Source organism: Aulonocara sp. 'chitande type north' Nkhata Bay, linkage group LG22 (genome assembly GCF_057382095.1).
Source record: "Aulonocara sp. 'chitande type north' Nkhata Bay isolate Kocher_YH1m ecotype deep benthic linkage group LG22, A_spYH_male_GT1.1, whole genome shotgun sequence".
NCBI lineage: Eukaryota > Metazoa > Chordata > Actinopteri > Cichliformes > Cichlidae > Aulonocara > Aulonocara sp. 'chitande type north' Nkhata Bay.
In genome coordinates, this window is record NC_141364.1 from 34463331 (window position 1) to 34704954 (window position 241624).

General features: G+C 42.2%; 5 protein-coding genes, 1 non-coding gene and 1 pseudogene across 7 annotated transcripts in view; 4 read left to right on the forward strand and 3 right to left on the reverse strand.

The window, feature by feature from the left end:
• Nucleotides 1–47957: 47957 nt before the first annotated feature.
• Nucleotides 47958–164697, forward strand: LOC147304550 (retinoic acid receptor beta-like). The gene is made up of 8 exons (XM_086279493.1): nt 47958–48193; nt 62612–62760; nt 116365–116506; nt 130468–130628; nt 143726–143902; nt 149841–150045; nt 152179–152337; nt 158711–164697. The coding sequence occupies exons 1-8, from the start codon at nt 48037–48039 to the stop codon at nt 158947–158949; spliced, it is 1389 nt and encodes a 462-aa protein (XP_086135619.1). The 5' UTR covers nt 47958–48036; the 3' UTR covers nt 158950–164697.
• On the forward strand, nt 51891–51998 carry LOC147304551 (U6 spliceosomal RNA). Its single transcript, XR_015127050.1, has one exon. It is a non-coding gene; the product is annotated as a U6 spliceosomal RNA (small nuclear RNA).
• Nucleotides 128697–129824, reverse strand: LOC147304552 (uncharacterized; annotated as a pseudogene).
• A 518-nt stretch (nt 164698–165215) lies between the features above and the next one.
• top2b (DNA topoisomerase II beta) lies at nt 165216–189432 on the reverse strand. Of its 2 annotated transcripts, none has more exons than XM_086281467.1 (36): nt 188901–189432; nt 184395–184550; nt 183583–183673; nt 180249–180312; nt 179684–179829; nt 179494–179591; nt 177422–177634; nt 176803–176976; nt 176611–176712; nt 176382–176519; nt 176137–176275; nt 175282–175439; nt 175010–175135; nt 174810–174920; nt 174506–174611; nt 174290–174399; nt 174092–174184; nt 173834–173948; nt 173530–173651; nt 172931–173079; nt 172564–172795; nt 171690–171824; nt 171392–171592; nt 171108–171303; nt 170927–171018; nt 170663–170818; nt 170472–170555; nt 170018–170212; nt 169708–169834; nt 169319–169483; nt 168566–168785; nt 168173–168255; nt 167453–167545; nt 167158–167286; nt 166996–167081; nt 165216–165688 (listed from the first exon to the last, which is right to left on the reverse strand). In XM_086281467.1, exons 1-36 carry the CDS (start codon nt 188940–188942, stop codon nt 165530–165532), a joined length of 4806 nt encoding a protein of 1601 aa, XP_086137593.1. In that variant the 5' UTR covers nt 188943–189432; the 3' UTR covers nt 165216–165529. The 2 variants fall into 2 exon arrangements, with proteins under 2 accessions (XP_086137593.1, XP_086137592.1); XM_086281466.1 differs by having other exon boundaries at nt 167158–167289.
• A 265-nt stretch (nt 189433–189697) lies between these two features.
• ngly1 (N-glycanase 1) lies at nt 189698–196373 on the reverse strand. Its single transcript, XM_086281468.1, has 12 exons — nt 196179–196373; nt 194810–194924; nt 194464–194673; nt 193695–193857; nt 193387–193606; nt 192454–192575; nt 192016–192161; nt 191586–191696; nt 191321–191506; nt 190873–191058; nt 190347–190524; nt 189698–190262 (listed from the first exon to the last, which is right to left on the reverse strand). Exons 1-12 carry the CDS (start codon nt 196277–196279, stop codon nt 190087–190089), a joined length of 1914 nt encoding a protein of 637 aa, XP_086137594.1. The 5' UTR covers nt 196280–196373; the 3' UTR covers nt 189698–190086.
• A 146-nt stretch (nt 196374–196519) lies between these two features.
• On the forward strand, nt 196520–201289 carry oxsm (3-oxoacyl-ACP synthase, mitochondrial). The gene is made up of 3 exons (XM_086281469.1): nt 196520–196618; nt 196704–197753; nt 200425–201289. The coding sequence occupies exons 2-3, from the start codon at nt 196759–196761 to the stop codon at nt 200825–200827; spliced, it is 1398 nt and encodes a 465-aa protein (XP_086137595.1). The 5' UTR covers nt 196520–196618; nt 196704–196758; the 3' UTR covers nt 200828–201289.
• Nucleotides 201290–227974: 26685 nt separating this feature from the next.
• lrrc3b (leucine rich repeat containing 3B) overlaps nt 227975–241624 on the forward strand; it is a 49319-nt gene continuing 35669 nt past the window's right edge. The window contains exon 1 of the mRNA XM_086280348.1: nt 227975–228115. The gene's annotated coding sequence lies outside the window, so the exon portion shown is untranslated. The remainder of the gene's footprint in view (nt 228116–241624) is intronic.

Sequence of the window (241624 nt, forward strand, 5' to 3'; positions counted from 1 at the left end):
AAAGCATCCGGAGGGAGGACGTGACCACGAGGGAGGTAAAACGGTGGACTGCCAATCAGAAGGTACGCTACAGGACGCACTCAACGACGTCGACTGGGACATGTTCAGAGCATGCGCAGTCGACATCAACGAGTTTACGGAAGTAGCAGTATGCTTCGTCAATATGCTAGCGGAGGAGATTATCCCCACTGCGAGAGTCACCACATTCCCAAACCAGAAACCGTGGATGGACAGATCGATCCGCACTGCAGTAAACGCCAGGACCGCCTCCTACAACGCAGGTCTCGCCACTGGCGATATTAGCGCCTACAAAGCGGCCTCATACAGCGTGCGGCGTGCGGTGAGAGATGCCAAACGCCGGTACCGGGAACGTGACCAGCTTAACAGACTTAACTTAAGACCCAACCTGACATATAGACACAGACGAACAGGCACACGTGGACACAGACGTGCATTCCCACCCCATATGCACAACCAAATACTCGGCACTCACCCAACGTGTAGACAGACACAAATAGACACTGCACAGACAGTCGCACTCCCCAAACATACTCTATATCCCAGGTCCAGGTATCCCCGCCCTCAGAGGGGCAAGCCGCACCTAGACCCAGGAGATGTAACCCTTCTCCCTGGGGTGGAGGCAAGCGGACCATCTCCTTATCTGCAGTAGCAGGGAGGCCCCGCATCCCAGACCCCAGTCTGACGGCCAGCACCTCCTCCCAGCCCCCCAGCCCGGACGGCTAACAGAACCGGGGTGAGTGAAGACCTCAAACCTCCCTACGCCCGCTCATATGTAGTGTTGCTGCGTGCTGTTCTAAAGTGCATTTAAAACTCAGGAGAGCATGGTTCCTGCTTCCTCTCAGAGAGCAGCACGGCTCCTCCCGAAAACCCTTAGTGTCTAAATGCATTTAAAATTGAGGGTAGGGCACCAGCGCCAGAGGTGGGTTGGAGTACACCGACCATCCTCTGGATGCTGTAAAACGTGCCCACCCCCAAGGCCCTATATGTATGTGTTATGTGAGAGTGTGAGTAATGTGGATGTCTAGGTTGCAGAATAGAATTGAGGCACAGGCGGCCAGAAGGGGACAGAGGGGGAGTGCCTCCCCTGCACCCTGGTGACATACCTGCACCCCAAGCCCTGCGTGTGTGGGTGGGTGTGGTAGAGCGGGAATAGGGAGGCAGCTGAGGATGGGGAGGGAAGAAAGGGAGGGGCAAGCGGCCCCTCCCTGGGGCCAGCTCCCCCGCTGACCCCAGTAGGCACCCCCACACTCTGGAACCCACCAGAGCAAGGGGGCCCAGGCCCATCCGAACCGGGGCCCGCTGCAGCAGCACCGCCCAGCACCACAGAGTCCGGGGCAGCCCACCCGACTCCACCCCAGAGAAAACTGCACCCACCCCATCATCCAATCATCTCCCAAACTACACAAGACAATAGACACCCAGTTCATTCTCCACCTCTCCTATATCTCTCCCCCCACCTACAGAGTGAGCTCCTGTAGTGAGGAGACCACCTGCAAAGATATAAAAACCTCCCCACCAGTTAGAGAACCCTCCAGTTGGGCCGATGCACCAGAGGTCCCCTGCACTGGGGCTGAGCCCCCATGCACCCACCCGCCCACTGCTCCGGCGACACAACAGCCAGACCCCCTAGCCTCCACGCCCGTCCCGGACCCTCCCAGGGGCAGCCAGGCTACCAGGCCAGTAACCAACGTCCGCCAGCACAGACCCTGCACAGACCCTCCCCCATCTCCGCTGTACGCAGCCACAAGGAAAACACCATCTAAGAGCCCCCAGAGCTCCTAACCAGGTCATGGCCACATCCCGCAGGTTAGGCCCTCTAGGGACTCCCCAGACGCCCTAAGGCCGTCCCTATCCCCATATCACAATAGCGAAGGCAGGACCAAACCATGACCCCCCACCCCCACTAGGTGATGAAGCCGATCAAAGGAGCCCAAAGGGATTGATCAAATGTGATGGCAGGGGCTGTATCAAGACTAATGTGATCTATTAGATGGTTTTTATATTGGTTAGAATTAAGATTATTTATATTTTTCCAGTTAATGAGGACCATTTTCTTGGCAATGCATAGGGCCGTAAAAACAACGTGGGCTGTGTTTATTTCTGCAGTGACCTCATCCAAGTTGCCCAGCAAGCATACTAATACTACATACTAAAGGGGAGGCTTTATTATTCATTTATTTATTCATCTATTGTAGAAAGTGTTCTGTATACAGGGAGTGCAGAATTATTAGGCAAATGAGTATTTTGTCCACATCATCCTCTTCATGCATGTTGTCTTACTCCAAGCTGTATAGGCTGGAAAGCCTACTACCAATTAAGCATATTTGGTGATGTGCATCTCTGTAATGAGAAGGGGTGTGGTCTAATGACATCAACACCCTATATCAGGTGTGCATAATTATTAGGCAACTTCCTTATCTTTGGCAAAATGGGTCAAAAGAAGGACTTGACAGGCTCAGAAAAGTCAAAAATAGTGAGATATCTTGCAGAGGGATGCAGCAGTCTCAAAATTGCAAAGCTTCTGAAGCGTGATCATCGAACAATCAAGCGTTTCATTCAAAATAGTCAACAGGGTCGCAAGAAGCGTGTGGAAAAACCAAGGCGCAAAATAACTGCCCATGAACTGAGAAAAGTCAAGCGTGCAGCTGCCAAGATGCCACTTGCCACCAGTTTGGCCATATTTTGGAGCTGCAACATCACTGGAGTGCCCAAAAGCACAAGGTGTGCAATACTCAGAGACATGGCCAAGGTAAGAAAGGCTGAAAGACCACCACCACTGAACAAGACACACAAGCTGAAACGTCAAGACTGGGCCAAGAAATATCTCAAGACTGGTTTTTCTAAGGTTTTATGGACTGATGAAATGAGAGTGAGTCTTGATGGGCCAGATGGATGGGCCCGTGGCTGGATTGGTAAAGGGCAGAGAGCTCCAGTCCGACTCAGACGCCAGCAAGGTGGAGGTGGAGTACTGGTTTGGGCTGGTATCATCAAAGATGAGCTTGTGGGGCCTTTTCGGGTTGAGGATGGAGTCAAGCTCAACTCCCAGTCCTACTGCCAGTTTCTGGAAGACACCTTCTTCAAGCAGTGGTACAGGAAGAAGTCTGCATCCTTCAAGAAAAACGTGATTTTCATGCAGGACAATGCTCCATCACACGCGTCCAAGTACTCCACAGCGTGGCTGGCAAGAAAGGGTATAAAAGAAGAAAAACTAATGACATGGCCTCCTTGTTCACCTGATCTGAACCCCATTGAGAACCTGTGGTCCATCATCAAATGTGAGATTTACAAGGAGGGAAAACAGTACACCTCTCTGAACAGTGTCTGGGAGGCTGTGGTTGCTGCTGCACGCAATGTTGATGGTGAACAGATCAAAACACTGACAGAATCCATGGATGGCAGGCTTTTGAGTGTCCTTGCAAAGAAAGGTGGCTATATTGGTCGCTGATTTGTTTTTGTTTTGTTTTTGAATGTCAGAAATGTATATTTGTGAATGTGGAGAGGTTATATTGGTGTCACTGGTAAAAATAAATAATTGAAATGGGTGTATATTTGTTTTTTGTTAAGTTGCCTAATAATTCTGCACAGTAATAGTCACCTGCACACAGATATCCCCCTAAAATAGCTAAAACTAAAAACAAACTAAAAACTACTTCCAAAAACATTCAGCTTTGATATTAATGAGTTTTTTGGGTTCATTGAGAACATGGTTGTTGTTCAATAATAAAATTATTCCTCAAAAATACAACTTGCCTAATAATTCCGCACTCCCTGTATTTTAGACAATAGTTTGGGGGGTTTTAGACTAAAAAATTGTACCACACTTGGTGGTGTTTGTAATTCAGCTTCACTGGGATTAAATTTCTTTTTTACTATGGATTTAATTTGTTGATATTCCAAAAATCGTTTCTTGTTGATCCTATATTGTGTAACTAGTCTGTCAAACGAAATAAAGTCTGTTCCTGCCAATATATGTTCCAAGTATGTAATTCCTTTGCAACTCCAGTCTGGAAAGTTTATCATATTATTGTTTTGTAATATGTCCGAATTGCTCCAGATAGGTGTATGTTTGCATGGGATTAATGAAGACTCTGTCATTTTTAGAAACTCCCACCATGCTGTCAGAGAAGAGCTGCTGTTGATGCTTTTAAAGCATTCATGTCGTTGGATGTTTGAGCTGATAAATGGTAGGTCTGAAATTTCTAGGTTATTACATAGTGCCTGTTCTACATCTATCCAAGGTTCATCTAAGAGGGTGTGTTTGAACCATCTAGAGATGAACTTAAGCCTGTTGGCTAAAAAATAGTGATTAAAGTTAGGCAGATCTAATCCTCCTTTATCCTTGGTCTTTTGTAGTGTTTTTAAGCTGATACGCGGGGGTTTATCTTTCCAAAGGAATTTAGAAATATACGAGTCTAGAGATCTGAACCAATCTTGTGATGGCTTATTTGGGATCATTGAAAATAAATAGTTTATTTTTGGCAAGACCATCATTTTTATAGCGGCGACCCTTCCCATGAGTGATATGGGTAAAGATTTCCATCTAGCCAGGTCACCTTCTACTGTCTTTAAAAGCGGGATGTGGTTTAATTTGGTTAATTCTGAAAGTTTAGGAGAGACATTAATACCTAAATATTTTATATTTCCACATTGCAGTGGGGAAGGAGAAGAATTATGGAAGGAGCAATTAATCGGAAGAACTGTTGATTTCGACCAGTTAATTGAATAATCTGAGACACTTGAGAAAGAATTTATCAATGCGATTACCCCAGAGATATTGGTTTGTGAGTTTTGGAGAAAAAGTAACACATCATCTGCATAAAGGCTGATTTTATGTTCTATATTCTTATACATTTTATGCCCTTAATTGTTGTAGCCTGTCTAATTGCTGCTGCTAGTGGCTCAATAAAAATTGCAAACAGTGAAGGGGAGAGTGGGCATCCCTGCCTGGTGCCCCTCAGAAGAGAGAAGGTGGACGATGTTTGGTCATTTGTTCTGACACAAGCTGTTGGGGAGTTATATAATATTTTTAACCAGCTTATGAAAGCGTTTCCAAAACCAAATTTATGTAAAGTTGCAAATAGAAATTTCCAGTTAACTCTGTCAAATGCTTTTTCTGCATCTAAAGAAAATATTATGGTTTCAATGTTTTTACTGCATGAGTACTCTATTAAATTAAGTAATCTACGTGTATTTGTTGATGAGTGCCTACCTTTTATGAAACCAGTTTGGTCAGGATGAATTAAGAGGGGGGTTATTTTCTCTAATCTTTTTGAGAGAGCTTTGCAGATTATTTTAAGGTCTACATTAATAAGGGACATTGGACGATAGCTTGAAGGAAATACAGGGTCTTTGCCTGGTTTTTGTAAGAGACTGATATTTGCAGAGTTCATATTTGGTGGTAGTCTACCATTTTCTTTTATTTCCTGCAACATTCTGTGAAAATTAGTGCCAGAATCGTCCAGAATTCTTTGTAAAAATCTGTTGGAAAACCGTCTGGACCTGGAGCCTTATTATTGGGCATACTTATCAGAGCTTCCTGGAGTTCACCTGGTGTCAGTGGCGACTCCAGTGCCATTGCTTGGGTGTCTAATAATTTTGGAAGAGTTATGTTGTCGAGAAATTGATCAATTTCGTTTTTAGATGGGTTTATTTGTGGTGTATATAAAGTTTCATAGAAATCCCTAAAAAATTTGTTTATTTTTTTAGGATCATATATTGTATTCCCAGATAAATCTTTAACAGCACATATAGTTGTTTTTTCTTTATTGATTTTTAACTGGTTAGCAAGAAATTGTCCGGATTTGTTACCGTGTTCATAATTTTGCAGGCGAAGTCTTTGTACTAAGAATTTAGTCTTTTTATTAATAATTTCATTTAATTCTAGTTTTGTCTTGCGTATTTTGTTTAATATTTCTTGATCTTGGTGGGACACATAGGCTTTTTCTAAGGATTTGATGTTTTTCTCTAGTTCCTGAATTTTTTTGTTTTCTTCTTTCTTCTTATGTGATGAGAAAGAGATTATTTTACCTCTCATCACAGCTTTCCCTGCTTCCCAGAGGACAGATGCTGATCTTCCAGGAATGTCATTAAAGCCTAAATATAGAGTCCATTCTTTTTTGAAGTATTTGATAAACTCTTCGTCTTTGAGCAGCGATGTATTAAATCTCCAGTTTTTTCTTGGTGTAGTATTATTCATCTGTATTAGTGTTAAAGATACAGGAGCATGATCGCTGACAGCTATAGGGTGAATCTCAGTGTCTGAAATGTCGTTCAGCAGTGAGCTGCTGACCAGAAAATAATCCAGACGAGAGAAGGAGTGATGGACATGTGAGAAGAAAGAATATTCCTTACTGTTGGGGTGAAGGGAGCGCCATGCATCGCAAAGACCAAAGTCGCTCATATACTGTTTGATTATATTTGTGGATTGCCAGTTACGCTGAGTTCCTGCTGTATTGAGCCTATCCATTTCTTCATTTAGTCCCAGGTTAAGGTCTCCCCCAAGAACAATTGTGCAGTCTAGGTGTTCAGAGAGTGTACTAAAAAAACCGTGGAAGAATGAGGGGTCATCAACATTTGGACCATATATACTTACAATACCTAGCTTTTGGTTAAGTATAGATAGTTTGACAATTAGGAATCTGCCCTCTGGATCTATAACTGTATCGAGTACTGTGAATTTAATATTTTTATGTATTAAAATTGCTACTCCCCTTTGTCTAGAATTATAACAGGCTGAGAACACATTAGGAAACTCAGGTGTTTTAAGTTCATTCAAGCCTGTGACAGGCCTGTGAGTCTCTTGTAATAAAACAACGTCTGCCTGTAATTTTTTAAGTTGGTTAAGTATTTTTTAACCTTTTTTCTCTGGAGCCAGCTCCATGCACATTCCATGTGACAAATCTTAGCATGCCCATAGTTGTGTGTTTGTGGCTAATGATGTACGCTGTGTGTCTCGCTTAGACAGGTGAGGAAAATGGAAACACGTCATTTTTTTAATTTTTTTTTATTTTGTAAGTAAAGAGAAGAAAATGCGCGGCAAGAAGCTCCATAGGTCTGACTATGTGTGTGCATAATAACTAATATGAGCAAATGTGTGCGTGTGTCCTATATCTGTGTGCGCTGTGTGGCTGTTGTAAATGTGTTGCCTGTAAACGCATGTGTGTGCGTGATCGTGCAGAGTAAGCATGTAGAAATAGACAGTGTCGCTTGTGGATGGATAGGGAAACAGGTGATCGACATAGTGATAGAAAAGAGAAGCAAATAAACCAAAGAGCAAGGTGAGCGACAAGAGAGAGAGAGGGAAAAAGAAATAAAAACGGAAATATTCCAATTAAAGCGGTGACGTTATACTAAATTAGCAAACTGAAATTACATATTTAAGCAAAAGTTAATACAAGAGAGTGTGAGTGAAGAGAATAGTGTAGCGGATTCTTATCTGGTGTGCGGTCAATACAGCCAAGGAGTGGTGCCAGGGTCGCGGTAGAGCTGTCCGTCCACGTAGAGCCGGTCCACGGCGATGACAGCCTGGGAGCCTTTCTGGATAAAACTACGTCGGACTGGGAAGAGGACCCTGCGTAGTTCCAGGATCTCTCTGGGGAACTGATCGTTCTCGCTGAAATCCGTTCCTTTCAGCTCTCTGCCGCGACTCTTCACCTGCTCCTTCTGCTTGAAGTGGCTGAATTTGGCTACAATAGGACGTGGTCTCCCGCTTCCTGTCTTCGGAGCCTCTATGCGATGCACTCTATCGAACCCTATGTTTTTCACCGTGTCCTCCGGCAGCTTCAGGTGGATTTTAATGAAGCTTCTCACGGTCGTTTCCGGGTCCTCTCCGGCAGACTCTGGAATACCAGAAAACGCCAGATTATCTCTCATGCTACGGGCTTGTAAATCTATAATGGTCTCTTTTATTTTTTTATTTTCTATGTTTAATTGGGTCACATTTTCGGTTAGAGATTTGACCGAGTCCCGTAGCGTGGCGTTTTCCGCAGCAAGTGTTTCCACCTGCTGCTGGCTGAACTCCAGGGATTCTTTTAGAGATTTAAATTCCCGGTGTAAAATCTCCACCAGGGACAGCCTTGCATCAAAACTGGACAATCGCTTATCGATTGACTCCAGGATGTCGACGATATCTTTGCCGGCAGGCGATGTTGTGCCGGGGGAGTCTGCCGGGCGATATCTTTTAGATGACGGCGTCTCAGCTTTGGCCGGGGAAGAAGCGTTCTGGGCCTTCTTCATTACTAAATCTTCGAAGCACCGGTCGATGTATTCTTGGAGAGCGTCTAAACTCTCCTCATTGTCCTCCAGGGTGTTAGAGATGATAGGACAGATGTTGTTAGTTATGTGACAGTTGGTTAGTTTATTTGGCAATACTGAAGTTTAAAGAAACTTTGTTAAATTCTATGCTACCATTCGCTTTTTTTTTCTCCGCCAAATCTCCAGCGTCTGACGTCACCTCCAACATGGGTCGCTTACCTTAAAAAATGTTATTAAAAAGACAACAAATTGTGTCTCTTCATTGATCTTCCTTTAGTTTGTGAAACAGACTAATAATAATAATAATGGATTGCATTTATATAGCACTTTTCTAGGCACCCAAAGCGCTTTACAATTCCACTATTCATTCACTCTCACACACACTTGGTCGACCGTGTTTCAGGGGGTTGGGAAGCTGATCTGTAACCGGAAGGTTGCCAGTTTGATCCCCCAGCTCTCTCTGTCCTGGTCATTGTGTCCTTGGGCAAGACACTTTACCCTACCACCTACTGGTGTTGGTCAGAGGGGGCGATGATGTGATATGGCAGCCTCGCTTCTGTCAGTCTGCCCCAGGACAGCTGTGGCTACAACTGTGGTTTGCCTCCACCAGTGTGTGAATGTGAGACTGAAGACTCACGACAAAGAAAAAAAGACTACATGTAAGCCTATCTGATGCTGATACTTTGTGTCTGAACACATCTGAATTCCTTCTGTTTTAAAAAATCAAAACAGAAGGAACAAACATTAAGATAATGGCCACTGCTGTTGAGTGTCATTTGTAGATCCACACAATTGATTGCTGTCACAGCATCCCCAGAGGACACACTCAAACACAAACTGTTGTGAGTCAGCCATCTGGTTGGCCCTGTCTGCTTGCACTTCCACCGTAGGATTCACAAAGGAAATTTAGTGCTACTGCATAAATCATACACCTTCTGGGAATTCCAATGGCCAAGTAAACACCTGAGTTGTATGTATGTGTGTGTGTGTGTGTGTGTCCATGTTTATCCATTAGAGAGACAAAAAGAAGAAATAACAACAAAAGAAAAATAATGCAATTAACTGAAGTTTATATTCACACAGATATTTAACTAAATCAAAAGAGTTATACAGATTGGATTGTCTGAAAGCCAGCGCTGACAACTGTGTTAACATCTTATCACAGAAATACACAGTAACATTTTAACCTGGTTTTCTGTGGTTCTTTTGAAGGGATGCCCCCTAAATTGCCAATTCATAGGCTACGTTTTTAGTCAGTTGTTGTGTTCCATAAGATTTAAAACACCTGCATTCTGTCTTTTGTTATCTGGTTTGTCCAGTGTAGTTTTGGTACCATAGACTGTGGTACATAGAAAAAGAAGTACTGCCTCATTTTCAGACTTGATAGTGTCATTTTGGCAGATGACTATGTAGTGAATGTTGGTTTTTGTGAAGCATTAGAATATTCCAGATGTTAGAAATAGTTAATATGTATGGTAACCAATATAATAAAAGGAAAAAAACATTACAGCATTAAAGATCTGAAGGTATCTTTATATTATCAGATATTATCAATATCCCACATAGCAAAATTGGTATGGCCCGGACCTGGCCCACACAATGTGCTTACACATGGCCCACATACTGCAAAGAATGACAGCCATTTGGTGGCCCAGATCTGGTTTGCCAGAGGTGGCCCACACATGGGCCAGCACAAGGCCAGTTGCAGACACACTGGTGGTCCTGTGCTGGCCCATGTGTGGATTACCTCTGGCAAAACTGATCAGGGCCACCAAAGGGCCATCATTCTTTGTGGTATGTGGGCCATGTGTAAGTTGTGTGCAGCCACGGGCCTGTTGCAGACACACTGGTCCTGTGCTGGCCCAGGCAGTTTCAGCTCTGGACCCAGATGTCAGCCTAATGTGTACCTTAATCAAGCCATGTAATAACAACATGTGCTGGAACATAATAGTGCAAAAGTAACATGACGAAACTCTGTTCAGATAGTGAATGGACTGATTTTTATATAGTGTTTTTCTACTCTCCCAGATTAATTAAAGTGGTCTAGGCAACATGCTGCATTCACCCAGTCACACAATTTTTCTAAACTGAGTGTTTCCTAACTACATCCATACATATTCATACTCTTGACAGTGGTAAACATGAGGAAAATCCAAAACCTCACTAGGTTTTGGATAAAGTGTACACTCACAAACCTGTCAAACCTGCATTTGAAACGTTGGCTACCATAGCAGTATAGTATTGCAACATAGCATTTGGGTCTTCTAACTAAAATAGGAAAATAGGAACATAAATAGTGCCATCATTGCCAGACCTGGCCCACATCTGGTTGACAGACACCCTGCCATGACACCGGTCAGTCAGAAGTGCCAGCTTGATGCCGAATCCGGGCCAGACCTGTTTTCTATGAGCCTGGGCCACATACCAAACCATTATCGGGCCAGATATGGCATGCCATCACATAAATAGTGTCATCTACACCAGGCCTGGCCCAAAACTGGATGACATACAGCTTACCATGCCAGAAGTCAGCCAGCAGTGCGGTCTGCTATGTGGGATGACAAGTTCAGTTCAGAGTTAATATAACATAACAACATCACAATACTACAGAACTACTATTTTCAGTATGAATACATTTAAATCATTTTAAGTTCATGGCAGAGAGAAATAACAGTGACTTTATATGACACTTAAAAAAAAGATTACAAATTAATACATATTTTGAATAACATACACATTAAAATGTGAACATATCCCAAATGCTCAGTCAAAGATAGGTCTTATATGTATTCATTTATTTAAATACTTCCATACACATATTAGATGTGAACTAAAGCCAAAAAGTAATGTTGTTAAGATTAAGAAAATGTTCTGGACGGAGACCTCTGATGTTGGGGGCGATCGTGGCTCAAGAGTTGGGTGTTTGCCTTGTAATCGGAAGGTTGCCGGTTCGAGCAACAGTCTCGGTCGTTGTGTCCTTGGGCAAGACACTTTACCTGTTGCCTACTGGTGGTGGTCAGAGGGCCCGGTGGGGCCAGTGTCCGGCAGCCTCGCCTCTGTCAGTGCGCCCCAGGGTGGCTGTGGCTACAATGTAGCTGCCATCACCAGTGTCTGAATGTGTGGATGACTGGTTGTGTAAAGCGCTTCGGGGTCCTTAGGGACTAGAAAGGCGCTGTACAAATACAGGCCATTTACCATTTGTGACTGAAATCTGCTGGAGCCACTCTTCCAGTTTCAGGGTTATTACTTCTAATGCTCCTGTGACCATTGGGACCACTTTTGACTTTAGCTCTTTCTTCACTCTGGTACTTCTCTGTTTTATCAGGCTGCAGCTGTGGGCTGCTGGGTTTCCCACATTATCACAACGCTCTTTTGCTCCTTGTCAGTCACTACTATGTCTCTGACTTAAACTAAAGTCCCACAGGATCTTAGCCGTGTCATTCTCAACAACCTTTGGTGGTGTATCCTATTGAGACTTGTGGACTTGTAGTCCATATACAACACAAATACTCCTGTACACTGTCCATACCATTTCTCGGCGTATACAGTTCCAGCTTCTTACATCCTGCAACTATGTGCAGGACAACACCTTTGCACCAACTGCCACTTAGGTCTATCAGGTGTGGTAGACTCATGGATAGGTCCTGTTCCTCATCAGTATCTGTTTTCAGGTGCCCAACACACTCATCTTGTGATGGTTCCTCTTGGATTATAGCTCTCACACTCTTTAATGATCATGCTTCCTCTTTCTGTTGCTTGTAGGGCACCTACAAATGAAAATGCTTTCCCTTTCTGCAACCATTAAGCCACACTTATCCAGTTTGACTGACATTTTAATGTCCTCAATGTAGATCCCAGTGAGGTAAATGAGTGCCAGCTCACTCCTGGCATGCAGTTTGATGTCATCCATGTACAGGAGGTGGTAGATGATCATTCCACTCATCTACCAGTTTTCATAAATGTGCTTTGCAATGATCTGGTTTAGTGGGTTGAGTCCTGTTTAGAACAGCAGTGGGGAACATGAATCACCTTTGTATATGCTGCACTTTATGGTGACTTGTGCAACAGTCTTAAAGTTGGCCACCAGTTATTTCATCTCTGGCATTATTTCCAATGCCCATCTCAGCTGCAATCATGTTTTGATTAATGTCCCTACTCATCTTTGTTGCCATGATACCTGAGAAGCGCTTTAAATTTGTTTAGGGGCAGGTCATTGGCTGGTGGTCAGCCTTGTTCTGCCCTGTCAATCAATCAATCAATCAATCAATCAATCAATCAATCAATCAATCAATCAAAGCTTTATTCGCCACATGCAGGTTGCCCTGCAGTGAAATAGGACCCCCCCCCCCCGACCTTACACACACAACACAGACATTACATGGGGATACAAGTCGGAGATCAGTAGCGTTACAGAAAAAACACTGAAATGTACACAACATCGGGAAAGTACAAGAGGAAAAAAAGAGACCTCTACTCATGCTGGGCTCCTGGGAGGACTACATGAGAACAGGAAACAAAAAAACTCCTCTGCACAAAAAGCACATAAATGTCCACAGTACAACTTTGTGAAAGACATGACAAGCCACAGGATTGGTTGGGGGGTGAGGGGTTATACGAAGCGAACACAGCAGCCGCCCTGCACAGCGCTACCATTCCAGCGTGGCACACAGACCCGCCGTGTTCCCCTGCAGGAAACAAGCATCGAAGGTGTTTGGAAAGGGAGGGGGATGAGTGTGTGCTTATCAGTGTAAGTGTATGTGTGTGCGTGTCCATAGTTCAGCTGAGACAGTGTCCTTCGCCCTGCCAGGCTAAGTAAACAGTCTTCCAGCCAACCCAGGTGGTCTTGCATGGAATGGGAAGGAACAGACTAAACACAGTTGTTATCAGGATGTTGTTTTTCGGCTCCAGCCTCGAGACCGCCGCTGCCGCCAAAGGGGTATCCGCATGAAGTGATGGTGCTTTTTACTTTAGTGCAAACAGCTCATATGAATTTCAAAGCAGTTCTAAAGTCCAACACTGTTCTCTCAATCTCCCGTTGGAGAGCCGCGAGCTTCTCCATACTTGTGTTCTGTGATGTTGTCATTTCTTGTGCTCAAGGAGCCGATTTCTGAGAACTCACGGCAGTGTGCCTCCCCAAGATGTCATCCAATTTGCGCCCAGAGATGTTATTCCGGGCTAGCCCTTCCGAGATGTATCCAGTCTGCAGTCAGAGATCTTATTCTGAGTATTCACAGCAGCCGTAGCCTCTCCAAGATCTTATCCGTGCTGACTCAATGAGCCCATTTTGAGAAACTCACGTCTCTCCCATCATTCAAATCCCAGCGGGCAGCTTTGTGGGGGTTTGAACAACTGGTTACGCTTTCTTAGTTCTTCGATAAGTCAGGGCCAAGCCAGCTCCGATCCGCCAGAACCCTGTTACCATGGTTCAGAATAGGTAGATATCTTCAGCACTCAGGCTCACCCAAGCCCAGACCTCTCGTTGAGATAGGGGTATTGTTGAGTCTTAGCTCTGAGTGGGTCTGCCCTCGTATTATTGTCCCCTTGTAACTTAGGGGAACACCCTGGATGGATCTTTGGAGAACAGGCTGTTTATTCTCTTGGGCTCAGCTTCACTGGTGTATCTCTTCACCTTAGTAATCAGAGCTGAGAGGCCTTGTTTCGCAATTTCTACAGCCTCAGTTAAGTCTGTAATCATTCTTGATCTTTCTTCCCAAATGTTTCCAGGAGTGCACATCTGAGCTCATTGATTTCAGAGAAACAGTAAGTGGAGATGTTGAGTAGAACACCCGTAGCTAGCCAGGCCCCTGTAGCTGGTGCAGCCGAAGATAGCGTAGGCCCCGCTAGCTGTTCCCCGGCAGACCCCAAGCAGCTGGGGAAAGAGGGCGGCTGGGTGATGGTGAGGAGGAAGCATAGTCCTAAACAGAAGCCCCAGGTACACCACCAACCCGTTCATGTGTCTAACCGTTTTTCCCCACTCGGCGACACACCCGCCGGGGGTCAAACTCTGGTAATTGGTGATTCTGTTCTCAGACATGTGAAGCTAGAGACACCGGCAACCATAGTCAATTGTCTTCCAGGGGCCAGAGCAGGCGACATTGAAGAAAATTTAAAACTGCTGGCTAAGGGTAAACGTAAATTCAGTAAAATCATAATTCACGTCGGCAGTAATGACACCCGGTTACGCCAATCGGAGGTCACTAAAATCAATATTGAATCGGTGTGCAACTTTGCCAAAACAATGTCGGACTCTGTAGTTTTCTCTGGTCCCCTCCCCAATCAGACCAGGAGTGACATGTTTAGCCGCATGTTCTCCTTAAATTGCTGGCTGTCTGAGTGGTGTCCCAGAAACGATGTGGGCTTCATAGATAATTGGCAAACCTTCTGGAGGAAACCTGGTCTTGTTAGGAGAGACGGCATCCATCCCACTTTGGATGGAGCAGCTCTCATTTCTAGAAATATGGACAAATTTATTAAAACCCCAAAATATGACTATCCAGAGTTGGGACCAGGAAGCAGAGTTGCAGTCTTACACGCCTCTCTGCAGCTTCTCTCCTCCTGCTACCCCCCCCAAAAACCCATCTACATAGAGACTGTGTCAGCTTCCAAAAAGACAAAAAACAAACTAAAAACCAGCAACAAACAACTTAAACATAAACAATTACAAAGAAAGAACAATACAGTATCCACATCTGAACCAAAGAGTAAAACTGTCATGGTCTGGCTGGCAGACCGTGGGGAGATGGGGAAATAGGACCCAAACGCCGGACTCTTCAGTGCAACAGTGTTTATTTACAAGGTGGTGAAGTAAACAACAATAAACCCCCCGTTTCCCAGACTCCCGTGTAGTGTCTTCTTCCAAAAGTCCCCATGTAGTGCTCTCTGCCCCAGTGTCCCTGCGCTCCTTGTGCTCACTGCTCCTTCTCGTCCCACACTCCTCCTGAGGGGAAAACAATAGAGGCAGCCGTTACACACTTGTCCCAGCAGGCATACACTAACACTTGACTGTGCTAGAAGACTAACGTGTAGCCAACCACAATAATCCCGCGTCGGTGGAAGCTCCATCACTCATCTAAATAGCTCCCCCGACGAGCCCAGATGAGGAGCAGGTGTGCGGCCAGGACTTCGGGTGTGGCCAGCCCTCAAGTTAGGCCACGCCCCCAGGGCTGAAGGTGCCTGTAACTTGGCCCAGCAGAAAGGCAATACACACAGATATACCTGCCTACATACAGATGTGCACAGGGGCAGTGCAGACAACACACCTAATAATAATAATAATAATAATAATAATAATAACAACAACAACAACAACAGTCATAGTCCCCACTGCCCACGGACCCCAAGTCCCCAGAGCCGGGTCGGTGACAAAAACAGTGAAATGTGGATTATTAAATATTAGGTCTCTCTCCTCCAAGTCTCTGTTTGTACATGACTTAATAATTGATTAACAAATTGATTTACACCCCCGAGTCATTCTAACTACCAGAAATCTCGAAGCACAGGCCGAGGGGGAGGTGTGGCAGCAATTTTTCACACCAGCCTATTAATTAATGAAAGACCAAGACAGACTTTTAATTCATTTGAAAGCCTGATGCTTAGCCTCGTCCACCCCAGCTGTGAAACTCAGAAACCAGTCTTACTTGTTATCATCTATCGTCCACCTGGGCCTTACACAGAGTTTCTGTCTGATTTCTCAGACTTTATATCTAATTTAGTTCTGAGCTCAGATAAAATAATTATTGTGGGTGATTTTAACATCCATGTAGATGCTAAAAATGACAGCCTCAACATGGCATTTAATCTGTTATTAGACTCAATTGGTTTCTCTCAAAATGTAAAAGAACCCACCCACCACTTTAATCACACTCTAGATCTTGTTTTAACACATGGCATAGAAACGGAACATTTAACAGTGTTTCCTGAAAACCCTCTGCTGTCTGATCATTTCCTAATAACATTTACATTTACAATAATTGATTACACAGCGGTGGAGAGTAGACTTTATCAAAGTAGATGTCTTTCTGAAAGCGTTGTAACTAAGTTTAAGAATATAATCCACCCACTGTTATCATCTTCAATGCCCTGTACCTGTCATGATCCTGGGTCCTTTTGACCCAGCGTTTTGTGTTTTCTCTTCGTGATTTTGGTTCTGTTCTTCCTCTGGTTAGCGTTTACTCTGTTCTGCCCGTGTGTTCCTGTATCTAGTCCGCGTTTCTTAGTTTGTGTCCTTTCATGTGTAAGTTCCTGTTTTATTGTGAAGGTCTGCATCTTATGTGAGTGTTTTCAGTTTGCCTCCCTAGTCTCGTCATGTTAATCACTCCCAGCTGTGTTCCCACCTGTGTGTAATCTCCCTGTGTTCTCTGAGTGTATTTAAGTTGTGTCTTCTGTCATAGTAGTTGCTGGTTCGTCTGTGTTGTTTCCCCTCGGTCTCCCTGCGTCTCTTCATGTGTATTTCCCCGGATCTCCCTGCACCGTCATTCCTGGTTTGTGTTGTTAGTTTACCCAGTTTAGGTTTTCGGTTTCATGTTCACACCCCGTTGCTGTTTGTACCCACTGCTGTAAATAAACACTCACCTGCACCAGAGCTGCCGCCTTTTGGGTCCTTTCTCCACCTCCACTGCCCCGGCAAACCGTGACAGTACGAACCAGCCACCATGGACCCAGCGGCAGTAAATCCGTCCGAGGAGCTCCAGGACGACATCGCGTATAATGTGGAGATTCTCCTCGGGCTATGGCTAGAGAACCCTCCAGAGGAGCTTCGTTGTGCCGTGGAAAGTCGGCTACAACGGCTCTTTTCTGGCCTGCCATGGCTTCTGCAGTTGCTTCCTCCGACCATGCAGGCTTTTCTCCAGCTCACACCGCACCTTCTCTCAGCCGCTCCTGCCTCGCTGCCCGACTCGCCGGATGTGATCTTGCCCGGCCCGTCGGAGCCGTCTGCGGGGAGGAAACGCAGATCGCGCCGCCGGCGCGCCACCCCACAGCCGGACGTTCGGACTTCTAATTCACCGGCTGTGGTGAGTGAGGACTCTGTGTCTTTTCCAGACTTTTTGACTGTTCATTCAGGGGCTGTGTTTTGTGTGGCGGATGTCAACGCGAGCTGCTTATCGCCTGTGCAGCTACCGGCAGCTCAGTTAGCTCCCCCGCAGCCATTCTCAGCTCAGTTAGCTCCCCCGCAGCCACTCTCAGCTCGGTTAGCTCCCCCGCAGCCACTCTCAGCTCGGTTAGCTACCCCGCAGCCACTCTCAGCTCGGTTAGCTACCCCAGTGCCACTCTCAGTTCAGCCTCCAGAGTCACCCTCAGTTCAGTCTCCAGTGCCACCCTCAGTTCAGTCTCCAGTGCCACCCTCAGTTCAGCCTCCAGAGTCACCCTCAGTTCAGTCTCCAGTGCCACCCTCAGTTCAGCCTCCAGTGCCACCCTCAGTTCAGCCTCCAGTGCCACCCTCAGTTCAGCCTCCAGAGTCACCCTCAGTTCAGCCTCCAGAATCACCCTCGTCCCTTTCAGTTCAGTTTCCAGAGCCACCCTCGTCCCTTTCAGTTCAGTTTCCAGAGCCACCCTCGTCCCTTTCAGTTCAGTTTCCAGAGCCTCCAGTGTCCCTTTCAGTTCAGTTTCCAGAGCCTCCAGTGCCACCCAGTAGCACCAGTGCCGCCTGTAGCGCAGGCCCCAGTAGCTCCAGTGCCCCCGCTATCCGTAGCTCTGGCTCCAGCATTACCGGTTTCACTCATTCACTCCATGCAGGGAGAAAGTCTAATTCCAACTCAAGGTGCTTTTCATGGTTTAGCCGCCATTGGCACAGTTTGCCGCTCCAGGGCTTCCCCAGAGGCTAGGTCCCAGTCCTCAGCTGATTCTGTACCCCTGGAGTTTAAGCAGCCACCCGAGGGACCGCTCCGGCCTTCGTCTCCTGTTTCCGCTGGAGGGTCCGAGGGGCCCGTCCGGCCTTCGTCTCCTGTCTCCGCTGGAGGGTCCGAGGGGCCCGTCCGGCCTTCGTCTCCTGTTTCCGCTGGAGGGTCCGAGGGACCGCTCCGGCCTTCGTCTCGTGTCTCCGCTGGAGGGTCCGAGGGACCGCTCCGGCCTTCGTCTCGTGTCTCCGCTGGAGGGTCCAAGGGGCCCGTCCGGCCTTCGTCTCCTGTCTCCGCTGGAGGGTCCAAGGGGCCCGTCCGGCCTTCGTCTCCTGTTTCCGCTGGAGGGTCCGAGGGACCGCTCCGGCCTTCGTCTCCTGTTTCCGCTGGAGGGTCCGAGGGACCGCTCCGGCCCTTGCTTCCTGCCTCGTCAGCTGGGGGGCCCGAGGAGCCCGTCCAGCCGCCAGCAGCAGCTTCCTCATCATCCTCGCCTGCTGCAGCTTCCTCATCATCCTCGCCTGCTGCAGCTTCATCATCATCCTCGCCTGCTGCAGCTTCATCATCATCCTCGCCTGGCCCAGCCTCCGTGCCTTCAGCCTCGCCTGGCCCAGCCTCCGTGCCTTCAGCCCCGCCTGGCCCAGCCTCGTTTGGGTCTGGAGCTAAACGGCCGTTGTCTAGACCGCTGGCTAGGCCACTGGCCAGGCACCATTGCCGTCGTGGGCGGCCCCCGGACCGCCTTCGCCTGAGTGGCCGCCGTTGCCTTCCGCACGGCCGGCCCCCGGACCCTCTTCGCCTGAGCGGCCGCCGTTGCCTTCCGCACGGCCGGCCCCCGGACCAGCGCTGTCGCCGTTGCCTTCCGCACGGTCGGCCTCCCGAACTGTGTCCACGTCGCCGCCGTTGCCGTCCGCACGGTCGGCCCCCTGAACTGTTTGGACTCCTGTGCTGTTGGCCCCCTGGCCGGCCCCCTGAGCTCTTCTGTTTTGGACTCCTGTGCTGTCGGCCCCCTGGCCGGCCCCCTGAGCTCTTCTGTTTTGGACTCCTGTGCTGTCGGCCCCCTGGCCGGCCCCCTGAGCTCTTCTGTTTTGGACTCCTGTGCTGTCGGCCTCGGGCCGGCCCCCTGAACTCTTCTGTTTTGGACTCCATTTTTCTTGGGCTGAGGTGTGTTTCGTTTCATTGGTTGTTTTGGGTTGGGACTCGTGTTTTGTTTTTCTTTTTGTCTTTTGGCCTTCTGGTGCTCCTGTTTTGTTTTGCCTCGTGCCCTCCTTCCTGGACCCCCTCCGCCCGCCCTGGTCGGGTTGTTTTCTGTTTTGGGCGGTTTTCTTTTTTTTGTTTTGGTGTTCTTGTGTTGGGCTGTCTGGGGCCAGCCCTTGACGGGGGGGGGGGGGGTACTGTCATGATCCTGGGTCCTTTTGACCCAGCGTTTTGTGTTTTCTCTTCGTGATTTTGGTTCTGTTCTTCCTCTGGTTAGCGTTTACTCTGTTCTGCCCGTGTGTTCCTGTATCTAGTCCGCGTTTCTTAGTTTGTGTCCTTTCATGTGTAAGTTCCTGTTTTATTGTGAAGGTCTGCGTCTTATGTGAGTGTTTTCAGTTTGCCTCCCTAGTCTCGTCATGTTAATCACTCCCAGCTGTGTTCCCACCTGTGTGTAATCTCCCTGTGTTCTCTGAGTGTATTTAAGTTGTGTCTTCTGTCATAGTAGTTGCTGGTTCGTCTGTGTTGTTTCCCCTCGGTCTCCCTGCGTCTCTTCATGTGTATTTCCCCGGATCTCCCTGCACCGTCATTCCTGGTTTGTGTTGTTAGTTTACCCAGTTTAGGTTTTCGGTTTCATGTTCACACCCCGTTGCTGTTTGTACCCACTGCTGTAAATAAACACTCACCTGCACCAGAGCTGCCGCCTTTTGGGTCCTTTCTCCACCTCCACTGCCCCGGCAAACCGTGACAGTACCAACATAGAGCAGAGCAGCTATCTGAACGCTACCCCAACAGAGGTCGATTATCTTGTTAATAATTTCACCTCCTCACTACGTACGACTCTGGATACTGTAGCTCCAGTGAAAACTAAGGTCTCTAATCAGAAGTACCTGACTCCGTGGTATAATTCTCAAACACGTACCCTAAAGCAGATGACTCGTAATCTGGAGAGGAAATGGCGTGTCACAAATTTAGAGGATCATCATTTAGCCTGGAGAAATAGCTTGCTGCTTTATAAGAAAGCCCTCCGCAAAGCCAGAACATCTTACTATTCATCACTGATTGAAGAAAATAAGAACAACCCCAGGTTTCTCTTCAGCACTGTAGCCAGGCTGACAAAAAGTCAGAGCTCTTTTGAGCCAACCATCCCTTTAACGTTAACTAGTAATGACTTCATGAACTTCTTCACAAATAAAATTTTTATCAATAGAGAAAAAATTACCAATAATCATCCCACAGATCTAATATTATCTACAGCTACTCTTAGTACCATTGATGTTAAGTTAGACTCTTTTTCTCCAATTGATCTTTCTGAGTTAACTTCAATAATTACTTCCTCCAAACCATCAACGTGTCTTTTAGACCCCATTCCTACAAAACTGCTCAAAGAAGTCCTGCCATTAATTAATGCTTCGATCTTAAATATGATCAACCTATCTCTAATAATCAGCTATGTACCACAGGCCTTCAAGCTAGCTGTAATTAAACCTTTACTCAAAAAGCCATCTCTAGACCCAGCAGTCTTAGCTAATTATAGGCCAATCTCCAACCTTCCTTTCATATCAAACATTCTTGAAAGAGTAGTTGTCAAACAGCTAACAGATCATCTGCAGAGGAATGGTTTATTTGAAGAGTTTCAGTCAGGTTTCAGAGCTCATCACAGCACAGAAACAGCTTTAGTGAAGGTTACAAATGATCTTCTTATGGCCTCTGACAGTGGACTCATCTCTGTGCTTGTCCTGCTAGACCTCAGTGCAGCATTCGATACTGTCGACCATAATATCCTATTAGAGCGATTAGAACATGCTGTAGGTATTACAGGTACTGTGCTGCAGTGGTTTGTATCATATCTATCTAATAGACTCCAATTTGTGCATGTAAATGGAGAGTCCTCTTCACACACTGAGGTTAATTATGGAGTTCCACAGGGTTCAGTGCTAGGACCAATTCTGTTTACATTATACATGCTTCCCTTAGGCAGCATCATTAGAAGACATAGCATACATTTACACTGCTATGCAGATGACACCCAGCTCTATCTGTTCATGAAGCCAGATAACACACACCAATGAGTTAAACTGCAGGAATGTCTTAAAGACTTAAAGACCTGGATGGCCGCTAACTTTCTGCTTCTTAATTCAGATCAAACTGAGGTTATTGTACTCAGCCCTGAAAAGCTTAGAAATATGGTATCTAAGCAGATTCTTACTCTGGATGGCATTACCTTGGCCTCCAGTAACACTGTGAGGAACCTTGGAGTCATTTTTGACCAGGATATGTCCTTCAACGCACATATTAAACAAATATGTAAGACTGCGTTCTTCCATTTGCGCAACATCTCTAAAATTAGAAATATCCTGTCTCAGAGTGACGCACTGTAATTCATTATTATCAGGATGTCCAAAAAACTCCCTGAAAAGCCTTCAGCTAATCCAAAATGCTGCAGCAAGAGTCCTGACAGGGACTAGAAAGAGAGAGCAGATTTCTCCTGTTTTGGCTTCCCTTCATTGGCTTCCTGTTAAATCCAGAATTGAATTCAAAATCCTGCTCCTCACATACAAGGTCTTAAATAATCAGGCCCCATCTTATCTTAATGACCTTGTAGTACCATATCACCCTATTAGAGCACTTCGCTCTCGCTCTGCAGGCCTACTTGTTGTTCCTAGAGTATTTAAAAGTAGAATGGGAGGGAGAGCCTTCAGTTTTCAGGCCCCTCTTCTGTGGAACCAGCTTCCAGTTTGGATTCAGGAGACAGACACTATCTCTACTTTTAAGATTAGGCTTCAAACTTTTCCTTTTGCTAAAGCATATAGTTAGAGCTGGACCAGGTGACCCTGAATCCTCCCTTAGTTATGCTGCAATAGACGTAGGCTGCCGGGGGATTCCCATGATGCATTGAGTTTTTCCTTTCCAGTCACCTTTCTCACTCACTATGTATTAACAGACCTCTCTGCATTGAATCATACCTGTTATTAACCTCTGTCTCTCTTCCACAGCATGTCTTTTATCCAGTCTTCCTTCTCTCACCCCAACCGGTCGCAGCAGATGGCCCCGCCCCTCCCTGACCGTGGTTCTGCTGGAGGTTTCTTCCTGTTAAAAGGGAGTTTTTCCTTCCCACTGTCGCCAAAGTGCTTGCTCATAGGGGGTCATATGATTGTTGGGTTTTTCTCTGTATCTATGAAGCGCCTTGAGGCGACTTTTGTTGTGATTTGGCGCTATATAAATAAAATTGAATTGAATTGAATAGAACCTTGCTCACATCTACAAGCAACTTCTCTAATAGGTAGCGAGTTGAGAGTAGTGACCTTGGTTTTACGGTTACTGTCTGTCCACAGTGTTCATCCGCAGCTCAATATACGTATCTGGTTGGATATCATGTAGTTAGTTTCACTTCTGTGTAACACTGAAACACCTACACCTACACACACACACATACACACACAGAGTCACATACCACCAAAAATGAGCAAGCAAACAAATAAATAACAACAGTAAGTAAGTCAGTAACAGTAATAAGCAGCCAGTGAGCTTTGTTGTACTGAACACCGCCTGTGTGCTTTGTACTTCCTGTTGGCAGACCAAAGGTTTTTCATATTTCCTGTTTGCATCTCCGGGCCGAGCGAATCTGCTTCATAACTCGAAAGACGTGAGACTGAACCCAAATTTAGTTTTGAAAATTACACCAAACACAAACAAAAAATTCTAGCCCAATTCTGCTTTCTCAGTGAATCTGGTGTCAGACATAAATATCCAAATGTACATTATAAGATATAGCCTTGTCTGCCTGAATAGTCTTCATGTTGATAAATCAAAGAAATGGCTCCTTTTTGCATGTTCATTAACAGGCACAACATGCACTCTTACAGATCCTCAACTATTCTTTGAATGGACTTTGACTGAAAGCTGGCCTTATTTAACAATGGCATTGTTATTCTCGGCCTGTAGCAGCTTGTCTAGCTGTCTGAGCGCTTATTTTTTACCCATTGAAGATGAAACAATGAAAACGCAGTTCTCAGAGATCTCTTTGAATGTAGAGAACTGCAGCACAAAGCAGCTAGAGAGCATCTCATTGTTTGACGAGGCCAGCAGAAATCAGGCTTGCTTCTTTTTGGGTGGTGGGTGTTAAGGGAGTGGAGGAGGGGCTCTGAATCTATCACTAGGAGCAGATTTCATCAGAACAAAGAAAGGGAGGCTGTAGGAATTGTGAGGTGGGGCTGGAGATTCTCAATCAACCAATCAATCAATCAATCAATCAAGGCTTTATTCGCCACGTGCAGGTTGCCCTGCAGTGAAATAGGACACCCCCCCCCCCGGCCTTACACAACACAGACATCACATGGGGATACAGGTCGGAGATCAGTAGCGTTACAGAAAAACCTCTGCACAAAAAGCACATAAATGTCCATAGCACAACATTATGGAGCACGTGACAAGCCACAGGGTCGGGTGGGGGATGAGGAGTAATCCGAAGCAAACACAGCAGCCATCCTGCCTGAAGTCAAATACTGGCCACTGTGAACTTTCATGTGCTAAATTTTACTCACTTCTTTGGGAGTTTTACTGCACTTAGTTTTACCGTAATCCCTCCAGAAAAGCAAGCACTTTGTTTCCTTTCAGTTCATCTAGACTCAAAAAAGGGGGTTGGGAAATTAATGTGTGAAGCCATTTAGCATGCATCCATGAGTTGTCTGTATGAACCTACAAAAACATGAGGCACAGAGCCCAGGTCTGCACTCAGAGATAAGTTGGATGAATGTACACTGTCATTCACAGAGAGCCAATGTGCTTTTTCTGCTAAATGGGCTAGGGATACATCACAAGATGAGGCTTGACTCTGAAATACACACAGGGATGATGGAAAACTATTTTTAATTTGCAGGTAAGATCTGGATAGCGTTGCTGTGTAACACGCGTAGAGTGTCACATTTGGGTACAGTTGCCACACAGCAGAAGAGTTCTGGGCTAGAGTTTTCTGATCAGCTGAGGCCTTTTTGTGCGGAGTTTGGATGGCAGGCGTAGGTTATCCACAGAGATACATATTGATTCCAGATATTATGGTTTACTGGTGGTGGAATGTAAGTATCTCTGAGTTTTCACAGTAATAGATATGTTGCCTATCTCAGGTGTTATCCTACCCGCCCTCTATTTTAAGTAGGACGGGCTCCAGCCACACTGCAAGCCCAAGCTGTGTATAATTGTGAGAGTTTTGTTCACTATTCCCATGAGATCATCAGACTTATCGAGTCTGAGAATCTGTTTGAGAATATAAACTTTGTGAATGTTACCATACAAAGCTCCTCGGCACAATGACACATTCGCTCAAATGTCTCTACAGTTATCTGACATGCTGTGGCCTAAACACTCAGTCGCTGTCTTTACAGTGTACCCGCCTCTGTTGGACCCTTTCTGTAGCCTCTGGTCACAACCTTGAGCCAAACTCCTCAGTTACATTAGAACAGGGGTGTCAAATTTATCCGGCCCGTGAGACAATTTCTTGTGTCGGTATGTAGGAACTGAATCTTCAGCCCTGCTGAGAATCCATGCAGGGTGGGAACTTTATTTTGATGGACAAACCGGGCGGCCAATCACATGCAAAGAAAGACTGGGATCATACGATTATGTGAAAGGAGGAAAAGGCTCAGGTGTTCTGTAGACAGCAAGCATATTGTCACGGCGAGTGGGATGAGCCATGTGGAGAAAATAAAGGAGGCAGGCACTCGTGGAGGTGCAAAAGAGGTTTACTGTAAAAATAAAACACAAGTTGAAAACGGCAAACGGAACTGAAGATAATCTAAACTGGGTAAACTAAACTACTAAACATGAACAAGAACACGAAGGAGGGTGAGCTGAGGCATATGACCGTACACAGCAGGGAGAACACATGGAATGAAACACGGTAGATTTACAGACAGACCAGCAACTAGCACACAGTTAGACACGACTTAAATACACACAGGAGAACACAGGGAGATTACAAACAGGTGGGGAACACAGCTGGGAGTAATAGACAAGACGAGACAGGGGAAGAAAAACAGAATACACTGACATCAGACGTGACCCTTCAAAGTAAAACAGGAAACGAGACAATTCACAAGACACAGACTAGACACTGAACTAAGCCTACATTAAACATGAGACACAAAACCTAAGAACTAAGCTGTCACCAACAATAACTGAAACATAGATTTATAATAATAATCGACAAAACACCAGAGAATCAGAAAATACTCCACAATACAAAAATAAACCAAAACATAAGAAACTCAAAATGCTGGGTCAAAATGACCCAGAAACATGACACATATACGCAACTTTTCATTTTCTACTTGGCTGCTGGTCTTGGCCTCCTCCAGCAAATGCAACCCATAGACAGACAGGGAGGGGGTGGTTCATTAATAGAGTAAGATGGGTTCTCTGTTTCTGTTTGTTGTGCAGGCTTTGAAAGCCGCTAAGCCACACCCTCCTGGGTTCTGCAGAACACTGGCAAAACTGCAGAGCTCTAACAATTGATTATCAAACGCTGGATATTTGGCGTTGAGGTAACAAGACAAACTTATAGACTGATTATAATGATGAGATTATACCAAATGAAGTTAAGGAAATGAATGCAAAGAAAGAATATTGATTGATTTTTACAAATGCAACTTTTATAAAGAATGTCAGACAATTGTGCAGAAATAGTTTTTGTCATCAAGCAATTTTCTATAGCAGAGGTATTAAGTCCCTTTGGTTATGTATTTTTCCCATCAATAAAGTTAGATGACAGCTCTGACCCATTGCTCTTTGTACACTCATGAACGTGAAATCCCTAACAGAGAATCTACAGGGTGGGCCATTTATATGGATACACCGTAATAACATGGGAATGGTTGGTGATATTAAAGTCCTGTTTGTGGCACATTAGTATATGTGAGGGGGCAAACTCCTCAAGATGGGTGGTGACCATGGTGGCCATTTAGAAGTCAGCCATCTTGGATACAACTTTCAAACTTATTGGTAATGTCACAAAACAATGGTGTGCTTGGTTTCAACGTAACTTTATTCTGTCATGAGTTATTTACAAGTTTCTGACCACTTATAAAATGTGTTCAATGTGCTGCCCATTGTGTTGGATTGTCAATGCAACCCTCTTCTCCCACTCTTCACACACTGATAGCAACACCGCAGGAGAAATGCCAGCACAGGCATCCAGTATCCGTAGTTTCAGGTGCTGCACATCTCGTATCTTCACACCATAGACAATTGCCTTCAGATGACCCCAAAGATAAAAGTCTAAGGGGGTCAGATCGGGAGACCTTGGGGGCCATTCAACTGGCCCACGACGACCAATCCACTTTCCAGGAAACTGTTCATCTAGGAATGCTCGGACCTGGCACCCATAATGTGGTGGTGCACCATCTTGTTGGAAAAACTCAGGGAACATGCCAGCTTCAGTGCATAAAGAGGGAAACACATCATCATGTAGCAATTTCAAATATCCAGTGGCCTTGAGGTTTCCATTGATGAAGAATGGACCCACTATCATTGTTCCCCATATACCACACCAAACCATCACTTTGTTGTTCCAACAGTCTTGGAGGGATCCATCCAATGTGGGTTAGTGTCAGACCAATAGCGGTGGGGTTTTTTTTTGTTAACTTCACCAGTCACATAAAAGTTTGCCTCATCACTGAACAAAATCTTCTGCGTGAACTGAGGGTCCTGTTCCAATTTTTGTTTTGCCCATTCTGCAAATTCTGTGCGCCGACCTGGGTCATGCTCGTTGAGATGCTGCAGTAGCTGGAGTTTGTAAGGGTGCCATTTGTGAGTAGCTAATATCCGCCGAAGGGATGTTCGACTAATGCCACTCTCCAGTGACATGCGGCGAGTGCTACGCTGTGGGCTCTTGCTGAATGAAGCTAGGACAGCCACTGATGTTTCTTCATTAGTGACAGTTTTCTTGCGTCCACATTTTGGCAAATCCAACACTGAACCAGTTTCACGAAACTTAGCAAGCAGTTTGCTAACTGTAGCATGGGAGATGGGTGGTCTCGTAGGGTGTCTTGCATTGAAATCTGCTGCAATGACCTGGTTACTGCGTTCACCACATATCAACACAATTTCGATCTGCTCCTCACGTGTTAACCTCTTCGACATGTCAATGGCTGTGAACAAAGAGAAACTTGTAAATAACTCATGAAAGAATAAAGTTACGTTGAAACCAATACCATCATTGTTTTTCTTGTGACATTACCAATAAGTTTGATGTGTCACATGGCCCTCTTCCTATTGAAAAAACAAAGGTTGTATCCAAGATGGCCGACTTCTAAATGGCCACCATGGTCACCACCCATCTTGAAGGAGTTTGCCCCCTCACATGTACTAATGTGCCACAAACAGGACTTTAATATCACCAACCATTCCTGTTTTATTACGGTGTATCCATATAAATGGCCCACCCTGGAGATTGCTTTTTGGCACAAGCTAAAGCCACCTGCTGTGTTGCAAAGATCCTGTCATTTGATACATATGATACAATCAAGTCCAAATGCATAATATGAAAGAACGCTGCTCTGTGCTGTGTATTAAATAGTGGTCATAACAGCTGTTTCCAAACTGTTACACTTACTGACTCTTAAAAATAAGCAGACTGTGGTAGCATTTTTTCTTTCCTTTCTTCTCGTCTTATCCCTTAAACCCAATAAGAAGTCAATTATATCTTTAATATATAAACAACTTATGGATTTAAATGTCCATTCAGTTGCTAAAATTAGGGGGGCTTGGGAGCGGGAGTTAGGAGTAATTTTTTCGGATCAGCAATGGGAGAAAGCAGTATCCAATGTCCGTTATAGTACGTCCTGTGCCAGGTTACAACTTATCCAGTTCAAGGTGTTGTACAGGGTTTACTATTCAAAGTCTCGTCTGTCTGAGATTTACCCACAAGTGATGGATCAGTGTGAGAGATGTCATGCCACCCCATGTGACCTAGGCCATATGTTCTTTCTGTGCCCAAGACTCCATGGCTTCTGGAGTCAGTATTCAGTTATTCTTTTGCAAGGCTCTTGGGACCCAGATCTGCATGGACCCTTTTCTAGCTGTTTTTGGGCTTCCAGTCAACACTGGTCTAACCGACCCAACACACTTCAAAATATTAGCCTTTACATCACTTTTGGCTAGACGTTGCATCTTACTCCTTTGGAAATCTTCAAAGTCACCTTCAGTTTCTTTTTGGTTTAGAGATGTGATGTCATTTCTTAAATTGCAAAAGATAGGCCTTGTGGCGAAGGGCAAATACAGATAATTTTATCGTATCTAGGGCCCCTTCATAGACTATTGCAAGCCATTAAATGCTCTACCAGCTGATTAATATCATATCCCCCCCCCCCCCCCCCCCTTTTTTTTGTGTGTTTTGGGGTTTGTTGTTTGTGTTTGTTTTGGGTCTCTTATTAGGTTTTCTTTTGTTCGTTTGTTTGTTTTTTAAATTTTATTTAAGCGTGTGTGGGGGTGTGCCTGTGTGTGTGTGTGTGTGTGTGTGTATTATCGTATCTGTTCATGTAAGAAAAACTAAAAAATATGTGAGGGGAACAGATTGTATCCGGTTGTTCAGTGATGACGCGAAGAACCCTACTTCCGGGTCTAAAGTAGTCTGCGTTTAATATGGCTTTTGTGTTGTTAACATGTTTAATGTTATGTATTTTCTTCTATTTGATCTCAAAAAGCTCCTAAAACAGTCAGTGATCACTGTTGACCTCCCTCGGCTTTTATTACCACTAATCATTTATTTAAGCTCAGTTTTTAAAACCTTAGGATGTAACTGCAGCTCAGCCCATGCAGCAGTATATGAATGACTAACCTCGTATTGTGGATGGATTATCTCAGTTGTTCTCCTGGCTGAAGTTTGGTCCTTTTACAGCATCCTGCCATGCGATTACATTTGTTCCTGACCACCGAGAACACTCACGTTAACTTTTATCAAGTGGAAAAAAAGTTAGCTTGTTTATATTATGCTAACATAGCTGTGCCGCTAGCGGTCACGTAGCACATCATTATATACCAGCTAGCCCAACTTCAGTAACCGTACAAACGTCACTGCTGTTTAGTTTTCTGTCTTCATTTATGTTGGAAGTGATAACAGAGCTGTACGTTTTAATTTGTTTCCAAAACCCCGCAGCCAGGACATGCTATATTGTATTTAGATAGAAGCTAGCGAGCTAACTCCCTGCTAACTTCTAACTCCGTTAAATGTCATAAATTCCGTTTTCATGGATGCCTGGATGTTAAACTCAGTTGTTACACCCGGTAGAGCAGAACGCTGATCATTTTATTAAAGATGAAAGACTTTAGACAGTTTTTCAACTCTCAGTAATGCCACAGTGATCGTTTGATATATGGACCTGCAGCGGAGTTTAGACCCAGACATGGCTAGTGACGTCAGACTGAACAACCGGATTGTCATTGTAAACTAATGTACATTTGTCTCTCAATAAAAATATGAAAAAAAAAAGAGTTCTACATGTGAACTCTTAAAATCAGGACTTTCCTTCATATTCCCTTTTTTTTTTACAAGCTCTAAACTTCACTCTGATATTCAGATGTTTTATTGTTTTAAGGCATTTTAATTTCCTGTTCTTATTAAAAATCTTTACATTTGTATCTGTACTCTGCATTTAAATGCATAGAAACTTTAAAACAATTAAAATCACAATGTCATGGTGAGCCAAAGTAAAGACAGGTGAAAAAACTGTAAGGAAGAAGAATTTTTACAAAGCAGCAAACTAGTGAGGAAAAAATGAGCACAGCAGAGGAAAGTTTCAATGTTAAAGCGGCGGTGACTGGATGTCAGGCACCATTTCGGCAAGCTTCTAGTCCATTGACCAGGAAGGCCCTTTTTAATTGTTGTCCTTGGGGCGATCCCTGCTGTGCAAGACTTATTGGAGTAATCTGCCCCTTGCAGCACCTTCATTATGATGTATGAACTCCAATAAATGCGAATGAGATGTGTGATAGCAGCTGATGAGATGTAAGTTTGCTTGTATTTAAAGGAGTCCATCTGAATAACAGTTTTTAGATGTATAAAACTGTGTAAAAAGGTGTATACGAAGATTGTGTGTTTGGAAGATGTAACACATGTAGCTGATGCCATTTCAAGAAGGTGAGATCCTTTTTGAAAAAATGAGCATGAGGTGGTTCAGGCATCTCTATAGTCTGTCTAATAGACTCCAGTTTGTGCATGTAAATGGAGAGTCCTCTTCACACACTGAGGTTAATTATGGAGTTCCACAGGGTTCAGTGCTAGGACCAATTCTGTTTACATTATACATGCTTCCCTTAGGCAGCATCATTAGAAGACATAGCATACATTTACACTGCTATGCAGATGACACCCAGCTCTATTTGTCCATGAAGCCAGATAACACACACCAATGAGTTAAACTGCAAGAATGTCTTAAAGACATAAAGACCTGGATGGCCGCTAACTTTCTGCTTCTTAATTCAGATCAAACTGAGGTTATTGTACTCGGCCCTGAAAATCTTAGAAATAGAATAGAATAGAATAGAATAGCTCTTTATTTTCATTGTTACAAAAACAATGAAAGGCAGTTTGGCAGTTTGGCATCTCTCCATGTTTGTGAAGTACACAATAGCATAAGTATTTACAATAATACAGACAAAGTTACATTTACACAATAAAGATATGTACAAGTTATACATACACCCATGCATGCATATATGTATATATACATATATGCATGCGTACATATGTACACACACATATTTCCACATACACGCTCACATATATATATATATACACACATATATACATATATACACATATAATAAATACGGTATCTAACCAGATTCTTACCCTGGATGGCATTACCTTGGCCTCCAGTAACGCTGTGAGGAACCTTGGAGTCATTTTTGACCAGGACATGTCCTTCAACGCACATATTAAAACAATTATGTAAGACTGCTTTCTTCCATTTCCGCAACATCTCTAAAGTTAGAAATATCCTGTCTCAGAGTGACGCTGAAAAACTAGTTCATGCATTTATTACTTCCAGGCTGGACGACTCTAATTCATTATTATCAGGAAGTCCTAAAAACTCCCTGAAAAGCCTTCAGCTAATCCAAAATGCTGCAGCAAGAGTCCTGACAGGGACTAGAAAGAGAGAGCAGATTTCTCCTGTTTTGGCTTCCTGTTAAATCCAGAATTAAAATCCTGCTCCTCACATACAAGGTCTTAAATAATCAGGCCCCATCTTATCTTAATGACCTTGTAGTACCATATCACCCTATTAGAGCACTTCGCTCTCGCTCTGCAGGCCTACTTGTTGTTCCTAGAGTATTTAAAAGTAGAATGGGAGGCAGAGCCTTCAGTTTTCAGGCCCCTCTTCTCTGCTGTGGTTTTTGAGTTTTGTAGAGTTTCTACTGCCTTTTCTGTTGTATTGTTCTTGTTATTTTTATGTCTTTTATAATTTAGCTCCATTTGTTATTATTCCTCCCCTGTGTCGTATTATTGTTCCATTATTGGAGTCTTGTGTTTTAGGTTTTCCTTTAGACCAGTTCATACTATATTCGTAGTAAGTTCTTGCTTTATTAGTCATAGAAATTACCATTTGTTTCTTTATCAATTAGTTTACTTCTTTCTTGTTTTTGCTGATATTTGTTTAGTACCTGTCAGCATTCTATCCCATCTTCTATTCTATTGTATTCTTATTTGAGTTATTTTATTGAAGTTTGCTTTTACGTAGTCGTTTCTCTCTTGTCTGTTGTGTTTAGTTTTACTTCCTCCTTCTGTGTCATTGATTGGATTCACCTCTACCTTGCCTTTGTCTTTGTTCTTTGTCTGAGTATCTCTTATCATCCCCTGTCTATTCCTGCCCCTGTGTTTAGTGGATTTAGTTTTGACTTTTGTTTTGGGGGTCCCAAATCACAACGCGTGAAATATATGTGGAAAAAAAACAAACTCATATGATTCTGGAGAGTTTTATAAACACAACTTCCTTTCTTTGTCTGAACAACTTCATGGGCTCCTAAAATGTGGGATAAATAATAGGGATTCAGGTTTAAATATAATAAATTATTTGTACAACATTGAACATCTTTCCTTTGTGTCTCATGACTTGAATGAGCCTGTGCTATTTTCTTACTGTACCTTGATGCTTGTGAGTTCTTTTATTCAGGCACATAGAAAAAACTACCAGTGACTGAAAAGTATTGATTTTTCCTGCACTGCCCTGTGCCGTTCGTAGATTAAGAAATGCCAATACAAGTATTCCACTCCGACTCTCTGGTTCATGTCAAGTTCACTTGTCATTTTCGATAATTCTGACAAGCTCAAGATGCTTAACCATGATGTAGTTAGCAATGCTGGGTGGCCCTCAGGGTTTCTGATTGAATTAGCCGTCTGTGTTCTGCCATTTGGTACTAGTCTGAAAAATCCCCAACACTGAGATGGGAGAGACACCCCTTGAACCAAAATGTACTAATTTATAGTACTCACTGAGATGCAGTAACCAGTGTTTTCACTGCCCAGTAGTTGGATACAGTTTAAAAGTCAACTGAGCCAAAGCCAACCAAACAAATGACATAGTTATCCACAGCATATCCCTGCAGAAAAAACCCACGGTAGCATTGATGATGGTTCTTTTCCATTGAGATGTCTTTATGTTAAGTTATGGTAATTTTTATGCACAATAACTAGACCCCCAAACAAAGGAAGGTGCATGGAAAACTTTCATCATATCATTTACACCAAATGTCTGTCAAAAACAAATGTACAACAGATTTTTATGAATCTGGGATTAGTACTTTCCAGATTTGTGTATACTATTCCTTTAAGACTTTTGAGATCTGTTTTATTTAAAGATATTTGCTGGTAAGTTGTCTTCTGGAGTTACTTTTTTGCAAGTTGTTGGTTATTACGTTCTCGTGTTTGTACATAAAGGAATGTGATTGCCAGTATATGTATGCATTCATATCTGAGATAGCTATCAGTAGAAAGAGAAAGAGGAGGGAGAGATTAGGCGACTTTGTGTGCTAATCCCTGTGAAATCATTGCCCCAGGGGTATAAGGTGGGGAGATAGGAGAGTGCTCCACTGATCAGAGAGGCTGTGGCTCACTGTGTGAAGCTGTCTGTATCCTCAGTAATCTCTCCCCAAGCCACAGAGAAGACTGCCTGAATGATAGGCAGCTTCCCTGTCTGCAAAACCAGACTTCTGCCTCTAAAACTGTTCATTACAGCCAGGACTGTGAAGACTACAGCGGAGTTAGGGAGGTGAGGGCTGAGGTGACGCATTAAGGAGAAATTTGATTTGGCTGTGAAATAACCAGGGATATCAAAAATATGGTTTTGTTGGTTTCGTACAACGGTTTGGAGATATTATGACCATGCATACATGAGGCAAATAATGTTGATTGTAGTCTGCATGTCTGTGGGTCTAAAAGGGAAAATTTAAAACCAGTGTTGATGAAATCATTATTAGACTTCTTGGTTAGAAAATCTCCAGGTGAGCTGGAGTATTCCTGGTCAGCAGTGGTGAGTACCTGCCAACAGCAGTCAGAGAAGGCCTGAAACAGGAAACCTGGTCTTGGATGTTGAGGTAACTGTTGGAATAAATTTCATTCACATCAAAAACTGGTCATTTGTTAAATTCTCCAATGCCAGGGTATTCATAAAAGATAGCAAGCTGCAATTTGAAATTCAACTTGTTGTTTGACAGCTTTAGCCACTAAAAGTATTTTAATGTTCTATTTTGTAAGATTTGTAAGAACAAAATGTCAAAAAAGAATAATAGTAAATTTTTAAACATACTATAAAAAATAGCAACCTTGGTATGTTATTACCTTTTTATTATTAGCTTAACTTAATTTAACTTAGGTTAGCATGCAGCCATGCCGGGACCTCAGATAATTTATAACTTAACATTAAGATGCAACAGAAACAATTCTCCAAAGCTGTATTTTTAAAAGTAGAAACAGGAATATTATGTTAGCAATGCCAGATGTCCACTTTATTTGTTGTTATTCGATTAGCTATTCACAAGCTACATTGTCCAAGCTCGGGTCCTCTACAAGAGGTCTGGGAGCTTGAGGGTCCTGCGCAGTATCTTAGCTGTTCGCAGGACTGCGCTCTTCTGGACAGAGATCTCCGATGTTGTTCCCGGTATCTGCTGGAGCCACTCGCCTAGCTTGGGAGTCACTGCACCGAGTGCTCCGACTGGGACCACTGTTACCTTCACCCTCCACATTTTCTCGCGCTCTTCTCTGAGCCCTTGGTATTTCTCGAGCTTCTCGTGTTCCTTCTTTCTGATGTTGCTGTCGTTGGGAACCGCTACATCGATCACTACGGCCTCTAGTGTTGTCCGCCACATTCCCATTGACTTCCTGATGAAGGCTCTTAGGGTCCTGGTGCTCTTGCATAGATCTAGGAATTCCAGGATCCAGGTGTGGGGCGTTGAGTCATAGGCCTTCTTGTAATCAATCCAGGCAGTGCACAGGTTGGTCAGTCTGGTCTTGCAGTCTCGGCTGACTGCTCGGTCTGCCAGTAGCTGGTGTTTTGTGCCTTTGGTATTCTTGCCCATCCCTTTCTGTGTCCCACTCATGTATTGACCCCTGTACCTGTTCATCTCACCCGCTATGATGCCTGACAGGAGCTTCCATGTAGTACTGAGGCAGGTTATTGGTCGGTAGTTGGATGAGACCGGTTCCTTCTGGGGGTCCTCGGTTAGCTATTCTGGGTGTCTCTTGTCAACTAGCGGCTGGTTCATGTGTGCTACCAGGAACTCGTGGAGTGCAGTCAGCTTCTTTAGCCAGTAGGCATGAACCATGTCAGGGCCTGTCCAACTGGACAGCACCAGGGGACCCTTTCTTGGATATCTGCCACTGTGATGTTTACTGGACCCTGTTCAGGGAGGTCGCTGTGGTCTGCTCCTAGATCTACTAGCCACTGAGCATTGCCGTTTTGGGTTGCGTCCTTCTCCCATATGCTCTTCCAGTATTGCTCCGTCTCCAGCCTTGGTGGTGCTGTTCTCATATTGTTCCCCTGCCACTGAGAGTACACCTTGGCTGGTTCTGTGGAGAACAGCTTATTCTCCTGCCTTCAATCCCTCTGGTGTACCTCTTAAAGTGGCACGCCAAGACTGTGAGTCTCGCCTGGCAGTTTCAGGTATGGAAAGCTTGCTGTATTTCTTAGGCACCTTCTTCATTGCACCTTTCTGCAGCTCCAATAGTTGGCTAATAGCCAAACATCTCACTGATCACTGCTGCCGTTGTGTAGATCAGCTTGTTCGTCTTGGTAATGGTGACGGTGGGTATCGTCCATATGTAACACTAATGAAGCTCTATTGAATTAATACATGTCAGGTATTAAGCAGAATATTGGGCTATTGTTAATCAGAAGATTTAAGAACGGCCACTGGAGCTGATTGTCAGTAATTAATAAATACACATAACACAAAATGCTTTTGCAGGTACCATGTATTTCAACAAAACCAAAGGAAACTAACAAAGAAAAGGGAAAACTTAAATAATCATTCCTGCTGCAGCGGTTCGATTAATCAAAAACCCAGTTGGGGTGCACAAAGATAACTAAATAATCCTGTAGCTTATATCAAGCAATATAGATTCTCAAATTTAAAAAAATGTTCCCCATAAGTAACACACATCAACATCAAAAGCACTTGTCCACACAGAAGAGGGAAAAGTCCATGAATTTTATCTGAGTGTCCATGAGAGATGTCCAAGCGCTATTGTCCATAAACGGGGGAATGGTGTGTATGATTGTAGAAATCAGTGTAATTGAAAAATGGTTTCAGAGAAGAGCACAGAGCATCGTCTTTGATAACTTCCTACCAGACCAGTGGAAGTGGAAGCTTCAATGCAGAACGATTCCTGTTCCTAGCCGTTCGTTGGCTCGCCATCCTTTTTTATACCCAAAAAGGGTCACCTGGCCTGCATTAAATAAACAGAGCCAATAACAAATCACAAGAATATGAAAATGTCAGCCAGTTGAGCTAAATACATTAAGTTATTCTTGTTCCTGTGTACACAATTTATAAATACATAAATAAATAAATAAATAAATAAACAGTATATTTAAAGTATATTTAATCAATAAGGATTTAACTAAAACAGTTCAACTGCTATATACAGATTGTATAGCTTCAAAACATTTGTTATCCAACAAATAGACAACAATCCTTCAAATTGTTTGGACTGGCAGCAGCCAATTAGCATCAGCTGCTAGCATCACAAACAGTCAATTAAAAGTTCAAACTCACCAGTGTATGACAACACTATACAGCTCTTGCTCACAGTAGTCGGTGTCTAAGTCACATAAGGTTATAGTTGGTGTTAAAAAAAAGATGCATTAAAAAACGGAAAAAGCAAGTGTTAATTGATTTTTACCCACTATTCAGTGAATCTTGAGTGTTCTTTCTATCACTATCTTGTAACAAACTGGCTCAAAGAATGAGACTAAGAGAGAGAGTCAAAATGTCTATTAAAATAATAAAATCTAATGATTTATTTACTGGCCATTAAAAAGAATTCAGGTTTGACATTTTCATGTGTATGCACACAGCAAATAAATTTTTTTACAACTTTAAGTAAACTGCAGTAACATAATATACAGTTTTGGGAAGGTTACTTTTAAATGTATTCCATTACAGATTACAGATTACATGCCCCAAAATGTATTCTGTAACGTATTCTGTTACGTTACTCAATGACAGTAACGTATTCTGAATACTTTGGATTACTTAATATATTATCATGCTGTTTACAACTACGTGAATGTACTATTGCTGTGTGATTTATTACTGTTACTGAAGGTCCGCGACTCCGAACTGTAGTAAAGGGACCTCTGACTAATACGGCGGGGTCCCTGTCGGCTTGTAGCCTAAAAATAGCTTTACTTTGTTGTCTGGGTCAACTTTGCTTGCGAGAGACAGAGAGAGGCGTTGAAAGGCTCCAACAGAACTTATTGTTTCGGAGGAAAACACGAACACGGTGTACAGTCGAGTCTTAATAGCTTACTTACAACTGGGCTCGTCAGGCACTCTTCTTGGCTGCAGTGGTTATTATTATATTTACATGCTTCCAGCTCCCGTTTTTCCTTGATGACAACTCGTACTTTTCCACTCCCCTTTTTCTCCCAACTCGCGCTCATAAGAGACATAACGGGTATGGCATCCATTCTCCCTGCAGCAGGGACTACACTGCCTATGAGGCTACATTCTTTAGAGCTTATTCTCTTGCTGGTCGTGCGATCGAACATTGCAGCTGACCACACAGCAAATACGAACCATGGCTGTTGTGTGTGCCTTTGCTCCTTTTTTGCTTGCGCTTTGTTTAGACCCTCAAAATGGCGGCTCGGGCCAAAATCCTTTCCACGCCCACCCCCGTGACATCACGCTCCAAAGCCCTATACCTGTAGCATTCTGCCTATTAGCTTAGCACAACAACAAAAAGGTCACCCTGTAACCATGGCAACCGTAACGCTGCCGCCTGGAACAACAGAACGTAGCTGTCAAACAAAACCCAAACAGTCCTGACCCGCGACAACATGAAACAGGAAAGTACCGCAGTGTAATCCATTTATTTCAACAAAGTAACTGTATTCTGAATACCACCTTTTTAAACGGTAACTGTAACAGAATACAGTTACTCATATTTTGTATTTTAAATACGTAACGGCGGTACATGTATTCCGTTACTCCCCAACACTGATAATATGTAATATATATACTGGAAACAGAACTTTTTTCTGTGAATATCTTGGAATCCCCTTGGCAGAGCTGAAAACACAATATCAGGGCTATGGGTTTTATGGACAAATTAGTACATTTATTGATTGTTTTTCTGAAATGAGAGCTTCTTCTTTTTGAACATCTTTTAAATGTTTTTAAATCACATGCAAAGGTGATCAATGCCAAGAGAATGAATAGAGTTTATTTCTATACTATAGCACTATATCCCTTTATTTTACAAAGATAACTTTATAAAACTGTTAAAGAACCAATTGTTGACCGTAATAGATCAATTTCCACAGAAAGGTTTGGTTCTATCACAGTTTGAAATGTTGCTGCCATGATAGCTAAAACCACAGCTATCATGAGACATGAGCCAAGTAAATATGGACCTGTCAAAACAACATCTAAAACCTTTTCTTATAGGACAGTGGATGTAGCAAATGAAAAATTAATAGTGTTTTGCTCACCATTAAAATACACTAAAGTAAACTAAAAACAGATTAAAACATTAACAATTTTGTAAGAAAGCCTTTGCTGTAGGGCTAAATGAGAAAATTGTCTTAGATGGATTCGATTGCATTGTGACACAGAAAATACGCTCATACACATGCATATGGTGACAAGCAGATACACACATGCCCTCACAAATTGGAAATGAAAATGATCCATCAGCCAGTGTTTGGGAGACAGAAAAGTAAACAATTTAGGCAGTCACATTAAGACACTTAGAAGTGTAATTACTGCTCCTCCATCGACCCAGATTTCCAGCAGGGGACCCATTGCTGAATGTACTTAGGTTGTTAGGAGTAAATGAGCTCTCTTTATTGCAGTCTCGTTTCTAATGGGTCTCTCTTCTGCACCTCTGGCCAGCGGTACACATCTTTAACCACTCACAATCAGCCCTCACAGTCATTGTTTATAACCTATTGTCTTGTACAGAGCAAACAGTAATGTGCATTTAACTTGAAATACCCTGTCAGGGGAGCCTTGTGCTTACTTTAAGTCCAGTGTGAAGGTTGAACTGTGTTTGGTTGACAAATATGGTGGAGAATGCCATAAAATATTGCAAGAAGTAATTTTTCCCAGAGGAGAGATCCTATTGGTAGTGCTATTTCCTGAGTCTCTTAGTGCTACCAACAGGTTAAGAAATTGTTCTGGAAAACACTGAAGCATTTTTTAGACGACATTTGATCATCAAAGTAATGACGTACCATCTACAAAGTAATCAATCTTTCAGTCTCCAGTTGATCTTTCTGAGTAAAGTTCAATAACTTCCTCTAAATCATCACCATCTCTATTAAACCCCATCCCTGGAAGACTACTCAAAAAAAGTCCTGCCATTAATTAATGTTTCGATATTAAATGTGATCCATCTGTTTCTATTAGTGGGCTAAATACCGTGGGCCTTTAAGGTGGTGGAGTTCCATGCTAGGATCATTTCTATTGATATTATACAGCGTTCTCCAAGACAGTATTATTAGATGGGATAGTATACATTTTCCTTGCTATGTCAATGATTCCAGGCTGTATCTGTCTATGAAGCCAGGTGACACATACTACTTAGTTAAACTGCAGGAATCTCTGAAAGACACAAGGACCTGGATAGGCTCTAATCTCCTGGCCTAAAAGTCTTAGAAACGTAGTGTTTAACCAGATAACTACTCTGGAAGGCATTACAGTAAAAATGTGCGTAATCTTGGAGCCATTCTTGACAAGGATAGTGCACATAATCAATAAATACTGTGCAATTGTGAAGAAAAACATTCCTAAAAATCTTAAAATTACAAAATTAGAAACAGCTCAAAGCGGGAGACATGAAAAACATACTTATGTTCTGAGTTGGATAACAGAGTTGGGTGGGAGTTTCTTAGATTCTTTTTTTTTTTTGCCGCCTGTCCCGTTTGGTTCTTTTGCCATCAGAATTATTGTCTAAAGGCCAAGAAAGATGCCCAGCCGATTTACTTTACCGAGTGCACCATCCCGGCCTTGCCGTATTGGTCCATTTGATTGACCTTTGTTTTTATTGTTTATTTATTTTATTTTCAGTTCTTACATACGGGACAGACATGACTGGGGGAAAGGAACGGGAGAAAGAAGTAGAGGGAGGGAAAGAAAAACACCTGGATCGAGCAAAAATACAAAAGGAAATGGGAAAGGTGAAAACTAAACTATAACCTAGACTGGGTGAACTAGGACTAGACACAAGAACCTGTAAAAATGAACATGGTCTGAATTTCTACGAACATTATTGCTAAGGATTGTCTTATTGCATTGGAGTCACACTGGGTTAAATATGTACACTTGGGTTTTAAGGGGTATTTATTATTTTCTTCTTTTTTTGGGTTGTATGGAAGCCCCAAACGCAATTTCATTGTTCTTGACAATGACAATAAAATAATACTACTACTACTATGGTGTCATGGACCCAGTGTTTTGAGTTTTAGTCTATTTTGATGTTTATTGTTTGTTTAGGTTCATTAAGTTATTCTAGCTCATTTGTTATTATATTACCCTTGTGTTAAGTCTCCCTTGCCCTTCATGTGTTTATGTCTGTGTGTCTTATGTTGTCAAGTTCATGTTGTCGTTTCTGTCATCTTCCCCTGTACTCGGTCTCCCTGGTTCGTGCGCTTACCCGTTATGTGTCATGTCTGTGTGGCTCTTGTTGTCTAGTTCGTTTCATGTCTATGTCTCCGTGTTTCCTGTTTTATTTTGAAAGAGTCTGTTCTTTGTTCACTGCATTTAGTTTACTCTTTTCTGTGCATCATTATGTATATCCAAGTCAGCTGTTTCCTCATGTGTCTCCACTCCCCCTGATCGCCTCATGTGTGTATTTAAGTCCTCTGTTTTCTGAATGTCATTGTCAGGTCGTCTGTTATCCCACCATTGTCATTGTTATAGTCTTAGTCATAGAACGTCATAGCGTTTGTTTCTTAGTGTTTTTTAGTTTGCTTAGGGTTCCATGTTTAACTCCTGCTATCATCCAAATAAAGGATCGCTTTCTGTTTAAACCTGCAACTCCTCGTCCACATCTGCTTTTGGGTCCTGTTTCAAAAAACACAGCGGCGCACCCCGCCGTGACACATGGAAGAAACTGAGACTCGATTGTCTCATTATGAGCATGCCCCGACATCGTCAGGCATGCATACAAGCATGTGGGAGCCACACAAACTACCATTGTGAGTTGCTTGAAACATATTTCAGCAAAATGCTGCATCACTTTTTTCGGGGTGTCTTCAGTGGCCCGTCCAGAATGTTTCCATACAGTGGTCACTAAAAAGAATCTCCAGTTTTATTATACTGTTGTCAAATAAAGGGTTACTTGAAAAATGTGGCAAAAAAGAGAGAAGGAAAAGAATTGTCTAGTTAATTTCCTGCTATTAAAGTTGATATCACTGAAAATAGGTACATATGAAAACCAAATAAGATTTTTAAATCCGTAATAAACAGTCATGTTAGAATTATTGCATACATAGGACAGTGCTGCCAGAGGAGCCCAGAAAAATTTGGTTTCCTTGTTTTTGACTCATAATTTTGTACTTTGTTTTAGTTTAATAAAGCCATCTTTTAGTTTATCTCTTCTGTTTCCAAGTCTTGCATTTTGTTCCAACTCTGTCAGCCACACAGCCAGCTTTGGCATCTGGTGTGTTTTCAAGTGTTGCTTAAATTTTTGGAGCAGCGTATACTTCCTGTTATTGGCCAAGTTTCTGCTGTAACCTCTGTGAGGCTGCATTGATACATTTTTCTGTGGCAGTTTGACATTAGTTCATTTTTGCTCTCTTTCATAAAAAAGTTTCTGATGTGTGCATCAAGAAATGTTTCGGGACTGGACCCGAGCTTCTCTGTTTTTATCAGATGAACAAAATAAACACAATCAGTCATCAGAACACAGACGTCCTGAACTTCATAGCACATGATACATGAAGTAAACTCAAACCATGTAAAAGGAAATATAAAGTATTCCAACTCTTGATTACTTCTAATAGTCATGTAACTAGAAGTCATTTTGTTGGCACATTTGCCACAACACCGCTCTTCTTGGACCGCACAAATCATCCATCCATCCGTCTTATTCCATTTATCTGGGACTGGGCCCAGGTCGCGGGGGCAGCGGCCTAAACAGAGAAGCCCTGACCTCCCCCTCCCCGGCCACCTCCTCCAGCTTGAACACCAAGGGGTTCCCAGGCCAGCCGAGAGATATAATTTCTCCAGCGTGGACAAATTATATAAAATCTATATGCAGCAGATAACACTATACTGTGTGAGATTTCATCAAAACAATTCTAAAAATTGAATTTCCAGCCCTTTCCCCATCTGTGGATCCAACCACAACCATCTTCAAATGTTTATTTTGATCCCAACTGCAGACCTGAAAAGACTACCCTGACTCTGTCTTACTTAGTCACCACACTGCAGTCTTGACAGAATCTGCACGCAGACAGGCATACCAACAGTCTATCGATTGGAAGGTCATTACATTGAGACCCGACTGTCCAGTCCACAGGCAAAAGTATCCTGGGGCAAGATGCTGAATCCCAAATTGGTTTACTTTCACTCTGTATCAGTTTGAAGCTCAAAGGTATAATTTCATGTACTGAAATCGTGCTCAGGCACGATTCATGAGTGGAAAATTACTTTCCTGCTTCATGCAGGTTCAATTAAATTAACAATAGATTAAGTGCAAATGTAACTAAATATAGCTGTGTGAACGGGTTTTGACCCATGAATGAATTGTGACTACCAAACTGACTAGTTCTCATAAGTACTTTATAAAATAAGGATTTCTTGTGGAGAAAAAATAGGATTTGAAAGTAGCTAAAAACATCAGCTGCTGTATGCATGTTCCCTTGAGGCTGTCAGACTTTACTCTTCCTTATTAAATGATCAGCTACACTGCTTATAGTCACAGTAGAGTGAGTTTTGGCAACAGCCATGAACTGCGGAGCAGTGATGCCAAAAAGTGGCTTATCTTGATGGATGGGTTCATTATCACCTTCTAATTACAGGTGGATTGTCAAATGTATTCATTACCTGTGCTGACCGGGGTTGTGTGAATGTGTGTCCAGGAGTTAGTGTTACACCTGCTGAACTCCAAGGGGTCAACTCGTGTGTGTTGGGGAGGGGCTTGGGGTGGGACTGGGTTCCAGGGGGTTTTGTTTCAGCTTTGCTGTAGGCTCTGTGCAATATTCATGAGTTATGTGGGGATCAGTGTGCTGTGTGCTGTGTACCACTCAAACTGGTTCTGCCTCTGAAACTGCCTCACTTACTCTGTGATCTATCTATCTATCTATCTATCTATCTATCTATCTATCTAGCTATCTAGCTATCTGTTTTCCTTGTAAATCAAGTAAAACTATACCAGAGAAGTGGAAAAATTGATTTTATCAGCATTTAGAACAAACGCCTTTTTTTCAACAATCTTGACTTATAAAACTATAAAGTTTAGAGATTTGCTGTAGATAAAAACAATGTTTAGAATTGTAGGTTTTTGTATTTATTGTGGTTCCAAAAACACTAGAACATTTCCCATAATATGACTCAAAAGTATTTCTTTATAAGCACCACTGGTGACTGTTTGTTACAGATACGGCCATGCCCTGCAGAGCCACAGATAACTTTGCTTGTTTATACAGGCTTCACAGGCTGCATGGTGCCTTTCATAATGACTGTAATGATGAAGATATGTGATATGAATAGATAGAATGTCCTTGTGTCAGATCTAGTTGAAACCTTGAGACTCGTTTTCTGCTCTTCATGGTTTTCTCTGGTATAGTATGGTGTCGGGTAGCAAATTAATGGTGTTAGTTTAGATGAATGAGTATCTTCTTTTGACACTTGATTTTAATAAGGCTTAAGCATCCAAATATGTATGTAATATTTCTGCTAGACAAAGATTTAGAAATGGGACAATTCGGGAATAAACCAGTTTGGCTGGTTTATTTAAACCAGTGGAAACCAGCAACTCAAAAAATAATTTCTTGCTGTTTGGACCTTTATGTTAAGGTGCAAGCACCAAAGGTAAGTGGACTCTAAAGCATGACTAAGTTGAGACTAGAGAGTAGTGCAAATGTATTTACTTTGCACAAGAAGTAGAGAACTTGAAACACTGAATGGTTTGCACTGGGAAACTATGTGCCAGAGAATACGGGCACAAAGGGGAGAGCATAGATGGGTGAGCTTCAGAAGGCAGAACCTGAGCCTGGGATGGCGGTCCACTGGGAGAGAGGTGATGGGTGTTAAATCCCGAAAATGTACATGGGTAAAATAACAGTTCCAAGTGTTGTTAAGATTAATGTTCAGGTGTACTTGTGAATAGTGGTCCAGGAGGGGTGGACTGGTTTACTCACAGGAGATCATAGGCAGGAGGGCAAGCAGCTGGTGGAGCGGAGGGTTTTCCAGGGGCGATTTTTAATGGAGAACCAGCTCAACAAAACAGATGAAGGAATACAAAGGCAGAGATTGCTTAGGTCCACTGGGAGAGAATCTGAAACAGGGAGCAAAGAGGCCTCAGAAGACAGGAATATTTAGCACTGGGGGCCCTGACACCCAAAGTGCTTCAGACTACAAGGCACATTTTCAAACGTACATTCACACAGCACTTTTATCTACTTTACATCCATGACAAATTTCACATCACCAATTACCTTACATGTGTTTTTGGAGGAAGCCAGAGAACTTGGATGAAACCCAAGCAGGCGTTGAGAGAACATTCAAACTTTCACACAGAACCAGAACTAACCCAACCAGGAGATTTAGACATGAGACATTACTATGATGCAGTAGAACCAACCACAGCACCAGCATGAAAGATTTCCTCTGACACAACTCAAGCAAACATAACACAATATCACAATGTGCTGGTGTGGAACAGCTACAAGGCAGGAATAATACAATCACAGGAATCAATAACAAGAATGATATTGACAAAACTTATACACAAAAAAATCAAAGAACTTTTTTTTACTAGAGCAACTGTAGAAACTGACATTCACTAATGTAAACCAAGAGTTCAAACCACAAAACAGAGATGATAAGAATTAGAGACATTTACAAGAAAATACAATTCTGGTTTTAGGTGATTGTTTCGGTGTTTGCCTGGTCTGTCAGTAGAACATGTAGAGCCTGGTGGCCAGCAAAGAATATCACAGTAATTTAGTCTTAATTTGAAACCAAACACAGGCACAGGGAGAGTAATTATTAGATAGAATATACTGAGCTTAGTTCAGAAAGCAGCACTTCTTGTCTAATTAGCACATGATGCTAATTAAAATAAAATATTTACAGGACTGTGTAAAAGTCTTGAGCCACTTAACTTTGATCTATAAATCATTAAAACATCAAAAGGCACCTCACTAGGTGAATAAACTAGTGTTGTACCTACACCTACACACCTACACAAAACCAAGTCTATCTTTAGTCTGGTCGCAAAAACACAAAATCTGTTCTCATTTCTTTAGTTGAATTTACAAATTTCCAAAAATGTCAAGGTTTGAGAGACATACAATTGTATCTTTGAACCAACGAGGTGATTCCCACAGAGCTATCAGCTGAAACATTTGTCAAACCTCAATGTGGTATGGGATTTGTCCTTAAAGAAATGTAAGAAAACTGCGTAAGTAAAAGAAGTGTCTATAGCATATATATGTCTATAAACAGTATCTAAAAGTCATGTCCTTAGGAAATGGGGGTAAAATCCCAGCAAAGAGTCTCAATGGAAGAGAGAATTGAAATGAGGAGAAAAGGCTGAGCTATTTCTAACCACACACGTACTGGACTGCAACTTGTTTTAATCATTCATTAATCCAAAGTGGACATTTTGGGTTCAAATTATTGTTTATATGTACGGTCTAGGTTAGGGAAGAAGTACATCAGTGAGCGGTTTTAGCCATCTGTAAAATACACCTTAGGTGTCGTCATGGTTTTTTGGGGACCTTGTAAAGTTAAAGGTATTGGAACAGCTTCATTTTTCCAAATTACAGTGATCCCAACACTGCAAGTGCAGTAAAAGCATACCTGCACAGAAAAACATACACATGGGAACACGATCAGTCATGGATTGGCCTCGTGAAAGCCTGTACCTAGACATTATTGACGTAGTGCATCTTAACAAAGATTGGAACAAAAGGCAGCCAACTCAAAAAAAAAAAAAAAAACAACCTATGAAATGCCCCTCATGAAGCCCAAAGAAGTACTTCTTTTCCTTTTTAGAAGACCTACCTGCAAACCTGAACGACCTTCAGGTACCATCTCAAGCTACCAGTAAGTGGTCACGATGGTTTTTGTTTCCTAACTGAAGTTTATCTCTCTTTGTGTTTGTGATCAGCAGCTGTTCCCTTAATGTTGTTTTGAGGATTTGTATATAAGATTTCCCCCTCATGCATATTCCTAAATGTGCGAGAGGGCAAATAATTTATGTTGATTGATTCTCTTATTCATATGATTTCATGTTTGAAAACAGATAAAGATTCATCTGCCTGGAAGATCAACAGTCAGATGAATCATGTTGTTGTCAATAACAGATCATAAGAAACTAATGCTGTGTGAAAATGCTATACAAAGAACACTTTAAATAAGGAAGATTCTCGAAATAATACATTTGTTCCCTCAGCATGTAAGCCTGTAGGCTTAAATGTGTTCTACTTAATTCATTTCTTGGAATGGCAGCTGCACTGTACCCAAAATAAATAAGAGTATTTAGAAGAACTCTCAGTAAAGTGGTTCAAATTATTATGCTAAAGTTTCTTAATTTTTTTTTTTTTTTTGCTTTAATCTGCTATTTTAAAATTAAGTCAAAGCAACTTAAATCTGTATTCTGGGTCTTACTGAAACTCATGTTTTAGAATGCAGCCATTTAATTATTCAGATATTAAATGCTACCAACATTGTGTATATATGTTCAGTATATCAATATAACAACAAAGTCAGCAGTTTTCTAAAATGTTGCAAATCACAGGTCACAGTTTAGTTTATAAGCCCTTTATATCTTTTACTAATGCGCACAACTGTGAATATGCTTATCGTTGTCAGTGAAAAACATGGTTTTCATGTAAAACAAGAACGCTTACTATTAACAAAATAGAGTATTGTTTTTTAATTCAAAAATAAAAGATAAATAAAATGACGATAAAGTTCTTATCACTAATCAAATAAATAATATGACCTCACGACTGATCTCATGGTCCAACATTCACCAACAGTGAGCGTCGTGCGTAAAAAGCAATATGCCCATCACAGCCAGAGAGATGTGAGTGCTGATACTGTATAATGACTAATAACAATAATAACAATAACAATAATACAATTGATAATAATAACGACAATAAAAAAAACCTCGTTTCAAATTTTAGCTGCGTGGGTCTTCTTTCCCAACTGAAGAAAGTATTATTTTCCCTGCGTTTCTTCACTTCGCCTTGTTCCGCGCTGCGGAGCTGCAGTGATGTCAGCCTGCCTGGGTGATTTGAAGGTCAGCCGCCTCGGAAGGGTTCATACAGAGTTCACCGGCATATATTAAGCATTTCAATCTTTCACTCTCTGTGGCAAAACTAGTTGGAAATGAGTTGCGCGGGGGGGTGGATAACCCATTCGTCATCGCAGAAGAAACGTGAGCTTTTAAACGCCGTCCGTGGTTCTTTTTTTTTATTATTATTATTACAAGAGACAAATTCTCCTGTTCGCGCGTGTTTTACCACCGCTCCCAATGCGAGACGGGGCGATTTCCAAAAAACAGGTCGGATTATTGTTATTATTATGGAGTCTTCAGAGGTTCGCGGCAGGGCGGAGAGTAGACTCGGTGCAAGAAATGAGGATTTAGAAAAAGCGGCGGAGCGTTTCGGACTGAAATAATTAGTGATTCCAGTGCGGGACGAAGGAGAAGAAGAGGAACGAAATCCGCCGTGCCAAGGAGAGGGGGAGGGAGGGGGAGAGGAGTTCGACGGAGTTGCTTGCGCTTATGTCGGCGATTTTTATCCATCACACACAAGAGTAGTTGAACGAAGAGCCTCTTATCATGTTTGACTGCATGGACATGCTCACCGTAAGTCCCGGACAGATGCTGGATTTCTACACCTCCAGCCCGTCCTCCTGCATGTTGCAAGAGAAGGCTCTGAAAGCATGCATCAGCGGACTGGCGCATAGAGAGTGGCAGCACCGCCGGAGCGCACACTGTAGGTCCAACTTCTCCACATTCTGTCGTATTCATGCTGTCGTTCTTGTGCTTATTGTTTCGCTTTGAGTCGCAGAGGTGAGCTTGAAATAATCATACAGGCGGAGTCCGGCATCTGTTCACAACAAGTTCTAATGAAAGGGCCTGCAGGTGGCAAGAGTGACAGTGGTAAACACGATGGAAACTGCTGGGTAATTATTTGAGAGTTTTACGCTGCCGCATAATTAAATCTTCCAAAAAAAAAAAGGTATTAAAGATTCAAAGGGAGACCATTTGTGGAGCATCTTTGGAGCAAAATCAAATGTTTAGATTATTAAAAACAAAGAAAAAGTCTCCGAGCGCCTCACGTGCTTCCCAGCAGAGCCGATCTACTGAATGAATGCTGATGGCTTCCAGCAGTTCAGTTCAGAGAGCAGCACCCTAGCTGGAGGAATGTAGACCGTAAACACGGGCGGTGTTTCCACACCTCCCTCCCCGGGCTGCACATGACAGGAGGGGGCGGCCTGGCAAACCGCGACTTACGTTCTCTGACACTAATGCAGATAAACGAGCGCGCGGACTTCATTGACTTTAGCGGCAGCTCGCTGCTGGAACACGAACTGACCAAAGCTAATGAATGATTTTGTGCTAGTTTTTATCCAGGAGACCAAGTGGACGCTTTAAGGGCACAGAGTGTTGCGTGTACTGTTGACATAAAGAATAAATGTAAGATTTAAACGTCCACAGTCAGGACTATATCGAGAATGAGCACTGTGTTAATTATTATTATTATATGAATTATGACTCGTTATTTGTGGATCTGTTTAGATTTTTGTTACAAAACTAGCCTGCATGTTACTGCACGACATTCGAAACAGCCGATATAATATCACACTCACAACTGAGCCTGTTGTCATGAGGCAGTTGTCAGTGTTTGTTTATGGCTGACGCCCTGTTGCTGCTCTCTGATTCATCTTAATTTGTTAACGACCTCCTCATGTGTCACTGCTCAAAGGCAAAACCCAGTGAGCAGAAAAGTTTCGGCTGAAGCCTTTAACCAGCAGCCGACTCCCACAGCGCTGTGCTGCGTGTCATTTACCTCAAATTTACATCTAGTTCTTATTTTCGTAATGACTGTATTTTCTGCTAACCTGTCAGAAACCTGTTCCTGGTGGTCAGGGCTCTTTAAATGATCAGCATGCCAAAACTCGATTGTCTTTAAGAGCTATGCTTTTTCTCCTAAAATTTATATCCAGTTGACATAAATTTGTGGTTATCTACAAATTATTGCTCTAAATAAAATAACAATAATAAAAAAACAGCGATCAGGCCGTTAAACCTGTTAAATATTTTCCCATTTAAAAATGTTTTCTATTACATTATGTGCTCAGTCAGAACTATGTAAACGTTTTAAATATGTATTTAAGATTAAATGAATTATTGTTTTTTATTTACAGGTATTCTGTATAGTTTTTCAATTATATGCTTTTTTATTTTTGTCCATTTATTTATTTAAGACACGAGCAAAACCAGAAAGCGATGATAGCATGGTGCTGTGAAAGGTTTACTCCAGCGGGTAAAGTGTCCGCATTAAGAATGTAAATGTAAAGACATTTCATTACTTGGAAAAATAATATTTTTTTTAAAAGGTAAATCTTAGTGTGTGTAGCAAGGAGCATTAGTCCCACGAGTTCTTGGATATGTCCATGTAAACTCGTCCTGTCAGCTTTGAACAAAAGGCCAACATGGACTGGATTTTATTCAGACTTCTGCCGTGTCCAAGTGTTTTTTCTTCCACTAAGTCCAAATGACTTTTTAAGCATTGGTCTATATTGATGCAGTTTTACATGATCTCTTAATTTGCAGTGAGCCTACTAATTAACAGATTGCGTAAATTTACTTTGTCTCACTGGCTTGCAGGGAGGATTTTCTCTGTCATCAGAGCAGAGGCCTGTTCCAGTGCATATTTATTTCTTTATTTCATGTATCTACTATTTCCTATTCAGTTGTTCCCTTTTTGTTTGAAACAACAGTTTTTGCACTTGATTTACTTCAAATAGAAAAGTGAATGTTTTTTGTTTGTTATATTTTGCATTTCATAATTTTTTATGGTTCTGTGATTGAGTGAATTCACTCTTATGTTCCTCATTGACGATGCAAAATGTCCTTAATCTTTTATATGAACCTTCAAAATGAACTCAGTACTTTAATTAATAAGTTAATTAAGTAAATTAAATTAAGAATCGATTGATGAAAATAGTGTAGCTTGTGAATATTTTAATATCTGTAGGGCATGTAAAACTGCTGTTGGTGACTGGGCAATGTTTCTTTTATCAATAATTCTATTCTTGATAAAAGTTTGCAGATTAATTTTTAAAGTAAGGTAGAAATAAGGAAATGACTGGGAAAGCCTCCCCTGCCCCCATTTTTTTAAATATGCCATTATTTTTGTGCAATCTCTCAATGTCAGATCTCAGTGAACTTGAAATAGCCGCAATGCTAAAAATGAGGAACTCATGAGTAACACTTTGGCCTGTGAAGCCCAGTGTGCAGGTGACAGGAGGCCTTCTAACTAACACATCCCAGTAAGCTACTGTTTAAATAAGACCTTGATTTGAAGAAGCATGTCTTGTGTTCACTGAAACATCGGTTTTATAGTTTGTTTTTCCAGGAAAATGCAAACCTCCTGAGTATTAATTAGCTGCAATGACAACAAAGCAACCATTAATGCATTTCCTCGTTCAGTTCAGATGTTAATTAAGAGTGAAAGAAACTCTTACACTGATGAAATGGACTATCGAATGGCTACACATGATGTCAATAATCTGGAAACAAGCAGCTGAAATGTTATCATGAAAAGACAAAGCCAAAGAGACAGCCTGGTATGGATTGTAGATCTGACACATGCTATGAAATAATGAGTCTTTTGTCTTTAAGCCTTAGCATCTCTGATATGGACATGAAAGGCCACGACTTGCCACCAAACTAATTGACTGTGTGAAATGACAGGTGAACGGGGGGAAATAAAACGCTGTGTACAACAGGGTGGCATTAAGGCTGCCCTGGGCTCTGCTGACACTGTGTGTTGATGAAAATACCTGCCTTTAAAGAAATATCATATATTAGCGAGCTCATAAATGATCATAGCTGCTGATACATGCAACTTTTAGATTTCATATTATAAAGAATGACTCATTTTCACACTTTCTATAGCTGATGTTGTAGTGGTAATTAAAAAATCCTAGATGTTATTACTTTTAAAAAAGGTTTATGATGTTGAAAATTAGATTTTTTTCACAGAATTTTTTTTTAAAATAGCCTGCCCTGAGCTTCATGTCATCTTTAAATGTATAAAATGGACAGTTTTGTTTAAAACTGCAATAAAAAATAAAGAAATAGGATAAAACAACAGAGCGAACAACGGGAAACCTCAGTACAAACCAATAGATAATAATTTTATCGACTATGTTAAAAAATATGAGGAATTTTTTGTTGTGTCTTTTGCAGTCTTATTAGAGTTTTAGAGGAGTTTTCCCTGATTTGTCATTAATTACTTGACTATACATTAGAATTTCTCCTTCTGAAAGTATATTTGCAGAAGTGGAAAATATACATGTTTTAGGCTACTACAAAACACTATATATGGACCTCTCCCATCCCAACAATGGCCTCTTCTCAATGTTGAGGTCTGGCAAATGCTTCCAAGCACATAATCGTATGTGCTTGCTTCGGCAAGCGCGTACGCTAAATTGGATACGATACAGAGAAGATTAGCATGGCCCCTGCGCAAGGATGACACGCAAATTCGCAAATGCTTCCACTCTCTTAAGGCCAAAACAGAGAGAATGAGGACGAGCTTCTTCCCTCAGGCTATTCAGGTCTTGACCCAGGGATACTCTGAACTGTCATGCATCATGTCACTGCACACACACTGTTTATTTGCACACTTCTTATAATTTCTTTCTTAAATATTTTATTTGCATATTCTATTTTTTATCTTATAATTTAGCTTAGTTCTTAGGTTAAATTCCTAATTTATTCTTCAAATCTGTTAGACCTTTTTTTTACTGTAAACTTTTAAAATGTAAATTTTGTAAATTTCTTTACTGTAGTTTAATGGTCGGATATTGTACAGCAATAACGTTTCACTACATGTTGTACTGTGTACGACAGAATTTGAATGTACAAACCTGAAAAATACATTAAAATACATTATTGAAAATATACTGAAAGTTTTTCAGTCTGCTCTTAACACACCGTCACAGACCTTCTTATTAGGGTCCCAGTGATAGTTTCATACTTTTTCACAGTTGTGTGTTTATGTGATTTTTCATGATTTTTAATTTCCAAAAAAATAAACGTTGATTTTCTAATATAATCATACAGTTTTCTGAAGCTGACGGGCAAACAGTGAAATGTTTGGTTGTAAAGTAAAACAATTATTCTTTTATCAGAATGATTGCTGAATAACAATAACACACACACACTCACACACGCACACACACACACACACACACACACACACACACACACACACACACACACACACACACACACACACTTCTGAGATATAGTAGCGGATATAAATCAGTTGAAGCTTGAATGAAATTAAGAACAGAACAAACATTTTCACTCTTTATCTTTTCTGTTTTTTCATTATTTTGCATTTGGCTAGGGTCAGTGACCCTATGAGCAACGCGAGGCAATAAATGAACCCTGCAGAGGTTCCACAGGTAGTCCAACGTGTCCAGGATGGCACATTAAGGCCACCTGTGTATGTGTCTTTAACTAAACAATCAGAAACAGACTCTATGAGGGTGGTCTGGTGGTCCTAACTCCTGTAGTGGGCTTTGTGCTCACTGCCTGGCACCATAGCCCAATTGGAATTTGCCATAGGATACCAAAACTGGGAGGTGTGAGACACAGACCTGTACAGGCTAGACCAGGGATGCCCAATCCCAGTCCTCGAGAGCTACCATCCTGCAGCTTTTAGATGCATCCTTGTTCCGTCACACCTGAATCAAATGAATGGCTTGTTATCAGGCCTTTGCCAAACTTGATGGCACGCTGAAGAGGTAATCCAATCGTTTGATTCAGCTGTGTTGGAGTAGGGATGCATCTAAAAGCTGCAGGACTCTTGAGGACTGGGATTGGGCACCCCTGGGCTGCACAATGGCACCCTGACTGCCTTTAGGTACTGGGGTGAAATCCTTGGCTCTGCGGTCATATCCTACGCTTCCAAAATGGGTCCTGAAGTCTTCCTGATTCAAGACGATGCCTCATGTGGGGAGAGTATGCAGGCAGTTCCTGGAGGATGAAGGAACTGATACCACTGACCTGCCCCCACACTGACCTGACCTAAATCTGATAGAACAGATCGGAACATTATTTTTCCGTCCATTTGATGCTGCCAGGTTACACCTCAGATTGTCCAGGAGCTCAGAAATGCCCTGGTCCAGATCTGGGAAGAGATCCCCATTATCCGTCATCTCATTAGGAGCCCATGTTGTTGGGCAGACATACAAGCATGTGGGGGCCATACAAACTACTAAGTAAGAGTGGACAGAAGAGTGCAGAATGGACTAGTCTCTCACATCAGTTTTTGCCTTTGACTTTTGGTCTTTTGAATTCAGCACTCGAGGTTGATTTTTACTTCCATCAAAAGATGTGGCATTCTTTTGTTCCTAACACATTACTATGTAATGGTATCGATACCATGCTCATATTAGCACAGACATCCAGCATAATCTTTTCCCATTGAGATCTGATGTTTTAACCCCCCCCCCCCCCCCCCCCCCCACACACACACACATATGTGTGAGTAAAATATGCAATATATTCCCTCATGCTACCAGTACTGACCAGAACTGACATCCATCCATCCTCTTCCACTTAACGTTGTCAGGGTTGCAGGAGGGCTGGAGCCAATCCCAGCTATCATAGGGCGAGAGGCAGGGTACACCTTAATGCTTTGAGTATTTTAAGCTCTTCTTAACCTTGCTCCCTCTGGCACACATTGTAAGGCCATGCAAAGCTGCTTCTAATGTGGTGCACACTTTGTGAAAACCTGAACAAAAACACACTCCCATACAGAGGAGTGTCAGTATTAAGAGTGAGCTTCCTTTCCACAGCCACTCAGGTTATGCCTACGTCTCCACATCAAGATCACCACAGCTTAACACAAACCAAATACAGAAACATCTCTTTGTCAGGTTTAATTAAATCCTGTGATTTATGATAGTACCACTCAATTGATTTTTACTTAGGACATACATTTTTAGCGCACCTTCCCTTCTGCAGCATAAAAGCAGCTTTGTCCTCCAAAGCTTCATTGCTGTTTGTAGCGACAGGCTTTGCTTCATATTCTTTGCCATGTGTCTGTTTTGTGGACCGTGTGGACAGAGTTTCACAGGCTACTTGTTTTCCATCCTAGAGAATTGGATATAAGGATGCAGAGAGCACAGAACGAATCTCCAGATTAAAACCTAAAAACCTTTGTGTATGGAATTGACATGCTCTCCCTGTAAATAGGTTTCCGTCCACAGTCCAAAGATAATCATGGTTAGGTGTGGTCATTCTAAACTGGCTGTAGTGTGCTGTGAAAATGAAAACACTGGAGAAAAAAATGGTTTCCTAAAAAAATAAAATGTAGCATTAAGGGTGAAATCTTTCATAAAATAAAGGATGTGCAAAGATTCTTTGAATGGCAGAGATGTAGCACAGAGCCATGGCTCAACGTCTCACAGTGAAGCCATTTATAATTCTTAACTTGTTTGATCTGCTGCTCACAACAAACAAACACAAGCAGAATTTGTAGACTTTTAACTGTATTTTCATAAACTTTACAGCTTTTCCTACTGATAAAAACCTCCCTTATGGCCGTTCATTAAACAATAAATATATGACAGAAAAGTTTCTTTTTTCACCTTCTGCTATAGAAATTTTAGTTTTTTCTTTTCAGTTTTTCTTTTTTTGTCACAGCAGCTTTTTCTTCATCATGTAGAAAAATAGTTTAATATATTAATATTAATATTATATAATTATATATTATGTATAAATGTATGTAAATATCCTTTACAGTGACACAAAGGGGAGTGTCACTGCTCCGGCCCACTAATATCAAAGTGTGCTGCATGTGGCCCGCCGTGTAAAATGAGTTTGACAACCCTGCCTTAAACTGTGGCAGCGTCAGCTCCAGTGGAGCTATTGTGTTATCAGTCTTTTTGTTGAAAAACTGGGGGCTGCTGGGTTTAATGTTGTCAAACTTATTATTCACACACTGTTGTGGTGCAGGTCTATTTTTAGTCACGAATGTGGGTTAAACGCTCCCGCTTACATGGTGACGATGGTGCACTATGGCACTGTGCGATAAAAAAAAGCATTGAAGCAAAAAAATGTGAAGATTTTTTATAATTCTTTTTCAAATTACTTGGTGAATGGTTGCAGCCCTATTCTGAATTATTTTAATTTCTTTAAGGGGGAGGTATATGGTGTCAGTTCTCCATTCCAAGAGAGAAGAACTTCTCAGTCAGCATGTTCTCTTACTGGCTGGTTGTAAAAGGCAGTGTGTGTTCATATCAGCATTCTCTGGTGTCACTAACCACAGTTCTCATAGATAGCCAATCACAGTCCCTCCCCTTATTCATCTCGCAGACTCCAGCAGGGAGCCTGTGCTTTTTTACCCAACCGGCAGGTTCAGCCAGAGGGTAAGGGTTGAGGAGTCGCTCATTTTTCTCTCCCTGTTCGTAAGCCACACTAGCTGTGCCCACTTGTCTGTCAATGGCCTTTATTTCTCTGAGCTTTCTGTATATGTTAACATGCAGAGAAGCCGACTCAAAGTTTAATCACGCAGAAAATGGAAAAAGGCTCCCCCGCAACTGATGCCCATGTAGCTAACTGATGACCACACCTCCACACATACATGTAATGAGGGGTGTAATGCATCTATGTTTATACGTCCCATCTGTCTGCAGGTGGTCACACTGCCTCTTAGAAGCAGCCATGAGTTTCAAATAGGTAGCAGGGCTAAATTGTTGTGGCTGCCTCTCTTCAGTGTGTAATCGCCCAGCCATCACAAATGCACCAAAGTATTTTTCCTCTAGATGTATGTTGAAGTGTGCTGTACCGCCTGGTGAAGGCTAAGGCACATTAATTCTGTGCTTCAGTAGCCCTCACCTGATGCGAACACCTTGTTTCAGTTATTAAGTGTTTGATACAGAATATTACACTGTGGTTATTATATAGGGAACTGTTCTTGTGTAGAATGCTGCTTCCATATTTTAAGTCACAACAACAGACTGAACTATGTAAGAGTAAAACGTTATAATTCAATACAATGTGCTGAAAAAGTAAAATTACTTAAACATTTATTACTTGATGTATGTATAACATACATAATCTATCTAAGTAGGCGGTAGGTGAAGTGTCTTGCCCAAGGACACAAGAGAGTCCGAGCCGGGGCTCGAACCAGCAACCTTCCGGTTACAAGGCGAACTGCCAACTCTTTGAGCCACGACCGCCTTATGTTATGCTAACTTAGCTGTGTAGCTAGTGATCAAGTAGCACATCATTATATACCAGCTAGTCCAACTTCAGTAACCCTACAAACGTCACTGCTGTTTAGTTTTCTGTCCTCATTTATGTTGGAAGTGACAGCAGAGCTGTACGTTTGAATTTTTTCTCTCAGGGCTTTCTGTTGCTCTGCCTCCCGTCTTTGGAACTCCCTTCCTCCTGAGATAAGAAACATCACTTCCTTCCCTCTTTTTAAGACTCAAAACTCACCTATTCACAATAGCCTATTTCACGGAAACTTTTCCATCCTGCTACTTTAATTTATTTTATTTATTTGCTCAATGTTTTATCCTTTTTTTTGTAAATTGTTATGTTTGTTGTTGTGATCGCTTGTGTACAGTGTCCTTGAGTGTTTTGAAAGGCGCTTTCTTAAATAAAATGTATTATTATTGTTATTATTATTATTATCATTATCATTATTATTATTATTAATCACTGCAGCAAACCCTCCTGGCACCGGGTTGCAAGTTCTTCTCACCTCGGCTTCTCTTTACAATATTTCAGCCTACATTCCTACTACCAGGTATCCAACTATATCTCCTCCTAACCCAGTTCTTTTTCCTCCTTCCGTCAGAGCAGCTCCAAGCAGCACATGGCCAAGTTTTTTAGCCCAGGACCCCTCTTTTCAAACTAATATTGCTCAGTTTTCGCTGGCCTCTTCACCTCCCTCTGCAATTCCTCTTCCCAGCCCACCAGCTCCAAAACCTTCCCCAGTATCTGCTCACCTTCGCCAACAAATCGTTGCTGGTAAATATATAGATCTAGCTGACCTCATTCTACTACCACTCAACCAGCCCACTCCACCCAGGTTGATCGACAGCCACGACGGTCCCATCATCATGTGCGGCCCCATCTCGGGCAAAGGAGCTCACTGCGCTTGAGTTTGCTTTCGCCTTTTCACTATACAGAGGTGTTCTCTGCACCGCTTTCCCCTTCCAAACACAAGAGCTCGATACGTACTTGACTATAATACTTGATCTCACCCTATGATTCGGCGGCACCGGCTTTAACTAGTACCACATCCAGTTCGCTTCTCATGCAGCAGTTTGCTTACAACAGTTTGATCAGGACACATTCAGGGGCAGTCTCAACCAGGAACTCTGGTCGCATCTTCGCTGCCCGTTTTTGTCTTTCCTGCAAGATATGCGGTGCTCCTGTATCATCCTGTATCGTTTGAGCCCAAAATAATTCACAGCCCATAATCCGCACATCCGCTCTTAACTGCTTGGCCCCAACATGTACACCAGAAATTTCAAAACACACAGAATCCATTCCTAGCATGCCTTTGCCACAAGGTACAGATAGGAAGGGCAGACCCGTCATGCATCCAGGAGGCCGCACCATTTGCAATAATTTCAACGATTCTGGTTGCCTCAGGTGTTAGTGCCGCTATCTCCACTCCTGCTCCTGTTACAACGGCGGCAATTCCCGCTCAGCATGCCCCCCAAGCAATGACTAGCTTTACCCGTTTCGACACGCATTCAGAATCCAAGATCAAAAGAAGCCTTAAAAAATCACCCTAACCCAGACTTTGTCAACTTTTTATTCAAAGGTTTTTCAGAAGGTTTCCACCCAGGCATTGTCACCCAGCCATCAGTTTCTTGTACCTGTAGAAACCTCCAGTTGACAGCCAAAGAAGTTAGGGAGGGTTTCATGATTGGACCCTTTTCTAAACCGCCTTTTCCCCTCTTTTGCATCAGCCCACTTGACATCACAACAGAAATTATTCAGGCAAAAAGCGCAAAATCGTTGAGTTATCTGTGCTTCATGGTAGTCATATTGCGTGCATAAATAGCCTTGTTCCCAGCGATGATTATTCTCTTAAATACTCTACAGTGAACCATGCCATTTCCCTTGTTAAGATCGCTGGCAGAGGTGCATGGCTTTTAAAATGCCTGCCAATTCACCCTGACTTCAGGTGCCTGTTCGGAGTCAAGTGGAGGGATGTCTATTATTTCGCCATCAGGCTAACCTTTGGTTGCAAAAGCAGCCCCAAGCTGTTTGACTCACTCTCTGAAGCTCTATGTTAGTTCCTTTTCTACAACCATAAGCTGCCATTTTTAGTTCATCTTCTTGACAATTTCCTAGTCATATCCCCTTCCATGTCACCGCCAGCTCATGAGTCTTCTCCGAACTTGGCGTTCCAATTTCAGAAAAAAAGAGGGCCTATTGAAAAACTCTTGAAAACTCTTGAAAATCACTTTTGTCCTTCAAAACTTTCTCCTCGTTGCCACATGTTCCAAACGACAGCTAGCCTCCCTTACTTAAACTTTGCACTATGGATAATTCCTCAAGACCGCTCTTTTATCTCTCACTTGCTTTCACTTGCAGCATCTAAACCATCACTCCGCAGCACTATCACGCTAGAAAACTCTTCCAAAGCCAAACTGCGACTCTGGCAACTTCTCCTTGCTAACTGGACTGGCATTTCTTTCTTTTATGACATTCAGCTTTACACAGATGCTGCCCCTTCTGCCAGCTTTGGGGGTTATTATGGCAGAAGATGGTTCACTTCAGCATGGCCTCCTGAGTTCTGCCACTATATCCAGGAATGGTTCCTGCCTTCCTCAGCTGTTTTCGAAATCTACCCAGTGGTCATCTCGGCCTTACTGTGGGGCCACAAATGGTCAAAAAGATCCATCCTCATTCACTCAGACAACCTCACTGTAGCTCACATAATCAACAAAGGCCAAAGCAATTCCCCTTCCATCATGCCCCTCATGTATCTGCTCATGCATGGCTGTCAGTCACCCACCAGCCTTCGGCTCTTATGCAGAGGCAGCTCTGACACTAGTTCTCCATTTTCAGCCACAAAATGCGTGATCTAAACCCTAGCATTGCAGAGCTCATCGACCTCTCCCAAGAAGCTATAATCAATAGTCTTGCCGCAAGCAACTTGGAACATGTTCCGTTTCTTCCACAATCACTTCAATCTTCCCTTCCCGTTATTTGACATTGCAATCACGTCTAGGTTTGTATCTTTTGCATTCCGATTTCTGGGCGGCATCAATTTCTTTGCCAAAACACTCACAGGTTCGCCTTGCTTGACCATTTCATCGCCTCAGCTATCGCTACTCATCCAAGGTCTCAAACGGCAGACACCCTCTGCAACCCCACGGGTGCAACTCAATTCAATTACACTATAAAAATGCAGTCGAATTGAACATATGAGTCTTATAAGTTACAAATGAAATGAAATTCTCAGCTGTTGGTAACAATCTATCCAATCCACAGATGCAATGAAATCAAAACATGGATGTCCATGGGTTAAGTTATGAGAAATGACATAGGGAAATAGTCTTTAACATGCTTACTGAAATATATTTAATACTTTGTGTTGGTGGGGACAGCTTCAAGATACGTGAAGAAACTTTGCATGCATCAGGTGTGGTTGTGGCCCAATTTTCAACTGTTCTGATAATTCTTTATACTGCTCTGTCTAAAATCTTGCGGGGGGCATCTAATTGTGGTTTATGGTGAAATGATGATCTTTCCACTTCCAGATTATGGCCCCAACAGTGCTCACAGGAGCCAGTGGCATCAGTAGTTTTTGCAACAATAAGGTTATGAAGGTCTTGAGAGAGCTCATTGTTTTTACCCATCATGAGATGTTTCTTGTGTGACATGTTGGTAATGACACGTTTTTATTGGCCATCAGTTGGGACTGAACCAGCTGATATTAATTTGCATGACTGCTTTCTAATTACTGATAGATTTCTGCTGGTGTCATGACTGTCCATGCCTTTTTGCACCTTGCCTTCTTCATGTGTTCAATAGTTTTCCCCTGTTTTATTTCTTATTAATACACAAAACTTATGGACATCTATGGTTAGATTTCTGTGCATGTGCGATTTGGATTTTTTGTTACCGAAATCTGGTAATAATGTCAATAGCACCTGTTATGGGCTGGTGATTTGTTACACAAGACACACACATTGTGCTGAACAGACAACATTATTACAATTTATTCTGTCTGATATTCTCATATCATGTAAGTACAAGTATCTAGAGATTTGGACAAAATAGACCACCTGAAAATCAGCAAAAAAATTGTTCAGCGTAGTATGACTAGTTATAACTTGTATAGACATGCTGCCACACAGTAGAATGATGTATGTAAGACAACTGCATTAATGCATTATTCCAAGTATCTATATGTATTATCTGTGGTTTGGTTATATGAGCGAATTTTGCAAAAAAATGGAGATAGAAAGTTCAAAATTCTTCCTTAAATAATTTCCAACCCAGGCTGGTCTTTAACTCATACTGTAAATATATAAGAGCATGCACAAGTGCCTGTTTTCTTGATCCTCCTTTATCAAGTGGCTTTGTGTGTCAGACCACTGGCTCATCTCCAGCAGATTGTCTCAACGAACATCTGCTTTATGTGCAAATGTTTTAACCTGCTCTCTGCCAGCTTCACAGGGAAACCATCTGGAGCATTGGAAGCAATGAAATGAAAATCAGTGCTTGTCTCTCTGTCCTTACCAAGTTGGAAGTGCATTGTACATTGGCACTATAAAAATGCAATTGAATTGAACAAAGTAATAATAAAATGCCCAAATATAAATAGTCAAGAGTACAGCTAAATATAAATACCCCAAATTGTATAATTTGGAATAACCTTGTAATTTGTAAGTAAACGGTGAGTGTGATGGAAGATCAGATTAAATCACCAGGGAATTCCATACAGGGACAAGGGTCCAGTAATTATAAGAGCTGGTCTCTCAAGATTGGTAATTGGGTTTACCCTGATGAACTACAGAAGAATGTAATCTTATCTGCTGGATGGAATGCTTCCCATTTCTATGTAGAAAGGTTGTGTATGTGTGTGGACAGCTGCTTGGTCTCTACAATCATCATGGTTTTGGTGCATTTTTATTGATGGTGCTAAATTCTCTCTTGTAGCATTGTTAGTGGTATTTTATCTGCATGTTACATGCACATCTCCCATAAACACTGCTGTTTAATGATTAATGCTTAACATTTATTTTATAGCCATCTCTTTTCTGTGTGTGCTCAGCTAATTTACTGGACCCTCCTTCATAATTATCTGAAAATGAAATAATATTTTGGAGTAAATTAGATGGATGTTTCCAAGAAAGGCCTATGCTGTTTGTTAATTGTAATAAGAGGAATTTGTTAACAAGTGTCTGTTTGGTGGATTCAAGTTTGACTAAAATAAAATGGGAAATTTAACTTGGATTGAACCAAAAGAACTTCCTATTTTTTCACTATTCTGGTTGTAAATCCTTGTAACCCGTTTTAGTCCTGGTTTTCAGTACACAGTGAACATCATGTATCAGTTAGTAAGTTTCTGTTCACATACGCACGTTGGTTGGAAAGATATTCATGAATATGAGCTTCAGTAACTTATAAGAAATTAAGTACAAATACGAGCAGTGCCTATTTCTTATTGTAGTAGACAATTAGTTTTTTATTCTAAAACAATAGTGACTTTTACTCAGTTGTATCACCAAAATCATTTCAAATATCTTCATTTGGTTATACTTCATCAAGCAATTTGATAAATGGTTATATTTTCTAGATCAAAGACTTGGCTGAGAAGGTAATTTAAATGAAAATGAACCATCCCTGGAAATGCATTAAGCATTTTGACCAAGCAACACACACAAACTAATCATGAGAAATACTCGAAAGCAGAATGTGATGTATAAAAGTTTATATGTGGAATTTGTAGCTAATGTTTTCTCTCTGTACCCAAAGAACCTAATTGTAGTGAGACCAGTTTAGTTTCCTGTAGGTTAAAATTTAAAGTTCTTTTCTAGTTCCAAATTGTTCAATTATTTTAGTTATTTTAGCAGAACAACCTTCTTCATCTCCTTCTTTTTGTTTGCAATCCCTGCAGCCATCGAAACACAGAGCACCAGTTCTGAGGAACTTGTCCCCAGCCCACCATCCCCACCACCCCCTCCTAGGGTGTACAAGCCCTGCTTCGTCTGCCAGGACAAATCCTCTGGATACCACTATGGTGTCAGTGCCTGCGAGGGCTGCAAGGTAGGACTCTTGTACTTTGTCACACAAAGTAATGAGCTTTTTTGTTTCTCTGCCATGCTGAGACCAGGGTTGTTTTTGCTGAAGAGGATTACACACAATTGCCTTTGTTTTTGCCTTTTGAGAACCTTGTGATGGAATTTTTGTTTCTTAATTGTTAACTTTTAAACCTATTTTTTCCATTGTGGGTGCCATGTTGCCTCGTAAGTAACAGCAAGACTGAGAGACAATGATACAGTGCTATGAAAAGAAAGTATTTGCCCCCTTCCTATTTTTTTTTATTAAAATATTTATTTTCTCTTTTCTTTGTGCACATTTGTTTCAGATCATCAAACAAAGTTTCATGATAGACAAAGATAACCTGAGTAAATAAAAAATGCAATGATTTTTTTGTTAAGTGAAAAAAACTACCCAGGACTACCTGGCCCTATGTGAAAAAGCAATGGTCCCTTAAGTGATTGTGCCACTCTTGGCAGCACGAACTGCAGTCAAGCATTTGCAGTAACTGGACATTGTTTTATTTCTGCCACATTTGAGGGTTTTCAATACAACTTGTTTAAGGTCATGTCTAGGCAACTCCAAAGCCTTTAAGAGGTGGATTCGCTGGTGTGATGTGTTCATGCTCCTGCTGTATAACCCAAGCACGCGTAAGTCTTTGAGGAGTTTCTGGTAGAGAGCAGAATTCATGGTTCCATCACTTATGGCTAGTTGTTTAGGCCCTGTCCCAAATCATCATGCTACCACCACCATGTTTGACTCTTAGTGTAATGTTCTTTTATGATATGCTATGGTCATTTTATTCCTGATAGAATGGGATTCAAACTTCCAAAAAGCTGCTGTTGTCTTTTCAGTCCACAGACAATTTTCCCAAACGTCTTAGAGATTATCAAGATTTTTTTTCTTGATTCAAATGTGCGACAGCAATGGTTTTCACCTTGGAATTCTGTCAATATCCCAGTCTCTTTCTTCTTGCTGAATCGTGAACGATGACTGTGACTGCTTAACTGAGACTGAGGCCCTTGGATGTTGTTTTGGTTCTTTTGTGAGCTCCTGGAGGAGCTGTTGATTTGCTATTTGAGCTCTTTGTTTTTAGGACGACTCCTGGGAAGATTCAACACTATTCCACATTTTCTCCATTGTCAGATAATAACTATCGTGCTGGTTCGCTCGAATCCCCAAACCTTCTAAATGGCATTCCAGATGTCAGTGACTTTGTTTCTCCTCTGTTCTTTCGTTCCTTTAGATCATAGCGGGATGTGTTTTGCTTTTTGTGCTTTTTGAGGGAACCACCTGACTTTGTCTGAATGTATTCCTTGATTCAACAGGTCAGGCCTGGGTGTTTCCAAATTATGGTCGCGTCCAAATTCATGGGCTGCTTCCTCCTGAGGCCGCATTTGTAGACCGATTACGTCACAGCGACGCGCCGAAGGCTGTCCAAAGTCGTAGACTCCTCCGAATGCAGCCGACAAATGCATCCTTCATTTCCCCGAATTTGAAGGATGGGTCGGGTGTGTCCTTTGTGGCCCACCATATCCCAGAATTCATAGCGCGGCCCAGACAAAAAAAAGTTTCCGGCAATGGCGGCCGCTACTAAGTTTTAAAATTACTCATACTAATCTTTCTGGGTCACAAAATAAACTTTTAACATATTTTCAGGTGAGAAAGTAGCTGTGTAAACATCAAATATCTGCTCGGTTTATCAAGATATCCCATATTTGCAAAAGTGTGCCGACGTTTTCGGAGACGTCTGTTACCCACCAGCTCGATAGCTAGCCAAGAGCTCGAGGGTCACTGAAGCCGCCGAGAACGGCACAACTCCCAGCACATCATTTTCAGATCACCGCAGACTTTTGCTACTCAGGTTAAACGTAATATATAAGTCACTTAGACAACCTAAAAATGTTATTGTTGGGCTTTTTATGCACTCCATACTGTACAGTAACGCCACTGTTTTGCACATGTCTCACTCTGTATATTTTATTTTATATATTTTATTTATTTGATTTTTCAGTGTTTTATTTGTTCGTGAGTAAATTGGTTTGGCTGAGATTAAAGTTATTAGATTAGATTAGATAAAATAAAACTTTATTAATACATCGGGTGGGTTCCTCCTTGGTTTTCACACAGCTGACTAAACTTCAAATAGACTACTGATTAAACAGAAGTGTGAGACGGTCGAGAGTTTACGCCGGTGTCCTGTTATATTTTAGATAGCACGGAGCAGACGGCCGAGTTTATTAAACTCCACCGAGACAGCGGTGACCCGACCTTCTGAGGATCCGGCCCACGTAGACCGCGAAGGCCGGTTCCTCAGGAGGATGCAGCCCGTGAATTTGGACAGGACCTATGTGGTTAATCAAAGTTAATTTGTGATTTAACAAATGTGTGAAAAAAATAATTTCTGTAGTGTATAGATTTTTAGTTTTGTTTATGTTGGTTTTCAAAGCCTTAAACGCCATGAAGTAATTTTTTTATATATCTGCAGGAATAAAAAGATGTTAAGTGAGAAAATCTGATTGTTTTCCTAATTTGAGTCTACCACTCCTTTGTTACACAAGTGTATTCGTGCCCCGTCTCTGTCTGCCACTGTTCTACTTTTAGAAACTCCTCCCAACATCGGCTCTGGCAGCAGTTTCATATCTGTTGCTAGGCAACTGCTCACACCTGCATGCAGATAGACACGTATACAAACAATATTCAGTAGGCCTGTGTGGAGTTTGGTGTGCTTCTTTAACGTTTTTAATGGATTGGTGTACAGTACTGTTAGTAGGAGCAGTAACAGAGTAATATAATAATATTTTCTGAGGAATCCACATGTATTTGTTGAAGGTGGGCTGTACTATTTCTTGTCAAGTTCTGCAGTTTTCCTTTCCATGCAGTCCAACTACGTGATGACCTCTCCCCCTCCTCTCTTTGTAACTGAAGCAGTGGTATGAGAAGGATTTTTGGACTTAGAGAGGCGGTGATCCAACATGTCCTCATCCCAATGTGTAACATACCGACGACAGTGAGAAATCGTCGGTTACACGCTGGGAATGATAATGCTCTGGGTCAAACTAAGTGCTGTGTAGGCTCCTATTACATCTATGTCTCATCATAAAGATCTGTCATGACCTCTGACCTTCTTGCTGTGACCTTGATTTAAGGAAAGCTCACATTAAGTGCGGCATCACACAAGAAGTATGGAAAACAAGAAGAAACAAAAGAAAAGAAAATCAGGAATGGAGCATATCCTTTTTCACAGTGTTACTAACTCTGATGTTAAAGATGTTAAAATCATGGCCGCATGTTTTGGGGGGGTTTTTGTATTCTATTTGTTACAATGAATCTTTCTGTCTCAGTGACAAAAGCTTTTTTCCCTGCAGTGCATGGGGCAAGCCCCCTCTTATAGGCTGGTGCAACAAGCATGCAGTACAGCTGCAGGCTTCAGGCCAACAAAGAAGATGTTTTACTGCTCAGTGAATGTGCCAGTTAGAGCCACAGATACAGTCAAAAGCAGACAGTGGGAGATTCTGTGTGTAGGCCCGGTGGAGAAATGTTTGAGTAAACTTTTAAAAGTCTTCTATGAAATCTGGGAAACAGACACTATCTCTACTTTTAAGATTGGGCTTCAAACTTTTCTTTTTGATAAAGCATATAGTTAGTGCTGGATCAGGTGACCCTGAATCCTCCCTTAGCTATGCTGCAATAGACTTAGGCTGCTGGGCACTTCCCATAATCCACTGAGTATTTCTTCGCACACCTTTTTCATTCACCATGTATTGTGTATACACTAGTGGTGCAACGGATCATGGTTGATCCGATATCCGAACCGATATCGGATCAACTCCACGGTTCGGCACGCACGTGATCCGAAGAAAAAGAAAAAAAGTATCTGTATGGTGGCGTGGTGGGTCTGTCAAGCGATAGCTATGGTCAGCGCTAGAGGTCCAAGTGGAGGAGCAGAGGAGTTTGCGGCATTTAAGCAGCCCTTTGGTGCCCAGTCCGACCGGGCTAAAGCTATTACAGAAGCTACTGGGTGTTTAGCTGCAGATGGGAGGCCGTATTCTGTTGTGAAAAACAAGGGGTTTAAACTATGATGAACGTGCTTGAGCCACGCTATGATATCTCGTTGCGCGTCCGCTTCAGTGACAAGATCGTTCCAAGCATGTATGAGCAGGAGAAGTTTAAAGTTATGGCTGAACTGTCCCAGGCATCTTCTGTTGCCCAACTACGACCTCCAGGGCAACGGAAAGCCACGTGACCGTGACCGCTCGTTATATCACAGCGGAGTGGTAGATACAAAGCCCTGCACTGCCCTATAGATTACATTAGATTAGATGAAATTTTATTTATCCCTCGCGTGGGTTCCTCCAGGAAATTCAGTTTCCAGTAGCACAGCACCGACAGAAGTTACAGAATGTGAGCAGAAATATACCACATATGCATTTATAAATACAGAGAATACAAAAGGGATAAATAGAATAAATAGGAATAAGAATACAAGGGAACGGCACATTTCAAGTATTGTGAGTCTATTACACCTTTGGATATTAACAAAAACTATTGCACAGTGAAGAGGCACTACAGCTACTTGTTCCCCCTCCTTTGTCCCTGTTTCCCCTCCCTCTCCCCTCCAGAGAGGAGTTAAACAGTTTGATGGCGTGTGGGACTTTTTAAGTCTGCTGGTCCTTGACTTTGGGCGAAGCAACCTGTCACTGAACAGACTCCTCTTGTTTATGGCCGTGTGCAGAGGATGCAGAGGCTGCCCAACATGGTCCATAATGTCCATATTGCACCTTAATTTGTTTTTAGATAAGTGTGTGGAATGAGTCTTCAGTTGAATGTTTTTTAATAGGCAAAAAAATACTTAAATAAGTAAATGGCGAGTTGAAATTTTGTCTTTTTTTTCTATTTTTAAGGATCTGAAAATTGATCCGATCCGTGACTTAAAACCGTGATCCGATCCGAACCGTGAGATTTTTGATCCGTTGCACCGCTAGTATACACCATTCTGAATTTATTTACTTGATCTTATTAATCGCTGACCCTCTTCCACAGTGTGTGTTTGGCCTTGTCTTCCTACCCTCACTTGAAAATTGGTTGGGCCAGATGGCCACCCATCCCTGAGGCTGGTTCTCCTGGAAATTTTTTCCTGTTAAAAGAGAGTTTTTCCTTCCCATTGTCACCAGGTGCTTACACAAAGGGAGTCTTTTGACTGTTGGGGTTTCTCTCTGTTGCTGTAGGGTCTTTACTTTACAATATAAAACCCATTGAGGCAACTTTCCTTTTGATTTTGGTGCTATGTAAATAAAGTTGAATTGTGTTGAAATTGTCACAACAGCCCTGTACATGCTCTCCTTCTCCTTTCTCCTTCCAAAGATTACAAAGTATATTTTAGGTGAATTGATTTTTGTTAGAATTATTATTATTATTAGTTGTAGTAGTAGTACAAAAACAGAATTTTATTGCATTCTGTTTTTGCTTTGCTCCTACTAAATTTCTTACAGTTAAAGTCTAAATTGTGGACATTTACTTTTTAACCCTTTGTGAAACATTAAAGGTAACAACAGAGTATTAATCCATTTTAGTGTGAATAGCTGGTCCAGGTTACTCTAGCCCATTAAAATGAACAGAGGCCTGGGGCCGATTGGCCAGGCCCCTAACTTTAACCCAGTTATTACCAGGTGCCCCGATCTAGGGGGGAGCTACGGAAACAGGTGTGGGTGATAGATACTGGGCTTGCAAGGCTACTCAGGTTCCCGGCTTTTATTAGAGCAGGCTGGGTAGACACCTGGGAGAGAGAGATAATTAGAACTGGGCGAGTCCCCTCACCCATCCATTGGCTCTATTAACTCTGCATTACCTGCTGGGTAATACTCATAGGGTCAGATTAGGGTTAGTTCAAAACAAGAGCCGATCCAGACTTGCTGCATTGGGGTGCTTGTCCCACCAGATCAGACACCACATTTCTTAATGTTGTCTGTGATCTTCCTCTTTTCCTCTTACCTGGCAGCTCCATATTCAACATCATTTTCTAACACATCCACCGTCCCTTCTCCACACATGTCCAAACCATCTCAGCCATGCAGGAAAAAGATCCAGTATTAAAACCTGAAGCAGCTTAGGTCCTCAGCTAAGACAATATCTTCATTTGACACCTGTTCACTGTTGATGTCATGTATGTGCACATGTTTCAGTGTTACTCTCAGACTAATGTTCAGTGGACAGAAAAGGTTGTTGGTGCAGGATAGGCTGCACACCCATCTCTAAGGTTTATAGAGATTGGTCAGAAAAAAGAAAAATATGCAGTGAGTAGCAGTTTTCTGGGCGGAAATGACTTGTGCATGCCAGAGGTCAGAGGGGAATGCACTGTTTATTAAAACAAATGGTTGCAAATGTCCTTGGTGATATTGGTAACATGAGATGGTACAAGCAGTCCATTAAAGTCACGCATGTAGTCCAGTTCAATCAGGAAGTCCATAGCTACAGTTGCAAGGTTTGCTGTGTCTCTAAGCACAGTGTGGTAGAAACAGTAGGAGGCAACTACACAAGGAGAACAGGAAGAACAGGGCAGGAACGATCTTCATGTTATATGTTAGAACTTCTGATGTCTAGATTTTTAATCATACTGATTATTTCGTAGTTTACGTAACTGCAAGTTATAGTTTGAGAATATTTCTAATAACAGGTGTCAGTTAATTCGTTGTTAAAACTTTTACACTACATTTTAACACCAGACCAATGAACATGTGTGGGAAAACAACGTTAATAGATGGTGGTTGTCCTTCTTGCAGTGTGTGATTGTGTTATAACTGAGTCAGTGTGTTGCTCTGTCATGGCAGGGCTACTGTGTTAGCAGAGCTGATTTGAATTGTTAAAATCGGGTGCAGGCATATGGGCTTCCAGAAGCACATGCATATGCAAAAGATGACAATGTCTTCTGTATTGACCCAAAGTCACATTCAGTCACTCCTTACACTCCCTGCTGAGAAGGGACATGTCCTTCTGAAACTGAAGGTGAAATATCTACAACTTTCCAAGAGTGTTAAAGTGCCGACTGTCAGTTTTCCTTTACATGCAAACCCTTATGTTTAGAAATGTGAGCCCTTTTATTTATAATCAAGTACCACGTCCTTTTCATGGAACAAGAATCTTTAAAGGATGGTCACAGAAAAGGAAATAGGTGCAACACATGTTGTAATTACCGTGTCACATAGGAAAACAACAGTTTCTGTTGAAGTAGTTAAAGAACTATTTACATATGAAGAGAATATTTAGAGTTTTCAAAAGTAGAATGGGAGGCAGAGCTTTAAGCTATCAGCCCCCTCTGCTGTAGAGCAATCTCCTAGTTTAGATTTGGGAGAAAGACACCCTCTCTACTTTAGAGGCATTAAACCTTCAGGTGATCCTGAACCATCCCTTAGTGGTGGGTGCTTTTATTCTGTCTCTATTTAATATGTTTAACTTTTTTATATTTTCATACAGTGTTGAGCTAGCAAAATGTTGTTCTTTGCACACTCAGTGTAGTAAAACAGTTCTTCCACCCTTTCCTACTCAGTTTTCCCTAACGTTCCTTGGAATGCTCTTGAAGTTCTGCCTGAGGTGGGAGTTAAAGATCTCACGAACTGGGGCCTCTGTCAGGCGCCCTCAGCTCACCTTCACAATACATTTACTGAAGGTTTGCCAGGTCTGTCCAGCATCCTCCGCTGCCACCTGATCCAACTTATCACCAGGTGGTGATCAGGTGATAGCTCGGCTCGTCTCTTCACCTGAGTGTCCAGAACATACGGCTGCAGATCAGATGAAACAATTACACAGTTGTGGACCTGGGTGTCCTGGTGGCACATGCATTTATGGAGAGTCTCATGATTTAACATAGTCTTCATTGTGGATATTAGTTCAAATTGTATTAATATTAATAATATATAGTTATTAATATTAGTTCAAATGTCAAATATGTATTTTTCATGAAATGTTATCTTGACTTTCATTGTATTAATTGTAAGAATCAAAGCCTAGATAAATAAATCCTAAGACACAAATATGACCAGTGAACACAACAGTTAAATCAGACTGGATGTATTCTCAGTTCGCCATAAAGAAAGATGGGTTGAACTTGTAAATGCGTCATGAGTGCTGACAGGTGTTTGGGGATGAAGGTCAAGGTCAAGGTAACTTTATTTATACCCAAAGGCAAGGTAAATTTGCTTTACAGAAAAATGACAGCATTTGGCATCCCTTTAAAAACACACATACCTAGTAAATATATAAAGCTCACTGTGGCACATATATAGTAATTTTAATATTTCGAATCAAAAACAGTTCTTATTTAATTCAGTGACAGCAACGGGGACAAAGCTGTTTTTATAACGCTTTGTCCTGCATCTCGGAAATAGAAACCTCCGTCCTGAGGGAAGAAGCTGAAATTCACCCCTTAGAGGATGGGAACCATTTTTAAGGATTGATAAAGCCATCCTCTGTACCTGCTCAGAGTACAGGGAGGCTAAACAAGACTGTGGCTCACCTATCGGACGACTGGACCATCTCACTATCTGATTCAGAGAGTTTTTCTCTGTGACAGAGGTCTGACCGAACCATGCCACCAAACAAAAGGACTCAATAAAAGAACGATAAAACAAAGTTAAAATTTTTTGGTCAATGTGGAAAAGAACAAGTTTCCTAAGGCAATAAAGGTGCTGGTGACCCTTTTTACAAACTGATTTGCAATTTTGATCAAAGTTCAGTTTTTCATTTATTATGGTCCCAAGATATTTATATGATTGTACTTGCTCTATTTTCTGACCTTTAATTAAAGTGACTCCGTGCCCATTGTGTTGTTTCCTAAAATCAACAACCATATCTTTTGTTTTAGATATGTTCAGCTGGAGATAAGACTCCTCACACCACTGAACAAAGTCATCAATGACTGGACCGTGAATGAAGACAAAACTTTGAGTCGTTACACTGCTCACCCCGTCCCTTCTGTTTGTTGGGTTCTGGAGCGTCGACACAATAGGATGTTTGATGGAACTGGTTTGACAAGCGAGAGACCTTAACCTCATCTCTTTATGAACTCTCTCTGCTCTGTGTTTCACCTTCAAATCCACAGAAGGGAAGAACCTCACCCACAGCTATTTTAGATTTTTAGGTTCAAAGTTAGGACTCAGCTTACTATCGATTTTACTGGATGTATGCTGACTGACATGCCAGCGTGGCAAAACCCAGGAAACCCTCCAGGCTGACGCCTAAAATCGTATTCTTTCGTAAGTATAACAGGTGTTCACATTCATCCATCCATCCATACTCTTCCACTTATCCTTATCAGGGCGTCAGGTATGAGCTGGGATGATCAAAATCAATCTGTCTTTTAATTTCTTTACGTGGTCTTGAAGAATATTTCTTCAGTCTTTATGGAGGACACTCCAGAGGTCGTCTTTGGATGCTACAGTTTGAATCTATTTTGGCATACCTCAGCCTTTTTCTCCTATTTTCCCTCAAATGGCTTCTTGACAGCCAGCTTTCCACTGAAAACACTGCTGCTGATGCCATGGCAAACAATGAGAGATGCATTTCCCAGGTCTTGTGATGGGTCGATGCTGCATTTTTTCCTGCTTCTTGAAGACATGATTTTCAAATGCTACTTATCTGCATTAGAGTTTTTTCTAGGCATTCTGTTGTCTTCCCCTTTTCCAGTTTCCTCAATTTTCTTTAAGACACACTTCATGCCGTGCTAATATATGGCAAGTTTTTGGCTAATATCTCTTTTGGGACATATCTTGTTATTGCAAAAATACAATTGTATTCCCATTAAACTGTCTTATCTTTGGGATTTTCATACATTCAGCTAAAGAAATGGGAACAAAATATATGTTTTTGCAACAACAAATTGTTTTTTTCTGCCATTAAGTCAAGTGTGTTCTTTTATCCATCCATCCATCCATTAAATAATTCATATGTCAGTGTTCAGTGGTTCAACAAATGGTCAGGTAAACACTGGACTGAAAATAAATGAAAAAGAAGTTCAAAGAAAAATGTAGAATTATTGCCCGCGACCACTGTTGCACAGTACTATGAAACATTTATTTGTGTTGTAAACGTATATCTGAGGTACTGTGAGTGACACAAAACCCTGCTCTTTTCAGAGGGTGTTTTGCATATTGGGGTGGCTGTAGCTCAGGAAGTGCAGTAGTTTATCTAAGACTGGTGCTTTGAACCCTGGCTGCTCCATGCTCAGAGTATCCTTGGCCAAGATACTGAATCCCAGGCTGCTCTCCGATTTGTTCACTGGAGTTTAAATGTCAGATAGGCAACACCTAGGTGCAAAAAAGTGTTTGTGTCAATGGGTGAATGAAGCATGTTGTGTAAGTGCTTTGAGGAGAAAAATGCTTCAGAATAACCAATCCATATTTGTGGTTTTAGATATCCTGCTGACTAACAAACACATAAACAGGAGTGATGGATGGATGGATACATGTATATAAATGTGGTAACAATACTGCATCCGTGTATTTCTTTACCGATTTCGAATCAACACTCTTAAATCTGCTTATTAGTTAACTGTACACTGCTAATCAGTTGTGTTTGCTTTGGGGTTAATGAAAATAACAGGTGCACTAGGGGAACAACAATGAGACAAACAGGAATGGCTTTACAGCTGGAGACCACTGACACACTTTCCTTTTCTGTCTGTTTTTTTCACTAGCTTTGCATTTGGTCAAGGTCAGGGTTACTACTAGTAGCTTGAGGTGATAGAATAACCACCAGTAAGCCACTTGTATAAATGTCTCTGACCAAGCAATCAGAAATATACTCCATGAGCGTGGCTGAGGGCCTGACATCCTCTAGTGGGTCCTGTGCTTATTATCTGGGACCGTAGTGCCCAATAAAGCACCAGGTCCAACACCGGCTGAGTACACATGGCAGACGTGAAAGGGTTATGTTACCTGTAACATCGTTCGCAGTGATTGGTTTGGTGGCGGGTTAGTGATGGTCTGGGGAGGCATATCCATGGATGGAAACAAAGACCTCTACAGGCTAGGCAACAGGACCCTGACTACCCACTGCTTCACTGAGTGAATGGGTCAAATGCAGAGAGAGTAATTTCCCCACAGGGATCAATAAAATATACATTATTATTATTATTATAATCTTTGACCCACTGTCAGACCTTAGACCGGCGGGTTCCTTATGTGGCTAGAGCAGGGGTAGGCAACCTTTTTGATGACGAGTGCCATCTAAAATTTCCTCAGAAGTCAATGTGCCATATAATTGCATTAGCAATAAATTTAATTACGATCTATATTAACAGCTGCTGTGCTGAGTGGACAGCTGCTGAAGCATTTGAAGGGTCGGACTGTGGAAATTTCAACATCGTTTGAAAAAACTGACAGCTAGCAACGTCCCTCTCACCGGTAGGCTAAGTGATTTTTAGCCAATTACAAGTTGAATCTGGTAGTTTGGGGTTGTTAGCTAAGATCCCATCATTAAGAAGTGGTACAACTAATGTGTCTATGCGAGCTAATTTGCGATGTGCTCCGCTGGCCCGGCCATTTGCTTTTTAATGCACCTGCTCAGATTAATTCACTGCGTGTCGTGTCCAGGGCTGGACTGAGACATAAATGGGCATTTTGACTAGAGACCAGCCCACCAGGTATTTATAGGAAAAGCCATAAAGCCTTTGAATGAAAACAAACGCTGCTGTGACAGTGATGTACAGTCTTGTTGGTATATGTATGATTTCTATACATTTTACATCAGATAAAAACTTTGGTTGTAAGATTCAGATAATTATTTAATAAAAGCGAGAAATTTTAAATGAGAATCAGAAAGAAAAGTATTTCTTTGTGCCCCGCCCCTGCACAGTTACCAGCTGTCAGCTACTTAGAAAAGGATCCTGGTGTTATTTGTCTCTCAGAAACAGTTCATAACTTCAACTCATTCCTGTCACCTAAAAGGTAAACCTGTTTCTCCATCACAGCTCTGATGGTTCAGTAAGGACATCTCCTGGTTTCATCTTCATGTTTCCCTCTCACCACATATTCAAACCAACATCATGACCAGCAGCTTCACAGCTGTGGCTCCAGCAAACATCAGCTGATACTAGAAATTAATATTAAATAAATTCTAACAACAGCTGATCAAGCTTAAACGTGCTGCTGTTGTTTAGCGCGACATCCGCTGGTTTCCTCTTTCGGCGCAAAGTGGGCGATAAACAAACAAGAGAGACGATCAGCTGATCACTGATCAGTTTTCATGACTGAATTAGAGATGAAGAGGCAGCTGACAGCGTAAAGGCGCAGAATAAATCCAGCTTTGTATCTTTTTTCATCGTAGCTGAAGTTCGGGACAAACTGTGTTCCTTTTCAGCTCAATAGGAATCGCGTGACATTTTCTCTGAATACGGGACGACTCCATTTTTTACGGGACGGTTGGAAACTCTACTAACTAACCTTATGAATTAAATAAAGTTCACTATCAGTAAAATCATAGCACCCACCCAGCTGTATATAAACTCCATCATGCTAGCTAGTAATATCTAATATCTAATATCAGTAGTATATCTGACCCAGATAGACTGCAGGTCATAACTTCTTATCTGAAGTTCAGTTCACCTGACACTTGGACCACCCCAGCTCCGCCATATCCGACACCAAACAACTGAGTTATTCTTACACATCTGCCAGCATCTGGCCAGTCCAACATCTTTCATTGTTTATTAAATCGTTACTAAAAAAAAAAAATCATCATCGGCCCATAAAAATGAAAGATCACCATCGATGGCCAGTCCAGCTATGGTCGTGCCATCAGTTAACCCTTCGCGTGCCAACTGTGGCCGACCCCTGGGCTAGAGTATGCAGGCACTTCCCGGAGGATGAAGGATATTTGACCCACACTTGCCTGACCTAAATCCAATAGAACATCTCTGGGACATCATGTTTTAGTCCAACTGACGCTGCCAGGAGCTCAGTGATATCCTGGGCCAGATGTGGGTGTGTCCCACGATAACATCTGTCATCTCATCAGGATCACGTCCTGATATTGCAAAACAGACTAGCCTGCTGCATCACTTTTTCACTTTGATTGGTGAGGTGTCTTTGAATTCATCAGACACTTGGGATCCCATGTGTTCTGAAGTACTCCTTTCTTATTATGACTGCTCTGCACTGCAGCCTCTTCTTCCAATTTCCTCTTTATATCATTATTTACTCCCTGCAGTCAGCTTCTGTAGCAGAATGGAGATGAAGAGGTCAGTTGTGTCAATAGTTTACTGCAGAGCCAAAAGAGGACATGAATCTGCTCGGGCCTTTCTCTGCCTGTCACCATAATCTCTCTCTTACAGTCTCTCTCACTCTGCGCTAACACACACTCCATAATGTGATTTGTCAACGTTGTATAACATACAATAAGCCCAGGCAGTAATAGAGAGGAAGAAATAAAATGGAGAAGGTCAAAATGTCAGAGCTGTGACAGGAAATAGATGCAGTGGTGTGAAAAAATGTTTGTCCCTTTTTTTGTCACACTTAAATATTTTAGATCATCAAACAAATGTAAATATTAGACAAACACAAGTAGACACAAAATGCAGTTTATAAAAGAAGGTGTTTATTGTTAAGGGGGGAAAAACCCAAACCTGACCTCAAACATTTAAGTGTAATAAACATTTACATTTTTACAAGACCGCATGATTTATCTCTCCTCTCCTTAGTGCAGCTCACTTCTTGTCTGCTCGATCTCTGGCACTGTGTGAGTACACACACAGGCTGAGACATTTATTCTGGTAACAACATAATGACATCAGGTCAGCTTCAAGCTAACAAGTTCTATAAAACAAAGAAAGAAACAGCAATCCTCCTTATATGTGACCAGTCTACAACAGCAAACACACTGTGAAAGAAATGAACTGCTGCTGGTTAACATATTTATAACAGGATATATCAGTAAAATAATGAAGTATGCATGGACATATCCTGAAGTGAAGTTTTTTTTAGGTCTTCCAACTTTCTCCCATAGTACATAGTACATAGTTCGGTTAATTGGTGATTATGGCCATTGGTGGGTATGTGAGCTGGATAAAGTGGTTATAGATAGTATGTAGAATATTCTGTGTGTATTTATGTGTGAATATGGGTCCTTCTCTCAGTGACCAGTAAGAATGAAAAATATATAAAATGCAGGTCCGTTTCTAATTCCTTTTAATGGGCAGCACAATAATAATGCATCCATCCATCCATCCATTCTCTTATAATAAATACTTGTTACTATTAATACAGAAGCTAACTGATTTCAAGGTGTAATTGCATCCTTATCAGAAAATTAAATCAAATTTACAGCGTTTAGTGGAACTGACCAAAAAACACAAGTCTTTCAAAATTAACTGCGCTTTGGTTTGCAAACAACATCTGTCAAGAAAAGAACCTAAACCATTTGATTGTACTTTCATTCCATATTCAAATATATTTTCAAGGTAAACATTTTTTTATTAATGAATTAATACAGTATTTTATATAATTTCATTTTAAATATGAAAAATATTATAATAGCCTTGAAATGGTATGGTCTAGTACACTTCGTTTCTTTGTGTTTCTCTGTGTAAAACAAACAATGCTGGAGCTGCTACAAAGTTTCAAAGATGATTCCTGCTAACTTTGTCCAAGTAAAGGTTTTAACGGTGATTAAACCCACAGACCTACAGTAATACATATGAATACATTAGATTCATATGTATAGGACTGTAGCTTTCACAGCATCTTTGATATTACTTGGATATGGTGGTTATTACTTTGGTAATTGCATAGTGATAACTTTACCACATTATTACGCTCCTGTTTTCCCCTTGTTACTGTACTATTACCCCTTTATTACTGAGCAGTAATAGAAAGTGTTACCATAATGTCTATATTTGCTAAAGTTACATGTGTCCTGGTGTCACATAATTGAGTTTGGTCATTATTTTGCGTTCATATCAATACTAATGTGGCAGAATGTTAAACCTACGATAGTCAATAATTTTCATACTAAAATACTAAAATGTCTCAAATAAGTCTATTGAGCTCAGACAGGAATTAGATCTTTGGTTGCTTTGGTTAGTGTACACTTTGTGGGTAGATTCTCATTAGGAGAGATATTTTTTTATATAAATTAATAACTAAAAGAACAAAATAAAATAAAAACTATCCTGTTCTTTACCTAACTAGAAGCGAATGGCAGACAAAGCTAAGAAATAAAATAAAAAACATATTTTTTGGAAATACATAGATTAGTTGGTTAGATGAATCTGAAAGTCTTTAAGATGTTTTATCAAAGTGGTAGGTGTGTAAAGGCATAATCTAAATTATTATCAGTTAGAATTACCTAGTAAGAAAAATTTAAATCTGTCACCACAACAAAAGTACCAAAAAGATTTGGCCTGTTATTGTAAAGAAGTACGTTGGACAGGTCGGCAATAGCTTTGAACACAAATAATCTAATCTAGTTTGAGTCTATGCAGAGTGTGTTTATGTGTAACTGAGCACAGCTGAGAGTGAGGTAGCCTAAAGATGGCTTCTGATCACTATTAGGGCCCTCGGCAGGTTCAGGCCGAAAGACAAGCCCAGAATGACCAGAACAGTAGGGCCACAGTGGGATGTCTGTGGGACCGGGTGATCTGAAACCTCTTTATTCTCTCTGTTGTCTTTTGATGGCTCACGCTTAGTCTCTGGTTCTCTGTTGCAGCTATTCAAAGCAGGCTGGGTGAGTCACACGGGTCCTCTGCCGAGGACTCCAATTAACTTTCTCTCCTTTTTCCTTCCTGCTCCTGTTCCCGTTGTATTTCTTGCTCTTTCTTTGATTTGACCCTTATTCGGTTTCCTGTCTCTACTGTATCTCCTGGTCTAATTACAGTTCTTGGATGCTCAGGTGGATAAATGTGCTCTGATTGGGTTGGCAGGTGTGGTGTGGAGATAAATAGAAGAGCAGAGGCTGTGCCCTTTTTCTGTGTTAGTTAGTGACTGGTGATTTGTCTGTGCCTTATCTGTTTAAGTTTCGTGTTTTCCACACTAACAATGCAGGTCTTTGTGCTCGTGTACCTTTTCTGTCCTCTTGTTTTGTATTTTCAGTTGATATGGCTGATGAACAAAGACAATGACTTTGATGCACTGTACTTGTAATGTCAGGTTAATTTTACAGTGGCGGTAGGTGTTGATGTGATCGTGAATGGTTCTATGTAACTGATTTGAAATCCAGTCAAGGTTTACCTTGACTTCTGCCCAGTGGTAGCTGGGACAGGCTCTACAGAGTTATGATTATATGATTATAATATGATTATAATATGCCCATAACTTTAGGCAATTAGTTTGGAAGGGAATTAATTAAACTACACATTCTCAAAGCTGCAACAGTTCAAGGACCCAGTGGTTGGTGAACCCAGATGGTGTGTGTTCAGTAGAGTCTCAATATGGACCTTATGTGATCGTAAGCCTTAGATAGGCAACAACGTTTTGCATAATAGCTTTAAAGACATGAATAAAAACAAATTGCAGACTCAAATTTAGTTGAAGCTCTTCATTTTTGACCAAACATTGACCCCAGGTTAAAAACAACCACAGAAAGAACTCAAAGTGTTTAAAAGAAAACAGCTACAAAAAGGTGGCAATGCACTCTCTAGACAGCCACAGAAAAACACAACATAATTTCTTGTCTTCTTACTTTGAGCCAGCCACAGTCCGTCCCTAAAATCAGTGATGTGTGTCACCCCTACACACACACAAACCTCCCTTCTCCTCATTTTTCAGGAACCCCCTGGGTCTCCAATCCCCTCACGTTTTCTGATAGCTGTAAGATGCTGACACGATTAAACATGAATCCTAATACACTGCTGTGCCTCTAATCCCAACAACCCACCCCCACTTATCCCTACCTCTTGACTGTACTGGATGCTCAAGCAACACAAAACACCATGGCCCAGTGAGGCAAGTGAGATAAACAGCCAGCTGAAGGTAGAACCAGTAAAATAAAGAACAAAAAAGGGAGAGTAAAAGATAAAGCAAGAGTAAATGAGAGGTTGCGCATGAGTGAGAGAAGGGAGAAGGGGTAGGCCAGGTGAGCAAGGGTTGGATTCTATCTAAATATTTAATGGGCAGCACTTTCGTTTTTTAATCTGTAAATGAGAAGGCCTGAGATGTTGAGACCATGGCTGTGACACCCTATCCCTGGCCCATTAAAATAACAAGATGCTCGATACTGATCTTGGTTAAGGTGCAGTATATCAGTCCAGGGGGAAGTGGCCTTGTCTCCCAGGTGGCTGGGTCTCTGTCCCTTGTACTCAAAATTATTCATCTCTGCATGGCCTTATCTACCGAATAAAGAGAGCTCTGGTGTGAAGAGGGCCGTTATTGGCATTGCAAACACATTTACCTTTGGAGTGAGTGTTATTTATATCTGTTCAATCAAGCTTAAGGTGCAAGTTATGACATTAGAGCTAAGCTGTTTTTTACACAATAGAATTTTATGTTGCGAAGAAGCCGCTGTTAGTTTTTTGATTTATGGTTATTTCTGACACTGTGGATTCCTTTGGGTCAGTTTGGATCTTTCTGTGGTGACTTTGCATTTTGTGGAGATACTTCTTTGTGCTTTTGCAGCTATTTGTGTTCATTTTATGTTATTTGTTCTGGTTTCTTTGTATCCCCTTGTGGTAATAATACAGTTATTGTGGGGGGGGGGAAGACTCTCTTTCTGTTAATTTTTCACTTTTAAAGTTGTTTTATGCCTTTTTTCGGTTGTTTTCATATGTTATAGTGCTCCTTTGGTGTATGTTTTTGATGTTTTTACAAAATTTCTATAGATGCGAACATGGCCATGGAATTTTTGAATTGTAAATGTCCTTTACAGTCTGCTGCACACGTTTCGGTGGTGCATGCAAAAAAAGATTTAAGATTATTTACTGACTCATTTTGGACGATTGCCTGAACAATATATGTAGGCGTGGGAATTTAACACGTTAATTGCGATTAATTAATTTGAAAAAATTAACGTGTTTTAAAAAATAATGCATTTAATTGCACTTTGCATTCCAAGCAAGGGGGAACATTTGTCAATGCACGATTTTTTGGTATACTGATTACACTGATGCACACATCAGAGCTACAAAGAATCATAAGAAAGCGTGTTGCTTGGACTCATCGAGGCAAATTTCATTTCAAAAGACTACCCAACAGAAGCCTTGATAAAAGCGTGGTTTGCATACCACCGAAGCATTTCAACCTTTAGATGTTACCGTGAGCACAGAAACTGTGGGAGCTGCCCAAACTTGATCAAATGACTGCCTTGATGACCAAAATTATTAAGTCAACGTCAGACAAACTTACAAATTCTCTTGCAAAATGGATTGCTCTGGACTGTAGACCACTATCACTGGTAGAAGATTGGGGGTTAGAAAATGTGCTACAGTTAGAGTCAGGTGATCCAACTTTCTTCAACTGCTGTGCTGAAAAACTATTTCAAATATAATTCAACAGCTTTATGACACTGAAAAGAAAGCAAAATGAGATGCATTACAGACAACCCTACTAATATGGAGGAATTACACCTAGAGCAAACAAGACTGGGGCAACGCAAAGAGCCACTCATACAGGATGTTTCCACACAGTGGAATTCAACACGGGATATGGTTTCTCTCTACTAAAGAATGAAGAGGCTGTTTTTGCTGCTTTAGACAAATAAAAGCACAAACTAGTCATTTTAACTCCATCACAGCTGGTAAAACTTCAAAAGCTGGCAACTGTTCCTGAGCCATGCAGGTAAATTAAACTTTTTTTTTTTTAAACTTTTTAAACTTATTGTTACTGTAACAGCCCTACAGAGCAGAATCCACCATCAGCAAGACAGACTGCCCGCTGCAGTGGTGGTCCAGTCGAGCAGGGACCCACCCACAGCTGTCTGTCCTGGCCTGCAAGTACCTGATTAGTCCTGCCACTTTCCAATGTGAGAGACTATTCTCACTTGCATGTCACATAGTAACAAAAAAGAGAGCTGCCTTAAACTCTGAAAATGTGAGCAGGCTAGTTTGTCTAAATACATGCTGAAAGAGAGGGACAGTAAATAAGCATGAAGGTATTGTGAGTCCAATGGGTTTGTTATATTTTGCACTAAAATGTTCGATGATCACACTGTTTTAGCCTAATGTGCAAAATAATTTTGGCTAAGGTTATTTTAAAGGTTAAGCTGGTCAAATAACCTTTATGTTTCTGCCTTGTTTTTTTTAAAGAAGAAACACTGTTGAAATTTTCATTATTATTTTTATTTAAAGACAATACCATTTTGAAAATGTACTTCAAGTACTTAAAATAGCACTTTGTCTTTAAGTCTACCCAACGATCTGTGTTAACTATATATATAATATATATATCTGTATATATATAGATATACATATATATATATATACATATATACACATGCTGGATAGCATAGTGGTAAGACTACATGACTTTGGAGCAGGAGAATTAAGGTCTGCGTCAGGTGTTGAGGAACCAGGGCACCCTGATGAGAAGTGGGCTACTGGAATAAGGCGGCATCGGTAGGCGAGAGATGAAAATAGGGCGGTATTGGAAAGCTACTACGCAAGTAACCCCAGCGAAAGGGGCTACATGAATATCTTCGATACCCAACATCCAAACTGACAGCTCAGTGTTCCAACATTCAGAAAAAGGGACTGCTCTCACAGCTAGACATTGACACATTCTACGGAAAGGGGGAGCCAGGACAACAGGTCGGGGAGGAGATATCATCACCCCCACCCAAGATTGGGTACCAAGCCCCAAGTGCGATGGAAGAAGGATTGTTGAGTGCGAGAGGAAATGACCTAAAAGATAGGATCATGGTGAAGCTTGAAACTTGGAGCTTGATGATGTGAAAGTAGCACTATGGACAATACCCACCACCACCATTACCGAGACTAACAAGCTGATCTACTCCACGGCAGCAATGATCAGTGAGATCCTGGGCTTCAAGTTGAACAGACACAAGGAGCAGAACACTCGATGGAGAAGGAAACTGGAGGCTAACATCTAGGTAGCACAGAGGGAGATTAGCCAGCTTTTGGAGCTGCAGAAAAGTGCGACAAAGAAGATGACTAAGAAGTATAGCAAGCTGTCTTTACCCGGCCAAGCAAAGACTCACAGCCTTGGCCAGCCACTAGAGAGATCGAAGGCAGGAGAATGAACCATCTGTTCTCCACAGAACCAGCCAAGGTGTACTCTCAGTGGCAGGGGAACAATATGAGAACAGCACCACGAAGGCTGGAGACGGAGAAATACTGGAAGAGCATATGGGAGAAGGATGCAACCCATAACACAGAAAGGAAATGGCAAGTATACCAGAGGCACAAAAACTAGCTACTGGTAGACAGAGCAGTCAGCCGAGACTGCAGGACTAGGCTGACCAACCTGTGCACTGGCTGGATTGATTACCTACTAACCTAGATTTCGGCTTAAGACCAGAGGTGACCGCGCATTCGCCTCTGTTGCACCCTACCTCTGGAATAATCTCCCTCAAGATATTGGCGCGTCTGATTCAATTAAATTTTTAAAATTATTAATATCAACACTTCACCGAGTTCTTTTGATTCCTCAGAGGCATCCGATGGAAGACAAAACACTGCTCAGTAGACCATTTAACACTTTATTTCACTTTCACAATACTTCTAGAAGGGAGATGCGTCCTGCAAGACACGTTGCCGCGGATCTCAAAATGGTGACGGGCACCTGACAGTTTTATTACCAGGCACCCTAGTCTAGTCTAAACAACAGTATTTTTCAGTAACAAGATGGTTCCCTCTTATCTACTGCTCTACAGGAAAACATGGGTGAGAGCCTACGATTGAAGGACACCTATTCTACTGCCTTTATTATTTAGGGCTGTGTCCACTTAACACCACTTCTATATGATTATATGGCAGTTTTGATTAATATGAGATTAATATAAGGCACAGTAATAAAGCACTTCAGGTACAATCATTCCAACATCCCCTCTTACTGCAAGTCATCAAACATAAGATCAGCAGATTGACCCTCCTCATCATTTTGGCTATGTTCACACGCGCATCAAATCCAATTTTTTTGACCCTATGCGACCCATATCCGATCATGGTCTGACAGTGTGAACGGCTCAAATCCGATCTGGGTCACTTTCGTATGCGGTACTGAATCCGATACATATCCGATGTTTTAGAAAGCGACTGCTGTTTGAACAGTCATGTCGCATTAAATCCGTCTTTTACGTCACTGACGCAAGACAGACGCCAATTATCAGCGCCGGAGAAGCGCCCGAGAAGACATCGCGAACGCTTCCTGGCCATCCAGTGTAGATGTCAGTGAAACTGTTGGGAAGACAACGTTGGAGAAACGTGAACATTTTATTTGTACTGTATAATCTGCAGATTCTGACAGAAATCTGCAACTAACCTTTGAAGCACCGCTCCTCTAAAACAGCAATAAGGATCATTATTAGGTTGTCTACTTTATTATGTAAATAACAAAATAACTTAAAGCAAAAATTGGGAAACGTAAAGTCCGAAGTCTTTATATTAAGGGCCATCAGTCAAACAATACTGTTTGGTCTGGGTCTAAACAGAGCGCGTTGTGTGTGAGGTCTTCTTTTGTGCATGCGGCCACTTTGAGCGTTCACACTAGAGCGCGTTTGCTGTCGTATTTTATTTGTAGTGTGAACAAGCAGACAAAAAAATTGGATTTGATCAAAAAATCGGAATTGAGCATTAAGACCTGCAGTGTGAACGTAGCTTTTGTCTGCCTCGGCATCAGACCCTCCAACAGCCTGATTAATCACTCTTACCAATAATGTTCTGAGGCAAGGCACACAACAACAGCCACATATTACCAGAATAGCTGTTAAAGTAGATAAAGAAAACAAAATAGACATAATAAAACTCTTCCATTGCCCAAAGACAGAGGTCATCCACTCTCCCAACGGATTATTGACCCCCAAATGCTCATGCATGGTATTGGACAAAGTCTTCAGGCCCAACGCTCTGGTCACAGATCCATCAGGGGCTGTATTATTAGGAATAAAAGCGCAGCACATATCGCCAAACACTGCGCAAGTGCCCCCTTTTTCCGCCAACAACATATCTAATGCCATTCGATTCTGCACAGTCATAAGAGAAGTGGGTCTTAATTGTTCCGCAAACCCTCCTACAACATCATGGGTTAAATTAGCCAATCTAAGGATATTATAATGGACGTAGTTAATACAATCCACATTCTTATTTGGAGTAATTGGGATAATTCCTGCAATCAAAGGCAAATTCTCAAACCCAGCCGCAATTGGGTTGGCCAACTTATAGTGGTCTGGCACCCCTCTGGGCGCACCAATGCAATCTATGTACGTTGGTGAACCTATAGAACGGTCAAATGAGCTTGTCGAACGCTTCTTCAAAACATGACGTCTACATCTCGCTGTTAGCTGGGCAGTGCCGGGTTTACCCAGTTGCACCCTCTTTTCACCCACCAGTATTAACGGGGCTCCCCACCGCACTAAGATGCACAAGCCAGATGTTCCCCTTGGAATTCTCACAAACAAACGATATTCCCCACAATAATAATACAAACCAGATCATGCCCATGTGTCCTTCTCCCTTGAGGCGTTCCCCCTGGCTGGCTGGAAAGATTTCTACACACCAGTCAGCAGGAATCTCGCCGGCGTCATGCTTGTGGCTGGAAGGTTCAGAAACAGTAAAGTTAATACAGGTGTAATTTGCTTTACTCGGTGTGAACGGTCCCACTACAGTTTTATTATCAATTGGGGGAAACAGACTGGCCAACAACGTGCAGTTGCCCTCCGAAACCACCTCCCTAGTGAGTCTAAGCATGCACTTAAACCCCAGTGGTCCACTGGATACAGGGGTGCCGGTTCAGTGGACAAATTTGGTCTGGCCGCCGCACAGGCCACACAATCAGACACATTTTGCTCTCGGGAGTTTTGAATTAACCAATCTAACCACACATGACTATCCCTCTAGCCAGTTGCCATAGAGATCAACTGTCTGGGCTTCAATTTAGTGTAATCCACTTCCATAATCCCTGTAAAATTTTCAAAAAGTGGTGCCGGGGTTGGGAACAAACCTTGTAATGAATTTCTAAAGTTCACCTTGACCACTCCATACGGGTCCTCGCCGACCACATCCACTCCTAAGGTAAAATAAACCACGCTATTGGCAATCCCCGTGGGTGGAGCCGTCCATTTCCCCAATGACAGAGTCACTAGATTCTGTGGGATCCTAAAATCTCGCTGTGAATAAAACCTGTCTCCCCAACCCTCTTGATTCTGGCTCTGTGGTTTCCAGTTTCCAGTATACCCCACAACCTCCGACCAGGCACATCTCCCACGCCCACTTCACCCCGGGCACCGTCTGCTCCTGTCCTTGATCTGCGGTCACCTGTGATGCAAAACTTGAAACAAGAGCCTTGTGTGCTTTAAATTGCTTAACATATTCTAACCCAGGTCCCTCCTCCCTCAAAGCTGGGACCCCCTGCGGTGGGCCCTGGAAATTGTCTTCCTCTGAACAACTCATAAGGAATGAACCTGGTAGATTGATTGACAGAGCATCTAATGCTCATCAGGGCTATGGGGAGTGCATCAACCCAATCCATTTTTGTCTGTGCACAGATTTTTGCCAATTTGCTCTTCAAATTTTGGTTCATTCTTTCCACCCTGCCCTGAGATTGTGGATGATAAACCGTCCCAAATTTATGTTGGGGTCCCAACATAGATTCCACCTCCTGAAGGTGTTTATTTTTAAAATGAGTCCCAGTATCTGATCTGATTCTTTCGAGGAAACCATGCCAAGGAATATAATGGTTCACCAAACACTTAATCACCGTCTTAGTGTCTTCTCTCCTCGCCAGCCATGCTTCTGGCCACCCCGTCAGACTATCTACACAGCGATCTGAACCCCTTTGCGGACATAATCATGTCCGTGTAATCGATTACAATCTCCTGCCCGGGTCTTTGGAGCAGAGGAAACTTACCCATCTCTGGCTTCACTGTTACTTTGGAGTTGTACTGTCCACAGATCAGGCAAGTCCTCACATGCCCCCGCACCATTTCCTTCAAATATGGGTGCCACCAATGACAGAGATTCCTCTCCATCTGGGTCACCTCCACATGTCCTAGGCCATGAGCCTCTCTGATCTTCCTCTCTGCCAGACCCGCAGTTAGAACCGGTCTCCCGTTGGGTCCTCTCCATATTTCCTCCACTTTTCTGGCCCCCCTTTCTCTCCATACTGATTTCTCTTCCAGCAGGGCCTTCTCCCGCTCTTTAACCTCCTAGGACCTGGCGTCCATATGTGGAGAGTAAAATACTCAATTTTACTCTACAAGGGCCTGATATCCACTTACGAGGACATTATACTGCTACTGTTCTATCAAAATTTTAAACGAATATCCTCATATGTGGATCTCATTTTTCTTAGAAACAAAAATTAGGTAAAAAAAAAATAAAATCTGGTAATTCTTTATTTTTACTTTCATCAGGTCCCAATCAGCCCAAATATCAAAGAGAAATTAAAAATGCATGCTGTGGAAGAGTTCGTGTCTCAGGAGGTTAAACCTCAACAGTTGTTCTTCAAGTTCCTCTAGATCATCTTTCTTTTTCTCTTTCAACAATTTATACTTATTAAGATGGTGCACCAAGTGTGTCTCCCAGCGATGTGAATCCGCCCCCTTTAAATCAGGGTCATCCAAAATTTTCTCTCTCACCTCCTCTGGAACTCTTCCCAACACTGCTTTCCTGAATCACTCTTGATGGAGACCCCTTGTAGTTGGGTTGTGGCCAGTTTGCTGCAGCCACTTCTCCTTGCTCTTCTCTATATAGTCTCTGGAGTTCTGATCAGGTTTCCAGTCCAATTTAATAATTGCAGCAGCATTTGGGTTTGGGTACATCTGTCTAACGGCATTCCCTACTCTCTCCTGCACACAGCAGTAAGGTGTGGCATCAGGAAGATCCACCACCCTTGCTATCACCTGCACCTCTTCTAACGATGTTATAGTGATGCATCTTCCAGCTATGGCCCTGAAGTCTCCCAGAGCCAGTTGGGTGCCTGAAGTCACTTTATCCAGTTGTCTCAGCCACGCTGCTCCTCCCTCAGTTATTGGAGGCAGCATCTGTACTAACCCAGTGACATTCCCCACATTAAAAGGCTTGTACCTTCTATCCCTGCCACCCGTAGCCACAATGGGGTACTGTCCAGGACTCTTACTCTCGGTGTCCCAATGGACCTTTCCCCCTTTGGATTGGCTGCGCAGACGAATATAACAACCTTGCTCTTCCTCCTCATGTAGTTCTCTCTGTCCTCGCCTATAAAATCCTTCATACTCTTCAGGTTCTTCAGTCTCACTGAAATTCAGTCGTTTTGTAGGATTCTCATGATTCTCATCCTCTTTCACTGCAGCTTTTACCCAACCACCCCACGAATCGTCATCCAACTCTCATTTCTCGCTCCATCACTGGAGTAAACTTCTGACATTTCTCCCGACTCCCCTGCTCCGGACCTCCCTCTAAGTTCTTTACCAGTTTCTTAGGGGCCAGGAGCACAGCTGGGGTACTCCCTTTCCCTTTCAAATTCTGCAGCCGGCTCTTAAATATGTCCAAGCTCTCTTCTTCCTCCTGTGCTGGACTGCGCCCTTTGTCTTCCTTCTGTGTCTGAGCTGGAGTGGGTAGTTCTGGAAACGGAACTGGCTCTTCTCCCTCTTCACTTACCACTTCCCTGTGAGGCCTCCTCCGGGCCCCCGCCTGTGGCCATTCCCACTGTAGTGTTGTCTGGGCGAAAAGTCGTGGGTGAAATTTTAAATAACGTTTGGTTCAAAGGCCTAGGTCACTTAGTCGGCTCATAATCACAGTTGATGGTCCCCGAGTTGAGCCTCACCACTATGCCATCCTCTTTCTCCATACTTCTGTCAATAACCACGAAAGTTGGGAAATTTCCTGGACACTGTGGCAGAGCACACTCCACAGGGGGCGCAGTGGGCTGGAATGGTGGAGAGGGGAAACCCTGCTTACCTTTTTCCTCCACCGGCTCCCTCATCCAATGCTCCACCCCCTGGCACCAAACTCCCCATTTCATTAGCTTAGCTCTTCTCTCCTCCTCCTCCTCAAGTTGTTTCTTAATACCCCCTTTCTTCCACACATTTTCCCCTTTCATCTCCTTTGTCAAATTCTTTCCCTTTTCTTCAGAACCTTTTGCAGCTTCTAACAGTACCTTGCCCAGTGGGCGGCGCGTATCATCTGTCACCTCTTGCTCATCACATATTTCTTTAATTTCTCTTCGTATTTCCAATATTTCCCCATCCTTACCTGTATTATTTCCAGAAATCATGCTCCTCAGAAATTTTCCCAGTTCTTCTCTCTGTTTTCCAATGGTTTTCCATATGTTTCTGTAAGGCAGTGACTGGAATAAGTCACAAGGTGTCGCCGTTGAGCTGCATATGTATGGTAGATCTAAGCAATTTTGACCATTTGTCCTCTGCAGGACACCGTAGTTCAGATTTCTCGTTCGCACAGGCGCCATCTTGGTTCAGTGTTTACTGTGATTTGTGAAGGTAAGCACTGTCAGTGGTGTACTGCATTGGTTTTGTTGAAAATGAAGTGTTCCACTGTGTAAAATAGCGGTTTGTCATTTAAGCCAAGCATATATTTTGTTTATTGAGAGGTTCATGTACTGTCTGATGAGAGTATGAGCAGTTTGTGTGCATGTTCCATTTTGTAATATCTGCCGCAATTTCGGGCTACATTCCCGCTTGTTAGCAGAGCACTCATTCGGGCAAAGTAATGCAAGATGAAGCATTAGCTTTTCAGCTACAGTTTGCTGGTAGTCCTGCTATGTTAGTTTTGTGTCATGCACATTCCTGAGACAGAGGAATTTTGACATGATTATTTTTGTTTAATGTGTTTTTTTATATATTTGTTGTTGGCTTTCACTATGTGTTGATAATCACGCAGTTTTTACTGTGATTTGCGAAGGGCCAGCAGCAGAGTTGGAGTGGTGTTTGCCCCAGCATCTGAATAAACGGCGCAGTCCGAGCCACAAATTGAACGCCTGTGTCCGACTGGTCAACACAAACTTACACAACGCAGAGTCCGGGGTGTAGGGAGGGCCCTGCACTGGTTGGGTTACATCTTTGGTGCCCCGACCCGGATTTGTGGCACTTCAAGACCGAAGAGAAAGCAATGCCGACACCCCCCAGCTATGCTGCTGCAGTAAGAGGTGTTGCCGTCTGATGGGGTACTGAACTAAGTTATAACTGCCTGTGCAGCTGTATTACTGGGACTTTCACCTCCCCAGGCATATCCTTTGAAAGTGAAATCTTGGGGTGGTTTTATTTGAGGGTTTTCTGTCCTTGAAAAAAAAAAAAGACTCAGAGAGTTGAATTGTAGCGAGAATGTTAAATGATGTTCCCTGTCTATAATGATAATCACTGAATACGGTTAAGCAATTGCTGCTGATTTGTGTCATCCACAACCTCTGTGCTGAAGATAGTTGTTTAACTGCACTCTGAGTTTAATGCTGTTTTTTTGTGAAGTCTTTTTTGCGTTATGAGATGATAGTTGTCATACATCTGTGTTGTTCTATTTTACTAGAAATAGATTGTACTTACTCACAGTTAAGCATACTACAAGTAACCCACACACATTTTCTGGTGCAGCTAAATTAGAGATACAGGACAGTGAAAATGATGAGACAGATGATGCAGACACTCCAAAGAGGGCACAGCCTCACCTTTTGAATGAAGGGGCAACAGCTAGCGCCAGTACAGTGGACCAACAGTCATCAGTGAAGTCGAAGCTGGTCACCCAGTTCCCCAGCTTCACTGGCCAGCGGTTACAGTACCACACCCCAATCAGGGACCTCACTGACTCTGGGCTGAGCACACAACAGACCCCACCACCAACCATGCTTTCACCCCAGACTGATCTTGGTGTGGCTCCAGCTCATGCCCCACCACTGCCAGCCTATGGAGGCCAAATGCAGGTGCCCTCACACCTATCTGAAATTCGCCCAAGTTCAGTGCCAACCAATCAGACAAGCCAGTCCAATCGCAGCCCTCTAACTACAGCCCCTCCAGTGTTTCAGCCAGATGTACAGATAACTATGCCCCCTGCTTTTTCCTCTCAGGCCAGTGTCCATGGGCCCACTGCTACACCGGCACCCCATGTTGCCTCATATCCCAACTACCCAGTGGTGCAAAGTACCCAGCAGCCCACCCTGAACCAATCACTTAACACTCCTTACCCAACGATGACCGTTCCATTCAGCTCCCAAGCATACACCAGCTATCTGTATTCCACACCTGCCCCCCAAGCCGCCATGCCAAGCCCCCTAACACTGCAGGGTGTGGGCATAATGATTAATCCCTCTGCAGCCGAGCAGACCCTTGAAAGTTCAAAGCATGGGCTGACCCCCCGTTTGCCCCACATGCCACTAGTTGCTGTCCATGACTCTCGAGTTCCCCTCCACTCATCTGCTATAAGCTCGAACACTGTCATGCCCCCTATCGTGAATATGACCCATGCAGGTTTTATAGCCCCACCCGGCACCCATGCCTCAATGCACATACCAACCTCTGCTTTAGACCCCCAAGTTAGTGGACATCAAGTGAAAAATGTCCAAGCCTTCACTGGCAGTGCTGACAGCAAGGTGCTTGTAGAGGACTGGATTCGTGACATGCAGTATCTTCTTGAGGCAATAGAGCTCCCCATTCACCTCCGCTTTTCCACGGTGGTGCGTCACCTAACTGGTGAAGCCCGAAAGCTGGTGCTGAATCTACCTCTCCATGACCAAACACCTGAAAGGGCATTCGAAGAACTGAGAGCAGAGTACAGCGACACACAGAGCTCCTCAGATCTACTAGCGGACTTCTATGAGCGTGTTCAGAGGTCTGGGGAGTCTGCCTGTTCATATGCTATAGCACTGGAGGCAACACTGCAGGCTGTGGAAGAAAACCAAAGAGGAGGCAAGTCTTTCCCTCACCGTGACAGTAAACTCACCCGGCAGTTCATACGGGGGATTAATGATGAGGATGTGTATGCGAGGATTTCGCCAATGAAGCCCCAGCTTTTGAGTTTCCGTGAGCTGCAGGCTCAGCTCCGAAATTTAGCAAAAGAAACAAAGAGATTCCAGCCTCAAAACAAGTCAAAGAAAACTTATGCCCAGGTACAAGTGGCATCAGAGTGTAGTGTGAATGTTAAGGCAGAAAAGGCTAAACATTTCTCAGAGTCGTCAGAGCTAGCAGAGATGGTCAAGAAATTAGCATTGAGCCAGGAGGAGCAGATGGCCAAGTTGACCCACCTTTAATCGAGAATTGATGCTCCATCCTCTGCCACTCCACTGAGAGTCCGACCACCTCCTGAGGTGGTCTCCGGCAGTCGCCGGGGCAATCATGGGCGAGCAGCAAGTCCCCACACTGCAGGTGAACAAAGGTGACGGAGGAGAGAGCACTCCCCTAGTTGGTCCCAGGAATGAGGGGGAGGTGGAAGTCAACGGAATGAAGTGCAGGGCACTCATCGACTCTGGCTCCCAAATAACCAGTATTACGCATCAGTACTGGCGCAGCCACCCCACCCTCCATAAACAAAAGCGACAGCCTTCTACGATACCCATAGTAGGTGCAGGGGGCCAGAGTGTCACCTACCATGGTGTGCTACGCATCAACCTGAAATTGTTGGGGAGAGAGTTTAAGGGTGTGCCTGCTTTTGTTGTCACTAACACAGAGTACTGCTCCTCTGTTCCTCTGCTTGTGGGAACTAATGTCCTCCGTGCCTCCAGAAGCCACCTCCAGGCAACCTACGGCCAGCAGTTCCTTCTCCAGGTCAAGGAGACTCATCCGGAGTGGTACACCTCCCTGCTAGAGATTGGGAGCACTGAACAGTGTGATATGGATGACACAGTGTGCCCCGTTGTTTATACTGGTCGTAAGGTACACATTCAAGCAGGGAAAGAGATGGATTTAATGTGCAAAATAAAAGCTGGACCACAAAGAAAGACTTATACAGCCCTAATTGAAGGCCACCCCTCCCTGCGGCTCAGCCAAGACATCCTGGACAGAGTTCTTGCTGATGTAAAGAAAGGATGTGATGAACCTTTCCCAGCATGCTATCACTATCAAGCCTCACACGCATCTGGCCAAGGCATCTCTGGTGGAAAGTATTGTGGACTTTTCAGACAGGATGCAGGGCAGTCATCACATTCGCGGAGGCAGAGAAGCATGCCTGGGTATGGACCACATGGTGGCAAGCCAGGAAGTGGATTTAAGTGGAGCAGATGTCGAAAACAAGCACCAGCGTTCCCTTCTTAAAGAGCTTGTGGAAAGGAATGTAGGTGTGTTCTCACAGCATCCCATGGATTATGGCCATATAAAGACTGTGCAACATGAAATCCCTCTGGTTGACGCTTAGCCATTCCGACTGCCTTACCGTAATATCCCCCCATCACAGTGGCAGGATGTGAGAAGGTTGCTGACAGAAATGGAGGTAGCAGGAGTTATCAGGCCCAGCAAAAGTCCATATGCTTCACCTGTTGTGATCGTAACCAAGAAAGATGGATCACTAAGGCTGTGTATTGACTACAGCAAACTGAACTCCTGTAGCACGAGAGATGCTTTTCCCCTCCCCAGAATAGAGGAAGCCCTGGAGGCTCTAGGGCAGGCAAGATACTTCTCCACCCTTGACCTCAGTTCTGGTTATTGGCAGGTAGAGGTGGCGGAGCATGACAAACACAAGACGGCATTCAGCACCTCTATGGGGCTTTTTGAAGCAAATCGTATGCCCTTTGGACTGCAGAATGCTCCCTCCACCTTTCAGAGACTCATGACCTGCTGCTTTGGCGATCTGAACTTCACCCACCTCCTAATCTATCTTGATGACCTCATCGTATTCTCTAAAACCTTTGATGAGCATCTGGAAAGACTGCAGCTGGTGTTTGATCGGCTTCGGGAGCATGGCTTGAAGTTAAAGCCTTCTAAATGCCAGCTTGTGAGAAAGGAGGTTCAGTATTTGGGTCAGAATGTCTGTGAAGGTTCTCAGTCATCCAGGTCATCGTAGTCAAAGGAGCTTGCAAAGAAAAGCGTCTGGACTTCTTTAAGTTGCTTGAAGACGTTTCACGTCTCATCCGAGAAGCTTCTTCAGTTCTAAGGTCAAATGGTGGAGAGTCCCAGATATAAACCTAGTGGGAGTGACCCCCCACAGAGGGACAAAAGGACCCCCTGATGATCCTCTAATCGCCTGAGCCAAGGTGTGAAACTGGGTGTGGGTCCCAATCAGCCAGAGTTTCGGGTGGGTTCATTGTGAAACCTGGCCCCACCTTATCATGCGAATTCCTGAGATCAGATGGCACAGGATGTGAGTGGGCGTTAAGGCGTCTGGGAAGGGATCTCAAAACTCGATTATAGATGGCAGAGAGTTGGTGTCGTAAACCACCGCCTCTGTTCAAAGATGGTCGCTCACAGTGGACATAGATGGCTTCTTTCACTCCTCTTTCAAACCAAAATGTCCAAAATGTGAACATTGGCATCCTCGAAAGAGTGTCCTTTATCCTTAAGATGCAGATGGACTGCTGAGTCTTGTCCTGTGGAGGTGGCTCTTCTATGTTGTGCCATGCGCTTGTGAAGTGGCTGTTTGGTCTCTCCAAACAACAGGAAAGACCAAACAGCCACTTCACAAGCGCATGGCACAACATAGAAGAGCCACCACTGTGAGCGACCATCTTTGAACAGAGGTGGTGGTTTACGACACCAACTCTCTGCCATCTATAATCCAGTTTTGAGATTCCTTCCCAGACGCCTTAATGCCCACTCACATCCTGGGCCATCTGATCTCAGGAATTTGCATGATAAGGTGGGGCCAGGTTTCACAATGAACTCACCCGAAACTCTGGCTGATTGGGACCCACACCCAGTTTCACACCTTGGCTCAGGCGATTAGAGGATCATCAGGGGGTCCTTTTGTCCCTCTGTGGGGGGGATACTCCCACTAGGTTTAAATCTGGGACTCTCCACCATTTGACCTTAGAACTGAAGAAGCTTCTTGGATGAGAGGTGAAACGTCTTCAAGTAACTTAAAGAAGTCCAGACGCTTTTCTTTGCAAGCTCCTTTGAGTATTTGGGTCACTTGGTGTCTGCTGAGGGGATCCGGACAGACCCAGAGAAGATCAGCAGGGTGAAAAACTGGGTGAGGCCCACAAACCGCAAAGAAGTGTTGCAATTCCTGAGATTTGCTGGATACTATAGGTGGTATGTAAGTGGGTACTCTACCCTAGCTGCTCCCCTGTACTGCCTAACTGCTGGTGACCCCAGAAAGAAAAAGAGAGGGGGAAAGAAAAGTCTGGCCACCTTTTGTGTGGACAGATGAATGTGAGAAGGCATTTCAGACCCTCAAAGAAAGGCTGACAAGCACTCCAGTGCTGGGATATCCTGATTATAGCCTGCCTTTCGTTCTGCAATCGGACGCCTCAGGGGAAGGTCTGGGCGCCGTTCTAGCTCAGGTCCAAGGGGGAGCTGAGAGGGTCATAGCCTTTGCCAGCAGAGGTTTGAGCCCAGCAGAGACAAGGTATCCTGCACACAAACTCGAGTTCCTTGCTCTCAAATGAGCAGTCACAGACAAATTCTACAACCACCTCTATGGGCGTAGGTTCTCTGTCCAGACAGACAACCCTCTCAAATATGTTATGTCCTCAGCAAAGCTGGATGCTACAGGCCAGCGGTGGGTGTCTAGGCTGGCTGCTTTCGATTTTGATGTCCAGTATCGGAGGGCGCAGAGCAACACAAACGCTTACGCCCTCTCTCGCATGTGTAACCAGGAGGTCATGTTCATCCTACAGACATGCCCTCAGTGGGTGGGTGGGTGTCGACGAACAGGGGCATGGTGTGAGACAGGCTACTCAGGATACTCAAAGCCTCGCTGACCATGGCACGTCTGCAGGGGAGGAAGTTGAATTCGGCCCCCCTACATCCACTGAGCCTTAGAGGGATGTGGGGATGGAATCCCTGCCCACCATGACCAAACAGGACATCCGTGCAGGGCAGAAAAAATACCTTGTTATTGGCCCTGTCTTGCACTATAAGAGTATGAACCAGAAATCAAGCCGCAGTGAGCGGATCAGTGGTGGAGGGCACGTGGGCCTTCTCTTAAAGGAGTGGAGAAGGTTAGTGGTAAGGGATGGCATCCTGTACCGCTGCATGCAAGACAGCCAAAGGGGAGTAGTTGAGCAATTGGTGCTACCAGAGGATTTGCGTATATCAGTCAAGACTGCTCTCCACGATGACTCAGGCCACCTTGGTTTTGAGAGGACATTGCACATGATAAGGGAGAGATTTTATTGGCCACGGATGTTTCAGGAAATCAAGGCTTGGTGCGAGCAATGTGAGAGGTGCTGCCTTAGAAAATCTACAACCGCAGGGGTCAGGGCCCCCCTGGTCAGTATCCACAGCAGTGCCCCCTTGGAGCTAGTTTGTGTAGATTTTTTTAACTGTTGAGAAATCAAAAGGTGGTATCGAAAATGTCCTCGTTGTCACTGACCATCTCTCATGCTATGCGCAAGCACACCCCACTAAAGACCAAAGAGCCAGCACAGTGGCTAAGGTGCTGTATAGAAACTTTTTCTGTCGATTTGGCTTCCCAGCAAAATTGCATGCAGACCAAGGGCGCAATTTTGAAAGTGCTGTGGTGAAGGCACATGGTAAATGCACCGGAATCACTAAGACCCACGCCACGCCCTATCACCCACAGGGCAACGGGACAACTGAATGGTTTAACCGCACCCTAATGAACATGCTGGGGACGCTAGAAGCTCACCTGAAGCCCCGGTGGCATAATATGTGGATGCAATGACATACGCCTACAACTGCACCCGCCATGATTCGACAGGGTACACACCATACTACTTAATGTTTGGCAGGCATCCCCGGCTCCTTGTCGACTTGGTTTTTGGGCTGTCAACCACTAATGGGTCGAGTGGATATAGCGAGTATGTCCAGACCCTGCATGACTGCCTGTCACAGGCTTATGCACAGGCTAATCAGGCCTCTCGCCAGGCTAAGGGTCACCAGAAAATATACTATGACCGACAAGCAAAGATTCAAAGCTTCAGCCCGGGTGACAGAGTCCTTGTTAAAGTGTGTCATGTGGAGGGGCGAAGCAAACTAGGAGATAAGTGGGAGTCACGTCCATACATTGTGGTGAAGAAACAGCCAGACATGCCGGTGTATGTGGTGCGATCGGAAAATGGTGATACGGAAAGAGTGGTCCACCGCAACTTACTCACACAGTGTATGTTTCTTCCCGTGGAGCAGGTGGGAGAGGAGACAAGGGAGGAAATGGAGCTCGACATGGAGGAGAGCTGGGAGATTGAGGACATAGAGGACAGTGGAGAGCAGGCTGGTGAAGTAATCAGACAGGGGGAAGAGTTGGACACAATCGAGGACGGGGAGGCTGATAGCCTGGAAGGCGGTGTGGAGGGAGTTTCACCTGAAACAGCAAATGGATCACTTGCCCCCACAGGACCAGAGGAAAGGGACACAGGGGCAGGACAAGAGAGTGAAGAATGGAGGGTAAATGAAATTGCCAGGGGCACCCACTCACCTCCCAGACCCAGTGAACCAAGGAGGAACTTGCCGAGGAGTCTGCATCCCCCAAGAGACTGACATGGGTCGAGAGTTAACAAACCAGTGGAGGATCAGAAGAAAATAGAAAGGGGATGGAAGCTGTGGCAGAGGGCCAAAGCAAGAAGGGCTGCAGGACACACGTAGGATGACACAGCCAATGTACCCATACTAATAGGATACACACATAGACATTTTCGCATTACACTGCACATCTTCCCACACTGTTATTCTTTTATACATAGTGAGACTGTTTTGTTTTATTTTGTTTTGTTTGATGACTGGGACGCCATCACTTAAAGGAGGGGCGGATGTAAGGTAGTGACTGGAATAAGTCACAAGGTGTCGCTGTTGAGCTCCATATGTATGGTAGATCTAAGCAATTTTCACCATTTGTCCTCTGCAGGACACAGTAGTTCAGATTTCTTGTTCGCGTGGGCGCCATCTTGGTTCAGTGTTTACTGTGATTTGCGAAGGTAAGCACTGTCAGTGGCGTACTGCATTGGTTTTGTTGAAAATGAAGAGTTCCACTGTGTAAAATAGTGGTTTGTCATTTAAGCCAAGCATATATTTTGTTTATTGAGAGGTTCATGTACTGTCTGATGAGAGTATGAGCAGTTTGTGTGCATGTTCCATTTTGTAATATCTGCCGCAATTTCGGGCTACATTCCCGCTTGTTAGCAGAGCACTGTAATGCAAGATGAAGCATTAGCTTTTCAGCTACAGTTTGCTGGTAGTCCTGCTATGTTAGTTTTGTGTCATGCGCATTCCTGAGCCCGAGGAATTTTGACATGATTATTTTTGTTTAGTGTGTTTTTTTTATATATTTGTTGTTGGCTTTCACTATGTGTTGATAATCACGCAGTTTTTACTGTGATTTGCGAAGGGCCAGCAGCAGAGTTGGAGTGGTGTTTGCCCCAGCATCTGAATAAACAGCGCGGTCCGAGCCACAAATTGAACGCCTGTGTCCGACTGGTCTCTCTACTGTGCACCCCAATCCAACACAAACTTACACAACGCAGAGTCCGGGGTGTAGGGAGGCCCTGCACTGGTTGGGTTACATTTCCATCTCCTGTTTTAACCCTAGGCTCTCCTCTAATCATTTCTTTTAATTCTGCCATTTTTATTTCACAAATGTAATACTTACCGCCGTCCACCAGATGTCACCCTTGTTCTCTTCTGTCCTCCTCAATGCTCCTCCTCTGTTACGCCCTCACGCTCAACTCCACCCCTCTGAGTTGGGCTGCTCGCTCCTCCTTCTTCTGTCAGTCTGCTTCACCCCGCTCTGGGAGACACTTCCTTCTCACACACCATACAGAGCATGTGTCGCGCTCTGCAAAACCCAAACACACATTTTTAGACGCAAATTCACTTTAAGCCTAATTTCTAACCCAACTTTAACCCAAACAGTCTATAGGCGCTACAGCGGCCAACGAACCCAGCTACGGAATCTAACCAGTGAAAGAACTCAGCCCCACTGTCAGGCAGACTGTCAACTGCAACAAATTATTTTAACTTTTTATACACACTCACAATCTAAAGACACTGTAGCAGGATTCCACAATCTCTTACTCGGAATCTAACCGGCTAAAGAACTTGGGCCCACACTCATACAGGCTGTAAACTGAATTTACCCACTCGATTTCAATCAAGACACGAGATGCAACCTCTCGCGCTTCACACACACAGCTTAGAAGCGCTGCTACAGAGACTCTGCCTCACTCCCCTCCGTGGCCCATACGTCCATAGCAGAGTACGTGGGGGGGCCTATTCTCATACACACTTCAGCTGTGGCAGGATCCCCAACCCTGACTGGTTCTTTAAGATGCCCTCAAGTCCAGGTTACAACCCTAGTCCTCCCGTCCCACGGGTCTCGCCCTTGCATCTGCGAGCGAGTGGGGCAGCCAAGCCCAGAGCAATTACTCTTACTCTATCACTTTCAGCCGTCATCCACAACAACCAGTTCATTTACTCAGCTTATTACACCCCAATTTAGTTGCTGTAACGCACTGAGACGGATGATGCTCACACACACCCTCTTTGTCTACTGTAGCAAATTGACACTGAGAATTCGATCAACTTAGCGAACAGACAATTTAAATAAACTCCAATATGCACACTTACAGGCGGTGACTACCTTTATTTAAGATGACCCGGGTCGCTGTTCGCTTCGCTGGTCGAACCCTCAGACCGCCCAATCCATCTTCCTTAGCCTCCTATTGGAATCCCGGACGAGCCCCCAATTATTAAGGTCAACAATTCACCGAGTTCTTTTGATTCCTCAGAGGCATCCGATGGAAGACAAAACACTGCTCAGTAGACCATTTAACACTTTATTTTACTTTCACAATACTTCTAGAAGGGAGATGTATCCTGCAAGACACACTGCCGCAGATCTCAAAATGGTGACGGGCACCTGACAGTTTTATTACCGGGCACCCTATTCTAGTCTAAACAACAGTATTTTTCAGTATTTGATCAAAAACTCATTTATTTAGCCTAGCCTTCCCGGCTTCCTAAAGTAAGTGTACTATAATTTATCTTTTTGCTCTGATTAATATTTATAATGATTTAACCTTCAGCCTTTTGGATTGTGCCTACTATGCCTGGTGTATTATTGGTTAGTTATGTCTCACACCTGTCAGCTTATCAGTATTTGTATCTGGTATTGCTCTTAATGGTTTCCTTGAAACACTTTGGCATACCTCTGGTTTTTAAATGTGCTATATAAATTGTATTGTATTGTATTGTACTACAAGAAGGCTTATGACTCAATGCCCCACACCAGGATCCTGGAATGCCTAGAACTGTACAAGATCAACAGCACCCTAAGAGCCTTCATCAGGAACTCAACGGAGATGTTGGATGTGGCAGTCAACACTAGAGGCCAACTTCAAGCCCATAGCACAAGTCACCATCAAGTGTGGGATCTACCAAGGAGATGCTCTGTCCCCACTGCTGTTCTGCATAAGCCTGAACCCCCTCGGTGAGATCATTGAGAAGACTGCCTACGGAATGGAGCATTTGTCAGCCACCTCCTGTACACGGATGACATCAAGATGTATGCCAAGGGTGCATGAAAGATTGATTCACTGATCCACACCACCAGTATATACAGCAACAACATCGGAATGTTGTTTGGATTGGAGAGGGAGAGGGAAGGACAGAGGGAATCTAACTACTACAAGGCAACATAGCAGACATTGAGGACAGCTACAAGTACCTGGGGATCCCACAGGCAAACGGAAACCATGAAGAGGCTGCTAGCAAAGCTGCAACCACCAAGTACCTGCAGAGGGTCAGGAAAGTGCTGAAGAGTCAGCTGAATGGTAAGAACAAGATCTGGCTATCAACATCTACGCCTGCCCGTGATCAGGTACCCTGCTGGGATAAAAAGCTGGCCAAAGAAGGAGAAAGGTGAGCATGCATTGGGGGTTTCACCTTTAGTCCAGCACCCTGAGGCTGTACACTAAGTGGAAAGAAGGAGGCCGGGGGACTAGTGAGTGTCAGTACCACGGTCTAGGATTAGACAACGAACATCCACAAATACATCAGGAAGATGGCCACAACTGACCGCGCGCTCAGTGAATACCTCAGGCAGCAGAAACCCAAGAAAGAGGAGGAAGAGGGGGAACCATCATGGAAGGACAGGCCTCTGCACGGTATGTTCCACCAGCAGATAGCGGAGGTGGCTGACATCCGGAAGTCCTAGCAGTGGCTGGACAAAGCTGGATGGATAGACAACACAGAGGCACTAATCATGGCATAACAGGAATGAGCTCTGAGGACAAGATCCATAGAGGCTGGGGTCTATCACACCAGGCAAGACCCCAGGTGCAGGCTGTGTAAAGAAGCCCTTCAGACAATCCAGCACATAACAGCAGGGTGCAAGATGCTAGCAGGCAGGCAGGCATGGAACACCGTAACTGAGTGGCCAACATAGTATACAGAAACATCTGTGCCGAATATGGAAAAAAAATGGAAGACGCCCCCTAGGGTGGTGGAGAATGACAAGCTAAGATCCTGTGGGACTTCCAGATACAGATGGACAAAATGGTGATGGCTAAATAACCGGACATAGTGGTGGTAGACAAACAGAAGAAGACGGCCGTAGTTATAGATGTAGCGGTTCCCGGTGACAGCAACATCAGGAAGAAGGAAGCCAGAGAAGTACCAAGGGCTCAGAGAAGAGCTCAAGAAGATGTGGAGTGTGAAGGTAACAGGGGTCCCAGTGGTAATCGAAGTGCTTGGCACAGTTCTAGGAACAGCTAAGATACTGTGCAGGACCCTCAATCTCCCAGGTCTCTGGTAGAGGACCTGAGCTTGAAGGATCGACCGCCCACAGGGGCGTGGATATTTAATGGTAAAAAACAACAGAGAAAATTATTATCTCATTTATCAAAAGATAGAGAGCAATAACACATCAGAAAATCTCTCAAGAAATTTCAACAAATTAAATAAAGAGTAGAAAAACACTTGAAACATATTTACGTATACCACTTAAAACAGGCTTAGGATCTTATTTTCCAGTGTCATCTCATATTGATTCTACAGTAATACAGAGAAAACATCAAAATCAGACAATGGCCTATGAGCAAGCACATGCCAAGAGTAAGAATGGAAAAACTCCCTTTTAGCAGGAAGAAACCTCTGCCAGAACCAGACTCAGAGAGTCACATCTGATGGGGGTGATGGGGTTGTCACATATTGTTGGCCATTTGGGATTTGGGCCCACATTTCCAATTGCCCCTACACCTAGAAGCTCAGGTGGTTGGACAGCTTTCCCAATGTAAACTTCAAAATTTGATCCTGTTGTGATTTGGCACAAAACAAATAAAGCTGGATTGGTCCAGCAAGGACTAATATCTTGAAACCCCATTTTCTTGGTGTACTGGGTAGCTATTCTTGTCCATAAATGGCACAATTTGCTCATCCACAATTTCTCTTGCATAGAAGGAGAAATAGTCTCATCATAGTCACCCATATTGAGATTGAGCAACTGTTGTTGCTGAAATGGAGAAATTTTTAATGCCCTCTCACTGTGCAAGAAGTATCACATCAGTATCAGCATGCGAAATGTGCACAAATCAACGTCTCCTTCAATATTGCACAGCAGGGCCCTGAGGCAATGAAGAGAAAAACTGAATTGCTTAACACGCAAAATAAAAAAAACAAAAAATCATGAAAACATCTCTACAGCTTCATATGCTCACGCTTGTTTTTTATTTACAGGTTATGTCATTTTAAATATCATTACTAGGGCAAATATTCTTACTTCAGTCTCACACCATATGTTCCTCCAACCATGTGTCAGAAAAAGGTGTCCCATCTTCAAATCATGCTTGATAGTGACTCCCACATTTTTTCTATTGGACTTTTTCAAACACTGATTGGTTGGCATCATACATTCACATGTAATATAGACATGTAATAGGCATGAGGCTTAAATAAACTTTCTGTTGCCCAACAGCAATGCTGTAAAGTCTATTTAAACGTAAATGAAACTTATAGTTGGACATTTTAGGATAATTTGTCCAATTGAAAGAAAATAATAAAATAAATACATCTCTTTTTAAAAATATTTATCCTTTTTGATTTACTTAAGCTTCTTAAGTCAAAAATATTCAACGTATTATTTGTTAAAATTATTCTTTTTCTTTTTAGTTCTAAATTAGTTTTCTCCACAGAAAGTGTCTGATTCTGTTGCTACTTTATGAAGGCCAAGTACATAGTTGCTAACTTAAAAATGATAAAATCTTTATTGAAATCAGTCCACATTTATCTATTTTAACTATTTTTCAATTTTATTTAACAACAAAGACAACATACATCACATAAAACTACAAAAAAGTATTTTTGGTTGCCCAACATTTTGTAATTTTGGGTAACAAAGAGTATATTTAAGCATCATGCCTCAAATTACTTTTGTAATTTTGTTATAGCAAGTTTCAAAATAGAGATATTGTGGTATAAAAACCACACACTCATCAAGGAAGGCATGAAAAGCTGACTTCAGAAATTCATGTCCGTCTTTTATACTGTCTTTGACTTAATCAGAATTTATTTGGAACAAAGAGGAGGTATGCCAACGTGGAAGCAGAGAACGCTTGTTATTTTTCTCACAGAAGCTGTGTCTGAATTCAGCGGCTGTTAAATTCGATGGTCTAGCCTAGCAACTGTGACAGCAGCAGCTACAAAGGTTAATTCTAAATTATAATTATAATATATATGATATCTATATTTTATATTTATTTATAAGAAAGGTCAGTGGTTGAATTTAACTCAGCTGTCTCAAATATTGGATCATGTTTCAGATAAAATGAAGGGTAAACCGATGTGGCGGGTCTAACAGGAGAGAGGTTATACATGACACGTGACATTCTTATAAAATATTATGCAATGTTGTATATTAACCCAGAAATATATCAAGCATATACCAATCTACAGCAGTAATATGCAACACCCACATACAAGTAGCAGCAATATACATCCAAAAAACACCATGTTTCACTTAACTGGAGAAAGACAACACTGTTTTCCCTGACATTTATATTTTAAGTACATTTTGGTGCTAATACCCGCACAGTTTAAGTTTTTGAATTTACAACTTTTTGCTGTCCTTGAAAGACCTCAGTACTCATTCTGCTGAAACCACTACAATCCCACTTTGATAATAAAATATTGTAATATGAGCTAAAATTACTATTACTATAATATAAATTAAACCCTCATTGAAGCTGTCCACAGTTCCCTTTATTATTTCGTCTTTCTATAAACATCCTGTCCTGCAGGATAAACCTTAGTGATTCAGGTTGAGCAGAGAGGTCTTGACAGTCTCTTGGAGCTTCCCAGCAGGCACAGGGACATGGACAGGAGGGCTTTGTATGTATAGTAGCACCAGGGAGTCACTGCTCTGTTAGAAAAATAAAAGGATTCATTTTCCAAAATAAAAATTACTTTCTTTTTCAGCTGCTCAGCTAAAATAGATTTCCAGAAAAATGAATGTGAATGCACAGGCATTTGTGGGCCGCAACTGAAGGTGCCTTTAAATGTAGACAGCCTTCATCACCTCACTGTAATGTAATCAACCTTCACATTCAACCTTGGGATTCAGAGGGTTCAGGGACATGGGAAAGATGCAAGAATATGTGGAAACTCACCCATTTAAAAGGAAATGAACTGCTTTCTCAGAGAAAAAAAGGGGTTGAACAAGAAGAGTGACAGAAGATAAAGGAGGAATTAAAACTGGATATTAGTAACAGACAGCAAGCTATTATATACTATATATTTCTACTCAGTGAGTTAAAAAAAAAAAACCTCTGCATTTATAAATGCAACAGTAATTTCTTATTTTTGTTTCATGCTGCTTAGATATAGGATTGTAATTCAAATTGGCATTCTTAGGACTTTTATTTCTTGGCACAACCTTGGTGGCTACCTGTAGACATGATGAACTGTCTCCTTTGAACAACCACCAACTCTGCCGTGAGTGCAGTTTGTTTATCTTCACCGAGACGTGGCTAACCGAGCTCACGCCCCAGACTAACGTAGACCTATGTGGATTTACATCCGTGAGACGCACAGGCCAGCGGGAAAAATCAGAGGTGGGGGACTCATTGTCTACATTAACAACAGATACTGTAACCCTGGACACGTCTCCGTTAAAGTTTCGGTATGCCGTCTGGACCTGGAGCTGCTAGCTGTTAGCTTGCGGCCATATTATCTATCTCGGGAGTTCAGTCATGTGATCTGTGTGTGTGTTTACATCCCTCCGAGGGCTGACACAACAGCTGCCTGTGAGGAAATACACACAGTTACAGCAAGACTGCAGACACAACACCCCAAGGCTTTCATTATTATATCTGGAGACTTTAATCATGTCATACTGAATTCTACTCTGGCTGCTGTTCACTGTCCCACACGGCACAACAGGACAATTGACTTGATGTATGCTAATGTGACAGATGCATGCAGAGCTACCCCCCTCCCCCCACTAGGGAAGTCAGAACACAACCTGGTCTACTTACAGCCACAGTACACACCCCTCGTCCAAAGGCAGCCTTTGACAACGCGTTCCATTAGGAGATGGACCCCAGAAAAAGAGGAAGCTCTGAGAGACTGCTATGACACCACAGACTGGGATGTTCTTCTGAGCCCACATAGCGAGGATATAGAGGGGGCAACACACTGTCTATCTCAACTTTTGTGTGGATGTGGTCGCCCTGCTAAGACGGCATGGTGCTATCCTAATAACAAACTGTGGGTAACACAGGAAGTCAAAGCTGTCCTCAACATGAAGAAGAAGGCCTTCAGAAGCAAAGTGAAGGAGGAGATGAAAGCAGCACAGCGAGAGGTGAAAGGCTGCCTAAGGGAAGCAGAAGACACCTACAAGAGGAAGGTGGAGCAAAAGTTGGAGAGGAACAATATGAGGGAGGTCTGGAATGGTGTGAAAACCATCACACAGGCCACAACATCAAGAACAGCACAGTGGGGGGGCTGTGGAGAAGGCAAACGAACTCAACAACTTCTTCAACCGGCTTGACCCCCCCTTTACAGAGCCCTCTCCCTACTTTCCTATGTCCCTCAATTCTCCCCCTGACACTATGGTAAATAATAAATTGACTGATTCTTATATAGTGCTTTTCTACTCTCCCGGAGTACTCAAAGCTCTAAGCTGTATACAACATGCCACATTCACCCAGACTGGAGGAGCCAGGGATCAAACCACCAACCTTCCAATCAGTAACTGATCAGCTCTACCTCCTGAGCCACAGCCACCCCCTCCTCCAACCACTCTCTCAACAGCATGACAGCCCCCCCCCCCCCCCCCCCCCCAAAGTGTCACAGTGGACCAGGTCAGGAGACAACTGAGGAAGCTTCGCCCCAGGAAGGCAGCAGGCCCAGACAAGGTGTGTCCTAGGATGCTAAAGGTGTGTGCTGCTGAACTTGGGGAGCCGCTACAACGAGTCTTCAACCTCAGTCTGCGACTGGGGAGAGTGCCCGCCCTATGGAAGACATCCTGCATCGTCCCGGTCCCCAAAAAGAACCGGCCCAATGAGCTGAATGACTTCCGACCGGTGGCACTGACGTCACATCTTATGAAGACTCTAGAGCGGCTCTTCCTCAACCTCCTCCGACCACAGGTACAACATGCCCAGGACCCACTACAGTTTGCCTACAAGGCGGATGTCGGAGTGGAGGATGCCATCCTGTACCTCCTACACAGAGCCCACTCACACCTGGACAAGGGAAAAGGCACGGTCAGGATCCTGTTTCTTGACTTTTCCAGTGCCTTTAATACCATCCGGCCCTGTATGCTTCAGGAAAAACTGAACAGGATGGAGGTGGACCCCTGCCTGGTGGCTTGGATCTCCGACTACCTCACCGACAGACCACAGTACGTCAGGCTGAAGGACATCACGTCTGACACTGTGGTCAGCAGCAGAGGAGCACCACAGGGAACTGTGCTGTCCCCTCTTCTCTTCACCCTGTACACCTCTGACTTCTGCTACAACTCTGAATTATGCCACATTCAGAAGTTTGCAGACGACACAGCCATCATGGGGTGTATCTGGGATGATCAGGAAGAGGAGTACAGAAGTCTGGTGAGGAACTTTGTCGCATGGAGTCACACAAACCACCTGCAACTCAACACCTCAAAGACTAAGAAACTGGTTGTGGACTTCGGGAGGTCCAGAGAAGGTCCACTGCCGGTTCAGATAGAGGGGGAGGAGGTGGAGGTGGTCAACAAGTACAAGTACCTCGGGCTGTGGGTGGACAATAAACTGGACTGGTCATGCAACACAGAGCACCTGTATAAAAAAGCCCAAAGCCGACTGTACTTCCTCAGGAGGCTGAGGTCTTTTAACATCTGCAGGAAGCTCCTGAGGATGTTTTACCAGTCGGTGGTTGCTGGAGTACTTTTCTATGCTGTGGTGTGCTGGGGGAGCAGCACAACAAAGGACTCATCCAGGCTGGAAAAACGAATCAGGAGGGCTAGCTCTGTGGTCGGCATGAAGCTGGACACTCTGGTGACAGTGGCAGAGAAAAGGACATTAAAGAAACTGCTGGACATTATGGACAATGCTGGGCATCCTCTGCACATGGTCGTAAACAATCTGAGGAGCCTGTTCAGTGACAGGTTGCTTCTCCCAGAGTCCAGAACCAACAGACTTAAAAACTCCTTTGTCCCACACGCCATCAGACTGTTTATCTCCTCGTTGGAGGAGAGAGGGAGGGGAAACAGGAGGACAAATGAGGGGGGAACAACTAAGCTGAAGTGATTTTTTTCACTGTGCAATATTTGCAATATTTTTTCTTATATTCGACTGTGCAATAATCACTGGACAATAGACTCACTCAAATGTGCAATCCACTGGTATTCCCATTTATCCCTATTATATATTTTTTATTTATATATGTGTATATATCGTATATTTATGCTCATATCCTTGCTCTCATTCCCCTTGTTTTATCTTTAACATGCAACTTCTGTCAGTGCTGTGCTACTGGAAACTAAATTTCCTGGAGCAACCCACCCGAGGGATTAATAAAGTTTCATCTAATCTAATCTAAAATCTTTTTGGTCATTTATTTAAATAGCCTTCAGGGATCAAAGCTCTTCTTTGGATGTTGTCTGTTCTCTGTTGATGATACCACACTGTTTCAGTAAAACTGAGGTCTGGGCTCTTGGGAGGCATATGATAGCATGTTTGGGATCATTGCCATGCTGACAAATTTAGATTTTTCCAATCAAACGCATTCCAGATATTATTGCATCGTGTATCAAAAACTGACAGGACTTTTCTTTGTTCATAATTCCATCAGTTTTGACCTGACGTCCAATTCCGCTGGTGGAAACATAATAAACTTATAAACTTTATTTATAAAGTTTCCCCATATCCCCAAACTATCACAGAGCCTTCATCCTGTTTTACAGATAAACACTCAGGACTGAACCTGTCTCCTCACCTCCTCTGTACACAATGAGCCAAAAAGGTCAAATTTGAGTCATCACTCCATCAGCTGTGCTACCCCTGATTTTCAGTACAGTTCTTATGTACCTTGGCAGCCTTTTCTCCTAGTTTTTTTCTTTAAGAATGGCTTCTTGATAGTCACCATTCCAGTAAATGTACTTCTAATGAGGTTCTGGTAAATACTGTATGGATCAACTGAAGGGCTAGATGCATTTCTCAGTTCTTTGCTGCATTTTTTCCCCATGCTACTTAAGGATACACTACATACCATGCTGACATATGCCAACTTTTTCCAATGGCTCTTTGCGAGTACTCCTTGTTGCAAAAACAATGTTATGCCTGTTATAATGACATATTTATCTTTAGCATTTTTTGCAGATTCAGCTAAAGAAATTAGAAAAAATTATGTGTTTTTGATACAGCCTGCTAGTAACAAAGTAACTGAAGATATAGTTCTTTGCTAGGTTGTCAGATTCATTCCTTATGTTTGGTGCCATTTTTTATCTTTGAAAGATTAAAGCTGCTTAACAGAAAAAAAAGAAAAGAAAGAAAAACAAAAAGGACTCTGAGAAGTCCAAGGACTGAAGAACTGGACTGTAAATGAGTGAAAAAGTCCATGTCCAAAGAAAACGATTGAAATACTTTTAGAAAGTCCTGATAACTATTACCACTTTAATAAATTGGTTCCTTGGAAGCAGAATATTAAAAAATGAGTGGTGGCTCAAAAGCATAATGTAAATGACAAAAGTTAAGTGAAGAACATTGCAGTCCAGGCCTTGAACTGTCAACAAGCCTCTTCCAAGTAGAGGATCCCCCAAAATCTTGAGAAACATTTTATAGGCAGTACATAAAACATCACCTTATGCAGGTCCAACTTCCAATATACTATCACATACTATCTCACATACGCATAGACTTCCAAGGTTAAAGTGATCAGGATGCGCTTAACTTTGAATGACTTAAGTACCTGGGTAGCCTTGGATTCAGAATCCAACCTGAACACACTTATGCATCAGCTGTATGCGTGTTGCTCCCATTGTTATCCATCAGACCTCACAAGTAATTTTTACCAGCTCACTCAGCTTACATCATCCAATATAAAGGCTTCTATTAGAGAAATGAATAATATCAAATGAGCAAAGGTGACCTCGGTCTGCTCACGTGCTATCATGGCTCAGACACAATTGGCTGAGCTCAGCTTGTATCCGTGCTACCAAGTGTGCTGCTTGATACTTGACAGATGCTTGAGTCTGAAGCAAGATGGGCAACAGAGACTGCAGTTTCAATCCTGTGATCTAATTTCTAACCCATCATCATCCCACTTCCCTAATGAAAGGAAATGCAAGGTCCCATCTGTCACAGGGAGATATTGCAAATGGAACCTCTCCATAGTGAAGGAAGTTCCTGAGGCAGAAATGCCTTCAACCATGTGCAAAAGGATTTGGATGATGTATAAAAATCATTTTAAGAGTTAAATTAATATCTGCAGACTAGGATATTGAAGACTCTTACTTTCTTTAGTTGCATCCCTGCTTTTTGCCACTCTGCATCAAAACAAACATGTTCCTAAACCTGCTGTTGTGTCCCAGATCTTTCTGAGGATATGAATCATCTTCCTTATTGCTTTCCTTTAAGGGGGCAGTCCAGTGTGCATGCAGCATCATTCAACATGATTAAAAATCGTGCTCTCTCCTTTAGTTTGTGTTTTGTCCCATCTCCCTTTGCTCTCATCTTCCTGCCTCTTGTTTTCTTTTCCCCTCACACCCAATTGGTTGCCTTCCAATTGGGTTCAAACGCTCACTTTTAAAATTTTCTGTATGGAGGTTGCATGTTCTCTTTGTGCTTGGATGGGTCACTTGGTTAAATTTGGCACTAAAGTGTTCTGACTGATGAAGACACAGATGTTGGTCCACTTTCAAACTATCCACAGATTGTATTTATTTATTTTTCTCCATGCAAGGTAGAAGACGCTCTCAAACACACAACTTCAGAAACCAAAGTTTTTCAAAATTTCCAAATCCTACATGTTTTTAAAATTTGAGTTCCTTGCAATGGATCATGTAGACTGTAAAACAGTTTAGATTTTGACAGGTCACTAATTTGTAGTCAGTGTTGGGGATTAACAGAGTACATGTACCGGCGTTACGTATTTAAAAAACAAAAAATGAGTAACTGCATTCCCTTACAGTTACCGTTTGAAAAGGTGGTATTCAGAATACAGTTACTTTGCTGAAATAAATGGTTTACACGGCGGTCTTTTCCTGTTTCATATGTTAGGCTAGGCCCTCTCTGTTTTTGGTAATTCCACGCTGGTGGAAACCCAAACAAAACACACATTAAGAGGCTCTAATGCCTGTGTCTCATCTCTACTTGTGGCCCGCAAAATGACGTGAAGAAATATTTTTAAAAATTATTATTCACAAAAATGATTTAATATGAAGGCAATATCAGAGTGTTACAAGCTTCACCCTAAACAATGTAGCCTCATGGGCAGTGTTGTCCGTGCTGCAGGGAGAATGGACTGCCATACCCGTGATGTGTCTGTGAGAGGGAGGGAGAAAAAGAAGAGTAGAAAAGTGCGAGTATTCACCAACCAGAAATGGGAGCTGGAAGCATGTAAATATAATAATTAGGGATTCACCGATACCGATACTGGTATCGGGTATCGGGGCCGATACTGTAAAATGTGTGTGTACTCATACTCGTAAAAGTTAACCGATACCATGAACCGATACTAACTTATTTCATTAATCAGAGGGAGGCTTGTGATTTTTGTTGTAGTTTTTTAGATTGGCCACTAGGGGGACATCCCGTGCTAAACAGGCACAGGGTTAGGCGAGTGAGACTGGCAGCTCCAGATAAAAAAAGAGAAACTGGAGGCTGCTGTAGCTAGGCTAAACAAAATGTCAGCAGTGTGGACCGGAACAGCCGACTTTAACTCAGGTTTTGGAAAAGCGATGAAAAATGTCAAGAGAAAATCCACGGGCAGTTAAAACAACAGAGGCTCTGACTCATTTTATCGCTCTGGATGACCAGCCAATGCCAGTCGTGGAAAACATAGGATTCTTCTCAGCATACTCGAGCCGCGATATGAAATTCCCAGCCGCCCACACATCAGGGAGATAATGGTGCCAAAACTTCCTAAAGAGGTAAAGACAAGCAGTGTGTGCGCGATGTCAGTCCTTGGTTTAATGGCACAGTGGACTGATGATCCACGGGCAGATGGGGAGCTCGTTCGTCAATGCCAGATACTTTCGTTATTTTGTTTGTTTGTTTACAATATGGACACTCTGCACTCTGCATTTAAAAGTTTATTTTATTCTCAAACCTAATTTGTATTTATTTTATTCCAAACAGAAGTGTTTATTTATTATTCCGAAAGCTCGAGACAGTGCCAATAGTTCAGTGATATTTTGTTAAATTACAATGTGGAGACTCTGCAATAATTTAACAGAAGTGCTTATTTTTCACTTGAAATTTTTTTGTGGTCATTTTTATTAAGATATTATTTATTATCGTCAGAGAATAAAATAAAACCTGTCTTCCAATTCATTGCATTTGTGTGTGTGTGTGTGTGTGTGGTAGAAGTATCGGTTTTTGTACTCTGTATCGGCAAGTACTCAGATCCAAGTATCGGTATCGTATCGGTTTGAAAAAATTGGTATCGTTGCATCCCTAATAATAATAGCCCAGTTGTAAGTAAGCTTACAACGCCTCTCTCTGTCTCTCGCTAGCAAAGTTGACCCAGACAACAAAGTAAAGCTAGTTTTCAGCTACGAGCCCAACACGAACCCGACGTATTAGCCAGAGGTCCCTTTACTATGGTTCAGAGCCGCGGACCTGTTTTATATACGCGCGGAACAGTTTTCTATACGAGATCGCTGCAAAAAGTGCAGCCTTACCTAATGTCCACCTACTGTTACTCATTTTATATCAAGATTTAAACATCTAGCTGGTGTTGGTATGGAGTGTAACCTTCAGTAATAGTAATAAATCACACAGCAATAGTACATTCATGTAGTTGTAAAAAGCATGATCCAAAGTAATCCAAAGTGTTCAGAATCCGTTACTCTCATTGAATAACGTAACGGAATACGTTACAAAATACATTTTGGGGCATGTAATCTGTAATCTGTAGTGGAGTACATTTTAAAAGTAACCTTCCCAACACTGTATGTAGTTTGTCATATCTCTCAGCAAAAAGCATTACTACTTAGATCATCTGCTTCCATCTCACCCTGTCCCTAGGGACCTCTTCTCAGACACCAACCCTCTGCATGTCCTTGTTTACTACATCCATGAACCTCCTCTGACGTCTTGCTCTTTTTCTCCTGCCTGTCTGCTTCATCTTAAACATCATTTGTCTAATGCAGTAGCTTTGCACGTATCCAAATAAGCTTTACCTCTCTAACTTGTCTTGTCTTATAAGACAAACAGGACAAATTGTCTTATTTGTCTTGTCTATCTCAGTCATTCTCAGTGAAAAAGAATATTAACATCTGACGTTTTTCACTCCCAACATCTCCAAACCATACATCATAGCAGGTCTCACTACCATCTTGTAAACGCTCGCTCTCACTCTTACAGCTGTCCTGTCTCAAATCACCCTTGGCACTCTTCTCTCCCCTGCATTTTCTCTCTTCTGTCGTCTGTTTAAACTCATCTCTGTTTATTAGTTGTTCACTTTTCCACCTGCCTCCTTGTCATTCACATACATATTCGGTCTTGCTTCTTCTGACTTTCATTCCTCTTCTCTCTAGGGCATGCCTCCACCTCTCCAGGTCTTCCACCTGCTCCCCAATCTCACCACAGATCACAATGTCATCTGCAAACATTATAGGCCACGGAGACTCCTGCCTGACCTCATCTCATCTGTCAACCTCTCCACCATTGCAGACAAGATTTCCATCATTATTGGGGAAATTTAAAAGTCAGTGTGCACTGTAAATCAATACAGATTTAAGGTCTGAGTCTTATTACCCACTGGAGCAGAAACTGGGTTTCATCAGGACGCTACAACACAGTACAAACATCCCCACAGACACAGTGGCCAGGAAAGCAGAAGAGCATCATTTCAGGACGGCCCAGAGTAAATGTGGTTATCCCAGGAACAGCTGAGGCGCATTTTCTCAAGCCATAACATTTCAGTGGCTTTCAACGCCCCCGCCCCCCTCTCTGGTCCACAGGAAGGACTAGGTCCCCTTGCACAAAAGGGTCATGTAGTGTATCCGGTTCAGTTCCAGGTGGATTACCATGATTTATATATTGGGGAAATCAATTTATAATGTACCACCATGGTACTTTGGTCAATGGTCACAAGAGTTTGCATATTAATGATGGTGAAATTGACCTCACGACCCATTGTTAGTCAGTTGTACCAGTTGCAGTCATGTAAACCTACAGTTTATAAGGTTAGGGAGACTGAGAAAGAGACTTGGATGAGTGATGAAAAGTTTCTCCCACTGAAAATGCAATGTCCACATGAACAGAATCTACTCTCTGGGGCCTCTTGGAGCCATTTCATAATTCATTTCATCAGTTCAAACAGTTGTACGTAAGTACTATTCATATATGTCAACACTTTGCCATAACCTGTCAGAAGACTCAGTTTCCACTATCAGATGAGTAGAAATTGGTTAGGATGTTCAGGAACAATCCAGGAATCACCAAGGCTCAAACCTGCAATGAACTGAGAGCTGCTGAAACACCAGGGTCACTGTCCACAGTGAAGTGCAATTTACCTTGACATAGACTGAGAGAGTGCTGACCAAGAAGGAAGCCCCGGCTCCAATATTGACAGCTTCAAGTTTTACTGAGATTTACAGCTGCCCACATGGTAGGGCTGTTCGATATAACGATATATATCGGATGACGATATAAAAACGTCTATCGTTTCATTTTACGCTACCGTTTGTTTCGTGGTGTCGCAAAATAAACAGTTTACAGCAATATTTTTTCATTGTTTTGATGGTCACTGTAGTGGCTATATTCATTTCTTAAAGTTCTCTCTTTCTCTTATATTTAAAATAACCACACTACGGACGGACAAGCGCCTGTTTTTATGGGTTGTCGTTAGCAACAACGACGGTAAAACCATTGCATGTCCGCTTGTTTATTTTCCACATAAACCTTTCACAATAAAGCTCAAGATCCTGTTGAGACTTATGGTCAACCAAGACAAAGACTTGAGCTATTTGATTATATTAACAAGAGATATATAGGTAAATGGACTGGTTCTTATATAGCGCTTTTCTACTCTTCTGAGCACTCAAAGGGCTTTACACAACTTGTACATTCACCCAATCACACAAGCACATTTTTCTAAGTGCTTTCTAAGTAACATTCACACACACTTTCATACTCCAATGGATGCATCTGAGAGCAACTTGGCTAGTATCTTGCCCAAGGATATTTGGCATGCAGACTAGGGGAAGCCAGGAATCGAACCACCAACCTTCCGATCAGCAGATGACCCGCTCTACCACCTGAGCTACAGCAAGTGTTCATGGATTTCAAAGGTGAGGCTTTGAAATCCATAAACACTGTCAAGCATCGTGCTTTGGGGTTGTTTTGCTGCTAGTGGTATAAGCACAATGGAAAAAGTTGAGGGAATAGTGAAGAAGGGCGAGTACTTCCAGATTCTTTAAATTCACCTCATATCAATATCTTTACGATTGGGACACAACTGGGTGTGCCAACAGGACAGTGATGTCAAATGCATATCAAACTGGTTTGGGATGAATAAAGCAGGCTAATCATGAAGCTTCTGGAACTGCCTTCTAAAAGCCATGACCTCAATCCTATTGAATATTTGTGAACCATGCTTAACAGCCAGGTTAAGCATGGCCAGGAAACCAACCACTTTATATAAACTCTACCAAGCATCGTTTTCAAATATCAAACCAATTTATGCCCAAAGCTTATTGATGGCTATCAGAAGTGTAAATAACTAAAGGCTTTACAAGGAACTTTTAGAACAGCAAGATAATAATGTTTCATTTTTTTTATGTTTGTTAATAACTGCATGCTGTAGAATAATATTATCACAAACTTATTTTGATGGCACCCAGCTGGGAAGGACTGTCTGTTCAGCTGCAAGTCAGAACAGTCCAAAAGCACTGAAGATGGTGGTTAGCCACTCTGTGGGAAAACTTTTAATTTAAACCAAAAATGCTCCTTAAAAACAAATTTGGCCTTTAGCTCGTTAACTTATATTTCAAACACAGCACAACACCAGTAATTTCACTGAGCATTTGAGCAGTAGTGTCCATTCTGTCCCTTCATTCAGTTTAGGAGGTCTCTTTGTTATTCACTTAAGATGCTCTAAGAGCAGCTTTTATGAAGGAACTCACTTGGAATTGTTAGTGCCATTTATGCAAGTAAATCATCTTCCTTTTAATCCAGCTCCTGTAGATCCCAAAGCAGAGTCTCTGAAATAGAAATGATCGTCTCCATCAACACACATCTTTCCACTAACCCAAGGTTTTTAGGCACTTTGTTGCCTAAAACTTTTTGGACAGACTCACAGATTGAGTTCATTTGAAATCCTCTAGTAATTAATTATTAGAACACTCATTTGGTCTTCTGCAGAAATTTAATGTTACTTTAAGTAACATTACTTTAAGTACAGATATGGCAAGTTGTTGGTTAAGTCTTTCATACTGTACGAGCAGCCTCACTTTTTGATACCATTAAATTCTTTAGTGTCTGTTCCTGCTTGTATTCAATTTCCCAGCTCAAAGCAGCATTTGAAGCTCCCAGCTGGGACACACTCTCTTTTTGCTCAGTATTAATGGCAATAAAAAAACAAAACATCCAGCACATTGTTATACACACTGTTGTGACGTTATGATATCCAGTGACCAGAGGATTTCAGTGGAGCTGTGTGGATGTTTTAGCAAAAATGCAGTTGCAGAAGATTAGAAGTGAAGTGAGGATAACTATGTGAGATGCTGCTTTTATAATGCATCCCCACCCTCCCCTGCCTTCCTATATGTATCTGTCTCTGCAGGGTTTTTTCCGCCGAAGCATCCAGAAAAACATGGTGTACACGTGTCACCGGGACAAGAACTGCATTATCAACAAGGTGACGCGGAACCGTTGTCAGTATTGCCGCCTACAGAAGTGCTTTGCAGTTGGAATGTCCAAAGAGTGTGAGTTTCTGACACAATTTACACAAAGTACTGATGTGAGCAAATTAAATACAGCTGTTGGTTTGAAATAAAGGATTTGTTGTGGTCTATATATTCCAAGCAATAGTAAAATCAGGGGTATTCAGTATTTATTTTTTTCAAAAAATAAGAATTGCAACATTTAATTTGATTAACTTATGTAGAGGAGTAACTGTCTGCATTTGCATTAATATATAAAATGTCCAAAACAAGAGAAAATATGATTTTTTTAATACAGTGAAAAGATGGAATTGGAAACATTCTATCAGACACAAATTTTCAAAAGGACGTTTAGTGTCATTGTAGTTTTGTTGGTTGAACTTAACAGATTTAGTGCTGAGTAATCAAGCATTGTTTGTAAAAGATGGCTGTAAGCACTGGATCTGAGAACTGAAGTGCAATATCACTGGGAGCCGGCTATATAGTAGTTTTTCATACCTTCATAAAACATCTTGATCCAATAGTCACCCATTCCAATTTTTTTCACAAACCTCAAAATATTATGTTGAAATGAGCTAATTTGACTCCTTCTGCTCAGTGTGATGGTGGTCCTCGTGAAAATAAATTATTCCTTAATTTGATATTAGCCCTCAACCAGAAGTTTCACTCTTATGTTTCACTCTGGTTACCAAATGCAGTCACATCTTGGTTCTTAGTGCTTTTTTACTCTACCTGAGCACTCAGACTGTTTTATATAACACAACCATTCACACTAGCACTTTTTTCAACACCTAAGCACTCTCTATCTAACATTCACACACATTCAAACTCCAGTGAACACATTATTGCCCAAGGATACTTAGGCATACAGATCAGAGCATCTGGGGCTCAAACCACCAACCTCCCGATTAGACTTATTCTACAAAGCTATAATTTATTATTTGATTTCTAAGATATAAACTAATACGTTTTAATTACAGACATGTGAAAATTGTGTTTTTCACAGGACTGTGAAAACCAGTACATACTTACTGCTTCTAGAAGTAAGAACTAAGTCCTGCTAATTTATCATCAGAACGTGTGACCATCTCTACAAAAGGTTTTGTCATGTTACTTGTCTGGAACTTATTTTCTCTAAGTTTATATAAAATCAGTGTTAGTACAAACAATGGCAGTAAGAAATATTGCTTTAAATAGCATTTTTATCACTTTGCCCATCAGAGCAGTCTAGTGATATTGAAGGAGAGGTCAGAGGTCAAATGTGATATTTTGTCAGTTTGACCATTTTTTGAATGAAATGCAATTTATAATCTTCTTTCTTCAATCCTCCAATCTACTGAACAAGACCAAACAAGGGTCAACAGCAGAATGAGCTGATTGGTGTTGACAGAGAAGAGTTGGAAAGCTTTTTATGGGCACAGCCCAAATACTCAATTCTGCTCTTTAACACACAAATGCTTTGTCCTTACAAATGCAGCTTCATTTAAAGGGATATTAACAGGCTTTCCAATGGCATAAGGTTTCTTGCAAAGAAGTATTGTTATAAAAAAGATAGAATCCACCACAGACAGTGCAGTTTGTTTAAATGAAGGGATGCTGCTGCAGGGCAAGTATTGCTACTCTGGCTTTACAGAGTAATTCCAGAGTGACCTGTATTTTAGCCAATTCAATTCAGTTCAATTAAAATTAATTCAGTTCAATTTTATTTATATAGCATCAGAACAGCAGGCACTTTTTATTGTAAGATAAAGACCCTACAATAATACAGAGAACACCCCAACAATCAAGAGACCACACTTGGTGACATGGGAAGGAAAAACTCCCTTTTACCAGGAAGAAACCTCGGCCAGAACCAGGCTCAGGGAGGGGCGGGGCCATCTGCTACATCCAGTTGGGGGTGAGGGAAGGAAGACAAATAGGCGCACTGTGGAGGAGAGCCAGAAGTTAATGATGAATAATGATTAAATACGGAGAGGTGTATAAACACATAATGAGTGAAAGAAAAGGTGAGTGAAGAAGAAACACATTATGGGAAGTCCCCAGCAGCCTCGGAGCAGGATTTTGAATTCTGGATTTAACAGGAAGCCAATGAAGGGAAGCCAATACAGGAGAAACCTGCTCTCTCTTTCTAGTCCCTGTCAGGACTCTTGCTGCAGCATTTTGGGTTAGCTGAAGGCTTTTCAGGGAGTTTTTAGGACATCCTGATAATAATGAATCACAGTCGTCCAGCCTGGAAGTAATAAATGCATGAACTAGTTTTTCAGCGTCACTTGTTTCTAATTTTAGAGACATTGTGCAAATGCAAGAAATTTCTTTAATCAAACTATCTGTACTTTATCACTTGCTGTTGTTAAGACCCTCAAGATCCTCTGTATCACAGACATTCATAGGAACAGTTTGCATTTCATAGGTTACTGGTGTCCCTTGACTGAATCAGAATTTATGGTTTAGGTCCACTTTACGTTCCATTAGTCTCAGTGGGGAGGGGGTCCATTCCCTTCTGTTATACACTCTAGTAGAAGTGGAAAATATGATATCGTGATTTCCTTAGGCTAAGCACCCCCACAGGGCCCCTGATTAAAAATAACTTACTCTATTTCCTATATTCCTGTTGTGATCCTCAGCCTCTTACCCTAACTACCCTAACTGTCTGTTTGTCAAATAAAGCTGTCTTTTTCAGCTTGGTTTGCCAATACAAACCAAAAACTACGTTCTTTGGTTTGTATTGCCAACTACTAGGAAATGATACTGGTATATGGGGATTCTAAATAACAGATGTATCCAAATATCATGTCACGTTTGAGCTCTGATGTTGCATCTGCCTTTCTTTCAAGGTGACTCCAATATGCATAATATCTTCAAAGAAGGTATTATCAAGACAAGGATAATGAGCTGCCTAGTTAGTATAATATTTTATAATAAGGTTCTAATGTCATTATTCACAAGTCAGTACCTATTATGCATTACCTACTGCTGCATAATGTTTGTGTAATCAAAGTAACCTTCTGTCTGAGTTTTGTCTGAGTTTTACTGCTTTACAAACTTCTTAAAGTATGTTTTTTTAAAGAAAGGAAAAAATGACTACATACACAACACGATTTTCTTAGAGTTAAATACTGCCCAGAGTGAGAGCTGCCTTTACAGAGGTTTGCACTCTCTGGAAGAGAGTTCTTTCTTGGTTGATGGTTTCAATTAGTCTTATGTATGTGTGAATCATCACAGTAATATATATAAAATTACTCCCAGTGTTGATCTTGTTACAGGGAATTCTTACAAAAAGTTACGACTGGCATCTGCTGGATGTGCTAGCTTGCTTAATTGTCCACAGACAGGAGTGTTAGCTAATTCCCGTCACTACTAGCTACGGTTTGCTCATCTCTCCTGAACCCAAATTTTAACCATAGATCAGCTGTCATACCAGTTACCCTCCAGTAAGGCGATCTTATCTGCAAGACTTTATTTGGATTGTACTAAGGACTTTCAGAGTAATTACCAGCTTTTTAGGCCTTACAAGGCAGGCCCTCGTAAGAGCCATAAGCAATGGCTCTGACTTTGGATTGTGGAGGTGATTGCTCTTTGGTATACTAGCCTGCAGCAGCAGGGACCAGAATGCCTGCAGGCTTACTCCACTCATGGTCTGGCAGTGTCCTGGGCCCTTTTCAGAGGAATGTGAATCCAGGTATCTGTGCAGCAGCAAGCTGGTCTTCACCTCTCACCTTTGTCCGGTTTTACAGGCTGGATGTCTCAGCTTCAAGCAGAGTCCTCACCTATCCAAGTGCGGACCCAGAGCCCAAGCAGTGCTGGGCTCTGGGTCCGCACTTGGATAGGTGAGATACTGGCTATTTCTATGACTGCTTGAGATAAGCTTGTCTAACAATACGGGAGCCTCCATTTTTCCATAGTGAGAAATGCTAGGAATGAGAACCTTAGGTTACTTTGTAACCCCGGTTCTCAGAGTAGCATGAGTGAGATGTCTCACCAGACGGCCCTTCTTGCTGGGATGAAGCAAGAGGAGGGGCTTATCTTGAATAAAGACTATGCAATATTTATATTTAACAGTGGGTGGCTTGGTCCGACATGTTCATTGCAATCACCAGCCAATCAGAACTGGCAGAATGAGATACATGATTATGAGGAATATGCAGGGAACTGCATCCCATAGTGGACCCAGAACAGTATGTGAAGAACTACTTAAACTTTGCATAGGTTCTTTTTTGGGTACTCCGGCTTCCTCCCACAGTCCAAAGACATGCACAGACAGTGTTAGTCCTGCGACAGACTAGCGACCTCTCCAGAGTGCACTTTGCCTCTCGCCCTATGGCAGCTGCAATAGGCTCGAGCCCTTCAGCGACCCTGAATTAATAAGCAGAATAGGATGGATAGTTTGACCCCCACTGGATAGGATGCAGCTAGGCACCAGGGGGCAATTGAAGCATTTCGGCTTTCTAGAAGCCACTATAACATTTTATTCACTCTTTGCTTGCAAATAGGCAAGCACACAGATCTTCCCTTCAGCAGCTGAAGTAGTCGACATGTGAAGCCCTAAAAAACACTTTTTTGAGGATGTTAGCCGGCTTTGAATTGAACTGAAGTAAGGACACAGAGAAAGGTACTTTTATCTGACAACCACATTAGCAGTGTGTTAAGTTGTAATTATAATTAAGGTATAATTAATTATGACATTAATGTGGGAGATGGGCAGCAGAAGTTATCTGATGGGTAGGCAGGGGTTGGGTTCACCAGCTGGAGTCAAATGGATCTTGGTCTTATCAGTAGCAAAGCCTGTTAACCAATAGTGAGATCATCATAGAGCAATCTTTTATTTTTTAAGTTGTGTTCGAGTTGTATTTGACTGCTGAGGTGATTTGGTTTCTCTGTATTATTGTAGGATTATTACATGACAATATAAAGTGCCTTGAAGCAACTCATGTTGTGATTTGGTGCAATATAAATAAAACTGAAATGAATCAAATTAAATTGAATTAAAAATTTGCTCCAAGGTAATATTTTAATATTAATAATTTGTTATCCTGTAAGTCTCTTATAAAACCACTCTGCTAAGTGGTTTTATAGGACTTTTTCTAGGCTATTGAGAACTTGTGACTGAGGGAGGGCACGGCATATTGAGACACTTGTAACAGATCAAGAGCCCTTTGGGCAGACATTTCCTCTAATCCTTTGTAATACTTTCATTGTTGTAAAAAGAGCGACAGATTCAGACCTTGATTGGCAAATGCCTGGCTGGTTATTCAACCAGTTAGTCGTGGATGTGAGCAGACATGAGCAGACCAAGAGTAAACATATTTGTTGACACATAGATTCAGTAACATGACTATGAAGTGTCATATAACAAACTTATCACAAAATATATTTCAGAAATAATCTGAGGGACAGAATAATACTTTTTTAATAAAAAAGTAATGTAATAAATAATATACCCAATTACTTTCTCAAGCAAGTAATTAAGTAATACACTGCATTAATCTTCTTTTTTAATAAGGAGTTCAAAACAAAAGTTGCTGGAGTCCAGGAACACAGTTCAAAACCCAAAATCCTAGGAGCAGGAGTCCTAGGACAAACCAAAAACAGTCCAGGGACTGGCCATGTGCCCAGAAAAAACAGTCTGAGACTGAACAAGGGCCGACCCAGATGCCGACGGCACAACAGTCCATAACAGGCCATTTCAGGGGCCAACCGCGTGGAAGACTGCTGCAACAGAGCAGTTCTGGTGGCTGACCGCTTGGAAGGTGGCGGCGACAGAGCAGGTCTAGAGGCTGACTGCATGGAAAGCAAAGGCAAAGCAGATGTGGTTGTAGGCAACGACCTTGAGTTATACCGCAGCAGTATACTGTGTAGTAGTATACTGTGCTCGTCCCTGTTAGTTGTGCACGTTTCCCTTACACTTTTAACTAATATACAGTCAACATTCTCGCAAATGACCTTTTGTTTTTTACCCCGTTTGTTGACAATGTTGATAATTGTCATCAGGACAACTGTCAAGTCAGCCGTCCTCCTCAGGATTGTGGTTGAATGTACTGAACTAGACCAAGAAGTAGAATTGTGGAAGTCTGCTGTCTAACATGTGTGAGCCCTCATTAGAAAACAATAGTAAATAACCAAATGCTGAGTCATTTTGGTGTATTTTCAAGAAACTGGTCCTTCTGCTGAATATGATCTGCAGACAGGTGTGTGAAAGCAACACACGCATTATTACGGACAAATGTAGTTTTTGGACTTTACCAATTGTACATTGGTGACCAAGAAAGAAGCTCCTGCTCCAAAATCGACACGTCCAAGCTTGACTGAAATTTGCAGTTCATATTTGAGGTGTTCTTCTTTGTATTAATATTTAAGTAAAAGTGAATATATATGAGCCTCTGTGGGTCCTACGGTCTATACAAGTGTTTCTGAGATAGCAGTCCTCATTCGTCGTTCCAGTTGTTTGTTCATTGTGACAGAATATGAAAACATTGGAAGACGTGCATCAACAGAAAGCCTGTATATATGTGACATTGCTTATTCTAAAGGTAGCCAGATCAACGCCTACTCACACTGCTACTATATTGTAGGGATGTACAGTACTTCCAAAGATCGGACAGCAATCCTGACTTGGGACAAATACTCATTAAAGATGATTTACAGAGCAAAATATTTTTATACTTTTATGCCTTGATGAAAGCTTTGCACTTTTTGTGTTTCGTCTATGAACTGTCCCCCTTAGGGGTCACCACAACGCCTTTTTCCCTCCTGTCTGGCATCTTCCAAACTCTTTGGCCAATACGTTCACTATCCCGCCTCTGCACATGCCCGAACCACCTCAGCCTCACTTCTCTAACTTTGTCTCCAAACCACTTAACTTGATGTGCTCATTTTCCTGTCATCCCCAAATTAGCATCCTCAACTGAGCCTTGTGTCTTTTCAACTAGTGCCACTGTCTCTGCACTACTGATTATATCAGGTCTCACTACTATCTCGTAAACATTCACATTAACTCGTGCTGCTATCCTTCTTATACAAATCAGCCTGGACTCCATCTACTCCACCAAGCCATGGTTGGTGCCAGGTATTTAAATTCTCTCTACTCTTGCATGTTCAGCTTTTCACCTTCCTCACTCTCATTTACACACATATATTCTATTTTGCTTCAACTGACTTTCATTCCTCTTCTCTCCATAGAGTTCCTCCACCTCTGCAGGCTCTCAAAACAAATCACAGTGTTGTCTGCAAACATAACAGTCCATGGAGATTCGTTCCTGACATTATCTGTCAACCTGTTCATCACCACTGCACATGACACGGGGCTCAGAGCCAGTCCCTGATGTAATCCATCCCATGATGTGAACCCATCGGTCACTCCTCACCACTGTTTCACTGTCCTCACACGTGTCCTGCACCAGCCTCACATACTCAAATAACCTCACTACTCTGCCGCTCCTGCCTTCCTCATACAGTAGCACAGTTTCTCTTTTGGGACTCTGTCATAAGCTTTGGTTGGATCCACAAAGACACAGAGCAGCTCCGTCTCTGTACTTCTAAAAACAAACATTGTATCTGCTACTCACTGATCGTCACCTCTTTTCTTAACAACTCTTCTCCAAAGCTTCATGGTATGGCTCAATTCAATTTATACAGCGCCAAATCACAACAGCAGTCATCGCAAGGCACTTTATATAGTACAGTAGATCGTACAATAATAGATACAAAGGAAAAACCCAACAATCATATGACCCCCTCTGAGCAGTTTGTCATATTTGGCGACAGTGGGAAGGAAAAACTTCCTTTAAACAGGAAGAAACCTCCGGCAGAACCAGGCTCAGGGAGGGGCGGGCTCATCAGTTTTATAGTTATTATACCTCTTGAATATCATTACCAGTATACTTTTCCATTCCACAGGTATCTTCTGCCTCTTTTGTTGAAAACTCAGTGCCTTTGACTCTTCATCATTTTCATAGTTGCCTTCACTTCCTCCTTACTCATCGTCTTCCTGATTTCGCTAGCTGTCCTCCATCCATCATTCTCTACATTCATCATTTCCTCAAAGGACTCTTCTCAACACACTTTCTTCACTTGTTAGCACATTTCCATCTCATCAACTTGCTGCCAGAGATGGGCAGTAACGCGTTAATGTAATCCGATTATTTTTTTCAAGTAACGAGTAAAGTGAGGGATGCAAAAACGGTAATTAGATTACCGTTACTTTCCCGTAGGAACGCTGCGTTACTGCGTTACTAAAACAGTGATTTCTTTGCAAGAATGTCTCATGACAGTGACGTAAGCAAGTGTGACAACAGCTGTGCGCAGATCAACAATGGATAATATATCGAGTGCGGGAGAGAGTATGAGCGTGCAGCGTTTAAAGCTTAGAAGTACTGACCTTACTTTGAGTTTGATTCCATAAAAAGTGATAAAAACATTTGTGTCCGCTGTGCGTGGGAAGAAAACTTTTTACAGCGAAAAAAAACATTGAACAACTTCCAAGCAAGCACCGAGTAGCTACCACGTAATGGGAAACTCAGAGAAACTCGCGGCTTCTTCAACTGACCGCTGCAGCACACCTGCACCAGGGTAAACTTGCGCCTGCTTTACAGGTGAAAATAGAGCAACAGGACTGCTGAGTCTTTGACTTTATTTATTTTCTGCTGTGTTTCACTTGCATCTATTTGAAAGACTGAGTGTAAACACAAAAAACTATTTTATTTTATGAGCTGGAATGTGCAGAAAATAGGTTTACATGTTAAACTAATTTATTCAAGTCAGAGAATGTTGCATATAATTAAATGTTTGCTTGATGCATAAAGTTAAAAGATTAAAACTGATAAAGTTAAATAAAAGAGACTTTTCCATTTGATTACATTTTGTATGATGGATTATGCAGAAAAAGTAGAATTGGGCTGAAAGATCTATCACTTTATCACCTACTCAGGTTGTAAATCGTGTTTTTAAAAGTAACTAAGCAATTAATTACTTTTGAAAATAAGTGATCAGTAAAGTAACGGGATTACTTTTGGGGGAAGTAATCAGTAATTAGTTACTTTTTTCAAGTAACTTGACCAACGCTGCTTGCTGCACATTGTTTCCAACTCGATCTCTCTAACTATTCGATTCTGTCCTGATTCACATATAACTCATGACAAACCTGTTTCTATAGTTTTTGCCAACTCTCTCCTTTTGTTAGGTGTGGCTGTGTGCAGACAGGAATAGGACCCAAGGTGCAGACTCCGGAGACAGAACTTAAACCAAAACAGCTTTAATGCTGAACTCAAACATAACATAACTGGGGGAAAAAGGTCAAAAATAAACTAACACCAGCAGATTGACAAAACACACAGCAAAATAAACGGTAGATCACGACACAGACACAGAGAAACACAGGGCTTAAATACACAGAGGGAGCAATCAGGGAATGGGTAACAGGAGGGAAACACAGCTGGGGCAAATCAGGCCTAACGAGACAAGGGGAAGCAAAACCAGACACATTAACATCAGACATGGACTTTCAAAGTAAAACAGGAAACACATAACACAGACTCGCACGCACTGCAACAGAGGGAACAGAGACGTGGGACCAGGGCAGACACAAACACTGACTGGACACGGGGATATAGCCACTAAGGACACACAGAGACGCGAACTAGACAAGGGGATACAGCTGACAGGGGAGACAGAGCAGCTAGAGAAGACAGAGACATAAACTATAAGAGAGAACTCAAACAAACCAAAGACTAGAAAGTATAAATAATTAGATTAGATTAGATAGAACTTTATTAATCCCTCGGGTGGGTTCCTCTGGGAAATTCGATTTCCAAAAAGCACAGCACCGACAGAAGTTTCAGAGTTACAGAATATTATATATATATATATATATACGAAGGGGATAAATAGAATAAATAGGAATAAAAAATAAAAATACAAGTGAATGAATTGCACATTTCAAGTATTGAGTCTATTGCACCGTTGACTATTTACAAAAGTATTGCACAGTGGGGTGAAGAGGCACTACAGCTTAGTTGTTCCCCCTCCTTTGTCCTCCTGTCTCCCCTCCCTCTCCCCTCCAGAGAGGAGTTAAACAGTCTGATGGCGTGTGGGACAAAGGAGTTTTTAAGTCTGTTAGTTCTTGTCTTGGGGAGAAGCAACCTGTCACTGAACAGACTCTTCTGGTTGTTAATGGCCGTGTGCAGAGGATGCCCAGCATTGTCCATAATGTCCATCAGTTTCTTTAGTGTCCTTTTCTCTGCCACTGTCACCAGAGTGTCCAGCTTCATGCCGACCACAGAGCTAGCCCTCCTGATCAGTTTCTCCAGCCTGGATGAGTCCTTCTTTGCTGTGCTGCTCCCCCAGCACACCACAGCATAGAAAAGTACTCCAGCAACCACTGACTGGTAAAACATCCTCAGGAGCTTCCTGCAGATGTTAAAAGACCTCAGCCTCCTGAGGAAGTACAGTCGGCTTTGGGCTTTTTTATACAGGTGCTCTGTGTTGCATGACCAGTCCAGTTTATTGTCCACCCACAGCCCGAGGTACTTGTACTTGTTGACCACCTCCACCTCCTCCCCCTCTATCTGAACCGGCAGTGGACCTGCTCTGGACCTCCCGAAGTCCACAACCAGTTCCTTAGTCTTTGAGGTGTTGAGTTGCAGGTGGTTTGTGTGACTCCATGCGACAAAGTTCCTCACCAGACTTCTGTACTCCTCTTCCTGATCATCCCAGATACACCCCACGATGGCTGTGTCGTCTGCAAACTTCTGAATGTGGCATAATTCAGAGTTGTAGCAGAAGTCAGAGGTGTACAGGGTGAAGAGAAGAGGGGACAGCACAGTTCCCTGTGGTGCTCCTGTGCTGCTGACCACAGTGTCAGACGTGATGTCCTTCAGCCTGACGTACTGTGGTCTGTCAGTGAGGTAGTCGGAGATCCAAGCCACCAGGCAGGGGTCCACCTCCATCCTGTTCAGTTTTTCCTGAAGCATACAGGGCCGGATGGTATTAAAGGCACTGGAAAAGTCAAGAAACAGGATCCTGACCGTGCCTTTTCCCCCATCCAGGTGTGAGTGGGCTCTGTGTAGGAGGTACAGGATGGCATCCTCCACTCCGACACCCGCCTTGTATGCAAACTGTAGTGGGTCCTGGGCATGTTGTACCTGTGGTCGGAGGAGGTTGAGGAAGAGCCGCTCTAGAGTCTTCATAAGATGTGACGTCAGTGCCACCGGTCGGAAGTCATTCAGCTCATTGGGCCGGTTCTTTTTGGGGACCGGGACGATGCAGGATGTCTTCCATAGGGCGGGCACTCTCCCCAGTCGCAGACTGAGGTTGAAGACTCGTTGTAGCGGCTCCCCAAGTTCAGCAGCACACGCCTTTAGCATCCTAGGACACACCTTGTCTGGGCCTGCTGCCTTTCTGGGGCGAAGCTTCCTCAGTTGTCTCCTGACCTGATCCACTGTGACACTGGGAGATGTTTGGGAGGAGGGGAGGGGGGGAGATGTCTTGCTGCTGAGAGAGGGATTGGAGGAGGGGGGTGTCATGGTGTCAGGAAGGGGTGGAAGCGAGGGAGGTAGGGGAGTGGGGAGAGGACTCTGTAGTAAAGGTGAGGGTGGGGGGGTTGTGGGCTGGTCAAACCTGTTGAAGAAGTTGTTGAGTTCGTTTGCCTTCTCCACAGTCCCCCCCACTGTGCTTTTCTTGGTGTTGTGGCCTGTGATGGTTTTCACACCATTCCAGACCTCCCTCATATTGTTCCTCTCCAACTTCTGCTCCACCTTCCTCCTGTAGGTGTCCTTTGCTTCCCTCAGGCAGCGTTTCACCTCCCGCTGTGCTGCTTTCATCTCCTCCTTCACTTTGCTCCTGAAAGCCTTCTTCTTCATGTTGAGGACAGCTTTGACTTCCTGTGTTACCCACGGTTTGTTATTAGGATAACACCGTACCGTCTTAGCAGGGACGACCGTGTCCACACAAAAGTTGAGGTAGTCTGTAAGACAGTGTGTCGCCCCCTCTATGTCCTCACCATGTGGGCTCAGGAGCACATCCCAGTCTGTGGTGTCATAGCAGTCTCTCAGAGCATCCTCCTTTTCTGGGGTCCATCTCCGGATGGAGCGCGTTGTGACCGGCTGCCTTTGGACGAGGGGTGTGTATTGTGGCTGTAGGTAAACCAGGTTGTGGTCTGACTTCCCTAGTGGGGGGAGGGGGGTGGCTCTGTATGCATCTCTCACATTAGCATACAGTAGGTCAATTGACCTGTTGCTCCTTGTGGGACAATTCACAAACTGGTGAAAAGCAGCCAGAGTAGAGTCCAGTGTGGCATGGTTAAAGTCTCCAGATATAATAATGAAAGCCTCGGGGTTTTGTGTCTGAAGTCTTGCTGTGACTGTGTGTATTTTCTCACAGGCAGCTGTTGCGTCGGCCCTCGGAGGGATGTAAACACACACACAGATCACATGACTGAACTCCCGAGGTAGATAATATGGCCGCAAGCTAACAGCTAGCAGCTCCATACCGAAACTTTAACGGAGACGTGTCCAGGGTTACAGTATCTGTTGTTAACGTAGACAATGAGTCCCCCACCTCTGCTTTTTCCGCTGGGCTGCGTGTCCCTATCGGCTCTCATGGATGTGAAACCGCATAGGTCTACGTTAGCCTGCGGCGTTAGCTCGGTTAGCCACGTCTCCGTGAAGATAAACAAGCTGCACTCACGGTATAGTCTGTGGTTGTTCAGAGCGCACAGTTCGTCAATCTTATTCTGTAACGAGTTCACGTTGCCCATGATCACTGTCGGGATTGATGGTTTGAATCGCCTCCGGTGATCCGCTCTCCTCGCTCCAGCTTTGCAGCCTCTGTAGCTCCTCTTTAGCTCGGCCGGGATGTTGTGTCGCATGCCGGTCTGTCCCTTTGTTTTTAGTGCCAGCAGCTCCGCTCTCGAATAGATGACGGAACTGGTTCCAGAAGTTTTAAAAAGTGCATTATCCATCTTGTATCGCTATATCTAAGAGGTATAAGTAGAGGAAGGTGAAAAAAAGTTTGAAAAGCCTAGTCTAAAAAAGTTAAAGTTAACAAAAAAGGTGCGGTGTTGCAGAGCTACTTGGAAAGGCTGCCGTCACTCCAGCGCCATCTTGTAACCAATATAATATAATAAACTCAAAACCCCTGGGTCAACGACCCAGGCATCCTAACACCTTTTTGAAGATGTTTTATCTTTTATAACCTTTCTTTAATGTGGGTTTTCTGGATTTTAGTTTTTCTTTTACTGTTCCTTTGTTCTGTCTCTCACCCTTAAAATTAAGCAATCATTAAATTAGAGACTGTTCATTTCTGACTTACAAATTCACAAAGTGATCAAATAGTTATTTGCCCATTTATTCCTCCTGAGAGTTTTCATAAAGCGGGACACTATCTTTAGAATCTAAAACCTTGTTTTTGTATTAGGCTGTTAATGTGGTTTTTAATGTGCTAGAGTTGTGTATTTTACCATGGTTTACGGTGACCGACTCATTTTTGGAACCAACCTAAAGTGGCCTTAGAGGCCTTGAAGTTTCTGTTACTTCCACAATTACTTTATTTTTCACCTCATTTCTGGTCTGTCGCCTACAGTCTGAAAGGTTTTGTCCTTATATAAGGTCTGATTTGTTTGATTTGACGACTGGCTACATTTCTAAACTGTAATCAAAGAAATGCTTACTAGCAACACATTTCTACCTCTATTCAATTCAGTTCAATTCAATTTTATTTACACAGCGCCAAATCACAACAGCAGCCGCCTCAAGGCTCTTTATATTGTTAGTAGATCGTACAATAATACATACAGAGAAAAACCCAACAATCATATGACCCCCTATGAACAAGCACTTTGGCGACAGTGGGAAGGAAAAACTCCCTTCTAACAGGAAGAAACCTCCGGCAGAAACAGGCTCAGGGAGGGGCGGGGCCATCTGCTGTGATTGGTTGGGGTGCCTTATATGTTGTTTGCTTCACTAAGAGCTACATTTGTTTAGAGGATAATCCAAATTTTTGTGTTCCTCCAGCTGTTAGAAATGACCGGAACAAGAAGAAGAAGGAGAGCCCAAAGCCGGATCTGGCAGAGAGCTACGAGCTGACAACTGAGCTGGAGACAATCATTGAAAAGATCCGTAGGGCTCATCAAGAAACGTTCCCCTCCCTCTGCCAGCTTGGCAAGTACACGACGGTAAGTATGATTTAACAAGGTGCCTGAACAACGTCATTCTGCAACGAGCATTTAGTTGTATTATTTTTTTATGCAGTAAATGTTACATTGTTACTTTGACTTTATGCCCCTGTATGGCCATATCCCTGTATGGCAATGTGTTTCTGTGGTTTGATCCAGCTACTGCACCAGTACAATTCAAATTTAAGTGCATTTTATTTATAAAGCACCAAATCACAAAAAACAGTTGCCTCGGGGCACTTTGTAAATACCCTACAATAATACATGGCGAGTGAAAAGAGGTAAGATAAGGACAAACAGAAGGAGCTCATTATCATACTTTTGTACTGTACTCTAAATCTCCCTGTAATGCAACTTGAGACCTCAGATGTATGCCTCTGATAGTCCTCACAGAACCTCAGTGACAATTGTTGTTCCCCTCTCAGCAGCCATATATTCGATATAAATTGTGACGAGTAGAATAAAAGTGCAGCAACCACATCGTGATTTTAGCCTCAGAGTTCGATGGTAATAGTGTTTGTTTACAGCAGTTTTTATAGAATGCAACAGATTGGAGAAACTAAACAAAAGCTGTAAATACTGGAAGACTTAGCCATTGTCAAAAGCAAATCCTCATCAGGGAGATTTTTGCAGACCAGCAGCTGCCCATCCGTCTGGCTGGGGCTCACTCCAACCTCCAGTTTTTGACATGTCTGAAAAGTGGAATAAATGTCGTAAACCCAACTTGTGTCCTTTTATCCTCGGGTAAATTAAACCACAGATTTGTGCACTGAGTTAAGCTGGGTGCTCGCAAGGCCTTTCTCCCCCTTCTGTCATCTGCCAGTAGACATCAAGGCCGAGAGTTATTTAAAGTTATTTAAATGCCAAACTAAAAAGCAATGAAATGCCAGATAGTTGGAGACTGCTAATCCACAAAGGGCCTTGTCAATCAGAAACTAGAGATGGACCGATCCGATATTACGTATCGGTATCGGTCCGATACTGACCTAAATTACTGGATCGGATATCGGAGAAAAATAAAAAATGTAATCCGATCCATTAAATATCACGAAAGCACCTCACAAAACTTGCAACACGCCGTAACTCACCTCAGAAGTTAGCACGTCGGAGCAGTATGCATCACGTGATAGAGCAGCTGTGGCATGCGGGACCTGTCGGTGGTCTGGATAGCATTTGGAGCTTCGCTAGCAACCCGGCATTTCATCTCCGACAAAGTTATCCCCGAGAGAAGTAAAGCAAGTGTGTAAGTCCATCTCTGAATGTTTGTAAAGCATTCCTGCGTTAAGCTTAACAAGCGATATATGGAGCGACTGCCTCTTCTTGCTGCTACTTCAATCATGAAACTGCTTAAATGATCAGCTGATCGGCTTTTCTGTCGCGAGTCCGTGTCTCTTGTTTGCTTTTGGCCCACTTTGCACCAGAAAGAGGAAACCAGCGGCTGAACAACAGCAGCACGTTTAAGCTTGATAAACTGTTGTTAGAATTTATTTAATATTTCTTTCTACACCAGGATCCTTTTCTACGTAGCTGACGCTGGTAACTGTGCAGGGGCGGATCTAGCAAAGTTTAGCCAGGGGGGCCGATAGGGCATTAACAGGGAAAAGGGGGCACAAAGACATACTTTTCTTTCTTATTCTCATTTAAAATGTCTAGCTTTTAATAAATAATTATCTGACACCCAAAGTTTTAATTTGATGTAAAATGAATAGAAGTCAATTACTGTATATAGTGACTATTAAGTCTAATATATATACCCTAGTAAGCTATAGTACTTTTTCCTTTGGGAAGGTACCATCTGTGCAGTCTGCAATTTTGTTGAAGAAAGATGTTGAATCTATTTAATATTTCTTGAAAAATAATTGATTTCTGTGCATTTTTTTTCACACTGCATCAAATTAAGGTTGATTACGTTGATTAAGCATCATGAGGTGGAGCGTGAGGGGTGGTTCCCTATTTTTTATTTATTTATTTTTGTTGTTGCTGGGAGTTGGAACCCTATTAGTTAGGTTGCTTAATATTTATGCTAAGTACTCTTTAAAATACCAGAATAGGGAGGATGGTGCAGGTTTAAGTTTATTAGATTGATCAGTATTGCTGAACTATGAAATATTTTTTTTTGCATACAGGTATAACAGAATAGCTTTAGTGTAGTTGTTGTTTTAAACTTGAGTATGAACTTATACAAAATGCAGCAAGATATTTAAAAAACAGTTTTGTTGATTAAAAAACATTATATCGGATTCATATCGGTATCGGCAGATATCCAAATTTATGATATCGGTATCGGTATCGGACATAAAAAAGTGGTATCGTGCCATCTCTATCAGAAACATCAGGACCTGGTTTGTCCAGTCTGAAAGCAGATGAGCTTTCCCACTGAGGGAAGGTTCTGCACTCAGTGTGACATGGCAAAAAAGTAAGAGGTGATAGAAATGTTTAGAAACTCTCCAAAGTACCATCTCCTACTTGACGTCAGCTAAATTCTGTGATGCTTTCACAGGCAAACAGTAGGAGCTGCATTACAGCTGATACATTCATAGCATGTTGAGACAATATTGACTTGATTGTGTTTGTTTTTAACCTAACAGAGAGCGTTTGGTGGCAGGAGATTGGGGTGTATGTTTAATGAACTAGTGGTAGTACTAGTTTTAGTCATCACATCAGATTTCATAAGTGAGTATTTTTTTTAATCCACTGGCAGTTATAATATGCCTCTCTTTTTGGGGAAGTGATAATAAACCTCTGGGTTGGATATGAGATCTTAAAGGGGAACAAACCAGCTTATAGTACAGCAATTTTGCTCCAATGTATGCAGTTGTATACTGATTCTGTTGTCTCAGTGTAAGCAGCGCTTGCTGTTTGTTGGAGTGGTTAGTGTGGTTCGTGCTAATTATACTTGTTTATAGATTGCGAGAAATCCCTCATTATTACAATCGATTGGATCCTGATGCGCCTTTTGATTCGTGCTTGTCTGAAAAGTAGACCAGCTCCCGCTCCCCTAGATTATGTTAAAGCACCAATTATGTGGTGAAATATTCAAATCCTGGTCTGCAGTTATTTAGGAGTTCATTGCTGGGTTAGCTGAGATAGCTGTGCAATTGAGAGGGCTTAGCTCAACAATGAATAATGCTTCATTGACAGTGATGGTAATGAAAAATGAGCCTGGCAGTTTCAAAGACAAAATAAAGCACTGAGCCACACTGGCTCCAGGCACTGATGGTGGTGGTATATGCCACTGCAATACAGTGCTCAGCTTGATGATATTTGCCACCTTAGAGTTTTGCGTGCTATCACAATCCTTCACATGTGGTGGCTGCTTTTACTGCCTTTTCCATCTCTGCATCTGCACATGAGTTTTTCTGATGTACAGTTTTTCACACTACTAGTGTATTTTGTAATGTTGCAACTGTCTTTGGATAAATGTTGGTAAATTAAATCAGAATTCCCCAGCAACTGTCTTGTTTGGTCCTATTGAATTATGGGACTGGTGTAATTAACTGTGCGTGTGTGTGTGTGTGTGTGGTGGTGGTGGGGGTGTTATTCTCCCGTCCTCTCAAGTTCCCCTTATTCTAGCCTTTCCCTTTACACCCAGAAGGAAGAGCAAGATAAGTTGTTTTAATATCGGCCATCAGCCCAACGTGCACTGAGCAAATGCACACACGTGTGTGTTGCACCGTCACATCCTCCATCCCTATGAATCTGGATGTCAGTCAGTTTTATGTGTCTGTAATGCTGTTGTGTGGACTAGAGCTCATTGTCTGTGATTTAAGCACAGCCCTAATGTGCTGCTCACTTAACCCCAGATCATATTTAATGGTCTCTCTCTCCATTTATCTGACTCTCTCTCTTTATTGGCTTGTGAATAGATTTCTTGCTTGTGATGGTGTCCAGCATCTGTGCTAACTGCCTCTCATACAACCTCAGACGAATGAATGTGCTGTAAAGCCAGATTCCTCTGGTTGTCTGTGCCGTCTTAAACCGAACTCCACTCTTCCTTATGAGAGCTGCTCTCACTTCCTCCTCACTAATCCCCTGCAGTTCCTGATTCACTAACTGTTTTCTATTTGTCCTCCTCTTGCTCTCATTCATCAGATCTTCAGCCTTTCATCAGGTTTTCTCTGTATGTATTATTGTAGGGTGTACCTTACAATATAAAGCACCTTGAGACGACTGTTGTTGTGATTTGGCGCTGTATAAATAAAATTGAATAAAATTGAATTGAATCATCTTCTCAGTAGATTTTCTCTAATTGGTAGCACATTTTCATTTGTCCTCAATCACTCTAACCTGCTGCACATCCTTTCCAGCCTGATCTCTCTGCCTACATGTCCTTTGCTCCTTCCTTGGTGTCTTGCCTTACATACAACTCACTATACATATATAAATTATATATCACAAGTAGGGCTGGGTATCGTCGCTGATTTCTAGAATCGATTTGATTCCAATTCACAAGGTCCCGAATCGATTCAATCCAAGATTCGATTCGAATCGGGGAAATTTTGCCTCAGTCAGAAATATTATAAATCAGATCATGCATCAGTACATTCCCATATTTTTATATCTATAAAAAGAAAGCTGACACTTGTGAGCTTTTATCAAAAGTGTGAGCATCACAGCCTTTGTGTCAAAGTAACTGAGGATAAAACACAGAAAAACATGGAGGTGATTTTCCTGGCCGGGGATTTATAAAAATATTCTGCAGTAGATCAAAAACGAAAGAAAACCTTTAATCAACTTATGAACATTACCTGATGCTGCTGGAGTAATGCAGAGCAAAGTTACAGAGGTTTAATGAGAGACACAGCTGAGTGTTTTGCAATTTTGCATAATTAAAAAGTTTAAATTTGTTCAGTATTGAACAGCAGAAATGAGGTTTTCTTTTTCGGAAGTAAGTAAAAGGAAAAAACAGCGGCCGACAGCGCTGTAAACAACGGCAGACTTGTGATAGCAAGCAAGCGAATAATGCAGAAAACAGATTTTTAGACGGGAAACTGTTCTTGAAGTACAGAGAGAGAGAGAGAGAGAGAGAGAGAGAGCTGTGCATGAAGTGTGGTGGAAGCAAAACAGTGAGGGAATTCATGACGATGTTTATGTGAAGCGTAGTTTGGATCTTCTTTTGCTGCTGGTTCAGTCAATATTGTTTGGAGAGAGATCAAACTAACAGCTTTAGAATCAGCGCAAAAAGGACGTAAACACAAAGCGCGGACCCGCCGAAACATCAGAATCAGCGAGCTGTCGGCTTTCAGCCCCGACCGTGTCCGTGCTGTCGGGTGAGAAAGTCACATCTCACTGATCCTGATCCGTCGGCGGTCCGAGCTTTGTGTTTGTGTCTCTGTGCAGAATCTGTGTTCCTGCTCTCATTTACTGTTTAGCTGTTTGGTGGTTGTTGAAATGTTGTGAGGTTTAACCTGAGGCTCTGGCGATTTAAAAGTCGATTCAGGATTTTAATGAATCAACTTTACATTATCCAAGCTAGAATCGATTTTAATCGATAAATCAATCATCAAAGCCCACCCCTAATCACTATATATCAAACTTACATGTTTCAGATCATCAAACAAACTGTAATATTAGACAAAGATAACCAGAGTAAATAGATGTGTTTTTCAAATGATGATTTCATTATTTAAGGGAGAAAGGTTATCCAACCCTGCCTAATCCTGTGTGAAAAGTCATTGCCCCTCTTGTTAAATCATGAATTAACTGTGATTAACCACATTTTTTGGAAAGCTGTGTTCAGTTTCACTAAACACACTCAGGCCCGATTACTGGCAGACCTGTTGAGTCAAGAAATCACCTAAATAGAACCTCCCTGATGCAAGCTAAAAGATCTCAAGAGCAACAAATATTGCTAAGATCGAAGGAAACACATGAGTCACTGGCAATCATCAGTCTGAAGAGGGTTACAAAGCCATTTCTAAGGTTTTGGGAGTCCAGTGAATCATGGTGAGAGCCATTATGCACAAATGGGGAAACCTTGGAACAGTGGTGAATATTTTCCAGGAGAAGCTGGCCTACCAAAATGACTCCAAGAGCAACTGAGACTCATCCAGGAGGTCAAAAAAAGAACTGAGAACAACATTAAGGAACCACAGGCTTCACATGTCTCAGTTAAGGTCGGAGTTCATAATTCAACCACAAGAAAGAGGCTGGGCAAAAATGGCATCTATGTTCAACGAGAAAACACTTGCTGGAAAAGTAAAGAACACAAAGGCTCGTCTCACATTTGCCCAAAACATCGAGACAATGCTGAAGACATTTGGGAAAATATTCTGAAGAGACAAAAGCCGAACTCTTTGGAAGGTTTGAGTTCCATTAAATCTGGCATTAAGCTAACACAGCAAAGGGAACATCGAACCAACAGTAAAATATGTTGGTGGTAGTGTGATGGTCTGGGGCTGTTTTGCTGCTTCAGGACCTGAAAGACTTGCTGTGGTCGATGGAACCATGAATTCTGCTGTCTTTCTCCTGTCCAGAGGATACACCTTCTTGGCAGTTTCTCTCTTATTATGACAGTAATCATTTGAATAAGAGAAGCGGTAATATTAAAACCATTAACTTCTGCAACTACAAGGCCAGCGTAAATTATTGTGACCTGTCCAAAAATGGCATCCTGGGATCGAGCTCGGTTTTAACCACCCTTACCCTTCCACCCACTGTTCTTCAGTTAATCTGTGGGCCCCCATAAACAGACAAACAAAAACTATCACTATTTAACAATTTAACAAGATAAACAACATCAGATTAATTTATACAATCTGATCTTTGTCTGCACAATACATGGACATGTAGCATGCAGACATGTTTCTGCATTCCTTGCTGGCTTAAGATTGTAAAATATAAATGCCAATGTAGTTAAATACATATCTGTTGTTATTATTACATGAGTATGACCAATGGTGGAGTCATTTTGAAAAATATTCCCTTAGGAAAAGAAGCAAGAAAACATCATGAAAAGACCACAGTACACATAAAAGTCTACTATTTGAAATGTGCATAAAACATCAAAACTAAGAATTATTATTCTGTACAAAAATGTCCTCCAACAGCGTCAAATGGATTAATATTACTGCAGGAGCTCACTTTAAATACTTTCTTCATTTCTGTTTAATGTTCAGCAAAATATTCCTTACATGAGTGTGTGCGGTGACAGCGAGGACCAAGTAACACTGAAACTAAATCAGCTAAAAACACATAAAAATATTAGTTAAAAAATCAACTGAATTAAAAGACTGAACAGTGTGTGACATAGTTAACTGTCAATAAAGATGAAGGTGGGGTGTTGGCAAACAGGTAGGTAGACTTATTTCTGTCATGGACAATCTCCAAAAAGCCCTGAACAACAGCATTTCAAACCATTAATCGCTTTCTTTAATAAAATGTCACACTTTAAAAGCCGCTTAACTGTGGGCCACATCAATTCGCACATTATGAACATTACACAAAAAGACAACGAACACAAGGCGGAAAAATAAAATAAGCTGACTTTCATGTGCTTTGTGAAAATGCAGTACTGCAAACGATGTTCACGTAAAACTTGAAAAACAAATCAACTGCGACTAATAGTGTGTCACAGTGCACTAAATCTAACAGCAACACAACCATGAATCATCATCCCTCAAAATGAGTAACAACAGAAAACCCATTAAAAACAATCAGGCTTAGATTAAGAGGGTTTTTGTATGTTTGTTTGTTTTATACAAAAATCAGCAATCAGCTAACTCCCTCAGCTGAAGTAACATTTTTGTTCAGGTCAAAATGTCAACATGAATGATGAGATCTCAGTTTATTTCAAATAAGTCCAGCAGCAGAAGTAAAATCTTTCAGCTGGAACAGATGTAGCAGGGATGGAGAGATCCCAAGCTGACGTAACCGTGGGAAGCACTACATCTGCCATAGTCGCCGCACGAAGCAGCAACTGCTCACCTTTCGCCACTGAAGTGGGTCTTCATTAGGTGAAAGACCAGTCGAGTATCACTCCAGCTCGTCTATGGGCTCTTTATAGACATCCCCAAAAGAGGAAGTTAAGCAAGTGACTGCACATTTCTCTGTTTAGTTCATTTCCTGCTATTCTTGGTAGATACAGAAGGAGAAATAATTATTCGATCCCTGATAAATTTGTTTGCTCACTTGAGCAATGAGCAGTCTCTATTTTTACAGTAGTTTAATTTTAACAGCGAGAGACAGAGTATCAACCAAAAACCCAGAAACAGCACGTTACATAAAAGCTCTGAACTGATTTGAATGTTGCTTCGTGTATATGTGTGCATTGGATTGGTAATAAAGAAGGTACCTAGAATTCATGAAGTTATGGTGTGCACCCCGAGCAGTTCATCGCATGGTTTAACCTGGTGACTGTCTAGTTCAATAGTATTCTTCTATTGTACGGTAGGTTGCTGTTGTTAAATATATTATCATACGTAATATAATGTTCATTTTTCCTTCTTCGAGCACAACAAAACCTGAAAGTAGGTTTTATTTTTCAAACAAACATTTTAAATATCACCTCTGTCACTGACATGAAAAATACACAATAATGAGTCTCTCTGGTTAGTCTGTAAATCTAATGTGAACTCAGATGCTTTCTGCTCTTGACTTTATAATAGTTATTTATGGAGAGTAAACAAGCTAATTGTCCAAGGAGTTTGCTTGGTGAGACAAAGCCCTCTGTCAGCATCTCTGAGCAGTTGCATTTGTGATTGGAACAGCAACAGTCAATTACAGTAACACAAAGGCTTTGTGTCCATATCTCCTGAGGTCTGTGAGTCACACTGTGTGCACTCCTGCCACATCACAGTGCTTCTGTAGGCCAGGGCAACTACACAGACATCTTTAACGTGTCATTTTTAACACAGTTGTGCGAGCTGTTGTGTGAAGCAAAAATCCAGATAGATGGATAGCCACTCATTCTTTCTTGACTGTCAAACTCCCATGTCCCATTTTTGCTGTCAGTTAGTGTTTCCTAGTACAGCCTACTAGTCGATACTGTTATACTTCTTTGAAGTCTACCAGCTGGAGCGCATGCGTATTGGTGCGTTGAGATTTAAATTCTCCATGGATGAATTTACAACAGAAAACAAGCAAACAGAATGCAAAGAAAACAGACGAGGCTCTATGTGGATGTCTGCACGCCTGTCTTATGGTGGGTACCCTGCTGGACTTGCAGACGTGGAAAGTATAATGGCTTGTGGCCCATTAATGATCACCACGTTAGTTCCTTCACGGGCAAACAGTGACATTGCCACAATCCCATACCATTTACACCAGTCCTCATAGTATGATTGTTTGATTAATATGCATGTTGTTGTGAGGCTGGACCTCGGTCTGTGGGACAAGTTCAGCGAGGTGGCCACGAAGTGCATTATCAAGATTGTGGAGTTTGACGAACGAGTGCCTGGCTTCATGATTGTTTTATAATCATGCACGTTGTTTTTCCTTGTTATTTTTGCTTTCGCTCTTTGTTTCAGCGCCCGTCATTTGCGATTACTGCTCCAGGTTGCATCACTTTGCTTTCAGTCTGCCAACCAGTTCACACTTTGCTGGTATCCTGCCGTTTCCATTTGTATGTCTTCTGTTTTCTGGTCTGCTCCTCGCCTGATTGGTTTGCCACACAGTTTGCCTATCCATGTAAAAGTTGTGATCCAAAAATTCTGAAACCAATCAACAGCCATTCATGATTTACACTCAACAAAAATATAAACGCAACACCTGTGTTACTGCTCCCATTCCCCATGGGATGGACGTAGAGACCTAAAATTCATTCCAGATACACAATATAACCATCCCTCCCAAACAGTGGTCACAAATCAGTCCAAATGTGTGGTAGTGGGCACATCTGCTATATTGAGATAATCCATCCCACCTCACAGGTGTGCCACATCAGGATGCTGATCTGACATCATGAGTAGTGCACAGGTGTACCTCAGACTGCCCACAACAAAAGGCCACCCTGGAATGTGCAGTTTTTTTGCACTATTGGGGGTCTGGGGACCCAGAACCGGTCAGTATCTGGTGTGACCACCATTTGCCTCATGCAGTGCAACACATCGTCGCATGGAGTCTATCAGATTGTCAATTGTGGCCTGTGGAATGTTGGTCCACTCCACTTCAATGGCTGTGCGAGGTTGTTGGATATTCGTGGGAACTGGTACACGCTGTCGTATACGCCGGTCAAGCACATCCCGAACATGCTCAATGGGTGACATGTCCGGTGAGTATGCTGGCCATGCAAGAACTGGGACATTCTCAGCTGCCATCTGCCCTGAACAATGTGAACCATGATTCATCCGTGAAGCGCACACCTCTCCAACGTGCCAGACGCCATCGAATGTGAGCATTTGCCCACACAAGTCTGTTACGGCGACGAGCTGGAGTCAGGTCAAGACCCCGATGAGGACGACGGGCATGCAGTTGAGCGTCCCTGAGACGGTTTCTGACAGTTTGTGCAGAAATTGTTTGGTTGTGCAAACCAATTGTTCCAGCAGCTGTCTGGGTGGCTGGTCTCAGACGATCTTGGAGGTGAACCTGCTGGATGTGGAGGTCCTGGGCTGGTGTGGTTACACGAGGTCTGCGGTTGTGAGGCCGGTTGGATGTGCTGCCATATTCTCTGAAACGCCTGTGGAGACGGCTTATGGTTGAGAAATGAACATTCAATGCACGGGCGACAGATCTGGTTGACATTCCTGCTGTCAGCATGCCAATTGCACGCTCCCTCATTGCTTGTGGCATCTGTGGCATTTTGCTGTGAGACAAAACTGCACATTCCAGGGTGGCCTTTTGTTGTGGGCAGTCTGAGGTACACCTGTGCACTACTCATGATGTCAGATCAGCATCCTGATGTGGCACACCTGTGAGGTGGGATGGATTATCTCAATATAGCAGATGTGCCCACTACCACACATTTGGACTGATTTGTGACCACTGTTTGGGAGGGATGGTTATATTGTGTATCTGGAATGAATTTTAGGCCTCTACGTCCATCCCATGGGGAATGGGAGCAGTAACAAAGGTGTTGCGTTTATATTTTTGTTGAGTGTACATTCAATCATCTTCCATTCAATGCCACCTGCTCAGGTACAATCTGTGCAAAGGTCTTTAGTTGCCTTTCATTTCTTTTTCCATTTTGCTGAAATGGGAATTATGTAACCAGTCTGTAAAAAAAACCCTCATTCTTTAACACAGACTGAACTCTCTTTCTTTAGTCATTATTATTCAGGCATAGTTCTTCAAGGACCGTTCTTAAAGGACAATCCAGAGCTCTTCTTTCGATGCTCACTGTCTTTTGTCCTTTCTCTGTCACAGTAATCTCACACTGCTTCAGTAATGTTAAGGTCTGGGGCACAACTCCTCATAGTGTTTCATTGTGTGTGTTTTCTATCCAGGTGTCCTTTTACTGCACTGGCAGTGTATTTGGGTTGATTGTCATACTGGCGAATAACATTTTCCAACATAGCAAATTGGTATGGTCCGGATCTGGCCCACACAATGTGCTTACACATGGCCCACATACCGCAAAGAACAATGGCCCTTTGGTGGCCCAGACCTGGTTTGCCAGAGGTGGCCCATACATGGGCCAGCACAAGCCTGTTGCAGACACAATGGTGGCCCTGTGCTGGCCCAGAACAGTTTCAGCTCTGGCCCCAGATGTCAGCCTAATGTGTACCTTAATCAAGCCATGTAATAACAACATGTGCTGGAACACAATAGTACAAAAGTAACATGACAAATCTCTGTTCACACAGTGAATGGACTGATTCTTATATAGTGTTTTTCTGCTCTCCCGGATTACTAAAAGTGCTCTATACAGCACACCACATTCACACACTTTCTCTAAACTGAGTGCTTCCTAACTACATTGACACTCTTGACATGCAGACTGGAGGAGCCAGGGATCGAACCACTAACCTTCCGATCAGTAGGTGACCTGCTCTACCTTCTGAGCTTCAGCCACCTGGTGGTAAACATGAATAAACTGTCACTAGGTTTTGGATAACGTGTACACTCACAAACCTGTCAAACCTGCATTTGAAACGTTGGCCACCATAGCAGTATAGTACTGCAACATGGCATTTGGGTCTTCTAACTAAAATAGGAACATAAATAGTGCCATCATTGCCAGACCTGGCCCACATCTGGTTGACAGACACCCTGCCATGACACCGGTCAGTCAGAAGTGCCAGCTTGATGCCGGATCCAGGCCAGACCTGTCTGCTATGTGGGTTTGTATATTACACAGTGGATCAAAATCTGATAGTGGACGTTATGTGAATAAACATTCTCTGTCATGATATTTAACAAACACACATGATCTCTGAGAGACAATCACTCGTTCACATTTTCATCTCAAATATTAAACCTGACTTGACTGCATTTAAGCCCTAAACAGAGTTCTGCTACTGAACAAGAAAAAATAAAATCATAAAATAATTAAAGAAAAATAGAAAAACAATGAGTCTAGGATTCATCTTGGCCAATAACTCAAGAAATAATCAGAACAAATCACAGCAGAGGTGAAAGTCACAGACTATGTTATGATTTGAAGTTAAATTCCACAAATCAACAATCTGTTGTAATGATTCTCACTTTAACGCACTGGTCCATGAGACATTATCTCAGGATTGCCTTTCCCTCTTACAGTTCCCGACTTTAGCCCTTCATTTGCCATTACTTTTCTTTCTTTCCTCCCCTGAATCACTTTTACTCTTTCCTGTTTTTATTGCTCTATGGATTCCAACCATCCTTGCCTCCCTGTCATCTTTGGATAGATTCTGCACCATATAGCTGTATTAATGATACCCTGGCTTCAAACTGCTCTGCACTATCTGTCACTGCTCCATTGCTGCATCCCGTCATTGCCAAAGCATCCCTCTGACACTGTTAGGCTCATTATCGCAGGGCCTAGCCACCAGGCTCAGTACAGCATATTCACAACAACAATCTTTGTGTTTTTGAGAGCTTGGGTTTTATGGTGAATATATTCTATATGCACGTCTGAGACATGTGGAGCAGAGTGAAGAGATCATTAGCAGCAATGACGACAGTAGCTGTCTCTTGGCCTGACACTGCTCTCTGTGTATGCGTATATATGTGTGATGCAGAACTCGAGTGCAGACCACCGTGTGAGGTTGGACCTAGGACTGTGGGACAAGTTCAGCGAGCTGGCCACTAAGTGCATTATCAAGATTGTGGAGTTTGCCAAACGAGTGCCTGGCTTCACGGGGCTGACCATTGCAGACCAGATCACACTACTGAAAGCTGCCTGTCTCGACATTCTGGTGGGTGCTTTTATTTTGAAGAAGCAATGTTATTATTTAGTGATTGGACAATGCTTTCTTTTGTACTGGCCTAACATTGATGCGTCTTTTGTCAAGGTGGAAAAGACTTGGATACATCTCAGCCAATCATAATTTTCTTAATATACGAGGCATTGTTCGATGCCAACAATGTATAGCCAAGATCAGCTTTATTGTCAATACTACCATATCATCTCCTGTCTCACAATGTGCAAAACAAATATGTAAATTATAAATGGGGAAAAAAGCGAATAAAAATATGGGATACAAATTCAAAAATATGAATATTGATAAAGAAATATAAAAATGTATTAAACCCTATTATTATTGCAGTCTATATATAAAAATATGATGCATGCTAGGATGAGTATACCCTATACACAATACTGCAGTTTCTGTATTAAATCATATGCAGAATATAGGCACTGTGTCCCTGTCCAGGAGATACTTCTCATTTCCTAATGTGGAAAATTCTTCTGAATACTTTTGTAGGGCTGAGGCAGCTGAAGCAAGCACTAAACATAGAGCACTGGCATTTCCTTTAATGTAGGACAAATTGTGTTCTGGTTTGTGAACCTGAATCATAGCGAGGTGCTTTATATTGTAAGATAAAGAACCTACAATAAAAGAGAGGAAACCCCAACAAACATCCCCTTTGAGCAAGCGCTTGGCAACAATGGGAAGGAAAAACTCCCTTTAAATGGAACCTTGGCAGAACCAGACCTAGGTATGGGGCAGTCATGAGGAGAGGGAGGAAAAAGAAGAAACTATATAGGAGAGACAGACATTAATAATATGTAATGATTACATGCAGAGAGCTGTATAAACACAATGTGAAAAAGGTGAGTGAAGAAGAAATACTCTTTCTTACATGGGAATCCTCGGCAGCCTACACCTATTGCAGCATAACTAAGGGAGGATCCAGGGTCACCTGGTCCAGCCCTAACTATATGCTTTAGCAAAAAGGAAAGTTTGAAGCCTAATCTTGAAAGTAGAGATAGTGTCTGTCTCCTGAATCCAAACTGGAAGCTGGTTCCACAGAAGAGGGGCCTGAAAACTGAAGGCTCTGCCTCCCATTCTACTTTTAAATACTCTAGGAACAACAAGTAGGCCTGCAGAGCGAGAGCGAAGTGCTCTAATAGGGTGATATGGTACTACAAGGTCATTAAGATAAGATGGGGCCTGATTATTTAAGACCTTGTATGTGAGGAGCAGGATTTTGAATTCTGGATTTAACAGGAAGCCAAAACAGGAGAAATCTGCTCTCTCTTTCTAGTCCCCGTCAGGACTCTTGCTGCAGCATTTTGGATCAGCTGAAGGCTTTTCAGGGAGTTTTTAGGACTTCCTGATAATAATGAATTACAGTCGTCCAGCCTGGAAGTAATAAATGCATGAACTAGTTTTTCAGCGTCACTCTGAGACAGGATATTTCTAATTTTAGAGATGTTGCACAAATGGAAGAAAGCAGTCTTACATATTTGTTTAATATGTGCGTTGAAGGACATGTCCTGGTCAAAAATGACTCCAAGGTTCCTCACAGTGTTACTGGAGGCCAAGGTAATGCCATCCAGAGTAAGAATCTGGTTAGATACCATATTTCTAAGATTTTCAGGGCCGAGTACAATAACCTCAGTTTGATCTGAATTAAGAAGCAGAAAGTTAGCGGCCATCCAGGTCTTTATGTCTTTAAGACATTCCTGCAGTTTAACTCATTGGTGTGTGTTATCTGGCTTCATGGACAGATAGAGCTGGGTGTCATCTGCATAGCAGTGTAAATGTATGCTATGTCTTCTAATGATGCTGCCTAAGGGAAGCATGTATAATGTAAACAGAATTGGTCCTAGCACTGAACCCTGTGGAACTCCATAATTAACCTCAGTGTGTGAAGAGGACTCTCCATTTACATGCACAAACTGGAGTCTATTAGATAGATATGATACAAACCACTGCAGTGCAGTACCTGTAATACCTACAGCATGTTCTAATCGCTCTAATAGGATATTATGGTCGACAGTATCGAACGCTGTATAAATAAAATTGAATTGAATTGAATACAAATGATTGTGATGTCACAATCGCAGAATAATACAATAACAATGTGCTGTAATTTCTTTATGTGAAGGGTTCGAAGGATTAGGATTCAGGATTTAACCAGAGACTATAAACCTGAAATCTGTGTAGGACAGCTGATCTGGACAAATGCATTATTTATTTCCTATAAGAGATCACAAGCTGTTCCAGTTCCTGTGTTACTGAGCAGATCCACGTTTCACTCTTTTTAAATAGCACATTGCAACATTTAACACTTTTATTTGTTACAGATTCAGCAGAGGGACGTCACTCACGGTGTGTTCCCTGCTGAGAAAAAGGCAGCTTGTTTCAGTTCGTTGCTACTGTTTGATGAAAATACCGGCGTTATTGAAGAATGATAGTTGTGGCTCACCTCTAGGCACAGGCTCTAAGTCATACAGTTTTGGCTCTGTGATAACAGTTTGAACCATCCAGTGCTGATTATGCATTCATAAACTCTTCTAGTAGCAACTTTCACAACCATAGTAGGCATACGGCATGTATGTAAAAGCAAACAGCACAGTAAATTGTGTGCCACAGACATTGCATTTCTCATTGACTCATTTATATAGTCTCCTCCTGAAAGTGAAACTCTTACAAATACAGGTACCATGAGGCCAGCAGCAAAAATACTCCAAAAATACTAGTTGTGACACTGAGCCTCTTTAAAGCGAGGTAGCTTTTTACTGCTTAAAGAAGGTTTTTGGGTGCCTCAGTAAATCTTGACCTAATTGTTCCTTTAAAATTCCAACCTTATTTTTTCACAGGCCGGCCTGTGTTTATATGACCTCTGTAGAACAACAAGGTTCAAACATGTGGCGAAGTCAGATGTGAGTTTTGTGGTCCATCTTCTGCACATTGTAATTTCAACAAGGCGGATATCCAGCATCACATTGTTAAGGAGACAAGTGTAAGGTAGTTCCAATTCTCAGTGCTCCGCTCTTCTCTTTCCTAAGCCCTTATCGATTTTCCTACCCATCAGAATTTGGGTAAGAGGTTAGGAAAGATAGGAGGTGTTTTTGGAGCAATGATCAATTCCAGCTGTGCCTGGAAGCTGTCAATCAAAGAGGTCAGACATCTTCCACCAGGATCTATTTGGATGAGTTATCAGAAAATTCGCCAGCTGAGACTTACGAAGGGAGAAACAATCAATGTGTCTTTTTTTATTTCTATTTGTAAAATAAATATGCTTGTCGATTATGTAAAGTTAGCAATTTCATCATGAGTCTGCAGTGACTGATTTGCTTTTAGCCTCAGGTGGCCAGTGGACAAACTGCACTTCAGCGCTGCCTTCATTTTTCTCTATAGAGGTTTCCATGTAGTCACAAGTGTAAACAAACGTAAAAGACAAACCAGCCACTGGAATCTGAGAGCAGCAAGCTGCCACACTGTCACGTGACTCCGCCAAGTGAGAGCAAGAATGTATGATCTTAACTGATACAAATACATCTGCTATAGTCTTTATTAACCACTAATAAACCCAACTAACATTATAGTATAAACATAAACGTGGTAAATTAAACTGAGAATGTAAAATCCACCATTGATGGCTATTGATGTAGTTGCAACAGAGCTAAATCACACAGGATTTCAGGACTTGTTGGTCGCTACCACATTATTTATTATTCTTTATATGTATTTGTTAACAGGTTAGTTTTGGGGCTATCGCTGTAGTTGAGTTTGAGACTTTGTACTGGCCTGTCGTACTTGTCAGGTGTGACAAAGCAGTGTAATGAACTCACAGGGACACACGCGAGGTGAAGTTGAAGGCCGACCACGATGAGTTTCTGGCTCTGACTCAACCATCAACATCCGCTCACCCGCACGTTTTTATGGTGAAGGGCGTAGATATTATGCACAAGGACTGGGTGAGGGAGTGTCAGTAGAAAGATCAAACACTTTGTGGGTAGATGTGTGTATGTGTGTATCTAAGCGCAGGCCTGGCCAGCCGGTGCGAGTCACCGCCAGTAGCCATGTTTTATTCTTTTTCATGTTGCAGACATGCCTGCCACTCACTGTCAGAGTCAACCCACTCAAATAGCTTCAAAGGCTACTGTAAGCTTCACATCCACCATCAGTTGCTTCATTAGGTGAACACACACACACACACACAAACATGCAGTGCAACAGGGAGATCCAAAGGTTACTCTCTTCGGGTCTTTGGAAGGTCACTGTTTTTCTGGTGTATTGTGTCTGCTGGTTTATGTAAAATGTGTTAGACCTCATAGAGTCAGCTGACTTCTATTAAAATCAAACAGAGCAACATGTCAAGGTAAATAATGGTCTGTAAATAAGAACAGCAGCCAGGTGTTAGGTAGATGAATGTGCATTTAACTCCTTGTTTTAGGTTGAACATGTCAGCAAATCACTGGCTCGTTCAGCAGCAACAATACACAGAACAACTATAACATTTCAAGTGTCTTTAGGATCTCGTCTGCATTTAGCCCTCTCTGTGGTCTCTAATTTATATATAAATGACATTTGTGATGTGTCAGAAATGTTACATTTTGTTTTGTTTGCAGATGATACAAATTTTTATTGTGAAAGAATTGGCTAAAATTATGGTTGTTGAAATGAAAAAAATTAAAAAATGGTTTGATGTAAATGAGTTATCGCTGAATTTGGAAAAAACAAAGTTTATGATATTCGGAAACCGTGTAAAGGAGGAAGAGATAGTATTATCTATAGAGGGAGTGATAATTGAAAGAGTGACAGAATTCAGTTTTCTGGGTGTAATAGTGGACGACAAGTTACCATGGAAACCTCATACTGAACATGTTAAAAAAAAGATGGCTAAAAGTATTTATATCCTGGGTAATGTTAGATATATATTAGATTACAAGACAATGAGAATATTATATTTTTTATTGTTTCTACCCTATCTGAGCTATTGTGTTGAAGTATGGGGGAATACATACGTGACTAATATGAAACCATTATATTTATTACAGAAGAGAGCGCTTCGAATGATGCATAATGTTAAATATAGAGAACACACTAATAGTTTGTTTATAAAATCGAAATTATTAAAACTAGAAGACATAGTGAAATTACAGACTTTAACTATTATGTTTAGGGCAAAAAATAAAACACTACCTCTCAAGTTACAAAGTTTATTTGTATTGTGTTCAGAAAATGGGGACGGCAGAAGGAAGTTTTATTTTGAGCTCGAACCACACAAAGGCAAATGTGTCCAACAGTCACAGGCATAAGAAACTGGAATTCTCTCAGTGATCATCTTAAGTGTTGTACAAATGTTTCTCAATTTAAAATCTGCTATAAGAATAAAATGATAAACCAATATGAAGAAGTTGAAAATAATAGAATTTAATTGTAGAAAAATGATCCTTTTAGTTTGATATTTAGTGGTATTGCTCATTGTTGAGTATATTGTTCTGTTTGCTTTGTTTTGTTATGTGCAGAAAATTGTCAGAGTGTAATTTTGGTTGCCTACTTGTATTATCACAGATAGGGGGCAGGTGTCAGTAAGAATTTATTCTTCTTCCTGCTCCTTTTCATGCATGGAAACAGTGCTACATTAATTGAAAGGAAGGTTGTGTATGGGAATGCATTACTGCTGTACCATGTGTGAAACAAAAAATAAATAAATAAATAAATACTAACTGCAAGGAGAAACATCCTTCTCTCTGGTAGTAAACTCCACTACACTGCACTCCACTACAGTTTATATTATTGGACAAATTGTGATATAAAGCTAATCACGTGGAGTCTCAGAATAAAGATGCAGTCTGAAAGTGAGCAGAATAGGTCCCCTTTAAACTTGCATTTCATTAAAAACCTGCCAGCTGTGAATCTCTCACAGTTTCTGCCTTGTTTGCTTCTCTGTCAGATCCTGCGCATCTGTACAAGATACACCCCTGACCAGGACACCATGACCTTTTCAGATGGGCTGACCCTCAACCGGACGCAGATGCACAATGCTGGCTTCGGCCCGCTTACTGACTTGGTGTTCACTTTTGCCAACCAGCTCCTGCCCATTGAGATGGATGACACAGAAACAGGCCTCCTCAGCGCTATCTGTCTCATCTCTGGAGGTGAATAAAGGACAGAGCATCAGGCGTTTAGTGAGAATGGGAACCGTTGGTGTTGATTAGTGTTGGTACCAAAGAATGACGAGAAACTGACAACGTGTACCTCAAAAAATGAGGACACGAGGACACAAATTTTGAGCAGACCTCATCACATTTCTGTCGGTCCTCAGAGGGATTGTATGGTTACACCTGCTTGTGCTTGCTCAAAAGAAGGAATTACCCACAAATGTTATCTAAGCAATCAGATCTTGGCTGTAGTCACAACTATACTTAGATCGTTTTAGTCAAAAACCACGTGGTGATTGAGTGGATCCAGATGCAGGACTCAAACAGACTAGAACTCAAATCACAGCTTTATTTGCTAAATACAAATACAACTGAGCACATGAAGCGAAGTGAAACATTACAGGCTGCCAGACCAACAGGACCACACATAACATGCTGTTTGCAGCCTGATTGCATCATAGTCTAAAGACATACACTAAGCAGTTTATGGTGAAATGTTGGAGTACGTAAAGAAAATGATTCAGTCCACATTTAAACTCTGCCTGACTCGTATTCGTTCAGCACAGTTAGCCCGTATTGACTCCAGCTGAATGTAGTCTGAAAGTCAGCCACAGGTTTCTTTGAGTAAGGCAGCAACGATCAGACTGTCAAACACATGAAGGAAATTAGAGAGTAATAATGTTTCATTTACTGTATGTCCACCAAAAATCATGCTTCAGTTGTCTTAATCACTCCCACCCGCCATCAGCACTCAGATTTCATCACTGCTGGGTTTTCATTCAGAGCTCTATACGTATATACTCAACCCACAAGGTCTCGCTACATATTACAGGCTCTTGCATAACCCATGAAAGGCACAAGACACCTCTGATCGCATTTGTAATCACATATCTTGACTACAGTTTCCCCAGGTCTAGATCTGAGTGTAAACACTGCCACCTTATGACTGGTTTGTGAAGTACACATTACACCATCAGGTCATCAACATCCGTTCACATTTTTATTTACATACCACGTAATCTCATCTTGTTTGCTCGCTAATGTTTCAGGTAACTGTAAATATTTCAAATGAGTTCCATCACATTACTCAAACACACAGAACCAAACAGCAACAAAATATCAACTAAAATCACTTTTGTTCAAACTAACAAACCTATTATAGAAGGTTAAAGGTTAAAGGTTAAAGATTCCTTGGTGCACTGCAGGCACAGCGGTATCGTTAACTTACAGTGTCAGTAGAATACTGCACATGTTATACTTTAGTTTTTTCTCTTTAATGAATTTGCAAGAATTGCAACACAGTGAGCAAACAAACAGTTCCACTGTTATTATGGGATTTTGAGGTGGAAATGAATTTAACCTATTTTGAAATAAGGCTGTAACATGACAAGAGGTGGAACAGGTGAAGCTCTCTGAATACTTTCCAGATACACTGTATCAACCAAACAAACAACAACAACAAAATATTATTATTGTTGAGTCAAACAAGTATTTGAACCCTCAAACAGAATACGATTGAGTACTTGGTGAGGCATTTCTTGTAGTTGTTCACCAGGTTTGCACTCATCTCAGGAGCGAGGAGTCGGTGAACTCTAAATCCTTTCTTGGCTGCCACTGGGCAACGTGAAGCTTCAATGACCAACACAGATTTTCTGTAGGACTGAGGTCTACAGACTGGTTGGGCCTCTCTAGACCTGCAAATAATTATTTCCCCCGCTGTATAGTGGAGGTAGGTGCACACATATGGACTACATCATATGCAGATGGTGTAATCTGAAAGACAGGAGACTGCAAGGTGATATGAAGAGTCAGCATCGAACAGTAGTCTGCAGGATAACTTTGGATGTCCGGAAAAGGACGCAAGTGAGAGCAAATGCTGAGTTGTTCTCTTTTATATTAAAGGGTTTTTTAACTTTGCAATTTAAGGTACACTGAGATCATTGCTGCTATTGAAAGACAACACTGAACCCGACTGAACAGCTCTGTTTGCAATGTTTTTCTTCTAAATCAAACCAAACTTCATCACATATAATCGCCTCAGTTTTGTCTATATCATATAAAACCAATATATGAATTTGTCCTAATTGAGCCTCAAGTCTGACGTGTTTTGTGCATCTGTCTGCGTATCAGATCGTCAGGATCTCGAGGAGCCCTCTAAAGTGGACCAGCTGCAGGAGCCACTGCTTGAAGCTCTCAAGATCTATGTGAGAAAGCGTCGGCCAAGTAAACCACACATGTTCCCCAAAACCCTGATGAAGATCACCGACCTGCGCAGTATCAGTGCTAAAGGTAGGGTGGACATTAGCGTACCGTGTGGTGATGATTGAGCTTACAATCAGCAAAGTGATGTTTTTAAAGTGCTGTGTGGTGACAGCTACAGGAAGGCATTATTAGTACCACTGTAGTTAAATAAATATCTGCTATATCCCCAAAGATCATTTATTATTAGCTGAAAATTAGCTGGAAATAAAAGTGGTTTTAAATAAAACATCATGAAAACACTTCAGGACACATAAAACTCTGAAAAGTAAAAAGAATAGAAGATTCCCCATATTACTGCTGCACATGTTTAAGGTTGAGCTGCTTTACTTTCATATAAATGTATTTGAATATGAAGTATTTGCTGAATAATGCATATGCTGTTTCATGTCCAGCCTACATCTTATGTATATTAAAATATAATAATAATAAAACAAATTCAACCTAATTAAAAGGCTTGAGCCGAAATGGTTAACGGTCCAAAGGTAGGTTATTAACTGATTGCTCACTCTCCATCTCTTCATCACTAAGGTGGTTCAGGCTTTGGTGTTGTTTTGGAGACAATGATGATTAAAGCTGGGTTGAGGTGCTGTTACACGACACAGCTTTGATAGTAGCTCTTTGGAAAGTTTTGAAATCCTTTGGTGGAAAGATATAAAGATATATACAGCTTACAGTAGGGGAAATAATTATTTGATCCCATGCTGATTTTTCTAAAAGACTGAGGTCTGGACACTGGGTAGGCCTCTCCACACCTCCAAATAATTATTTCTCCCACTGTGCAAGAGTGGAGGAATGTGCACACATGTGAAGCATTGGCTAGTCGTCTCCAGGATCACGTTGGACGTCGAAGAGGAAGCAGAGGATTGTCTAATATTGTGATGTCTTTATCTTTCAGTATAAACTGCACTGAGATGAGCTTTTGTGAATTGCTGCCATTTAAAAATAAAATTGAACTGAATTAAACATAATGATGAAATGCTGCAAATAACTATATTTTAGGAAATTGTAAACATGTTTGTGAACATCTTTTTATTTTGCATATACACGACAAAAATAACAGATTTCTTCTATATTGGCTTTTCTTCCTGTTAAATCCAGGATCTAATTTAAAATCCTCCTCAACAATCTGGCCCCATCTTATGATGCTCATAGTACCATAGCGTCCCAATAGAGCACTTTATTCTCTTCTGCTGGCTTACTTGTAGACTATAGGGTCTTTAAAGGAAAAGGAAAAGCTGATCCTTCAGCTATCAGGCCCCTCTTCTGTGGAACAGCTCCCAGTTTGGATTCAGGAGACAGACACTATCTCTATTTTTAAGATTTAAAACTTTCTTTTGTGCTAAAGCATGTAGTTAGGGCTGATCAGGTGACCACGAGTCCTCCCTTAGTTATGCTGCAGTATGCTTATGCTGCTAGTGGCCTGCCATGATGCACTGAGTACTTTTTCACTCACCCTTTTTACTCACTATGTGTTTTTTTGTTATTTCTCCCTCCCCTCACTCCCAAATAGTCACGACAGATAGCTGCTCTGCTTCTGCTCAGGTTTTATTTTGGCCAAAGGGGAGTTTTTCCTTCCCACTGTTGCCAAGTGCTTGCTCAAAGGAATCATTTATTGGGGGTTTCTCTCTACTATTGTTGTGTCTTTATTGTACAATATAAAGTGCCTTGAGGCAACTGCTGTTGTCATTTGGCGCTGAATAAATAAAATAAAACTGAACAGGACTAAATTGAAACAGCTAACCATCCAATTTTATATCTTCAAGCTTTTTCAAGCATATATACAAAACAGAGCACACACACAGGAAGGAAAATACTATCTTCTACTACAACAGGTGCTCAAAAAGCAGTGGGAAGAAGTAACACTTATGCACTCCCACCCCTCCACATGCTTCACAGAACTGTGCACCTACCCTTGTCTGCCAGAAGGATGATGATGTTGTTTTATTACTAAGTGATGTCAGTGCCTTCGTTCATCCAACAGATGCCCCCCGCACCTGTTGGATGCTGGGGGCTTTGCATTACTGCAACAGGCTGAAAATTTCACCCGTAGTTGCTCTGTTTCCACGTCTGCAATGTTCCATCCATCCACCCATCCACCACCTCCTCCAGCTTATCCGGGGGAACACCAAGGCGTTCCCAGGCCAGCCGAGAGATATAATCTCTCCAGCGTGTCCTGGGTCTGCCCCGGGGCCTCCTCCCGGTGGGACATGCCCGGAACACCTCACGCAGGAGGCGCCCAGGAGGCATCCTTGTCAGATGCCCGAACCACCTCAGCTGGCTCCTTTCGATGTGGAGGAGCAGCGGCTCTACTCTGAGCCCCTCCCGGATGGCTGAACTTCTCACCCTTAGGAGGAAGCTCATTTCCGCCGCTTGTATTCGCGATCTCGTTCTTTCGCTCACTACCCACAGCTCAGCACAGCATTGGTGAGGGTAGGGACGTAGATCGACTGTTAAATTGAGAGCTTCGCTTTTACACTCAGCTCTCTCTTCACCACGACAGACAGACAGTGATCGGGCGTACAGCATCCGATCACTGCAGCCGAAGCAAGTCTCTGTTGGATCTGCTCCTCTTTAGATTTTAGCACATCGATGGTAAAATTTGTTTGTTTCACTCATTCATTGAGCAGCTGGTGCTGTGCCTCCTGGAGGATTTTAGTTGTAACAGCAAGGGCCAAACTGTCTTGAGCTATCAGAGTGCGTGCATGGCAGAAGAATCCACAGCCACTTCCAGGACAGCAGCGACATGTGGCGCATATGGCAGGGCATCCAGGCCATCACCAACTACAGGAAGACAACATCTGCCTGTGATGGTGACGCCTCCCTACCAGATGCGTTGAACAACTTCTATGCACGCTTTGACCCTCAGAATGATGTGTTGGTAAGGAAGTCCACCCCCCTCACAAAAACCAGGTTCTGTGTCTGACCTCTGCTGATGTGAGGAAAAATCTTCGCAGAGTTAACCCACGGAAAGTTGCTGGTCCAGATAACATCCCTGGGAGAGTGCTCAGAGAATGTGCAGACCAGCTGACAGCTGTCCTCACAGACATCTTCTGTTGTCCCAACGTGCCTCAAGGCCACCACCATCGTTCCCGTGCCAAAGTCCCCAGTGTCCTGCTTCAATGACTACCTGCCCCGTTACACTCACGCCCATCATAATGAAGTCAAGACGCTCAACATGAGGCACATTAAGACCCTGCTGCCATCCACACTGGACCCACTGCAGTTCGCTTATCGGCCCAACCGATCAACTGACGACACCATCGCCACCACCTTACTTCTCGCCCTCACCCACCTGGACAATAAGGACACGTTTGTATGAATGCCATTCATAGACTTCAGTTCAGCATTCAACACAATCATTCCTCAGCACCTGATTGGAAAACTGAGCCTATTGAGCCTGAACACCTCCCTCTGCAACTGGATCCTGGACTTTCTGACGGAGAGACCTCAGACAGTCTGAATCGGCAACAGCATCTCCAACCACACTGAGCACTGGAGCCTCTCAAGGCTGTGTGCTCAGCCCACTGCTGTTCACTGTGCTGACTCACGACTGTGCAGCAATGCACAGTTTGATCCACATCATCAAGTTCGCCAATGACACGACTGTGTTGGGTCTCAACAGCAAGAACGACGAGTCAGCATACGGAGAGGATGCACAACAGACTGGTGTAGAGTCAACAACCTGTCTCTGAACGTGGACAAAACAAAAGACAGGATTGTTGACTTCATGAGAGCACGGAGAGATCACTGTCCACTTAACATCAATGGATCCTCTGTGGAGGTCGTCAAGTGCACCAAATTCCTTGGTGTCCACCTGGCAAAGAACCTCTCCTGGTCCCTCAAAACCAGCTCCATAACTAAGAAGGCCCAACAGCATCTCTACTTCCTGAGGAAGCTGAGAAAAGCCCATCTCCCACCATCCATTCTTACCACCTTCTACAGAGGGACTATTGAGAGCATCCCGAGCAGCTGCATCACTGTCTGGTATGGTAACTGCACCGTATTGGATTGCAATACCCTACAAGCCACCAGCGTTGTACACACACCCCTCAAACACACTCTTCACCCTGCTGCCTTCTGGAAAGAACTACCGGAGCATCCGGGCCCTCAATGCCAGACTGTGGAAGAGTTTCTTCCCCCAGGCCATCAGACTCCTGAACACTCAGTGACTGGACTGACACACTCATACCTTCATACACGTCACTACCAAGCACTTACCTGCAGTATCTCATACACACACACACACACCTTCAGACACCAAGTTACTTTATGCACAATACTCAGTATTTTGCACATTTCCATTGCTTGTGTCTGTATCATTCTGTTCTGTTTAGTGTTGCACTGTCTTGTCTTGTTTTCTTGCAATTTTTGAACTTCACACTCTACGTAGTTCTGTGTTTGTCCGTTATATGTCATATGTAGCACCAGGGTCTCGGAGGAACGTTGTCTCTTTTCACTCTGTGCTGTACTACTGCACATCCCTGAAATGACAATAAAGCCACTCTTTTTTTGGCCATCACAAGGGATTTTTGACTCATGCTAAAAAAGAAAAATGTTCACAAACAACCAAATTATCCATTCATCCAGTGCATCTTCAAGCTTTTTAATAGATATGTTTAGGCCTTTAAAAGGAAAAGACAAAAAGCCAGTATTGACCCCTCAGTGAGGTGAAGTAGTCCTACAGCACGTTTCCACCGCTGTGCTTGACTGTGGGGATGGTGTTCTTTGTGTATTTGTACAGCGGGTCAAGTTGATGGCAGAGAGCTTGACTTTGGTTTCATCTGACCGGAAGCCTTCTCTGAATCATTTAGATGTTCACTGTGTCCAGTGTTGGGGAGTAACAGAGTACATGTACCGGCGTTACGTATTTAAAATACAAAATATGAGTAACTGTATTCCGTTACAGTTACTGTATGTCCAACAGCAGCCTTTCAACGCCTCTCTCTGTCTCTCGCTAGCAAAGTTGACCCAGACAACAAAGTAAAACTAGTTTTCGGCTACGAGCCCGACACGAACCCGACGTATTAGCCAGAGGTCCCTTTACTACGGTTCGGAGCCGCTGACCTGTTTTATATACGCGCTGAATAGTTTTCTATACGAGATCACTGCAAAAAGTGCAGCCTTACCTAATGTCCACCTACTGTTACTCATATATATTAAGATTTAAACATCTAGCTGGTGTTGGTGTGGAGAGTAACCTTCAGTAATAAATCACACAGCAATAGCACATTCATGTAGTTGTAAAAAGCATGATAATATATTAAGTAATCCAAAGTATTCAAAATACGTTACAAAATACATCAGGTGTTGTTGGTGACTGTGGTTCCAACTGCCTTCAGATCATTAACAAGCTCCAACTGTGTAGTTTTGGGCTAGTCCACCACCTTTCGCCCCATGAAGTGAGATCCTGCATGGAGCTCCAGACCAACAGCATTTTGTATTTCTGCTATTTCTATTTTAATCAGGAATTGTGGGAATGGGTCACTTAATACTGACATTTTTAATGTGTTGAGCTTCTGAAGTGCTGATATTTCGAAACACTGTGTCACGTGACCATGGCTAAGTAAGGTTTAGTGCACAAGCATTTACAGTTAACACTCACCTTTTCACTGAGCTTAGTGATTGTTTAGTAGCCCATTCCAACTTTGTGCAGGTTTCCTTGTCCCTGATTGATTGATTGATTGATTGATTGATTGATTGATTGATTGATTGATTGATTGATTGATTGATTGATTGATTGATGCCATAAGATTGGGGCATCAATCAGTCTTGGTTTCAATGGGATTATTTATTTATCAGTCAATTACATGCAAGTCAATTTATAACTTTTATGCAGCGTGACCCAGATGGGATCTGCGGGTCTTACCTGGGGTCTACTTCCTGTAGGACATGCCTGGCTAGTAGAGGCCAGGAGGCAACCACCTCAGCTGGCTCCTTTCTATGTGGAGGCTCAGCAGCTATACTCTGAACCCCCCACACGACTGAACTCCTCACACTATTAATAAGGGAGAGCCCATCCACCCATTGGAGAAAGCTAATTTCAGCTGCTTATATCAGCGATCTCATTCTTTCACCTTTAGAGAACGATAGCAGTGTTAACATGATGTTCAGGCCTGGATTAATAGATTTATGGCGTTTCCTAACATACATGCTCTATCTGGTAGCAAATGGCTGCATAACATTTATGAAACAACAATCTACCAGCATCGGCATCAGTTACAATGTAAAACCATCAGATTAAACGACTCGTGCATAACAGCAACAATCAGTCGACTACTTGTGCACATCCCTACTGCTAGTATTTTAGGTATTATATGGTTTATATTGAGAAAAGGACTATAGATGTTAAGGATTTATATTCCAGTTTCAAAACTGTTTTTCTCCTACCGTGGTCTTGCAGGAGCAGAGCGAGTCATCTCTCTAAAAATGGAGATCCCAGGTTCCATGCCACCGCTAATCCAGGAGATGCTGGAGAACTCAGAGGGCCAAGATAGCCAGAGCAGCAGCAGTACTTCAGCTGAGGTGGGGCCCAGACTCAACAGCAAGGGAAGTCGCAGCAAGGATGCTGCTACTGTGGAATCCCCTAATTCCTCAGACAACGAGGAGGGTGCTGCCACACCACCCAGAATCGAGCCCTAGGAGGCACCCCGGGAAACTCTCTGGCATTACTTTGCTCAAAAACATGGGCAAGATGTACATCCCTTAAAATCTACCTAACCTGACTCCTAAGCTTGATATTCCATTTTCCGTCCATTTTGTCCCTATTTTTCTCTCCAATTTCCCCAAAATTCTTTCATTGAAAAGAATATAACACAGAGGTCTCAAAGGATCCCTGCTTTGTGTACATTTCTGAATCGAGCTCTTATTTGACATGCCTCTGGGACTGTGACAGGAAGGGCATCGCTCTCACAAACCAGCAGAGATAATACTCCTCAGGTCTCCTGTGTAAATTCGTATCTGCATGACGGGAGTTTGATAAGTGTTTTCTCTGGTTCGCTCGGTCTTTCTCTGTCATCTGTTTTCTTCTCTTGTATCGTTGTCACATATGCATTGTACATATCATTGAATGGTTAGGTCTCTGTTTCTAAGATGAATTTTGTGGTGCTTTATTCATTGTCTCTGAGGTGACACATCGAGGATTAAAGCGGGGCTCATTTTAAGTCCTTCAAAAGGTTATCTAGAAGGTTACAGCATATAGACATCATGGAAGTCTAATATTTTATATTTCTTATTATATTTAAAACGTTTTATCTTTTATAACCGTTTTGGGTTCACATTTCTCCGTGAATAAGTGTACATCCAGACGTCGAGTTTGTTCGTTTGTTTCCTCGAAGGAGGAAAGCACAAGAGCAGAAGCCTGGAGATACACGCTGATCAGATCGGTCATGTCTCTTCTGCTTCAACCTTCCAGGTAAACTGCTGAGACCTAATGTAGAAGGTTAGATTGAGAATGCACCAGTCTATGAAATCAACTCATTTTGTGGCTCTTGTCAGAACTGATTGGGGAAATTAGGCTGATGACAGATACCAGAGGTTTGATCACATAAGATCCTTTTCCCTGTTACAGTATACTTCAGGTTTACCAAGATTCTCTTTTATTGTTTGCACTTTGGAACTGGGAGAGAATAACTGGAAAACGTGGAAAAAGATTCCATGTGTTCTCGCCATCTGTTTCCACAGTGTCAGATTAGCCTTCTGTGTAGAACAGAGAGGTAGTTCCTGGCTTTAACTGAGTCTATGGCTGCAGTTCCACCTCAGATACTTCAACAAGATACCAGGAACATTTGAAGAAAGTCAGTCCGGGCAGAATCTATCACAGATTATTTTATTTTGGTGTTAACTTGTACTCACTGATGAAATCTGAGAATACAAAGAATTACTGTCATTAAGTTATGCTTTAAATAACTAGCTTTGTTGCTAACTTTATTTGGAGCTAAAGCTGAAAGTTAGCACAGTCGAAATGTTGGCAGTGACCTTTCATTGCATAGGAAAGCTACACAAACTACTTGCTTAACTGGACTTTAGTTGTGGATGATAATGTTACTTCTAATTTTAATGTAATTCCTGCGTCTGACCACTTATTTTAAGTCAGGTGTTAGCAGGTAACTTGGTGATTGAAATAGGATAGAATACCTACTTTATTGTCATAAAATAAGCTAATAAGAACCACAGTGCAAAACAAGCTAATAAGACTTCCAATGTCTCTTGCCAGTCCCTGTTTTCCCCGTCAGCAAGCTGTGCTAACATTTGTGCTTAACCCTCCTGTTTGATTCCAGCCTACATTAGCTTAGCAGCGATGAATGATTGAATGTCAGCCTAATCAGTGACTCCAGTGCTAGCAACATGCACTGCCAAGTGTGCGTGCATCTATTATGGCCTTATGAGAAGAGCTCCATAACCTCTTTTTCTGTCCCTTGCTTGAATCAGTGACACACGGGGGTAATGCTATACACACGACAACTGTACACTAATGTAAAAAGCACACAGTGGGGTGAATTGTGGAAAGACCCCAAACACTGACCGAGCTCTTTACATTGATAGACTTTCATCCCTCTTAAGTCAGCAGAGTAAAGACAATTGATCCAATATTAATCTCACTGACTGTGAACATAAACATGGTGAAGCTTTGATGAGTAGCTGTAACTATATAACTAAACAAAACGACGATTAAATGGCCTGTATTTGTATTTGTATAGCGCTTTACTAGTCCCTAAGGACACCAAAGTGCTTTACACATCCACACATCCACACACTGGTGATGAAGCTACATTGTAGCCACAGCCACCCTGGGGCGCACTGACAGAGGCGAGGCTGCCGGAAACTGGCGCCACCGGGCCCTCTGACCACCACCAGTAGGCAACGGGTGTCTTGCCCAAGGACACAACGACCGAGACTGTCGGAGCCGGGGCTCGAACCGGCAACCTTCCGATTACAAGGAAAACTCCCAACTCTTGAGCCACGATCGCCCCACAAACACAAACACAGCACAATGTTCAACTTTAAAACAATTAAGTACAAAAAGTATATAACAATTTTTTAAAGAAAAAGATGTGTTTCTTCATTTCAAAGAGGATGCAGTAAAGATGGAAAGACATTTTTGTTTTAGTTTCAGCAGTAAATACAGTTTACAGGCAGAGTTTTGTGCTAGCAGGCAAAATTCATGCAGAAAATCAAGTTTCAGGTTTGATTTAAACAACTCTGCATTGATCATTTTGAAACCAGATTTTACATCTAGACTGTAATTAAATATTATTATTATTATTAATAATAAATTATTTCAAGTCAAACAGGTTTAAATAAAGCTTTAAGTTTGCATTGAGCTGAGCAGTTAATTTGTCACATTCTGAATAAAAGCACGCAGAGCTTCACAGTTCTTGCTTTGACACGCGACATGAAGTTTTTCCTGATCAGCGCACAGACGCTGCACACGCTGCATCTTATCTAACATGGGTTCGATAACGTGGAACCTTTGGGGCTAACTTTTCAGTTTGGGGCAATAGCAGTTTCTGCTTTCTTGTTGATAGCAAAGTGAGAGCAGCAATACCATCCTTGTGTCTTTTCGTTAATGAAACTAGAGCCTTAAGTACAATAACTGAGTTTACCATGAAGACAGAAGTGTGTCTTACAACAAACCTCATTCATTATAACATTAAATTTGCCTTCTTTAGACAGACTGAATCTTGAGAGACACCAGTTAGTTCATTATAGCCGGGCTCCTTTCACACAGCATGGACTAAGTGCCGCCTGTTTCAGTTGGAAACATTATTCGAGCAACAAGTGTAAGAATTCTATAAAAAGTATAACAGTCATAACAAATAAGACGTTAAAATGATTACACTGTGAAAATGATGGTAAATGTGTTCAGTACAGGTTACTCAGTCTGTTCAAGTCTCATACGATTCTGCAGTCCGGTGAAGAAGACCTGCAGTCACATGATTTGTCAGACGATATGTGGACAGCTCTCTGTGATCTGTTTTCTATTACATTGAGACAAAAATGAAAATAATACTTCTTCATTTTCTGTATTACCAACTGAATTCTTGATTCCTTTGGTAAAGTGACTCAAAGGTATGAAAGTGTAGCACAGCAGGTTACACTGTGAAAGTGTGTGACAGCTATGCTGGTCCACAGAGCAACATTTATCTTGTATTCATAATCAATACTGTCAGATTGTAACATTCTTGTGTTTGGAGGAGCAAACTTTGGTAGTTCGTGTCCCTGCTGTCAGCACGCCAACTCATTCCAGGTGCAGTTTGAAGCATGAATCCTTTTTCATGTCACTGCATCCTGTGAAATTACATTTCAAATGCATAGCACATGAAACATGCTTAAAATGGTGTGTGTGTGTGTGTGTGTGATGACAGATTACTACGCGAGCAAACACAAAACAAAGTCCCCAAAAAACACTCACACAAGGCTAAAGTGATGTCCACTGTGGGCGAGTACAGCTGTTGCATGCGTTGTCATTGCTCTTATTGAAGCGTCAGCTGACAATGACATTTAAAAAGATCGACTCAACATCAGCTGTCATGTGTTTTTGGTACTGCACAACAAAAGGACTCAAAATCACTCCCTATTGTACATTTTACACTCCCACAGTTTATTGAAGGCTCACATCAGATTAAAATAATGAATTCTCAGTGGACTGATTTGGATTAGGTGAACTGTGACGCCACACTCTCGCTCAGCATACATGGATGACATTTGTCCCAAAAAAAGGCTCCAAAGTTCAGAACAGGTTTCCACGTGTGGAACATGTGGCAGCACATCTGGAACTCTTAATGTGTGACTTTGATCGGAAACAGAAAAAGCAGCACTTAAGGGGACAGGTTCTAAAAATCTAGATTCTATCACTGCAAATACATATCATACCTGAGCTGTTTAACTTTTTGTTTGTGTGCTTGGATGTGAGTGACGTGTTGGCGTCTGACAGAAGAATGATGTGCAGTATTAGGGAATTTTATCTTAATGTAACATAGGACTTGTTCTCCTGTGGTTCTCCCTCTGACGTGCTCTCCTGGTGAGAGACTTTTTTTATTTTGACATGAAAAGTCCTCACAGCTGAAGAATGTCCACATCCTGTCCCGAAGCATCGACGAGCCCTCGGGCTCCTGGATGCAGCAGGGACTGTTCTCTGTTCCTTTTAGGAAAGAACCTCACCGTGCTGAATTACTTATTAGTCTCCACTGAATGTCGTACCGATGTAACTGTACTCTACTATCGAGCTCACTGCAGAGATGTTATATAAATGCTGTGTGCTTTGCATTCCAGTCGGCAGCTCTGTGGAAACGACGCTCTGTGTTTGTGCTTGGAAATGTAAACTCCCACTGAGACAGGAGGAAAATGCAACACGCGTGTCATTTAGGACAAATGGGACAAATGCCAACCGAGTCACCTCAACTCTCGATGTTTGATGTCTGTTTGTGTTCATGTCAAACAGCAGAGCTCCATCTGCCATTCCTCAGCCAGGGAGCCAGCTAGCTGTCATCAATCAATCGAATCAATCATCTGACAGCTACTTGGTTCACAGGTGAGGTACGAACTTGAGTTCGACTGATATGGGAAGAGTAATCAGCACTGGCCAGTATTCTGTACCAACAATCAGTTCAAGTTCAAACGGACCTTTACAGACACTCAACGATGATCTGTCCCCTGCTAGGAAGTTAACCCTGTACATACTCCAGGTCACCGTGACGTAGTGAGGCTTAGGGGCGGGATCTCTCTCTCTGTGCTTAATTTCATCTAATTTATTTATTTTAACTTATTGTTTTTTGTTTCCTCTTTGACTTTATTTGGAAGATAGGTTTCTGAAAATGTACTTGGTTTGCATGAGGTTAGAATACAATCCAACCTGTACACTGACCATGAGAGGGCCACTGGTGATCTGATAGATCACGATTGGTTAGTCACGAGGAGCTGATTTACAGATGTACAGAGTACATTTACAGATTTACTTTCTTGTTGTGAATAAAACCCAGACAGGAGTCTAAAAACTCCACGAGTGCCCGAGTATCAGTCTAACCCAAGATGAAGCTAATCAGGAGCCAGAAATCATGACTGTGAACTTCACCATCAGCCATATAACAGTAGGTCTGTCGTGTTTGTCTGCCAGGAACCCCTCCAGGACAGACGAGTTCACCACCTTTTCCATCAGACAATAGACGATATGCAGTCTTGTATATTTGTGTTAATATGAGACGATATGCTCACAGTTTACTGTGGGATGTGTTGTACATTTATCCAGCCTGTGCTGCAGGCTGAAGGCGACCATGGAAAGTTTTGAGATTTAAGCTTTGATTGGTTTCCATTTCCCATCATAAATATTGTCTTTGTACATTAACATATACTTTTTATGTTCATATACTGTTTAACTTTACCATGAACTGTCCTGGCAAAGTAATAAAATATATTTATTTTAAACACTGGTGTGTGCAGATGCTTGAAGGACGAAGATGAAGCAAGCCTCGTATTACTCATTTAAAACATTATTTAATACTTTTCCTGTTCTGAGTCCCTCTCATTGTCGTATAAACCAGTCCACACTGAACTGTGTGCACTGGAGACAAGGCAGATAGGCAGGGATAGCTCAGTAGGTAAAGTGGTGGCCCCATGATCGGAAGGTCGGCGGTTCGAATCCACTTAACGGCTACCCTGAGGTACCCCTGAGCAAGGTACCGTCCCTACACACTGCTCCCCGGGCGCCTGCTTAGTGGGCTGCCCACTGCTTCACTGAGTGAATGGGTCAAATGCAGAGAAAAACAAGTAATTTCCCCATGGGGATCAATAAAGTATCCATTAAAATGAGCAGGCACTGAGATGTGTTAGCGTCAGTGTAAACTGACATCAGCAGTTTGTCTTCTTACGCAGCGGCTCAGTAATAAAAGAATGAAACCAGCAGACTCGGGGACATTTCAGCATTTACTTTCAACTTCATGTTCCAAAAGGTACATATTATTTTAACAATTAAAATGTGCTAAAGCACTGCATTCTAAACTTCTAAAAGCTGCTTCAGACAAATACAGAACGTTTCAATGAGCATAAAAAAGAAACCTGTATATGTATAATAATAACAAGTGTAAAACATCTACACGTTAAAAATCATTGAACATCACCATTAATGAAAAGAAAATGTAACAGGAAATGTACAAAAGTCTGTTTGGAAGAGGAGGAGGAAGGGCAGATTTCTATACAGGTGGCGTTTGTGTGACGGCGGGCTACTTTAATCAAACATGTCGTCGTCGTCTTCTTCCTCGTTCTCCGACTCGTTGAAGTACTTCACCTCCTTTTTGGCGCGGCCTGGCCGGTCGCGGGTCAGAGCGCTCAGGCCGCTCATGCTGTTGCTGTCGTCCTCGTCGTCTGACGGAGGTTTCTGAGGCTTCTGCACAGAATCAAACCCTCGTGTTAATCGTTCACGTCACCACGAGACTCGGACGCTTTATTAAAGAAGCAAAACCGTAACACGACTACATGATACTTGTTATGAATGAAGAGAGGAAACATAATAAAATTCACTCAAATGACAGTTCTCATTTATTCCACCCTGGCTGCATTATGTGTGTTAACTTCAGACAGATGTGTCCAAAGGTGGACGCACATAAAACAGCCTCCCACAGTATATCAGCGAAGCACTTCAGGCCTCTGTGCTTGGATGACTTTAGCACTGAGGATACTAAAATCCCTTCTAGGGTTTTTCTCTATATAAATACTGGCGGTGGCCAGCAGTCCCTCTCATGCACCTGTGGTATCAACATCTTACATCACCTTCTTCTCAAGTAATCAAATTCACGAGACTGAGAAACCACGACCTCTGACCTTGACATCACTTGTCTGATTTCTTTGGTAGAAACACGTGTGGTGTCAGTTTGAGGCTACGTCCACACGTACCCGGGTATTTTTGAAAACGCAGATTTTTCTATGCGTTTGCACCTTTCGTCCACACGTAAACGGCGTTTTCGGTCACTGAAAACGGAGATTTTTAAAAACTCCGGGCAGGGTGGAGATTTTCTAAAACTCCGTTTTTGCGTTTAAGTGTGGACGAGAAAAACGGAAAAAAATGCAGAAAACGCAGCGTCAAAGCTGTGCGCCTTTTTTGACGTCACACTGTGCGCCACGTTATTGTTTCGGTGAAATGAATTTCTACAATACTGTTAATTCTACTCTCTGCAGTGTTTACATGCTTACATATACACACAGTTACTGTCCCTCCACACATACGACTCGGTTCTGCTTCTAGACTTCTGATTGGCCAACATTTCTGCACGGTTAGGACTCTAGCGCCACCTGCTGCTTTGGCATGTTCATAGCAGCGTTTTCCTTCATTTCTGCCTTTATGTGTGGACGGGATTATTTTTTAAAACGAAAACGGAAAATCTGTTTTCAAAAATACCCGTGTACGTGTGGACGGAGCCTGAAATTCCGATGCTACCTTTTCTTCAAGTTATCAGCAAACATGATCTCTGACCTTGAGGTTGAGATCACCCAGATTCACACTCGCCTGATATTTTACGTAATGAATTTGAACTGCTACAGTCACAAACTTGGTAGTCCATTTTGGCTGATGGTGTAAAAAACAAAAGTGGGGTGACCTGTCCAGGTCAAAGTCAACCATGACCTGGACAGGTCACCAGTTCAGCCTGGCCCCGCCTGCCAGAATCACACAGTAAAATGTCGTCTCTATGCACTTACTCTCCCCGGAGGCTTTGACATTTTCTTCATGGGGCTGTACTCGTCCTCAGAGCCAGAGCCCTTCCTCTTCCTCCCCCGGCCTTTACCTGCAACAAGGTAACAAAAGCTCACAACCTGCACTGTGACTTTTTTACATTTCTTCTTCTTCTTTTTGTGCCTTACCTTTAAGAGCTGGTGCTGGTTTCTTAGAGCCAGTATCAGAGTCAGAGTCCCAAATGGATTTATCGGGTTTTTTTGCTTTTGGTGCTGGTGGTTTCTTAGGTTTAGGAGCTGCATCAGATGGCTTCTTAGCTGCTACAGAAAACAAACACCTGGTTTTCAAATGCTGCACGTGCATGAGTGAGTAACTGTGGCACATTTGAGCCTTTGCTTTGACGCATCAGCAGCATCTTGACACAACATAACAGACTGTCACTGTGTGGTAAGGAGTGCACTGCTCTCTCCTGGACATACTGACCTTTCTTTGCTGGAGATGCTTTGTCAAATGCAGAGCTGCTGGAGTAAGTGAACACTGGGCTGTTGTCATTGTCGCTGTCAGACTTTGCTTCGTCTACAACAAAAACATGAGCATTCAGCTGCTGTTGTGTCTGCAGGTCACTGAGAGATCAGGCCGTTTGTATATCATCCAAATCTGCTCCAGACTTCTTTTAGTCAAACCTCCCAACAGGAGCTCTACTAGACAGAGATCGGGGGACTACAGAGGACATTTGAGTACAGTGAACTCGTCGTCCTGAAATGACTGCAGCTTTGTAACAGCATGCTATCCTGCTGAAAGCATCCACCAGAAGATAATGGGATAAACTGGTCAGAAACATGCTCAGTTGGTCTGTGTTGATCCTCAAATCATAGTAAGAGACCCAAAGAAAACATATTGTGACACCGTAACACCAACACCCTGAACCACTGATGCTAGCAGGATGTTTTGAGTTGTTTACATCAAATTCTGACCCTGCAGTTCAAATTGTGTCGAAGAAATCGAGGCTCATCAGACCTGGCAGTGTTTCGTTCCCCCCTACAAGCTTCTATTGTCCAATTATGGTGAGCTTGTGTTAACTGAAGCCTGTTTCCTGTTCTTCACTGACAACAATAGCACAGGCGTGATCATCTGAAGCTGTAGCCCCCCATCTGTTTCAGTCTGGAGTGTTCTCAAAGACACAGACTCCCAAGTGATACTCACCGCTTTCATTGCTCTTTTCAGACGCAGCTACCTTGGATGAGAAGATGCTGGCTGCGTCTTTCTTTTTAGCTGCAGTCGCTGAACTGCAGAGAGGGAGGAGAAACATATTCAACAGTAAAATACTGCCCAAGTCAGAAGGGAGAGATTGTGTGTGTGTGTTCATATCTTCGTGGGGACCAACAACCCTTTGAAGGCATTTTTGAGACTCAAAATGTGGTTTTAGTGACAGGGTTAGCTTTAGGGTAGGGGGCTAGGGAAAGCATCACGTCAATTAAATCTCCCCACAAGATATGAATCACAGACGTGTGTGTGTGGTGGGTGCAAGAACACGAATGGTGGAAATCCAGGTGCTGAAAGTAGCATTGAACGTAGTGAACTATTCCTAAACCTTACACGGCTTTTTGTTTGGGTGACGTGTATGCTTCATCGTTGTCATCGTCTTCATTGTCATCATTATGGTCATTATAGCGGTCCTTAGCGCCAGGGAAAGCAAAGTCGTCTTTGAACGACCTCGCTGGAGAAGAAGGAGGCTCGTCGTCTGCGTTCTCCTCTTCATCTGCCTCTTCCTCATCCTCCTCCTCCGAGAAATCAAATGTGTATTTTGGTTTGGAAGCTGAAAGATGAGAGCAGGGTCTGTGTGAAACCACATTCTAACTGCCGGGGATTCTGATGCCACTCTGATGTACAATAATTAGCTGAGTTACATCAGACTCCTGTCAGAAGCTGAGTGATATTTTTAGCCCCGGGTGGTTTGAAATCAAGGAGCTGGCTTCGGATTGAAATGAAACGCTAACCAGTCACACTAAGCAACCACCTGATGCAGACGGGGGAATAAAGCAAAGACTGTGTGGATTTAAAAGAGAAACAAAAGGAAATAAATGCATGATGCACAGTGTGAGAATTTTCATTTTGCACATTTGGTGCAGTGAAATGCACATTTAATAAATACTTTCTTTCTGTGTCTGACTCAAACAAATCCCATCAACCACCCAGAGGCTGCTTTAGACTTTCTTGGTGTCTAAACCGTTTCCTTCGCTAATGACAGAAAGACAAATAAATGACATCATTAACAATGCATTTATGCTCTGCACTGAACACGATGATCAGAGGGATGACAGTGAATGTTCACAGTGACTGTAACCGTACCCGATGCTCTCTGGGACTTGGTCTCTCTGGGAATGATGGGCTCGCTGTCCTCTAGGTCGCTCTCTGACTTGGACTCGTCGTCAGACCATGGGTTCCTCTTCTTTACCTTTTTAGCAGGAGCACCTGTACCTTTAGGTGCAGGAGGTTTTCTCACTTTAGGAGCTCCTGTATAAGAGTGAACAAGATTACCAGCCTGTCTGTTGGAGTGTTCACATAATACAGTGAAGCTCCTCGATGTGCTTTTTAAACTGCAGTAAATCATCAACCAGGGATGAAACCTGTAGTGTTAAACAGCATCCATGCATGGCCAGATCACACAGCATGATTTGTCATTTTCACTGCAGCACACTGACTTAACCGCTGTGTAACTGAATGATTTCTGCACTGACCGGGCTCCTTCTTCTCCTTCTTCACTCGTGGCGCTTTCGGTTTGGCTGCCATGTTTTCTCCACCTCCGCCTTCACCACCCAAACCATCCTCATCAAACTCCAGTTTCAGTGCTGGGTCTGAGTCACCCTGAGAGGAGAATGCAACAAACCTTTATTCCCTTTACTTGGACATGAAAGTGTTTTAGTCTCATATTTGTTTTTCTCAGGAAGTATTTTAGGTTTTTATAAGAGAACGACACCTGTGTAACTGTGTTCTAGTAATGCTGTCATGAAATCTACGTCAACTTTGAAGCCAAAACACAAAGGTTACCTTCTTCTTTTTGATCAGTTTTTTGGCTGCGTCAGATTTAATTGCTTGCGTTGGAGGCTCCACCCTTCGGCCAAACGGTGAAGGCATAGTTTCCTCCAGGTTCATCTTCTTCACTTTGGGCTTGCCCACTTTACCCTTCACCAGTTTGATGGCCTTGCCTATGCTCTGCTCCTCTCGTTCCTGGGCTTCCACATTCTGAGAGGCAGAACAAAAAGATGAGTCATGGTTTAAATGTAGCAGATTACCAGATAAAATAACTCTGGACAAAAGTAGCCTGCACAAAAAAAACAAAGGACAGTTGCTGCAAGAGTTCAAACTCTATGGATCTACTGACCTAAACAACACAAGACAAACACATTTCAGGTGAATGCTTTCTCCTCTGTATTGTTCGGCTCTGCACCTGCCCGTACGATGTACGTCTTTAGAAAACAATAAATGGCAACAACAAACTTACATCCAGCTCCTCGATGAACACCGTCAAGTCCTCCTTCCACAGATCCTCTGGAGACTTTTTCTGCAGGTCATTCAGCTCTCCTCTCTGCACACAAACACGCACATTCACTCTGTTAATCAACACGTTATAGTCTACATATTCTTACATGTGAGGATGACAGATGTCAGTCTGTGAAGAGATCTATAGAATACCTTTTGGTCCCTCTGCTTAAGCAGTTCGTCCACCTTCTCTTTGGTCAGGCACCACAGAGGCATGTTGAGGATATAGTTGAAGTTTGGGCCTGATGTGGACCCTGAGTCCACTGAACCGTCACTCTCGTTCCCGTCCTTGTAATCCTCTTCTTGAGACTGGCGGATAAAAGCATGAAAAATAAATAGTGTGTTGAAGAGATTCTCCCTGCAGTGTTTGTGTTCAGTACCAATCATGTGTGAATATTTCTAGAAGCTCTGCGATACCTTTTCCTGAGCCTTGGTCCAGGCAGCAACTGGATCAGATTCAAAGCCTTTCTGCACCAGCATGCGGATGAGTTCACGCTTGGACTTGTTTTCTGGTTGGGTTAAAAACAAACGGTGAGATAGAAAAAAGGAATCCGTACTGTGTGCCACGTGGGTGTTGGAGGATTTTCTGCGTTCCTACCGATTACAATTTTCCCTTCGATTTTCTCGAGTACAAAGCGAGCTTGATTGGATAGTTTGGCGGCTTCAGCGCCCAGGTTGCCCAGTAACCAGTCCTTCCTCAGTTTGTAATAGTGCAGGCGGAGCTCAAAGAACTCCTTCAGGATGTCCTGGACTGAATCGTACCTCTTCAGACAGCCCATGTGGTCAAACAACACCTGAGAATGGTGTAGTTAAAAAAATGAAACAGTTCTAAGACAACAGCTGTGGTTAAAGCAGAGCAAGATAAACCAGGGGAATATCTACCATCGAGTTACAGGTGAGACTAGACTGCAGTTTAAAGACTTTGTGAAGGCCAGCTGCCTCTGCTTGGGCCAGCTTCTCCTCAGACATGCGAACCACAAACTTCACTGTAGCATCTGTATGGTATTCCTTGTAATCGTTGATGAGAGCTGGCGTCTTGTCAGTGCCCTGCAACATGGGCTCCAGCACAGACTCCTTGTACGCCTGCATACAAAACGGTTAAACATACAGACAGACATAAAAATATATTCCAGATCATTTGTGACTCTTTACACTCTCGAGAAAACAACCTGGACTGTACCTGTGTCCAAGTCCGAACAGGAAGCTCTGTGATCTCAATGGTGTTCTTGTCTATGACTGACACCTCTCCACTGACCAGATACTGGTTCTGACCCAGTTCATGGATTATCCCTTTGAAGTTTTTGTAGCTAGGAAGCTGTGGGTAGAAGGAAATCAGGACAGGGAGGTTAAAGCCTTTATCTACACTTCAAGCAACAAACCACAGCAGTTTGTGGAAATCAGAAGCACAGCGCGCTGATGAGGACTGTTTGTTCACATCTCTGACTCTCTGCACCCATCCTATAATTTGATGCCCTCTCATGGCCCACAACGACCAGGACAGAGAGCTGGGGGAACGAACCAGCAACCTCCCTGTTACAGATGAGCTTCCCAACCCCCTGAACCACGGTCGCCCTCTAGACACAGAATGAGCATGTGCGTGTGCCCCGCTGACAACCGTGAACAAGCTGGGGGGTGGACTCTGTGGCACTTCCTGCACGTGCCCTGTGGACACTCCTGTGATCCTGTTTGGGAGGCTGACAGAACCATAGAAACATCAAGCTGCTTTCGACCTACCTTCAACCACTACAATCAGTTAAGATATGGCAAGTTTCACTGTATAGGTAAACAGCTAAGAGGTAGAGCGAACAAGCAGTTTACACTATGACTTATCTACTTGTCAATTTCTTTTACTAAGATTTGTGATATAAAGTAAGTGTGTGGTACAAATCAGCTCCAGCCATCTCCAGATTCCACAAGACATTTTAAACTCTGCACATATGGAAATATGCTTGATATATAGCTGATGTGCTAATCTGAACCAGCAGTTTCATCTTTAAAATATACTTTCATCTGTCTCCGTACTTGGCGTGCTTTTATTTGTTCACAATGTTTACCATTGGCAGTGGGTCCTGATGCTTGAGCATTCTGTTTATATTGTTGACAATCTCTCGGGGGTCATAGTTGGGAATCTTGCAGGCCCAGCCTGTCCCGATGCCCTCGGCACCATTCACTAGCACCATTGGAATGATGGGAATGTACCATTCTGGCTCCACCTTCTGGTTATCATCATACAGAAACTTTAGTAGGTTGGAATCCACTGCTGGAAACAACAGCTTGGCAAGAGGACTGTGGGAAATTGGACAACATTTATGAAAATTATGCAGTGGAAGCCAAAAATGTTTACTCTGTCTAAAGGTGTCAGATGAGAAACCTTTTAGAAAAATACATTTGAATTAAAAGACATGCAGGACTCATTTGTACCTGAGCATGGTGAAGATGTAACGAGGACTGGCTGCATCTTTTCCTCCATTGATGCGAGTACCAAACTGACCCAGCGGCTGCAGGATGTTCACGTTGTTGCTGCCCACAAAGTTCTGTGCCAGGTTCACTATGGTCATCATGAGAGCTTGCTAGAAGCACGAACGAAAGAAAAAGACATGAATTTGGGTAGTCGCAGTGTTAAAGTCTCAGGGTAAATATCTAAAGGTTAAAAAGTTTCAGTTGTTATTAATATGCTTTCAGATATTCCCGTGTATCCTTTGTTTGTTTGTAGGTTTGAAAATATATTTTACTATATTGTATCTGTGTAATCTGTACAATAAATAAAACATCAAGACTAAAAAAAAAACCCATCTTCCATTAAAATTCTATTAAGAATGAGAAGTTTGTTGAAAATGAACACGTTTTCTTCTCAGCCATTTTTTAGGATGGGGTCAATATCCTCTCTGTGGTGTTGAAAAGGAGCAGCGAGTATTTTCCCGGGTATCAGTTTATAGTTAGAAACTCAGAGATGCGTGGACAGAAATGTCACGCTGTGCTGCGTACGATGGTTCATAACGTTCTTAATGATTTGACTGCACCTCTCCATGATGGTAGGCAGACATCTCTGCTACTGAACCAGCCAGCTGAGCGACCTTCACTTCCCTCTTGTCATTCCTCTTCAAGCAGGTAAACAACACTTTTCTCTGACCCGGCTTCAAACCTAAAAGCAACACAAACACCAACATTTACAAAGCTGAAATATCCAGGGCTGATTATACCTCGCATACATTTATAAAATACTGACGTTATGTGTTTGTTGGTATGTTAGGGATGCTTTCACTGTGAAAAAGAAAACTCGGCTAAAAAACCCAAACAGTTAAAAGATGGAGGAAGTGTACAAACCATCAACCAAAGACGGGATCGATCTCTCATTGTCAGAATTGGAGAACAAAATCAGCTCTTTGTTGATGAAGTCATTGTAGGAGAGGTGTCGGGCATGAGTTCCATACAGGTATTGCTGGGTGGTGGGGAAGATGAGGGGAGGGGGAGAAAAGAGCAATAACTCATCTATGTTTTCTCCATTTCACCCAAATCAAATATTGCTGAGTTAGCAGGATTCTGTGAGAGGAGCACGCAAATGAAAGCTTCTTCCATACAAACCTCTGGCAGGCCGTGCATCCTTCTCTGACGTCTGTCCTCCATGAAGTTAGTGAGCCACTCCTTCCTGTCGTCCGTCTTCTTCTTACTGAAGGCCTGAATCAAAGTAGCACATTGAACAGACCCTGAGCACAAATGTATGCTATAATTACTGGCTGCTTTCATAGTCTGTTTGTCCTAGCAGCAGTACGGCGTGCTCACCAGAGTGATGGCAGCGTCGTCCTCAGCACCAGTGTATCTGAATGTGATCCGGTGTTTCTCCATGTCAGCAAAGTATTCCTTTGCTTCTTTGCTTGTACTTGTTCCCAAACCTGCAACAAAAAATTGATCTTTTTATAATGAACAATTTTTCAGACAAAAACGTGTGATTTCAAAAGTCGCTCTAAAATCGTTTCTGAAATGATTCAAACGCCAAACCTTTGTAGTACTTTATATGCCAGGTTTTATAATTTTCCGTGTGTTTCTTCCACTCGTCAAACTCTGGAATGCTGTAGAAGGCCAGCTCTTGTTTGTTCTTAGTAGCCTGGAAATAAATGATGAGGAGGAATCTTTATCACAATGTGTTGCAAGTCGCTCTATTCGCCGCTGTCACGACACGCAAAACAAGACACGTGATTGACTGAATGATCTGAGTCCAACACACAAATATCACCCTGCATATTTTTCAAGTTTCAGGCTGCTTGATCGGTTTAATAAAATGGTAATGGTGTGCCTCCCTTACTTTGACAATGGGTGTGATGAACTCCTCCAAGAAGGTGTGTTTCAGCAGGGAAGGCCAGTTGTGATGGAAGAAGTTGATGAGCAGACCTTTGATATGGGAGCCGTCTTGATCCTGGTGCACAAGGAGAAGAGTTACTGCTATTTTCTGAGCAGCTGTGAGTCCTACCAGAACTGTGAGCGAGTGTCCGTGAGGCCGCTCACCTGATCTGTCATGATCATGATCTTGCCGTAGCGCAGGGACCTCAGCGACTCTGGGTCGTCGTAACTCTTCTTGTATTGGAGCCCGACGATCTTAATGATGTTGTTAATCTCGGCGTTTTCCATGATCTGTTGACAACATGGATGAAACGATGAGCAAATGGACGAAAACACAGAACAGAGTCAATGTCCTGTTATCACGTGAACTGGCATTTGTCTGTTTCACCTGCTTTTGTTTCCTACATGTGAAATGTCATTATTGCTCAGGCTCGTACCTGCTTGTGTGTTGCCTCTCGCACATTCAGGATCTTGCCTCTCAGCGGGAATACTCCATAACGATCCCGACCAATGACTCCCAGTCCAGAGACGGCCAGAGACTTTGCCGAGTCCCCCTCAGTGAGGATAAGTGTGCATTCAGAGGAGTGTTTGCCACCTAAGATGGAGATATGAAGAGGATTACTAAGTTAGCTGCAGTGAGCAGCTTCGTGTTGAGTTTTTCCTGCAGCTATAACAAATGAGTGGCTCCACAGCATAATGTGCAAAAGCACCCGGTCCCAGACTAAGAGGAAACTCAGAAAAACACAAACGTAATTCAGAAGGCTAACATTTTATATTTACTCCACATCTGACACACTTTTCATTTTGATGATTATGATGCTGTAAACAGGTGTTGATTTCTTTTTCCAGGACTTGGCACCTTTCCACAGCTACCATCACATGGTTTTCAATTCAATTTGTTTTTTTAAATTTAGTTGTTACTGCGTGAACGCAAACTGGGTCTGAATAACACATCAGCAGAGCCACAAGCGATGAACCTCCACGCCGCACAGTCGGACATGGCAAATTCTTTTTAACTGAGAATTCGTCTAATAATAGACTAATATTTTTAAAATATATTTTCATGCATTATTGTTTTTCTCTCTGCTTGTAGTCCACCTGAAGTGCATATTTTTAGCAGGTTTACTGCATAGTGTAGAGTCTCAGGAAAACTGTGAAAATGACATCGCTATGACCCAATCAGACCCAACAGTGCACCATGCAACTCTCTTCTGTAAGATTTCATTAAGAGGTAGTTGCTTGTGGACATTCCTCATTTTAGACTTGAATAAAGAATGAAACTAGTTACATACCGGCATCATTGGCATCATCTAGCTTCGGGATGCCTTTGATCTTGCTGTGCTTCACAGATGAACACTTTTTATTCAGCTGTGTCTGAGCTTTGAACTTTACCCAGTTGAGTATACTCTCCACAATCCCACAGTTGGTTGCCTGTAGGTGACAAACGTTTTTTCTTTGAAGTCCAGCTACTTTACATGAGAAAAGATTAAGTACAAACAATGGTGACGGCTTGAAAAGAAGTGAGAAATGTCCTTACAGCCCTGATAAACTTGTCTGACAGAAGGCACTTGGACCCAAAGCTCTTGGTCTGGAGTGTCATGTTCTCCTTTGTCTGGGAGTCAAACGATGGATTCTCAATCAGTGCGTTCACAAACACCCAGATGTGGTTTTTCACCTGAAGTACAAATGACAGAAAGATTAAATGTTTTTCAGCATGAAGCTGTGAATTGAAACCAATGTATAAATAAGAACCCCAGTGACGTCACCTGGAAGGGTTTAACTGACACTCCTGCCTTGTTCTTCTTTTTCACCACCTCAATAAGTTTGGCTACAATCTGGTCCACCACATAGTCAATGTGCCTGCCACCCTAAAACGTACATGTCTCAGCGTTAAAAGAACTTTCTTTACTTCTGACAGCCATTTACACTTCTGCAGCTTACTACTCATATGCAGATACCTTTGTGGTGGCAATGCTGTTAACAAAGCTGATTTGTTGGAATCCTTTCTCGCTCATGGTGAGGCAAACCTCCCAGCGATCGTTCACCGTTTCATGCACCACCTTCAGGGCCACGCCTGTCTCATCTAGTTTGTCCTTCACATACAGGTCCACATAGCTGCGGAACCCGTTAACCTTCAGTGAAAGAGAGAAGGGTTATTGAACATATAATGTGATATTCAACATGGCAATTAAGTTCTCTTTATTTTGCTTCAAGCAAACTTTGGTAGAAGTAGCCACGACACAAGAACCACGTACTGAGGAGGCTATAAAGTCCTTATACTCCAAAAATTACACTTCTCATTTAAACAATCCAAACTGGCGTGATGTGAAGATCAGAGTCTGATACATCCATGTTCTTTAAAATTAAACATTCACACCCATTATCATCCCGTTAACTCAAAACACATACTAATTTCACCTTCAGTGCTCAGCATTGATGTTTACACTCAATGGTACAGTTTTTGCTATATTTATGCAAACATATACAGTGACAAATCTTTACACACGAACACAACAAATGACTACTTTATGGTTAGCTAGTGTGGCACGATAAGGGAAGACATAGAATGAGACTTACAGGTAATTTTTTGCCGTTCAGAGACACTTTAACTCCCCTGCAGGAGCCAGCTACATCATATGCTCTGCGGGTAAGAAGTGCTACGATATCTTTGTCCAGTTTCTCCATCTTAAACTTGGACAGGTCCGGCTGGAATGTCACAGAGGTGAAGTCATCTCCATCAAAAAACTTAATCTTGGGCTCGGAGGTTTTGGTCATGTTGTTCTGCCACGTCTGAGGAGGATGAAGCAAATGATAACATACACATACCTGGTATTTAGACATGGTCATGTGCAGGAGTCTTAAACTTGGACCCCCTTTGCTGTATTGAGTGAACCTGAAAATCTTAATGTGAAAACATTTGGTGTCTTAATAACTGTGCTTGTAAAACCCAGACAAGTGGACTTCTTTATGTTTGTAAAGATGTTTCACCTCTCACCCGAATCACTTCATATGATGATCATATGAAAACAGCTCTGATTTCAGTGGGCAAGATTTTCAGATATTAGTCTATAAACAAGGAAGACTGTGACTGTGACCTTGCGGCAAATATATATATATATATATATATATATATATATTAGTGCTACTGAAATGAAAATTCTCACTAGACGTCTGTAACGACCCATCCAATCCACACATGTGACCACAGATGTCCTTAAATTAAGTTGTATGTAATAATGAGAAATGAAACACAGAAAACGGTGTTGAACACATGAAGAAAGGGAGGTGTAAAAAGGCATGGACAGTCATGGCACCAGCAGAAATCTGTCACTAATTAGACAGCAGTCCTGCAAATTACTATCAGCTGGTTCAGTCCCAACTGATGGCCAATAAAAACACGTCTCATTGCCAACATGTAACACAAGAAACATCTCATGATGGGTAAAATTAAGACCTTCACAACCTTATTGTTGCAAAACCTGTTCATGGCTACTGAAAGTTCCAGGGAGCACTGTTGGGGCCATAATCTGGAAGTGGAAAGATCCTCATTTCACCATAAACTGTCCACAGCCAGGTGCTCCCCACAAGGTTTCAGACAGAGGAATATAAAGAATTATCAGAAGCGTTGTCCAAGAGCTGAGGAGCACCTGTGGAGAGCTACAGGAAGACTTGGGAGTCAGCAGATACAATCGTTTCCAGTGACGAGGCCAACTGAAACTTTCTGAAGCTTGTGTTAAAGACGGGGTTCACTATTCAAAGCTTTTTAATACGGCCCTCTTTGGTGGCATCTGGTGGCCAAAAACATGAAGAACAAGTTGAACTAAAGTTGAACTTTCATTGTGAAATAGTGAATAGTGTTATGTCAGATTGATTAATGCTTTTGATAAATAAACGTCCTTGTTTTAAACACCTCACAGTTCTTTGTCCCTTTGCTTCTGATGTTTGTAAACATTATGTGCTTTTATCTTTACACCTTTAGTGTATTTCTAATCTATCTTAGCTCAATTTTATTTCCACAAATGCAAATACACTAGCCTCATTTTAAACACTACTATAATGATACTCTAGCTTACGTAAAATTGATTATTGGACCACTTAATAAAAAGGCTATAAAAACAATTACTATTTGTACTAATTCTAAATTATTTGAATGTAACTTTTTATATTTCACCCCTGGCATATGTTAATTATGTTCCAGTTTTGGCACGTGAACAGGAAAGAGAACTGACTCAGTGCTTCTGAACCACTGTGAATAGTACCTTCAGAAATATACAGGTTTATAAAATTGGGGCCGTGTTCAGCACTTGCAGCTTTGATGGAAAAATACTGACGGCCGCCAATATTACCTCTCAGCCTCCTAACAGATACAAATGTGGTGTCAAAGTCTATATGTTGCTAAATTATCAAATTCTTTTGATCGTCAGAAAAGTTGACGTGTTAAAAAAATAAATAAATCAGAAATCTGCAAAACCAACTTGTGAAGTTTCTCATCCAAAAGAATGAGAAATGATAATATAATGAAACATGCAACAGGGTTACTATGAAACCCCAGAAACCGGATATACATTAGTAATATATATGTGTAGTAATAAAGCATGAAAAGTACTGCTGTGAGGAAGTAACAGTAAGCAAGTTTGTAGTTATCTCACCTGTTTGAAACTGTGTCTGTACTCTTTACATGCTGTTTCCACTGTGAACTTGGTGCTAAAGATATTGCAGAGTTTAGCACCATAGCCATTCCTTCCACCTGAAACCAATCAAACAGTCAGCAACGCTGCTTTCAGTAACTTTTCTGCATTCACAATAACAACTGAGTGATGTCAGACTGTCTGCATTCACCTGTGACCTTCTTTTCCTCGTCGTCATAGTTGCTGGAGGTGAGCAGGTGGCCAAAAATGAGAGCTGGGACGTACATCTTCTCGTCTTTATGCTCCACCACAGGTATTCCTTTACCATTGTTCCAAATGGAAATGGTGTTGGATTCACTAAAACCAGTATAAAAAGTTTAAATACAGGATAAATGTTGACCTCATCATCAGGGAAATGTATTACACTTTTCACTGTACGTCATAACCCTGTGGTATTTCTTTCTTGTAATGGCTGCAAAAATATTGTTTCAACATTGACACTAAAGGAGTGTGAATCCTTTTATCTTTTATAAGTGAAATGTATTATTCCACACTTATATGTAACCTTTCCAGAGTGTTTTATACAAAAAAAAAAACATTTTCAGCTTCCCCAGTTTGACAAAGTGACCCATAACCAGTTCCTCTGCCTCAGATATAAATTTCAGGAGGACACAGGAGGCAGCTTGTTTAAACTGGCTCAAAGAAAAATACATGCTTCCTAAGATCAGCTGCATTATTTTTAATGTAATGAGGTAAATATAAAATGATGTACTCACGGGTCAATGGTGATCTTGATGGCAGTCATGTTCTTGTCCCTTTGTTTGTTGTCAGCTGCATTGACTGTCAACAAGCAAAACATCAAAACACAAAGTTGAAAGAACAAAAGTATCCCAGCAGCCGTCCATTACCACGGCTTATGAGCTGTAGTTTACTTTATTTCGGCAAGATTTACGCTTGTGTTCAGAATTTATCTCAAAAACCTATTTTGGGATGATTTTTAGTAATCGGACATGGTCAAAACCTTTGACAGAGGCATTATAAATATCAATTTCCACAGATTTATTCCTGGGAGTCCACTACAGCAGTTTTGCATAAATCACAGTTCACTTTACTTTGACTTAGTTCCCCCCACACCGGATGGCGCATTGGGCAGCAAGGGATTGCCAACGAGCTCGGTTTGCAGCCACATCTTCAGCCTCGTCCCATGAAAGATCGACCGCTTTCAGGTCCTTGATGAATGGCCGCCCCCACGTCTGTTTTAGTCGTCCACGGCTCCGTGACCCCCGGGCGGGTCTCCATGACATGGCTATCTTTGGTAGTCTTTCCCGATGTTGGCGAAGAACGTGACCGGCGAAACGAAATCATCGCTCCAATACCACGTCCTCTAGCAGTCGTGAGGCAGTGCACTGAAGGACCTCCTTGTTGGTAACACGATCTTGATATGAAATCTTGAGAATCCGTCGAAGGCCGCGCTGTTGGAAAACATTTATTGTCGGGTGATTGTTGCCGTCGACTTCCATGTTTCACTCGCATAGATAGCCACTGTTACGACTATCGTATTGAACAAACAGACTTTGGATGATATTGAGTTGGTGGTCGATCTCCAAACCGGATTCAAGTTACGCATGGCCGATGCTGCTTTTCCGAGCCGACAGGCAATGTCCTTGTCCGAGCCACCGTCCGGTGTTATCACACTGCCCAGATACATGAACTGATCGACTTCATCAAGCGGGCGGTGGCCAACAAGTACCGGAGTATTCGCTCTGGCATAACCGAACTGCATGACTTTGTTTTTGGCAGCGCTGATCTGCAGTCCGATCATTTTCCAGTATGGCGGTCAAATTGCGAATGAAGCGTTGAGTAGATCCGAGCAGCGCAATGTCGTCCGCGAAATCAAGATCTGCAGTTCGTCATCCGTCATTTCCTTGGACTCCGTGCTCACCGACTCACAGTTCACATCAATAATTATTTATCTTACGTAGGGGCATGGTTTAATCTTCACTTTATCTTTAAGACCACCCTCTCTTACAGTAACAGTCTTCAGACTGTCTGCTAACCACAGACACAAAGTTTGTGGTTAGCAGACACATTTCAGATAGAGCTGAAAGGAAGAGAAAAATGTCACTTGGACAATGTTGTACATTTTTTAATGGAGAGCACCAACTACCTGATGCTTTCACATCCAGTATAGTTAGACACAGCACAGACTACAAACCCAGAACAGTGTTTCTGTGTGGAGCACATTTTCACATTGTTTTTAGTTGTTTGTAGTGGAAGCCTCTGTCCACTGTCACACCCAGTTTGGGATGAACAAAACCCTCCATTATGAAAATTATTTGATTTGATTTGATATACCTTTATTAGTCCCACAAGGGGAAATTTCATAAGGCTGCCGACCTATTGCACGCAATGGCGGCGCCATCTTACCCTCCGACCATACATACATTACACAAAGCATCACATGGGGAAGACAGGTCAGAGAGGTATAACAATGGAAAAATGCACCACACGAGGAAAGATAAGGAGAAAAAATAACTCCTCCCAGACTGAGCTCCAACAGGGAGATCAGTTTGAGAACAGAAAAAAACACCTCTGCACAAAGCACATGAAAAAACTCTTAATACACCAAAGAAACACACGAGTTGTTTCTTTGGTGTATGGTGAGTTCAGGTTTAGCCTCTCTCATTTAGCAGTTTTTAATTCAAGAGATATATCACAAGTTTAATCAGTTTAATCTCTTTTGCAGTACAATATTTCATACAAGAGTTACAGACCTTACAAAATCTGAAAAACATGCTGTGTAAGCACACCCCTGGAGTGGTTATCTTGGAATTTTGGAAGCCTTTGCACTGTTCTACATAGTCTGTGAGCCTAAATGTATCCCCTCCCTGAACTGATGTGATTGTCGCACATTTTATTATTAAGTCTTTATCACTGTCCGTTGACCTGTGAATACGGATGGGTAGTGATATCGGTTCTGACATAAACGGTAGTAACCAGACCGAAAAGCAGTGCACATTTCGGTGCTTTTTTTTCCTGAGATGTCACACACTTTGGATTCTAGCCAATCATTTTACCTTTCCAAGGATAGTAGGCGGGCCCAGGTACGTACGTTCTTTTAGAGCAGCGCTAAAATTTCATTAAAATCAATTGTTTGACCAAGATCTTCTGGACCTGGTTGTTTGTACTCTCCTTCCTCAATTATGTGAACCTTAACAATGCCCAAGGCGAAGCGGTCAAAAGTCTGGCTGTACTTCACAGCAAAAGATGCAAACTCAGCAGCAACAAGTGCTTTAAGCTGATACTGTGATACTGTCAAAGGAAGTAACACCTCGAATCTGATGAAACACCTGGTGACGCATAGCGCTTTTTTTAAAAGCCGGGAAATGCACCGTATTTGATAGCTTGCTGCGAGACCTCACACCGAGCGCATCTACTGCGGGTGTGGTGCCTGTTATTGGACCCGGAGTTAGCAACATCCCCCAAAAACCCAAAGAGGAGAGTCCTGGCCCCTAGCCCTGCCAGTGTAGCAGAAATGATGAGGATGATGATGCAGCAGCAGCCGTTCTTCTCTGCGTGAGGAGCTTAATGTTGTTCGTGTGTAATTTACGTTGAGTAGGCTAACCATGTTATTACATTAATGCATGTAAGGTGAACTAGCAAACATCATCATCAAAAAGTTAAGGCCGCAGCTATGACTGCGTGCTACCTCAAACACATTTGACTTTGAATAGGTCATAAATAGGCTCACATAGAAATACTGTACACATCAAGTCCAGTGCTAACGGTGCTAACAGAACAGTGCTAACAACAGCCTGACTCAGTGAATAATACCAACATTATAATGATAATGCCTCATATAGTGTGTAAAAGACAAATGTTGAAATGTTTCATACACATATTCGGGATTTACTCATGTTTTCTTAAACTGAACAACAGATCTTCTATGTGCCCAGATGACGACGGCCCAGCTGCACACACATCTTTAAACTAAATAATCCAAATTTCTAATCACACATTAACAAGTTTTCTTAAACAATTTGAATCTTTAATCGAGGGGCAGAAACATTTTTCCACACACTTATTAGAGAACAGTTTGGAATCACTCACCAAGAATTTCATCAAAGATTTTGTACAGTCCAGGAACATAGGTGATTTCTCTCTGGTTCATCCCGATCTCTTCATCAAAAACCCACATTTGCTGGAAGAGTTGCAAAAAACAAAACACATTAAAAATAATGACAATAATCAAATTCTAATAGTAAGTTTAAGGAATGTTGAGGTTATATTCATCAGAACAGTCTCAGGAAGTAACAGAAGGAATAGGATTCTGAATTTAAATTTGGCCATTAAAACAGGTTTTCAATTATAGATTCAGTTACTGATTATTCCTTTAATTAAAATGTGAATGGTTTAAACTATAGCTATACTGGTGGACAGACGTTTGTATGTATTATTTCACTGGGCACCAGGACTGTCTTGGAAGATCCTGAGAGGGGACTTGTGTTAACTTGTCAATTAACTCTTCTGAACTGGGCAAACATTTTGGTACATAATCTGCAAAAGACAGATAATTTGTCACACATTTCCTAAATGACACAGCCAAAGGACAATGGGCTCTGTACTACACACAACAGCAAAGATGGGAGACAGTTCAAAACCAAAGGACTTTTACTGTGAGCAGAGATCCTTACGACACACTTACAGGCAACCATTAATGTGCTACTCTAGCCAAACAGATTTTCACCTGAAGACAGAATCATTTTAGCAGATAATTTTCAGAAAAAAATTAAAATAAAGATCGTTATTCTATAAACTCCTGACACAAAAATAAGCTTGAAGCCCTCTTTGTAAAATGCCAGTGAAGTTGTACTGCAAGTACTTCTGTAGCCACCAGCAGAAGGCAGTCTCCTGGGACCCACCTGGGTGATTGGCTCAACAGAACCAATGTACGTGTCTGGACGGAGGAGGATGTGCTCTAGCTGGGTCTTCTTCTGGTACACTCGCTCCACAGATAACTTGGATCCTTTCTTGGCCCCTTCCATTTTTCCAGCATCCCCTCTGCCGTTCGCAGCCTCCTGTTAGACAGAATGGTTTTGGTTGTGAGTTCATTTATTGCTGTATGAGACACACAGGATATACACAGAACTGAATTTCATTGTTACTGGAGGGCAGGGGTCTAATCCACCATCTTTATTCCAAACGACATGTTTTATTTTTAGTTTGAATTAGGGCTGAACGATTATGGAAAATAATCTAATTGCGATTTTTTGCCCCAATATTGCGATTGCGATGCGATATGCGATTATTTTTTAAGGTCTTTGTCTTCTGTATTATTAAACAAAGACAAGCAATACATCATATAGTATGGCCAATACTATATTACATTAATTTTAAACTGTTCTTTCCTGGAAGACAGACCTCTGTTATGATGACATGAGGTGATGACTGACATTTTTAACTTCTTCAATCACAACAGTATATTTGAACATACACAATAGTTTATTTTTAGCTTACAAACATCTGAGCATAAAGTGCTGACAAGGAACCCTGGTGTAAACATTAAAATGAAAGTCAGTACAATGTGCAGATTGCAGAAATATACATAAACAAAATCAGTGGCTTTACCACACTCAGTTTTTCGACATCTGTGAACTACTAGACAGTCATTCAATTAAAAAATAATATTAAATAAATAAAACTAATAAATAAAAAATACACACATCTTACTGATCTCTGCAGTCAGTAACATTACACATAAAGTGCAAACATAATAGCAATTGTATAAACACACACACAAACACGCCTTTAAAGTTTAAAGGCGTGAAATTGGACGGTCTAGTTCTGATTAGCGTCACCGCTGTCTCGGTGGAGTTTAATAAACTCGGCCGTCTGCTTCTTGCTATCTAAAATATAACCAGACACTGGTGTAAATTCTCGACTGTCTCATACTTCTGTTTAATAAGTTTTCTGTTTGACGTTTAGTCAGCTGTGTGAAAACCAAGGAGGAACCCACCCGGGGGATTAATAAAGTTTTATTTTATCTAATCTAATAACTTTAATCTCAGCCAAACCGATTTACTCACGAACAAACAAAACACTGAAAAAAGCCCAACAATAACATTTTTAGGTTGTCTAAGTGACTTATATATTACGTTTAACCCGAGCAGCGAAACTCCGCGGTGATCTGAAAATGATGTGCCGGGAGTTGTGCCGCTCTCGGCCGCATCAGTAACCCTCGAGCTCCCGGCTAGCTGTCGAGCTGGTGGGTAGCAGACGCCTCTGAAAACGTCGAAGCACTTTTGCAAATATGGGATATCTTGATAAACCGAGCAGATATTTGATGTTTACACAGCTACTTTCTCGCCTGAAAATATGTTAAAAGTTTATTTTGTGACCCAGAAAGATTAGTATGAGTAATTTTAAAACTTAGTAGCGGCCGCCATTGCTGGAAACTGGAGTTTGGCTGGGCCGCGCTATGAATTCTGGGATATGGTAGTAATTTGGACAGCCTTCGGCGCGTCGCTGTGACGTAATCGGTCTACAAATGCGGCCTCAGGAGGATGCAGCCCATGAATTGTATAATATAATCGCAGTATAATCGCAGCCTTTGCGGTTAGAAAATTGCACTTGATCATGTCGCGATATTATCGCAAATGCGATATATCGTTCAGCCCTAGTTTGAAAGTTGTGAAAAATACCAGCTTTAAGTTTTACTGAACATACATTACTGTCGAAACGTCTTGAGTCACATTTCATCTCTTTATGTTTTACTAGGCAGATGGAAAATAGGTGCAGCAAAAGTACTGAAACATCTGGAAACATAGATGGGATAGCACAGCGTAATCAGGCAATTCTACTTTTTTTTTATTCTAACAAGTTAGAAATATTTGGCATGATCTCCTTTATCCTTCAACACAGCCTTAAGTCTCTTAAGTTTTCTTTTAATTTCTTGAAGCATTCCTCAGGAATTCTCCAGGGTTCTTGAAGGACATTACAAACCTCTTCTTTGGGATCAATACGCTCTTCGTAGGTAAATACCAGCACAAGCAGGCACAACGAAAGCATCAGCACGTAAAAAGAGAGCGACTTCAACAGCCTCCAGCAAAGCATGACACTTTTCAAAATATGCAAGAAAATCATTCTCTGTGATCGAGGAACCAACAGACATGTTCCACCCCTGGAGCCAAAAACACATCTTTGACTACAACCAGGCTATAAAAGAGGAGATATTAGCAGCTGGTGATGTGTGACTCCAATGTAAACAAATGACTCTGCCTAGTATTGGTGTGTAATCGCTAGTTGCACTGCGTATGACAAGATAAGTAAATAGTGGATGGAAATTACTGATGCAGTTATATAGTGGAAAAAGCAGCTTTAAGCTGCTGGTTAAAAAGCTCCAACCTTGACATTAGCTTCAGGGTGGCTGTAGCTCACGAAGCAGAGCAGGTCATCTGCTTATTGAAAGGTTGGTGGTTTGATTCCTGGCTGCTCCAGTATGCACGCCAAATATCCTTGGGCAAGTTACTAACCCAAGTTGCTCTCTGATGCATCCATGGGAGAATGTAAGTTAGATAGAAAGTAATTATAGTAGAACTAGTGCTCTTGTGAATGAGGCAAGTTGTGTAAAGTGCTTTTTATTATGTGACGATTTATGCAGATTCCTGATGATTTCTGAAGTTATTTCAGTTACTGTTAAACCAAAGTGTTAAATTGTTATTTTGTACTCTCACTTAAACATTTCTGGGGAAAACGATACTCAAACTACCTAATGTGTGCTTATATTTGAATTATGCTTCATCAGTTCTAGTGCTCTATAATTTCGCTCATCGCCGCACACTTGTGTTTCTTTTTGCAAACTCCAAACATCAATAAAACAACTTCAGTATATTTTTCCATAGCATCAGCAATATTATTTCTAATTTTCTTGAAATAATATGATATAATCTTAACCTCTACTTAACAACCACCATTGCACTGAGAGCATTTCTGACGAGGCTTCCAGAAACCTTTATTTTCTCCACCAATTTGCTAAACTTTTTAAGCTGACCCTGCACAATGTACCGAGACATGCAAAATGTTTTGTTAAAATCTCGATGCTAAACACCTTGTTGGTGCAAGCACACTAAGAACAGATGCTTTAGTGACAGACTGTTAGTAACAGATAAAATGAAAATAACAATTAGCCAAGTTTTAATTGTAAGTTGTCTGTTACAACTTTTTCATAGTAGTGGTGAATTAATGACAATAAACAACAAAAGGACAAAAGTTTAATTTCTGTCTGTAGTTCATAATCATATGTTTTGGTCATGAAGTGATAAATATAACTATGCTCATAGTATTATATACGCTTTAATATATATTAATTGATGATATTCTAATAAATATATTCTCATACACTAACAAGCAGGAAATCCCAACAACAAGGGGGTGGGGGTTGGTCTCAGAAAAAAATATTCACCTTGTTTTAACAAATTAATAAATTACACAGGCTTAAACAACAGATAATAACCACCGATCACTTTCATAAATGCTAAGATTCAAGTTCAGCCTATTAGTAAAATATACTCATACAGTAAGTCTAATGGTACGGAATGTAAACAGTGTGTCACACAGACCTGGATTTGAAAAGCATTAATTACAGTCACCTCGTCAATGCAGTGCTTGAAGTAACTAATTATTCGTATCAACAGCAGGTAACTGCTATGTTACAAGATTTTTGAAGCGCATGTAAACATCTGCATTTTTAAATACTTTAGTTCAAATCTGTTACTACAGTATTACTTACAGTAGTACTCATACAGCAAAAGTCGGATATTAAAACAATGTTAATGCTGCAGAGAAGTTTAAATGTAGCTGCACACCAGACGGTCGGTGTGAACAGGTCAGACTGAGGGAGGGCAGAGAGCGGTCTGAATCACCGTACAACTGTAGTGTGAAGTGCTGTGCTGGCTCGCACTTGTGATCATTTTCAATACATCTCCTACTGCATTTTTCATCACGTATTAGCCGTACATGTAGTGGTACAAACAGTCATGTAAACCAGTCTCGATGAGACGCTTCTTCCAACTTTCGCTTGAAGACATAAACAAGGAACCATCAGGGCACAAAAAGAAAAGGATGAATGTCGCGTTTGACCTCCCAGCCCTTCACGTCTACAAGACTCAACCCAGTTCACTGCTTTGTACCCGAGTTAGAATTTAAAAACAGACTGTAGATGCCTCATCCTTAACAACTGTATGAATAGCCAGCAGAACAAATACACCGGCTGGCGATGAAATTTAAATGCCATCGAGAGGCAATAGTCGAGGTTCGCGCTGCCCTTGGGTTGAAACAACATTGTAAAGTATTGCGATAGCGCTATTACTTAAAAAAAATATATTATTTTTTTAAGCCAAGTTCGTTACTCGTGTGCCAAACAAACTTACCATCCAAGCCAGATCCCCGCTTCCTGTAGCGCCGTTGGACATCTTCCTTTGTGATTGTTATTTTTTTTTCTAGCTCGCAAAAGGTCTTAGTTCCCGTCCAAGTCAAAGTCCGTCTACATAACAAAATGTCTTACTTGCTAAAACACACCCAGACCAGTCTATATCCCATGTCTTTTTTGGGTCGTTTAAAAGATAACTCTTAAAAATGCAACGAAACAGGCAGACGATTATTGCGTATCGCAGCTATTGTTAAAATCGACAAGCGCTGGCACAGTAGGCCTAAACTTCCAACAAAGATGCTAACCGGCTACAGGCTTTCAAATAAATACTGTACAAAAGTCACGCATTAAATAGGTTTACAATTTCACGTGAAAATGAAACATAATAAAAGCGCAGTTTATCTGAAACGCTCTGAAAATTGATTTAGTTAAACACTTTGCATTTACACATAAAGCCTGTATTAGCTAACCGCAGCTACCGCTGTCCGGCTCCGCCATCTGCAAGATATACGCCGAACCGTCTCGTAGATATGCCGACCAATCAGGTGTAAGCTTTTCAAACGCACCGGCGTTTCAACCAATAGGACAGGTCCATTTATAGTAACCCTTCCTCCTTTTTTCAACACAAGATGGCGGTAAAAGTCCGTTCGAGCTTCGTCACAGCAGGCAGCGTAATATTATTAGTGCTACGAATACGTTGTTTTACCTTTACTCCAGGGTTACCACGCGCCCTCACGTGTTTTCGTTAATTCAAATCTTACCACGAGAGCAACACAGCATTATTAAATGTACTACCTGACACATAACTGAATATTGTAGGTAAACAGCCCATTTTTAATTTGCAGATTTAACATCAAACAGTTTATTAGTAACAACAGACCTGCAGTACTCGGACCCTAACAGAACAGAGTGTGAAACGTCTCCACGCACTACAAATTGCAAACACATTTACAGTGGAGGGAAACATTGCAAAACTATATGGCTTTATGGTTAAAACTGTGCAAGTCTCATGTTAAATGGCCTTCAGTCAAAGTAAGAGATTAAATTGTGTGACAGGAATGAAAGTCATATCTTAATGAGTCCATCATTAGGCCATGCATGTCCAATCATCCTGAGGAATTCTATATTGCACTGAAACTACAACCCAAACAGCTCTGCATGTCAGAGTGATCAAGTATTTTTAAGTGTTAAGCATCTTGAAGATGAACGATGACTTCAAACGTAGACTCCTCCGTCTCCTTCAAGCTCTGTCTGAACAGCTGAGAATGCTGCCATGCCGTTTCCCCCGTGCCCCCGCTGACTTCTGCTGCAACGATGAACTCTGAAGAGCCACACAGACTGGAAAAGGACTGCGCACTGCCATCTAAGAGTTCAAAGGTGGGGGAGGAAGTCAGGTGGTTTCATGGCAACACAAAACAGGATGTTGAATATATGTAAATGCAGATACCTCCGGAGAACTCTGCAGTAAACGGGCCCGAGCGCAAATGCCAGCAGGCTTTCCCAGAGTGGTAGGTCTGGCTACTGGCCATGATAGAGACAGACTTTATCTTCATTCCTGCTGGAGCAAAGTCAAACTTCCAGCTGATTCCTCCTGCAGGAGAGCCTTCTGTCCGAGCCAGGTACACCTAAAGAAATGCAATCACATCCACTCCGTGGAAATCCAGATTTTCTTGCCACGTTCACTCAATGAATTTTCTCTATTTTGCATTAAGAGACATTTCCACACCTACTGTTATTAAACATTTTCTAACCTGATAATCGTATTTTAGTTTTAAACTGCTGCTCAGAAAAAATAATTGTATTTTTCTATGCTGTTTAAAACAAACTCAGTAGAATGAGCTCTAACAGAGGTTTGGCACTGTCCATCTAGAACAGGAGACCAGCATTTGTTCACTTAGTGCTTGACAATTATACATATACAGAGAATAAAGGTAAAAGATAACGACACTGCTATAAAACAAAAACAAACATACCATCTGCCAATCATGTTCCACCTTTCTGAAAATTGACTCCGTGCTCCACGCGCACTGAGACCAGCTCTGGATCAGTTCAGAGCCATTGGACACTCGGCAGTACTGGTCTTTGGAGGCGCTGTAGCGTATATGGAGCATCCTGTCACTCTTCTCTTTGTCAGTCGGAGTGAACACAAAACCTACAGCCTGGAAAGAAAACGCATGCTTTTTCAGTAAAATGTACACTTCCAAACGGTGAATCTACTCAACAACTGAAGAGAGGCCGCATCATCAAAATGTGTTACTGAGAAAGCTGTGTGTTTATTGCATTGTTGTGTCATTTTCTGTACATGTTGATGCCATAGCTACAGCAGAATCAAAAGGATATTTAGTATATTGCTGATAACAAGAAGCCTGTTTAAATGTCTGCTCAAACCGATGCCAGAGGCCATATTTTGTTGTACCGTACCTCTGTGGAGGTTTCTTCATTGCTCGCTCTGGTCTCTCCCCGAGCTGTTCTCCAGGCCAGAGAGCCAGAGTTGCGCCCGCCTAGCTCTCCTGCTTTAGGTTTCTTCGGAGAGATGAACTCCACCAACTCGACAAGCAGCCTCTCTGTCAGTTCTTTCTTCCTCTCTGGACTCAGGAACTGCTGCCGCTTTAATGACAGAGCAGCAGGTGAGTGCTTTACACCAGAGACACCACAGTAATTAGTCTGTTAAGTGAGTTAGTCTTACCACTGCAGAGAGCCTATTAATGGTGTGCAGCAGCCAGGCCTCCTGAACCCTGGTCCTTCTCAACACAACCTCTGGATGATTGCAGGAATACCTCCATGTCACATCAACCACCTACAGCACAAATCCACACACACCCACAACTGTTCAAACAACCAGCTGTAATTATCTGAGCTGTTCTTAAGCTAGTGAGGGCTATCCCCCCCCCCAAAGATATAAACATGAAAGAGGCCGTGTCAAAGACAGCAATATAATCTCATATATACACTTAACTCAACTTTGACTTTGAGGGGGAGTCGATATCTAAACACAGAAACATCTATACCTCAACACAAAGTGAGAAAGTACAGTGCAGATAACAGCATTCGTATTAAATAATAATACAATAGTAGTACAAGTTACAACAGTACTAGCATGTGTCCATTTCTTGTACCTGGTCCTTGGAGAAGCCCAGAACATAGGCCAATTTTTTCCCCCAACCGACCTCATACAGAAGAGGCTTATCACAGATATTCTCACATGGATCACAGTGTAGCCAGCGGCGCTGAGAGACAGAGTAAATCTCTGTCCACACATGGTCTGAAACACACAGGGAACACGACTCATTTACACACGTGTGCACCAGCACATCACGCAGGAATCTTAGGAGATGTGATAACGTTTTCTTAATGTACAAGCAGGTATGAGCCTGTCCTGTCAACATATACACTGAAGCTCATCTTTTATGTTACTTAAAATGATACAAACTCAAGTTAAACAGTCTGTATGATCCAGTGACGCTGAGAAATGTAAGAGCACGACAGAGCAGAGTAAACTGACATCTTTCCTCTTTGAGCAGAGAAGCAGAAAAGGTGTCCAATGACGTATATACCTGTGCTGTCCCAGATGTACCTGGCCTCAAGGCCAACAGCCCTGCAGCACAGGGTGAAACAGTTGGCCCATTCCCCACAGCGCCCTCTCCTGGTTTCCAGCAGCTTCTCAGGACTGTTATACCTGGTGTTAACAAGAACAGACGAGGCATCCAAAATATGCCAGCCACACACACACACACACACACACACACACACACACACACCTCATTTTGTTATGAACTTCACTGATGTGAATGTTACAGATTCTGGGATCCTTCTGTGACGCTCTTTACAGTTGTATCTCTATCACTACAATCAGTGGCTTTACTGTATTTACACGTGTTTCTATCTGGCTTTGATCCCAGTCTTCAGATGGCAGGAGCTCAGGACAGATTTGATCCAGCGTTTACAAACTAACTGTTAAAACTACGTCAGCACCATCATCCTTTATGATGTAGTTATCAGTAAGATATTGAACTCCTTGTGCTGTTCACAACTATTTTTAATAATGCTGTTTAATATATCCCATATTCTCTGAAATTTGTGTTTATTAATTTTCAGTATTTCTTTCTACACACATTCCAACATTTGTTGTTTTTAGGTTTTAGAGTTATTTTCTGCCTCTGTAGGTCTTTGATTTCTACAGTGAACATCTGAATATTTCTTTTCTTTTTCTTGCATTTTGTAAACTTTTTGTGATCCAAGAACAATGTGAAACAGAATTCTGCTTCTCTTAACAGTTTTTAGTTAAAACATGTTTTGTTTTTTGTTGTTTTATGTTTCGCTGTCCATATCTTTGTTAACAACATACCTTCATATGCTACATTCTGCTGATGTCTTCGTTTTGTTCTCTACATAGAAAATTGTTCAGCGAGCAGTGGAAAGCAACATATCCCTGCCTAACTCGCCGTACTTGTTTTGCAACCAAATGCAAACGTATAACCTACACTCACCTGGGGAATCTGGTGGAAACCTGGCAGCTCTGACAATAGTGGTTTTCCACTCGCTGGGCTCCCCAGTGGAGGTCATCGGTGCTAGGACTGAGGGAGGGAGCGTTCTGAGTCTGTCCTCCACAGAGGTGGCAGGGCAAACGGTCCACCCAGGTGAAGAAGTCATTTTTGAACCACCTGAGCAATTCCAGCACCAAGAAGTCTTCTATTCCAATTTTACATTCTGAAAACAGGACAGCAAGTCAAAAACTTCACCACACACACACACACACGTTACATATCCAAGTTTTCTGTGGGTGAAATTTTCTTACTTGGGTCAGACTCATTAGCCTCCTTCAGCTTCTGTTGAGCAGCAGAGTACAGCTCCTGGTGAGGGATCAAACTCCGGGCTTTCTGCTGCAGCTCAGGGTTTTCATAAAGCAGCACATGTTGGAAGTTTGTTTGAAGAGTCACAAAGAAGCTCATGCTGCTCTCCTGACACAGAGGCAAATAAACAGACAGGTCTCCAATGTGTCATTCAAGGAAGTGAATGTTGTTCAGGCGTTGTACAGGCATTTGGCGGAAGCTTAAAATAGTGCTATTAATAATTTCCTCACTAACTACTGAAACTATGATGTCCTATAACTTGAAAGCATAACTGATATAAAGTCACACTGCTTTATTTTTTCAGTTCTCTGTCCACGTTGTAGAGAAAATATCCTCTGTACAGATCAGGAAACTGAAGATCCTTTCAAAATAAAAGTAACAAAAAGAAGATCCTTTGTGTTTTTGGCTTATAGAGTGAGTCTTGTTACCCATAATTAATAACTGTATCACATGACTTCAGCTAAATCATTGTAAGATGTCCCAGCCCTGGAATGCCAGGTGGTTTGGTCAGCTGTCCAATATCCTTGGATGAAAATCCACAACACAGTTACAAACTAATGTTCAAAGTGGCTAATTTCTGTGTTATATTCTTTATTTGTCACAAATCTGTCCAAGGAGGTCTCTATGCTCTGTAAAAAGAGGATAGAGTTGGCATGACCAAATTTAATCAGGGTTTCTCTACTTTCTGATTCATCAGTGAGTGTCTTTATTTACCACGGACGGTGGCTGCTGTGCTGGTGATGCTGCCGATAGGTTAGCCGCAGCAGTAGAGCTCGCTGCTGCTGAAGCTGCAGCAGGCACAGGAGCTGGTTGGACAGGACATCCCTCACGCAGCCTCTGGTCCCTTTCTGTGGCAATAGATTCCCTGATGAGCTTCAGCTTTTCCACTGATGCAGACTTGGGGAAGACTAAGTGAGTCTCAGCCTGGCAAGAGGTAGTTTGCTCACAGTCAAGCAAGTGAGAAATGTCCAATGGATTTCTAGGCAAGTTCTACACAGCAAAAACACCAGCTTGCTTCTAAAATAGAAGCCACCTGGTACAGTAGAAATGAATAAATTACCTCCTCAAATCCCATCTCAAAGAGACATTCTACAGCACCTTTGACAGGCAACAGCTTTGTGGAGAAAGTTGGATTCCCAATGCGTATTGATCTGTATTTCTCTTCATTGGGATACCTGTTAGAGATGACATAATAGTAATCATCAGGAATACTGACTGATACTAACCAATCGCACATTTTCAGTGTTGGCATTTAAGTTGTCCAGTATCTGCCAGCAGATATAATGTGCCTTGAATCCACTGTTTTTCTACACAAGTATCATCACAGCTAAGCAGACAACATATATGGATTACTCTATTGCAAATTATCGTGGGCCCTCTGCTTCACTAACTGTCAATTTACCCCCAAAAAAATCATGGTTCAAAGTTTACACATGTACACTGATCACTATAAAATGTTAGCTTCATATATAAAGTACTTTTCCGGATATCTGAGGCAATGTTTGAACATGAACATCTCAGAAACTATTACAGATATTTCAGAATGCTACGAGGTTGCATTTTACAATTACGCAAAACAAAACATGAAGAATGCTAATTAGAAAATGTGAAATTCATAGTCACAAAAACTAGAAAGTTTTATTTTTATTCATTTAAATTTCACGATACAGTGACAGTTGTGACGTGTTGTACAACAAAAACAAAATAGTAATAGGTATATAGATATACCATTCAGAAACTGCTGCTCGTTGTCTTCTGCAGTGTTAAGTTGGTTTCAGTGTGCTCAAACACGGGGCAGTTCATATTTTGAGAAGCCAATACTCAGACATTTTTTGATCCGCCTCAATTTACAGATCCTGATTTCACTTTTACAGTAAGAGAGAGTTTGTGTGGGGGCGGGTTTCTCGTGTACCTTCTTCCTGACGTTGCTATCACTTGGTATCCCTACATCTATCATTACAGCTGACTTCCTTTTCTTGTCCACCGCCACTATATCTCTGGTTGGTTAGCCATAAGCAGATGGTCAAGCAGAAAAATAAAACGAACAAACAAACCCCCAAAACATAATTTTCAGATGAAACGACCCACGTGCAAACCAAAGACACCTATGGTTATGACACATACTTCTGTGGTCGTTTAGAGTAGACTAGCATTCACCTTTATTGACACCTGCACTGACATATTTAGCGTTACTGTCCTTGTAGCAATAAATCGCTTAATCAACGTGTAAATATATAAATGTATTTTACATAACCAAAAACTGTTTTCTGTTAAGTCATTTAAACCCATTTCAATAGTTATGCCCTGATTTTCTAGGATTCGGCGAGTGACATAAAAGCTAAAGGGCATTACATTAACGGCTACAAGCGTACAAAACACCGAGGCTCGACTGCAGCTGGGTAAGCTTTCCTAGCGTTTCGTTGCCTTACCTTATAATGTTGTCCGCGTATGTAAGTAACAACTTTGTGACATCTAAGAAGACTTCATTTGGATTCTCACACAACGTCGTGACCGCTGGTGAAACAGCCATGTTGATATTTCTTGTAAAAAAAATGGAAAAGTCTTGTAAGTTTTCAATGCGCTAACGCTAAGTAGCTACTTTAGGGTCCTAAAGGAAGCTGCCCCATCACAGCCTGAATAAATGTTTGATTCGTCTGAAGGACTTAAAAAAATGTGTTTGAATATTTTTGCCATAATTATCCACAATTAAACACTTTTATATGTTTTCTTCCTGTGGTATTGAGTTGGTTGATTTTTGTTGGCCATTTAAATGGATCTGGCCTTTACTAATACTACCTAAATACAGCTGAAGACAAACACAAGGAAGGCATGGACACGGACATCATAAATAACCGCTAACTCTAGTCTGGTCTGTTCTGTAATTAGTTTATGTAAGTCCGTAATTTATATATTTTTTTCTAAATTATATTTCCTTTTTCCTCTGATATTTACAGTAAAAACTCCAATCCAACTAAGCCTGAAGCTGTCAAAGCTTACACAGACAGCAGGATGTCTGTTTTTTCACTGTTTTGTTGGAATAAACTACGGTTGAGACCACAGAACATAAGGACGCTTCTGCACAAGAATGCCGGTGTTTGTCCGAATCAGGAGTCTAGGCACCACAGCTCTGGACGGCAACAAAGAAGGAGGGTTGTTATCACAGGAATAGGGTTAGTTTGTCCTCTGGGCACAGGCACTGCTCTGTCCTGGGACCGTCTGATCAAAGGTCAGAGTGGGGTAGTTTCCCTGGACTCAGAAGAGTACAGGACTCTCCCCTGTAGAGTGGCAGCTCTGGTGCCCAGAGGAACCAAGGAGGGTCAGTTTGAAGAGGAAACATTTGCTTCTCGTAAGGAGATCAGTAGCATGTCATCAGCAACCGTAATGGCCCTTGGAGCTACTCAGCTGGCCCTGGAGGATGCAGGCTGGTGTCCCAAAAGCCCAGAGCAGCAGCTCAGCACAGGGGTGGCTGTTGGGATGGGCATGGTGTCGCTGGACGAAATCGCTCGTACCGCCTCCCTCTTCCAAGAGAAGGGCTACAACAAAGTGAGTCCATTCTTTGTGCCACGCATCCTTGTCAACATGGCTGCTGGACACATAAGCATCAAACACAAGCTAAAGGGTCCCAATCATGCCGTGTCCACCGCTTGCACCACAGGTGCACATGCCGTAGGTGATGCAGCCAGGTTCATCGTTCACGGGGATGCAGTTGCTATGGTTGCAGGGGGCACAGAATCCTGTGTGGGGCCACTTTCATTAGCTGGCTTTGCTAGGGCCCGTGCCCTCGCGACCAAATGGAATAACAACCCTACACTTGCTTCAAGGCCTTTTCATCCAGAAAGAGAAGGTTTTGTAATGGGAGAAGGCGCAGCTGTGCTGCTGCTGGAGGATCTGAACCATGCAGTGAGTAGAGGAGCCCGGATTTACGCAGAGGTCCTGGGTTATGGGCTCTCAGGGGACGCTACTCACATAACTGCTCCTACTGTGGATGGTGATGGGGCATTCAGGTGACTCATTTCAAAGTTTTCTCACTTGATGATGCTGTTTCTTATTTGTTTGGTTTTTTTATTTATATATTTTTCAAATATACTGATAATCAGTAAAGTAGGGTAAGAACAAATATAGTTACTTCATGCAGAAATATATGCCCAAAATTTCATAAGTGGTGTTTATGAAACTGTGAATTTATAAAACTGGATCCCAGATAGAAGGACCAAAAAAATGGATGGGATGCAACAGGTACATATCAACCATGCAGTTCCATGTAATGTTTGTAGTCTTACTGATGGGTGGCAGATGATGTGGTGGTTAGTACTCTTGTTTCTAGTTTTGCCTAGGACATTTCTGTGTGGAGTTTGCAGGTTCTCTCTGTGTCTCCACGGGTTCTCTCCAGGTACTCCAACTTACTCCCACAGTCTAAAGACATGCATAGGGTTAGGTCAATTTGTAAATCTAAATTCACCATGCTGTGAATGTGAATGGTTGTCTGTTCCTATGTGGGTTGGGTAAGTGGAAGAAAATGAGTGCACATTAGACTATATGTCAGAGTTTAAGCCACATTTTTCGAAAATAAATACAATTAAATTTTATTTATATAGCACCAAATCACAACAGCAGTCGCCTCAAGGCACTTTATAGCGGTGGTGTCCAAATTCAGAGGCTGCATCCTGTCCTTCGTGGTCTAAGTGGGCCGGGTCCTCCGAAGGCCGGGTAGGCTGGAAGTGAGCGACTGTGAAATTGGACAGTCTAGCCTTCAGAATTACGTCACGAGCTCTCTCGGTGTATTTAATCTAATCTAATAACTTTAACCTCAGCCAAACCAATTTACTCACGAACAAATAAAACACTGAAAAAAGCCAAACAATAAAAGTTATCTGAGTGACTCATATATCATGTTTAACCTGAGTAGCGAAAGACCGCGGGGGTTTGAAAACGATGTGCCGGGAGTTGGCTGTTCTCGCCGGCTCAGATATTTGAAGTTTACACAGCTACATTCTTGTCTTAAAATATGTTAAAAGTTTATTTTGTGACCCAGAAAGAGAAATAAGAGTAATATTAAAACTTATTAGCTGCCGCCATTGTTGGAAATTTGAATTGGCTGGGCCGCGCTATGAATTCTGGGATATGGTTTTTCAGTTTTGTTGTTCAGGTGGAAAATCAGGAGATATTCGGGAGAATGGTGGCTCCGGGAGATTTTCGGGAGGGGCACTGAAATTCGGGATTCTCCCAGAAAAATCGTGAGGGTTGGCATGTATGGGCGGGGCCATCTGCTGCGACCGGTTGGAGTGAGAGAAGACAGGATAACAGACATGTTATTTTAGATTCATACAGCACTCTATTCTATTCTATGCAATTTAACACTTTATCTAACTCACTCTCATCTCAGCCATGTTAGAGTCACAAATTACATGGACACATGTCTTTGGACTGGACCACTAATTGTAGGTAGGCTATGGTAGAGAACGAGATGAATATAGGCTGCTATGTAATTGTATCCATACCTTGTATTACCGTTACCAAGTTAAAGTACCTGTGCTTTAGAAAGAGTTTTGAAATATCATTTTTCAGTTGATTATGAAAATATTATTCTGGAAACAACCTCGGGTTTACAACATCATTGATCAGCTGTGTTGTATGCTGATATGTGTAAGGCACAAACACTAATGTGCTGTTATTTCTCATGTTCAAATTGTGTGTGCTGCTTTTTTTATGTTAGTCACAAACACACGAGTGTAAGATTAGTTACAATTTATATTTTCCATTTTTTAGACTACTGACATTTTGTTGCATCCACCTGGTAGCAGCATCGTAAAGGATGGATGAAGGGGCAGGAGAAGGGTACCGCCTGAGTGAGAGCCAGCGAGCATGTTATTTTGCTGGCCTAATTAGTTATACAGGAAGCTTGTTGCTTTGTGCTTGGTGGTAAGAGTGTTTTACCAGGTTGAAATGTTGAAGATGAGTAAAGATTTACTTGTCTTCCTATAAAAAAATCTTAAAATGCCTGTGATGCTTTAAAAACACCAACAAGCCTGGACTGGTCTCTCTGTTCTGTATGTTAATTGAGTTTTCTATCAGAGGTTTGGGGTTGTTGAGGGATTCTGTCCCCTTAGCACAGCTTCTCTGTCTTAGTGATATTATGTCCAGGCTGTTTATTTCCTGGAAGTATTCACATAAAGCATTTGTGACAAACTAGGGTCAATACGCTGGCATGCTTTTATCTCTTAAAAGTCTCAATCCTTTCATTGTAGCAGATACTGGTGTAAACCACACAGTATAAAACATGGATGTAGCCATCATAACAACATCTGTTAGTTTTGGACCTCACATTTTATAACTTGAACATTAGAAATCTGGCCTATACCATGATTTCACCTTATATGGATACAACGGGGGGGCAAAGCAACACTAAGGCTTCTTTCACAATTTGAATATAAAGAGAACCAAGTCCTCTTTATAGCGGTTACAGTTTCAGTCAATTGTTATGGGTATGTTGGGTGTTTCCTTTTACAGAGAAGTCTATATGACAACATCCTGAAAAAAATGACTTGAAATCTGTGCTGACATGTAAACATTCATGTCTTTGTTTAAATGGAGCAATAAGAATCTGTAGGGTAGCAAAAACAACACAACCAAGAAACAAGTTATCCTTAAACTTCCTCTTTCGTACCCTCTCCACAGGTGCATGTCCGCAGCCTTAAAAGATGCAGATGTCTCTCTGGCTGATGTCACATATATAAATGCTCACGCCACATCGACACCTTTGGGAGACGCAGCAGAAAATGCAGCCATCAAGAGACTTTTCCAGCAAAGTGCTAGCATCCTGGCTGTGTCCTCTACCAAGGGGGCCACAGGACATCTGCTCGGGGCTGCTGGGGCTCTGGAGGCAGCTTTCACCGCTCTGGCCTGTTACCACAAAGTCCTGCCCCCAACCCTTAACCTGGACCGAACAGAGCCCGAGTTCGACTTGAATTACGTTCCCTGCACAGCGCAGCAATGGCAGACTCGGGGTCGACGGGTAGCCCTCACAAATTCATTTGGCTTCGGCGGCACCAATGCCTCACTGTGTCTCGGCAGCATCTGAGGACACACTGGGAGCGACTGGGAAGTTCTCCTCATTGACCAGATCCCATCCAGGCATGACACATTTACTGAGAGTAGTGATGTTGGCTGTTTGCAACAATCTGCCCTGGATTTTTATGGAAAAACATCGTTTGGAATTTGTTCCTTCAGTCCATGTGCGTGTGTGTGTGTGTGTCTGCATCAGCTCCATTTCTGTTTGAGGGATTCAATTCAGTTCATATCTGGCAAACTTAACGACTCTCTGGATTCTTTAAATGTGCAAAACCCAATCATTTCTACAATTTACCATATTTATACTAACATAATCATGTCCAGACAACACATGAATGTCATTTTAAAAAAGCATCAGTTGTCACCATAGTGAGCTGCTTGGAAACAGGAAAACATTTCAGCATCTAAGTTTGTACCTCGGGTTTAAATACTAGTGTCAAATCTTGTAATAAAACACAAAGGCTTAAAATTGTTTTAGCCATTGTATTAATCTTTTATTTGCACTGCATAGACATAAAAATGGTCCTCAAAGTACTCACAAATATGTAGACTCATTAATTGACTGAATGACTTCACTAAACAACTCTTCCCATGGTCTCCATAACTGAGTAATGAGTTTGCTGTTAATGTTTTGATGGTGGCGGGATGGAGGCTTAGAGTGGGACTTGGTTGGTGTTTCTCAGCTGTAGCAGCGTGGGTAAAGGGAACGGTCAGAAATAAGTCTCATAACATGTTGTTGTTGTTGATACAAGGAGTGAATTGATCCTATTTACGTAAAAGTCCAGAGCCTCTATAGACGATGATCTGAGTACTTGTAACACTGCACAAAGGTCACGATCACACTGTTCATGAAGTGCTGGGTTTGTCCATCTTCAGGGGCTGAAGACTGCGAGTCCTGCTTGATTCCTGCGATTAGCATGTATGTAGACACACACACACACACACACACACACACACACACACACACACACACACACACACTATATATGCCTCTCTCAGTGGGTCAACAGAACATCTGACACAGCACAGCTGTAATGAAAGAATGGGAGGGTATTTCTCCAAGAGGAAACCTAGCTTGACGCTAACGTCCACTGTGAATGTAGCTGTTGAAAATAATGTGGACTCCTGGCTATCCTGTTATTACATAAAATAACTAATTACACTTTTATTAAACTTCCTGCTGTTGTGTTTTTTAGTCTAACATTTTATTTAAAGTTTCCATGTTACCAGGCTGTAGAGCGCTCTGTGAAACTTTAAATTTAATTTCCAGATAATTCTGATATGAAGTGTAAATGTGGGCCTCTGTGGAGCGTACAGTTGATGTCATCTCTGTGAATATAGGGTAACAGAATTAGTGTATGCTAACAGCTAATCTAGCTAACAAACTAACAGAATGCTACAGAGTGATGTTGGACGCTGTGCAGAACTATAAGATGCTAAGCTATGTGTCATTTTAATTGTAGTGACATGGTTGTATTTAGCTTAATTTAGTCATCAGCATAGATGGGCAGTAACGCGTAACGCGTTACTGTAATCTCATTACTTTTTTCAAGTAACGAGTAAAGTAAGGGATTACTATTGCAAAAACGGTAATTAGATTACCGTTACTTTCCCGTAGGAACGCTGCGTTACTGCGTTACTAAAACCGTGATTTTTTTTGCGAGAATGTCTCACGACAGTGACGTAAGCGAGTGCGACGTTAGTGACAACAGCTGTGTGCAGATCAACAATGGATCATATATCGAGTGCAGGAGAGAGTATGAGCGTGCAGCGTTTAAAGCGTGGAAGTACTGACCTTACTTTGAGTTTGATTCCATAAAAAGTGACAAAAACATTAGTGTCCGCTGTGCGTGGGAAGAAAACTTCTTTTTACAGCGAAAAAACCCCTAAACTTCCAAACAAGCACCGAGTAGCTACGACGTAATGGGAAACTCACAGAGAAACTCGCGGATTCTTCCACTGACCGCGGCACACCTGCACCAGGGTAAACCTCCGCCTACCTCACTCCTGCTTTACAGGTGAAAATAGAGCAACAGGACCGCTGAGTCTTTGACTTTATTTATTTTCTGCTGTGTTTTACTTGCATCTATTTGAAAGACTGAGTGTAAACACACAAAATATTTTATTTTATGAGCTGGAATGTGCAGAAAATAGGTTTAAATGTTAAACTAATTTATTCAAGTCAGAGAATGTTGCAGATAATTAAATCTTTGCTTGATGCATAAAGTTAAAAGATTAAAACTAATAAAACAAGTTTTAAAAAAAGACTTTTCCATTTGATTACATTTTGTATGATGGATTATGCAGAAAAGTAGAATTGGGCTGAAAGATCTATCGCTTTATCACCTACTCAGGTTGTGAATCGTGTTTTTAAAAAGTAACTAAGTAACTAAGTAATTAATTACTTTTGAAAATAAGTAATCAGTAAAGTAATGGGATTACTTTTTTGGGGAAGTAATCAATAATTAGTTACTGATTACTTTTTTCAAGTAAGTTGACCAACACTGGTCATCAGTAGCAGTAAAAGCAGCAGAGACGATCAGAACTGGAGCAGCCAGGCTATGTAACAAGTGTTCGTGGTCACATCCAGCAGGTGTGTGTTTTTGTGCAGTGGGGTTATATCTTTTATAGTCACTGATGCTGCTCGATCTAGCAAACAATACACTCTAATATCAAAGCATAAAACCTGTGAAATGAAAAGTAAAATGGCTGCTTGGAAACAGGGCTGCAGACAGCAGAGTTTCTTGCAGTTTTAGTGGATTTTTTTTCTGTGGATTTATCACTTCTTTGCTGCTCAGAGATGTGAACTCCACTGCCACACGTCTCATCATCTACCTGAAAATTGAGGTATTTATTATTTTGTCTGCACCCTGATATCTTGCTTTGCTCAGCTACAGCTATAGAAAGGGACAGATGTCTGGCTGATCTTAATGAGCGGTCGTTGATCTCTCTGGAAGTGCTGCACGGAGGTTGTGACGTCTGTGCAAAGCGCTGAACTTTGTCTCCTTGTCAGGATTAAGCCGTGCCTCAGCTTCCAAGCTTGTAAAAGTTATTCATATACATCTCTCCCAGATGACAGGATGTGCAGTTAAATGTTTGTTTATATTCAAAAATCTAAGCTCACATTTTGTCGAGTGTACTGGTGTAATTAAAACAAATGAATTTAAAGCAATAGTGTCATCTCTACTCTTTGCCTTGACAGGGCAGCAACACTAGGTGTGACAGCTACCGCTGTAATCGTCCTGTTTCAGTTCTTTATTCAATTCTCGGTTCTCATCATTTACTCAAATGGACTCAGCAGCATCTAAATTTCCTGCACCTGATGAGGAGAGCACACCTCACCCCTCCCATCCTCACCACTTTCTACCGAGGCACCAGTGAGAGCGTGCTGAGCAGCTGTATCTCCGTCTGGTTTGGCAGCTCCAGGGCCTCGGAGAAGAAATCGCTGCAGAGTGGTGAGGACTGCAGAGAAGATCACAGGGACTTCTCTTCCATCCTTCCATGACGTTGTTCACAGACGCTGTCACGGCAGAGCCAGCATCATCATCACAGACTCCACCCACCTCCACCATGCGCTGTTCTCCTGCTGCCAGGTCCAGGATTGCCAGGTTCTGCAACAGTTTAGTTTCCCATCCAATTAGACTCTTGTATATTAATAAAACAGCGTCTTCTCCAAACTGCAGCCCCCAACTCCATAAATATGCACACGGCACATTATGACTGTATATGTAGGGCAGTGAAGTTTCATACATGGACTGGTGATTGTGCACTTTTCTTCTGCTGCTATTTCTGCTGTGCAGCATATTTAGATTTCCTAAAATTCTGTGGACAAATTTCCCTCATAATCTTACGGGTACACATCCTTTTTTTATTCAGATTTACATTTATTTAATTGTCCAATGATGAGTAAATGCACTAAAATTTCGTTCTGTTTTTCCGAATGACAAAAACTAGTTATTCTGTTCTACGTATCAGAAAGTTATGTGGTAACATTTGCACTGGTGTGTTTACAGACAGCAGTTTAATCTTGATTTTCATGGGTGTAGGGTGCAGTCATTGTTATAACACTGTGTGTAAATGTAAAAGGACCCATTTACAGTCTGAGGTGCTTCAAGCTTTATTTCTGAAGAGCACTTTAGCATATTAAAAACAGTAGCTAGCTAGTACTGCTGGGAAGCTAAGATGATCTTCAAAGAGCGGGGCTACATGCACTGACCAGTGACTGACACACGTTACCTAACAGGTGGTCAGGCTGTAAACAGGTGCACACCCAGAGTGTAAATACTGAGGCTGAAAGCCCTTTGGACGAGCACACACACTTCTTAGTGGTTGGGATGGAGAAGAGCTTTTCTTTTAGACTCTGGAGACAATGGAATCTACCATTAGCTCCTGGTTAAATCCAGCATAAGGAAAAAACAAGCAGTGCCTAACTGGTCCAGGACAGCCTGGGATAAGTGTCAAATTGTGGGTCCTTGTTCACCTTGCGGTAGTCAACACAGAATGGTATAGACCCATCCTTCTTCACCACAAGAACTACGGGGCTACACCACGCACTGTGTGACTCTATTACACCCATCTTCAGCATTTCCATCAGTTCCCATTAAATAATGTCTTTGTGTTCAGGTAACCGATAGGGCCGTGAGTGCACCATCACACCTGGGCATGTTTTGAACTAGAGCTCTTTGAGAGTGGTATGATTGGGCAGAGGAGAGAACACATCTGCAAAACGCTCTGCTCTCGGGGTCTGTGTGAGATGGTTGGCACAATGGAGGGAGGCGAGAATGGTGGAATTTGGCACCTGCAGCCACTTAAAGCTGCAGGTGTCACTTAAAGTCACTTAAAGCCAAGTTCACTCATAAAATGTGTCCGTCACAATAACGTTAGGCTATGCTAGAGGAGCAGGCCTGTGTTTGGCTGCTTCACATAGTGGACATTGAGTTGTTGTGTGGGGCATGTAGTCCATATCTGTTGCTGTAACAGTAGCTCATGTTGAGAATAAAAAATCCCAGCTCACTGATCTGATCGGGGCAACAGTGCCTAAAATGTTGCATAATGTTGCTGAGAGATCTTTTACTCTGTGGTCATCTTAGATGAGTAGTTTTATGGACAGAAACCAGCAGGTCATTCAGTGTTCCCTTAGTGCTAATGTGTCAGAGATGTTGGTGTAACTGAAGTAATGTTAAGTCCTTAAAGTCGTATTCTTTTATTGTCATGACTCTATTTGCACTATAAAGCACAAAGTGCTGGCGAAACGATCAGACCTCAGGTTGTTTTGTGGTTTTCCAGACAGAAACAAACTAAACGTGGAAAAAATTCTTTCTTTCAAATGACTTTGTTGTATTTTTTCAGCGTGTGTTTACCACTAAGTCCCCATTGGTCCAGATAAACCAGTACAACTGCACTTGGTCTGAGATCCAGTGTTTTGAGTTTGGTCTCTTGTCAGTATCTCCTGACGTTTCTGTATATTTTTGTTTCCAGGGTTTGGTTTTCTATCTACTTTGTCACTGATTTCAGTTTTTGCGTCTTGTCTCCAGCTCTGCCTCGATTTTTTTGTATTGTAATTTTTTCCCAGAGAATTACAGCAAAAAGTCTGTTTTTGAGTTTAGTCCTGTTTCCACGTTGGGTCCACGCTCTGCCTGCTACACAGTGGTTTTACAACAGCAGGCAGTCTGTCTCGCCTGTTTCCTCCAGTTTGTCATCCTCGCCACTTCAGCCTAATTGCTTTTCATTCACCAGCTCCTCAGCGCTACAGTTCTGCACTTGCGCCCCATTCACCCAAGTCACCACCAGCCAGGGATTCACTGCAGCCTGTGCCTACATCCCAACCCGAGTCAGCTGTTGAGCAACCATGAGAACCCACTGTCATCCTCAGAGGCTGTGAGCCATGCATAGTCCCACCCCGAGTATCCTGCGAATCTTACCCGTCTGATGTGATTGGTCCTTTCTGTCAGACCAGTGTCCTGGTCAACCTGAAGACTCTTGTCTGGTCCTACCCTGCCCAAGTTGCTGCCTGCAGGCCCTGCTGAACCCAGGCATCCTGGGGCCGAGTGTCAATATGAGGACCACACTTACTGAATTAGTTTATACAGTCACTGTGTTTAGATATATAACTTAACTGTATTAATAACACAATTTGTATGCCTGTATATTGACACATTGATGTGCTGGAAATGAACACATATGTTTTAAGAATGCAGGAAGCACAAACCCACAGTCCTTACACTACATAACTAAGTTACATATGCAAACCCAGTTCTTAAAATACTGGGATGCAATGGTTTCTCATAAACCCATATTTTATTCACAGTGCAACACAGAAATGTTGAAACTGAGACATTTTAATGTTTTATGAAAAACATTAGCTGCATTTGGATTTGAATACTTTGTGCAGCTTTGTAACTTTGAGAGAAACCTTGCTATCGACTTATTTTATACAGTTACAAAAATATCCGATTGCAGAAAAGCTAACTATTAATATTATTATTGGACAATTTAATGCTGTGCCTGGCCTGTGGTAGCTAGTATAGGCTCAAGCCCTCTAACAGAAGAGGCTGGATGGAGATTTCATGCTATGAGATCTAAATAGTCACAGCTGAATGTGTGTTACAGGCCAATATTCATCTGCAGTACATCAATCAGCATTAAACTGCTGTTTAGTCCTCCTGCATTCTGTCATCACAGCTACATCACTTCCTCTTTTATTATTATTTGCAGTTTTCTAGTTTTACATTTTTTTAATGATCATTTTCCTTCCAGCTTCCTCCCACAGTCCAAACACATGCACTTTGAGTGCGAATGGTTGTCTGTCCCTGTGTGTTGGCCCTGCGACAGACTGGCGACCTGTCCAGGGTGTACCCCGCCTCTCGCCCTATGACAGCTGGGATAGGCTCCAGCAACACCCGTGACCCTGAAAAGGAGAAGCAGATGTGAATGGATGGATGGATTTTCCTTCCATAGTTTTTTTTGTGCACTATATTTGTCACCATTTGTGTCATTTCATGCAAACAATTCTCTGTATTGTCTTTAAATGTCCTCTAGTTTATCCTCGGTGAACATGGAACATAATATTTTACATTAACGTCTATCTATCATCTTTATGTTACATTTTGAATAAGCAGATGTGCATATCTTTAAAATGAACAATAAAATGTAAATAGGGGAAATTACACAAGATGAACTCGCATCACAGACAGCCACAGTTTCCTTTACAGTGACTGTTGAAAAGAAGAAGTCAGTATTATTGTTGCTACAACAGAAATAAACACTGTCTACATATACAGTACATGTTACCAGGTTTTAGGATTGTAGTGCGTTCTTGGTTTCACATGGACGTGTTAACCTGAGAGCTTTTATTGTCTTCAGAGCGATAGGCACAGAACAATCCCTTGTTGCCATGGTTACTCACTGTGACGCATGCCTGTGCGCACAGTTTGAGAGGAGAAAGACCGACACTGTGCATACCTCCAACAAATAATTCAGGACATGAGCACCTGGCAGCCGAGAGGAGACAGTCACACTGAAATCTCAGTGGATAAAAAAGATAATATAGCTGAGCGGGTGAGACCAACGCGAGCTTAAGGACAAATCATTTGATATGCGAAAAATAAACCAGAGACGAGTTGTGTTAGTGGAATTCAGCGACCTCCAAATCTGTCCGTGTACTATTTAAACCACCTGATGGAATAGGTTCAGAGTACACTGTCTTAGACTGTCCCACAGCTGGAAACTGAGACATTCATCTACAAGATCCCTTTGTTTGCATTACATTGTGAAATTGCCTTTGGCAGCCTTGCCTGGACTAACCTACCTCTCCTCAATGAGCTCGAGCAAGTTTTTTTCTTAATGGATTGGATTTATATAGCGCTTTTCAAGGCACCCAAAGCGCTTTACATTACCACTATTCATTCCCTCTCACATTCACACACTGGTGGAGGCAGCTACAGTTGTAGCCACAGCTGCCCTGGGGCAGACTGACAGAAGCGAGGCTGCCATATCGCGCCATCGGCCCCTCTGGCCATCACCAGTAGGCGGTAGGTGAAGTGTCTTGCCCAAGGACACAATGACCATGACAGAGAGCCCGGGGATCGAACCGGCGACCTTCCGGTTACAGATACGCTTCCCAACCCCCTGAGCCACAGTCTTGTGTTTAAAGAAAAAAATGTGAAACTACCTCAAAAACTACCGCTTTTGTTTCAGAGTCAGAACTAAGAATAAATGTTCAAGATGATTCACGCCATTAATTAGAGACTATCCTTCCTCCACAGGAGGAAAAATGCCTCTACGCAGGAACCTGGATGAACAATCAAGAGGGAGATTCCTGCAGAGAGCTGATTCTGTGTGTCTGTGTTTGAGCTTTGGGTCTTTTTCCTTAACCTTTCCCTTGACTTTTTTGTAAATAAACATGTTAACTTTTCTTATCTGCACCACCAATTATGACAGAAAAATCAGGCCAAACAAAGATCAGTGACTTGCTGACTTTATTGCCACATTCACGCAGCTGTTCCCAAAGAAGATGTATGTTGGAGAAAAAGTGTGATGCAAATGAAGATAAGCCATTGGAACAGCTAAGCATGTCCATCTCCACTAGAGAGATGCCAAAGAATTTCTGTGGGTGAGTGTTTATACTGTGGACAGAAGGGAAAATTGAAACCTGCCCAAAGCTGCCAAGAAATGATGCCCAACAGTATAGGTTGGGATATTGGCAGGCAAAGTAAATAATACAGTAATTCCCTACCAAGATTTTTGCTTCCACCCAAGACAACATGCCTATCTGTAACCCATTCTCTCCGAACTCTTGACTCGGATCACAGCCTGGCTGTAAAACTGGACATCCCAGAGTTACCCAAACCTTTGCAGGTGTCAGCTTTGGATGGGAGTCATCCTCCGGACATCACCCACAGAAGCCAGCCTGCCACTCTCTCCCTATATGGTAAACACCCACTCTGAGCAAATTCAGTTGTACCTGTTGAAACTCCTGGGTCATCCCTGTAAGCACAATACCGTATGTGGACTGATAACATTATTTCTCATTGGAGTTGTTGTCATCAGCACTGTCTAAGATCTGTGTCAGTCTCTTCCCCTGTGCCATCAGATGCACTTAATTTGTTATAAATGGCCTTCAGTGTCCATCTGAGCCACTTAGAATATTTGGTTATTTTTCAGGCTTTAGATAATGATGTCCTCCATGATTACCTGAACCATTTGGTTTTTGTGTTCTTTGATGATAGTCTAATTTTTTCCAGGAACTTATCTGAACACCAGACCCACAGCCACAATGTGCTGCACCACCTGTGTCGTTCCAGGGAGCTTTATCACACAGAAAGGCTGAAGCAGCAAGAGTCCAGGTAGTATTGGATTAGTCCAAACAAACAACCCTGAAGCACCTCCAGCATTTCCTTGGCTGTGGTGCAGCGGGTTCAGAGGGCAGTGCTAGGAGTGTCTGGATGGCACAGCTGACAGCGAGTAAACTAATCAGATCTCTTCTGTCGTTGATGCACTGGGACAGGGAGTCAGTGGAGAGACAGCAATCAGTGCTACAGCCTTGTAATTAACCGCTCTCACTTCTCCAAAGCTTCAGAACCCAAATTCAACCTGATCCATCACAACGGTTTATTGTTGTGCCTTGCGGCGACTGTCATTTTGATTTGGCACTATATAAATACTTTTTTTGAATTGTGGGAGTCACAGCAAAGAGAAGGTAAAATACATCCTTGTGCCGCCTTCTCCCATCTCTCGGGTACAACTGACACCTCAGACAGCGGTTAAGGTCAAAGGTTGCACAACTTCAGTTCATGCCAGCCATTGCAAGACGATTCCAGAACCACAATAATAATCCAAAGGGTTAAACAGATTTCCACACTGAAGCTGAGGAAGACAACAAGTGTACAGTGTGCCCGTTCAGCATGTTGTTTTGTAGTTACAGTAGCTATTGGTGTGATAAACACTCACATGATTTAGAGAGGTTTTAAAGGAAAACAGCGATCCATAGTGTTCTCATCATGGTCACAGAAACAGGAAGTGATAACGGTTTTAAAAATAAAACTTCACTATTCTCCCTTATGAAGGGATTCTTTGTAGCTTTGGTCCTCCTAACACTGTGTGGATGCTGTGTTATCCTCTCTGTTAGACGCCTCATTGTTATAACATTTGATAAATCTAGCTCACAGGAAACGACGACTGAACAATAACTTCTGATGAAAAAAAAAACAACCTGATTTCAATTAGTTAAAAATAATAACAATGTTTTATAAACCTTTAAATCTCTTTATAATTTGTAACCACTGGCATGTTCTACTGATCAGCGATGGCTACTTCATGAGTTACTTAAACATCAGATGTGTAAAACACTGTTTTTTAATTACTACTACGTTTTAGACTCAAATGTGATGTTATGAGTGATTGCATATAATTAAAAGGATTGTAGTGGAGAATTTGTATTTCACATCATTTAAATGTTCTGTGCTTTTGGTGTGTGACTGATTTTTGATTGCTGTATTGCTCCCTTTGCAAACCAAAAAACCCAAAACAAACAAACAAAAATCCTCAATAGTGACAAGTGCTATTCTACCATTTCAAACACCGTGGTTTTTAATTAATTAATTAAGTTCTTGCCTTTTCCTTCAGGAACCATGTGTCCCCGTTCTACCTCTCTATATCAGCAGTGTGTCAGCAGGGCAGACTGTGATGATGATGACTTTAGCTCCTCATATGTCTTCTATTTCTTTACCATCCATGCTCTCTTAATTAGAAGACATCCAATTGTGGTTGCCATGGAAACAGTTAGCATGCATTCCTTTTGATATCACCGTGTCTAACGGGGAGCACAGCTCATCACTAGTTTCTAAAATTAGAAGTCTCTCACTCTGTGGCACATGCTGGATGTTCACCATTTCTCTACCACGAGCATTTTTTGTCTGACTGTAAAATGACTGAATTTTAACAATTTCTGATTTGGTAAAGTTGCCAGAGTTGGAAGCTCACATTTTGGAAGTTTTAACTCTCAAACGACTGATGCTGATGTGCTGGTCTGTTATTATGCTTTTTGACTCTTTAAAATTAATAATAATCATAATTTTGATTTTGGTCATTTATTGTTAGATTTGGTTTATGTTTGTTTGTTTGTTTGTTTTCAGAAAATAACAACAGAAACCAAACAATACACAAAAAATAGTAATTGAAAGACAGCAAATAATTAATTGAGAAAAAAAACAAAACCAAATCACTGACCAAAAAGTGAAGACTGAAGCTTTTGGTTAATTATTTATACTCTTCACACAGCACCTTCGGTCACATTCTGTAAATTTTACCAAAACAAAGACCAAAGAAATTTGGAATTTAAAAAAATAAAATAGTGACGTACACACTATTACATTGCTCTACACTTATGTGGTACATTTTTGACTTTTGCTGCCATGATGCCAGGTGTCTCTTGGAAATGAGATTTGTTTTTAATCTCAAGGAGATTTTTTCCTGGATAAATAAAGGACTAATAATTAAATTTGCCTCTGTCACAGATCTGTGACTTAAAAAAAGTCCGAGCCTTTAACTGCATAAGTGATGGTTAAGGGTAATCTGGTTCAGCTATAAATTAAATAAATCGTCAAATCAAAACAATAGCTGCCTCGAGGTGTCTTAATATTGTAGTTTAAAAATAACAACAACAATAAGAGAAACCTCTGGCAAAACCAGGCTCAGGGATGGGCGGCCATCTGTCGCAAATGGTGGGAGTGGGGAGAAGAGGACAAAGACACGCTGTGGAAGACAGCCAGAGATTAACAATAACTAATATTAAATGCAGTGCAATGCAAAACAAAAAAAGGTAAGTTAGGTAGAAACACTCACACGGTGAATCACTGGGAGCCCCCAGCAGCCTAGGCAGGAAGGATTCAGGGTCACCTGATCCGGCCCTCACCATAATCTTTTTCAACATCATTCCAACTGGTTTGCTCAACCCTGACACAAAGTTTGAAAGGTGTACTGGTAATGTACAACAAAAGCAAGCTAAAGCCACTGGGAAAATGTTAAATAAAGCTAAGAAACCCAGGAAACTACAGACTGTACCAACTGGAGCTCCAGGTGGTAGACAAGGAGGGTGTTGTGCCAATAATGGGCAAACAAGCCAGTGAGACTGTGAAACTGATAAAGGTGCACTACGAAAACATTCTGGCAATAGGCTGTTTTACTACCTCAGAAAATCCCACAAATGGACAGTGGACACTGGAACAAATAAAAGCAGAATGTGCACTGGTGATGGATGTCCTGAGGAGGGGAATACAAGACAGAGGTAGACAATACAGTGAAGCGTGTTCAGCTGCCAAAAAGACATGTTCCAGTGAAGCTGCTGAAGGAGGAATTATAGGACCTCCAGCACAGACGAATCATCACTCCGGTTGAATGCAGGACAGATTGAATCAGTGGTTTTGGTGATGAAACAGAATGGCAGACCAAAGGTTAGCACTGATCTGGGAACTCTAAATGAGACCCTATTCAATTCAATTCAATTTTATTTACACAGCGCCAAATCACAACAACAGTTGCCTCAAGGTGCTTTATATTGTACAGTAGATCCTACAATAATAGATACAGAGAAAAACCCAACAATCATATGACCCCCTATGAGCAAGCACTTTGGCGACAGTGGGAAGGAAAAACTCCCTTTTAACAGGAAGAAACCTCCAGCAGAACCAGGCTCAGGGAGGGGCGGGGCCATCTGCTGTGATTGGTTGGGGTGAGAGAAGGAAGACAGGATAAAGACATGCTGTGGAAGAGAGACAGAGGTTAATAACAGATATGATTCAATGCAGAGAGGTCTGTTAACACATAGTGAGGTAGAAACACCCAGTGCATCATGGGAATCCTCCAGCAGCCTATTGCAGCATAACTACGGGAGGATTCAGGGTCACCTGGTCCAGCCCTAACTATATGCTTTAGCAAAAAGGAAAGTTTGAAGCCTAATCTTGAAAGTAGAGATAGTGTCTGTCTCCTGAATCCAAACTGGAAGCTGGTTCCACAGAAGAGGGGCCTGAAAACTGAAGGCTCTGCCTCCCATTCTACTTTTAAATACTCTAGGAACAACAAGTAGGCCTGCAGAGCGAGAGCGAAGTGCTCTAATAGGGTGATATGGTACTACAAGGTCATTAAGATAAGATGGGGCCTGATTATTTAAGACCTTGCATGTGAGGAGCAGGATTTTGAATTCTGGATTTAACAGGAAGCCAATGAAGGGAAGCAGGAGAAATCTGCTCTCTCTTTCTAGTCCCTGTCAGGACTCTTGCTGCAGCATTTTGGATTAACTGAAGGCTTTTCAGGGAGTTTTTAGGACTTCCTGGTAATAATGAATTACAGTCGTCCAGCCTGGAGGTAATAAATGCATGAACTAGTTTTTCAGTGTCACTCTGAGGCTACGTCCACACTAATGCGTTTTCGTTTGAAAACGCATTGTTTTCTCTCCGTTTTGGCCCCCCGTCCTCAAGGAAAAACGCAGCGTTTTGAAAACGCTCTCGAAAACATAACATAAACGAATACATTTCAAAACGCAGCTGTCCCGTCGCAGTGTGGACACACGAAAACGCAGACTTTCTAAAACGATGATGTATTTTAGTCATGTGATGCAGTCATGTGACCAAATAAACAAAGATAGCGGAGTGCATTATACAGCCGTTGTTTTGATTGCTCTCAATTTTGACAGCCCTAAAAAAGAGGAATATCAGTTTGTACCTGCTCCAGATAGCTTTTCTTCAAATTCTTTAATCCTCACTCGCTTTTGCGAAACAGATGAAAACGTAAGCGTTTTCATCTGTTTCAATGTGGACGCACGACTCTGTGAAAACGACTGAAAACGCTAGTGTGGACGGGGAGCATTTTCAGATGAAAACGCCGTTTTCAAATCTATCCAGGCTAGTGTGGACTGTTAAGGTTCAAATATTGGGGAAGGAGAGTACAAACAACCATGGTCCAGAACTTGGTCAAACAATTGATTTTAATGAAATACACGCGTGGGAAGACCAGCTCCGTTCGCAGACAGGGCTGATCTCCGACTTAATCAAAGCATAAACAGATATTTTATACCATCAGGGCTTGCATCTCATGCGTCATCAGATACAATATATGCATACATCAAATCAAAACCACAATGACTTTTAACACAGTTTAAAAAGAACATTGTCTTCTAGCTTCATGGCAGGTACTTCCTGTCACTGCCGGATGCTCGCTTATCATCTTGACACATCAGCAGCAGTTCTGCGACAAACTGCTCTTTTGCAACCCCGAGCAAAACATGATTAAACTTCCACCTATAAATGATTCTCTTTAACTAAGTCTGTGTGTGTGTGTGCGTGTGTGTGTGTGTGTGCTAACCACAATTGCACCCTATTTCACCTCGCCGACTGGCTCCTGACCTCTCACCAGACAGAGAGACAGAAGCCACTCTCATATATGTAATAACCTGAACTGAAACTATGTATATGTCATCTACTAAATAAATGTTTTAATCAAGAACCTCTACTATAAGCTTAATACAAGAATATGAACTTATAAACGATAATTAAAAATAACCTGATATAAGTGTTTTGTAAGCATGTATTGCAATTCCTTTAATATGATAACAGTATGCATAAAGGTCTTAAATAATCAGGCCCCATCTTATCTTAATGACCTTGTAGTACCATATCACCCTATTAGAGCGCTCCGCTCTCGCTCTGCAGGCCTACTTGTTGTTCCTAGAGTATTTAAAAGTAGAATGGGAGGGAGAGCCTTCAGTTTTCAGGCCCCTCTTCTGTGGAACCAGCTTCCAGTTTGGATTCGGGAGACAGACACTATCTCTACTTTTAAGATTAGGCTTAAAACTTTCCTTTTTTCTAAAGCATATAGTTAGGGCTGGACCAGGTGACCCTGAATCCTCCCTTTGTTATGCTGCAATAGATGTAGGCTGCCGGGGGATTCCCATGATGCATTGAGTTTTTCCTTTCCAGTCTCCTTTCTCACTCACTATGTATTAACAGACCTCTCTGCATTGAATCATATCTGTTATTAACCTCTGTCTCTCTTCCACAGCATGTCTTTATCCTGTCTTCCTTCTCTCACCCCAACCGGTCGCAGCAGATGGCCGCCCCTCCCTGAGCCTGGTTCTGCCGGAGGTTTCTTCCTGTTAAAAGGGAGTTTTTCCTTCCCACTGTCGCCAAAGTGCTTGCTCATAGGGGGTCATATGATTGTTGGGTTTTTCTCTGTATCTATGAAGCGCCTTGAGGCGACTTTTGTTGTGATTTGGCGCTATATAAATAAAATTGAATTGAATTGAATTGAATAAACATCTTAAGGCCATCTTAAAGCTATCTCTTACATTGTTAAAAGCAATGATCACACCGCAGATTATATTGTGCTGGTAAAATACTTTTGTTCATCCCCACAGGATGTAGCCTGAGACAGGATATTTCTAACTTTAGAGATGTTGCACAAATGGAAGAAAGCAGTCTTACATATTTGTTTAATATGTGCATTGAAGGACATGTCCTGGTCAAAAATGACTCCAAGGTTCCTCACAGTGTTACTGGAGGCCAAGGTAATGCCATCCAGAGTAAGAATCTGCTTAGAGACCATATTTCTAAGATTTTCAGGGCCGAGTACAATAACCTCCGTTTGATCTGAATTAAGAAGCAGAAAGTTAGCGGCCATCCAGGTCTTTATGTCTTTAAGACATTCCTGCAGTTTAACTCATTGGTGTGTGTTATCTGGCTTCATGGACAGATAGAGCTGGGTGTCATCTGCATAGCAGTGTAAATGTATGCTATGTCTTCTAATGATGCTGCCTAAGGGAAGCATGTATAATGTAAACAGAATTGGTCCTAGCACTGAACCCTGTGGAACTCCATAATTAACCTCAGTGTGTGAAGAGGACTCTCCATTTACATGTACAAACTGGAGTCTATTAGATAGATATGATACAAACCACTGCAGCGCAGTACCTGTAATACCTACAGCATGTTCTAATCGCTCTAATAGGATATTATGGTCGACAGTATCGAACGCTGCACTGAGGTCTAGCAGGACAAGCACAGAGATGAGTCCACTGTCAGAGGCCATAAGAAGATCATTTGTAACCTTCACTAAAGCTGTTTCTGTGCTGTGATGAGCTCTGAAACCTGACTGAAACTCTTCAAATAAGCCTCTGCAGATGATCTGTTAGCTGTTTGACAACTACTCTTTCAAGGATGTTTGATATGAAAGGAAGGTTGGAGATTGGCCTATAATTAGCTAAGACTGCTGGGTCTAGAGATGCTTCTTGAGTAAAGGTTTAACTACAGCCAGCTTGAAGGCCTGTGGTACATAGCTGATTATTAGAGATAGGTTGATCATATTTAAGATTGAAGCATTAATTAATGGCAGGACTTCTTTGAGCAGTTTTGTTGGAATGGGGTCTAAAAGACACGTTGATGGTTTGGAGGAAGTAATTATTGAAGTTAACTCAGAAACACCAATTGGAGAAAAAGAGTCTGATGTCTGAGAACAGAATCACCAGTTACCAGACTTTGACCCCCGGCGGGTGTGTCGCCGAGTGGGGAAAAACGGGTAGACACATGAACAGGTTGGTGGTGTACCTGGAGCTTTTGTTTAAGACTATGCTTCCTCCTCACCGTCACCCAGCCGCCCTCTTTCCCCAGCTGCTTGGGGTCTGCTGGGGAACAGCTAGCGGGGCCTACGCTATCTTCGGCTGCACCAGCTACAGGGGCCTGGCTAGCTACGGGTGAATGAAGGGTGCAAAGCTGAGTCTCCAATTCAGTAATCCTGGCCTCCAGAGCTGCAAATATGCTACATTTGTTATAAGTATCATTACTGCTAAAGGAGGCCGAAGAGTAGCTAAACATCTGACACAATGAGCAGGAAAGTGCAGGAGGTACAGGTGAAGTAGCCATGCTGCTAGCGAGTTGGCTACAAGTTAACCTAAGCTAGCAAAACAGTAAAGACACTGTGAGTGAATACTTTGGCTATAAATTAGGGAGCGAGTACACAGAAAGTGTGCTTCAGATGAAGCACATGAAGATTATGCTATGAAGAAAGAAGGTATCTAAAACGTTTTAAATAAATCGCTAAGCAGATAAGCTACTCAAAAACACCCCTGTGTTTGAGCAGGAACAGGAAGTAATACTCTACTGCAGAGAGAGCGAACACCAACTGACAGCGCCACTCTAAAAGGCAGTCACTTCCCATTACCAACCAAACTAACACAAGAATTATTTCAGATGATGTGTTGATTAGGGGACGAGGAGACACACGAGGAAGCGAAAAGAACATCAAACTAAATGCAGACAGGTTTAATCTGAGGCAAAAGAAGGCTGCGTACACAGGACACCTCCTAACAGCAGATGGACTAAAAATAGAATCTGAAACAGTGTGTGCCATAAGAAAGACGCCGAAACTAACAGATGTGAAAGCGGTTCAGAGGCTGTTGGGTATGAAAATTACCTAACATTTTGCCCACACCTCTCTGATCACTGTGAGGCACTGAGGCAATTAACACACAACGACTGTGAATGAAATGGACATCACAAGATTAGGATGCATTCCTCAAACTAAAGGAGACTACTGCAAATGCTCCAGTTCTGAAATATTACAACCCAGAGGTGGAAGTGACAGTGCAGTGTGATGCCTCAGACACAGGCTTGGCTGCAGCACTTCTGCAGGAGGTAGACCCATTGCTTTTGCAAGCAGAGGACTCACACAAACGCTCAAAGTAGAAAAAGAGTTCTTGGCTATTCAGCATGGAAATGTTCCACAAGTACACATATGGCTGCAAAGTTACCACGAGCCACTGGAGACCATCGTGAGAAAACCACTGTTGACTTCTCCTAAGCGACTTCTGAGAATAATGTTATGCATTGAAAAGTTTGATCTGGATGTGGCGTACGTGCATGGAAGGGAACTTACAGACACTCTAAGCAGATCAGAACTTCTTGAATGTCCATCTTTCAGCTCTGTCGAAGCTGATATTGACTCTAACACACCTGCTAATGTCCAAGAACAGGCTCTGTGCAATACACCCTGCTACAAAACAGGATAACACCCTGCAGATCCTCATTTGAATCATGCAGGCTGATGAGTTAAAGTATCAAGATGGAATAGTATTCATGGGAGAACGTGGTGTCATCCCTGATAATCTGAGGAGCGAGATCACTCATTACACTTTCCACATCTTGGTGTAGAAGGATGCTTTCAGAGGGCTGATGATGTGTCTACTGGTATGACAGGAATGTCCAGATCAAGACACACAGCCAAGGGTGACATCTGCAGGGCAGTAGACAACAAACAACCAAAAGCAACCTTCCTCCCACATGAAGTGCCGAGCAGGCCGTGGTCAAGGTGGGAACAGATTTGTTTTCATCAGACAACAGAGATGATCTTATTACTGGAGACTATTACTCAAACCTTTGGGGCATTGCCTATTGTGTGCCAAAGTTTAATAAACGATTCTCCTGTTTGAATAAGAATCGCCAGTGCTGTATTTATTTTGTCTAGAAGAGGACGAAATACAACAATCTAGATTCACTAACCCCAGCATTGGCTGTCAGGATAAATGGTTACACGCTGGTTATCAACTGGCTAAGGTAACCCCGGGTGTCCCCTGCCTGTGCCCTTTTCCATTACAACCAGGTACTACCTAATGTGCGTGGTTGTCGTCATAGCAACACAACCGAGCATTCCACGACATAATTAATAAGTGACATGAATGCTAAAAAAGGTGGACATCGAGGCGACGATATACCTGCTCCTCGGTCTGTGGCTTTTCGGCAGACTCTGGGATCACAGCGTTGTCTTTTGTAGCCATTTCCCTGAGCAAGACATCGCCAGACAGGAATGGCGGTTTTAATTTTCATGAACGAGACATGCTCATGACTCATTGAGTGACGCTACTGACCAGCCAATCGGTGGCATGCAGTCTGACGACCTCACATTGCAGTACCTGCTTGGATCGCTTGGAGCCTGGTACCAGGTACTGTGACCTAATGGAAAACCCTGGAAACTGTGGCGAACCGTGCCGAGTTGATCCCAGTAGGTACTAATGGAAAAGGGGCAACTGTGTCTTTGTACTTTTCCTCCTGTCACCCCCAACCAGCGCTGGCAGATGGCAGACCCTCCTTGAGCCTGTTTCTGCCAGAGGTTTCATCCTGTTAAAAGAGAGCTTCATCTAACCTCTGTGCACTATTGATATGTAACTATAACTTTCTTAAACAAAGAATGAGTTTGAAGATTTAAAAACAGCTAATTGTAAACTGTGTTTAAGGTCATGACACATTCTATGCGTCTTCACTATCACCCCATGGCCTACATGAATTTGGGAATTGACCTCTCTACAGCTGAATAGAGGAAGATTGTGTTCACACAATGGGTATAAAGGTACTCTTATTATTTTGCCTATTAGTCAGTGCTAGTACAAATCCTCTATTCATGGGACATGCCCGAATTACCTCACCCAGGAGGCGCCCAGGAGGCATCCTTGTCAGATGCCCGAACTACCTTAACTGGCTCCTTTTGATGTGGAAGAGCAGCGGCTCTACTCTGAGCCCCTCCCGGATGGCTGAACCTCTCTGTCATGGTCTGGGTGGGTGCCAGTGGCTGTATCCCAATTCAGGGTCTGCAGCCTTAAAGGCCGCATTTTAAGGCCGATTACGTCACAGCGACGCGACGAAGGCTGTCCCAATTCGAAGGCTGCTCGAAATGCGGCCCTGAAATGCGTCCTTCATTTCCCTGAATTTTAAGGATGTGGCAGTGTAGACTTCGTGGCCCAACATATCCCAGAATGCATAGCGCGGCGGTGGGTGTGGATAATTTTGCCGAAAAAAAATGGCGGATGAGGGGCGCCCGAAGAGTGAACTTTAAGTAAGTACTGAATATGATGTCACTTATTTATGTGCAAATGTTTAATAACGAAGATCATGAAAACATTACTGTTGGCCACATGTCGGCAAAGTTATGTGACATTAGTGACGTTTGTACTAACTTGGTTTTAAAGCCTTTACTTTAAAATATACGCCGTTCAATAGCTGAGCTTAATCTTACAGAGAATGATCAAAGCTCATGTAGAAAGAAACAAACAAATGAACAAAAGATTTTCTCCTTCATTTCTGTTAAACAAAGCTTTATGAAACGTTTCCAGCTGTTATTATCATGGTTGCTAGGCAACCTGGGCAGCGCAACGGAGGTTAGACCGTCCCATTTCACAAGCCTCGCACTTCCGGCCTTAGCGGTCTTTGAGTACGCGGCCCTTGAGGATCGTTGAGACTGCGTACTTTAAGGCTGCAGACCCTGAATTGGGATACAGCCAGTGTTTCTCCCTCCATCTCCACCCATGGGAGGAGCCACTGTGTTCTGCTTATTACTCGCACCTGTGGGTAATTAAGCCGGGGTCTCATAAGGGCAGCGCACTCAACCTCTCTTCGCCAGATTCTCAGCTAACCCTAGTTAATGCAGGCCACCGCTGTGATTTTGTACACGAGTTGCAAACTACCTTGTCTCATCCTGTATCTCTCTTCCATAGCCACGCACCAAGTTGCCAGACACGAATCTCCGCTGTAGAGCACCCATCCGGACGCTGGACCTCCTGACAGTCTCATGGGTTTCTCGCCCCATGCACCTGCCTGCCTCCCTGCCTCAACGCCAGGGATTTCGGACCACTCACCCAGACCACTCACCCCTCCACGCCACTACTGACCACCCGCGGCAAGTAAGCAGTGCAAAGGAAAATTCAGAACAGACAGCTTGCCCGTATTCCTCCCGAACCATACCTGAACGTCTGTACTCTGATTTCAGTGACTCTGACCCTTTCCCTGGACCCAGCCAACCAGTTTGACTCTCCCTTCAGCCCAGTCCACAGAACTGCAGTTTCCACTGACGAGTGATCAGATTGTTTACTTAGCTCAGGCTGCATCCCTCAGAGATAGGGGGCTCCCTATCTCTGAGGGAGAGTCCAGCCACCCTTTGGAGGAAGTTCATTTCCTCTGCTTGTATCTGTGATCTTGTTCTTCAGTCTCTACCCACAACTCGTGACCATAGGTGAGGGTAGGGACGTAGGTCGACCGGTAAATTGAAAGCTTCACTTTTACACTCAGCTGTCTCTCAGTGTAAAAACGTCCTGCAGCTGCAGCACCAATCCATCTGTCAATCTCCTGCTCCCTTCTCCTGTCACTTGTGAACAAGACCCTGACATACTTAAACTCCTCCACTTGGGTAAGGAACTTGTCCCTGACCCGAAGTGGGCACTCCACCCTTTTCCGGCTGAGGACCATGGCCTTACATTTGGAGGTGCCGATCCTCGTTCCCACCGCTTCACACTCGACCTCGAACCGTTCCAGTGTGAGCTGGAGGCCATCACCCGATGAAGCCCACAGAACCACATCATCTGCGAAAAGCTAATCAGCTAATCCAAAATGCTGCAGCAAGAGTCCTGACAGGGACTAGAAAGAGAGAGCAGATTTCTCCTGCTTCCCTTCATTGGCTTCCTGTTAAATCCAGAATTCAAAATCCTGCTCCTCACATGCAAGGTCTTAAATAATCAGGCCCCATCTTATCTTAATGACCTTGTAGGACCATATCACCCTATTAGAGCACTTCGCTCTCGCTCTGCAGGCCTACTTGTTGTTCCTAGAGTATTTAAAAGTAGAATGGGAGGCAGAGCCTTCAGTTTTCAGGCCCCTCTTCTGTGGAACCAGCTTCCAGTTTGGATTCAGGAGACAGACACTATCTCTACTTTCAAGATCAGGCTTCAAACTTTCCTTTTTGCTATAGCATATAGTTAGGGCTGGACCAGGTGATCCTGAATCCTCCCGTAGTTATGCTGCAATAGGTGTAGGCTGCTGGGGGATTCCCATGATGCACTGGGTGTTTCTACCTCACTCACTATGTGTTAACAGACCTCTCTGCATTGAATCATATCTGTTATTAACCTCTGTCTCTCTTCCACAGCATGTCTTTATCCTGTCTTCCTTCTCTCACCCCAACCAATCACAGCAGATGGCCCCGCCCCTCCCTGAGCCTGGTTCTGCCGGAGGTTTCTTCCTGTTAAAAGGGAGTTTTTCCTTCCCACTGTCACCAAAGTGCTTGCTCATAGGGGGTCATATGATTGTTGGGTTTTTCTCTGTATCTATGAAGCGCCTTGAGGCGACTTTTGTTGTGATTTGGCGCTATATAAATAAAATTGAATTGAAATTGAATTGAATAGATTCTGAGACCACCCAAGTGAAAGCCTTCAGTCACTTGGCTGCGCCTAGAAATTCTGTCCATAAAAATTATGACCAGAATCCTGTTCATGCTATATTGATTTTAACTTTCCTTCAATAAATCTCATTAAATCACTTTGCTTTCGATGTGCAATTTGTTTTTCAACAATTAATTAAAAACAAACAAACAACAAAAAGCAGAGCATCAAGTATTCTTGGGCAATACACTGTACCCTCATCCTCATCATAGTGCAATTGTGTGTGAATGTCAGATAAATGTGTGGTGTTGAAGTACATGCACAAAAGGCTACCTTTGTGCTTACATGGTGCTGCTGGAGAGAGAATAATGCTGCTGTAACTGCAAAAGACTTAGACGAGAATCCTCCTTATTGGCCAGATGTTCCTGACAGATCTGACAGATCTGGATAAGTTAATACATTTTGTGTGGTCCACTCTGGTCTGCCATGAAATGTTCTAACCTTCTTCTTTCTAGAAAATTTGACTAACAGATTATAGTGAGTAGCAGGACTGATAAGAAGCTGGCCTCATGAGATCATGTCTGCTATATGTCAGCTGTCTTATTCATTTTGTTCCCACGAGATTTCTATTTTCTCAGGAAGGTTTTTATCACAATAGCAAAAGTAAACTAATTAGGATGGAAACAGGCTTTTTAAAGTGTTGATATTTATAAGGCTGTGTTCTTTTGGAACAGCACCATTGTGGTGTTTTCACAGCCTCTACAAGCTGTGAGAAATTCGACAGACGCTTCTCACATAGCACAGATGGAAATATTTCTCAAAGCACAGTGCCACAAGCCAGAATCCCCAACACATGTGCAGTGTATTTAAAGCAGACCTTGTTTGCTCTCAATACGCAGCACTGTCTCTGTGTTTCATTAGTATCTGATCTCAGTTACCATCATTATCTTACAGATTAGTATATCAGTGATTCAAAACTGATAAATCTAAAATGTTTGGAAGTCATTGCAGTCATGAATAATTCAGGCTTCAGGCTTTGTTCAAACTGCATCAGATTTGCTTTTAAGAAGTGATTATATTTGAGTCTGTGAACTAATGGACCATCATCTGATAAATGCCAAGAGTGTGGAGCAGGTGCTGTTTTAAGTCATCTCTCGAGTCAGTATCCCAAAGAGAGACTTACTGACCAGGCACCTCGTTCACACACACTAAAAGAACTGTACAAATGGATATGAAGTCATGAACTTTAGGACCTGACAGCAAACCTACACATGCTGGGGAGGTTGTCATGAGAGAATTTATTCCAGGCCCAAGAACGTCAGTGATGCCTTTACAACAGCAGGGCTAAACTCAGACAATTTACACAAGGATAAGGTGACCGTGGCTCAGGGGGTTGGGAATCGCATCTGTAACCGGAAGGTCGCCGGTTCGATCCCCGGGCTCTCTGTCCTGGTCGTTGTGTCCTTGGGCAAGACACTTTACCCTACTTGCCTACTGGTGTTGGCCAGAGGGGCCGATGGTGCGATATGGCAGCCTCGCTTCTGTCAGTCTGCCCCAGGGCAGCTGTGGCTACAACTGTAGCTGCCTCCACCAGTGTGTGAATGTGAGAGGGAATGAATAGTGGTATTGTAAAGCGCTTTGGGTGCCTTGAAAAGCGCTATATAAATCCAATCCATTATTATTATTACATTGCTTCCTCTGTCCATCTCAGACCTCCTGACCAAATTACAAGAACCTTTTGTGGTTACACGGTGAGTGGGAGGGGTACCGCTAGACAGGTGTGGAGCCACACAGATACACCTCAACCTCCTAAAAAATGGAGAAAAGCAGAATCCGTTTGTCTGGTGAGTGTGGTGGAGGTTAGAGATGAACTGGGGCTGCAGGTACCTCTCATTGGGATAACCATGTCACACCAGCCCAGTGAGCGGATGTTGCTGCATTCCAACATGTGTTTTGCACACGTGTTCTCTCCCCTGCCTGGTCACTACATACTTGAAGATCACCATGTTGAAATGCACCCAGGCATCACAGTGAGCTCCTATAGATAACCTGAACATAAAAGGCAAACGGTTCAGAAGGAACTGGTTGCTAGAGATACCTTTGGGGGCTGGCTGGTTACTGCCGGAGGTTTGTACTGGGTTTTGTATAACAGGGCGATAGATCTCAACAGGAAGCTATCTGGTCGTTCAGTCTGACGTCACTAGCCGTGTCTGGGCCTAAACTCCGCTGCAGCTCCATATATCAAACGATCACTGTGGCATTACTGAGAGTTAAAAACTGTCTAAAGTCTTTCATCTTTAATAAAATGATCAGCGTTCTGCTCTACCAGGTGTAACAATTGAGTTTAACATCCAGGCATCCATGAAAACAGAATTTATGACATTTAACGGAGTTAGAAGTTAGCAGGGAGTTAGCTCGCTAGCTTCTATCTAAATACAATATAGCATGTCCTGACTGCGGGGTTTTGGAAACAAATTAAAACGTACAGCTCTGTTATCACTTCCAACATAAATGAAGACAGAAAACTAAACAGCAGTGACGTTTGTAGGGTTACTGAAGTTTGGCTAGCTGGTATATAATGATGTGCTACGTGACCGCTAGCGACACAGCTATGTTAGCATAATATAAACAAGCTAACTTTTTTTCCACTCGATAAAAGTTAACGTGAGTGTTCTCGGTGGTCAGAAACAAATGTAATCGCATGGCAGGATGCTGTAAAAGGACCAAACTTCAGCCAGGAGAACAACTGAGATAATCCATCCACAATACGAGGTTAGTCATTCATATACTGCTGCATGGGCTGGGCTGCAGTTACATCCTAAGGTTTTAAAAACTGAGCTTAAATAAATGATTAGCGGTAATAAAAGCCGAGGGAGGTCAACAGTGATCACTGACTGTTTTAGGAGCTTTTTGAGATCAAATAGAAGAAAATACATAACATTAAACATGTTAACAACACAAAAGCCATATTAAACGCAGACTACTTTAGACCCGGAAGTAGGATTCGTCACGTCATCACTTAACGACCGGATTAGAGTGTAAGACCCACTACAACACTCTGGAAAATGTGTGGTGGGTGGTTGACTCTCTTCATTATTACCTCCTGAGATGCCCATTCACCTTCTGACAATGGCTGAACTCATTGTGCAAATGTCCTGTTTATAAGATGGGGGAAACCTGCAGTCAGCTGAGACTGAAGGAGTCACTTGGATGAGTGATGAAATGTTTCTCCCACTGAAAACGTCCAGATGAACAGAATCAACCTTTCTGGGATTTACTTACCTGGATGATCGAACATGCACCAAGGTCATTTGGTTCTCCCCACTATATTTGCAGTATCAGATTTTTTTAAATCTCAAGATAATCAAGCTAACTAGGAAAGGCACAAAAGATGCAACAAATTAACATAATCAGTGGAACTTTAGTTCTGTAAGTCACCATCTTGATTTTAAAAGAATGCAGTCAAATGGACAGAAAATGTGCAGATGTGCTCCAGTCTGTGTGCCAAATGATCCTTGGCCGAGATACCTCAAGTTGTTCCTGATGTGTTCATTGGAATATGAATGTTAGAAAGCACTTGCATGTAAACGTGTGTGCATGAATGACGTGTTAAGGCGAGTGCTCTAGAAGAACCGTGCTACATATTTACCATATTCCATGAATCAAAACGAAGTCTGTACCTGGTGTTGATACAGACTATGGTTTAACTGCATAGATGCAGATATAGAAAAAATATCTGTAGTCTGTGCAAGATCCTTTACCTGTCTGCAAAATCACGACTTTCTATTCATTTCATTTGGCCTTTACATGGTGAACATTTCAGCTGCATCAAGTTGCTGCTGTTAACCATATCAGTGCCAGGAAAGCAGCTACGTCTGCCATCAAAATAATAGCTCATCATCAGACATCAAACACACGTGAGCCCAAACCTCTCAGGTTTAAGGAAACCTTTCTGTCTTCATGCTTTCCCCTCAATCAGTTGGAATGCTTTTGTCACTTTTTTTCAAGTCAAATGTGAAAGTCAAAGTGAATACAATTCTTTCCTCCTCACTCTAATCTCACTATATTTATTGGAAGTGGTGTGAACTGACTGAAATTGTAGGACGACGGCTGCGATGGTTCAATGTTATAATACTTAGGTTAGCTTAGCTGTTGCAATGCTTAAAGTGTTTGACAAAGGCAGCTGATAAGCACTTATTTCCTGGGAACCTTTAATGCCTGGAGAAGTCCTGGCAGTCAGTTTAATAGTCATTAAAGTGTCTGGATCAAGAGGTGGACCTCTAGACTGACAATATTCACTTCAGAGAAAAACCCAACAATGTAATAACCCCCAATGAGCAAGCACTTTGGCGACAGTGGGAAGGAAAAACCAGGAAAAACCAGGAACACAAGCTTTCACTAATCACAGCGTTGTTTTCCTGCTGAGTTTCTGACTTTCAGACTCGCACCCATTTCCCCTTCACCCGACAGAGCCTGTCCATCTTTTATATACAGTTTTTTCTGACTTCCTCATGGTGCCATTGTTTCACTGTTACTGTGAAGACGTGACAGAAAAATCATGGCATAGTACCTGGGATTACTGTACTTGTGAAATACTTTCTGGAACTGAAGCTACTGATAAAAGTGCAACTGGAACATCAAAATGAAAAACAAACACAAGAACAAATAGGACAATCTCCAAATGTGACACAGTCCAAACAATAGTAATCTTGAATATAGCAGCCTGCTCAAATAAATGAATTTTGTAAAGACAAAACATTTAAGAATGTAAAAATATGGCAATGAAAACATTCAATGGGTTACAGAGAAAGTGATTTTAATATATGGTTCATCTGTCTCCTGTAGTGCCTGGTCATCAACATTTTATACTGAAAGGTGAGACCGGTAGTGGGACCGCCTGTGTCACCCTGTAGCTTCACACAGCAGCCCCTCCCTTTACCCCATTCATTCCTGTGCAGTGTTTTATACTGAAAGGTATAAGATGCTAATTCACACAGCGATTTGTACACGCGTGAGCGGGCAGCAGAGCAGAGACTGCGCTCTCAGCCTGTAATCAGCTTCATGCGATCCGGACTTTCCGCTCCAGCAGTTTCTACAGCCGATGACTGACTGCAGGTGAGCAGACTTGTGTCGCCTGTTGCTCCTGTGTCCGTCTCCGCTGTGTTACGTGCGGACTACCCGTCCTCAGTCAAGGCCGCTGCTTTCATCAATGTTTGCATGGAAAAGAAATGTTTCTTTTTTTAATGTATGATTACTGTGTGATGTTATATAAAACCGCCTGTGTGCTTGTAGTCTTATCTTACAATTCGATTATGAAAGCTTTGAATTGGTGTAGGCAGTTCAGGTAGGGTGATGCGTGATATTTTCACAAGGAACGTCGTGCCAGACGCCATTAAAAAAATAGACTTTAATGTTTATTCTTGTAATTATCTGGGCAGCTTTGCGCATTAAAGTTCATTCGCACGCCATTCAAGAGTAGCGACACCACACATTCATTCGGCTTTCGAGAAAATAGCGAGAAGCTGTTTATTTTTTTGCATAATTTCAACTTTATTCCGGCTAAACCCGCAATTTGCTGCGATCTTTTCTGGGTACACGCACCTCGGATGGCGGTAGCTGTCGTCTATCAGTATTAAAGTTCAAATAATTAGTAAATAACCGCTGCTGAGTCTGGTGTGCGTCGACTTATGCTAATATCTCGCTGATGGATCTATTGCACGGTTATTCGTTTGCAAAAACCAGGCAGCGTAAAGTTGGGTAAAGATGGGTTTGGAATATTCAGTTAAATCAAACGGGAGAAACGACAAGCTGAGAGCTTTCAATGTATGCAGCAGTTCAAGCGTTTTTACGCGCATGGCAACAGCTGGATCTTACTGGGATTGTGTATCTCAGACTGCAGGTATATATATATATATATATATATATATATATATATATATATATATATATATATATATATGTGTATATATATATGTATGTATATGTATGTATATATATATATATGTATGTATATGTATGTATATATATATATATATGTATGTATATGTATGTATATATATATATATATGTATGTATATGTATGTATATATATATATAATATATGTGTATATATATATGTGTGTGTGTGTGTGTGTGTGTGTGTGTGTGTGTGTGTGTGTATTACTCATATCTGGGTAGTCCCCTAATCATTAGTAGAGACACAATCTCATATCATAATGTCAGCTGCAAGCTTTAGACATGTGACATGAGTAACTTTAAAGTAGTCACTTTTGCATTGCCCCTGTGGGGTGTGCCCCCTCTGTGGGGTGCACTGGGTTGTTTATCACGTGGGTTGTTAATGAATCATTACAGTGCAGTGAGGAATTTTGTTGATATTAAACATCTGAGATGTTCGTTTAGCTTTGGTCAATATATGGAAATGTTAGTGCGGTGAAGGATGATCCAAAATACGTACACAGAGAGGCAGGTGGAGTTGAACAGGGGAACCCTTTATTGGGCTGTATGACAGAGACAGTATGGCAATAACATCTCACTCTGACAACAGAAGGATATCACTTTAAAGGAAACGCCTGGCAACAAAATGAGACACAGATGAACAGAATGTAACTGATGAGACAGGTGTAAGCAAACCTAACACAGCTGAACCAAATGAAAATCCGAAAATTGAGAGTAAGACCCACAGGCTTGATAAAAACCTCTACGCTAGACAGAGACTAGAGGAAAGAAACACAGAGACAGGGAGAAAGCTGACACAAAATTTAATTCAGACCTGAGAACTAGAAGCAAAGTTAGTTATACTGAAGGACTAGAAATTAATTTGCTTCGCAAACCCAAGATCAAACAGGAACCTACAAAAACTCAGAACCAACAGTCAACACCCATTAAGGTCCATGGGCTGTTGAGGGGAGGAGGTAATTTATGATGTTCATGTGTCAGAATAATTTTCCATATTGTTGTTTTAGTATTAAAAGCTCAGCCAGTCTTAGTAATTAAAAACAACTTTAGAAAACTGAAGGTAATAGTTTTGATTTGAATCAGTTTTTCATTAGCAAGCTAAAGCCATGTGATGGCTAGGTTAGGTTTTCTCTAGGTCATCTGGGGATCTCCGGATGTTTCTGAACAATAAAAAAGGAAGAAACTGAGATTCTGGGTCAGATTCTCTGTGTTGCTAGATCAACACTAGCAACCTGTAAATGTAAAGAAGGTTTCTTCACCTGCACGATCGAGTAAGCATCGAGATGAAGAGCAGTTCAGAGTCAACTTTGATATTAATGCAATTTATTAATTCATTTTTGTTCTCACGTGTTTTCCTTGACTTGCTCACTATTGTTATATCTGTTGGAAAATCTTGCACAAAAAGACTTGTGTTTTAGAATATATACTTAGAATATATATATTTAGAATATATGTCTGGGCTTTTTAATCGTATCAATGATAAATCAGTTCAAATTACTGTCACTGAGTTAAATATGTCCTTTATAAGGGCTACGTTAAAAAGCACTGCAGGTTCCTTTATTTCACTGCTCATACATAGAATAATTCACCATAATCATCATTGGTTCAAATTCATGGTTTAAATACAACAGTTTAGTTTAGAGCTGGTGCCTAAACTAATATCTGTATCTGAACTAAAGAAGTTATACATGAAGATGTGAAAAAAGTAACAATTTTTACTGAAATCCAGCTGACAACTACAGGGACATATAGGGTAGTCCCAAACTGTCACAGGGTAGTTGATGGTTGATTACTTTTTTGTTACAGTTAACTGCAAAAATGAATATGATACCAATATTTAATCAGCACCTGAAGCTTCAATTGAATGAATTAGTGGTTATTAAAAGATGTTTCAATGACAAGCGTTTCATGCAAGAGTAAAAAGTAGGGGTGCAACGATACACAAAATTCACGGTTCGGTTCGATACTTTGGTGTCACGGTTCGATATTTTTTCGATACAAAAAAAATGTTAATGCCTTTTTAATTTTTCATTTATTAAAATTATAAATATATATTTTAACTCAAAAGTACAGTTTTTAAATTTAATGTTGCTGAAACAAAAAAGTAATAAAAAAAAAACTATCTGATGGAGGAATCACTCATCTTTGGAAAAGAGAGTTTATTACAGAGAAATGGCTCTTTCAAAATAAAAGCTATACTATACGCTTCTTCTGGGCTATATTCTCAGCAGCATATTAAACATATCAGGTCCCCATAAGGAGAATCCTGTGCTAACAGCTGTCTAAATGACTCGGGTAAAGTTTGTAGCATGCCTGCTTGTTGTTTTTGTCTGCTTCCACTTGTCTTTGCACTAGGATGCTGTCGGAGTAAATGTGCAGTCATATTCGTTGTGTTCCCACTAGTGCTGTCAGCGTTAATCTGAAATGACGTTAACGCCAAATCTCCGTTAACGAGCTACCGCCGATCGCCCCGTGCGTGGGGCTGGACGGCCAACACGTTAACGAGCTAACTGCGCTAACACACTAGCTCCCACCCATGTAATTGAGCACTGTGTGGCACATCCAACATACTGTTTTACTTTAGTCCATGACGCGCTTACCTTCAGGGTCATACGTCACATGAAGACCAAAATAATTCCAAACGCCAGATCTGAATGAGGGTGGGGGAGGTTCAATTTGACATGTTGCAACTAGCTTAGCTTCTGTCTTGCTAGCTTGCCCTGCGCTCAGTGGATCTGCGCTCGACAGTGCAGCCTAGGCAGAGTAGTCGAGCGCAGATCCACTGAGCGCTCAACACAGACAGCATCGTCAGAAGGAAAGTTGATAAAATAAATTAAAAATTTTGCATTGTTTGATACCGAACCGAAAGCACTGTATCGAACGGTTCAATATCGATACGAGTATCGTTGCACCCCTAGTAAAAAGTGTGACAGCAAACCCCAGTCTATCCTAGTTCATAATTACAATAATGTATTTATTGCATTTTGCTGATTAATTTGCACTGGCTAAGAATATTTGGCAAATTTTTAAAAGGTTTTAAGAAAAGACTTCCTTAAATGTAAAAATACATTTGAAAAATCTCAAATACAGTGAAGTCAAATAAAACGAGGTAAACTTGCATAAAATAAAATAATTTGCACACTGTCTTTTTTTGGGTGGAGGTTTGTATTAAAAGTAAGAGGCAAAAAGAGTTCTGATATCTCCAAGCTGAGGCAATGTGTGCTTGGTGTGAAGTCAAACTAGTGAATGAGTGAATTAGTATGTGTAAGTATTCAAAAGAGCAAGTGGAGGCTGCACTGACACAGAACATAGAACAACAGAACAGTTTGTCCTGTGATTTGATGCAGTTTTGTGCTCCTGAAAACAGACATGATGGTGATGTTGTAGATGTTAATAATTAAAGGTAGTAATAATTCAGTGTGAAACCCAACAGCTCCAGGTCTTTAGCTCAGTTTTACTGGCCTGTGGACCTTTTTTTTGTTTCACTTTAAATCTGAAAAATGATGTTACATATGCTAGTCAAGGACACCCCACCCCCCCTTTAGATGAACCCCTGCTTGTTGCAGGTATTATGTGATAGAACAGTGAACCAGCTGTCCTCAGGAAGCAGCCTAATTTAAACATGGTATGTCAACAGTTGGTCATTAATAATGTAGTCTTAGTCTTACTGTAGATACTGTGGATGGAGCAGCTCCAAAGTTCTCTTTTCGTCGTGTCGCAGTTTGTTAAACAGATGGTTTGATGAAGGACTCAAAACACCTTTTTTGCCACTAAAGGTTCGAATGGTGATGACAGGAACAGGCGTTTGTTAGGGCAGGGAAATATGGCCAAAAATATTTATCACGATATACATTTGAAAATTTGTGCTAACGATATAAGTGACGATATAATTGACACGAGACAAAATTCTTTACAACTCCACAACCTTATTAGTGCAAAAAAACCCCATCAATGTATTTTCACTTAAACAAGCAGCTGTTTGTTGCATTAAAGTTATATAAAAATGTAACAGTGCAAATGCAAATTCCTTGCTGACAGTTTAACCAAAAGGCATTTCCAGTGGAAACTGGCCGACACATCCTCAGCATAACCATGTATAATATCCACAGAACTTAAAAAGAGGTTATACACACACAACACAGTAATATTATGTTGAAGCACAGTACGTATCACTCCGCGAGGCTCCACCTACGATGCCGTAATGCTCCGACAATCCATCAAGCGGCGCGACTTCGTAGCTCAGCAAAGTCGTACTGAAACATTTGACAGATTTTCGAGCGCCGTGTACATAAAGTTTCGAGGTCAGTAAACACAACCAGAGTTCATACATAAGGCACACGGGATTATAAGGGGCACTGTCGACTTTCAGAAAAATCAAAGGATTGATTTTAAGTGTGCCGTATTTTCCAAACAATACACGACGGCCCGCTAGCATGCGCTACCAAAAATAGTGCTTTGTTGTGTATCTGACGGGCGAAAGCTAGACCAGTTCCACACCAGTGAACCATTTTTACAAACCAGTTCTGGTTCATCGGTTTCATTCAACGATCCGCTTTCGCCCTTCTCATTTCCGTCGCCGCCATGGTTTTTCTGCCATGTTCGTATGAAAACAAAGGCTCTGCACATGTGCGTTTTACCCATATTCTATCGCCATATTTCATTTTCATTTCTTGGTAACGGCTCCGCTTCTCTGCTCTTCGCGGATGTTGTGTAGACAGACAACATCATCGTCAATGCTCCTGTTGTGTTATCAGTTTTTACAAACTGGGTTTGATGTTTTTAATCATTTTGTAGATGAGGCCTAACGAGCGTAGTACCGGTTTAGACTGCCAAGCTGGCACATGTGGTGATTTAAACCCATTTCGACAGGCTGTGCACACATTTACTCACTGACATTCAAACTCTAAAGTCTGTGATTCTTAAATTTTGCAGATTTCATAGAAATCTCTTCTTTTCTATGTTAAGCCCAACATCAGTTCCATGAGAAAGCAGACTTCCCTGTGTAAAAGCCCCTCACGTATACAGGCACACCGCTCTTCCTCCTCCCTGCTCTGCTTCATCACGTGAATAACCAGCAAGACCAGAAGGCATTGTGCAGACACATACAGACTGCAGTAAGTGGCACACAGAGAAAAGAGCGTGAAGTTATTTTTACTGCTTTAATTTAAAAGGTTGAAAACTGTGATGTGTGTAAAGAGTATCTGCTACCGTGGCAACCGATTTTTTCACAGATACAAAACACGTACGTATACGGGAGCCATGACTGACGTGCAAAATCCATCTTCAGCTAATGTTCATTTTAAAAGTGCAGTTGGACTGATTACCTATACACTCTATTCAGACATTCAAATAATATATACAGCTGAAAATTGTTTAATGAATTATTTTATTGGAAATAAAAACATATCTCAAACCTGAAATAAAAATAGATAATTGTAATAACTTTGTGTTAGCTGTGAAAGCAGCACTAGAATAAAATTCAACTTAGTTTCATGTATATAGTGCTAAATTACAGCAAACCCCAACAGTCGGACACCCCCGAGAGCGTTGGCGACAGAAAGAAACCTCTGGTGGAATCAGGCTGGGTAAGGGCCTGCCATCTGTCACGACAGGTTGGGGATGATAAGAGGGCAACGCTGTGGAAGAGAGAGAGGAATAATAACTAATGATTCAATGCAAAGTTGTGTACGAATATATGGAGAGTGAAAAGACCAGAGTAAAGAAGAAACACTCACTGGCCCATGGAAGCCCACAGAAGGCCGGGTTCAGGGTCACCTTCATCAAACAGAAAGTTCAACTCATAATCTTAAAAGTAGAGAGCAGACAGGCGGCCTGTCTCCTGCATCTGGCACAGAAAACGAACTGCTGTTCAGAGAAGAAGCCAGTTCCAAGAAATCAAGAAATTCATTAGTGACAGTAATCATATTTCTGCTTTTCTACATATTTGGCAAGAAACCTGGTAAATAAATACTAGAATCAGTCCTGGTTTTTAACATAAACATAATCAGCTAATTATCCAGTCTTTTAATAGTCATGAAAATATGTTCAGATCTAGCGTACTGATGATGCATTCACCTCATAAATCACGACTCACTGCTCTCCCAAACATGACCGTGCATAGGCTTCCCTTATATGTTAAAAGTATCTTTATCTCTGATACTGTCCTTGTATTTACTTGCTATCAGATTGATACCAAATTTTGAAGTATCGCACTCCATTAACAGAGAATCAGAGTTCAACCACTGTGGTTGCAAATGTGACCTCATTTCTCGATGGTGCGACTAAAAAGATTCTAAGTGGCACCGGTGTGACCAGCTGTTTGAGTGAAGAAAGTCTCCGTGTGGTCAACAACAGACAAACACACATTATGCCCATATCGTGGTCTAAACCAATCAGAGATAGTCAGGGGTGGGACCTCTGATTGGCCGTGGTCCAGATATTCCTGTCAGCCTACATGTATGTATGTTTGAAAGCGGATAGACAGGTGAGTAGTAGGGGTGGGTTTCAAGAATCGATTTTCCGATTAGAATTGATTTTAGCTTGAATAATGCGACATTGATTCATTAAATCCTGAATCGATTGTTCATCCATCCATCCAGCCATCTTCATCCGCTTTATCCGAGGCCGGGTCGCGGGGGCAGCAGCCTAAGCAGAGAGGCCCAGACCTCCCTCTCCCCAGCCACCTCCTCCAGCTTATCCGGGGGAACACCAAGGCGTTCCCAGGCCAGCCGAGAGATATAATCTCTCCAGCGTGTCCTGGGTCTGCCCCGGGGCCTCCTCCCGGTGGGACATGCCCAGAACACCTCACCCAGGAGGCGCCCAGGAGGCATTCTTGTCAGATGCCCGAACCACCTCAGCTGGCTCCTTTCGAAGTGGAGCAGCAGCGGCTCTACTCTGAGCCCCTCCCGGATGGCCGAACTTCTCACCCTATCTCTAAGGGAGAGGCCAGCCACCCTTTGGAGGGAGCTCAATCGATTGTATTAAATGTATTTTGCCAGAAACGCCAGAAGCTCACAAAACTATTTAAACAACCACCAAACAGCCAAAACAGTAAATGAGAGCACCACACAAAGACATGAACACAAAGTGTGGACGTCGGGGCTGAAAGCCGACAGCTCAAACCAGAATGTACTTCAAGAACAGTTTCTCACCTCAAATCTGTGTTTTCTGCATTATTCGTTTGCTTGTCGCGCACCGGTCTGTTGTTGTGTACAGAGCTGACGGCCGCTGTTTGTTTTTCTTTTCCACAAAAATGACCTCCAACAAGAAAGCCTCATTACTGCTGTTCAATACTGAAGAAATTTAAACTTTTTAAAATGATGCCAAATTGCAAAACGCTTAGCCGTGTCTCTAATCAAACCTCTGTAACACTTACTTCACTTCAGCAGCATTCACATGTTGATTCATGGTTTTGTTCAGTTTCTGTTCTACTGCAGAATATTTTTAAGGTTATCTGCTACAGAAAACCTGGCCAGGAAAATCTGCTTCATGTTTTTCTGTTTTATCCTCAGTTACTTTGACACAAAGGCCTCTGCTGTGATGTTTGCATCTCTGATGAAGTCTCACAAGTGTCAGTACTGATAAATGATCAGAATTATATTTCTGAATGTCTGAGTCAAAATTGAATCGAATCAGGACCTTGTGAACCGGAATCAAATGGATTATAGAAAGATACCCAGCCCTATGAGCAGCCTAGGCCTGACAGAAGTGGATGTAGCTGTGGGTAAAGAGAAAAGATGAAAAGAATGATCGGTAACTTTTGTTAAGTTAAGGCCTGATCCATCTAAAATTCAAAGTCAGTGCTCTGACATGGAGCCATCGACCTCTCTGGTCCAGAGACGGCATCACATAATGAGCCACACACGATCGACTCCGAGCCAGAGCCCAGTGAAAGTAAAACGGGGAAAGTTTATACATTTGGAACAGAGTGGCTTGAGCAGTCTCCCTGGCTAAGATAGAGTAAAGCTGACAACATGATGCACTGCATTTACTGTCGTGAGTGTGGAAAGACCACAGCCGCCAGTACTGCATTTGTGACTTGTGCTGATAAAGCACAGTGTATCCAGAACACATTATATGCTGCGATAAATGCACTGCCCAAGTGTCCCCTCTCCCCACGGCCTTTCAGCAGCAGGCAGCAGCAAACAGGTCGTCAGAGGAGCCGATGTGATGATTAAGTTTAACATTGTCTACAATATTACCAGCGTGCCAAAGCACTTTATGCACAAGCACTTTTTCAGTAATTTATCTTTCTTGTAGACATGTGCTCCAAATAAAGAACTTTGTGTTGACAAGATTGTTAGTTAATCATTTACAAATCAATGTTGTCTGTATGGACAGCAATTTCCCCCCCAGAAAGTGCACGTGCCTGTGGTGTTAAGCGATGCGGTTGAACAATTTGGGTGCACCTAAGAAAAAGAGTTAGGCACACCAGTGCAACCGTGGCAAAAAGTTAGTCTAGAGCTAGGGCTGCTCGATTATGGCAAAAATGATAATCACGATTATTTTCACTGAAATTGAGATCACGATTATTTGACGATATTTATTTAACCCTTTAAGACCTACTATAGAACCAAGTCCACCAGAGCTTATATTATTTTTTTACATGCTGTAGTGCCATTTGTGGGAGCATTTCAAGTTGCTATACATCAATACAACTGTTATAGCCCATATTTTAATAATATGTATGCATTAAGTCCATAGTAATTACATAAATTGCAAAAAAGTGCAATAAACTACAAAAAAAATTGAAAATCGCTTTTGTTTTGTTTACATATATTTCTACTTGGAGAAATTTAAGAGGTTTATCCCTCAAAACTTTAAATACAATAAAGTTGCAAAAAATAGTTTCCCACCACAGGAAATTTATTTTGAGTGTCTTCATAGTTTTATTTTGGAGATACAGCAATTTTTATATACTGCAGGAAAAACAAAAAACAATCCTATGATGCAAATTTGCAAAGAAAACAGCAGGTGCATCATTTCACTGTGGGAAGTGTTACGAACAGCTGATAGGAACGGCAAAGCCTGTTTCTGGAATATTATGTTTTTGTTCCTGCAAGCGCTTTTTATGCAATTTTTGCAAAGCTATATGTGGAAGGAAACCGTGACCGAGGACAAGCTGATGGCATCAGATGTAAGTACAACTCCTCCGGTTTCATATGCAAAACAAATTATTGCGCTAGCTTACACGGTTCAGGTTCTACAGGGATTTAAAAATAGTTACGCAAAACGGAGCGTGCTGCTCTGACCGGCTTTAAAGGGTTAACAATGACTTTAAAAAAATAATATAACATAGTGTGCAACACCACTGAAGTTTTTTTTTTAAAACTCTCTTTTCAACCAACAGCAGTCACTCTCCAAATAACTTCTGCTTAGCTTTCTGAGCTTCCCTCGGGTCCTCTTAATCAGCGGTCTCCAACCTTTTTTGCGCCACGGACCGGTTTATGCCCGACAATATTTTCACGGACCGGCCTTTAAGGTGTCGCGGATAAATGAGGGAGGGGCTAATAATCGGCTCAGTCATTTTTAATGATCGTTGAAAGCCCAGATCGTAATCGTGATTAAAATTCGATTAATTGAGCAGCCCTATCTAGAGCCCTGCTATATCTTATACACCAATATACACCAATTGCTGAACGCTAGGCTAACTGGGAACATTTGCATCAATCAAGTCAAACTTCTGTTATTGCGAAGCTAGTCGCTCACAATGGTGGAGAGAAAAGTTGATTCTGAAAGCAGAGCCTTTCAGCACCGGTGGGAGGCTGAATATATGTTTACAGACATGCCGGTAAACCCGTGTGTTTTAGTAGTGGAGCTAATGTGGCTGTAATGAAGGAATTTAGTTTAAGACGGCACTACGAAACAAAACGTCAGGATAAGCTGAAAAACCTAAATGCAGAAACTACAGGAAGTAGAAGAGCTAAAGAAGAATCTGGCATTTCAGCAGACTTTTTTCACCAGAGCAAAATCACAAAGTGAAGCTGTTGTGAACGCAAGTTTTATTGTAGCAGAGGAGCCAAATCAGCCCGGTACCACTCTGAAGAGCTGCAGGATGAAGCTGTGCGACGTCTTGTGTCCAGACAAAACGCAGATTTTGGCAAATGTGAGCCTGAGCAGAAATACGATTGCTGATCGGGTTTGTGAGATGGCCACTGATTTTTTAATTTTTTTTTGTGATTAATATTTTATTGTACTTTTAGAACACTACAGTCCACTGCAGAGACAGATTACATCACATAAAAAAACATCAGCATAGCAGCAGAACAAATTCAAATTCAAATTTTATTTGTCACGTACACAGTCATACACAGTACGATATGCAGTGAAATGCTTAGACAACTGCTCGTGACCTAAAGAAAACAAAAAAGGAAAAGGCTATGAATAAGATAGGAAATAAATATGAAAAATTAAAAAGGGTAAATTTAACTAGAAAGGAATAAAATATAAATTAAGGTTAAAAATGAAATAACTGTACAACACAAATTAGAATGAAGGGTAAATTTAACTGGGAAAGAATAAGATAAAATATATAAATTAAAGTTGAAAATAAAATAACTGTACAACAAAATACACAATACACAGTATAAAACTATATAAGAATGTATGAATGTATGAAGAAATATATACATACATACATACATACATACATACATATATATATGTATGTATATATATATATGTATATATGTATATATATATGTATATATATATATGCAGCTGGATAGCGTAGTGGTTAAACTACACGCCTTTGGAACAGAGGATCGCAAGTTCGATTCCTGCCTGGGGCGTCTGTATCCAGTAAGGGTCCTAAGGCTAGACCCCCTATGCTAAGCAAGCCTACCGCAGACATGAGCGAGACAGATAAATATGAAGGCATGCCGGCTCGGACGTCGCCCGGATCAACAAGGTCCGCGTCAGGTGTTGAGGAACCAGGGCACCCTGACGAAAAGTGGGCTACTGGAACAAGAAGGCATCGGTGGGCAAGGGACGAAAACAGGGCGTTGTTGGAATGCTACTACGCAAGTAACCCCGGCGGAAGGGGCTACATGAATAGGATGAGGGACCTATGGATTCTTCGATACCCAACATCCACAATGACGGCGAAACAACTAGTAGCTCAGTGTTCCAACATTCGAAAGAAGGGACTGCTCTCACAGCTAGAGATTGACGAGGTACAACACAAATGCTACGGCAAGGAGGAGTCAGGACGCCAGGTCAGGGTGGAGATATCATCACCCCCACCCGAGATTGGGTACATAGCCCCAAGTGCGATAGGAGAAGGATCGTTGAGTGCGAGAGGAGCTGACCTGAAAAATAGGATCATGGCCAAGCTTGAAACCTGGATCACCCGTAGCCGGTTACCAAGATTACGTGAAGTACCCTCAGAAGGTCTGCTAGATGATGTTAATGCAGCACTACGGGCAATACCTACAACCACGATTACCGACACTAACAAGCTGATCTACAATACGGCAGCAGTGATCAGTGAGATGCTTGGCTACAAGTTGAACAGCCACAAGGGGCAGTACCCTCCATGGAGAAGGAGGCTAGAGGGCAAGATCAAAGTAGCACGGAGGGAGGTTAGCCAACTAACAGAGTTGCAGAAAGGTGCGACAAATAAGGTGCCTAAGAAATACAGCAAGCTGTCCATACCTGAGGCCGTGGAAACTGCCAAGCAAAGACTCACAGCCTTGGCCAGCCGCTTGAGGAGGTACACCAGAGAGATAGAAGGCAGGAGAATAAACCAGCTGTTCTCCACAGAACCAGCAAAGGTGTACTCTCAGTGGCAAGGGAACAATAAGAGAACAGCACCACCAAGGCTGGAGACGGAGCAATACTGGAAGAGCATATGGGAGAAGGATGCAACCCATAACGGCAATGCTCAGTGGCTAGTGGATCTGAGGGCAGACCACAGCGACCTCCCTGAACAGGGTCCAGTAACCATCACAGTGGCAGATATCCAAGAAAGGGTCTCCAGTATGAAGAGTTGGACAGCACCAGGGCCCGACATGGTTCACGCCTACTGGCTGCACTCCACGAGCGTCTGGCAGCACAAATGAACCAGCTGCTCGTTAACGAGAGACACCCGGAATGGCTAACTGAAGGCCGGACGGTCCTGATCCCCAAGGACCCCAAGAAGGGACCGGTCCCCTCCAACTACCGACCAATAACCTGCCTCAGTACTACATGGAAGCTCCTGTCAGGCATCATATCGGCTAAGATGAACAGGCACATGGGTCAATACATGAGCGGGACACAGAAAGGAATTGGCAAGAATACCAGAGGTGCAAAACACCAGCTACTGGTAGACAGAACAATCAGCCGAGACTGCAAGACCAGACTGACCAACCTGTGCACTGCCTGGATTGATTACAAGAAGGCCTATGACTCAATGCCCCACAGCTGGATACTGGAATGCCTAGAATTGTACAAGATCAATGGGACCCTAAGAGCCTTCATCAGGAACTCAATGGGGATGTGGCGTACAACACTAGAGGCCAACTCCAAGCCCATAGCACAAGTTACCATCAAGTGCGGGATCTACCAAGGAGATGCTCTGTCCCCACTGCTGTTCTGCATAGGCCTGAACCCCCTCAGTGAGATCATTAACAAGACTGGCTACGGATACCGACTACGGAACGGAGCAGTTGTCAGCCACCTCCTGTA

Excerpts from the sequence above, each read along its gene's own strand:
- oxsm (XM_086281469.1), top strand. The coding sequence starts at position 196,759 with ATGTCTGTTTTTTCACTGTTTTGTTGGAATAAACTACGGTTGAGACCA. Across the intron at positions 197,754-200,424 it reads GATGGTGATGGGGCATTCAG|GTGCATGTCCGCAGCCTTAA; the intron begins GTGACTCATTTC and ends CCCTCTCCACAG.
- ngly1 (XM_086281468.1), bottom strand. The coding sequence starts at position 196,279 with ATGGCTGTTTCACCAGCGGTCACGACGTTGTGTGAGAATCCAAATGAA. Across the intron at positions 191,697-192,015 it reads TGGGCTTCTCCAAGGACCAG|GTGGTTGATGTGACATGGAG; the intron begins GTACAAGAAATG and ends TTTGTGCTGTAG. Across the intron at positions 191,059-191,320 it reads ATGAAGAAACCTCCACAGAG|GCTGTAGGTTTTGTGTTCAC; the intron begins GTACGGTACAAC and ends TTTTCTTTCCAG.
- top2b (XM_086281466.1), bottom strand. The coding sequence starts at position 188,942 with ATGTCCAACGGCGCTACAGGAAGCGGGGATCTGGCTTGGATG. Across the intron at positions 180,313-183,582 it reads AATCTTTGATGAAATTCTTG|TCAATGCAGCTGACAACAAA; the intron begins GTGAGTGATTCC and ends GCTTGTTGACAG. Across the intron at positions 168,786-169,318 it reads CAAGTCCCAGAGAGCATCGG|CTTCCAAACCAAAATACACA; the intron begins GTACGGTTACAG and ends CTCATCTTTCAG.
- LOC147304550 (XM_086279493.1), top strand. The coding sequence starts at position 48,037 with ATGTTTGACTGCATGGACATGCTCACCGTAAGTCCCGGACAGATGCTG. Across the intron at positions 62,761-116,364 it reads GTGCCTGCGAGGGCTGCAAG|GGTTTTTTCCGCCGAAGCAT; the intron begins GTAGGACTCTTG and ends CTGTCTCTGCAG. Across the intron at positions 130,629-143,725 it reads AGCTTGGCAAGTACACGACG|AACTCGAGTGCAGACCACCG; the intron begins GTAAGTATGATT and ends TGTGTGATGCAG.